Source organism: Dendropsophus ebraccatus, chromosome 7 (assembly GCF_027789765.1).
Source record: "Dendropsophus ebraccatus isolate aDenEbr1 chromosome 7, aDenEbr1.pat, whole genome shotgun sequence".
Lineage (NCBI taxonomy): Eukaryota > Metazoa > Chordata > Amphibia > Anura > Hylidae > Dendropsophus > Dendropsophus ebraccatus.
The window spans coordinates 54,001,706-54,227,008 of NC_091460.1; the positions used below are offsets into that span (position 1 = coordinate 54,001,706).

The 225,303-nt window shown below is 42.4% G+C and overlaps 1 protein-coding gene across 2 annotated transcripts; it reads left to right on the forward strand.

The window, feature by feature from the left end:
* The first annotated feature begins 31,778 nt into the window (after positions 1-31,778).
* On the forward strand, positions 31,779-193,126 carry NWD2 (NACHT and WD repeat domain containing 2). 2 transcript variants are annotated; one of them, XM_069976488.1, is made up of 7 exons: positions 31,779-31,929; positions 100,351-100,439; positions 111,081-111,197; positions 164,156-164,359; positions 176,658-176,802; positions 184,661-185,250; positions 188,762-193,126. In XM_069976488.1, exons 1-7 carry the CDS (start codon positions 31,779-31,781, stop codon positions 192,692-192,694), a joined length of 5,229 nt encoding a protein of 1,742 aa, XP_069832589.1. In that variant the 3' UTR covers positions 192,695-193,126. The 2 variants fall into 2 exon arrangements, with proteins under 2 accessions (XP_069832589.1, XP_069832590.1); XM_069976489.1 differs by lacking the exons at positions 31,779-31,929; positions 100,351-100,439; positions 111,081-111,197 and adding an exon at positions 146,240-146,293.
* The last annotated feature ends 32,177 nt before the right edge of the window (positions 193,127-225,303 follow it).

Below are 225,303 nucleotides of genomic sequence, written 5' to 3' on the forward strand. Positions count from 1 at the left end.
AACCACTGTTATTTTGCAGACTCTGTGGCACGATTACTGCTACTTGGAAGTGTTCATTTGTTTTAAAGTTCTGCATGGTACGCTAAACATGACGTTTAAACAATAATTTTCTATTTTAAAGTGCACAGTGTATAATATAAAGCATAATTCTAGACTTTAAGCAAATGACTTGTCATGTTTTAAGAGCGAGATGCAAATTACTGCATGTCACATTTCTCCTTGTAATAGCTTAATAGCCTTATGGGTGTTCTGATATCTGTACTGACAGATTCTGCAAAAAAAATATTGTCTGAAAAGACCCAACTCATACAAAAAATAAAAGTGTCACAGGCTATGCACATATTGTTGTGCCTTTAGTCTTGTAAGGAAGCCATTTGTCATTGTACCGCTCTATACACACTATAATTTGTTTTCAATATATCTAGTGGGATTTCAAAGGAAATCTTCACGGGCAGTCTATAATCAGAGGCACAATAGTTCCATGTCTGGGCTCTGTCTAATTCAATATCATAGATCGTGAAGCTCCGCTGAGCGGGGCCAGCGATCCTCTTGTTTGAATAATTAGTCAGTAATTTTTTATATATAAAATAAATGTTATGTTTAGAAAAGTATCTGGAGTACCGTCTATGTGAGGCTTTCTCTGTTGTCAGTGGTCTAGAGAAGCTGTTACATAGAAAAAATTACTGCTAAGCTTTTTTAGGGGTGAGTATTCACATCAGAGTCCAATGATGAGTTCTGCATAGAATATTGTATATTGAATTTGCATGGAGGGCACAGCTAGCCCCGCCAGGCGTCTACTACATACTCCAGACAGGATGCTTTCCAAGTAATCACTTTATCTGTCCGCATTTTGGATGTTATGCATGCAGCAGGATATAACTGCAGAAAACCATGACTAAGGACCCAGTGGGGTCTGAAACGCGTCGGTGTTATATGCACATCTAATAAAGCATTCAACTTATTTGAGCTGGAGAGGATCTTTTCTTCTTTCTTGTATATGCAACCCCGGAGTCCAGGGGAAGTCTCTCCGTGCACAAAACAGCCAATTGAGCCAGGAGACATGTTTTTCTATTCGTCTGAGTGCTGACCTTACAAACGCATTTCTCTTTTTTCCCCTACAATGGACCAAGGCCGTACACCAGGACTGTAATGGTATTTTCCATATTATATATGTTGGCTATAGATATATTCTGAACTTTTGTAGTTCTATACCAACATCGTAAGCTATTTGGGGCACGTAGTTTCTCATTGGGAAGAGTGTGTCCATATTAATATATATAAGTTACATGTCTCTGTAATTTGATGCATCTTTGTAAGGGTGACTTTTGTTTTAAGACGTCTCTGGCCGCGCCAGGCGTCTACTACATACTCCCGACAGGATGCTTTCCAAGTAATCACTTTATCTGTCCGCATTTTGGATGTTATGCATGCAGCAGGATATAACTGCAGAAAACCATGGTTAAGGACCCAGTGGGGTCTGAAACGCATCGGTGTTCTATGCACATCTAATAAAGCATTCAACTTATTTGAGCTGGAGAGGATCTTTTCTTCTTTCTTGTATATGCAACCAAGAGTCCAAGGGAAGTCTCTCCATGCACAAAACAGCCAATTGAGCCAGGAGACATGTTTTTCTATTCTATTCGAGTGCTGACCTTACAAACGCATTAAGCTTTATTATCCCCTTGTGTTATTCTGTGTTTAAAAAAAATAAGGAGGAGGTTGCATTACACGACAGATGTCAACTAAGCAAATAACTGGCCTCCTGATAAGCATTGCAGCCACCCAGGGGACAACTCTTTGTCAACACTCAATAACAGTTGTTAATAAAGGGTCTTCACACCTGTGTCTCTGTCCACATTGCCAATAAAAGATTCATGAGCCACAATCTATATAAATAAATCAGTGAATAATAGCAGGATCAGCCCACCTTACTAGTTTTGTGCCAATCCTACCCTAGTGCTAAAGAAAAATTTGATTTGGCACAATTTATAAAAAAGTTAATAACATATGCAAACTAGATACATTTACATCATCCCTCATGACAGTCGAAGAGTACAACACCACATAGGAATTTCAATTGAATTTGAAATTGCTGTGGAGCATCTTGGGTTAATTTGGGAAAAACCAATGCACAGACAGTTTTTTTAGGTCTGTTTCGAACCTTGAAGAAAAGGATGAAAAAATTCAGTTGTATTTTCAATATATTAATGCGCTTCTTGGAAATGAATGGGAAAGTGCACTCACCTTGTAGATAAACAGCCATTATTGATTACAACCATTCAATTAATGAACATTTAATGCAGTGATTTTCAACCTTTTTTGAGCCGCGGCACACTTTTTATACTTAAAAAATCCCGGGGCACACGACCAACCAAAATAGCACAAAATGACACTAAAACAGTACATATTATACATATAGTTAATAATATAGATTCTAAATGTATTTATACTCACTCAGTGTGAAACCTGGGCCTGTTTTCTTCTCCCCCTGCGCTTCTCTCCACCATACTTCTCCCCCCTACTTCTCTCCTGTGCTTCTCTCTACCATACTTCTCCCCCCTGCTTCTCTCCTGTGCTTCTCTCCCCCATGCTTCTCTCCTGTGCTTCTCTCCACCATACTTCTCCCCCCTGCTTCTCTCCTGTGCTTCTCTCCCCCATGCTTCTCTCCTGTGCTTCTCTCCACTATACTTCTCCCCCCTGCTTCTCTCCTGTGCTTCTCTCCCCTGCTTCTCTCCTGTGCTTCTCTCCCCCATGCTTCTCTCCTGTGCTTTTCCCCCATGCTTCTCTCCTGTGCTTCTCTCCACCATACTTCTCCCCCCTGTTTCTCTCCCCCATGCTTCTCTCCTGTGTTTCTCTCTCCCATGCTTATCTCCTGTGCTTCTCTCCACCATACTTATCTCCTGTGCTTCTCTCCCCCATGCTTATCTCCTGTGCTTCTCTCCACTATACTTATCTCCTGTGCTTCTCTCCACCAAACTTCTCCCCCCTGCTTCTCTCCCCCATGCTTCTCTCCTGTGCTTCTCTCCCCCATGCTTCTCTCCACCAAACTTCTCTCCCCCTGCTTCTCTCCACCAAACTTCTCTCCCCCCTGCTTCTCTCCACCAAACTTCTCTCCCCCCTGCTTCTCTCCGCTGTTTCTCCCCCCCCCCCCCCCATCCCCAGGTTTCTCTCCCCCCCCTTCCTCCTCAACTCCTCCGAGATGGTCGCCACTGCTGTCCGCCTCACCTACTGGCCTCCAATCAGCGGAGACCGGGAGTGTGGTGCGCTGCAGCGCACCACGCAACCGCCCACATTATAATCCGCCACTGATCGCTGCACATTGCCGGGGAACAAAACACAGGGGCACCATAGTTTGGGGAACTTTCCACGCGGCACACCCGACCATGTGTCGTGGCACACTAGTGTGCCGCGGCACACTGGTTGAAAATCACTGATTTAATGAATGTGCTCATTATTTTTTTTCCTATTTGTTTACAAAAAAAAATAATTTTCACTCAAAATACAGCCGTATTTTGATTTCATTATGCTGTGTGTTGACATAGCCTCAATGTGAAAAAAAAAAGCCTCTCTATGGCAATTTATGGGCAGTTTTACTGCTGTGTGGGTTATTTTACATCTCAAAAATGGCCCAAAAGCCTAGTGTGCTCATAGCATTAATGGTTTCTACAGGATTTTTTTTAAATCTTCTACTATTTTTAACATCTCAAGTACTCTTTCTACATCTCCATGATGTCATGACTAATATGACAAGAATACAAGGACTGCTGAATGATACGGTTTAGAGGATATGTGGCGGCAGCTACCATGGTGATGTACCAGAGACAATTCATCTATCTCCATGTCATATTAAGCACTGCATTTCTATTCCAGAAGCAGAGCATGGGACCTTAAACACTCATGTCCTGCCGGGGTTAAAGGAATCATTGATTTTGTCTCCTTATCTGCGGCATGAAATATGATTGACTGACATTTCTTTTTCCAGGACCCCATATAAATGCATGAAAAATGTCAGCTGTTTCTCTGTGTATTGGTTATCTACCCCTCCTCCAGCTGACTACAGATGCCAAAGACGGCACAGACACTAACTCGAGTTTAGGTTCTTGTTTAGATGCACTGACACATAGCATGTGTATATGTGTGGCGTTGTGTAAGGATTAACATCCAGACATACATAGGTGAATAAAAGAAGCAGTGCATCAAGTAAAATCCCATCAAGGTAGATGTGAACACTGTACAATGACAGCTATATACTGTAAAGAGGTAATATGTTAACGAAAATAAACGGTTATATTGCCAACAAAAGAAACAAATGTGAAAACATCACATGTATGTGCTGATAGGACAACAATGCCTGTGACACATCCTTCCCTCTTTGAGCCTGACACTGGCTAATAACACTTTCCTCTCTATTCACAATAGAAAACAGACATTCACAGTACAGAGACAACATATAAAAAATAAATAAGTATTTGATCACCTACCAACCAGCAGGAATTCTGGCTCTTACAGAACTTTTAGTGTTTCTTTATGAAGCTCCTCTTACTTTGCATTGTTTACCTGTATTAGTGGCACCTGTCAACACATTCAATCACACTCCAACCTCTCTACCTTGGCAAAGACCAAATTGCTATCTAAGGACACCTGTAGACCTGCACAAGGCTGGGATGGGCTACAAAACAATAGACAAGCATCTTGGTGAGAAGGCAACAACTGTTGGCGCAATTATTCGAAAATGGAAGAAACACAAGTTGGCTGTCAATCTCTCTAGGTCCGGGGCTTTAACCCCTTAAGGACAGAGCCAATTTCGATTTTTGCGTTTTAGTTTTTTCCTCCTTGTGCTTAAAAGGCCATAGCACTTGCATTTTTCCACCTAGAAACCCACATGAGCCCTTATTTTTTGCGTCACTAATTGTACTTTGCAATGACAGGCTGAATTTTTGCATAAAGTACACTGCGAAAGCAGAAAAAAATTCAAAGTGTGGTGAAATTGAAAAAAAAAAAGCATTTTGTTTATTTGGGGGAAATGTGTTTTTACGCCATTCGCCCTGGGGTAAAACTGACTTGTTATATATGTTCCTCAAGTCGTTACGATTAAAACGATATGTAACATGTATAAGTTATATTGTATCTGATGGCCTGTAAAAAATTTAAACCATTGTCAACAAATATACGTCACTTAAAATCGCTCCATTCCCAGGCTTATAGCGCTTTTATCCTTTGGTTTATGGGGCTGTGTGAGGTGTCATTTTTTGCGCCATGATGTGTTCTTTCTATCGGTACCTTGATTGCGCATATATGAATTTTTGATCGCTTTTTATTACAATTTATCTGGATTTGATGCGACCAAAAATGCGCAATTTTGCACTTTGGGATTTTTTTGCGCTGACTCCGTTTACCGTGCGAGATCAGGAATGTGATTAATTAATAGTTCTGGCGATTACGCACGCGGCGATAGCAAACATGTTTGATTATTTGTTTATTTATTTACTTTTATTTATAACCTGGGAAAAGGGGGGTGATTCAGAGTTTTATTAGGGGAGGGGGCTTTTTACTATTAACAACACTTTTTTTTTTACTTTAACACTTATACTAGAAGCCCCCCTGGGGGACTTCTAGTATAAGTGCTCTGATCTCTCATAGAGATCTCTGCAGCATAGATATGCTGCAGAGATCCATGAGATAGGCACTCGTTTACTTCCGGCTGCTGCAGCCGGAAGTAAACGAGTGCCGAGCCAGGGACGGCGCCATCTTGGAGCGGTCCCAGGCCGGCTTCAGAAACGGAGATCGCTCCTCCTCCGGGATAACATCCCGGGGGAGCGATCTCCGCCACTAGACACCAGGGAACGGCTGAATCCGGTAATCGGATGCAGCTGTCATGTTTGACAGCTGCATCTGATTACTGTATTAGCGGGCACGGCGATCGGACCGTGCCCGCTAATACCTACGGTCCCGGGCTACAAGCGGCACCCGGGACTGCCGCGGTTCAGAGCGGGGTCGCCGCGCGGTCCTGCTCTGAACGTCCTTACCGGCATGAGGGCGTAAATTTACGCCCAATGTCGTTAAGGGGTTAAGCAGGATGCTGGAGTAATGAGAATTCTGAAAAAGGTCAGGAATTAGACCAGAACTACATGGGAGGACCTGATCAATGAAATGAAAAGAGCTGGGACCGCAGTCTCAAAGATTTCCATTGGTAACACACTACGATGTCATGGATTAAAATCCTGCAGGGCACGCTAGGCCCCCCTGCTCACGCCAGCACATGTCCTGACTAGAGACGAGTGAACTGGGTTCGGGTTCGAGTCGATCCGAACCCGAACGATCAGCATTTGATTAGCGGTGGCTGCTGAACTTGGATAAAGCTCTGAGATTGTCTAGAAAACATGGATACAGCCAATGACTATATCCATGTTTTCCATATAGCCTTAGAGCTTTATCCAAGTTCAGCAGCCACCGCTAATCAAATGCCGAACGTTTGGGTTCGGATGGACTCGAGAATGTTCGAGGTTCGCTCATCTCTAGCCCTGACCCGTTTTAAGGCATGGGAGAAGGTCATGTGGTCAGATGAGCCAAAATAGAACTTCTTGGTATCAACTCGAATCAACGTGTTTTTTTTTTGTTTGTTTGTTTTTTAGCATATTTTTTAACTTTATTCCCATAATCCAGAAGACAACAATCTTATAAATATATACTGATATATAAAACCATACAAAGTACAATAATTAATTTAAACACCCACCCCCCACCCACCCCAAAGAGAGAGGGAAAAGAGGGAGGAGAGGAACGAGCTCGAAAAAAAAAAAAAAAAAAAAAAAGAAAAGAAAAAGAACCATACATTATTAATTAATTTATTCCAACCTTGACCAGTTTCCCCAGATTTTTTGATGTTTATAAACGGCTTTTAAAGAGCATGATTTAGCTTTATACTGTTCAAATTTACACACCCTATCAACCAGACCAACCCACTCCTGTAATCTTGGCGAAGTATCAGAAAACCTATAAGGACCTTTACCAGGGCAACCAGCTTATTTAAGAGGGATCCCTTCCCCCCGTCTCCCGGGAACTCACCAAGAAGCAAAACGGGAATATCTGGATCTGTCGAATCAACGTGTTTGGAGAAAAAAGAAGGATGAGTCCAATCGACAGTCGGCAGTGTATCAAATACTTTTTTTCCCCCACTATGTGTGTATCTATACATACTTTGCAAAACTTTTAAGCAGGTATGAAAAACATTTCTGCAAATTAAGTAGCTATAGCATAGAAGTGTTGATTTTCTTAGTTGATTTTTATCAATTAACAAAAAGCAAAGTGAAACGTCATTATTTCCTATGGGTCAGTCCCCCCCCACGCTGCCGGCAACGCATGGGGAACAAGGAGTACCGCTGACCTGAACCGCTTGCTTGCTCTTTTAATATCGGCCCATCTAATAGGGTCTTAATACTCTATTCACACACTGTCAATTTGTAGCCTTCTTTTTGGACAGCCATCTTTTAATATTTATCATAATCATTATTTGAGGTCGTAATTATCAAAAGTCATTTTTTGCCGTCAAAATACTGGGTGTCCTAAAAGACAGTGTGTGAACATAGCCTCAATCGCATAAACAACAAAATAATTATTTTGGTCATTAAGGCCAAATAATGCCCTATTCCACGGAACGATTATTGGCCGAATTTAGACGATATCAGCTGTTACGGCCGATAATCATCACGTGGAATAGAAGGCATTGTTCATGTCGGCTGATCGTTGCAGTCGTTTGACTTTCAAACATGTTGAAAAACAAACGACTGTGTAAGCAGCGATCACTGCTGCCGTCACTCCGTGGAATAGGAGCGGCAAGAGTAGACCACCACTATCCTCTATGGGCTGCTCGGTCGATCTAGCAATTACCCGGGCAGCCCCGCAGCTTCCTTCCAGCACTCACCCGCTCGAGGAACTAGGAGCAAACGAACTCTGACAGTGCTCGTTTGCTCCTCACAGTGGGCCTGTGGAATAGGGCCTTAAGGGGTTAATTGGGGTTGTCGGTTTTAGCCAACCCTAATTCATATGCCCTATTAGGTCTTATGGCTGTAAATGAGTCAGGATTTATAGTTAGCCATAATGGTACCTTGCTGGGGTTATAACTATAACATTATAAATGACACTGGGGGCCTGGGGGTAGTTGGCTAGTTATACCTATGTATGTATGTATGTATGTATGCATTACATAGATGGCCCAGTGCTTTCAGCTGCTTTGTCCGGTACTCTTCACAGCTCATCATAGCGAGCAGGCTTTTCAGTGATCAGTTCATTATAAAGGGGTTTGCAAAGAGTAAAGAGTTATCCAAGTCGCAAGCTCTTACTATATTATTAATGGTGCTGCTCTCACAAGCAGCAAGGTGGCCAAGGATATGTCAAATCCCCAGTCACTTCCTTGCAAATCAAACAGCAGACTAAAGACCAAGGGACAGCATCACTTTAAGCATTACTCTATGACTAGCAGGTATGGACAGCAAACTCGTACCCTTGGGATATACTTGCTGCAAAACTTACACCGGCTTTCATCTGAAGGTCACAGTGAGTGAACTAGTCAGAGACAATTTTGCACAGAAGACACCTTGATTCCGGGCTCTCTAATGACTGCCACTTGTTTTTTACTTCAAAGCCTGTGCTCAATGTGGTGGAAAAACAAGATGTTTTCCACACAATAAATCTATAGCAAAAACATGACTTTCCTTATTACAAGCTTTTTCTTAACTATTCTTTATAAAGTATTCAGTAATTTTTTTTTTAGAATTAATTCCAAATATTTACAGTCACCCCCATAAGTGAAATAAAAAATAATTACAGTTTACACCAGTGTCCCCTAACTTCTGGGTATTTAGCTGCTTCAAAACTACATCTCCCATCATGCTGGAAAGCCTCAGCTTGGTAAACAGTAATTTACACAGTACAGGCAGTGCAGTGTAAATGGGCAGTGTGCTTTCAACAAATTATGCTAACATTACGGCAAATGTATTTATAAATGATTTTATTTTTTCCCCATCAGAAGTGCTGCAATGATGTTATGCACCCCTCTGCTACCCCCTTAAAAGATGCTGCAATTATTTACCATATAAGACAACTTTTTAACCCAATCTTCTTAGAAGTCGGGGGTCGACTTATATGCCGGGTATGGTCGCACAATAAAAAAAAAAACAGTTACTCACCTGTGACCCGTTACCAGCAGCTGAGAGTCTCCTGTCCCCTTCCCGGCACAGGCAGTGTGATGTACACTGCCTGCACCGGAGATCTCTGAAGCCCTCCCGGGCAGCCGAACGTCTCATCGGAAAAGCTTGGAGACGCTTGCCTGCCCGGGAGAGCTTCAGGGATCACCGGCGCAGGCAGTGTACATCACACTGCTTGCACCGGGAACAGGACACGTGTGGCTGCTGGGAACGGGTCACAGGTGAGTTAATCGTTTGTTTGTTTTCTTCTTTAGCTGCAGCTAACCCCTGCCTGACTGCATCAGGGCTGCAGTCAGGCAGGGGTTAACATTTTCCGGCATATAAGAAAATACCTGACAATCTTCTTAAAGTCAGGGGTTGTCTTATGCGCCCAGTCGTCTTACACGCAGAAAAATACAGTATTTCTTTTTTTAAATAGCCCTGGATGACTCCAATTTTTACATATGTGGCATTCACTTTTTTCTTTTTCCCAATAGACTCTGCACAATGTGCCCTGCAAGTAACAGACCTGCTGGCCTCCCCTTTCTATTGCTACATTAACCATGAGGCTATGCTCTAACATATTTTGATCAGAATTTTGGTCAGTATTTGTAGCCAAAATAAGGAATTGACAGAGAAAAATTATAATGGAAATTATCTGGGCCCTGGCCCTCTGCCAGGTCCCCGTACCCTCAAGGGTCAGTTTTACCTAGAAACTCGAATAGGTAGGACGGAAGACAGGACTCAGCTAACAGTTTTCTTACCAGTAACGCTATACTATGCACTGTTAAATCCCTCTTAGGAGAGGACAAATCAGAAACAACCTAAACCCACACCGTGGACAAGGAGAGTAACAGAGCAGGGCAGTATCCACAACAAAGCCACAGAAGGTAGGAACTGATCCAGATAAAGCAAAGTTGTAATAAGCCTAGGAACTCTATCTCGCAGCGCGGTTGTCAGCAGGGAACCCTCAGCATTCCACTCATCCCAGGTAACAAGGTCTGGGGCCTGTGTCACCGTCTAGGAAGTTTCAGCCGAGTCTAGTGGGCATAAGGTGGTGTAAAGACTAATCAAAGGTCAATACACGGGCACAGGTGTTCTCTTCTTATTATTCTTTTAAACAGTATTCTACCTCATCCTCCAACATCCCGGCAGAGCACAGTACTCGTTGAGTTGAGACTCTCACAACATCCTCCTCTCTGCTACTCTGCTTCTCTGTATCACTCAGTACTCTACTCAGTCGGCACGACTGTATCCTACACTACATTCCTACTGCAGACTTAGTGGCTGTATTGTCAAGTATTTGTCTGCAACTATTGTTAAGTGTACTGTCAAGTGCTTTATCAAAAGAAACATCATAATTGTGTAACCTTGCCTCAGAATGTATCTTCTCAGTAAAACAAGCTTATTTAAGTTAAAGAGACTCTGTGATCTTTCGCTTCCCACCAACACAGAATACAACACAACCTTGGGACACTTCCCCTTTCTGTGGGTGGATTTTCCGATAGTCCGGGAGGGTCACTACATCACCCAAGAGACCCCGTAGCAGCCCGGCAGGACACTGACCACAGGGAAAAAGGGTACAACCAGCCTTTTCAAATAAAAGCAGGCGTGCTATCACACCTGTGTGACGACTCGGCACTGGCGTCATGAAATAACCCTCTAAGGTCCGGCTGAATCTTGGCCAACCACCTCTGGCGTGGAGTCACACCTCACCGTCTGGCAAGTAACCGGCCGCTCCTCTGATATAACATCACACTGGGGGTACACCACATAAACAACTGACACAGCATACCATAGCAGCCAGCCACAGTTGCACTAATTCTTAAGAACTTGCCCCCTAGCAAGCCTCAGGGTATGTGCATTCCGTGGATTCCGAGCGAAGGAGTTCAAGGGGATTCCACTGCGCGCTGCTGCTTGAAGTTTCGTCGATCCCATAGGCTCCATTTTATGTTCAGACAGATTCCACCATCCAACCAAAGAATTGACATGAGTATAGAATGCAGCCTATGGGATGGGTGGAACTTCAAGCGGGAATGCGTGGCAGAATCTGCTTGAAGTTCTCCACTCGGAGTCCACAGTGTGCACATACCCTAAAGCCTCAAAAACAGGACAAAGGGACTAAACCAGATGAAGGGCATATGATGTTATACGGCGAGAACAACCCATTATGAGACAAATTGTAGAGCCTCTGACAAACAGGTATGTCTCCATGTGGGCACCTGTTTCTTTTCCTAGTGATATCAGCTGATCAAAAAGGTTTCAAGAAACTGGATCTGTGATTGTAATCTAATTGTTAATATACCTATACCTTTAATATTTGTTTCCTTAAAAAAAAAAAGAGTAGCCAAAACTAATACTGAAATGCAACACCAGCATTCACTACTTGCAAACAATCCTATCCTGCTTCAGTCCAGTGAACCAACATATAAAATAATGAAAATTGCTGCTCTCATCAACTTGGTCAGTAAAAGTCTTAAAAAAGAAGCAGGGTTACAAAACGCCACATGGAGCAGCTTTAGATTAGTTGTAAACCACTGAGTTTCTTTCAAGCTTCTTTCAGGTGATCAATAATCATGTAATTTTCACTATCACATTATTTGGTTTCTACTTTCAACTTTCACTGGGATCAGGAGCATAAATAATGCTCATAAGAGGAGACCAACAACATCTGTGTGCGCCGGCATCCCAATTTACATTGCACACAATGGAGAGTGCGGCCGGACAGAGACTTAAGGAAAGCTAGTTAGGGTCCATGTGATAATGTTGGTATGCTTCATCAGTCTGCTTCAGTTCCTGACTGCCAAACATATCATTTGTTTGTGCCATCATGCGTTCCCATTATCATACAGTTTTTGTAACTGTCGTGTTACATATTTCACCCTTACTGTACGTCCTGGGGGTATCTGAGCGATGGAACCATTATTAAAGGGGTTGTCCAGCGAAAATCTTTTTCTTTCAAATCAATTTGTGTCAGAAAGTTATATAGATTTGTAATTTACTTCTGTTTTCTGTGTAATTTACTTACTTTACTATTTAAAAATCTCAAGTCTTCCCATACTTTTTAGCTACTATATGTCATGCAAGTGGTATTTTATTTTCAAGAAAGCCACTCCTACTCTGGACAGTTCCTGTTTTGGCCAGAGATGGCAGCAGAGAACACTGTCTCAGACTGAAAATAAAATATTTACTGCATGACATATAGTAGCTAAAAAGTATGAGAAGACTTTAGATTTTTAAATAGCAAAGTAAGTCAATTACAAATCTATATAACTTTCTGATACCAGTTGATTTGTAAGAAAAAGATTTTCACTGGACAACCCCTTTAAGACTAGGGAAAGTAACTCTTATAGGCAAAGTCCTGCTGAACTATCTAAGTTAATATTGAATCAAATACACTGTGGACTTATATGTGTTTTGGTGGTGGTGGTGGGGGGGGGGGGGAGTTATAGGTGTTTTGTTTTTGTTTTTTGTTTTTTGCTAATTTTGTTCCCTGACATATACTGGGATACATTTTCCTTCTGGACTGTAGGTGTTTATAATCACTGAATGTTTGTTTTGCAGCCATAACAAGTCCATTTTATATTCTCCCCATGTTCTTTATACACTGATTTTGATGTTGTTTTATTTGATTCGGTAAATGCCTGTGAATAACTGATTTTACAGACCAAAAGCAAAAACATCATTCAGAAGAGTCCGTGAAACGAAGAAACAGGAACAAAAAGGGGAGAGGAAACAAGATTGCTGTATGTCTGTCTCCTAAGAATGAAAGAAAAACATTGATTTTTTTTTTTCCTTTTGCAAACTTTTCTTTACCCATGAAGCAGAGAGATTTTCCTTTATTCTATACAGTGTAGCTGGTGATTTCCATCGAAGTGCTTAAATAAAATGACTGTAAATCATCACCTTCTTGAATCCTTGCTTTAAAGCAGAGCTTAAAGTATTGAGTTTTTTTAATTGCACTTTTTTTATTACAGGTTTGTAAACTTTCATGTCAAGTCTAGACAAGAATATAAATAAAAGCCTATTTTGTTTGGAATATGGTATAGGACTTTTGTGTAACCTGAGCAACTGTACAGGAGTTCCGTAATTGTCCTTATTTACTGCACTTATAGCTGCTTATGGAGGATAATCCAAATGCTTCCAATATACAGTATGACAATATTTTTTATGATTACAATTAAAGTATAACTGGGTATATATGGAATATCCAGAAAAATGTCAAGTTGTCAGTATGGAAGTGCCAACTAAGTAAATGACTGTAAATCAGGTGCAATAGTGCTATCTCAGATATATACACTATATCCAAAATAGATATGAAATATTGTCAGGTTCAGTGGATGTGAGCCAACTGTATCAAGTGACAGTCTATCCCTAGGGGAGTTGTTTAAGAATATCCTCCATTCTTCATAAGATACTCCTGATGGTGGAGATAGGCTTTCCCAAAGGACATGCCAGGTTACTACCACTTAAGACAAACTGAACATGTGGCAGCTGGTACGGGCAGACCAGATTTCAAGGGTAGTAACCTTGCCCAAGTTACCAAAGAAAGGGGTGGAACTACCGTTGTACCAGCCGTACTGTCGTACCAGCTACTACCTCAGGAGGCTCTGTGTTCTGAGCGGGCTTTCCAGGTGCTGCAAATGACCTTGGAACTGTATGGAGCCCAGTCCTTCAACATCGAGCAATCCTGAAGAGCACCGGAGTTAAATGCTGAGCTCTGATTAAAAGGGTGAAGAGTCATTGGCTCCACACCTTGCCAATTACTCCTGTGACCGCAGGCAACATTTTTTCTCTGGTCACAAGAGCCCGCTCCCTCCCCCAGTGCTCCTTCCCACAAGTGACATCACTTGTATGCTCATAACGGGAAGAGGAAGGAGATGTCAGTGGATGTGTAAGAGTGGGGGAGTTCTACTGGGGTTTACTTACAGGGGATGTCTACCTACCAGACTACCTATAGCGGAATCACCTACATGTGGGGAGGGGAGGAACAACCAAAAGTTTGATATAGGACCCAGCCATTTCTAGTTACACCCCTGGCCAAACATACAGTACAAGCAAATAAACAGGACACACCCGATGCAAGTAATGGATGCAGGTGACAGAGGATGAAGACGAAGACACAGGGGCAGGTCACACAGTTTGTCTCACATGGTGCAGGTCACACAATGCAGGTAACTTGGTGCAGAGACAGGTAGCTGGTACAAACACTGGTCGGGTCAGCTTCCCACTCAGGATGAGAACAACGCAAAAATAAAGCAACCAACTGGAAATGCAGGGCCAGACAGCAGGAACACGAAGACACGGAAACACCACAGCGGGAACATGGGAACCAGGATGGAGAGTGCAGGAACACTGTAGGAGGGTAATATGGGTACAGAGGGCTCCTTCAATAACAGCATAGAACTTACCTTAGCAAGACCAAAGGACTTTGAGGCTTAGGCAGGCAGGAAGCCTCTTTATGTACCTAAGCCACAGGTGGAGATAATTAAGGCACTGAGGCTTTAAATTTGAAAAGGGTGCACACATGTCTGCTCTAGTGGCCGGATCTAAACTGCATGAAGTGAGGACACATGCTATTCCATAGGACTGAAGCGACGGAGAGCACGACCGTGGTGGAAGGTGGGGACCCGTCAGCCACAAATGGAAGAAGAAAGCCACAGTTGTGAGTAAGAAGATGGCTGGGTTCGACACCCATATATGCAACGTGCCCTGGGAAAAACAATACCAAGTATAAAGGGCTGAGAAAGAGAGCAGACCCAAAACCTAACCCTGCCTAACACATTCCATCAGCTGTCTGCTGACTTCCTCAGATGTCCACAATATGATCCCTTTTATATTAGCAAATCAATAACGTATAACCACTAAGCAGCCAGAGTGGTATTACTCACATATGGGTTGTTATTATGCCATATATATGTAATCCAACATGGCAGGGGACACTGGAAACATGTGACTCATGAATCATGTGACTTGCATATAACCCTCTATTGTTTAATTATCGCAAGATATCTTTGTGTATTAGCATTCTCATGTGCATGTGTACTGGTTACCTGTCATTGGTCTCACAGTTATGCAATCCATTTTATCAAAGTGCACAAGCGCCATTCATTACTATGTGCGAGCGCCTTTTATTATAATGTGCAAGCAACGTTTATAAAAAGTGATGTGTGGGATGTGCATATTTCATGTCTGATTTAGGATTTTTTCTTTCTTTTAGCAGCATGAGAGTAATCATTGGGAATAACATGTCTATCAGCTCTTTATGTAGCACTGTATCAAAGGCTTTACTGAAATCCAGATAGGCGGTATGACCTTCATCCTAACACTTTTGTAGCATAGTCAAAGAAATCAATGAGATTAGTTTGACATGATCTGCTTTCTGTAAAGCCATGCTGTCTTGGGTCCAACAAGTTTGCTCGCTGTAGGTGGTCAATTATTTCCTTTTCTCAGTTGAATTTTTGTAATTTTTACTACCATAGGATTTAAAGGGAATGTATCACCATTTTTTAATGTGGTAAATTAGCCTCATAATAGACTTGAAGTGGTCATTAGACTTACATGAAGCCACCAATTTCAACAGGACTGGCTGAATATTTTATGTATATGTGGGAGTCCTGAGGATGCCGGGCAAGAGAAAGATTGAGCTTGTAGAATTTGAACACCTTATCCTTTTGTTCTCTACGGTGAAGTGTTTCGTGGTGACTTATTCTCTTCTTCTCATTTACAACAAATGCATGCTTGGCTGCACTAAGCATGCACATTCAGCTGACAGCTATTGATAGTGTGTAGCCATTTTAAGTCCCTATTACATGAAGTAATTGTCATCTGAACAGGCTGAATAGGGCCAGAGGTCTGTTGACAAAAATTAACAAATGGCCCCTTCTTTGTCCCTCCCCAGTAAAAGTCCCCCATTTAGGGTATTACAATGCAGTCAATGGCACTTCTGGAAGTTTGCGTAAGGAGAGACAGGATACCTGTGGGCATTTTTACAGTGTATCCTGCCATGCCAGTAAAGTGATAAGCACGCTTTATGTTTTACAAACAAATAGTGCTCTCTTAGTGTGTCCCTTTTGCCCTCATACTATAGTTATGCCCCCCTTGTACCCAGACACTGTAGATGGCCACCACTTTTGTGGACCCAAGCTGTAAATAGGCCATGTCTGTGCCCCCATAGCCATAAGGTCTTTTACAGCCAGGACTGCCACATAAGAAAAACTTTCAGGGCTAGCCGTAATTGCTTCGGGGCTTAGGTCCCAGACATTTATGCCTAGCGACGCCTCTTGTGCTGTTCTCTATGGAGGATCTTTAATTCCGCTTGAAGCTTGCAGTCAAGAGAGCAATTCAGTTGTACAGTAGCTGTAGGGGGTATGCAGTAGAAGTAGTGAGGTCTGCCCCAAGCCTTGGGTCTCATAGACCTACTGACCAGCAAACAGCACTAAAAAAAACAGCGTCTCTCGTTTTATTTATCTCACATATTCCAGTCAAGAGAAATAAAGCATTCTAATCAACAAGGTTGAGTGGATACAAAGGCCTTCTTGCATTCTCAGACCTGAAAGCTTCTGGCAAGGTCTGATCAACTAAGTGTGGCTAGTGAGTACAAAAGTCTACAAGCAACAGGAGTGTCTCACCGGAGGCCAACCAACAAGGCATCCTGAGCCACTCTGGTGCTCAAAGGACTGTGGGCAACATTAACCTTTCTGAGGTTAACCTTCTAACCACTTTACAACAATTTTTCCTACACACTACTGCGGGCCTGCTGCAGTCAATCCTAGAACACACTATAACAAGGTTGTGAAACAAAAAAGCACAGCCTGGTGCCTCATTTCACCTTTAGTGGCGTGCCATCTGGCTATTCATCACACACAGTTCTGATGAGTGTTGCACCAAGGCTTACCTACAGTATGGTGAGCAGCAGTGTCAATGATTCTAAACATGAAGCTCCTATTGTTTTTCAATGCTCAGATGGGTTTCTGAGGCCTATATACAAATTAGCGATGATCCCCACCAGGGGCATCACTAGGCATAAATGTCTGGGGCCCAAGCCCTGAAGCAATAGGGGCTAGCCCTGAAAGTTTTTATTACTTGCTGATGTGGTGGACTAGGCTCTAAAAGACCTGATCAAGTGGCTGTCTCTGCTGTTAGTGGCTGCTTTAGCTGGCACTCTGACCTTTGGGATCTGGGCCCCTGTAGCTGGGTTGAGTTTTAGGAGTAGCTAGAGCCGTGCTGGGTGCGGACTCATCATAACCTGGGTTTCATCTCCCAGAGGGGACCAGCTAGACATCACGTCTTCAGCCAAGCCTGCTTTCTGAGGGGCAACAAGGAGGAACAGCTGATCATAATGGATGAACCCCGGAAGATGGACTCCCCCTCCGAGATGAAAGCTGGCTCCGGCTGTAGGAACCCCATACCCTTTCCCTTGCCAGCACTCCCGGGCACAACTCAGAAACCTAGAGGAGGCTGGGCCCTAACACGTGATAGACTGGCTGCTGTGCCAGGACTGAGCAACCTCATCAGCAACAAGAGGGTTACCTTGTACTGGCTGGACACCTCTAACTGGACCCAAATGAAGACCAACACCCTGCTTATACAGGACCAGTGCTCCCCAGCCTGCAGAACTACAACTACTTTAATGTTGTTACAGATCAATGCAGACATACATGATGGGGGTTGTAGTTCACATTTGCTGGAATGCCACAGACTACTATATGGATGCATGGAAGGGGCTAACTACTCTTTTGGGACACACAGGAGATCTAATGACTCTATTGAAGCACAGAGGGGACCTGACTACCCTATATACCGGTAATATGTATGTGGGCCTCCCAACTTGACTTCTGCAAAGATTGCACATACTGAATTGCAGTTGCCTCATCATTTTGTTGTCAGAAGGATAAGCCACGACTAGAGGAGTCACAAGGAGTATACTCACCAGAGAGAGTAGTAAATGTAACATGGTGCTCCCTGGAATGCCACGGTCCCTTAGTCAGCTGATCACAGGTTTAGAGGTAAGATCCCTTCTCATTTGAAAGCCTTACTAATGGGTGATCAATTTGCAAAAAACAAACAAAAAAAAAAAAAAAAAACATTTAAACTAAGAAGCAAGAAAGTTAGAGCGCTTATAGGGAGCAATGAGACATATTAGCATATGGAGTGGGTAATATTTTAGTACACTGATGAGGCAAGGAAGTGAACACTATATCACCCAGTTTAATGTTTTTCAGGTCGCTATACAGATCTCTTTGAATGTTACGACTATAAATCATCCGGGTTAATGAATTCTAGTATGTGTATAGGCTATGATAAACGGAATGCTTACATATGTATTGCGGATATTCATGTAGGATTATATGGCAGTTCTGGGTCCCCAGGAAGAAGAGTAATGAAGAAACGCTTGTGATGTCCCATGCTTAGTTCCCCGCATGCTTAGAAAGCTAATTAACAGAACTGTAAAGTAAAGAGACCATATATCACAAGCCATCCAATTTAGGGACTATTAGCATATATTACTTTATTCGGCTTCTTAAGAACCCTGATTTACAAAAATGCAAAGTACACAGATCCTGATTATTAGCACAGTCAGTTTTACCTTGTTAAATGGCATTTCTGACAAAAGATATTGACGTTCCTCTTCCTGCGCAATAAATACATCCGAGAAATGGCAAAATGAAGGTCTGCTTTATAACTAATGTCCTTACCCCAAGGGATTAATTGGCATCAAACCGAGTATTTGATTCATCTGCATTCACTTCAACCCAGCCACTCCAATTCAATCAATTCTGCTCCATTTGATAATTAAACCTTTACTCCGAGACAGTCATTTGGAGAATAGTGCTGTGGCATTTACCCAGAGAAATTCAAGGGATGTCCTGTAAAATGTCAAAGAAGCAAAATAAAATAAAAATCCACCCCCTCAGTTGTGTCAAATCATGATGTCATTCTCCTGTACATCAATGATACAGCGATATGAGCTTATTCCCAGATGTATTTTTATCCAGGCTTCTATAAATGTAATTAATGTGTAATATTGGGCACGCACACCGTCTGCTGGTGAGAACGTTATTATGAAATTATTGATCAGGGCTGAAAAAGGGCTTTATGGTTGCATCATGGGAATGGCGGGCCCCGAGCCGCAGTTTTTGTTATTACTACAGGGGTAAGCAAGTGTCAGCAAAATTATCTGTGTCAGCTCAGAGCTTGGAAGGTAATCTGAGGAAATCGGTTGTGGAGTCTAGAAGGAATATAAATAAATATATATATATATATATATATATATATATATATATATATATATATATAGACCAACAAAACACAACAATCACTGAACTCGGGGAGAACAGTGTTTTGAGACTCACAACTGAGGCTCCACGGACCCCTTCTTTGCATATGTGTATATTTATATATATATATATATATATATATATATATATATATATATATATATATAGAATAATATAATAGATTTTTAAAGCCACAAAACACTGAAGAACGCTGAAACTTTTATGGCTTTTGCCCCCTAAAAAATAGCACATAGTAATACATGTGTTTATACCTGTGTTTTCCAGGCATTTAACATGGATTGGCCATCAATGTCTGACACGTGATAGCCTGCCAAATAGCTGTTCAGAAGAGCTGTGGCTGTGGCCCTTACACAAAGGGGGGGATTTACGAAGACCGACCTACAAGTACGCTGGTCTTATGTAAGGCCCTGCCCCCTTTTCCTCAGCAGTGTTCACTAAGAGGCGCACACCTCTTAGGGAATCCGGCTGGCCGGGCGCCCAAATCTGCGCCCGGTGTACAAATAGTACACCTGCTTCAAGCAGGTGTAGATTTTGATCATAATTTACGCCTGCGAGCAGGCGTAAATCATGATAAATGAGGTGCGGGAGGGGGCCATGCCTCAATTTTGCCTTATCACGCCCCCTCAAGCTCCGCCAGCCCGGGGCGTACGGGAGGTGTACGCCAGAGCAAAGAGGCGAATCTGCACCATCTCCCTGGCATAGGCTTCGTAAATCCCCCCCAATGTGTGTCGAGAAGCAGTTGGCTAGAGTCTTTGGGACTCATTTACAAACAATCCCTCAATTTTAGGCCATTATGTGGATAGGCCATCAATGTTAAATGCCTTGAAAACCCCTTTAAAGTTCACAAAAAAAAATCTTTCAAATCAACTGGTGGCATAAAGTGCAAGAAATTTGTAATTTACTTTTGTTAAAAAAAATCTCAAAACTTCCAGTACTTTTCAGCTGCTGTATGTCCTGCATGAAGTGATATAATATTTTCAGTCTGGAGAGCAGGAGAGGTTTTCTATGGGGATTTGCTACTGCTCTGGAAAGATCCTGACATGGACAGAGGTGGCAGCAGAGAGCACTGTGTCAGACCAGAAAGAATGCATCACTTTCTAAAGGACATACAGCAGCTGTATAAAGATAAAGGGAGGATTTTTTTTGGCTGTGCCAGACACAGACCCAGCAAAACATCACAAATTTGTGCATGAACATAAGCAGGGTGGGGGCACAGCATGGTGTAAGGGGGCATTTACTACAATTTATAAGGATGTAAATTGTAGATGAACTCTTTGCTAGTTCGGAGCTCCCATTAATTTCAGTAAAGGTGCTCATAAAGCTTGATTAATTGTTCAGTGGGACACACAAATGGCCACTGTAAAGGCCCTATTACACAAAACAATTGTTGGCCGATATCGGCCGTTACGAAACGATTATTGGCCGTATTTGGACAATAATCGTCTTGTGTAATAGAAGGCAAAAATCAGCCGACATGAACGCCACTTAGCTGTGCTATCGGCTGCACATCTCCTGTGTACACAGAGTAATGGGTGGTTGATAGCGATAAGTTTTGAAGCCGCACAAAAGATGTGATCACTCAACGAGCAGGCATTTTCCGACTCCTTTGCTGATTATTGAAACTTTTACATGGGTCGATTATTGGCCAGAACAGCATTTCTAGCAAAGCTCCTTGACGATAGTTGACCCGTGTAGAAAGTTGATCAATCCTATTTATCTCTATGGGACTCATAAAGTTACTAAGGTGTCTCAGTCTTACCAGATCTGAAAAAGTCAAGTAGGCAGCACATCCCTGTTTTATGAATTGATTGCTAGAACAGGTGCCAGATCCAGATTGAACACCTCCAAACCACCATACATGTACAAATAAGTCCACACTATTCCTGCGAGGTGACATCAACGACTTAAATGTGCCCAATCTACTGCTAAGGACACATAGGGGAACCTCCATGAAACTGTCAAGAAGGGGGGAAGGGGATTGTGAATTTTTGGAGCATAATGCTCCCGACTGCCGACGCAGGTGCCCAGGAGGTGGGCTCTTCTTGTTAGGTGCCAGAGTACACTGCATTAACAGAGTTTCTCGCTACCCCTTGCAGCTATGACTGATGCTCCTAGAGTTCTCCCGATTGGACACTAGAAGTATCAGTCATAGCTAGGAGGAGGAGATGGGAACTCTCTCAATACCTGTGCTAGCTGGGAGCTCAAACACCATTTTTCCCTGCCTAAAAGCTGCAAGACCACATGTATGGCTCCACTTTCCGACCTCTGTATAGAGCTGTCAGCAGTTTTGATGGCTCAGAACTGCTGACAGGTTTGCTTTAATGGAACAGCAAACATGAGAGATATAGATTTAGGCTCGGTGTTCCTTAAATGCATACATATTCTGCACCTTGGCTGCTTTGGAGAGTAATAATTGAACTCCCATAAATAAATATAACTGATCTTGTATCCTGAGCTGGTGCTGGGAATGCTTCTTACCAGGGGCTTGCATTTCCTGCCCCATTCTAAGCTGCTCTCCCTGGGAGGTTTATATATAATGCACAGACTGTAAAGGTCCGCAGCTCACATTAATGTCGCCTCTAGCTGTGACCACAGACACTTCTTTCTCTCTTGGCAGTAAAATAAAAGAAAGTGTTTTGTCTACAGGGTGCAGCCTTTTAGCCTGATCTTTGTACTACGCCTTTTTCTTGAATTCTTTAAATACACAGAGAGAGATTTACGGATTATAATTATAAAGGCACACCGCCAGGCACCCAAGCAGCTACTAAATTTTTTATTTGGGCCATTCTCACCAGGATGCCCCCGCTGCATACTGGGCAAGCGAGCAGCATAGAGTAAGTACAATTATTTATTTATGTTTTGAATCATTAGGCAGCACAAGCATTATACACCGTGGATAATGGATCACCCTTGCATATTTTAGGAGCACTAGAAATCGCACTTGGCACTGCTATGGCATTTACAGAACCCAGACGTAGCATATACTGTGCCATCTGCGGGACATAGAGGTGCAGTGTAAGCAAACTATATACTGAAGGATACATCCTAAATCACAATAATGATGGTTATACTACACAACTACTATATGAAGGAGTTCAAAATTGGTTTAACAGCTAATAAACTTGCATATCAACTGCAAAAAATGAGATGCCCAAATGCAAATATTGGGAAACCAGAATAAGTAATGTATTAGCCACAGGTGCACATACAGTATATAAGAAGCAGAGATGAGCGAATAGCTATTCGATCGAATACTGCCTTATTCGAAAGATTCGAGTTTGATCAAATATGTGATCGAATATTTGAATCTAAATTAACTTTACTTTAGGTCCCATAACAGAAGGCAAAATTAAGCCCCTTTGCTACCATCAGGGCTCATACAGCACTTCTGGGATAGCAAAAAGGCCATATTGCCCTGTGGCTATTCACTCCTGTTTGATTTTGTACATAGGAGAGCAGCTGCAGGTTCACATAGAGAGTAGGAAAACAGTATCTGGCCAGTTAGCGCCATACAACTTACTTCCTCTCATACAACTGAATATAAAAACTTACTGGTAGAAGCCAGTGGTCTGGTTTCCTGGCAGTTGCAGAACTACAATTTCCAAAATGTCTGGGAGAGCCAGAGATTGGAGATCAATGGTATTAGCTAGGGACAGGGGCGTTGCTAGGGTCCTAAAACATCCGGGGCCCGGGCCCTCTGAGTGTCGTCATAAATGGTTAGCGAAGGAGCCCAGTGCAGAAGTTAGTAACCTCAATGACCGCTCTATTAGCCCTGCTCTATTGCTGCCACTCATAACAACTGTGGCTAAGCAGAAAGAGGCAGCCACCTGGCCTGGGCTCCTGTCAGGGTCACTGTCACCAGTAGCAGTACACCCCAGTGGTGAAAAATTGCCAACTAAATGCATTTCTAAGAAGTATGTCCCCTGCTTTTTCCCCTATATAGTAATAATGCATCTGCTGTATCCACCATAGTAATACATTTCCCCCTCTCTGCCTGCAGTAACCCCCCCCCACACACACACACACACTACTCCCACCTGACCCATACACACACACTACTCCCACCTGACCCATACACACACACTACTCCCACCTGACCCATACACACACACTACTCCCACCTGACCCATACACACACACTACCCCACCTGACCCATACACACACACTACCCCACCTGACCCATACACACACACACTACCCCACCTGACCCATACACACACACACACTACCTCATCTGGCAGCCATCCTCCACACATACACATTACCTCACCTAGCGGCCACCCCCGCCCCCCATCAAACCCACCCCCCACCCCACCCCCCAGCCGCCATCAAAGGTGGTTTAATATCCCCTGCTGTTAGTCCCCCTGTGTATACATCTAATACACCGCATATGCATACACACACACCCTAAACACACTGCACATACATCACATACAATACATGCATACACCATATACATATATCATATACACCAACACTGTACATGCATACACTCTATACATCATATAGACACATACACCATATACATACATCATATACACATACTGCACATATATTTACATACTGGAAACATATGCATACACCATATGCACACACTGTACATGCATACACTTACTGCTCATATATATACTGTACATGCATACACTTACTGCTCATATATCATATACTGTACATGCATACACTTACTGCTCATATATCGTATACTGTACATGCATACACTTACTGCTCATATATCATATACTGTACATGCATACACTTACTGCTCATATATCGTATACTGTACATGCATACACTTACTGCTCATATATCATATACTGTACATGCATACACTTACTGCTCATATATCATATACTGTACATGCATACACTTACTGCTCATATATCGTATACTGTACATGCATACACTTACTGCTCATATATCGTATACTGTACATGCATACACTTACTGCTCATATATCATATACTGTACATGCATACACTTACTGCTCATATATCGTATACTGTACATGCATACACTTACTGCTCATATATCGTATACTGTACATGCATACACTTACTGCTCATATATCGTATACTGTACATGCATACACTTACTGCTCATATATCGTATACTGTACATGCATACACTTACTGCTCATATATCGTATACTGTACATGCATACACTTACTGCTCATATATCGTATACTGTACATGCATACACTTACTGCTCATATATCGTATACTGTACATGCATACACTTACTGCTCATATATCATATACTGTACATGCATACACTTACTGCTCATATATCATATACTGTACATGCATACACTTACTGCTCATATATCGTATACTGTACATGCATACACTTACTGCTCATATATCATATACTGTACATGCATACACTTACTGCTCATATATCGTATACTGTACATGCATACACTTACTGCTCATATATCATATACTGTACATGCATACACTTACTGCTCATATATCATATACTGTACATGCATACACTTACTGCTCATATATCATATACTGTACATGCATACACTTACTGCTCATATATCATATACTGTACATGCATACACTTACTGTTACTGCTCATATATCGTATACTGTACATGCATACACTTACTGCTCATATATCGTATACTGTACATGCATACACTTACTGCTCATATATCATATACTGTACATGCATACACTTACTGCTCATATATCGTATACTGTACATGCATACACTTACTGCTCATATATCATATACTGTACATGCATACACTTACTGTTACTGCTCATATATCGTATACTGTACATGCATACACTTACTGCTCATATATCATATACTGTACATGCATACACTTACTGCTCATATATCGTATACTGTACATGCATACACTTACTGCTCATATATCATATACTGTACATGCATACACTTACTGCTCATATATCATATACTGTACATGCATACACTTACTGCTCATATATCATATACTGTACATGCATACACTTACTGCTCATATATCATATACTGTACATGCATACACTTACTGTTACTGCTCATATATCGTATACTGTACATGCATACACTTACTGCTCATATATCGTATACTGTACATGCATACACTTACTGCTCATATATCGTATACTGTACATGCATACACTTACTGCTCATATATCGTATACTGTACATGCATACACTTACTGCTCATATATCGTATACTGTACATGCATACACTTACTGCTCATATATCGTATACTGTACATGCATTCATACATCCTTTACACGTTTACTACACACACTGTGCACCTTACATACATAAGCACACTTTACACACATACACTTGCACACTGCATAGAGACATCCACAGTTCTCATACACGGACAGGCAGGCAGGCACACACACACTCACATAGACACTTACTTTTTATCAGGTTGTCCTCAGCTCCTGTCCAGCCTCCCTCTTCCTCATGGTCCCGGCTCTCCTGTGTCCTCCCGCCCCTCCCCCTCCTCCCGACAGCAGAGGAGAGCAGGAAACATATTATGTGGAGGGAACAGGACCCCAGACTACAGCATGAGGCAGCCTACTGGGCCTCTCCAGGAGCAGGGGCCCCGCACTGGCTGTCATCTGACTGGGTAAGGTAAGAGCCCCATCAGATGACAGCTTGCACTCACTGACTGCTGCACATCCTGCTGCGGGGCCAGGACAGTCACATTCAGTGTGCAGTGTGCCCGCACTGGCTGGCATCTGACTGGGTAAGTGCCTGAACCAGGGCCCAGTCAGATAACAGCTTGCACCGGCACACACTGACTCTGACTGCACGGGACAGTCAGAGTCAGTGTGAGTGCACTCACTCACTGACAGTCTATAGGAAATGCAGGGGAAGAAAACATTCGGGGCAGCAGGCATTTTATCCGGGGCAGGAGCCCCGGATAAAACTGCCTAGCGACGCCACTGGCTAGGGATGAATGAATCACTGGAAAATTTGTTTCATGAAGTTTGTGAATATTCTGGAATCATATACAAACATATTTATTAAAACAGGCAAACTATAGTAGCTACAATGGGACTATTACAAAGTAAACATTTTTTTCAACAGTTGTTGCTGTGACAGTGTCAGAATTGGAAAATGTAATTTAAAAAAAAAAAAATGACAATCACTTGTCAATCATTCAGTTTCCGCCATGGACAGTAGTGGACGTTGGTGGTTTAGTGGCGTAATATCAATTTTCTCCCAGGACAGCAGTGGACATTGGTAAATGAGCCCCCAGTGAGGTATTAAGATGGACACTGTGTTCCCTGTGACTTCCTAGAATGCACACCCAGCACCCAGTAACTTAGTATAATGAACAACAGTCACCCAGTTACTTGGTATACTGGACGACGGCTTCACTTCTCCCATAGAAAACCACCCACAATCCACCCTCCTCTCCTCTCTGTCCCTATCTCTCTGTATTTCTTTCCCTGCGCTAACTGCCTGCTGCAACCTACTCTCCACTATACACAGCCGACTGGCTGCCTCCAGGAAGCCAATCACCTTATATAGAGGGGGGGGGGGTGTTTAATGGCATCACAGTGGGGTCTGCAGCTCTGTTAGACAGACAGTTCTGTAAGCTAACATGTGCAGCTGCCATGTTTAGTGAATTTGCAAAGCAAATCTGGCAAATTCACAAATTGTTACAAATTTAATGCCCGATTTGCTGGGAATCGAAATTAGTCAGATTTGCTTCGCTCATCTCTAGTATTGTTAGCCTTTGGTTTTAAATGTCTCATTAGCATCATAACATAAAATAAAGGGGATTTCCGGTCATAACAGGTTGATTGCCTATCCACAGAATAGGTTGTCAATGACTGATCAGAGGCAGAGAACATGTGGCACCCATGCCAATCAGCTATTCAGTATCTGCACTATACAGTGAATGAGGATGGAAGCAGTTGTGTCCATTCCCTATTAAGTGGGCACACCTGGTTAATGCAGCTTATTCACTTGAACTGGGGCTGAGCTGCACTAATGCCTTGCCCTCACTATACAATAAACAAAGTCAACTGCTTCTGGGCCCCATTTGCTGAATAGTGTTAACGGCTGATTGGTGAGGGTTCCAGGTGGATGCCTGCACATACAGTAGGCTATCAGTCCAGTTTGGGTGAAAACCCCCATTAAGGCTACAAACACACTTGCCAGAGATGACTCGCTGCGTATTTGCAGCAAGACTCTCTGTGGATCCCAGCCCTATTCTTTCAATGGCAGACAAAATCGCAGCAGAGATGTACATCCCTGCTGCGATTTTGTCTGCAGCCCGCCCCATTAATCCCCCGGCCGCCGGAGATTATACATTACCGGGTCCCCTCTCCTGCTTGCTTACCCGATCAACCCCTCAGCAGCACTGATCGCCCCCCGCAGTCCCCGGCCGCACGACATCCCCCAGCCCCAGCCGCACGATCCCCTGCAGCCCCTGGCCGCACAATCGCCGAGCGGTCAGTGCTGCGGGGGGGGGGGGGGGGATCGTGGGGGGGGGGGTGATCGTGCGGGCTGGGGCTACGGGGGATCGTGCGGTCGGGGCTGGGGGATATCGTGCGGCCGGGGACTGCGGGGGGCGATCAGTGCTGTTGAGGTGGCGATCGGGGCAGCAGGGGGGCAGCCAGGCTATACATTACCAGGTCCCCGCTCCTGCCCCGAAGCAAGCAGGAGCGGGGACCCGGTAATGTATAATCTCCGGCGGCCGGGGGGTTAATGGGGCGGGCTGCAGACAAAATCGCAGCAGGGATGAGATAACTCGCTGCGGATTCGGCAAGTGTGTTTGTAGCCTTAGGATATAAAATCAAAGGTTCTTCATTTGGTCACATCAGGCTGTGGTAGTCCTTAAGGTATTTTGTTCTGCTCTGCTGCAGTATGCTTCTCATACACATGCCCATACACTGTGCTTTGCATTGCTGACTGTGAGGAGATGAGGTATACATACATACTGAGGGTAGCTTCACACGTACAGACTCGCAGCATTAATAAAGCTGCGAGTCGGATAGGTCCTGGCAGATCACTTTCACTACATACACACAGCGGTCTGAACGAGCGGTCTGCTGGCCGCTCAACCCCTTCAGCTGCCGCAAGGCTGCGCTCCCGCTCTGTATACATTACCTGTCCTCGCTGCACGGGGATCCGGCGTAATGCTCTCCTGCCCGGCCAATCAGTGGCTGCGGCAGGGCAACACACTGATTGGCCAGGCGGAAGAGCAGTGCTCCGGGACCCCGTGCAGCGAGGACCGGTAATGTATACAGAGCGGGAGCAGGAGCCGGGCGGCAACAGAAGGGGTTAAGCGGCCGGCAGAATTACATACATGCAGTTCAGACCGCTGTGTGTATGCAGTGAAAGTGATCTGCCAGGACCTAGCCAACTCGCAGCGTTATTAACGCTACGTGTGAAGCTACCCTTAAAGTGAATCTGTCACCTTTAATTCATGTTCCAAAATGTTGACACAGTAAGATGGCTGTTTGGGCAAGGAAACATATGGTAACTTTCTATTTGATGGGGAGGGATGAGTGTAGAAGTGTTCCTGCTTGCTGTATTTCAAGAGCTTGGGAACATGTCTTTGACACTTTACACAAGAGAATAAAAACGTTTTCAAATTATGGAACTACTAGATAAATGTAAGATACCATGGGGGGCATTTATGATGTCTGGCGTTTTTTACGCTGGGCTTACAAATGTCCCTGCAGCTTCGGGGATTTATGTAGAGGTGCATTGCCTTTACATAAATCCCAATCGCACAGAGCCCGTCGGTCTAAAAGTTTTGAAACCTACGCCAGTATCATTTTTCCACCGGAAAAATGATAAATGCGGCACACACAGAGGCTGAGCCCCCTTTGAGTGCTGCCGCATTCCCTGTAACGCCCCCTCTCTGCCCCACTGGCGAAGGTGGTGCAGATGAGGCCGATGCAAAAAAATATTCGCAAAAATACCATTTGCAAATATTTTTACGCCAAACAGCCCCATCTGCACCTAAAAAAGGCATTTTCGCCTTTTCATACATGTCCCCCCATGTGTCTCCTTGACCTGACAGCTACCCATAGGGCTTTTTACATGGGGCCATTATAGTTTAGGAGTGTTGCCAGAAACGCGCCTACGGCCGTTAACTTGCCATGTGGAATTGTCAGTGACCAGCCGAGGACAGGGGAAATGGCCGATCTTTGGCTGCTTTAAAATTTATTATCAGCAGCACATCTCCTGTGTATACAGGGGATGTGAGGGCAATAATGATAGAGGTAAACTGACCGATATGCATATCTCTGTGCTCTCAGATGATCACACAGCAGTGCAAACTTATCTAGTGTGCTGCTGCTGCTGTAATCCGGCATCCTCTTCTGTTCTCCCGCCCAGCCGCTGCATCTTCAGGCCACCGCCTTCTCCAGAATGATTGACAGTTGAAGGAGGCGGTGCCTAAAAACAAAGCGGAGGAAATCACAGTCACAATCTATAATTATCACATTATTCATATTTCCCCCTCCATGCACAATGACGTATGGGCAGGTCACAGAGCATGCCTAGAATTCTTTTCTATAGAAGCCAATGAGTCCCCTCTGGTCTATTCCTTCTTATGTGCATGCATCAGCGTATTGCTGATTTCTTGCTTTAACTTTTAAAGCAAATAAAGAAATGATCCAGAAAAATGAAAAACAGCAACCCTTATCCTTAACTGTCATGTATGTCTCTGCCAACAGACCTGGATGACGGCACAACCAATCTTAGGGTCCTATTACACGGGACGATTATCGTGCGAGAAATCGTTATATCGTTCAAATTTAAACAATAATCATTCTATGTAATTGCAGACAACGATCGAAAAAGCGTTCGTATGTCGTTGATCGTTGATTTAGATCTGAACGTAAAATTATCGCTAATCGTTCGCTGTAGTTTCACATTCGTTCGCTTATTTTTCACTAATCGTTCAGTGTAATAGCACATTGTTCATTGTTTTGCTGGGATCAGAAACGATCATAGTAACGATCGTAACTAACGACTATCGTTCTGTGTAATATGGTGAACAATTTCAGGTGAACGATAAAGTTTGCAATCGTTTATTGTTTATCATTAAAAATCGCTTTATGTGCAATAGGACCCTTAAGCCCTTATTCCACGGGCCGACAAGAGGAGCAAACGAGCGCTGTCAGCGCCCGTTTGCTCCTCATTCCCCACTCGCTGCTGCCGCTATTACACGCAGTAGCAGCAAGCGGGTGAGTGCAGGGAGGGCCAGAGGGAGGTGCAGGGGGGCTTCCCCGGGTGATCACCGATCGTCCGGGCAGCCCATAGGATATAGTGGCGATCTGCTGCTGCCGCTCCTATTCCACAGAGCAACATCAGCAGATAGTTGCTATATAAGTCATTTGTCTTTCAACATGTCCTGTGGAATAGGAGGCAACGATCAGCCGACATGAACGATGTCTGCTGATCATTGCCTCCTATTCCACAGGGCGATTATAGGGCCTTTACTGTATAGCATTCAAACATATTATTTAGTCATTGTGCAAAAATAAATAAATAGTAAATAAATAAAAAAGTAACATGAAAAATAAGAGTCAACTTCAAAACTATATAAACGATCCAGAAAAACAATCATTGCAATAATATTTATATAAACAAATATAAACAAACCTAGATGTGGATACATTTATTACATATAACATGTAAACAGCCAAAAAAAAAACTATAATTCATAACAGCAAAAATAGTTCTGGCAGGGAAAGGGTGAGCTGCTATGTTCCAATGACATCCTGTACAGGGCTGTGATGGCTATTATCATCTGCCAGTCCAGGTGTTGCTGCCTGTGGTCCCTCAGTCTGCAGTGCCCAGAGAGGTGGGCAGTTTGAAGCCTCCCGCGGTGGATGCCAGTGGTCCTCCTCTCCTCCTCCTCCTCCTCTCTGCCTCCTTGTAGCTGGGCAGGGGAGAGGAGGGAGATGAGGGAATGAAGATTCTCCCAAGTCACATGTTCCCAGCAGCAGCAGCAGCAGTAATAGCAGCAGTAGCAGTAGTAGTAGCTGCTGATCCTGACTGCAAGAGAACCAGCTCGGTGTGTAGCTGCTGGCACTGTCAGCCTGGCACCCCGAGTCCATGGGGCATGCTTACTGCTTCCTGTGATGCCGGGATCGCTGGAGTTAACCCTTCCCTGTCACTCTGCTCTCTTCTTGCAATAAGTTGGCATGGCCCTTCTCTATCTGCAGACAATTAGCCATTTAGATGTGGGTGCCAGCGGGTAAGAAGTTGCCCAGCAGTGAGTCGCCTACTTCACTCCTTGTAGCTGGCATGTGTGTGTGAGGCAGATGCCATGTGGCCGTCTGGAGCGAGCAGTAGGGCACCATGCCCCCGGGACTCTGCCATCAGGAGAGCAGCCTTCTCTGGGAACCTCTCTGCAATGCCCCCACACCTTGTGCCAACAGGGAAAAGCGTCCGGGTCTTCATCAGTGCCAACCCTGAGGGTAAGTCACACTTTTGTATACTGCCATTAAACTTAAGAGTACGACTTTAGCTGCTGCAGAACCTCTTTGGCATTACAATTAGTTGTATTTGGGCTTATCTAGCAGTGTCATGTCTGTGTGTTCCTTATATACAGAGATCATTAGTCTACAGTATTAGATTGTAAACTCTATTGGATAGGATCACCTCTATTGGGATGTATTAATAATATATGCTGAAGATTCATAGAAATTATTGTCTGTTTTGATTGATTTACATTGAATACTATAGCACTACAGCCCATTAGATTGTAAGCTCCACTGGCTAGGGTCACCTCTACTGTGTTGTTACAATAATATGTGTATGCCTGAAGGATACTATGAATACAGTTGTATATTGGATATTTCAGCCTTCCAGTTACAATCTATTATGTAACACAGATATGGATGCAGAACTCCATGTGTGAGTATTAACCCCATAAGAGAAGGAAGAGTCCTATTACTACTAGGAAACAAGAGGGGATATCCTACAGAGCCTGCAAGCATGTCCTCATCATAAAGTGTATTTATAGTAAGCCCACACGCCTCATTGAGCCGGAGATGAATGTCTGGGTTACAGAAGATCCATCACATATTAGCCTGATCTCCTCTCCAGTCTACACTTCCTGTAATGTATGTAAGATTTCTGTACAATGTCTTCAGATGTCAAACACGGGGGAAGTGTGAATCCTGCGCAACCAATGACTGGCATGTGTTCACAGCACCCTTCATAGAGACAGCAAAAAGTAGGTGCCCCAGATTTGCCAGGGAGAGATGGTTACAGATAGAGGAGGCAGAGCAGAAAGTACAGCAGACAAGACTGACAGTTGTCAATGTGGAATATTGGACGTGTGATGATGGAAATGATAAAGTCATATATACAGTATTGTATATGGAACCAGTATACATCAGATGGATCATACTACAATGTGTTACACAGTTACACACATCAAGTTCAAATATGATAAAGAAGTCATATAAAAAAAATAAAAAACCTGTGGGATTCAGCAGGACGGCAGCGTTGGTATTTAGCTTATGATTTGATAATATGACCCAATATCCATGATACAGTATGTATAAATCATATATTCTAGTGAGATCATTCTATGAGTGTTCCCCGCCACGTCCATTATTATAGCAGAGCACCAGCAGACTATGACTGCATAGCAGTAAGTTTTGAGGTTGTGCACTGGTGACATCATCGTCTACAAAAAGCGTTGACATCACTGTCATCTGAACTGGGGATGGGAACACTTTTCTTCTATGCTGAATGCTGAAAGTTGCCATTAAGAAGTGTTTACAATGGCTGGGGCCTGACAAGATCACACATGTTCGCTGACAGGGCTTGCTTATCTGTGACCTTGTCTTTCCATGAGAAGCCCAGCCATTCTCCAGGCTTCTGTAGAAAACGTAAGCTTCCTTGGTCTGAAGCTGTAACCAGATCTTCACATTATGCCTCTCAATGTTGCAATGTGTATTTCCAGCCTATACACTAAGCTAAAACTATCAGTATGTCATGTAATATTTGCTGATAAATCATTTCCTACAACCTGAGGTAATGGGCTGCTAGGTATCAGGCTTTCAGGGTTTAAGCTTACGCATTATTAATGAACAAGTCTGGTCTTCATTCTTTATCAACAGCATTGGTGCTGAAAGCAGCATTATCTCCCAGGGTCACTCAGTGCTGAGGGTATGCTTACACAGGACATAACAAACGGAAGAAACCAATGTCATTCATGGTATCAGCACTTTGTATCTCACAGTTTTTTATATGATGGACCTATACTTGTCTATAAGAAGTGAAGCTATGTGTACGTCCAATTCCATATATCTATGGACTAACCCCAGGACTGGCAGAGGGACAGTGAGATCCCTTCAGCCCCCCTGCAGCTTATCAACAAGTAAAGGATATCACCACTAGGGGAGTCAGCAGACGTTTCATCTCATATTCTTCTGAAGAGCTTTGAACACAACAGCAGGAACTTTCCTATTCTGTTATTGGACCATTAAGACTTATATAGGTGTCAATTTTGATAATGGTAGAACACGTATACAGAAAAGTTGAAGCATACCTGTCTTTTAAGGTATAAGCTGTCATAGGTGTACATGAGAAGTAGCACAATCTTGCAGTTATATAATTTGTATATGGAATTTTCACCAATTTTTCCCTATGCAGATTAATTTGTCCTTATTTGTCCCAGTGCAAGTTGGTGTAGACTGGCTGATACGATGTCTCCCATAAACAGCACACAGATAAGAGATCCTGCCCGCATTTATCTCTATAGCACAGCCTCACAAGGAGCAGTAGCATGAAGTACATAATCGAGCAGTACTGAGCAGTTTAGGGGGGATTTCCATAGCATTTATTGCCCTCAGAGAGACAAAAAAGCCCAGTAGAGCAAAAACATTTTTTCACCGGCTAACACAGTACCAAACCTTTCTCTTTTCTCCCTTTTAAAGGGGTTGTCCTGTGAAAATCTTTTTCTTTCAAATCAACTGGTGTCACAAAGTTATATAGATTTGTAATTTACTTCTATTAAAAAATCTCAAGTGCACTTATTAGCTGCTGTATGTCATGCAGGAAATGTTTTATTTTCAGTCTGACACAGTGCTCTCTGCTGACATCTCTGGCCAAGACAGGAACTGTCCAGAGCAGAAGAGGTTTTCTATAGGGATTCTCATAGAAAGCCTCTTCTGCTCTGATCAGTTCCTGTTTGACTGAAAATAAAACATTTCCTACAGGACATACAGCAGCTAATAAGTATGGGAAGGATTGAGATTTTTTTTTTTTATTCAAAGCAAATTACAAGTCTATATAACTTTCTGACAACAGTTGATTTGAAAGAAAAAGATTTTCGCTGGACAACCCCTTAAGGCTAGGTTCACATCTGCATTTGTCTCATTCATGAACAGATTCGTCCATATTAACCCCTTCATGACCGAGGTCATTGATGCCCAGATGTCCAGGTCATATTGAAGCAATGTTCCTCCCCGCCTTCTAAGAGCCATAGTGCTTTTATTATTCCACCAACAGGGCTGGCTGGGGTGTCACTTTTTGCACCATGATCTCTAGTTTTTATATATATATATATATATATATATATATATCATTTAAAAAAAAATAGCAATTCTGGTGGGTTTTTTTTTCGCTTTTCATGTATGCTGTTCACTGTGCGGGAACAATATTGTTATAGAGCAGACTCTATCTACAGATCAAAGATCTGACAGGACGAAAGTAAGTGGCTTACCCCTGCCTGCCGGTACAAGTGAGCGGGACCCCTGCAGCCATGCTGCGCAGGTTCCGATCAGTCAGTGACAGGTACTTGTCCTGTCACTGACTATCTTAAAAGCCTTGATCGATATGCATCATGACGTTTAAGAGGGTTAATGACAGGCAGCTGCGTGACCGCGGCTTCCAGTCATTCCCCGGTCTGGGGACACAAATGTGTGCAGGGTCAATCGCATTAAAACAGCCCTGCACACATTAAAACCCCTTCAGAGTCAGGAACATTTAACTATGTTCCTGTTGCATGGGGTATGTGTAGCAGGAATGTATATAGCCGTATGGCTGATGTGAAGGGGTTAAATGAGGGGATAAGCACAAACTGATGAGCAAACTAATGCAAACTGATTGCAAAAATTATCAGTTCTTTCTAATGGTCCATTTGCATTTTGACTTTAAAGTAGAAGTCCGGCGATTTTTAAAATCAGGTAGCTGGCGGCGGGGGCATGGGGGAAATTGATTACAAATACAAATTTACCTTTCCCTATGCCTATGGTGAGCGGCAGGACCGGCCTCGGGACCCCCGCCAGAAGGCACGACTCAGGGGAAAAGTCCTGCTTTATTTTATAAATCGACGGACTTTAAAAAAAAACTTGTTCGGTCAGTTTAAATGAGTTTATATTCTTTCCTGGTTCCCTCCTCTGCTGCGCATGCTAAGCGAAAAAAATGAATGATTATGGATAACTTGTAAACAGACCTGAAAGGAAATACCTTCCGTTTAGATCCGTCATCATTGACTATAATGTAGAAAAAAAAAAAGATGTGCCCTTTACGTTCATATTCCAATTTTTGGAACGGACACAAAATTTGCGTATGAACAGATTTTATGTTCGTCCAAAAAAAAGTTACACTGATGTATTTGATGAAAACGGATGCAACTGAAGCACAATAAACCCATTGAAAGGCAACTCATGTGGCTATTATGGAGATGAGGTTGATCACTCACCATGTCAAACCTAGCCTTCTCTAACCTCAGAGTTAAGGAATGGAGGCATCGCTCATCTGTGTACACCCCTGACCCTGTTTGTAATCATTTTTCAATGCATTATCCTATTTTATAGATTTTTATCAGGTCCATTTTAATCTGAGAATCCAATTTCAAGAACAATATGTGCTGCCTGTCGAAGATGCAGTGATAGATCTCTCTTTGAATGCAAACATTGCGAGACACCCACAATGCACAATGTAATAAAATCAATGAACTAAAATAAAGATTCATTTAAATGTTCAGATGTAAAAAGTAAGCAGTCAAGAAAAGGAAGAAGATATTAATAAGGCACAGAAATTCTTACAAGCGCCAAGTAGACATGAATTGCCACAGTATGGTGAGTGCTTCTGCCTCTTTATTTGAGAGATCGGTGGGGGGGTCTCAGCATTTGGAACCTGGCCGATCAAAACACCTGGAATGATAAATGCTAAAATGATAGGCATCTAGAACTGCAGAACCTTCATGCTAAGGATCATGAGGATCCTGGCAGTTGTAGCTTCACAGTCAGAACATCTTGGGATATGCCATCAATTAGGGCTCTATTACACTTCACGATTATTGTGCGGAAAATCATTAGTGATGTCCATGCAGCCCTTGCCCAAACACCTGACACCTTACCTCTACCTGCTCCCGGTCTTCAGCTGCAGCAGGGTCTGAGCAGCCTGTCAGCCTGCAGTCCCCGGGACCAAGAAGTTGCGGAGCACAGGAGAGAAGACCGGGAGTGGGGTGAGGTAAGGTATTTGGGGAATCGTTAGCCGCCAGCAATGCTTGCTCGGCGCCTGACGATTTCAGGTCCAAACCTAAAACAACGATCAGCCGATGATCGTTGTCTCTATTACAAAGCAGATTATCGCCCCTTAGAGTCCTATTAGACTAAGCGATTTACAACGATTAATGATAAATGATCGAAAACGAGATATTTTATCGTTAACCTGAAATCGTTCAATAGTCAATAGTTACGATCATTACAACGATCATAACTACGATAGTTTACTCCATCTGATCCCAGCAAAAGAAGGAATAGATTGTATAGCTTGTAAGCCCTCTCGGGCAGGGTCCTCTTCTCCCATGTATCAGTCTGCTATTTACCTTCATGTAATGTGTTTTTGATCTTGTAGTGTTCCTGTTTGTTACCCCTGTCGCTTGTATAGTGTTCTGAAATTAAGGGCGCTTTATAAATAAATAATAATAATAAAAGAAATGATTTAGAATTACAGTGAACAATTAGTGAACGAATGCAGAATTACAGCGAACCAATGTGGAATTACAGCAAACGATAATCAAACGATTAAAAATGATTTTAGAGTTAAATCCAAATCAACGATTAACGACACATGAAAGATTTTTTAATGATTTTTTAATGATAATCATCCTGTGTAATAGGGCCCTTGCTTTATTGGGAAACCCCTTTATAGGTGCTTTTCCAGGAAAATACCTTGGATTGTACATCAACAGAATATACTATTAATTTATGATCAGCAGGGTGCAGACATTTGCCACCCCTGCTGATCAGCTGTATCTGCATCACACAGGAAACAGGGATGGAAGCAGTTAGCCCCATAGTATATGTGCTGGTGGTGCTGAGTTACTGCAGCCTCAGCTCCTATTCACTCCTATAGCAGCTGAAGCTGCAGTAATGCAGGGTGGCAACTACATGGGGTACAGATCAAACAGCTTCCGGCCATTCTTTTAATGAATAACAATCCTTTTTATATTTCAATATCTTGTTCCCATTCATAAAAAGAACACTGTAACATTTTAATACTAGTGTTGTACAAATATGCTTGTTGTCCCCATGTTTGATGAAGCATGATGAATCATTTGTAAACTTGTGAAGAGGTTATAGCTTTGTAAAAGATTCCTACCAAAAGTGTGAAGCCGCTGCTCAAATTCTCTATTATACCAATTAAATTCTGTATTGTGCCAATTACATTACGTCGGATGGAGATAAAGGATAAGTTTCTGCATAAAGAGTGCAGAGCAGATAGAAGGCTAGGATAATGAGATATCAGTGTATATGATGGAAACAATAAAATTATGGAATTAACTGGGGGTATGGGACACACTAAGAAATGATAATAGTGATAATCTATTGAAGCATAGGGCATTACATTTCTAGATGATACTGTTCTTACCATTGTAAAAACCATTATGAACATGTTCAGTAGTCAATAAAGGTCTTACAGGGTCAATGTAAGGAACAATGAGGCTTGTATTTCTGATATTTCCCTGAATAATAGTCTATTTTAATTACAAATGCAGTCGTGATTTGTAAAAAAAAAAAAAAAAAAAAAAGATTTTTGGCATTGATTTCCTATTTGCATGTAACGCACCATTTGCTTCTATAGTCTAGGCAGGTAGGTTTATGTAAGAGATGTAGATTTAGGGTGTTCATTAGTACTATAAAAACCATTGAATGTTTTTCATCCTCCTCATTATCTAAATCTGACGCAATCTTCCCGGTCAAGCCTTTTAGACGGGCTGAACAATGCCTGTAAATCTAGTTGATCAGCGATCAGGTCTTTACAAGGCTCGATTATCATGCAGACAGGGACACATGAACAATCACTGGATCATTTGTGTGGCCCTTATCTTACATCCCTGTCAGCCACAAATCCCTTATTTACACATAGAGATATATGCAGCCGACTAACAATGTTTCTTAGACCTGTATAATTTATTTGAACAACCAACAAATTGGTTTCTTGTTTGTTAAAGGCAATAAGAGTACACCTATATACACATATGTGTAATGAATCAAGGTGTATTGTCCCTGGCTTCATCAGTGCTGTGCTCCTATTCCTATTCATCCACAGCAAACAGTGCATCACAGATCACATTTAGGTAACAAATTCTGGCCGTCTATCCTCTAACTAAAAATACCAGACCCTACTGCCCCACATTCTAAATTCTAGTGCCACAAAACTGCCTATAATACAATGCCACTAGAGAGATTGGTGTTTTTTTTGTTTTTTTTTCATTGTTAATTGACATTTGTTCTTTATACAGTTGAGCGAGTAGTAAAATGCCTTGTTACTCAAGTTGAGTTTTTTTTAATGCTTAAGTGCTTGCCTCAAGTAATGAGCCCCATTGAAATCAATGGCAGAGGCATTTTTCCAGGTGCCCTCTACTTCACAGTGTGGATAGAGGACCAGCAATTGTTCAGGTGCTATATACAGTATATAGCATTAGAACGAAAAAAAAAAATGGATAGCTAATGTAATAATAGCTTTCTGCAAAACAGATTAGTAACTAGACAGGGATTCATGCCAATCAGCTGTCAGTTTCCTGAGCAGCGTCAGAGCATGCTCGTTCAACACTATTTATATATGTTTAGGAGATATGTTCTCAATTGATAGCCTATCCACAGGATAAACTAATCAATAGTTGATCAGCGGGGTGCTGCCACTAAACTCTTCTGCTGATCACCTGTTCGTTGTCTGCACTAAAGTGAGAATAGAGACGGAAAGCAGTGGTGCCAGTGTACTGCTTCTTGAAGTGAATAGTAGCCAAGGGGGGCAGGTGTCAGCACCCTGCTAATCAACTATTGATACATTAGGGTGCATTATTTAAGTGGTTGTCTCATAATAAAACAACATTTTCCATAGGACCTATAGGGGTATATGACATAACCGAGAAATCTCTTGCTTAGAAACCCTCTATGATCCAGAATGGAGCTGCTGTCTTCAGTTCAATGGCTGTCCCTGGCACTCTGTGATGCTGTAATCAGCATCTCTGAAGGAATCAGGGAGAAAAAGGGAGATGAGAGCAGGGATGGAGTGAACAGCTCACACCCGTTTTTCTGTGTCTTGAGAAGAAGGCAGCAGACTCAGAACTCGGGAAGGAGACTGATTACATAATCTATAGGAGAGGGGATTATAGAACATATATTTTACCTTACTGTATAATATGTTTAATCTTCTGTGCGTCAGCATCCTGGAGTTTCACCTATAATGAAAAATACAGTCAACTACAACCTAGACATTTGCAACCGCAGGAGTATAACATGAATTTATAGACAGCAAACATGGTGAGAAGTTATCCTTAGAGAACTGCTCTTACCATTTTTCTCCTAGCAGGACGTCTTAGCGCCATCTCAAGCCCTAGTCAGCAGATAAATATATTATCGAGCCTATAAAATACATGGTAATAGACCCTTATCTCTCCTTATGCCTGTAAGTCTGTAGAGGCTCCGGTATAAAACATGTTTTCTTATACTTCATTGCTTGTAGCGATGGATCATGACACCTAGTGCACCAGGTGCAGTCACCGCCCAGTTCCACAAATACTATTTCATTAGCATATATTACATTTTATGAAATTAATAAAAAAAAAAATGAGACACAAGGTACATTTAGATACATTAAACCCTTAATGGGACATGTAAGATCATTTAGCATTGTAAAGCAGGCAGTAATGTATGTCAAAGAGTTATCTGAGATGAGGCCAAGGAGCACATCCCTGTACATAGCCGAGTTCTCTAGATGGCAGCTTTAAAGAGTTTGAGAATATTGATCATTTTATCAACATGACAAGTTAAGTCGCAGTACTCAAGACAGTTTTTGTAAGTGGCAGAAAAGCTAGAACACTGCAAGATGCTGTGACGGACTGTCCGACATTTAGTGAGGCTGTAAGGAGTGTTGTAACTGTGGTCTATTGATTGTTATTAAGTCATGGCAGGACAAGAGACAACAGCTAAATTGTGTAGAGAACATGCTGCTGGGGCTTGGCATTATCCAAAAATAAATAGAGCTTATTGTTTATTTCCAAACCCATAAGAACAAAAGGCTTTCTATTGTATATTAAGGTCTTTTGTCAAGCTTATCTTCAGGGTCCAGCTGATAGTAGCTAGATTAGACATGTCTGGGAATTATATGCCAGTTTGATGTAGGACTGAGGGGGTTGTATGTTCTCTAGATTAGACCACCAAACTGGCAGATGGAGTCTTATAAGCCATGTTGGGCTCAATGACAAAAAGACTGCAAAGAATCCTTCCAAAAGAAAAAAAAAAAGAAAAATGATTCTCACTGCCTCTAGTTAGACATAGCATCCCTTATAATCAATGTCTGATACAAAAAAAGAGCCTTAAAAATGAATGGGAATTATGCGCCAAGCCACAGGGTCTCGCAGGGGTGTTCTTGCCCCTTGTTTTTCTGTAGAGCACTGCATGACATTACATTGCATTACAGTACATTAGATTTCTGGTGTTAACTAACAGGAATTGGAAAAACCATTCGGACAATGGTTAGTCCGCTTTATGTGCTATATAGGTTGTACAATGCCATGTGTTCAGAATTGTTTTTTTAACAATATTGGCACTGCAGTGTTCAAGGCAAAGCCAGAGTTGAATCCCGCAGGAAGCAGCAGTATAAGTTTTTCCTTTACAGTATATGTCCCATTCCTTTTGACTCCACTCTTAAGGCCCTGTTACACCCTACTCTTCGGCCAATAATTGCTTGGTGTAAAAGTTCCTGTTAAAAGGCAACAATCAATCGACATGCACAATGTCGGCAGACCCTTGTCTTTCAAAATGTTGAAAAAACTAGAACGGAAGCAACGGTCTGCTCTGTGTACTAGGAGCAGCGGCAACAGGCCGCCGCTATCTCCTGTGGGCTTCCTGGATGATCTTTAGCAGCTCTTCCTGATCCCCCACCAACACCCCCCTCACCCCCCGGCTCGCTGTCGGCGTCTGCAATAGCATTGGCAGCAAGCAAGGAACAAGGAGCAAGCGAGCAATGACGGGACAGGTTGGCGCTCACTTGCTCCTCCAGATGGGCCTGTGTAATAGCCTTTAGTTTTGCCTCGCCAGCCTTATAGCACACTTTCTCTTTTTCCTTTTAGAATTTGTTTACCTAACAGCATGTAAAATATATAAGCCTCAGGATTGTAAATGTTTACCATTGCAATTTCTCTTTACATTGTGAAGAAATAGTTCTTTTGAATCCAGTTCTATCTATTACATTTAGCTAACACAGCAGAAGCGGCAGATGATCTCACCTTATCAATTCCTTGACATTTTCACAACCTGATGTGTACTGCAGCAAAAAAAGGGCAGCCGCATATATATTGAATGTTGTTCATTTCGTCTTCACTTATCTATTGAATGGTTTCTGTCGGCTTCGAGACTCAACTATTTAAACTCTTAACTATTTTCATTTTAAAGCTTCTCCCCGGGCTGAAAGTGGCTCAGGCGCCTGTTAGATGTATTGGATTCTATACGTCTTTTCCGCACAGCTGCCTTTTTCATGGATGCGGGGAACAGTGCGAGCATTAAGACTGACGCAAACATTATTGTTCACCTATTCTGTTTAATTCCCTCCGTACTGAGAGAAAGAAGATTCTCTGTAAAACTCTACACTACAGCTTCACTGATCTAGCGTACTTCTGCTCGAAACAATTACCTTTTCAGTGAAGTTTAGTGGATTATTGCTTTCAACACATAAGATAATATTATATGCCTGGGGCTTTGCAGTAAAAAAAACGCAGTTCAATAATTCCTAAAATAAATGGTAAAACTATACTGCGCAGAAGTCAAGTCTAACATCATACACAAAACCATTTCAAAGAGCTATGAAGAAACATATATGTAAATAACTAAAATTACATGGCCCCCAAAATAAAAGAAAGCACATATGTTAAAGCGATATTTAATAGAAACTTAAAGGAGAAATCCTGTGAAATTGAAAAAAGGGAGAAAGGCAGGAATGAATTTATCCAACCCCATGCCTCCGTAGCATCGTTCCCGTGTCCGGCTGCCGACCAACGGATGTCATTTTTAGCGTTATGTTCCAGCTGCAATGGCATGGCACAGCTGAGAAATTGCCCACTCCTGTCTGCACCCTTTGCCTGTTTTTTCTCATACTTACCAGCTCTGGACATCAAAAATCATCTTCTCTGTGTCCACTCTGACAAACCACTGCTCCCCCTCCCCCCCCTCCCTTTGTAGACACAGGACATGTGATCTCCTTTCTGAGGGCCAGATTAGCTGTCTATTGAGATCTAAGCAAACAAGTACAAAGGGACCAATCAGGGAGATGCATGATGGCAAATGTAGTTTCCTGGCCGCTGCCATCTTGGATATAGATCGCCTTTTAGAAAAAACTTGTAACTCAGGAATTGCAGCAGCTAGAAAGACAGGAGATGGCTCAAAATACTCAGTGGGAACAGCTAGGTTTGGGAGCATTTAATTTAAGCTCCTATGTGGGTAACCACTTTAAGTCACAATGATATCAGCCGCATCAAATCTGCAGCTTCAAATCTGAGCCATCAAATCTTCTGCAGATCCTGTACGTGTAAAGGCATTCTTAAGGAAAACTCCAGCCGAAATAAAATATTCACTGCAGGCAGGGGGTGCACAATGCACTCCCTGTCTGCAGCAGACTTTTTATTTTGGTCAGAGTTCTCCTTTAAGTCTTTTCTGATAAATTTATACTTTAGATCGTCCACCGTTTTTGTAGCCCATCTTTGGACTCGTTCTATTTTATCAATATCTTTTTGTAGATGAGGTCTCCAGAACTGTACACAGTATTCAAAATGTGGTCTCACTAGAGTTCTATACAGGGTGATCACAATTCATACTGGTTATATCTATAGCTTTACAACATCTGACACAGATCTCAAACATTGTATGTTATCAGGTTGAAATTCCCAGTGGAAACCACCAACAAGTTGCCATGATCAGATTTTTATTTATTTATTTAATTTTATTTATTTTTATTTTGTGTTTTTTTTTTTTTTTATTAGTTTAATAAATAGTAGAGGCTGGAGGAACAATTTATATGCTAATAAGTTCAGCTGAGAAAATCGTACAAGCCATATCTTTAGTATACAAGTGTCTGCTAACAGCCTGCTTGTAAATGGTTTCCGTGTGGTAAGTAATAATAATAATAATAATAATAATAATAATTTTTATTTATATAGCGCCAACAGATTCCGCAGCACTTTACAATTCTGGAGGTACATACATAGACATAAATCTGACATTACAGAGATATACATATAATTATCAGCCATATATGAGGAGTGAGGGCCCTGCTCTCATGCATGAGCTTACAGACTATTAGGATTTTTTAAACGTAAAAATACTTGTAAATAAACATTGCAAATAATTAGAATGAGCTACAAATAGCTATATTACTATATGACTATATTACAATTGATGATTAAATCTGGATCTTTAGTTTCACCCACTTTATATATTAATCTTGCGTGTTTAGATTTTAACATGAGTTATGACTTAAGATTTTAACCCTGGGAGCTGCCTTAATAGCATCTGTGTTGCGGATCTGTAAATGGATTTATACATTAGGTGTAACTGGTTTGTATCTTGAGCTAGAATAATGACTTGTTATTTGACAACACAAGGGGAATTATGGTGGTCTCAAAGCTGTCCTACCTGCCAGATATCTTCTGTGATTAGCCCGTAGACAAATTGGAGGATAATTAGCTGTCATCGCATATCCTTCTGGAAAGATTTAGAGGTGTTCCTTCTGTCTGGAAAGGAGATTTTTGTCTCAGATTTGTGCAGTACAGCAGATAAATTAGGTTACAATTTTGGTTCATGGCCAAGCCTAACCTACGGCACAAATCTCATGACCCCACAAGTCAAATTGAAGCATCTGAAATTAAATTGTTTGGAAAAGCAAAGGGTCGGCAAATGCAGAGAAGAAAATATTTGTGTTTTCTAAACAAGTTAATTATAAAGAGGATTTATCAGACTTAAAGGGGTCTTCCAGTTAGAAAAAATATTTTCAAATAAACTGATGTCAGAAAGTTATACAGATTTGTAAATTATTTAAAAATCTCAATTCTTCCAGTACTTGTCAGCTGGTGTATGTCCTGCAAGAAGTGGTAGATTATTTCCAGTCTGATACAGTGCAAATCTACATCTACAAATCTCTATAGCTGTGTGACCCCCCTGTTGAATTAAAAATGATGTTTTTTTTCCAGAATACCCCTTTAATAATTGATGCCTTAAAATTCTGCCAATGAAACAACTATGGGCCTGTAATACCCATTAAAATGAGTGGGACAACATACAGCAACAACTGTGTGTATAATCTTGTGCCATGTGAAGAGAGCCTAAAGCTAGGTTGACACTGTTTTTTGTAGGCCCGGCACTGTATTCTACGCCACCCCTGTGATGTCACAGGAGGGAGGAGAGGGGACTCAACAGCAGAGAAGCCCCACCCCAGTGACACTGTCCACCAATGATAAGATTTTTAGAACTAAAATAAGCCACATAGGGCAGTTACAAAGGCAAACTTGCCATGTGCAGCAGTCTCTGTAGCTGGTGCTGCCGTGACTGTCATTTTATGGTGGCCAGTGCCTTACTATTGTCTGGAAAAATGTCACCATTTTCTTTATACTCTGTTAGGCCGTTTTAGGTCTTGGTGGGACTATTCATATAAATAATCTTCTGAACTCCTGCCCACTGCCTGTTCTTAGGGGAATTTAATCTAACAAAAGACAGTCCAAGATGGAACCCAGGATGTGGGGGTGAAGCTTGGTGTTATGTAGTGGAGAAAGCCTGGACGGAGTGCATGCCTCCCGAGCCTGTCTGCCTGCTCCAGAGGGTTCATATGGTGTTCCAGAGGATCCTGTGTAAAAACGTATATATTTTTACTATGTATATACTGGCTCTGGAATGTACTCAACTGTCCCCCCTCACTTTACTAATCATTAGGGATAGGCTCAACTCGAGCATGCTCAAGTCTGCCCATTCAACATTTGCATACTGATGGTTGAAGAAGTTGGATGCAGCCCTAGAGAATCCGGGAGAAAATGAATACAGCCATAGGCTGTGTCCTTCTTATAATCTTTATTGGCAATTCAATGCTTAGAGCAGAGCTGCTGATATGACATACCCTTACCTTACTGTGATCCTCTCTGCTACTGTTGAATCTTCTTAAGTAATTTACTGCTTAGGCCAGAGCCTCTTTTATGAAGTAACCCTTTCTTTGCTGTAATACTCTGCTATTTGGCTCCTTTCTGCTTATGTAGCACTCAAACAAAATGTCATGGCATAGTAGAGAGTAGTAGGTGCTCTCCTGTGATTGGCCACAAAAGTAAGGAACAAGTCCTGCTGGCAAAGGGATGCAGCAGTGTCTTATATAGTTTTTACTACTATCCTGTGTGAGAAAAAACTAACAAAGGCATCCATATGTAGAGCAGGAAATGAGATCTGGTTACTACCTGACTGCTCTGGGTTCTGATATGAGCCTTGTATCTACCTGTTTGTCTTTAGTGTACTAGTTATCCATCTATTTATTTACAGAATATATGATTTTTCAGAGATATCAGTATTTCTTATCATATTTCTATCAATAATTCAGCAGCCTCTAATTGCAATAGAAGTGGTGCTGAAACCTGATACAACAGTCATAATCAACATTAGAATAAAAAAACTGCTGTTCTGGTGTGACCTTTAAATGCCATTTCTCATGTAATATCATTGTTCTAAATTTAGGAGAAATTGATAGAAACAGTGTGAAGAAAGTTGCTGATTACTGATTACATAGGAGTATACGGATTTTGCTCAGTCTTATTGCATGGCTATAGGATGAATGAAAACGCTCACTGAAGTGTTTTACACAGGTAGATATAATGTAGGCAGCATTTCAGTCTATTTGGAAGACTAGCATACGCATTATAGATCACTGAAAGCTACTGTATGTTGTTTACATAACACCTGGAGTTAGAAGTGTTGCATATGAATAGAACGGCGCCGATGCAATCCTTTTCTTGAACTGCGGCCCGATTTCCATGCACAATGCCGATCTATTAACGAGCATCGGCCAGGGGGGTTAAGCACTGGAGGCGGGACAGTCCACCCCTACTGGGAGGAAACCACCTCCCCTCTGTGACACGACCGCATTTGAATCAAGTAAAGCCTGGCGGATTATAAAATCCGACAGGGGCAGGGGGGAAATTGATTTCAAGTATTAACTCATCTCTCCCCGTGCCTGCGGTGAGCTGCGGGACTACCCGCGGGACCCCTCAGGAATGCATGTTCTCCCGACTTGTGATGACTAGGCTTGATCGAACAGAGGAAAAAGCTAGGTTCGATCGAACTCAAACCTAGCCGAACCTTCTGCATTTGATTCCTGATGCCTTGACGGTCCGTGCAGAAGGAGGAGACATCCCGGGGATGGAATTCCAGGATTCAGCCGAGGTAATAGGCTGTATGCAGGAATTCCTGACGGTCCCCGGGATGTCTTCTCCTTCCGCACGGACCGTCAAGGCATCAGGAATCAAATGCAGAAGGTTCGGCTAGGTTTGAGTTCGATCGAACCTAGCTTTTTCCGCTGTTTGATCAAGGCTAGTGTTGACGCCATGACTCGGAGAAAAAGGCCAGTCCCGATTGATAGACTGGCCGCTCAGCCAATCATTGAGTGGAGTCCCCTCCAAGTCACTGACTGGCTGAGCGGCCGGTCCATCAGTCGGGTCGTGACCTGTCAGCTCTGGAGATCCCAGAGTACAGCAGGGGTCCCGTGGCCGGTCCCGCCGGGTTTTTATTTTCTATACTTCATAACAGGTACCCTTAACACTGTGTCTAGATATTATAAGTTCCCTGTATGTACTACTATTTCATTTATCACACCGGTAAACACTCCTCAGCCTGCATACACTGAGGTATATTGGAATCAGATGTCCTGTACAGACTCTGTCTCTTCTAGCTGTCATATTGTCATGGTGAGCACATGCATCATCCTAGTAGAGCACAGCGGGGCTTTTGTTTTGGCTAAACTCATTGAAATGGAACTTTAGAGACAGAGCTCCATACGTCTTAATGTTTCTTGAGTTAGAACTACAGTCAAATAAATATAACCTGGGTAGTTTCAGACAACTTGTGTAAATCTGTGGAACACAGTTTGAGAAAAAAAAATGAATAGGCAAAATTATTAAAGTTTTTTTTTTTCATAAACACAACAACTTTGTAACAAGTAGCCAGTATGGTAATCACCTGCTCGAGGTTATGGGGTTTCTACCCCAGGTAAAAATATGTTTTCATTGTGGAAAGCCATTGGCAGCCAGAAATGAAGTAAACATCTGTTCTCATTATACATACTGTACATGTGAATTGTCCCACGGGGATCTGTATGGTTGGGTGTTGTATGTTATATGCCACATTTTAAGAGTGCCTATACTCATGTGCCCTGTTTTTACAATGTTTTATATTGTTGTATCATTGTAACTGTGATATACCATGCAAGGCTAAAGGCACTGTAAGGGTTAACCTACACATATTTACACATAGAGCGAGGATCCTTCCAGAAGGATATAGGAGTCTCCTGTGGTCCATCTCTGTACTGAGAGGAAGAGCCAGAGTGTCACAGCTCTATGTGTTCGGCCATCATATGACTGCCTTCTCTGTGAGCGCTCAGATGGCCTGGACTTCCTGTAATTGGTCTCTTTTTTTAACCAGCACAAGACTAAAAAGCTGCCTTCGGCTTCACACTTTCTTATATTCGTAGAAAAATGCCATGGTGGTTGTTTTTTTTTGTTTGTTTTTTTGCAAAAATGCCAGTGGCCAGATGTTAGCTGTAAGTCAGTGGAAGTTTATGATCTGCCTTACACACATGGCGTTATTTGGTGGCGTTTTTTTCCTCTCTGGTGTTTTTGGGGCTCTGTGGCGTATTTTCTAAAGTGCAGCATGCTGAGTTTTTTTTTTTTTTTACAAACTGTGTATTTTATAGACTTCAATGGAAATGTTCCGGTTATTCCAAAAATCCCATTGCTGTGCGTATGGCTTTTTTTTTTCTGGCGTTTTTACCCTTTTGGTCATGTGATGGCAAAGGGAAAGGAGGTTCGGCCATCTTGGTGCACATAAAAACACCTAAACCACAAACAAGATTATCCACACATAAAGTCACGATTGCCAGAAAAAACGGAAACATATGTAAAAAACGTATTGGCCCTTTTATGTTTTTTTTTTCTGCATTTTTCGGAGGCCAGAACATCACCACAAGCGTGAGGGCACCCTTAAGGTGATTTGACACGGCCTTAAATTTTCGAAAAAACACCTCCAAAAAACAGCATGGTGTTTATTTGAGCAAAAACACCCGCAGCCAGCTTTTAGTTGTAAGTTAATGGAATTTTATGAAATGCCTTACATAATTGCCATTATGTAAGGACATACAGAAGCTGGAGATTTTGTAATAGAAGTAAATTACAAATCTCTGGCACTTTCTGGCACCAGTTGATCTCAAAGAATGTTTTTGCTGGAGTACCCCTTTAAGGACAGATCTGGTCCATGTTCATGGTAAACTGTAGCATAGTGTGAAGTTTGGGATCTTTTGCCCAGCCTTTAATCCTTGCTGAGGGGAAACTTCTACCTGTACTCATGTTTGGGTTTTTTTCTTTGTACATGGTAATATGTAGATTAATGATCTTTGTAATAGGGATGGTCTTGCACTGTGCTATATTTCACGGCTTGGTTTTATTGGTTTATAGTCAGTCATACACTATATACTTTGATTGAATGATTTTGCAGTAATGACAAAGTTAAACATTTATGCCTTAATGGAGGTTACTCTCTCTACCTGCCTTCCATAAATAATACAAAGGCCACAGCTGCTTTTAGAGTAGATGGGATTGCAAGCAAGAGTTATGGGAGGGCTGATATCTCCTCCATACTATTGCTTTACTTTATGCTTTACAGAAAGGGACGTGCACATTATAAACCAGCTCATACAGTGTGTTGCGGCAGGGCTTTATAGTGGGAGTAGTTAAAGCGGAAACAGAGTCCATGCTATGAGAGCTGTGAACTGTTTACTGTAGACAGGGCGGCATGTTGGCTTTCTTTGGTTGCACTGATCTTTTCAGATATGCTGGAAATAATTGTGCGGTGTGTTTTTATTTATTGAAGATAATAGGTATCTGAAAAAACAGCGTCGAGGAAGGGAATACTCCATCGTATTGGATCACTGTGGTTCACAACCAGGGCATCTATTCATAAATCTCTAAAGGCTACAGTGTGCATAGAGAAAGCTGCGCTGGCAGTAATGTTTCGCAAAGCATAAATAATATGATTTTTTTTGCTTTGTGACCTTTTGCAGTACGTATCAGAAACAATGTATACAATTCCATCGAAGCTGTTTACTAATAACAAATAACCAAATTCTATAATAATCCCTTAACACCAAAGGGCCAAAGCAGAGTTGAATGATAAAATAAAATGCATACAGACCATATAATAAACTCAATAATAAAACAGTATGCAGTAAGCTACTAAGCGCCCTCTTGTGGTGGCTGCAGGCATCCAGCATTTTATTGTGTTATTTTTTTCTCTGTGGCAAGGATGTGAATTTCAATTGGTAGGGGAAAGGGAGACCATATAAGACAAGGCACATACATTTATCCACACTGCCATGTTGTAGAAGAAGAATTAAGTGGATGAAAAAAACATACAAAAATGTGTTAAATATGAAAAACTTATAAAATACAAATTGTTGAATGGAAAGATTTAAGTTTCTCAATAAATCCAGTATATTTCAATAAATCTAATGGAGGAGTTGAGAGATTTTTCATAAAAGCGGCATATGCAGTGTCACTCCTAATACCTTCCCCCTCTCCCAGTGTCTCTATATAAGGGCCCGTTCACACGGAGTAAAAACAGCAGAATTCCAATGTCATACAGTTTGTCTATGGGAGTGTTTGCACACCTCTGCTCTCCGCTCAAAAAAATTGACATGTTAATTCTTTGAGTGGAGAGGTTTGGAGGGCCGAGCCCTCCCATAGACGTATGACACTGAGGCAGGCGGAATTTTGCCACTTTTATTCCGTGTGAACTGGCCCTGAAGGCTAAAACAGTTTGGGCCACCTGATGGTTAGGAACCCTACTCTGGTAGAGCTACTTTATCTGCTCAGTGGTGAACATATTTGTATGTGTGCTCAACTGGTACTTTTGTAAAAAAGTAAAAACTAGTGGTTGCCTAAACCCACATTGGAGCCAGGCAATCAGTAACAATTGGCTGGGGCAACCCAAAGGCCCAAAGTGGTATGAACTATAATGGTATAAACTAAAAGTCATCTTGAATGCAATCAAGATGGGGTCCCCTGGGTCTGTGTAGGATATTAGTGAATTGGTAAAGGTGGTGGTCTGCAATTGTTCAATCATAAGGTCAAGTGCGAGTGTTAATTGTGCTTATTGTGCCACATTCATGAATTGTACCTGTTAAGCATGCAGTGCAATGTATGGCAATGTTCACACTATGTTTAAAACACAGAAAAGGCAGCAGCTTTTTCTATTTAAAAAGATGTCCGTTATTGTTGTGATTTACTTGCAATGCAATGCATTGAAGTCAATGGAATGATGGATGTCTGATTAACACAGTGTATAAAATAATGGGCGTTGTCTGCGCAGATTTTAAAATAATGATCATGGCAATTATTTTCTGACGTCTTATGCAAACAGAGGATGTTATTTTTTGGGTCATGCACAGTTTTTCTTTTTTTTACCGCCAATTGACCATTTTTACTATTAAATTCAATGGACCTAAATTGAATTAAAGACACACCCAAACGCCAGTCTTTCCACCTAACTAGAATAATGTACCAACAGCCGTCATTGCACTGATGGGCGACCAAACAGCGAAATGAAAGACGTAATCTTTTCTTTTAGAAAACGGAGAGGAAAAAACATTGTGGGAACGGAGTTTTTGAGAACTGAAATAATATAATGTTTGTGATATTCTAGTGGCGTCCACCTGCTTACAGGCTGCCTCAGGATCCTTCTCTATAAGCCAGGGTAAACAGTTACTAACAAGCTATGAGTCTGGGGCTTTCATGCTGTGGTTGTAAGTGTAACAGTACGCTATCGTATAACACTAACACGCAGAGCTGTCACACACAAGGTCCCATGCTGTACAGAAGAAATGATTAGAAATGGCTACATTGTCTCCAGCAAAATGAATCTCTATCACAGGGGCTGCCCATGATGATAGAAACCTGTTAAACATTTGTTATTCATGTATGATGTATGATAGAGCTTTTCATTTACCAGAGTGTTAAAGGGATACTCTGGCGGGGGAAAAATAGTTTTCAAAATAACTGGTACCAGAAAGTTATACAGGTTTGTAAATTACTTATATTTAAAGAACTTAGTTCTTTTAGTACTAATCAGCTGCTGTATGTCCTGCAGAAAGTGGTGTATTCTTTCCAGTGTGGCAAGGTGCTCTCTGCTGCCATTTCTGTCCAGATCTATCTGAGGCTATGTTCACATTTGGTATGAGACCGGCCGTTCCGTGACCCGCCCGGGTCACGGAACGGCCAGTCTCAGAAAAGATCATCCCGGCCGGTACTGCAGCGCCGCTGAGTTCTAATGCAGGCGCATCCGTGCGTGACCGCATCAGAACTCCCCACTGCACACAATGGAGCGTGCGGCCAGAGACCCTCACTCCACTGTGTGCTCTGACAGGGCTTTCTGACATGTAAGTTTTCTACGGCGCTGCTAGAGATCCAGGCCGAAGCATATACTATGTGTTTGCGCTTCGGCTGGGATTCCATGGCAAGGTAACAAATATTTTCGTATTAATCGTGGCCGTTGTTGCAATCGGCAACAATGGCCGTACTTTTATGAAAATATAAGTTGTGGGAACATGGCCTAAAGCAGTAGATATGCTACTGCTCAGGACAGTTCCTAACACAGACAGAGGTGGCAGCAGAGAGCACTATGTCACACAGAAAAGAATGCATCACTTCCAGCAGGACATACAATAGCTGGTAAGTACTATAAGGCTATGTTCACATTAAATAAAAAAAAGAAAAAGTAAAAAGACATTCATTATTGCCGCATTTTAATCGACCTCAATGGAATGCACACAGTGTTTTGCAAATTTCTTTCAGCGGCCGTTCTTTTTTAGTTTTTCACGCACAGTTTTTCTTTTTTCACTGTCCTTTCATTGTTCACTATTATATTCATTAGAATTTTCAATTAAAAACACACCCAGAGGGCAAACACTCCACCTAAACTAGAATAATTAACCAACAGCCGTCATTGCACTGACGGAACGGCCAAACAATGAAATGACAGACGTCATTTTAAACTTAAAAAGACAGACATCACTTTAAAAAATTATTAACGGCCAAGAAAAAACATTGTGGGAACATAGCCAAAGACTTGAGTTTTTTAAATAGAGGTAATTTACAAGCCTGTATAACTTACAGAAGGTAATACAAAACCTTTTTTTCCTCTGGAGTAACCCTTTAAATGCTATCACTTGGGTTGGTCTTTTGGTTTAAATAGGGATTGCAATTGCCAGAATCTTAAATTACCGTAAAAATAATACTAGATTTTCTATATTCCTTTCTAGATACTGCATTGATCAGTTGTCTAAAATTCGCCCTTATGTATGCCTGTCTGTGAGGCCTATGGATTTCCAGTCAGATATATGCATGGATCTGGACACATATTGATCCACTGCTGTGTTTAGTTGTATTAGGTTTCTTACAGTAAGAATCTGTCCACATTTATCAGCTCTTTTCTGTGTTTCTGTTCATCATTTCAGACCAAAAAAAATGGCATAAAGGGCGGCTTAATGGGATCCGGTGATTAATGGATCTTTCTTTTGCACAGAATTTCTAAAAATCGTTAGTATAAAAAACAAAGGAAAAGCAGATGCACCTATAGGTTATGTTCACACAACGTATATTTTCCTAAAAGTATGGCGGTTGTTGCAATCGGCAATAACAGACGTACTTTGTACAAAAATTTACGTTGCCTTGCCATCTCTCATGGCAGCTTGTCAGTTTTCTGCATCTGCTATTCAGTGAATAGCAGCCGCAGAAAACCCTGTCAGTGCACACCGTGAAGCGAGCGGCTCCGGCCATGCCCTCCATAGTGTGCAGTGGGGAGTTCTGATGCGGGCGCGCACGGATGCACCCGCATTAGAACTCTGCCGCCCTAAAGATCATCCAGCCATTACTGCAGGACAGGCTGGAATGATCTTTTCTGAGACCGGCCATTTCGTGACTCGGCTGGTCTCTTACTGTGTGTAAACATAGCCAAAATAAAAAAATAAAATTTATTGACAATCATCCTATACAAAATAATAAAAGGGAGCAGGTGGAAAGGAGACAAGACTTGTGGAAAGATCACACACAAACCATTAAAATCATTTAAAATTTTCTTTTTCTTGGACCCTCCTCATGCTTATGGTGGTTATTGCTCTGCGGGGTTTGCTATGGCATGTGATTACTTTTCTGAATACCATCACATTTATATTTACAAGTTTTATATTATATTTTGTTGCTTCTGTTCAACCAATCTTCTTTAGATATACACAAAAACGCTCACTGGTGGATAAGACACAGTAACTCTGTATAGCTTTATAGGGCACAGAAATTTACCGCCACCCCGGGCGTCACTCCACCATACAACCAGAACAACCCACCAACAGAATGGATACACAACAAAAACTATGGGCATAAAGTCTGAATAATATCAAATTTATTTACCATGATGTATAACATAACATGATTAAAAATCAAATATTGCATAAAAAATGTATATATACTTTTAAAATGACCACACAATAATAAATTACATATAAAAAATGACCCACATAAATAATTAACCAGATTGCGAGTGTTAAAAAGTGTCTACTGCAGTGTCAGAGATATGTAAACATAGCCACCATATTAGTAAAAAGACTATATAATTATCTACAGACAAGACAAAATCTCTATAGTATTTATCACTCACCCATATTAACTATGTGGGTCACGACTGTCCCTACGATCGTTTCGCCAATCCCGGCTTCCTCAGGGAACACCCCCTTCTCTATCTCCTTCTCCCTTATATGTGATGGACTCATAATTGCTTAATTTCACTTCCGGGTTTAGCGGTGCGCCAGACCGGAAGCCGAGGCCGCGTCACTTCCGGGTCAGCGGCTCACCCCACGTACGCATGGCAGCGACGTCTGACGTCACAGACATGCGCACGGAGGGAAATGAGGCCGCGCAGAAGCGACTCCAGCATCAACAACCCGTCGGGCGCGCTCACCTTGTGGAAAGATCACAAACAAACCATTAAAATCATTTAAAATTTTCTTTTTCTTGGACCCTCCTCATGCTTATGGTGGTTATTGCTCTGCGGGGTTTGCTATGGCATGTGATTACTTTTCTGAATACCATCACATTTATATTTACAAGTTTTATATTATATTTTGTTGCTTCTGTTCAACCAATCTTCTTTAGATAGTGTGTTGGGATTGGGGGTCATTGCTTAAATTTGTAAGTAGCATCAAGCAGAAAGAACTAAATTCGATATTATTTGCATATGGAGTATCCTATAAATGGTGGTCCTTATGCATCTGAATGTAGGTGTTAGGAAGCTTTACACTTTTTTCCTTATTCCTGGCAGATCCCTTAACTCAACAGATTGATAAAGCTCTGTATGTAACTTCCCCACTATTCTCTAGTCTCTGTGGGAAGGGGCAGTAATCTTGGACGCATATTAGGCTATGGTGTAGTACAGTAGTTACTACACTGTACTTTACTTTGCTACACAATTTAGATGCAGACTCCATAACCAAAACTCCACAAGTATGCACTATATGAGGCACTGTTTTGACCATTTAAGGGGTATTCTGGGGAAAACTTAAAAAATATATATAGGTGATAAACAGAAAAAAAGAAATGATTTACTTTTCTGCACCATGCCAAAGCCACTGTGACAACACTCCATTTTGACGCACAGCACTTTTTGTGAGATTAATCACTGCTTAGTGCAAGTATCGCATACTGTAGAATAATAGTTGAAATGGTTAAATCACTGGAGATATACTTGAGAAAGTCTCTGGTTATTTGGTATAGGCTTGACTTAGATGACAGTGGGCTATTTGCAGGGAGGGAGACCTATCCAGACCCTTAGGGCTCTTAACTAGAGGGGCTTTGGCTGTCTGTGGGCACCGAGTGACAGGGCCGTAGGGAGGGGAGGGGGGTATCTGCCCCGGGCGCAGAGACCAGGGGGGGCTCCATCACAGGGAGCAGAAAGAGAAGGATCACAGTGGATGAGGCAGCCTGGAAGCCTCCTGCCCTCTGTCAGTGTGGGGAGACAGGAGACGATTTTAACTTGATCAAAAGCGGTATTTCCCATACTGTACTGTCTCCTGGCTGCTGTTTAGCTATAATTTGCGCAAAATTGCTGCGTTTTTACTGAGATTTTGTGCAAATCAGGGCTAAACGGCAGCCAGAAGACAGTACAGCAAAGTTACTGTGTAGATGGTGAAGGACCTTGACATGTGACTATGATGTCACTGCAGGTCCTGTATGTACACTGACTGCACTATGGAGGAGGAAGAAAGAAAATACAGGTGTGTGGGAAGGGGAGGACAATCAGGGGTGCCCAGTCTGGGGAGGGGGGTACAGGGTGACACCAGTCTGGAGGGGGGCATGGGGGTACAGAGTGACACCAGTCTGGGATGGGGGGGGGGGGAGACACACAAGAGAGTGTCCAGTGTCTATCTCGGGGTCTGGTCTGGTTGTACATTATTCTATACTTAACCCCTTAATAACTGCCCTCTTCAAATATATATCACATTTATAAAAACCTTACCTACTATCTGCAGAGGTAGGGAACCTTGGCTCCCAGCTGTTGCAAAACTACAACTCCCATCATGTCTAGACAAAGTTTTAGCTTTGACTGTCCATGTATGATGGGAGTTGAAGTTTTGCAACAGCTGGAGAGCCAAGGTTCCCTACGTCAATCTATAAAGCACCTGTATCTGTATATACAGCAGCCATGATACAAGAGTCATTTTTCTAAATTATTTCTATATTGAATTTGGTGATGGCATACCTTACTGGAGGTGTTACTGCTGTTGTCTCTACTGCTGAGTGGAGTTGATCGAACCTCGGGAAACCTTAGGTTCGATCAAACTCGAACATTCACGAACCTGCCGCATTAGATTGCTGATGCCTGCCTGGTCCGTGGGGAAGGAGGAGACTGCCTGAGTACCACCTGGAATTCCTATTACCTAGGCTGAATCTCAGACTTCCAGGCGGTACCCGGGCACTCTCCTCCTTCCCCACGGACTAGGCAGGCATCAGCAATCTAATGCAGCAGGTTCATGAATGTTTGAGTTCGATCGAACCTAGGATTTCCCGAAGTTTTATCAACTCTACTGCTGAGCATAGCTGTGCATTAGGAGACAGCACCATAGAATCACATTACACTGGGTGTCACACTGGCGATAGATCAGGAAGCTTCGCCTCCTAATTCACAGGTACAGACAGCAGGAAGCGGAGACAACAGCACCTCCTCAGGTACAGACAGCAGGGAGCAGAGGCAATGGCTCATCCGTTAAGGTACTTAAGGACCAAATTTTAAATGGGAAAAATGGAAGTATGGAAAAAATGGGAAGAATGGAAAAATGCTGATTGAGCCCAGAGCTGCCTGAAAATCATTCTTCATAAAAACATTCCAGGTACACAGTAAATATGACATTATGTATCCCATATTGTGAACACCACACTAGTGCTGCCAGTAGAGATGAGCGAATCCCTCATCTGAACAATCGCTTATCTAAACTTCATAAAAAAAAAATAATATATATATATACAGTATATATATGTTATATACCAGCAGTGAAGGGGCAACATGGGCCCCCCTGTGCTTACTGCGCACACAAGGAGGGGGGGGGGGTGCCAAATTGAATCTTTGCCCCGGGTGCAGGAGAGCCTAGCTACACCTCTGCCGAGTGACACAAATGAAGGAACAAAGGCCCAACCTTGTAGGTGAAGTTAGACATCAGGGTGACCACTGAGTGGCTGGGCAGATCGGCATGCCGACCACAAGAGGTGCTGATCATCAAGATGGAGCTTCATGGCAGTGGCTGAGAAGCAGAATTTATTTATTTATTTATTTATTTTCTATTTTCCCCTAAAAACACCTTCAAGGGGAAACACCGATTAAGATAGCTTTAACTCTGTTCAATCCCCACCCATAATCTTAGCTTATTTGTACTAGGTTTCTATGACATTATTTGGTCCATTTGCCAAACTTTTAAGCTGCTAAAAATCATCACAGAATGGTCTACTCCTCTGTCCTCCCCTCCCTTCTAAATCAGGAGTCACATGACCTTTGTTTCTTCTGTTACCAGGCAACCTGTGACACCTTATCTGTAACACTACACACCACTGATATCACACCTATCACTGATCACCTGACCAAGGGTGGAGAAACAACAGCCTCTCCTGAGTAGTATGGGGGAAAGGAGCTTCTGTTGTTCCATCTCTTTTTCTCTAATCTATACATGGAGATGAATAGATAGATAGATAGATAGATAGATAGATAGATAGATAGATAGATAGATAGATAGATAGATAGATGCTGTGTTTACTGTGTGCAACAGAAGCAGGTGGAGCCAGTGGTGGGCAGATAGCCCAAGACAGGGACGGGTACACGGCAGTTGATTTTGAGTTGCAATGTATGCTGAGAGATGTCATTTCCTGAGTGGATGCAGTGATGTAAAACTGGAATCATTTGTTCAATCTGGGACTAGGAGCAACGTAGACAAGAAAGAAACGTGTCAAACAATCAATAGGGTTTGTTTAGTGCACCTTTACGCTTTTTGTACATTTTAGCTTTTTTAGGGATTGCTGGAGTTCCCCTTTAACTCCAATTCATGGCAGCTGCAATAAAGTACACAAACATGTAGTATGTATATCTCCAATATAACGACCTCAGGGGCATTAAGAAAAATATTAGGTCTGATAGTAGAGAATAAATATTACATGTAATCTGTTACCTCACACTTTACAATCTCTTTCAGGCAAATATACTCTTTAAATTTGCTAGTCTATATCCTATACCCCAAAGGTAGATTCACAAATAGAATTTTTAGGAAAACATTTTTTACTTATTTGCCAAGTTTTTTTCTGGTATTTTTGTATGTAAAACATACAGTACAATGCTTCTCTTGTTTTGTTTTTTTTTTGTTTGTTTTTTAGAAACTATTTAGAATGTACAGTATACAAATTATTGTTAAAATTCAATATTCAGTGCTAAAAGTGAAAGAAGCCTTAATGCTTTCCAACAGTAAGAACACTATTTCTAGCTGTTCCCCATTGGGAACACCCTATGCTTGTACTTCTTTTAACAGGCAGTAAACCCAACCATGAAATGACCAACCTCCTAATAGGATGCTGAGGGAAACAGGTGGCATGGATCTATGCTGCTTTTTTGATCATTATCTGTTCTCCTAGGATCATCTTAGGAAGAATATCATTATATGACCACTCTGTTATATATCATTTCTATTTTTATGTTGCATCCCATTTCGGAAGAACTCATCTCTTGATCTGTAATGTGCACATGTCATACACCACTAAAACAAAAGCAAATAGAGCAAAAACCAAATTGATCTAAAATATGTTCATGCTGTGTGTCTTTTTTTAGCTGGCCTACTTCTGTAGTATAGTAACCCCCATGGCAGTATTACTGTCCACATCAGATGGAGCATGGCGGCTAATTAGTGCACTGTTCACAAAACATTGGCAGAAGAACAATCCTCCTCTGCTGACATCTTTGTGCCCATTGTGTCTCCAGTCATCCACAAGTTACCAAAAAGTCCCACTAGGTAAAAGTTACCCCAAATAAATTAGCTTCAGACTATGTTAAGGAGAAACCACCTGTCAAACGAATGCCTTTCCTAGAATAGCACTGACTAAGAATGACTGAAGATGTTTAGCCCGCTGAGTGAATAATCTAATGGTTTATATTGTCGTCGTTGTTTTCTGTGGCATTTCACATTTATTTTTGCTTTTATTTCAAACACAATAAAGATGAAAGCTTTGATACAATGGTGCAGGTGTACGGATGATTCATGGCACAAACTGCACTCATTACATTAGGAAAATGCATGGAAACGTTTGTAAGCGTGGAAGGAAAAAAATCAGTTGTTGCCAAAGTGATGAAAATCCCATTTGATATTTCTCAGATATCAGATTCAGTGGTAACTAGTGTAATGTTACATACGTATAAGGATCATAAAAAAATAAGAGGTATTCCTCTACCGTACTGTGTTTTCATGAAATGTGCGACACGTATACTATTCACAAAAAGGGGCATTTGGCTTGTGGTTGAAATATCAGGAAGAACTTAAAATTCCCTCTAACCTTTACAGGTGTTAGAGAACAGCAGGTTGTGCAGAAAGTACTGAAACGTTGAATAGTTGTTTATGTGCATTCAAAAGTTTCATATTAAAGTGAATGTACCATCAGGCCGAGGCTGAAGCACTGGAGGCGGACTGATCCACCCCAAGTGGGAGGAAACCCTGCCCCTCTATGACACGGTTCCATTAGAATCAATGGAGCCGTGTCATAGAGGGACAGGGTTTCCATCCACTGGGGGTGGGTCGGCCTGCCTCCAGTGCTTCAGCCTTGGCCTGATGGTACATTCACTTTAATATGACATTCTCGAAACTTTTGAATGCACATAAACAACTATTCAACGTTTCAGTACTTTCTGCACAACCTGCTGTTCTCTAACAAGGATCTTTTTATGTGGTGCTTGGTGGTGGTGTTACAGTTGGGGCAGGTGTGTGTAGTCAATACAGAACTGCCCTACACATTGCGAATGGTGCAGTGATAAGCTCATACTACTTGAATAACATCAGTAATCCAGTCATTGTGCCACTGCATTGGGGTGTATGGCCACCTTTACATTGTCAATGTCGGGACTTGTCCAAGAGTAACCAATGGCACAGAGTATTTTTCTCCTCTATTAACACATTTTTACTATACCATACAAAATACAGAACCTTACATAACCCTTATTTGATGCAAAGTAAATGGCCTTTTATAATTTCACATGATCTCATTAGAAAATAAGCCAATGCTCCATTAACAGTACTTGTCATCTACAGATGACTGATAGATGCGGGTACTACCTTTGAGACCTGCACCTTCCACCAGAACTAGGGTTGGCTGACTCCTATTCTCTCTCCTTAGATGGCTACTGGCTACTGCATCCAGGTGGAGAATGTTATGAGTAGGCTTGATCGAACTCAAACCTAGCCGGACCTTTCGCATTTGATTGCTGATGTATTCACGGTCCGTGCGGAAGGAGGAGACATCCCGGGGAAGGAATTCTGGGATTCAGCCTAGGTAATAGGCTGTCTCCTCCTTCTGCACGGACCGTGAAGACATCAGCAATCAAATGCGAAAGGTCCGGCTAGGTTCGAGTTCGATCAAACCTAGCTTTTTCTGATGTTCGATCCAGCCTTGTTATGAGGAACCCTTATTCTGGAGATGGGTGGAGGTCCTGTAGGTGGAATCCACATTTATCAATCTTACCTTTCATCTCCAATCACCCACAAAGCTTATAGCAGCTGTCCCTTGTCTAAATACCAGTGTACCAGTAAAAACAAAACCTTAAAACAAAAGGTACCAAACAAGACTGTATTCCAAAGGTACCAAAACAAATGTGTTATTTTCAGGTCAGGATCACTTTAACCCTTATACAGCCCTTTATAATTTGGTTTATTTCAATTAAACAATTAAACAGAGCACAAGTGAATAATCTAATTCAGCCCCATTCTGAAGAAGCAGACTTTTGAACATTACAGGCTCATTAAGCTGAAGTTATTCATGATTACAGTTCAGACACACTTCACAATCATTGCAAATACCGACATGACTCTTATGAATGATGAGAACACTGCAAGGAATGATTTCAGGTAGAGCTGCAAAATCTGAGGAACTCCAGACAGAGCCTGCATGCAAATACTCCGATAAAAAAAATTGTGCTAAAGACAAGACCACATGCAACGAAAGAAGAGACGACTCTATATGCATAGAAAGTCCCAATCATCGATGCAGCAAGAGTTCATCAGCCGCAGTCTGATTGTAAGTGCTTTATAATATCTATATGTACTCAGCTGATTGAAGACTAATCAGGAGCGTTGCTTTAGTTTCAGATATATTGCTGTGCAGGGTCGGTATACAGAAGGACATAGAGGGGGTAAGAAAAGGATTGCTTTCAAGAATAAATACATGTATTCTTGTGGGCAGGACATCTGGCCTCCACCACCTCTACCGTCCCTGACCAAATGACATACAGGGCTGGAGGCTCAGCCTGTGCATCAATCAGTCAAGAACCAGAGGGTGTGGTGGGGAGGGGGGTGCACGCGTCCAGTGTAGAATAATAGTGCTAGGCATCAGCCACTGTTGCCTTTGGTGGTGGTGGTGGTGTTACAGTGTGGGCATGTGTGTCTAGTCAATATAAAACTACACATAGGCTGCATAAATGCAGGCAGGGTCCTCTTCCCCATGTATCAGTCTGCCATCTGCCCATGTAATGTGTTTTGATCTTGTAATGTTCTTGTTTGTTACCCCTATCGCCTGTATAGCGCTCTGGAATTAAGTGCCCTTTATAAATAAATAATAATAATAATAAATGATCTAATGATTGCTCGTGTGACCCTCTCCACTCAAGACTTAAGTGTTGAAATACGATCTGTAAATGAGCACCAAACCACAAGCATCTCAAAAGGCCCTAAGCTAGCGAGGAAAAGGGCTTCGCTGTTGTCTTTCCTACAAGATCTTTCCGATAAGCCATAATTAAAAATGTCACTGTTGCCACCATTTTGCATGAAATGTAAACTTTTTGGCATTGCATTTAACTGTATTAGCCAAATAGTGAGCTTCCTGTAACTATTTTACAATAATTGAAGCCTATTTTATCTAAAAGAGCCCACCCACTGGATGGGTAACAAATGTTTGATCGGTGTGGCTTTGAAGTATACACCAACAGTAGTTTCTTTCAAATCCACACTTGAAGTAATTGTACAGCTATGGGGGCAGAGGTTTTAGTAATTCAAACACTTTTAATAGATAATATTTGTTTCGGGCTGAAACTGTTCTTTAAGATATTTGAGCACTCAGTCTGTTCAAAGTTTTATATTCGAAGGAAAAATCAAAGTAAATCAAAGAAACACACAGTAGCTACTTACAGGTCACGTATAATAATGCAGCACAAACTCTTTGTATAAAAAAAGACCTGATCCGCCTGACTGCAGCCAGAAGTCTCTGTAAGTACATATTTTAGTAAATGGGGGTGAGGAAGGTTGATGAGTATAGTTTGCTTTTTTAGTCAGTGATTTGAATGAGCTGAAGTTTGATAATGCAAAAATCAAGTTAAATGGTCACTGTTATTTCTATAAACATTGTATAAATCAATATACTAAGCAAATATAATAAACTTTGTATTATGTTCTATTAGAAAAAACCTTCTCTTTCTCCATTTATGAGTCACCTCTCAGACTCCACCATTGGTAATTTACTCTAAATTGACTACAAAACCATCTTGAGATACAAAAAGAAGAAACCCAGCTACTATACGTATAATTTTGGTATAGAATGGTATAGAGCAGAGGTGTAGCTAGGCTCTCCTGCACCCGGGGCAAAGATTCAATTTGGCGCCCCCCCCCCTGTATGCACAGTAAACACAGGGGGGGCGGGGCCCATGTATCTATATATTTTTTTTTCTTTCAGGGTACAAACACACTTGGCATATTCGCAGCGAGAAACCCGATGCGGATCCCGTCCCTGTTTACTCAATGGCAGACAAACTCGCAGCAGGGATGTACATCCCTGCTGCGAGTATGTGCGCAGCCCGCCCCGTTAACCCGCTGGCCACCGAAGGCTATACATTACCGGGTCCCCGCTCCTGCTTGCTTTGGTGGTTCCCCGTGTCTTCATGTCCCGCTCGGCCAATCAGTGCGCTGCGGAGGGGCAGCGCACTGATTGGCTGAGCGGGACATGCTGGGAACCGTCGAAGCAAGCAGGAGCGGGGACCCGGTAATGTATAGTCTCCAGCAGCCGGCGGGTTAACGGGGCGGGCTGCGCATAAACTCGCAGCAGGGATGTACATCCCTGCTGCGTGTTTGTCTGCCATTGAAAGTATAGGGGCGGGATACGCAGCGAGTCTCGCTGCAAATTCGCAGCGGAAAACTTGCTGCGGATACGCCAAGTGTATTTGTAGCCTTAATGAAGTTTAGATGAGCGATTCGGTCATCTCTACTGGCAGCACTAGTGTGGTGTTCACAATATGGGATACATAATGTCATATTTACTGTGTACCTGGAATGTTCCCATTTAAAATTTGGTTCCTAAATACCTTAACGGAGGCGCCGTTGTCTCACCGCTCCCTGCTGTCTGTACCTGAGGAGGCGCCGTTGTCTCCGCTCCCTGCTGTCTGTACCTGTGAATTATGAGGCGAAGCTTCCTGATCTATCGCCAGTGTGACACCCAGTGTAATGTGATCCTATGGTGCCCTCTCCTAATGCACAGGTACGCTCAGCAGTAGAGTTGATCAAACTTCGGGAAATCCTAGGTTCGATTGAACTCAAACACTCACGAACCTGCTGCATTAGATTCCCAATGCCTTCCCGGTCCGTGGGGAAGGAGAAGACTGCCGGGTACTGGAATTCTGAAATTCAGCCTAGGTAATAGGAATTCCAGTCGATACCCGGTACCGGGAAGGCATCAGGAATCTAATGCGGCAGGTCTGTGAATGTTCGAGTTCTATAGAACCTAGGATTTCCTGAGGTTTCATCAACTCTACTCAGCAGCGGAGACAACAGCAGTAAGACCTCCAGTAAGGTATTCCATCATCACCAAATTCAATATAGAAATAATTTAAAAAAATAACTCTTGTATCATGGTCACTGTATATACAGATACAGGTGCTTTACAGATCGGTGTAGGGAACCTTGTCCCTCCAGCTGTTGCAAAACTATAACTCCCATCATACAAGGACAGTCAAAGCTAAAACCTTGGCTGTCCAGACATGATGGGAGTTGTAGTTCTGCAACAGCTGGAGAGTCAAGGTTCCCTACCCCTGCAGACAGTAGGTAAGGTTTATATAAATGTGATATATATATATATATATATATATATATATATTTGGATAGGGCAGTTTTTAAGGGGTTAAGTATAGAATAACATACCTCCCAACCGTCCCGGATCCATTGGGACAGTCCCGGTTTTGGGGTGATGTCCCGCTGTCCCGGAATGGCCCCCATGTGTCCCACTGTCCCCAACCCCAACCCCGGCGTTCGCACCGGCAGCTGCACTGCGGCCCTTAAACTGTGAGTGCTCCTAATGAGCGCTTACAGTGAGACCTACTGGCCGGGCGTACGCCGCTCCCGACGCTGAGGAGGTCAAGGAGGTGAGCACAGGCTTCTGGTGCAGGCTTCCTCTTCCAGCCCCGCGGCGCCCGCACTCCTCTCCTGATTGGCACAGATGATGTGAGAAGAGTGCAGGTGCCGTGGAGCTGGAAGAGGAAGCCCATAGTTGCCAACAGGTATGACCCGGTAAGCCCCGCCCCCATCGCGGTAAGCCCCACCCCCGGCGCCCACCGCAAGGCTAACTAACCAGCAGAGTACACAGGGCCAGAGGAGGAGAGACGCCATGGACAACAGGAAATATGGTAAGTATAATGGGTCAGTCTCTTACCATATTTCTAGTTGTCCATGGCGTCTCTCCTCCTCTCTCCCTGTGTACTCTGCTGGTTAGTTAGCGCTGCGGTGGGGGCGGGGCTTACCGCAATGGGGGCGGGGCTTACCGGGTCATACTGTTTGCAACTATGAAAGCCTGCACCAGAAGCTCCACGAGATTCGTTACTAAGGGGCATACTAAGGGGGTACTAAGGGGCATACGAAGGGGGTACTAAGGGGCATACCAAGAAGGTACTAAGGGGGTACTAAGGGTCATACTAAGGGGGTACTAAGGGGCATACTAAGGGGGTAGTAAGGGGCATACTAAGGGGGTAATAAAGGGCATACTAATTGGGTACTAAGGGGCATACTAAGGGGGTACTAAGGGGCATACTAGGGGTACTAAAGGGCATACTAAGGGGGTACTAAAGGGCATACTAAGGGGCATACTAAGGGGGTACTAAGGGGCATACTAAGGGGCATACTAAGGGGGTTCTAAAGGGCATACTAAGGGGTACTAAAGGGCATACTAAAGGGCATACTAAGGGGCATACTAAGGGGGTAGTAAGGGGCATACTAAGGGGGTACTAAAGGGCATACTAATTGGGTACTAAGGGGCATACTAAGGAGGTACTAAGGGGCATACTAGGGGTACTAAAGGGCATACTAATTGGGTACTAAGGGGCATACTAAGGGGGTACTAAGGGGCATACTAGGGGTACTAAAGGGCATACTAAGGGGGTACTAAAGGGCATACCAAGGGGGTACTAAGGGGCATACTAAGGGTACTAAAGGGCATACTAAGGTAAAAGGGGGGTACTAAAGGGCATACTAATTGGGTACTAAGGGTCATACTAAGGGGGTTCTAAGGGGCATACTAGGGGTACTAAAGGGCATACTAAGGGGGTACTAAAGGGCATACTAAGGGGCATACTAAGGGGGTACTAAGGGGCATACTAAGGGGTACTAAGGGGCATACTAAGGGGGTTCTAAAGGGCATACTAAGGGGTACTAAAGGGCATACTAAAGGGCATACTAAGGGGCATACTAAGGGGGAAGTAAGGGGCATACTAAGGGGGTACTAAAGGGCATACTAATTGGGTACTAAGGGGCATACTAAGAGGGTACTAAGGGGCATACTAGGGGTACTAAAGGGCATACTAATTGGGTATTAAGGGGCATACTAAGGGGGTACTAAGGGGCATACTAGGGGTACTAAAGGGCATACTAAGGGGGTACTAAAGGGCATACTAAGGGGGTACTAAGGGGCATACTAAGGGTACTAAAGGGCATACTAAGGTAAAAGGGGGGTACTAAAGGGCATACTAAGGGGGTACTAAGAAGCTAAAAACGGGGGTACTAAAGGGCATACTGAGGGGGTACTAAGAGGATACTAAGAGGCATTCTAAGAGGGTACCAAGGGCGTTCTATGGGGCATACTAAAGGGATACTAAGAGGCATACAACATAGGGGCATGCTATATACCATGTGGGGGCAAAAAAGGAGGGGTTATAATATGTGGGGGCTACAAAAGGGGCTATACTATGTGCTTTTTGGGGGCTCCTGCACAGGAATGGGTCCTATACTATATAGGGGCTGCTACGGGGGAGGGCTATACTCTATGGGGACTGCTGCACAGGGGGAGGGGTGAGATGGCAAGAAACACAAAATTGAAGCAGAGAAGACGTCCCCTGTGAGTCACTGAATACCTGCAATACAATCATCTATAAGGTCTGCAGGTGTACAGCCTCATCTACCGCTATATGGTGACTGCTGAGGGAGAGTATTGCTCTGTGTATAGTGGATGTTATGTAGTAATGGTATAAGGGGGATAAGTCACTATGAGGTGAAGATCTGGTGATAATATTTGTTTCTTATGTAATGGTAACAGGTGATGCGGTTATGAGGGGCGTGGCTACGGAGGGGCGTGGCACATTGGCGGGACTGTCCCTCTTTCCTCTGCTCAAAAGTTGGGAGATATGGAATAATGTACAAACAGAAGAGACCGCTAAATAGACATTGGACCCCAACTATCTTGTGTGTCTTTCACCCCCCCCCCTCCATCCCAGACAAGTGTCACCCTGTCCCCACTTCTCCACCCCTGATTGTCCTCCCCTCCCCACACACCTGTATCTTCTTCCTCCTCCTCCATTGTGCAGTGTACATACAGGACCTGGGGTGACATCATAGTCACTTGTCAGGGTCCTGTAACTTTGCTGTACTGTCTCCAGGCTGCTGTTTAGCCCTAATTAGCTGCGATCTTGCGCAAATTATAGTTAAACAGCAGCCAGGAGACAATACAGTATGAGAAATACCTCTTTTAATGAAGTAAAAATCGTCCCCTGCCTCCCCACACTGACAGAGGGCAGGACGCTTCCAGGCTGCCTCATCCACTGTCATCCTCTCTCTGCTCCCTGTGATGGTGCCCCCTCTGGTCTCGGCGCCAGGGGCAGCTGCCCCCCTTTCCCCCTTCCTAGCTACGGCCCTGGTATAGAGTACCATATCATTCTGTCCCACAAATAAAACTTATATTAGTATAAGGCAGACCTAACATAGTCAAAATTAGACTACTCTTGGTCTATTAAAGGCTATGGGTATGCCAAAGTATACAACTCAATACCTTGTTGTTGGTATTCCGAAAATAGATGGGAACAAGCCCTTATACTGTATGTATAAAGACACTAATATTATCGTCTTTTTCCATCTGTCTTTAACCCCTTAAGGACAGAGCCTGAAATGGCCTTAATGACAGAGACAAATTTTATGAATATGACCAGTGTCACTTTATTCATTAATAACTTCGGGATGCTTTTACCTATCCGGCTGATTCTGAGATTGTTTTCTCGTGACATATTGTACTTTACATTTCTGGTAAATTGGAGTCGATACTTATAACAAATCTTTATGAAAAAAAACCAAATAACGTGAAAAATTGTAAAAAAATTCATTTTTCCAACTTTGAAACTTTTTTGCGTATACAGAAAGTGGTTATACCACATAAATTATATATTAAATAGCATTAGCAACATGTCTACTTTATGTTGGCGGCATTTATTAAACGATCTTTCATTTTTTTTAGACAATAGAAAGCTTAAAACATAAGCAGCAAATTTCCAAATTTTCAGTAAAATTTCAAAATCAGATATTTTTAGGGACCTGTTCAGGTTTAAAGTGTATTTGAGGGGCCTGTATGTTAGAAAGCCCCACAAAGCACCCCATTTCAGAAACTGCACCCCCCACACTCTGCAAAAGCATATCTAGAAAGTGTTTTAACCCTTTAGGGGAGTCACAGAAATAAAAGCTAAGTGTGTAAGAAATTTGAAAATTTTTATTTTCCGTGCAGAGATTTTATTGTAATCCAATATTTTTCATATTTATAAACCTATTACCAGAGAAATGCACCCCAATATTGATTGCCCCGTTTCTGCAGTTTATAGAAATACCCCATATGTGGCCCTATTGCGCTATTTGACGCAACCACAAGCCTCAGATATAAGGGAGCGCCTAGTGCATTTCAATGGCTCCGTTATATTTGGTCATTTCTGACTGTACCACTTCAGGTTGGCAGAGGCTCTGGGGTGCCAAAACCTAAAAAACACCCCTAAAGGGACACCATTTAGAAAACTACACCCCTCAAGGAATGTAACAAGGGGTGCGGTGAGCATTTGGACCCCACAGGTGCTTCACAGATTTTCCGAACAATATGGCGTGAAAAAAGAAAAATTTATTTTTTACACTAAAATGTTGTTCTAGCCTTCAATTTTTCATTTTCACAAAGGGATAAGAGGAAAAAAAAGACACAAAACATGTAGTGCAGTTTCTCCCGAGTACGGAAATACCCCACATGTGGCGATAAAGTGCCAAGGGGGCGCAGCACGAGCCTCCAAAGGGAAGGAGCGCCAATTGGCTTTTGGAAGCTAGATTTCACTGGAATGGATTTCAAGGGCCATGTCGCATTTACAGAGCCCTCGTGCTGCCAAAACACTGGAAACCACCCACAAGTGACCCCATTCTGGAAACTACACCCCTCAAGGAATCTAACAAGGGGGGCAGTGAGCATATGGACCCCACTGGTGACGGGCACAAATGTAGAAAAATGTGACGTGAAATTGAAAATTTTCATTTTTTCACTTTCACGGCACATATGTGCCCGTCATCCAGCGGTACATATCCTCACTGCACCCCTTGTTAGATTCCTTGAGGGGTGTAGTTTCCAGAATGGGGTCACTTGTGGGGGGTTTCCAGTGTTTTGGCAGCACAAGGGCTCTATAAATGCGACATGGCATTCATCATCTGTTCTAGCCAAATCCAACCTCCAAAATCCAAATGGCGCTCCTTCCCTTCGGAGGCTTGCCCTGCACCCACATGGCGCTTTATGTCCACATGTGGGGTATTTACGGACTCAGGGGAAATTGCTCTACACATTTTGTGGCTTTTTTTCTCTTTTAACCCCTTGTGAAAATGAAAAATTCAAGGCTAGACCAACATTATAGTGTAAAAAATGTAATATTTCATTTTCAAGCCACATTGTTCCACATTTGTACCCGTCACCAGTGGGGTCCATATGCTCACTACACCCCTTGTTACATTCCCTGAGGGGTGTAGTTTCCATAATGGGGTCACTTGTGGGGGGGTTTCACTGGCTTGGCAGAACAGGGACTTTTTAAATGCAACATGGCCTTTGAAATCCATTCTACCGAAATCCAGCCCCAAAAAGCTAAATGGCGCTCCTTCCCTTTGGAGGCCCGTCTTGCGGCTGCATAGTGCCTTAAGTCCACATGTGGGGTATTTCCGTACACGGGGGAAATTTCTCTACGCGTTTTGTTTTGTTTCTTCTCTTTTAACCCCTTGTGAAAATGAAAAAACCAAGTCTAGGTCAATGATTTAGTGTAAAAATGAAAACATTTTTACACTACATGTTGGTCTATACTTGATTTTTTCCCTTTTCACAAGGGTTTAAAAGAGAAAAAAAGCTCAAAGCGTGTAGAGCAGTTTGTTTCGAGTACGGAAACACCCAACATGTGGACATAAAGCGCATTGCGGCCGCAAGACGGGCCTCCAAAGGGAAGGAGCGCCATTTGGCTTTTGGAGGCTGGATTTGGCTGGAATGGATTTCAAGGGCCATGTTTCATTTACAAAGACCCTATGCTGCCAAGACAGTGGTAAACCCCCACAAGTGACCCCATTCTGCAAACTACACCCCTCAAGGAATCTAACAAGGGGTGTAGTGAGCATATGGACCCCACTGGTGACGGGCACAAATGTGGAACAATGTGACGTGAAAGTAAAAAATTTCATTTTTTCACTTTCACGGCTCAAATGTGCCCGTCATCAAGGGGTCAATATCCTCACTGCACCCCTTGTTAGATTCCTTGAGGGGTGTAGTTTTCAGAATGGGGTCAATTTTGGGGGTTTTCCACTATCTTGGCAACACAGGGCCTTTGTAAATGCGAGATGGCATTCACCATCCATTCTAGCCAAATGGCGCTCCTTCCCTTTGGAGGCTTACCCTGCACCCGCATGATGCTTTATGTCCACATGTGGGGTATTTCCATACTTGGGGTAAATTGCGCTACACATTTAGTGTTTATTTTATCTTTTAACCCTTTGTGAAAATGAAAAAATAAAGACTAGATCAATAATTTAGTGTAAAAATATATATTTTTTTTACACTAAATGTTGGTCCAGCCTTGATATTTTTCATTTCCAAAAGGGGTTAAAAGAGAAAATAAATGCAAAATGTGTAGGGTAATTTCCCCTGAGTACGAAAATACCCCACATGTGGACATAATATGCCATATGGGCACAGGGCAAGCCACCAAAGGGACAGAGCGCCATTTAGAGGCTGGAATGGAGGACGGAGGCCATGTTGCATTTACAAAGCTCCTGTGCTGCCAAGACAGTAGAAACCCCCCACAAGTGACCCCATTCTGGAAACTACACCCCATAAGGAATCTAACAAGGGGTGCAGTGGGCATATGGACCCCACTGGTGACGAGCACATATGTAGAACATGTGCTGTGAAGATGAAAAATACTATTTTTTTCACTTTCACAGCACAAATGTGCCCGTCACCAGGGGGGCATATCCCCGCTGCCCCCCTTGTTAGATTCCTTATGGGGTGTAGTTTCCAGAATGGGGTCACTTGTGGGGGGTTTGTACTGTCCTGGCCGCACAGGGGCTTTCTAATTGCACCATGGCATCCTCTAATGGGAATGGGGGCCATGCCTATTTAGTTGGGAAAAAGGAACAATTTTAATTAATTTGGGGGTATTGGGCCAATTAGAAGTTTATAAGGTTGAAAAGGACAGGAGTCCATCAAATTCAACCTGTGTTGATCCAGAGGAAGGCAAAAAACCCTAGTGAGGCAGAAAACAGTAGCCTCATCACAGGGGAAAAATTCCTTCCCGACTCCATAATGGCAATCAGACTAATCCCTGGATCAACGTGACCCCTGAAATAAGAATAAGGGACAGAATATTGAAAATTTAGAACTCCAATGACGTGTGGTACGCCTTGAAGCAATCCTTTATGCAGAGGCCGGGGTGATCAGGACAGGTGTCACACTGGTAAATGGTGTCCTTCCTGATCCCCCTTTTGTGGCACACTCTGCACTTCTTTTGGGATCTCCCCTTTTTTCCAGTGTGGGGGACTTCACCTGGAAAATGTTGTCCCTCTACGATACGGGGTCCTTCATATCCAGAAGCGCTGGGGCCCGCTCCGTGGCTGCAGAATATCAGGGCTTTGATTACTGCTTCCTGGAAATCAAGGAATTTCCCCTGGTGGCCGGCACATCGGTACAACACAAAAGCGTTGTACATCGCTGTTTGTACCAGATGTACGGCCACCTTTTTGTACCACGTTCTGGTTTTTCGCGTGGCGTTATATGGCTTGAGGACTTGATCTGAGAGATCAACTCCTCCCATATACTGATTGTACTCTAGAATACAATCAGGTTTGTTCACCACGTTTGTGGTACCACGTACAGTGACAGGGGTGGTGCTATTCCTGTGAATTGTGGTCAGAATAAGGACATCGCGCTTGTCCTTATATCTGACCAACAACATGTTTTCACAGGAATAGGCCTTGCACGCACCCCTTCTCATCGTTTCTCTAACAGGGTGACTTGGGAGGCCTCTTTGGTTTTTTCGGATCGTGCCGCAAGCTACTGTAGCTCGGGCAGCGAGTGACCGAAACAGGGGGATGCTGGTATAAAAGTTATCAACAAACAGGTGATAACCTTTATCCAGCAGTTAGAAGATCAGCTCCCAAACGATCTTCCCACTAACTCCGAGGATGGGGGGGCATTCTGGGGGCTGGATTTGGGTGTCCCTACCCTCATACACTCTAAATCTGTAAGTGTACCCTGAGGTACTCTCACAGAGTTTGTAGAATTTCACGCCATACCGCGATCTTTTATTGGGAAGGTACTGGCGGAAATGGAGTCTTCCTTTGAAGCTCAGGAGGGACTCATCTACTGAGATGTATTTCTCTGGGATATACATCTCAGTAAATTTGGCTGAGAAGTGCTCTATGACCGGCCGTACTTTGTACAGTCGGTCATATGAGGGGTCATCTCGTGGGGGGCACCTTGCATTGTCATTGTAATGCAAGAATTTTAGGAGGGTTTCGAATCGTACCCGTCCCATGGCCATTCTGTAAAGTGGGGTATTATATATAATATCCCCACTCCAGTATTGCCGCATTGTGGGTTTTTTTACTAGGCCCATGTGCAGCAGGAGCCCCCAAAATTTAGTCATTTCGGCTGCATCAGTAGGGGTCCACGCCATGGGCCTAGCAAAAGAAGAGGAGGGGTTCTGGGCCAGGAATTGGTGCGCGTACAGGTTTGTTTGCGCCACCATCAAATTTACAAGGTCACCAGAGAAATAGAGTTTGAAAAAGTCTATTTCTCTGAGACCTGTGGGGTTAACCTGGATTCCCGCCGTTGCCGTAAAGCCAGGAATCCAGGGCTGATGATTTTGGGGGTCTGGGGACCAGATGGGGTCACCTGTCTGGGGGACAGTGGGCGGGATTGGGTCACCTGTCTGGGGGACGGGGGGTGGGATAGGATGACGTGTCTGGGGGGCAGGGGGCGGGATGGGATGACTTGTCTGGGGGGCAGGGGGCGGGATGGGATGACTTGTCTGGGGGGCAGGGGATGGGATGGATTGACGGGGGGCAGCCCGAGGCGTTCTCCTTGGACGCCGTGGTGGATAATCATCATCACTGGATGATGATGATGAGGATGAATGGAGGAATGAAGGATCCCCCCATTCATCCTCACTGGCTGTTTCGGTGTCAGAGGCGATAAGTGCGTACGCCTCTTCCACCGAAAATCGTTTCTGTGACATTTTTATACGGGGATTGGGGTAGGGGGGTATGTAAATGTAATGTGGTGTAGTGGTGTAGTGTAAAGCTTTATTAGATGTATTGTAATGTAATGTGTGGTAGTGTAGTGTAGTGTTTTGTGTTTTACATGTTTTTCACAGTAAGGGGGGGGGGGAACCTACGCCAAAAAAAAGAGTTGCTGATAAATGTCGCACTTATGTGCGGTACTTTTCAGCAAACAGTGGCAGTAGGATATAGAAAAAAAAGGGTGAAAAGGGGGGAAAAAAACCCCTACGCCAAAAAAGCGGAGTTGCTGATCAGCGGCGCACTTACGTGCAAAGCTGATCGGCACTCAGCGGCGAAAGGACGCAAAAAAAAAAAAATGCTATTTCTTCACCCCAAAGCCACTGATTAGTGTATGATATACACTAACCAGCCGCTAGGGGGCAGTACTACGTACCTGACGGAAATAGCCGAAGATCTCCGGAAAAAACGCGACAAGACCCGAACGAAGAAGCCGAACGATGACGTGGAAAGAAGCCGACGCCGAACGAACGCGGACGCCACGGAATCGCCGATTCGCCGCACCGGACGCTACGATCAGGTGAGTATGGTGCACTACACACCACACACACCTGCTCTGCTCACCTCAGGTAACCGACTGAGGCGTGCAGATCAAAGTAAAAATATTTATTTTTACTTTGATCGCCGCTATTGGCCGGCCGGGCTTGGCCGGCCAATAGCAGCGATCTGGGGGGTGGCACCATGGCCCCCTCTAGTATACACACTAATGATGATTGGTGCTGTCTCGGACAGCACCAATCATCATTAAATTCCGGGTCCCCGGGTCACCGATGACCCGGGAACCGGAAAATCACTGTAGTTGGCTGATTTGGATAAATCAGCCAATTACAGCGATCGTCGGCACGGAGGGGTTAATCACCCCCCCGTGCCGGCAAGCTACGGTGGTCTGCTGTTAGTAACAGCAGCCATCATTACCCGATCGCCGCGTGTTTACACGCAGCGGTCGGGTAAACATCGGGCGTAAATTTACGCCCTGGTGCGTTAAGTACCAGGCTGCGAGGGCGTAAGTTTACGCCCGATGTCGTTAAGGGGTTAAGGGCAGCCGTCATTTTGAGTCCAAATAACGGCCATCATAAAATAACGGCCATTATATGGACTGAAAATGATGGCTGCCCTAAAAGACGGCAAAAAAAGAAAACAGCATGTGAACATAGCCTAATAGTAATTGTTGATTACAACTTCTCCACTTGACTATGTTCACACTACAGGATTATCTAGTGATAATGACACCACAATTAATAATCATGAACATCATTTGTGTCCGTCATTATCAATAGACGACTGTCTTGCCTATTCCTGTAGCGGGAACATAGCCCTTTAGTGTCAGCATAGTTCTAGACCCATATACAATATATTTTTGTTAAACCCAAAGAATATGAAGATTTTATCACCCAAAAATTACAAATATTGTTCCACATTGTTTTACAGATTAATTTAATATACAAAAAAATACTTTTTCAAATTCTTAGAGTTTTTACGATTTGTTTCCCACATATGTTAGACGTGTGCTGTATTCAGTAGGGGCTTCAGTCTGATGAAGTGGATTAGATTAAGCCCCATTTAAATCTTATTTTACTAAGTATCTTTTCAAAGGTCATAAACATTTATGTAATAACAGATAGAGCCCTTCCAAAAATGACCTTGTTTTTGCATATAAGTTTATCATTCTGGTGCTGTGTGTTTTATAAAGCATTTGGCACCAGTCTTTGTACTCCACTCTTTGTTCTATAGGAGTATTTTCCCTCTGAAAAAAACATAGTTGTAAAAATCATAAAAGTAAACCTAATTTTACATGGCACTACCCCAAGTATTAGGGTCATAGCTCAGAAGTTGGCAGAGTAGGCATTTCTAGCCCTTCCTTAGGATTGAGATGGGACCAGAATGTGGGACCCAGTGAGTGAGATGGTGGATCAGAGGAATGAGTACAACTTTTTTTTTCTTTTATTTTAACCAAGCTTGAATTTAATTCATAAAAAGTATCCCAAAGGAAAGCTACCTTAGGCTATGTTCACACTACGTACGTTTCATATTAATCACGGCCGTCCCCACAGCTGACACCATCCATTCACAGAACTGCCGGTGTCTTATGCCATGTGAACATGGCCTTAAAGCGTAATCCCAACTTTTATTTAAACTTTTTTAACATTACTAGTTAGTTCCCCTTCTTCTAATACTTAACAGTATATATAATAGTATATATTTGCTTCCTTCTGTGTCTTACTACCTAATGAAATGAAATGCTAGCCCCTTCCCCAGTAATACAATAAGCATTTGTACTTTCACTTGTAAAGGGCACAGCTGGTTCGCTGGCAGATAAGAGAAGATAAAAGACTATACTTTTCAGGCATAGCTTGGACTCTAGTAGAAATATAGAGATAATAGTTGACACAGTTTCTGTATACATTAGACACATGGAATATACTGGATCTCAGTGAAAGTGGCTTGGAGTAACCTTTGGGTGTGTAGAAGTAGTGGTTTTGGGGGTCTGCAGGCTACAGTCTAGGGGAACCTATGCAGACAAAAAGGTACTTAGCTGGGGCCATTAGAAAAAAGTTCTGTATCCACAGGAATGAACATTCACCTGAGCCATTCTGTGGACACGGAGTGACATGCTATCAGTAGTTACATGCCCACCTAGTGGGAGAGCTAGCTGTCAGGGGAACCCCTTATGAAAACCTAGCAGCTTGCAGCAAAGAGTCAGTCTTTGCACTTAACTCAACTATTGACTAGTACAAAAGCTCCAGTAAACTTGTGCAGCAATGGGAGGTAGAAGATCAGAAGCTCAGAGTGGATAGAATTAGTCCTAGTTTTCACAACAGCCCCTCCTTGCAGTGCTCAAGCTGGACATGGATAGGATATCAGTAGTCAGGAGAAATAAACCATAGTGCCACAAATTGGTCCTGGCCACCTGGCCAGTCCCTGGTAGAGACTTTTTAGCAGGCTCTGGAAATGCACTCTGACTGATATAATGTTTGACTAGATATGAATCTGCAATATTCTGAACAGAACTAATGCCCAACTAGCTATCTTTGACTATATATAAACTGGCTTTTCAGACGTGATCTAATTGGACCAGCAAAGTAAGATAATTTTCTGTGATAGGGCAGTCACCTCTTAGGTAGATGGCTCAGGGATTGGTTAAGCAAAGAAATCAGCAGACAATGGCATGAATCATATTATCAATAGAGCAATCAGTTAACCCTTTGAATAGTTTACCTTCAGCCGTTCAAGCAGTACAGTGACATACAGTGACTTCTACAGGCCCCAGAGCCTATAACACATAGTACCGACCTATACATGCTGATACAACAGCAGTAGACACCAGCTCTGGGACACTGCATATGCAATGATTGAGACTCCTGATGTCTTGAAAGGGAGTGGGAACAGAAAGTTTCAGTGCCAGCGAGCAAAAGGCTTTAGTCATCTTCTGCCAGACAACTCTTTTAAGTTACACTTGAATGGGACACGGCTGCAATACCTGGCACATACAGTATGAAAAAAATAATATGCTCTAGTACAAGCTGGAGTTTACTGTTCCAAGACCTGTTCTTATATGAAGCCTGCCTGGTTCCACAACTGTGCATAATTGTGTTTGCCACAAGATGCAAGTCTGAGACTCTCCCCAGGAGAAATAAATGGGCTTTATATAGGCAGTTTTGGGACTCTAAAGCCCAAGAGCGAGACATGCTAGTGCAAGTGGTTAAGTGTTCCAAAACGTAATGACAGGTTCTCTAAAATATTCTATAAATTATACATAGTTACACATTTATATACAGATGTGTAACCAAAGGGCAGCATATACAGTATAAAGGCACACTGGGCAAGTGATTATGTATAAATATAAAGTATGTGTTTATGTATTTATTTATGTGCAATATTTATTGTTTGCTGTTTGTATTTGTTTTTATTTGGATATTTGGTATTCTCCACAGTATTGTGTGTATACAGTGATTTATTGAAAGGAACATGATGTAATAAATACACTAGTCTAAATATATACACACATACAATAATGGAGAAGCAGCATAATGTACAGTATAAAGTGAGCTAATGTTTCTTTTATGATATGTATTCATCAGCAATATGGTTGGAAAGATGAGTCTGGCGCTTGGGCTATTAGTCATATATTATTGCTTACTTATAACTTGATTGTCTGACCTTTCTTATTTTTCCTGTGGTGTAGCGCCATTACAGGAGACAGTATATATAGGAGGTAAAGATGCAACATTGCTTCCTGAGGATTAGCACAGCTGCACAGTTTAAAACCTATAGAATTGTTCATCCTGTTCTTCTCAGTTTATAATTATTATTCAAGATGGGCAGTATGAATAGAAATCCAGAGGATCAGTGATGAGCATTAGTAGACCAGGAGTAAGGGGATGAGATGCTTTGTGGAAATTTATTTTTCAAACAACAATAGATTTTATAGTGCCCTGAATAGAATCCCCCTTATACCAACCTGGACCATAATACCCCAATAAGGCAGACATACAGTGTTCAGATAACCAGATGCCATGAACCTCTTGAGGACACAATATCCTTTGCCGTTGTTTAACACTCCCTGGTCTCCTTCTTGACACAAGAAAGTGTCTACTCAGCAAATCTCTGACATTAGCACTGATCCACTCAACGATTAAGAAATAAATAAAATAGAAAGAAAAACAAAAACTCCACGAGAAACATTATATTGGATATGCTGGCTTTTTTTTTTTTTAGTTTGTCTGCGTTTCATGCAGGGGGCGCGGCTGCTGCTATTTTGGATTCTTGCACTCCACCCATTCCACCCCATAGGTAATTTAAAGGGGTACTCCAGAGAAAACTTTTTTATTCAAAACAAATGGTGTCAGAAAGTTTTATAGTTAAATATCTGTAATTTACTTCTATTTAAAAATCTCCAGTCTTCCAGTGCTTATCAGTAGAGGCTGTATCCTTGTTTTCCAGGCGGTACTCAGGTTGTCTCCACCTTCCCTACGGAACGGTAAGGCAGCGGGAGTCAAATGCTGATGGTTCGGGTTCGTACGAACCTGAAGTTCGGCGCCGTTCGATCCTCTCTACTTATCAGCTGTTGTATGTCCTGCAGGAAGTGATGTTTTCTTTACAGTCTGACACAGTGCTCTCTGCTGCTGGCGGTTGATTTAAAAACATTTGTTTTTCTCTGGAGTACTTCTTTAAGCAGAGATTAGTTGGATCCTGCGTGCCCAGATTGTGGAGACTTAGTATTAGTCCAAGAGAGGCCATTGTACAGTGTAGGGTCAGTGCCCCTGAGGTCACCTTATTTTAGAGGAATGGTACATGTTATTTGATCAAATGGTATCCCAAGCACAACATTTTTTTTCTACAGCAGTTTTGCTGTTCTAAATATCTATATTAACCACATGTCTTGGCATTTGTAGTGCGCTGTTACACATTTTTGTGTCTGTATTTAAGCCATGGTAGAGTGCACCTGCATAGTGAGAATCGTTGTTTTGAATGTGCTGGAAAAATGTTTATGTTTATCTATACTATTATAAGTATCTTACATTAAAATGTATTTTTTCATATATTTAATTCCCAAAATAGAAAACCGTGTAAAGAAAGCCTTAGGAAAAAACAACAATTCCGCTATTAGTTTTTCCGTTACGTTTTTATGACATTCGCCGCAGCAAGAAATATGTGAACATTACTTTGTGGGTTTTCATGATAAGATTTTTTTTATTTTTTATAATGTTTTAATGACTATTGCATATTAAAATATTTTCTTAAAAAAATAAAAATGTTTTCCCTTTGCCACATTTTTAAACCCATAGCTTTTCCATCAATTTTCCATCCATAGAATTTTTGCAGTTTATAGTTTTTATTGGTACCAGTAGAGATGAACGAACCTCATCACTGAACCTAGTTTTGTTCCAAAAAAAGATTGATATTGCTAAAAACAGAAAACTATGTAGTTCAGAACAAAACAGTTTTTAAAAGTATCAGCAATGTGTGGATTTGAGCACCAGGAAATTTAGAGGAAAAAAGAGAAATCACCCATATTTCTAGCAGGCAATCCACTGCTAGTCATCCCCTGTGATGGCACACATTGTACTCACATATACAGTAAGCTAGTGCAGGCTGTTGACGGCTATTTCCTCATACAGCTTAGAGAACTAAGAGAAGAAAGAGATAGAGAAAGATAGGATTAGAGTGGTTTAGGCAGGTTCTTCTGAGTCACCACAGTGTTTTCAGCACACAATTTGTTTTCTGGTCTCTACCATCTTTCATCAAGTAGCTATATGCAAAATCTTTGTAGCATACCATTTTGGGGGGGTCACTTGCTTTTTTGTGGTAAATACAAGTTTTGCTGTTGCACCAAACCATGTGCATTTCACCAAGTTTAAATTAATCAAAGTGGTGTCCCTCAGAAGTTGTGGGTACATTTTCTACCAATTTTTGGGGTGAATACAAGTTGTGTTGTCTTGTAGTGATGAGCGAACATCCCAGATCAACAGCATGAAAAAAAATTATGTTGATCAGTTCACAAACACATAACGAACGTACTATAGAAGTGAACATCTCAATCTACTCACATGCGTCCAGATTATCAGGTGCAAAATGTAAATTACGCAAGTGCGTACGCAGTTGTGTACGCAGTTGCGTACAGATTGCGTACATTTCGGTCTTGAGTTACACACATGTGTACAGATTATCAGGCGCAACGTGTAAATTACGCAGTTTCGTACGTTTGCAAGTTCGAATATGTTTGAAAATGATCGTTATAACCATTCCGATCATCAAAAAAATTGTTCATGATCAGCGAACACGACCAATTACCAGCATATTTGTACGAACATACGAACAATTATGAACATGTTCGCTCATCACTATTTTCTTGCACCAAACTAGATGCATTTCACCAAGATTTAATTAATTACAGGGGTAAAAACTGGAGAGCTGTAGGAAGCCTCTTCACTGTAGCAGTAAATGGAGGGCTCTGAGGGTATCAGTATATCGTATTCCACGAACAGAGTTAAAATAATAACAATGTAGGGCCATGTTCTCTGAAGTATTTTTGGACGACCATCATTATGAGTATTCAGCCTCAAAATGATGGTTATCCAAAAAAAACAGCCAAAAAAACAGGTTGTGTGAACGTAGCCTAGATCTGTTCACGCTGGCTAATATACAAAATAGAAAAAAAATTAGTGGTCAAGACCTGACTTCAGGGACTGTGATTCAAGAGGGTTATTCACCAAGGTTGCAATTAAAGCAAGACCTGGTCACCAAAGCGTGACGATCATAGGGCTAATGTTCAGCAGATAGTCACACATAATGCATTGTTGTATTCCTTTAATTAGTACATTGCAATCCAAGACAAGGTTCATATAGAAATTAGTTGGGAAAAAAAAGGATTTATGTTTCTAAAACATACAGATAATGACCGCTGCTTATGTTAATGCTCATTACATAAAGCCTCTTGAAACTGGAATGAGCATAATCAGTGGTGTAGCTGCTGGAGGAGACAGTAATGAAATAAAATCTTCCATCTGATACACAAGAGTCAATTTTCTCATTGGCACTGTTACTGAATATAGTAATTGCGGTTGAGTACAAGACAATCCCTGTTAATCACAGTGACGTGGAAGAACTTGTAATGGTAAAAGCAAGTGGTGCAGAGTTTGTGTTCAGGTAATATTACATATTGGATAATTTATAGAGGTTCTACATTATTGTTCAGTGATGGAGAAGTTCCAAAAATTCCCTAATAGATCAATATACCTTCTGGACCAACTGATGGGTAAATGTATCCAAATGGATGTTGTGTAGAAGTTTATATGTGAGCTGTCATTTTTCCTTTTTGTAAATTAATATGGGATAGCCATTCTGCCTGAGCTCTTTTTATTAGCATTTAGACATATGCTTTATAGCAAGACCCATCAACATAAAAAATAGTCAGGCCCAGACCATGTTCACTAGAATGGGAGAGTTTTCTGGGAATGCTCTATGACATTTGTAGAAGTCATTGGACTGGCAACTCAACCAGTTAATCGGCTGCAATTTTATAATTCACTGGACTTCTCCATTAACCCCTAGACGACTTAGAAGTCTGGAAGTCTGTGCCCAGATGACCAAGGACGTACCGGTACGTCCTGAGCTATAAAGCAGGTGGGGGCCTCACAGTTAATGACACGCTGCAGCGATCGCACTGCAGCGTGCCATTAACTCCATAAACGCCGCAGCGTTTAAGTGTGAGTGACAGGGGGAGTCCCCTGTCACTTACCGATCGGGACCCCCCGCAGTATGATTGCGGGGGTCCCGATCGTTAAAACGGACCGCCGGGGGTCTCTCACCTGCTTCCGTGCGGTCCGATCAGCGATCTGCTGCACTAAGCCTGCACAGGCAGGCTCAATGAGCAGATCGCCGATAACACTGATCAATGCTATGCCTATGGCATAGCAGTGATCAGTGATAAAAATCAAAGTAGTGTATGTACAAGTCCCCCAAAGGGACTTCAAATGTGTGGGGAAAAAAAAAGTTAAAATCACTAACACACTACCACAAAACCCCTCCACCAATAAAAGCTGAAATCACCCCCATTTCCCATTATATAAATAAAACATATAAAAATAAATAAATATATAAACATATAATATACCATAGCGTGCGTAATTGTCCAATCTATTAAAATATAACAAGCATCATTGCGAGCGGCTTACACAAAAAGAGGGGAAAATGTGCGTGGATTCCTTATTTTATGTTATATTATATATAAAAAGAAAATCAATAAAAAGTGATCAAAACGTCCGATCCTCACAAATATGGTATTAATAAAAACTAGAGATCATGGCGGAAAAAATGACACCCCATACAGCCCCGTAGGTGTAAAAATAAAAGTGCTATAAGCGTCACAATAGGCCCATTTTATTAATAATTAATTGCCCAAAAAAAAGGATTTTAAAAAATATATATATATATATATATATATATATATATATATATAAAATTAGAGAATCTGTGTAAACCTGCATATGGTTGTGATCGGACTGACCTATAGAGTAATAGTATCATGTCACTTTTACCATATAGTGCATTACGTAGACACAGGAACCCCCCAAAAGTTACCATATTGCATTCTTTTTTACGATTTCACCAATTTATATCTTCATAAATATTAATTTTGGAATTACGTCATACATGTTATGGTAGAATGAAAGACGCCATTACAAAGTACAACTATTCCTGTAAAAAACAAACCCTTACATGGCCCTGTAGATAGAAAACTGAAAGTGCTAGAGCTCTTAGAAGGTGAGGAGGAAAAAAACGAAGAACAAAATTTGCGCGGTCCACTGGGTCATTTTGGGCCTGGTCCTCAAAGGGTAAAAGTGTCACTGTCATTGTAACTTTCTAAATCTTAATCAACAATAGATGTGATATAAAGCAAGCGTGCATTGTACATTCATTATTTTTTTGTTGTTATCATGCTGTAAAACAAATGTAAATGTAAATTGCAATCTTGCTTTATATCACATCTACTGTTGATTTAGAATTTGAAAGTTATAACGGAAGGGACACTTTAAACAAAAGGTTGTTTTCTGATGACACACTCCCTTTAGTATGTCTCTGCACGGGAATTTTGATGCATTTGCCAGTAGTGTACATTGGATTTATTACATAATCTGTAAACTATTGGATTATTTATTTATTATTCCACGTTTGTTTGTCTTGATATTTAGTGTCTCCATTATGTATGTGTTTATTACAACATGTTTCCAAACTACAACAGCTCTTGCTATAAGGGTAGATTTACACATTGCTCCTCATTGCGCCATTTTCACTAAAATTGCTATAAAAATGGTGCTATAAGGTCTGGCAGATCTGTTGCTATTGGAAATTAGTAAGTAGAATCACTCAAGAGATAAATTTCTATCCTTCGGGAAACTTTGGTGGTTTCATTAAAAAGCCCTAGACCTGCTCTTTATTTATCCCCCTTCCATATGCTTTTTAATCTTTGTAATCCCCCAGTAGTCGCGGTACAAGTCATTTATCCTTATACCTCTTGAGGGGAATTTCATTTGAAATCACCTTGGCTTTAAATAATGGATGAAAATGTGACTATTATTAGTCTACATGAAAATTCATAATTCGCAAGATGATAAAAATGTGACTATTATTAGTCTACAAGAAAATTCATAATTCGCAAGATGATAAAAATGTGACTATTATTAGTCTACAAGAAAATTCATAATTCGCAAGATGATAAATATGTGACTATTATTAGTCTACAAGAAAATTCATAATTCGCAAGAAGACCACACAGTACTTTTGGTTTTCTTTATATCCTTCTACATGTGTATTTTTTTTTTTTTTTTTTTTGCCTAATGAATTATTAAAACAAAATGCAACAAGGTGTAAAAATACAGATCTTAATGGAAACCTGTCAAACAGACACTTTAACCATGACAAAGTCCCCACTGAAAATCTATGGATCCATTAACAGATCCATTTAAAAAGTAAATCAAACGGATGTTGCAACAGGATAGTCAAGCGTGATGTGAATAGGCCTTTAGTGGTATCTTTCCTTCTCTGATAATATACACTCTTTTTCCACTCAGCATTTCCTAAACTTCACATGACCTGTTTAAGGCATCCGTAGGTAGAACAATCCTAATGTAATCCATGTTTTGAATAAAGTAAAAGACAAGTATTCAAAGAGCCACCAAATATAAGAAGTAACTAGTGTGCAGCCAGCCACTCTCAGGGAATGGAATCAGCTCGCTGCTCAATTTTCTATCATCAACCGAACTATCTATCATGGATCCTAATTACTTCAATCCTCCCAAATTACAGCCGCTCTATTCCTCTAATAGGGACTGTTATAAATTACCACAAGTATGAACTGAGTCACATTCTGGGCCCTGCAGCAATCATTTCCCTGGAGACCATTAGATAATGAGGCCACTTTAAGAGAACTTAATTTTACAAGATTTTCTAATTTTGGTGACATACAAAGTTTGTTCATATTTTTCAGTCTAGTTTGAGGCAGTTTAGTTAATATGGTGGTTTTAGGAACAGAAGATTAGTAGATTAATTTAATGACGGGTCACATATAGCAGATCTCAGTTTGCTATATAGTACAGTGCCTCAGGGTGTCGAATTAGACTGTAGTCGACATTGGGACAGATTATTTTTTCCTGTTTAAATCAGGCCTGTGGAGTCTGCAAGCTGTAGCTCCGTCTCCTGAATTTTATCATGGGCCAACTCCAACTCCGAGCTACTTCATAAATGGCCAATCAGACACCAGGGGAGTTATTTATCACACTAGTATAACATGGAACTGGCTCAGCGGCTTCTTCCTAATGTCCTACATGGTCCTGGGGCGACTTCTGAGGGAATAAGGCAAAGATATAAAGCAGATTCTCCTGTGTGTGTGTGTGCAGTGGATGCAGCCAGTCTCCAGCCACCATATCCTAAAGAACTCAAAACTATACTAGAGCGACCTGGTGGTCTTTTTCTGCTGACAATCTTCTATGTTTTTAACTAAATATTTACCATACACACAGAAACACTGCTAACAATGCCAGATACCTGTAATATAGAGGTCAGACATAGGCCCAGATTTATCAGCTCTCTGTCATCATACTCTGTCACTCCTGAAACATTGCGGCCCCACAGGAACTACCCGCTCCGCCAGTCAGTGACTGCAGCTGTGTCCTCACTCACTCACTGATTGGCTTAGCAGGCATTTCCAAGTGGGGCAGTGAAACTACAGGATAGGGAGCCCGGCAGGACCATGAGCGGTGATGCTGCACCCCCCCCCCCCCCCCCCCCTGTATTTTTTACTGTTGCCCATGATACCCCTTCAATTTCTGCCTCTTTCTCATACACACAAAGCCATAACACACACACACAGAGCCTGCTGCAGCTGGTACTCTACTTATTGCTTCTTCTTCTCCTTCTTCTCTATATTACACAGGATATCTTCATATTACACTGCTGCTCATATACAGGCATCCAGCATTCAGGGAGAGAACAGCACAAATCTCCCCACACGCACGATGGACTCTTCCAGCTAAGAAAAAAACTGCCAAAAAGTGACTTTTTCCTGTCCCCATCCTTATCTAATAGGGCCAGAGCTTTTATTAAGGCCATTACTGATATATAGAGGAAACTAAATGTATGTGAAAAAGTGTTTTTCTGGTTAAATAAATTGGGGCTTTAGATTTATAGAACATAAAATATATTGATGAGGAACATTTATAAAATGTATATGAAAACTTGATTATAAAATTTTGAAAGATTTTTATAAAGCTGAAGTCGGTAAATTTTTTTCAACTCCAAATACAGTGAAAAGTAGTTCTTACTCCAACTCCATACCCCTGGTCTAAAATTTATGTAGCATAAACTAAGGGTCCTTTTACATAAAAAATTATTTGACAGATTTTTTTAAGCCAAAGCCAGGAATAGATTTGAAAAAAGGGGAAATCTCAGTCTTTCCTTTATGACCTGTTCTCTGTTTATAGTATGTTCCTGGCTTTGGCTTTAAAAATCTGTCAGATAACCTGTCAATGAACCACCTGAATCAACCACCTTTTGTAACTCATTCTAATTATACTACCACAACAGCCTCTTTATTAAAGTGCTTATAAAATGTAATAAAATCTATACAAATATAACAGTATATTAATAAATAATTAGGGAGGTATAGCTCAGCCACCCCATACCAACATGAGAGATGACAAATATGTCCATGTCACTGCACCCCACATATCACCATTCCTTTAAACCTACCCCAGTAGGAAAATTGCTGAACTCTTGAATTCCATCTGTCTTATAACTCCCCACAACATTTACAGAACCCCACTTTAGAAGTCCCCTCCAAGACCTCCCTACTGCTAGACTGTTATGACAGTAGATTCGATTACAGTAGAACCATCACTTGTCCACCTAAGGGACAGGTGGGCTAATCTTGGTCTACCAGGAAAGGGCTTCTACTCTTTTTTCTTCTTGCTGAATAGGTACAGCATATTCCAACCGCTTCCTCTCTACTCCCTTCATGTCTGCCCCTACTGCCTCCTCAGAATACTCAACCCCCCTTCCTTGCCTACTTTTCCCATCAAATCTAATTATGCAAAGCCTACACTACTTTTCAATTTTTTGCACCAACATTTTGGCACAATTTTAATGCAGTGCTAGTTTTCAAGCCACATCATCTTTACAATAATGAGTTTTCTGTTCTGGCTCTACAGTACAGTATTGTATGCACTGTACTATAAAACCATGATATCCAACTTAGAGGTGAGCTGTCATATGGGATGAGGACAGAGACCTTCTGAAGCTGGCACTACATCTGTAAAGGCTATGGACACTGATGACATAGAAAAAATGATTTTTACATATAGGTTCACACTGCGATTTAGCGATATTTTTTTCCAGCTGTTTTATGTAAAAATGGATGAAAAAACAGATACATTTCATTGAGTTCCTTTGTAAAAAGAAAAGGATCAAAGCACATCCGTTTTTTTAGTGTACAGTATGCAAAAATATGGTCAACTACGTTTTTGTATACACTAAAAAAGGATGTGTTTTGATCTGTTCTTTTTTAATGGAAGTCAAGGGAAAAACATCAAAACGGTAGAACGGATACGGAAAAAAAAAACAGATTGCAAAAATGCAGTGTGAACCCAGCTTTAATGGTTCTGTAATCATTCCTATGTTCCTTGAGTCTGCAATCATTCCTATGTTCATTTTGAGAACCCCTGGTATATAAATTACAATCTGCTCCTAGCTAAAGATCCTTCTCATGTGAGCGTGTCCTCCTTTAATGCAAGCTAAGTGTAAGGTCTGTGTGTTCAGGAGCTTAGATTTTGACCATTCTCTGTACACAACCTAAATGATTCTTCCCTGCCTTGTATCTGCTTTATTTCCTATCTACAGCCTATATGAGCTACCCTCAATGTATAATTTCCCAATTCTCCACACTCTAAGGTGCTGTAAATAACTCCTTCTAATCTTCCCCCAGTGAAATTGTGCCCATAAACTTTGGGAAAAAAGTATTGGTTTTTATGGGCCATATGTGGAAACACTAAGTTAAAAAAGAAAAAACATATATTCTAGTTAAAATTCCATAATTTGGCATAATTTGGCTACCTTTACCTCTACAGAATGTAACTGTACCTGTCATCATGATCTGCCATGGGACTGACAGTCCAGCTGTATGGTGCTTTTTTCTCTGTCTTCTATCAATCTTTTGTAGTACATGAAGCCTTCAGTTCAGTTCGTGGACAGAGTGTTACTTTTTTGAGAAACACTTTAATTAAAACATTCCCACACACATCCAGGCTGAGCACAGAAGCAATTTCTGTGGCTATTAATGATCAGAACATTTTCCTGGCAAACCTCGCACTTGTTTTGGGAATACTTGTCCCTCACTGCCTTCTATATTGTCACATTTGTCATCCATCATTGTAGGCTGGGGAGTTAAAGATAAGGAAAAAATCATTTTACAAAGTCTAAGGTTTCCTTTGTACAGTTTTTGTGACATTTTTTGGGCTGGCTAAAAAGGCCAAACATGTCATGTATTTTCAGTCTTTTTAATAGCTTAGAATTTATTCGCACTTGGTTGTTTTCTCAGGCATCTTTTCTTTCTATAGAATAAGGTGTTAGACAAAGCTTAGAATAAAGCTTGATGTATATATGTTATGGACTTCACAATTGTACCAAAAGTAAGGGAAAAAACACCCTCAACATAATGCACTGTTTAAATGAAGTTCCTAACTTTCTATTGGCAAAACCTATAGGAAGATGGTTTATACTTTCATAGCATGATGGCGCACATAGAAGTTTAGCTTAGATGAGGGTACATTCTAGGACAGGGGTGTCAAACTCAAATACACAGTGGGCCAAAATAAAAAAATTGAACAAAGTCATGGGCCAACCTAGATATTTATTGAAGCACGAATGCTGCAGTCCAGGCACTGTCAGTGGTGTGAGTCTCCCAGCGCTTTGTACTATGATAAATGACATGATAAATTGCTATGATATGATTAAACCCCATGTAATAACCAACCCCCCCAAAAATTACCCCATGTAGTAGCCAACCCAACCAAAATTGCCCCACATATTAGCCAGCCCTCCCAATAGTGCCCATATAATAGCCAGCCCTCCCCAATAGTCTCATATAGTAGCCAGTCCTCCCCCATAGTCTCTTATATAGTACCCAGACCCCCAGTAGTCTTATATAGTAGCCAGACCTCCCCAGTAGTCTTATATAGTAGCCAGCCCTCCCCAGTGGTCTCATATAGTAGCCAGGCCTCCCCCATAGTCTCTTATATAATAGCCAGCCCCGCAGTAGTCTTATATAGTAGCGAGACCTCCCCAGTAGTCTTATATAGTAGCCAGCCCTCCCCAGTAGTCTCATATAGTAGCCAGCCCTCTCCCATAGTCTTATATAGTTGCTAGCCCACCCCCATAGTCTCTTATATAGAAGCCAGCCCTCCCCAGTAGTCTCATATAGTAGCCAGCCCTCCCCCATAGTTTCTTATATAGTAGCTAGCCCTCCGCCATAGTCTGTTATATAGAAGCCAGCCCTCCCCAGTAGTCTTATATAGTAGCCAGCCCTCCCCAGTGGTCTCATATAGTAGCCAGGCCTCCCCCATAGTCTCTTATATAATAGCCAGCCCCACAGTAGTCTTATATAGTAGCGAGACCTCCCCAGTAGTCTTATATAGTAGCCAGCCCTCCCCAGTAGTCTCATATAGTAGCCAACCCTCTCCCATAGTCTTATATAGTTGCTAGCCCACCCCCATAGTCTCTTATATAGAAGCCAGCCCTCCCCAGTAGTCTCATATAGTAGCCAGCCCTTCCCCATAGTTTCTTATATAGTAGCTAGCCCTCCGCCATAGTCTGTTATATAGAAGCCAGCCCTCCCCAGTAGTCTCATATAGTAGCCAGCCCTCCCCAGTAGTCTCATATAGTAGCCAGCCCTCCCCAGTAGTCTCATATAGTAGCCAGCCCTCCCCAGTAGTCTCATATAGTAGCCAGCCCTCCCCAGTAGTCTCATATAGTAGCTAGGCCTCCCCTATAGTTGCTTATATACTAGCCAGCCCTCCCCAGTAGTCTCATATAGTAGCCAGCCCTTCCCAATAGTCTCTTATATGATAGCCATTGCGGGCCAGATGTAATTCAAACTCTGAACTGCCTGGTGGGCCAAAAATAATGGCACCACGAGTTTGACATGACTGTTCAGGAACATTAAAAAAATGATCTGTGTACTTAGTATTTTGGACCTAATTTTCAGATGTCAAACATCCATTTTTATCTTATTGCCTAGTATAAAATTTGATGATGAAATGTCTGTGAGTTTACATGTGGTTTAGGTTTACATCCATAATTATAACAGCTGTAAAATTATATACATTGTAGGGGATTGTTTTGCCCCATTTCTCCCTTTAAAACAAAAGGCAATTGAAATATTCTCACCGCACCTCTATGACAAAGAAATAAAAAAATAAAAAAATGTTTAAAGGGGTTGTCCAGCGAAAATCTTTTTTATTTAAATCAACTGGTATCAGAAAGTTATATAGATTTGTAATTTACATCTATTAAAAAATCTCAAGTTTTCTAATACTTATTAGCTGATGTATATCATGCAGGAAGTGTTGTTTTATTTTCAGTCTGACACACTGCTCTCTGCTGACATCTCTGGCCGAGACAGGAACTTTGTCTCGGTTTTCTATAAATCCCCATAGAAAATCTCGGCCAGAGATGTCAGCAGAGAGCGCTGTGTAAAACTGAAAATAAAACAACATTTCCTGCAGGACATACAGCAGCTAATAAGTACGGGAAGACTTGAGATATTTTAATAGAAGTAAAATACAAATCTATATAACTTTCTGACACCAGTTGATTTGACAACCCCTTTAAGTGATTGCTGCATTGGACAACTACAATAAAGGTATGGATGGTCTTACTGCTTAGATGGATACTGCGGAAGAAATAATTGTACTGCTTTAGTGCTAGCTATGGGCGGTAGGGTGAAGTTTAAGAGCCACTCTGTTTTACTCCTGATAAAGGTAAAATGCACAATGCAGATTTTAATATAAGTGACTATCCTAAAACAAAGAAATCATTTGTGAATTGTCTTTAATAGGGGTACACTGTTGGGAAAAAATATATATTTTTTCAACTGGTGTCTGAAAGTCCTACAGATGTGTAAATTACTTCTATTTAAAAATCTCAAGCCTTCAAGTACTTATTAGCTGCTATGGGCCATTCCATCTAAACTGAACCTTTCGTAACAGCCATAACACCTAGTTAAACATTTTTTTTTTAACAGCTAATTTAAAAAAAATGCAATTTAACCACAAAAGTTATAAACATGATATTTATTAATGTATATTTATAACTTTAGTGTTTAAATTGCAGTTTTAGGCTATGTTCACACTACGTATAAGACCGGCCATTCCGTGACTCCGGCCGCAAATAATGGACCTGTCAGTTGTTTGCGGCGCCGCACAGATCCCGGACGGAGCGTATACGATGTGTGTACGCTCCGGCCGGGATCCCATAGCAAATAATGCTATGTTCCACCCCGCAAATCTACGGCTGTAGTTCTGCGGTGAGAACTACGGCCGTAGATTTACGTAGTGTGAAAATAGCCTTACAAGGTTTAACTAGGTGTTACGGGTGTTATCAAAGGTTCAGTTTGGATGGAATGGCCCCTATTTGACCTGAAGGAAGTAATGTATTCTCTTCAGTCTGACACAGCTCTCTCTGCTACCACCTCGGTCCGTGACAGGAACTGTCCAGAGTTGGAACAAATCACCATAAAAAGTTTAAAAAAAACTCTCCTGCTCTGGACAGTTCCTGTCACGGACAAAGGTGGCAGCAGAGAGCACTAGAAAAAATACACCACTTCCTAAAGGACATACAGCAGCTGATAGGACTGGGAGACTTGAGTTGACAAATCTGATTAACTTTCTGACACCAGTTGATTTTAATTTTTTTTTTTTTTACTGGAGTACCTTTTTAGAAGACAATTCACATATGATTTCTTTGTATTAGGACAGTAACTTATATACAGATATTGTGAATTTTACCTTGATCAGGGGTAAAGAAGAATTGCTCTTAAACTTCACACTACCGCCAGTGGCTAGCTCTTGAATAAATAATAACTGCAGACAGGACCCAGACTTTAAACATTAAAGCCCATCCTGCAATTATCAGTGAATAATGGTGGTCATGACCAGCTATTTACCCATTACCACAGACTGCGCCTGCACGTGCCACTATTTAAAGGAACCTAGACTAGTCGAATCTGCTGATAGCTCCCTATTGAGCACAGGGCACTGAGGATGAAGGTATGTCGCTTACATTCATCTTTGGCGCCTTTCCAGTGCAGCTTTAATGTAATCCTTGGTCCGATAAGGCCATTTGGAGCACTGCCACACCCATAGATCGCTGGTTTGGCCTGCCCCCGTCCGGCCTGCACCACTCATGAGCATTAGAGGGAGTGGGCCTGCGGGGGGTGGTTCGGTGCTCCGGGGGTGGGGCAGCTCTCCAAATGGCCTTACTGTACACATGATTACATTAAAACTGCATGAAAAAGACGCTGAGGATGAAGGTAAGAGACATACCTTCATCCTCAGCGCTCCATGAGCAATAGGGAGCCATCAGCAGTCTACATTCGTCTACCCTGCTGACAGTTCCATTTTAAAGCGACTCTGTACCAACAATCTGACATCCCCCCAACCACTTGTACCTTCAGATAGCTGCTTTTAATCCAAGATCTGTCCTATGGTCCGTTCGGCAGGTGATGCAGTTATTGTCCTTAAAAAACAACTTTTAAACTTGCAGCCCGTGCCAAACGGGAGTATCTGTGCCCTAACTTTGCACCACCCCTCCTTCCCTCCTCCCCACCCTCTTCATCATTAGGAATGCCACTGGAACATTTTCTCCATGCTGAACACTGCACCGGTGCATAACGATCCAGCCCATGTGCCGGGCTGACACAGCTGATGAATAGGAGACAATCTGCCTGGAGCATTCCTAATGATGAGGAGGGTGGGGAGGAGGGACAGAGAGGTTATGCCAGCCTAATGCATACACAATCTAAGCCCCGTCTGTTGGGCATGGAGCTGCCAGTTTAAAAGTTGTTTTTTAGAACAATAACTGCATCACCTGCTGAACGGACCACAGGACAAATCTTGGATTAAAAGCAGCTATCCGAAGGTACAAGCGGCTTGGGGGGGACAGATTGTGGGTACAGAGTCGCTTTAAGGTCCTGTTTGCAATTAATAATCACAAATGGTATTGCCATGTGTAAGAGCTACTTTAAAGGACAATTTAAGATATCTCTTAGCAAAAACAGAAGTTACAGGCATATCACACCAGAATTTCAATTTGAAGTATTTATTTTAGTGCATTTTGTTTCATCCGTGCATCATAACATTCAGGATGCAACTGCTCTGGAAGTCTGGAACTGAAATCCATACATTTTTGGAATAGTAAAAAAAAAAAGAGAAGAAACACTACATACGTGCACAAACAAGAGGAAAAACACCATTGTTATAAAACAATAACATCATCAACCTTTTGGTTCATTTTTGGCATTAGAAAGTAAAAATTCTTAATATAGACAGTACCTGTAGGCAGCGAGTGTCCCAGTTACAATGTAACTCTCACGCCTGAGGTATAAGAGATGGGAAACTCTACCAAAGTGCATTGACTGCAGAACAGATGACAAACTCCTTTATATTCGCCAACGGTAACTAACAAAAAAGTTAATATGCCTGAATGCTAATAAGCCAACTGTGTATAGATATGTTAATGTAATAGACATGTGGTGCAATGTTCAGTTAAAAACCTTATTTTCACGATCTCTTACCTGAAGCAGTTCCCACTTCCAGAAGCCAGGTTCAGTGATTAAAGTGTATGTGATCATCACACAGGTCTTTTTATATTGAAAGGGTTGTCGGGTTCTTTTTAATTGATGGCTTATCCTTAGGATAGACCATGAACACTGGATCTGTGGGAGTCCCACTCTTTCTAGTCCCCTGTTTGAAGGTACCTTGTCATGCTGGGGCTTCCCTTTATTGTTCTCTGCAGCAGAGCTCCATACCTACCATATCGGTTGTGCTTGTTATTCCAGTTCAGACCTATTCAGACCTATTCATTTGACTTGGAGAAAGCTGTAGTAAATTGTAATTTAAAAAGTAGTCACTACCAACAGTCCAGAGCTGTGTCTGGTGAGTATGAATGAAAAACAGCCCTCACTGGAGCATTGGACCCCTTCAAGTAGCTGATAGGTGGGGGTAGCGGACATCCACCAAACTAATATTCATAACTTATCCTTGATGCCCTACATGGCACTGCCACTTACAAAAAACTTCTAACATGCTTTAAAACAGTCAAAAGTTTTCATCTTACAGAGAATGGGTGTTCAAACCTCCATTGATCCTTAGAGTCAGGAGAAGAGTTTGACTGAGCGCTTCACTCCCTAGCTCACTGCCTTTCCAATCTTGCTGCAAAAAAAGGCTCCATTGTAAGTTGATTAAGACGGAGATGGATGGAGATTGCAGAAAGCAAGGGAGCGAACACATTAATGAAGTTACATTGATAGCTGCTCATATCATCCATGAAAGGACACCCTCCCCTGAACTTTAGTAGGTTTAAATGGGTTTTCTGGGCAAATGCTCTCTATACGCCTTCCTGTGCATTAAAATACTGTGGTAATACTGTGGTTCTCAAACTGCTCAGAACTCAAACAGTATTTTCAGGGAAACACCTTTCTGGCCCTCAGTCTTGAAGTACAATAATACCAAGGTATTCAAACAAAAATTTTCCTAAAGGTAACGTTTAGAATTCAAACTTTGCTCGATATCTGAACGTTTTTGCGAGCGTGGACCGTGTGTTGTACCTGGTGAGTTTAGCACTGGTGAGGCTTCACATACAGTACAGCACTGTATAAGATTTCTGGAACGCATATACAGGACAGTAGTAGTACAGTCAGTGCACCACCATCTCTAATCCGTTACAGTGCTGGGGGTGGGTGGACACTATACAGTAAAGGATGAGTGAGGAGTTGGTGACTACTGATTATAATTGCTGGTTTTGTTGAATGTTTCTTGTGTATAATGTATTGTACAGTATATAGTGCTGCTCTGTAATGTCCCATACAGTATATAGTGCTGCTCTGTACAGGGCCGGCGTTAGGGGGGAGCAAGCAGTGCAATTGCCCAGGGCCCCCATCCCCCAGGGGCCCCCTACCGCAGTTCCAGTAGGAGAGGAGAGCACAGACAGCGTCCTGCAGCGTATATAGTGCTGTTGGGTAATGTACTGTACAGTATATAGTGCTGCTCTGTAATGTACTGTACAGTACAAAGTGCTGCTCTGTAATGGACTGTACAGTATAGTGCTGCTCTGTAATGTACTGTACAGTATAGTGCTGCTCTGTAATGTACTGTACAGTATATAGTGCTGCTCTGTAATGTACTGTACAGTATAGTGCTGCTCTGTAATGTCCTGTGCAGTATAGTGCTGCTCTGTAATGTCCTGTACAGTATAGTGCTGTTCTGTAATGTCCTATACAGTATAGTGCTGCTCTGTAATGTACTGTACAGTATATAGTGCTGTTCTGTAATGTCCTGTACAGTATATAGTGCTGCTCTGTAATGTACTGTACAGTAAAGTGCTGTTCTGTAATGTCCTGTACAGTATATAGTGCTGCTCTGTAATGTACTGTACAGTATATAGTGCTGTTCTGTAATGTACTGTACAGTATATAGTGCTGTTCTGTAATGTCCTGTATAGTATAGTATAGTGCTGTTCTGTAATGTCCTGTACAGTATATAGTGCTGTGCTGTAATGTCCTGTACAGTAAAGTGCTGCTCTGTAATGTCCTGTACAGTATATAGTGCTGTGCTGTAATGTCCTGTACAGTATATAGTGCTGTTCTGTAATGTACTGTACCGTATAGTGCTGTGCTGTAATGTCCTGTACAGTATATAGTGCTGTTCTGTAATGTACTGTACAGTATATAGTGCTGTTCTGTAATGTCCTGTACAGTAAAGTGCTGCTCTGTAATGTCCTGTACAGTATATAGTGCTGCTCTGTAATGTACTGTACAGTATATAGTGCTGTTCTGTAATGTACTGTACAGTATAGTGCTGTTCTATAATGTACTGTACAATATAGTGCTGTTCTGTAATGTCCTGTAAAGTATATAGTGCTGCTCTGTAATGTCCTGTAAAGTATATAGTGCTGCTCTGCTCTGTAATGTCCTGTACAGTATATAGTGCTGTTATATAATGTCCTGTACAGTATATAGTGCTGTTGGGTAATGTACTGTACAGTATAGTGCTGCTCTTTAATGTCCTGTACAGTATATAGTGCTGTTCTGTAATGTCCTGTACAGTATATAGTGCTGTTATATAATGTCCTGTACAGTATATAGTGCTGTTGGGTAATGTACTGTACAGTATATAGTGCTGCTCTGTAATGTCCTGTACAGTATATAGTGCTGCTCTGTAATATCCTGTACAGTATATAGTGCTGCTCTGTAATGTACTGTACGGTATATAGTGCTGTTCTGTAATGTCCTGTACAGTATATAGTGCTGCTCTGTAATGTCCTGTACAGTATAGTGCTGTTCTGTAATGTCCTATACAGTATAGTGCTGCTCTGTAATGTACTGTACAGTATATAGTGCTGTTCTGTAATGTCCTGTACAGTATATAGTGCTGCTCTGTAATGTACTGTACAGTAAAGTGCTGTTCTGTAATGTCCTGTACAGTATATAGTGCTGCTCTGTAATGTACTGTACAGTATATAGTGCTGCTCTGTAATGTCCTGTACAGTATATAGTGCTGTTCTGTAATGTACTGTACAGTATATAGTGCTGTTCTGTAATGTCTTGTATAGTATAGTATAGTGCTGTTCTGTAATGTCCTGTACAGTATATAGTGCTGTGCTGTAATGTCCTGTACAGTATATAGTGCTGTTCTGTAATGTCCTGTACAGTAAAGTGCTGCTCTGTAATGTCCTGTACAGTATATAGTGCTGTGCTGTAATGTCCTGTACAGTATATAGTGCTGTTCTGTAATGTACTGTACCGTATAGTGCTGTGCTGTAATGTCCTGTACAGTATATAGTGCTGTTCTGTAATGTACTGTACAGTATATAGTGCTGTTCTGTAATGTCCTGTACAGTAAAGTGCTGCTCTGTAATGTCCTGTACAGTATATAGTGCTGCTCTGTAATGTACTGTACAGTATATAGTGCTGTTCTGTAATGTACTGTACAGTATAGTGCTGTTCTATAATGTACTGTACAATATAGTGCTGTTCTGTAATGTCCTGTAAAGTATATAGTGCTGCTCTGTAATGTCCTGTAAAGTATATAGTGCTGCTCTGTAATGTCCTGTACAGTATATAGTGCTGTTATATAATGTCCTGTACAGTATATAGTGCTGTTGGGTAATGTACTGTACAGTATAGTGCTGCTCTTTAATGTCCTGTACAGTATATAGTGCTGCTCTGTAATGTCCTGTACAGTATATAGTGCTGTTCTGTAATGTCCTGTACAGTATATAGTGCTGTTATATAATGTCCTGTACAGTATATAGTGCTGTTGGGTAATGTACTGTACAGTATATAGTGCTGCTCTGTAATGTCCTGTACAGTATATAGTGCTGCTCTGTAATGTCCTGTACAGTATATAGTGCTGCTCTGTAATATCCTGTACAGTATATAGTGCTGCTCTGTAATGTACTGTACAGTATATAGTGCTGTTCTGTAATGTCCTGTACTGTATATAGTGCTGCTCTGTAATGTCCTGTACAGTATATAGTGCTGCTCTGTAATGTACTATACCAGGGGTCCTCAACTGGCGGACCGTGGTCCGAACGTGGACCGCGGAGGCCAGCTGTCCGAACCCCTGCTGCAGCTCAGCATACCTGTATACTGAGCTGCGTTGCTTCCCTCTGCACAGTAACTATGAGCACTCGTAACATATTTACTGTGTTACCGTGCAGGAGCAGCACTGACCGAAAGGGAGCCTTTGGCAGTCAGTCATTCTTGTGGCGGCAGCGGTCACAGGAGGCCGCTCTGTCCCGTCTCAGGTTTCGGCACTTGAATGACGTCACTGGAGCGCCGACACCAGGACAAGGGGAGAGCGGCCTCTTGTGACTGCCACAAGAGCAAAGAGAAGAGGAGACGCCCTGACCCAGGTAAGTATGAGTGTTTGTTTTTTTATGTTATATGCTACATGGGAGGGGGAGCACAGGGGGGCTATATAAATGGGGGAGCACACAGCAGGGGTGCTATATACTACTGGGGGAGCACAGGGGGACTATATACTACTGGGAAGCGCACAGGGGGCTATATACTACTGGGGAGCAAAAAGCGGGGGTCTTTTTACTACTGGGGAGCACACAGCGGGGGCCTATATACTACTGGGGGAGCGCACAGGGGGCTATTTACTACTCGGGAGTACACAGGGGGCTATATCCTACTGGGGGAGCACACAGGGGTCTATATACAACTGGGGAAGCGCACAGGGGGGCTATATACTACTCGGAGAGCGCACAGGGAGACCATATACTACTGGGGGAGAGCGCACAGGGGGGCTACATATTACTGGCAGAGAGCACACACGGGGGGCTATATACTACTGGGGGAGAGCGCACAGGGGAATATATACTACTGGGGGAGCGCACAGGGGAGCTATATACTACTGGGGGAGCACACAGGGTCTATATACTACTCTGGGAGCAACGGGGGATCTATATACTACTGGGGGAGCGCAACACATTTACTAATGATGTTCAGCTCGGACCTTCACCTGACAATAGGCCCCAGTAAGTGGACCTTCACTAAAAGTTGTTGAGTACCCCTGAACTATACAGTATAGTGCTGCTCTGTGATGTACTGTACAGTATATAGTGCTGCTCTGTAATGTCCTGTGCAGTATATAGTGCTGCTCTGTAATGTACTGTACAGTATAGTGCTGTTCTGTAACGTCCTGTACAGTATATAGTGCTGCTCTGTAATGTCCTGTACAGTATATAGTGCTGCTCTGTAATGTACTGTACTGTATATAGTGCTGCTCTGTAATGTCCTGTACAGTATATAGTGCTGTTATATAATGTCCTGTACAGTATAGTGCTGTTGGGTAATGTCCTGTACAGTATATAGTTCTGTTGGGTAATGTACTGTACAGTATAGTGCTGCTCTGTAATGTCTTGTACAGTATATAGTGCTGCTCTGTAAAGTCCTGTACAGTATAGTGCTGCTCTGTACTGTAGTGAATATACAGGGCACTTATCAATGTAATATATGGGTACTGTAGGTAATTATCGGTGGGTGCTGAAACCAATTAAGCATGTTTACATTATTTCCTATGGGAAGACACTGCTCGATTCTCAGACTGCTCGGTTCTCAAACTGCCTTCCGGAAGTAATTAAGTTCGAGAACCGCAGTACCACTGCTAATAGTATTCTGATCCCCACTGCGGCCCTGTTCTTAATCCCTCTGAATAGCATGTCACTTCTGCAGGAAATCCCCATTAAGCTCTATGACTGGCTGAGTAGGGAGCAGCATGTCATCGGAATAAGAAGGAACAGGAGCACAGTGGTGGGGAAGATCTGACAGCAGGTGCAGTGGGGGAGGTAAGTATGACATCTTTCATTATTTTAATGCACAGGAAGGCACAAATATTACATTTGCCTTAAAATCCTTTAATATATATATATATATATATATATATATATATATATATATATATATATATATACACACAAATGAATCCCTCAGCTGCCAGCACACCATGTGCCTTAGCGCTCACATTAAGTTTCCCCTTAAGGCGATATACCAATCTTTCTCCTTTCAGAAAACATTTATACTAATGTCTTTATAATCGTAGGCTTGGACGTCTAACATATGATTTAAATTTTACATTCATGATGCTGAGGCCATAGCTGAACACTTGAGCAGAAACTGATGTTTTAAATGCTTTGCAATTTTCATTGGAGAAATATGAAAAAATAAGATTTCATTTTGTAGGTTGGGATTATTCAAATGAGATACAGGCCGCAGGGAAGTTGTCTCTGTGTCTTGCACAGCCGCCTTCTTTTTGCAAAAGGATTTTATTTTTCTATCACTCAATATTTTCTACAGTTCAAGAGAAGGATTTTTCTGTTTTACTTGTTATTTGTAACTGCTACTTTTGGCTTTGCACATTTTGTCTATTTTTTTATATTTATTTAATATATTTATTTAATATTATTTCTTTTACAATTGTTTTTCATTGTCTTTTGTGCAGATTCAGAAGCAGAGAGGAATGCCCTAAGGGAGCAGGTATACCCCAAGCTGAGAGAATTCTGCAGAGAAAACTATGGCATGGAGTTCCAGGTAATGTACTTAAAGGGAAACCATTAGGAGGTTAGAAGCGTCTAACCTGCTGATATATCCCTATAGCACATGGGGTCCCAATGATGTTGTAAAAAAAAAGATATTGAGGGCTTTTCCTCAGGATAGGCCATCAATAAAAAAAAAACTGAGGAAGCCCCCCCCCCTCTTAAGTGAGCCATTTAGCCATGGGACAGTCCATTGAATAATACTAGATTATACTATGTTTTTTTTTTTAGAAAAACAAAATAAAAAAATATATACACACACAATCATGTTTCTAGTGCCTGAGCACTCTTCTTCAAGGTAAATTTACCTTGATGAAGAGCGCTTAAGCACTAGTAATACATCAGCTTCTCTTATTTTTGTAGGGGATACACTAAGGGGGAGATTTATCAAACATGGTGTAAAGTAAAATTGTCTCAATTGCCCCTAGCAACCAATCAGATTCCTCCTTTTATTCCTCACAGATTATTTGGATAATGAAGTGTGGAATCTGATTGGTTGCTATGGGCAACTAAGACAATTCTACTTTACACCAGTTTGATAAGTCTCCCCCTGTATAACAAGCTTTGAAATTAATAGGTGGACTATCTTTAATCCTTGCCAATGGACATTCCTTCTTTCAGTGATTGTTGTTGTTGCCTTGCTGTCACAAAAAGTAATCTGGGGAGACTGTCAGAGCTGTGACTAGATACATTTGAAGTGTGTGAGGTCAGCCGTTGATCTGGAAGCGGGCCGTCGTAACAGATCTACTGGAACATGATTTAACCTAAAATCAGTACAAATACAGAAACTCAAAGTAATGACAAAGTTACTCGGTTTCTTTGGCTTTGTCTTTATAGCTTTTTATCGTAGTTGAAAATCTCATGAAATCTGACATTCATTTATTTTTTTACGGGAATCTGATTTTTTACTGTGCAGATTTGAAATCTACGGCCCAGCAAAGGAGAATGACAGGTTGCTTTTTTAACACAGAATCTGTATGGACTAGGCCATGGATAGTCAATACTCCATGTGAACTAGCAGCAAATCTACCACAGAAATCCAGTGTTATGCCTTGAATTTCTTCCATGAACTCCTCCCTATGATGGAGCAATTGAAATCTGCCTCTTGAGCAGTAGCGGATTATAACAGGTCCATTTCGGGCGGTAGCCCAGGGCCCAGAGCTCCTGGTGGCCCCAAGGCCACCCAGAGAGACTTATACTTTCAGTGGTATATTGTCTCCTGGCTACAGTTCTGCCACGATTTGCAAATAATTGCTGCTTTTTTACCTCAATTTTGCACAAGTCAGGGCATCACAACATTATCTATCCTGTACCATGAACACCACGCTAGTGCTGTACTTACAGTTGGGTGGGGATGGGGGGGGCTAGGTTTGGTGAACAGCCCAGGGCCTATGGTAAAGTTAATCTGCCCCTGCTCTTGAGGGTTTTTGCTTTCCTCTGGATCAACACAGTAGGGTTATAGGTTGAACTACATGGACTTTTACCTTTTTTTAATCTTATTAACTATATAAATATTTACCCCTACTTAACCTTATTTACATAGAAAGTGTCAAAAATTGTTAAAAGGAGTAATTTCCGTGAAGCTGAATGAACACCCCATTACCAAACAGATAATAGCAGTTTTCCATAGTTCATCTAGATTTTGCTGTCTTTTCTAGGATTATGGTGTGAATCTACGTTTAAAGCATACCTGTTACTAAAAATAACTTTAGAAATATCATCAGACTTGTCAAAAGTTATTGATCGGAGTGGGTCTCACTGCTGACACCAAAATTCACAATGAAAGTCTATAGAAAATGTTCTGAGCTGCCAACCTGGGAGTGGATCGTTCTGCCGCGATCTCTCCATCTCTCCCCAGCTATATATTCTGATCATGGAGGGTGTCAGCAATGAGACCCGCTCTGATCAATACTTTTTTACTTTTAATTTTTCTTTCCTTATATTCTTCTCATCTCTCGATTTAAAGAGACTCTGTATCCTCCAACCCACCCCACCAAACCGCTAGTACCATTAGTTTGATGAGTCTATTTTTGCTTGTTTGTTAAAATATGAGTAATTCTGATCAGAAGAACTTTCAAGAAAAGAAGAACAAGCTGCATTACAGAAATGTAAAATGGATAATTATTTGCCAAGATCCATTGATCTTTACAAGCTATCAACATCACAGCTTTACTGTGTGTAATAAACAGCTTTCATATGAGCAGCATCATACATAATTACATAACTTGTACATGTAACTTACTATATTCACAAGAGACCTGATAACTAGCAAGCGATAATTACTGGCATAAATAGACAGTGTAGAAGGATAATCTGCTGTTATATCCAATGCAGCCCCTAGTCAGTGTTGTGTGTTTACTATAGACTTTTTCCAAATTCCTAATAATTCAACCTCCTGTTTAATAAGTCATGGGCTGATAACTTGCTGGAAAGATAGTGAAGGGCTGTACTTAGCTGGCTTTGCCAGTCCCATAGTGAGCGAATGGATGTACAAAGCCTATGTTCAACTGCTTAATTCGCACAGTGTTCAAGAGATCCCTATTCTCGTGATCATAGGGATCCCAGCTGTCAGATTCCCATTTATTGGATACTTATCACTAATCCTGCGGCTAGGTGAAAAATTATAATCTTGAATGGGCTAGTGAGACTGGTGAAAACATCAATGGTCTAGATGAGAGGTAGGCAACCGTCAAGACATAGAGATTTACTTGGAACTTGGAAGGGTCTTGAGATTGACTTGGGTCTAATTCATGATGACCATACAGGGATGGGGTGAATGTTTCCACATGTGGTCATAGTTTTCTGCTGCAAAAGACTGCTGGTGTGTGGAACCATATCCAGTAAAGTGTAAAACCTCTCCATTCCAGCGCCGGAATGGAGAGGTTTTACATGTCAGTTTTTTTCAGCACCGCATGGGATCCCAGCGGAGCGCATACAATGTGTGTACGCTCCGGCCAGGATCCCATTGAAAATAAGGCTATGTTTCACCCCTTAAAACTACAGCCGTAGTTCTGCGGCGAGAACTACGACCGTAGTTTTACGTAGTGTGGACAAAGCCCTAAAGTGCATCATCAAGGTTAATTTAATAGAATTTATGGAACCAGATGAAGAATTATAAAACAAGCTCTTTTCCAAAGGTCCTCTGCACTAGCGTGATTAGGTTAATACTATATGTAGAGGACTTGACTTTCTATGGCAACTGGTAAGCTTTATACTGGCTTACTGGTAAAAAATGTCCTGGACTGGCTGCTCTGAGCTCCATGCTCGTCTGTGCTTAAATAATTTTTTGCTGGCTTTTTGTTTATATGGTAAAACATGTGGTTTCCTGCTCAAGAGCAGAAGGTTTGCCACACTGTAAGCAGAAAACCCCATGCCTCACCAGATACAGCACAAGCAAGTGATGTATGAAACAACAAAGACTTACCTTTGAGCAGAAAAGCAGATTATCTATGTCAGACACAGAGCACCTAGCCCAGTGAATCTATTAACAGTGTCGCTGCTGTAATTTCCATGCCATCTTGCTTAAAGTGTCACTGTTGTTAAAACTTTTATTGCAGAAATCAATAGTACAGGCGATTTTAAGAAACTTTGTAATTGGTTTTATTATCCAAATGAATGAATGAATAAATGAATTTTTATCATGAAAAAGCAGTTTGAAGCTCTCCCCCCCTGTCTTCATTATTTCCTATGGAGAGAGAAAGTAAAAGCAGCAAAATAGGACAACAAAGAGTTATTTTACATTCACATTGCAGGCTCTCTCCTCTGACAGGCACCATGGACCTCTCTGACCACTAATTAGGGCTCTGAATAGCTCCCCTGCTGAGCAATCATTTGTTCTCGGCTCTCAGCTGCCCGCTAATCTCACTCCTCCCCCCTCCCCTCTTCATAGACCAGACAGATCCGACTGATGAAAAAACAGTCAAGATTTCCTGATTCTGAGGAGTGGATGACAGAAAGGAGAGGAGGGGGGACCTGGGAAAAGGCTTTTTACATGCAGATAATGGCATATTTGGCTAACAAACCCAATTACAAAGTTTCTTAAAATCACCTGGACTATTGATTTCTGCAAAAAAAAATAAAAAATAACGACAGTAACACTTTAAGACACCATGGAAAGATTACAAGGGAGCATGACCAGCCTTTAAAGACAGGTGACTCTGCTCCTTAAAAAGCATGCCATTCTGGGCAGATGTAGCACACTAACTATAAACTTGGCTACATCTGTAGATGATGACCATAAGTGAGACAAAGGTGTGCTCATGTTTTGGCTGTTAAAGCCCAGTAGATAAAACTTGAAAAGCTCTGGTCTAATTAGGCGTGCCATCCTTCTTTATTCAAAACAGTTATGCTCCATGTACATATTGCAATAAACTTACTGACAGTGAACTCACTAAATTCTAATTATCTTATTCTTAATTTACCAATATTAGGATTATGGATCTGACATTGTCATTATTTTCAGTTTTACTGTATGTTATGACAGGGAAGAAAGACGGAAAATACTGACACAGATGTGAACTTAACCTTAGGGTCTTTCTGTTGCAGTGTTTCAGTGCTCTGGAGGCGAATGCATAGTGGATATAGATTACAGGATTAACTGAGTAATTAGTTATACAAGCAATGGATCTCTTAACAACATGATTTTCATTAGTGTTATGTGCAAAGACAACAAGTTTGTAGCATCAGTGTTTGTTCACATATATAAAAATAGAATGCTTCAACAACATCATGATGTACATAATGGTGAATGTTTAACAAGTCTTCATTGTTAGCGCCTCAAATGGGCACTGAACATCTGATCTGTTGTAGAGACATCTCGGAAGTTTTGTGCACAGTGTTCAGACTCCTAACCTGTCGCTAAAGAGGTGGAAGAAGGGCAAGCAAATCACTTTCTTTCCCAGCTGTAAACCTTGTGACAGCAACATTCATATGTTGCAATTCTATGGGATCCCATAAACAGTAAGCATGGAGAGAAATACTCAGCCATGTGCTTCTCTCCCCATTTATTTTAGGGATCAGTCTGTTAATGCAGCCTGTTTGGGCCTTCAAAACATTTTTTGTTTCCTTTTTGTTCTCATTGTAACATATCAAAGCCTTGGCTTTTTGTTTCCACTGACATAGTGGTAAGGAAGATTGTTTTTTGCTGGACAAATTGTATTTTTTTATTGTTTTTGTACCCGAGCCATCAAGTTTACAAGATAAGTTTCCTAGGAAACCCTAAACTGGTTCTTTGAGGGGTATTTAGTGATGTACACTGAAAATTGCTCTCATTGATATTATACAAGGACATTTTAATAGGACATTATACAAGGTAAGGCCGGATTTACACAGTGTATGACACCGGCTGTTCTGGGACTTAGCCGTGTCACAGAATGGTAGGTGTTGGTGAAGTTTATCCTGACCAGTACTGCAGTACCAGCCAGATGAACTTCATTTGTGCTGAATTGGGATGCAGGCCAAGAGTGGCACTTTCCATTGTGTGCACTGTCAGGGTTGTGTGGCCCCTATTCATTGAATAGTGGCCGCACAAAACGGACATATCAGTTTTCATTGCAGCTGCTAGGGATCCTGGCCGGAGTGTATTCTTTGTGTATACGTGTATACACTCCGGCCATGATTCCACAGACTGCAGCACATAGAAAATGTTTGTATTAATCCCAGACGTTGCAAATCGGCTGGGATTGTGTGAACGTGGCCTAAGAGTAGAAAAGGTTTTAAAAAGTGCCCTTAGAGGAGGCAGTGGGGGTCCTAATTCTAAATAGTCAATGGGTAGGGCTCGGCAATATTGGCCTAAATCAATATTGAGGTTTATCGTAGATGTAGCCGCGGTAACGATAATTGAACGATAATTATGACACGCCCTGTTAGCAAGTCACATCCCTTTTGCAAGCCACACCCACTTGGCCATGTCAAACCGGCGATTTTGTTTTAATAATTTTTTTTGAAAAAGGATATCACTGAGCAGCAACACAAGGCTGGCCATTTACTCTATAGTCATTAATATTATTTGTCATTATTAGGGTGGACGTGTATAATCAGGTATACAGAGGTTACAAGACATGTATATAGAGGTTACAGCTATGTACACACCACAGGATGTGTATATACAGGTTTACAGCTATGTACACACTAAAGGACATGTATATAGAGGTATACAGCTATGTAGTACATAGCTGTAAAGTTGTATATACATGTCCTGTAGTGTGTACATAGCTGTATACCTCTATATACACCTCCTGTAGTGTGTATATAGCTGTATACCTATATGTACACATTCTGCAGGGTGTACATAGCTGTATACCTCAATATACACCTCCTGTAGTGTGGTGCAGGTGGTGTTCATGTGTGGCTGGATCCTGCACTGTTCTCAATGAAAACTTGGACACAGGTGTGATCAGAGCCTTAATGAGTCAGCTGATCACAAGAATACAATAAAGGGACCAAATCACAAGGGGTCTGATCCCATGTAAACAAAGCTCCAGCTCCTGCTAGATGTCAGTGCTATCCCTAGAAGGTCATGTGATAGCTGCACACCCTCTCTTCCCAGCCTCTGGCACCCCCGCAGCGGTACTCTGGGACCTCTCCCTATAACTGTGCGCAGCCCCCTCCCCAGCCTCAGCACGGCACCTGTTGGTGTCAGTGCTCTGTTCGCCGCCGGTCCCCGCATCATGTCTCGGAGCAGGAGATCTTGGACGCAGTCCTGTGTCCGAAGGCCGCTTGCGGTCCCCGCTCCGTGACGTCACCCTGCTAGCCGTGCTCTGACTCTATTAGAAGTGGATACTGGCTGGCTAGAGCGGCAAGAACAGGGCGGGGGGACAAAGCTGACCCGCTGTGACAGGATGGAGGCAAATGAGCGCGGCCCGGGACCCCCAGCACTGCATGCTGTCATAGAAGCTGGAAAGACCGGGAAGCTCAGTGTGAGAGCGGCCGGAAGGGTAGTATGATCTGTCAGTGTCCTGGGGCGGGTGAAAATACCGCAGATACCTTCCTGTCGAAGTTGAGGTCGGTTTACCGACGCCATGGACGGTATCGGTATTTTCATGGTATACAGCCCAGCCCTATCAATAGGGCAAAATTGACTTCTTCTGGCCCTTTGATAGACATTTGAGCTTTTTTAGTGGATGCAGATAGACAGAGGTTAAAGATGCCAGACCACAAAAGCCCCAGGACGCTGTTTTATGCAAGAAATTAAAGGAAAAATGACATTATGTGATTACCCCAGCAAGTAATAGCCAAGGGGTCCTATCTTTTAGGCTATTTCCAGAACATGATCGCCATCTTGAAATCAATTTCAAGTTTTGTCAATGGCGAGATGGTCATGTATCATACCAGACTAAACCAGAATTGTCTCGGAAAGTGATTACAACAATCAGATTTGCAATATCTCCTATGGTTCAAAAGTTATCAACACAGCAAATAGCCTTGCGTTCAGCCTAAGCTCTGTGTTCATTACCATGAACAGCATAGTGAACACCTCAAATAGCTGTGCATAACAGGGAATGTTCCCGTTGTTGCACATTTTTTGGTTAGTTACTTTTGAACCACAAACGATATTGCAAATCTGATTGTGGCAATCGATTTCTGAGATAATTCTGGACCTCTTTGATGTGCTACGTGACCACTTTCATATTGGAAAAAAGCTTGCCCTTGATCCTATTTGGCAGCTTTCAAGATGGTGCCAATGTTACGGACATAGCCTAAAAGATAGGACCCCTCACCTATTCCTTACTGGGGTATTCACAGATTACATTTTTCTTTTCATTTCTGAAATAAAAGGGGCTCCTGGTACTTTTGTTTTATTATATTTCCTTAAAGCAATCTTCTTTAGTATGCCAAGAACTGCATGTACTCCATCATGTCCCCATATTACTGTGTATAAAATATACTTGAGATATTAGTATATATTTAAAAAGATCCATGTTTCCTTCTAATTGAGTTACTATTCAAGAAAGCAGTGCTTGAAATAACAGACTTCCAAATCGTTGTAATCGTTCCTTCTGTTATGCTTATCTCCGGGCACAGATGCTCGCAGCTAGAAAATGTTTGGCTCCAGATAATTTTTCATGTTAAAAATCAATATTTTACACTATGCTAAATATAAAAATATGTTAAAGTGGATTTTTTCAGCAATGTTCTTCTTTAATGATAAAAATATATAATTTTTGAGGGCATCTGCTGCTTGTGACAAACACTGTACAAAAGACGGATTAACATTACTGCCTGCTGCTATAATTGAAAAAGGATAAGTTACTTCAGTAAAAGCAGTTACATCTATATATTTCCTGCCACTTATCAAGTCTTCATCTAATATATCATATTAGATGAGGGTCAAGTAGAGTAAAGTAGCTGAGAGAGGATAAGAACACACATCACAGCTCTCCAGTTCCACCTCCATTAGAGCCCGCCCACTCAGCACAGTTATAGAGAGAAAATGCACATTCACAGAAAGAATGGATAAAGAAGAAAGATAAAATAAATATGCAGGTTACACACAATGTTTATTATAAAAATATATCCAATATACATCTACAGCTACCTCAAAAGGGATGGTTTTTTTTAATGGTAGGAACTTAATGCAAAATAAATATAAATTCTGCCCAACTTGTCAAACAGGAATTTCATCAATACACAAGTTAACAAATGTGATGATATATTTCTTGCAGATTCCCAAATCATTAAATTACAATAATTAGAAAAAGCAAAGGATATTCTCAATATTAAAGCCCATACATCCAATAACCTTGTGCCCTGTGCGCCGATGTGGTGACACAGAAACAAGAGACTGCATCAGAATGCCCAGGTTGTATGTATAAGGGATCTCTGATTCTCTAATAGTTTAATTCCATGCAGACACGATATTCCGCACCATTTTTATTGTTTGTTAAATCTATATGGCTTTGCAAGCTGTTTACCTGCAAAACTACTTGGTCATAAGTTTTATTTATTAATGCGCACACAAATTTGCAGGAAAACAACTTACTTTTATGATGGCTGAACCATGTGTCACTGGAGCAGTCCCTGGTGGCTTCAGTCTTTCCTCATCAACTTCAATTTTTAGATCTATAACTTTTCAAAGGATATGCCATAAAGGTCCCCTAGATGCATGTCTAACCTCTAGGAACTGCACCTATCTTTAGATCCCTCTGTTTGCAGTTAAAAGGTTGTTGTGAAGCCGAAAACAGATGAATCTAATGGGACAAGCAGTTTGCACAACTTCCATCAAAGTCAAAGGGAATGATGTGAATTGCCTAATTTACTGTATTCACTTTTTGTCTTACCAACCACCATAAGGTAGCCATAAACCAGTAGGAGGGTGCTCAAGAGTTCTCTATCTGAAAATATCTTATGCATTAGATGGGTACACCCCTTTAAGCTGGTGGGGGTGACTTGTTGTTCAGGCAGCCTTAAAGTGATGACACGTTCCCTTTAAAAATAGAAAATTTGTGGAACATCCTTCCAGCTCAGTTTTCAGCCGCATTATGACCACATTGTGGCTGAACAGTGTGTAACACATAACACACATATGTGCGCAGCTTATGTCACTGAGCCCTTCTCTATTCTCTATTCTTGCAGTCACTGCACTTAGATTGACAATAATACTGCAGCTTAAGATTGAAAAAAAATTCTGACAACCCCTTTTCTTTAAAGGGGTTGTATGTTTTTATTTTTTAAAGTGATCAGAGTAAAAAAAAAATAATAAAAAAAAAATAATAATAATAATGAAACAGGGTGTACTTACCTGCCTTTACCATGCTGTCCCCACTGCTCACTACTTTCTGCTCTCCCCTCTTGTCATAAGGAGTTGCCCAACCCCACAGTTATCCAGTGACCACAGTGGTGACCTGCCAACAACTGGTTGAGTGGGCATTTCTTTATGTTAAGGTGGCCATAAACCTTCAATAACTGACGACCAAACAATCGTTCAGCCGCCAGTAATTTCTCCAGTCCACCATGCGTCCTCCCCATACACGAAAATGTTGGCTGAGCATTCCTGTATTCTCTTCAGTGAATGGGAGAAGTAAACCGTAGTCAACATGCTCTGACTGTGGCTTACTCTACCAGAACACAGGGGTTGGGTGGTAATTTTCCATCACGCCTGACCCCTATCTCCACCGCAAGTGATGGGTATAGCCAACAAAAGTATAAGGTGTATGGGGAGCTTCTAAGGGTAGAGCAGGAAGTGGTGAGCTTTGAGGACAGTGCATCATTGAAACAGGATGGGGGGTAGTGACTATACCTTTTTATTTTGTCAAAGGACATCCCCTTTACAGAATGAACTTTGACTGCAGGATTTTATTATGTTAAAATATCATGGCTGTGGTGTTACTAAGAAACTGGTGACATTTACATCTAAATATAATACAAGATAAACCAGCATTTACATTTCTAAATGTGAGTTTGTGAGCATGCCCCATAACAGCTTTGTCTGAGATTACAATAGTTGGTATCAGAAGAACTTAGTCATACAGTATATGTAGATATATAAATTATAGGATTCAACACAGCATTAAGCAAGACGCAAATACATGAAATACAATATATGGCTCTAAACTACAAAGGGATGTGAAATTGAAGATTTTCTTTTTAATATTTCCTCCATCTCTTACTAATACTAATATGTAACCTTAAATCCTAGGCTATTGACTTGTATTGGGGGATACCAGCAGAGGAGTGGGATAGCCCTGAACTGCAGAGGACTCGTATGAGGCTGCTGGAGGAGTGTCTGAAGACATCTGCTGGTCCATGTTTTGTTGTAAGTAAACAGTATACTTCTTTCCTACACAATAGTATTGTTGTTTACTAGAAGGCATATCCCTGTATCTTATATAAGGTAAAGCCAAGACAATGGTTCCAAAATGTGCTACAGAAGTAAATACTGTATATAGTAAAATAAAATGTGGGAATAATTCAGATATTGCATACTTAGTAGCAAGTATGTGCTATATCAGTTATAACATGATTGCTGTAATTGCTGGAATTGCTTCTACATACTCTCAGGTATGCCCCCAAAGTGGATGGCGGTAACCTTAGACGGTTAAATGGATGCACTGTACCATAATGATTGACATATAAGTCACTCAAATTTCAGTTTTATACTATAGAAAGTCTGAATATTTAAGACAAAACAAATATGATATAGAGGATTTGGTAATATGAGATTATGATTGCTAAAATACACAAATTCTGCAGTTTATGGGTGGATTTTAATATTGAGCAATCTACTGCTTTGTCCTCTAGAGAATAGGCTTAGTTGCTGATTCAAGTCATTTTGTCTATATTTCTATATACCGTCCATATTTATATGTATATTTTGCTGGAAAGGAATCTACACGAGTGATAAGTGAACGCTCGGCATTTGACTCCCAGGGCCTGGATAAGGTGGACAGCCCTAGGGAGTCCTGGAAAACATGGATACAGCTATAGGCTATGTTCACACTACGTAAGTTCTGCAGAAATCCGGGCCGTTGTTATCGTGATCTCTGCGGTAGTTGCGTAGTGCTACAGCCTGAGGGAATCCCAGACGGAGTGTATACACATAGGGGGACATGTATCAAGCAGTGTACCTTGTGCTCCTTAGCATTTTTTGGCATATGTGTGATGTGCACAGACCTTCGTCAGATTTACTAAACAGTGTAGCTCAGTGTATGTGTGAATATGACAGCTTGTGCCTGTTTTTTTTCCTTCTTGACTTATGTGGGCATGGTTATACCTAAGAATTTTCTTAGCTGGGATTTATCATGTGCGCATTTTGAAATATTTGCATATTTATTCGCATCCGTACTCCAGACCCAGGGTAGCTGAACTTTCCTAACTAAGGTTAATTCATGAATACCTGCAGTAAAATGCGCAGCGCCAGGCAGGTGATTTAGGAATCAACATGCGAATATTAATAAATACCTGACTAGGCTGCAAATATATAAGCCAGTGTGCAGTCATAAAAATATTCGCAAAAAAAGGTGCAAATGATAAATGTCCCCCATAGTATACACTCTGGCCGGGATCCCTAGCGGCGCCATAGAAAACTGTCATGTCAGTTTTCTGCGGCCGCTATTCAGTGAATGGCAGCCGCAGAAAACCCTGTCAGTTTAAACAATGGAGCGAGGTTCTCCGGCCACATGCTCCATAGTGTGCTGTGGGGAGTTTTGATGCGGGCACACACTGATGCGCCCGCATTTGAACTTAGCGTCGCTAAAGATCATGCCGGGATGATCTTTTCACAGCCGGGTCACGGAACGGCCGGTCTCATACAGCGTCTGAACAAAGCCATAGGCTGTATGCATGTTTTACTGGTAGCTCTAGTGTTGCACCCAACGTCTCCGGCCACTGGGAGTTAAATGCCAAGTATTTGGGTTTGGACAAACCTAAACGCTTGGTAAGTTCGCTTATCACAATTCTTAACAGGTTGGTTCCCCATGATGATTAAGACTACTAAGAAGACTTTTGCTACTTATAGTTTTGTGAGCTATGATTCCCTATAGCAGGGTGTAGGATGGTAACTAGAATTACAGATTAAGGCCATGTTCACATGGCGTAAGAGACCGGACGTTCCGTGACCCAGCCAGGTCATGGAGCGGCCGGTCTCTGAAAAGATCATGCTGGCCCGATGCAGTACCGGCTGGATGATCTTTCGGCCCGCAGAGTTCTGATGCAGGCTCATCTATGCTCGCATGCATCAGAACTCCCCACAGCACACAATGAAGCAAGTGGCCGGAGCTGCTCGCTTCATTGTGCAAACTGACAGAGCTTTCTGCGACCGCTATTCACTGAATAGAGGCCGCAAAAAACTGACATGTCAGTTCTTTGCGGCGCCGCTAGGGTTCACTGGTAGTGATGAGTGAACTTATCGAATGTATGGGTCGAATGCTTTGCATTTGACACCCGATGACTGGAGAAGTCTGATGCTTATCACTAGAGCCAGGAGTAACTAACATTCTGCACAGCAGGTATGATGGCAAAGAGAACCTCATGGTAACTCTATCAGTGAGCCAGACTAGGACTGCGCTGTCTAGACAAGACCATCTTCTTTATCCCTGGCTTAACAAGGACTGACTGATTTATTCAGGTGAGAGGGCTAAACCTAAGGACTCCTTTAACAGAACTTTCTAGGGATTTCTATTAGAAGCCTGTGTGGGAAGGTCAAGTGACCTACCGCTTCGACACTTACCTTACATGTAATCAACCAGAGGTTGTAGGACAGAGAATATAAGACATTGCACATTCTATCAACTACACAAGCACAGATCAAGTAATACAGAGCCATGTAGTGCATGTTAGATATGTTGTTTCTTACAATACCCATAAAATATTATACAGACTGAAGTGAATCTACTGCCAAGCGGCAAATACTTTACTTTACTAGTGAGTAGATCTGGTACTGCGCCCGGAGGTCATATTACTATTTCACTTTAGGTGATTTAATCTTTCCTATAGATAGTTATTATCTAAACTTTTCTGCATGTAGCACATGTGGCTGTTAGCCACAGGATCTGGCGTAGTGTCAGCTGTGATATGCAGATTGACGTCTGAAGTACAAAAAGAGCTTACACAGAGCTCTACAGACATATTAAAAGAGTGTACTATGAGAGCTGTCAAAACTGTCTGTGTACTATGAAAAAAGCCAGTTATGGTTTAACTCCTCATCATTCAAAACCTTCAATTTACTGTAAAATCTATAAGAAAAAAAAACAATAGGGAGGAACCTAGCTAAGGTAGGGTGCAGAAGTGCATGCAAGGTGATCCAGAAAAGTGTACTTGACTGCATTGTGTGCACTGCCGCTCACTAAGTACATTCACCAGGCTGGGTGCTCTGTATGCAATGAATATGCATATGTAAACTTCCGATATGTGTATGTATACTCCCGATATGTCTGCCTGCTTGTATGTAATGTGCATATGTGCACATGTACAGTGTATGTGTGTGGTAAGAATGGTTGGTTGTACTAAACTATAGAATCTAAATAAGAGAAGTCACCTAGTACACATGAATCTTATGGGAGTTACTATGGGATATAGCACATGATCACAACCATAGCCTCATAAGATTCACCATCAAGTAAATCTACGGAGGTGTTATAGTACACATTTCTTATATTCAGGATATAAATATGCATATTAGCATATGTAACTAAATAATTGTGAAGAGTTTGTGGCCTTTTTTATATAACTGCGGTCCACATTTCAGCAGAGAATTGACCTTAGGTGACCATAGAGTTCTGTGGCCATTTAAGTACACTAAAGTGTGACCACATCACACCTATCGGAAATGTGGTCTTTGTAAAGCCTCCTGATATATAATACATTCTGTGATACAGAAGAGCAGGTGATTCCTTGTGGGACACAATAAATTGGCCTAGAAGAATTCCACTGTGTGTGAGCAGCTGCGCCATAGCTGTACTCTAAACACTTCTGCGGTCTATAAAAAGAAAACTTCAATACACATCTGAGGATGTTATGTAAAGAGAATCTGTCATGGAGACGAATCGCTTTAAATGAAGACATCAATAAGATACTCTAGTGTCAAAGGTTTGATTCCCGAGCTTTCATTTGTGAAAAGAAGACATTACATGTAAAACAGCATACAAAACAAGATGGTCCTTTGACCAACTCAATGAAAAGGGGTCTAGCTGGTGAGGTGGTGTTAAAGGGACATGCCACCTCCAATGTTGAGTGTCAAGGTGGTGTCCTAAGCCACTGCTAGAATAGGTGGATTTAGGTATATCAATTGTTGCCTCAGGTAAAATAAACTAATACAACTATAATTCTGTGAATAAAGGTCCATTGGAGCCATTGTTAGGAATTCAGAAAACTATTAAAGTGGTTGTCCCACCTACAAAATTTATGGGTGAAAATTGTATGTATGTACTTGGCTGTCTCCAGTGGTACCATAGAAGGTGAATGGAGTGGCAGTGTGCGGGAAACATATTTATACTGGGATTCCTGTTACTGTGATCTTTGGAAGTCCCAGCAATTACACCCCCAGTGATAAATTTGCGGCAGAGCAATCTAGGTTGCCATTGGCCGAGGTAGCTTTGGTCAGTTTACTTAAGTTCTTCAGTACACTACAAAATAAAGCTTGAGGGACTGCAGGTGCAGGCAAGAGATAGAAGATTTTGTAACAGTATAAGTGAAAATAAAGGAGTATTTTGAGGGCCCTGTCCAATGTAGCTCTGTACTCTGCTGGGATAGCGTAGTTTAGAGAAAAAGAAAACTCGTACTCACATGTCTGACTGCCCAATGCCCTACAGTGTCAGAATACCCGTCTTATAAGGGTAGTACAAGGCCCCAGGTCCCTGCGCTTGGTGAAGCAGACTTAATGAAACTTTTGAGAGTATCCGTGCATTACAGCAGGATACGTAGGCAAGTAGCTGCTTTGTCCTGCTGGGGTCAGTACCATACTCAGGTATACTGCCCTGTATCTTGTCTAGTGTATCACTGGCATGGACAAGGTGATCCTCAGAGGACGTCCTCTTCTCCTGAGGGATCTAGCACCTCATGCTAGCAGTGGTTACTTGCATTAACAAAAATAGTATTTCCCTTGGTCCCTCACAAGGGTCCTGGCCTAAGGCAGGCCCTCACTTCACTGCAGCAGGAATTGTATCTTTGTTGTTCTCTCTCTAGTGCCTGAAACTAGAAGACCCAAACTAACCTCCTTTTGCAACTAAACCTCCTAGTGATTGGTGGGGCTAAGTTGTGCAAACAAGAAAAAAAGAGATAGGACAGAAAAAGGAGGGAAACAGGCCGGCACCTGTGGTTGGACATAAGGACAACATGTGACAAAAACAGTTAACACAGTGCATTCCTTCAGCTTTGCATCACACTACATATTTATTCTCTAGTCTGTGATAACATCAGTTGTGGCTGCAGCAGTAATCTGATTCACCAAACTTTACTGCTGCTGCTGCTCTTGCAGGCGTCCTAGTTCATAATCTGCCCAATCAGGCCGATTCAGCAGATTATCTCTCCATGTAAGAAAGACAACGATCATCCAAAGAAACGATTGTTGCCCTTCAACATGGTAAAAAATGATCAGCCACTGACTGCGCATTGCTACATGTAATAGCAATGAGCAGCCGACCACTGATGACTGTGTAAAATAATACACATTATACATACCTGTTCTAACTTCTGCCCGCTGCCTAAAATGACAGGCCGCTCAGCTGATCACTGGCTGACATGTGACAGCACCATGGCCAGTGATCAGCTAAGCAGCCTATGACTTCAGAGATCGATTCTGAAGTTCCAGCAGTGGCTGCGGACAGCGGGCAGAAGTAAGTATAACATGAAAAGGTATGTATAAACTTTATTATTGTACATTGAAGGAAGGGGCTGCATGGACATCGCTAATGATATATATATATATATACACACACACTACCGTTTAAAAGTTTGGGGTCACATTGAAATGTCCTTATTTTTGAAGGAAAAGCACTGTACTTTTCAATGAAGATAACTTTAAACTAGTCCTAACAAAACTGACCTTCCTTTGAGCAGATTGTGTTTCTGGAGCATCACATTTGTGGGGTCAATTAAACGCTCAAAATGGCCAGAAAAAGAGAACGTTCATCTGAAACTCGACAGTCTATTCTTGTTCTTAGAAATGAAGGCTATTCAATGCGAGAAATTGCTAAGAAATTGAAGATTTCCTACAACGGTGTGTACTACTCCCTTCAGAGGACAGCACAAACAGGCTCTAACCAGAGTAGAAAAAGAAGTGGGAGGTCGTGTTGCACAACTAAGCAAGAAGATAAGCACATTAGAGTCTCTAGTTTGAGAAACAGACGCCTCGCAGGTCACCAACTGGCATCTTTATTAAATAGTTGTCAACATAGATGTCAACATCTACAGTGAAGAGGCGGCAGCGGGATTTTGGGCTTCAGGGCAGAGTGGCAAAGAAAAATCCATATCTGAGACTGGCTAATAAAAGAAAAAGATTAAGATGGGCAAAAGAACACAGACATTGGACAGAGGAAGACTGGAAAAAAGTGTTGTGGACGGATGAATCCAAGTTTGAGGTGTTTGGATTACAAAGAAGAACGTTTGTGAGACGCAGAACAAATGAAAAGATGCTGGAAGAATGCCTGACGCCATCTGTTAAGCATGGTGGAGGTAATGTAATGGTCTGGGGTTGCTTTGGTGCTGGTAAGGTGGGAGATTTGTACAGAGTAAAAGGGATTCTGAATAAGGAAGGCTATCACTCAATTTAGCAACGCCATGCCATACCCAGTGGACAGCGCTTGATTGGAGCCAATTTCATCTTACAGCAGGACAATGACCCTAAACACACCTCCAAATTGTGCAAGAACTATTTACAGCAGAAGCAGCAGCTGGTATTCTATCGGTAATGGAGCGGCCAGCGCAGTGACCAGATCTGAACCCCATTGAGCTGTTGTGGGAGCAGCTTGACCGTATGGTACGCCAGAAGTGCCCATCCAACCAATACAACTTGTGGGAGCTGCTTCTAGAAGCGTGGGGGGCAATTTCTCCAGCTTACCTCAACAGATTAATAGCTAGAATGCCAAAGGTGTGCAATGCTGTAATTGCTGCAAAAGGAGGATTCTTTGAAAGCAAAGTTTGATGTAAAAACGATGTTATTTCAAATACAAATCATTATTTCTAACCTTGTCAATGTCTTGACTCTATTTTCTATTCATTTCACAATGTATGGTGGTGAATAAGTGTGACTTTTCATGGAAAACACAAAATTGTTTGGGTGACCCCAAACTTTTGAACGGTAGTGTGTGTGTGTATATATATATATATATATATATATATATATATATATATATATATTGTATATATGTAGTGTCCCACCACAGGTGTTGCTATTGGTTACACCCTTCGTAAAAGCCTGTACTTATTGTACACAAGTGGTGGAGTAGTGATATAGTTTCACCACTAGATGTCGCTGTTTTAGATGTATGTACTCAGATGCTGCAGGGCTGGAGTATGTAAAGAGTTATTGTTTTTTTGTGTGTCACATAGATCTGTGGACCTATGGGGATCTTTTCTTCTTCTATCCTATCATCTCTCTCTTCACTTCTTCTACTGCACTCTTCACCCACTCACAGAGCACCTTGGATACGCTGAGAAAAGAAGTCACATGGGTAGAGGAAGTACATGGGTCTTTCATGTTGGAGATTGTAGAGGAAGGATGCAAGATAGAAAGCTGTCTACAGTGGTCCTCTCTGGGCCCTGGCCCTCTGCCAGATCCCCCTACTCTCGAAAGTTAAGTCTTAGTCAGGTCTCCATATGGGTAGAAAGCAAGACAAGACACAGCTGACAGTTTCTTCTCTGTATACTCTACACAACGCTATGCAGGGTTAAACTCCTACAGGAGAGGACAAGTCAGAGATCAACATCAACCAGCAACGTGGACTAGGAGAGTCACAGTGCAGAACAGTCTCCACAGACAGCAGTAAGCTAGGAACTGATCTGGATAGAGCAAAGTTGCTAAGAGCCTAGGAACCCTATCTCGCAGTGCAGTTGTCAGCAGGAAATCCTCAGCATTCCGCTTATCCCAGTTAACAAGGTCTGGGGCCTTGTGTCATCCACTAGGACGGATCCCCCGACACTGGTAGGGCATTAGGTGGTGCGAAGACCCAAAGGTCAATACACTGGCACAAGTATTTTCTTCTACTTCTAAGTATTCTTCTACCTCATCCTCCAACATCCCGGCAAAGCACAGTACTACTTGGGTTGGGACTCTCACAACATCTTCCTCTCTGCTACTCTGATTCTTTGTATCTCTCAACACGCTACTCAGACACAGATCTTGTTGCTGTATTTTCAAGTGTCTTATCAAGTGCTTTATCAAGGGAACTATCAAGTGTATCGTACCCTGTCAAGTGAAAGCTGTATAACTTACTGCACACAAGTACTTTCCAAGTAAAAACAAGATTATTTATGATAAAGAGACTCTGTGATTCTTCACCTCATACCGACATAGTGTACACCACATCCTTGGGACATTTCCCTTTTCTGTGGGTGGCAGTTCCAGTAGTCCGGGAGGTTCACTACACCACTCCGGCTCACCGTGATATCATCCCAAGGGACCACGTAGCAGCCCTGCAGGACACTGTCCACAGGGGAACAAGGTACAACTGGCCCATTAAACTAAAAACAGGTGTGCCACCATACATGTGTGCCCAACCGCCATTGGCGTCACAACATCACATCACTGGGCCCGGCTGTATCTCGGCCAACCACCATAGGACTGGCGCCACACCTCACCATCTAGCAAGTGACCGGCTGCTGCTCTGACACAACACTTTGGGGGCACACCACATATATGTATGTATATACAGCCCTTTCTGCATGCTTATTGAGCCGTGTAATTCTGCCTTATGTTGGATGCAAATTCTATATCAGCTGTCTTGAACTTACCAGGTAATGGTGGGCACTTATGACTTTATCCACAGGCAACACATTGAATTTCATTGCTACCAGATTGTGCCTCTTGTTTAGGGCAGCAATCAGTGAGAGCGCCACTCATTTGCAGAGGCTTTACAAGGCTCAATACACACAAATGATGGCTAGATTGTTCATGCGACCTATTAAATTTGTTATAGTTGCCCACACATTCCCATTTACTACTGATTATTTTATTGCTCGCACAAAAGAATTGATCAGCTAGTGAATAAGAGAATTTGCGTTCGGCTAATTGCTGGCTATTTTACACAGCCTGATTATTAGTAGTGAGGGTCCATATCTGCCGATAGTCCACTCCTGTAAAAGGACCCTGTAAAAGGATACAGTACATGCTCTATAGCAGTGATGGCCCTCCAGCTGTTGCATAATGCCTGAGCAGCCAAAGCCATTTTTTGTTTTTGTCCAGGCTTGATGGGAATTATAGTTTTGCAAGAGCTGGAGGACCAAAGGTTCACTATCACCACTCTATAGTATAGTCTATGGTAGTTTTAGAATGAAAGAACATCTTGAACTCTAGTTCAGTCTAATGGAGTGATCATGCATGTGCGCTCACATCAAGGAATCACTACACCTGTGATTGTCAGCACAGTAAGCAGAGTAATGTACACAGGAGAGCAGAGTGTAGGCTAGACTGTATACACAGGAGGGCAGGAGGGGTGTCAATAACTGCAGACTTAGACCCCAGGGTCACAGACAGCCCTTAGGCCACTAGTTGTTCATGCTCACCACTGCCATAGACCGTAGTCTTAAAAGTTCCTGTTAAATACTGACAAGAAGTAGAGAAAATGAGAAAAGGTAGAAATTTCCTGCACAGCAATGCCATATTTCTGCATTACTTCACATTCATAAGAAGAAAATCCATTAACTCTATTGTATTAAAGAATTTCTATTTTTATCTGATGCTCGACTCACGGCTCCTAATCACTTTGCTCATACAGAGTCTTCCTTCATAAACGGTATATGTTAATAACTGTATGTTACACATATGTGATCCTACATTTGACCTACAGTCATCTTTGCATCTAATGATCTCCACATCAAACAGTATATATTCTATGTCTTCTCTTAGATCTGTCACTGCTATTACACAACACAGTTTCCAGACAGATGAACATGGCGTGAGATGAAAATATAACCTAAAACAAGTTTCCGAGGAAGAATAATTTATTGGTTTATAGAACAGAGATGACATTTACTCGGCTCCGCTATTACACATACAGTAAAGAGCTGGCTGATGAGCAAGACTTCTATGTATATTGGGATGCAGACATAATAACAAGCAGCAGAGAAGATCACAGTGTATTTTCTTTTTATAAATATTTGTGAAAAATCTACTACACATGGCTGCAGCTTTGGCCGTGCACAGGCTTTCTATAGTCCCTGCATTTATCATCTGTCATCAATAATGTCCTTTGACGTAAAATACTATAACTTGAAAACGATATGGGGTATAACAAAAAATAAATACCCCCCCCCCCCCCAACCTAGAAAAATCTGGGATGGATCTGTGCTCTAGAAGATCTAGACTGTCCCTAAAAGGTAAATCAAGGCATCTATCTCACCAGCAGCAGTAGTTCAGTGCTTAGTGTAACTTCTTCCTTGCTGTGCTGGTGCTGTACGTACACAGTGCTGCGTGTTTTCACTCTCTGCCAGACGTTCAATTCAAATGATTGCAGGAGACCGTCTCTGTCATAAGTCTACAATATTAAATCGGTGGGGTCTCAGCACTGAGACCCCAAGTGATGTAAACTTTTATTATGTCTGTGCTTCATGTCAGAAGGTAATTGAAATGATTGTAACACTATAAAAGCAGCTCAGCTGAGAAGCAGATGCAGCGAGCCGGGGTGATGGGAAGAGAGTGAGGGGGATGAGGAGAGGATGATGGTGATGGTAGTCTCTCCTGGTAGTGTGGCGCTGAGCTCCTCCGTGAGGGGATGCACTGAGGGCTGCAGGGGGAGAGTGTGCTATACCTGCAGGATGGCTGGAACTTGTCACGGTCACAGGTGGGCACGAGGGCTTCTGCAGGTACAGGGGGACTCTCTGGCGCTTCCCGGGTATCTCTCTCTCTTCTGTGGCTGCTGCAGCGGTTCCTGTAGGGGGGCTGCACCCGTGTGTAAGGTGGTCGGTGGTGTGGACTTGTAGTTCCCCCGGGGCCAACCCCAAAATACTGCTGCCTGGTAATATGGCCCTTGATGGTGGTGTGGTGCAGGTGGACCAGACAACAGGGAGACAAGGAGGGAGGCAGTGTAACAACAACTCCTTTACTGTAAGACTTGCAGGTGTTATACAGTCCTTTAGCATACAGTGGTGAATACTGGCGGCTTTGACTGGGTTACTGTACTGATGGAGAGCCTGGTGGTGTGTGGAATGCTGATGGGCGCTGTGACCCTGTGGATCTCTTCCCCCAATGGTGCTTGAGTCTGTTATCCCTCCCTGTCTGCTAGGGAGCTTCCTGCTTCTGTTACTGGGCCGGGCCTTAGGCCACAACTTTCGGGTCCCAGAGGTATCCAGGGGTCCTAGTCAATCTTACCCCCCGAATTTCAGGAAGATGGGTACAGAGGCCTCAGTTATCTCTGCTACCCAGTATGCTCAAGTCCTTTTGCTTAGGGGTTTCTGCCCTTAGGATTCCCACTAGAGAAATACCTTTTATCTCTGTAAATACTTCTGAAGAACTCTCCTCTGGTTCAGTCTCTCCTCCTTTATCTCCTTCCCCTTCTTTAGTAACAAGCAGGCTTGACTGGCCTGCTTGCAGAACAACCACTAGCTGCACTGTATAGTGGCTGTACACACTGACTTGCCAGTGACTGCACACTGACTGGACTGAACTGGACTGAACACCACTTCCTGTCACAGCTAGGTCTTGTGAGGAGACTGCTCCTCCCCCTTCTAGCAACTTCCTATGGGATTAATACACTATCTCTACACTACCTAGAGCAGTTCCCACTAGGGACAGTACGTGTCGCTGTTGTGTTGTGTGCAGTGTAAGCATGTAACCCATCTCTGCCTGCCAGTTACTGGTACAGAGAAATACACAGAATAGTTGCACATAAAACATGTTACCTCCTAGAATAGACAATAAACTGCTTGTAGACAGGTGCCATCCTCAGCCCAGCCACAGGAACCATGCTCTGGTATACTACATAATTCCCCCTCTAAAAATAAGCCGGCCTCGGCGACGGGCTGGGGCGAGGATGAAAGCTGGAAACACAAATAAAAGGCACCATACCTGTATAAAAGTGTAAAAGTTTGGTTAGGCACATAGGCAAATATAGTGCAAACATTTTTGTAAACATAGTGGGCTCCTGCCCAACAGGGGACTCTTAAAGTCTCTCTATTGGCACTTAGCACAGCGTCCATATTAGAGTGGTCCTTTCGAATAAGCAATACACATGGCTGCAATAACAGTGTAGTAGTATAGGGCTTCTGGCACAGCTCAATATATATAGAGTTCTGGTAGTGTCCATGAACATGAAGTCCCTTTTTTGGCAGAGCAAACAACGCTCTGTGGCACATGACAAAGATAGTGTCCATGAGAGTCCCTGGGTAAGTAAGGTCACTGAATAGGCAGTCCATGGCAGATTATAACTAACATAAACAGTTCTGGGAATCTTGGCTATATAACCAGGCACATCTCTTAAACGTTACTCTTGACTTTAAGTCAGGCACTAAAGCTTGAACATTACATTGCTATAACATTTTCTTATAAAGAACATTATAATGCAATCAACAATATGGCCAACAAGGCCGGAACTTAGACTCTGTATCTGAGTGGAGGCATTCCTCTGGTGGTTCTCTCAGATCTCCTCAATGGAGGTGGCTGCTCCACTACTACTGATAGTAGTTCGGATTCTGGTTCAGCTCTTGAGGTAGCCAGTTCTCTGGTAGGAACTCTTGAGGTAGGCACAGTTAGAATAGGTCCCAGAAACATGTACAGTGGGTCAAAGAATGCACTTGGTACATGAACAGGTAGCTCTGAGCTTTCTTTTGTCTGTGAACTAGGTTCTGTATCCTTGAACTCTGCTGGATGATCTTCCTTTAGGCAAAGTTTCAATCGGTTACGGTGTACGGTTTGAGGTTCTCTTCCTTCTTTCTCAATCTTGTAGACCTCTCCGTCTGGATAGGGTACAGCCACAATTGTGAAGGGTTCGGCTTCCCACTTTGGATCAAGTTTACTTGTTCGATGATGGTTTTTTAGCCAAACTCTATCTCCCATTTGTAATGGTTCCAATCGAGCATGTAGATTAAAATCTGCTTCTTGCTTACGTCTGGCTTCTTCCATCTTAGTGGCAACAATCTCCTTAGCTTCTTCCAGACGTCTTTGGTGGTCTTTCACCCAGGTGATTTCTGGTAAAGGGTTCACTGAATCTGGTACTTGTACTCCAAGGGCCAAGTCGGATGGTAACTGTCCTTGACGACCAAACATTAGGAAGTATGGAGTATATCCAGTGGAACAGTGGACTGTGTTGTTGTAGGTGTACACCAACTCAGGTAGTGATTTTGGCCAATCAGCCCTTTGAGAGGTTGAGGCTGTTCTCAACATGCTGATGAGGATTTGATTGATCTTCTCACAAAGACCGTTACCCTGAGGATGGTAAGCGGTAGTTCTCAACTTCTTACAGTTGTGCTGCTAGCAGAGTTGGTGGATTAACTGCGACTCAAAGGCAGCTCCTCTGTCTGTTAGAATGTGATCAGGACAGCCGTATGGTAGAATGAAATTCTTCCAAAGCTTTTCAGCAGTTGTCTGAGCAGTCAAATCCTTCACTGGTACTGCTACAGCGAACTTTGTGAAGTGGTCGACTATAGTCAAGGCATAGGTATACCCAGACCTACTTGACTCCAGTTTTACATGGTCCATAGCAACAATTTGAAGAGGACGTTGAGTCTTGATAGGATGCAAAGGAGCTCTTTGGTCATGTCTTTCTCCTTTGGTCCTTGTACAGGAAGGACATTCTCTACACCACTTCTCAATGTCCTGGCGCATGCCAATCCAGTAAAACCTTCTCCGAATGGTTGATTCGGTCTTCTGTACACCAAAGTGTCCAGATTTGTCGTGGTACGCCTCAAGTACAATGTGAGCATCCCTACGTGGGATCAGCAACTGATGAAGTCGCTCACCTGAGGTTGGGTCAAGAGTACTCCTCTGTAGTAGACCTTGGTAGAAAAACAGGCGTTTTCTCTGTCTCCAGAGACGTAGCAGCTCAGGGTCAGGATAGTCTTGACGCAGTCTGCGTGGTATCCTACCACTTTGCAGGTAGTCCTGGATCTCTCCCAACACTCTACTTTCTTCTTGGAGAGTCTTCCAGGAAACATTTTCAAGGTGCTGGTTAGATTGGGTAGGCCTGGCATTTTGACTCTGTGCAACCACAGTTGTTTTCTGATGAGCAAAACGGGTGTAGAATGCGGGCATTTCGACTTCTTCCCACTCATCTTCCAGTGTACTGGGTGGTTCCTCACCTGTTGGTAGGCGGGATAAGGCATCGGCATTGATGTTGACCTTGCCAGAGCGGTACTTCACAGTAAATTGATAGTTTGCCAACCTTGATGCCCAGCGTTGTTCCAACGCTCCAAGTCTTGCCGTGTTGAGATGTGCCAATGGATTATTGTCAGTGAAGACAGTGAAGGGTGTCACTGCTAAGTAATCCTTAAACTTCTCGGTCACTGCCCATACGAGTGCTAAGAACTCCAGTTTGAAAGAACTGTAATTCTGGTCGTTCTTCTCTGCACCTCGCAGACCTCTACTTGCGTAGGCAATGACTCTTTCTTTCCCATCTTGCACTTGGGACAAGACTGCTCCGAGGCCTAGGTAACTGGCATCGGTGTACAAGCGGAATGGAAGCTGGTAGTCAGGGTAAGCTAAGATAGGAGGCTGGGTCAGAAGCCTCTTAAGAGTCTGGAAGGCAGTCTCCTGCCGGTCAGTCCAGATGATGGGCAACTTCTTTTTACGAACTTCAGGCGGATGCCCTCTCAGTAGTTCTTGCAATGGTTCAGAAATGTGGGCAAACTGCGGTATGAACCGTCTGTAGTACCCTGCGAATCCGAGAAAACTCCTCACTTCCTTAACAGTGGTTGGTGTAGGCCAGTCTTGAACTGCTGAGATCTTTTCTGAATCAGGTTTCACTCCTTCTGCACTCACTATGTGGCCCAAGTACTTCACCTGTGGTTTGAGGAGGTGGCATTTTGATGGCTTAATCTTCAGCCCATGCTGGATTAGAACTTGGAAAACTTCTGCGAGATGTTCGAGATGTTCTTCATAAGCCTTGGAATAGACTATCACGTCATCCAAATAAAGCAGAACGCTCTCAAAGTTCTTATGTCCAAGGCATCGCTCCATCAGCCTCTGGAACGTAGCTGGGGCGTTACACAGCCCAAAAGGCATGCTGGTAAACTCGTAGAGACCCATTGGGGTGGTAAAAGCGGTCTTCTCCTGATCCTCTGGTGCCACTGGTACCTGCCAGTATCCACTGGTAAGGTCCAGGGTAGAAAAGTAAACAGCTTTCCCTAGAGCTGTGAGGGACTCCTCGATGCGCGGAAGTGGGTAGGCATCCTTGTGGGTCACACTGTTGAGTTTGCGGTAATCCACACAAAAACGGATGGTTCCATCTTTTTTCCTTACCAACACAAGGGGTGCTGCCCAAGGACTCTGGCTATCTTTGACAACGTTTGAATCCTTCATGTCTTGCAAAAGCTTCTTGACTGACTGGTGCATAGCAGGTGGTAGAGGCCTATGCCGCTCCTTGATTGGCGGATGGTCTCCAGTTTGAATGGTGTGTTGCAACAAAGTGGTTTTGCCGAAGTCCAGTGGATGTTGACTAAAAGCTTGTTGATACTGGCATGCAATGTTCAGTACGCCTTTTAGTTGCGCAGCTGGCGTAGCAGGATCACCAATATCAAGTTGGGTCCACCAGGGTTCCTGGGGCCTCTGCTCTGCACTGTCCATGACTCGAGCAGTTTGGCAGCAGGTTGCTGCTTTACTACTGACAATGTCTTCAAATGTGACTTGGGAAAGCTTTGCAACAGCGTAGAACTTGGGAAGAGTAGCTGGACTGTCACCAACATTGACTAGACGAACTGGCACTCGTCCTTGAGACACAGTAACTAGGCTTCTGGCGGCCTTCACTAGTCCTCGCTCCTTGATGTCAATGGGTTCTAAGAGAGCTTGATAGTCCTCTCCTCCAACACCAGGGCGTGCTCGACACCAAAGTACAGTTTCTGCATTAGGTTGTAAAAGTATAGGTTTGGAATCACAAATACGTACTCTGCAGATGTCTCCAGACCCACTGCTGAACTTCTGTTGTGCGCTGATATTCTTGATGGCGCTCTGAATTCCCTTCTGGGTAGGTGGTGGAGCTGTGGACAGAGATGCATGCAACAACTCAAGAATTTCCCCAAAACAATTTTTCATTACATTCATCCCCAACACAACAGGTGGAAACTCATGATCCTCAACTGAAGTCACAATAACACCTTGCCTGGGTAACATGAGATGATTAACCTGAATGGTAGGTTCCCAGTAGCCTTGATGGGGAATATGGTGACTAGAACTGCCAATAACATTGAGCCAGGGTTCAGGGGGATGAATTAAGTCACACACGTCCCAGTACTGTTCATATGCACTTTTCTGAAAAGTAGTCACTTGAGACCCAGTATCAATAAGAGCCTCAAAGGGTACCCCATTTAGATAGATAGTTACTCTCGGGCAGGACGAGATGTACCTAGGGCCCCAGAGCGGTTCTCGAGGTGGACCTTGATCTGCTGATCCCGAGGGGCGGTCCTCGCCCTCGGGGATGTGTAGTTTAACTGAAAGCAGGTGTCAGCAGAGTGTCCATATTTGTGGCAATAACGACAAATAGGCTTGGGACGACTTGCCTTATCTGGTGCAGTCCTTGCAGGTGGACCCTTGTAGACAGGAGGTGATGCATCTGGAAAACTCCTGACAGGGGTCTCAGGAACACTGGACGGCTGAGGGTGAGTAGCGAGGTCATCTAGACGTCTGCATAGAGTCTCAACAGTCTTGGCCAAGGAAGTCAGTTGCTCCTGCAACCGGGAAACAGCATCAGATGCAGGGGCTTGCGCAGCCTGGATCACGGGTGGAGCACCTGTGGAAGGAAGCAAAGAGACAGGAACAGCAGGTCTCATGGCAGCAGCTGGATGGCCTGCCAGGTTGGAAGGCTCTTGATGTCGCCCCCTCTCTAGCACTCGAACAGCCATCCTTCTGAATTTCTGGAAAGGGAGAGTAGGGTGCTGCTCAGCAAGCATTCTCAGTTGGCCTTGGATGTGTTCAGAGTAGGCTCCCTCTATGAAGCGCTCTAACAAAGTCCTGTCTGCATGAGCCTCCCCGGAGGGTTCTGCTTGGATTATGGCTCCCATAGCTTCTTGGAGAGAATAAGCATAGTCTCTGAGTGATTCTCCAGGTTTCTGTCGTCTCTCAAAGAACCTCATCTGTAACTCTGACAATGAGCGTGCTTCAAACTCAGACTGTAGTTTAGCTAATATGTCTTTTACTGTCTTCCTCTCAGTAGGAGACCATGACTTTATCTCTTTAAGGGCAGGTCCCTCTAATTGTCCCATCAACATTTCTACTTGCTGCTCTTGGGATAAAGGATACATCCTGAAGGTGGCCATCATTTGTACTCTGAACCCTCTAAGAGTATTAGCGTCTCCACGGTAACGGGGCAGCCAGGGAGCCCCCATGTAGTAGGGTAGAGTGAGAGGCATTGGGCCTGCAGCGGTAGTGGCATTAGGCCCAGGAGAGTCACTGTCACTTGAAGAACTGGACATTTTAACACTTTTTCCGTGCTTCTGCAGATATATGATACTGTCTCTTTAAGAGCACACACAGCGGGGTCACTGACGCCGACCGGATAGTCTCTAATGTACAGTCGCTCACACACCACAGCGATTGCTGACAGGAACAGTATGTAGACTCACTTGTTGTGATGCTTAGGCAGCAGCAGGAGCCTAAGATGGAGGTAGTCTCCGTTACGGAGCGTCTGCGCGGGCACTATCACTTCCGGGTTCAGGCTGTGGCGCAGCAAACAATTGCGGTGCTTTAACTCCTTCAGGGCTGGAACAAAGTCTCTTACAATGCAAGAACAGTTTAATGGCAGGCTTTCAGGCAGATAATGTACACTCACAGTCTATGGAGATGCAGGGTTCCCCCTCTTTTGCAGTTAGCACACACTTGAGGGAAGTTTTCTCACAGCTGAGGTGTCGGTACTTTGTGACAGGCACACAGCCTATCCTGTTCGTGACGCCAATTAGAGACATGCAGCGAGCCGGGGTGATGGGAAGAGAGTGAGGGGGATGAGGAGAGGATGATGGTGATGGTAGTCTCTCCTGGTAGTGTGGCGCTGAGCTCCTCCGTGAGGGGATGCACTGAGGGCTGCAGGGGGAGAGTGTGCTATACCTGCAGGATGGCTGGAACTTGTCACGGTCACAGGTGGGCACGAGGGCTTCTGCAGGTACAGGGGGACTCTCTGGCGCTTCCCGGGTATCTCTCTCTCTTCTGTGGCTGCTGCAGCGGTTTCTGTAGGGGGGCTGCACCCGTGTGTAAGGTGGTCGGTGGTGTGGACTTGTAGTTCCCCCGGGGCCAACCCCAAAATACTGCTGCCTGGTAATATGGCCCTTGATGGTGGTGTGGGGCAGGTGGACCAGACAACAGGGAGACAAGGAGGGAGGCAGTGTAACAACAACTCCTTTACTGTAAGACTTGCAGGTGTTATACAGTCCTTTAGCATACAGTGGTGAATACTGGCGGCTTTGACTGGGTTACTGTACTGATGGAGAGCCTGGTGGTGTGTGGAATGCTGATGGGCGCTGTGACCCTGTGGATCTCTTCCCCCAATGGTGCTTGAGTCTGTTATCCCTCCCTGTCTGCTAGGGAGCTTCCTGCTTCTGTTACTGGGCCGGGCCTTAGGCCACAACTTTCGGGTCCCAGAGGTATCCAGGGGTCCTAGTCAATCTTACCCCCCGAATTTCAGGAAGATGGGTACAGAGGCCTCAGTTATCTCTGCTACCCAGTATGCTCAAGTCCTTTTGCTTAGGGGTTTCTGCCCTTAGGATTCCCACTAGAGAAATACCTTTTATCTCTGTAAATACTTCTGAAGAACTCTCCTCTGGTTCAGTCTCTCCTCCTTTATCTCCTTCCCCTTCTTTAGTAACAAGCAGGCTTGACTGGCCTGCTTGCAGAACAACCACTAGCTGCACTGTATAGTGGCTGTACACACTGACTTGCCAGTGACTGCACACTGACTGGACTGAACTGGACTGAACACCACTTCCTGTCACAGCTAGGTCTTGTGAGGAGACTGCTCCTCCCCCTTCTAGCAACTTCCTATGGGATTAATACACTATCTCTACACTACCTAGAGCAGTTCCCACTAGGGACAGTACGTGTCGCTGTTGTGTTGTGTGCAGTGTAAGCATGTAACCCATCTCTGCCTGCCAGTTACTGGTACAGAGAAATACACAGAATAGTTGCACATAAAACATGTTACCTCCTAGAATAGACAATAAACTGCTTGTAGACAGGTGCCATCCTCAGCCCAGCCACAGGAACCATGCTCTGGTATACTACACAGATACAATGCCATCCAATCTAAGCAATGTTCTGTGAGCTAAACAACCTGGATTCCAGAATTATACATTGTACCAAACTACCAGAGATCTTTGTGCATCTGCTGATCATGAGCTTAGCTCACAGGCTGTTTCCTAGTCTGGATACAACTATGTGATATGTGACTATGTGATGTGTAACCTGCAGATGTAAACCCGAGTGTTCTTAATCATTGATGACAAGTATTTAGAAAATATGAAAAGTTAAAACATAGGGTAGGGATGAGCATATCTGGATTCGCAGTGAAGTGTTCAGTGTCCTCCTCTGTGTCTCCGCTGTCTTCAGCTTCCTCCAGCCCACTCAGCTATTTACTGACTGAGACAGGACAGTGCCACAGCCAGTGATTGGCTGATTAGGCTGTTACTCCCTAGACTGTCCGTTCTCAGTCAGTAATTGGCTGAGCCGGCTGGAGGCGGCTGAGGACACTAGAGACACAGAGGAGGACACTAGGGAAGTGCGGACAGGTAGGTTAGTGTCGTTCCTTAAGGGTCAGTAAGTTTGCAAATTTTATGCCAAAAATAGTCGAACCTGGCAAACCTGATTTTTAAAAACTTTCCTCATCTCTACATAAGGGGGAATTTATGAACCATTTACAAAAGGTTTTTGATTGTGTTTAGCTGCACAAAAAAATGTGACTTTTTAGCTGATCTATGCTGTGCTTGCCACAGTTGATGGAGCACAGCACAAAAGGAGCATGGTCATGGCAGCCTACCAGATTGACTATGATTTACACCAGTGACCAGTCAGCTTGGAGCTGGCTTAGATTTACTTGTGTAGAGAACAGCAAGCTCGTCACTGAAGGGGATACATTAAAGGGATTGCACCTCTTAATATACTGTATTTGCCATTCAGGAATTTGCTTAAGACTGATGTGTAATACGCCAAACTTAGTAATTTTTCTCCTTAAAGTATATTAGAAAGAGTGATTACACTATTTCCAAGAAAGAGGAAAGGGGTATTTTCTTTCTCTGTGCTAATTATCTCCTATCCACAATATAGGTGATAGCTAGCCAACCGATGGGACCAGAGAATAAACCACACATGCATGCCACTGCTTATTCATTCTCTATGGGACTTCGGGCCATTGCTGATTACAGTTCACCTGCATTAGCATGGTTGGCAGTGGTCAGACGCCCATCAATCTGCCACCAGTTTGCTAAAGTGAGAATATCCCTTTAATTGACTGTGCCCTATAGCAGCCACAACAGTATGCTACCCCAGTAGTTAGTGCATAGAATGATAATTACTGCATCCTCAAAGAAAGATTACATAGACTTGGAATATATATCCCAGGGAATAATTTTGAAGATTTACCTCTTTATTTTCAGACTGCAGGGAATATTCTACAACAGTTTAATAGAGCAGATTCTCCTTAAGCTTCAATTTACTGCTCCTCTTCTCTGCCGCTTCTCATTTAGAAGTATTAACCCCCTAACAGTCTCATTAATAATGGAATAAGACTTTTTTAACAGTGCATTCAGCAGTGTCCCTCGGACATATAAACCGGGGGACTTCCCATGATTAAGTCCAATGTATACCTATGAGAGATGCCACTTAGTGGCGTCCATTATACATGTTATCACAAAAGCATACCACCAAATTTACATTTATAGAATAAACCAGGTCAATGAAACAGCACAGAAATGTAACACACTTTTGGCCTTTGTCATATAATGGGGTCTATTTTCATTTTTAAGGTCCTCAAAGGAACATATACCAAATCACTTGTCGTTGTTAGACCAATGAGCTGTTTAATAGTTAATGCCTCTGACATGGCCTAAAAGCATAGGCCCGACAGACCTGGGGGTGTTTGTTATTTCGCCAGCTGTGAAAGCAATGATCGTGCCTATGGGGGGTTGATGAGTAACAGAGGGAACCCCCTTTAACTTAGTTTAATTAAGTCACTACTGACCATGGTATCTACGGGTTTAAAGTTCTGGAAATTGTTTGTGTGAATGTCCTTTGAGCTTCTTGCTTCCAGCCCAGCTTCTTCCAACTTCTCACTTTTAACATCAGTTTCTTTTTATGGTGGGGTGGTTTACACTGTTTGCAAATGGTAACCAAGAGCCTAATTATTTTGTGGGAATTTTTTTTAGCAGTTAGGGGGCTGCTTTTAACTATTTTCATGTCTGTAGTGGGTCTGTATCTTGCCATTGCGGTGAGCTGTTGCATTTTTCTGTGTTTTTCTTTTAATAAAGTCTGTCACTGGTAGAAAATATAGCAGACCAATAAGTTGATCTAGAAGACAGATCTAGAAGAGAGTAATTGGCTTTTGTGGTCTCAGTCAAGATCAGTGTAGGTAGAGATGAGCGAACCGGGTTCGGGTTCGAGTCGATCCGAACCCGAACGTTCGGCATTTGATTAGCTGGGGCTGCTGAACTTGGATAAAGCTCTAAGGTTGTCTGGAAAACTTGGATACAGCCAATGACTATATCCATGATTTCCACATCACCTTAGGGCTTTATCCAAGTTCAGCAGCCACCGCTAATCAAATGCCGAACGTTCGGGTTCGGATCAACTCGAGCATGCTCCAGGTTCGCTCATCTCTAAGTGTAACCTTTCCACACCACAGCCCAACTTCAATGCATTTTGCTGGCCAACCATGGGGGCTAGCTAGAAGGGGATCTTTTCCCCATCCCTTTTTGTCCGTACAGCTGTAAGTTACAGCAACCGGAGCTTCTTTCCTGTTACTATTACCTGTAATGGCAGACAGAAATAAGAAAGATAAGAAGATGCAGAGAGCAGCTCAGTCACACAGCAGACTTTATCCTCTGCTCAGTCTGAAAATGTAGATAACGTTACAAAGAGTATGTCTTCAGAAGACCTGCCCAGTCCTGCATTACATAGAGAAACCACTGATTTGAACACACACTTTGAAATGCTTTATTTCACCGGGGAAAATTAATTCCAACTGCTACGTTTTCCCCAAATATTACAGCTGACCACTGGGGGTCCCAGCAGAAGGAAACTCTGTGATCAGTTTATTGTTAAATGACTCTTCTAGCTAGTAAAAAATATCAAGAAGAGAACCCCTTTAAGGGAACTGTCCAGGGAGCAGAGGATGGCTGAAGCCTTTTGCTCTCCGGTACTCAATTCCACATTTCGGGAGTAAGCCTTCCAAGAAGCCAAGATGTGGCTTCAGCCATCTTCTGCTCTAGGGACAATTCTTCTAAATAACAATCCGAGTAACTTATAATATGTGGTTCTGAACTGCACCTAACCTTTTCATTCAGCAGTGAGAGTACTTGTGTCGGCGCCAAACTGTGGCGATCATCTGGGCCCACATCATGGCAACGACCCTCTAAAAAAATATTTGCTTCATTTATTACTCAGAAGCCGCTAAAGGCCTCTTCTGACCGCCATATTTCATACATAACCTATGTAAATATTTTGCATGTAAAGCTCAGAAAGGTAATTGTTAAAACATATTAGGCAAAACTAATCATTAAAATATGAGGAATGCCATGTTTTCTGGTATTGCACTTATAAGGCTGCCATCCCCTGCCACAGCGTTATTCTTGAGTATTAGTACTTACTTTGTTTTTAGCTTATCTGGTTTCATAAATGACATTTTGCCCCCGTGTTAATATGTGATATGTGCTTGCACACATACAGTAAACTGTAATGTAAGCTCTAAATCAGAAAAGAGCATTGGAACATTACAGCGTATTACAGATAGGCTTTTATTGCTTAGTGTAATCTGTTTATCCTTCAAGGCTGACTTTCAGATTGACAAATAAAAGCCACTAGAAGTAATTCAGCCCAGTTTTTAGTCTTTTCCCTTATACAATTGAGCTTTCTTTGGGAATTAATTAAATGTCTTTATCACCATATACCAGAATCCTCTTAATGCAGTTACTGGTGCAAAGTGCAAGAGGTCATTGGTGGGTGGTTTGTTCTAATAGTGAGCTGTGCTTTGCTATGTGGCCTACTTTAAAAAGGCTCTGTATGTGTAACTGGGTGGAAATATTTCTACCTTCAAGCTTCAGGGCATATTTATAAGTGTAGTGGCCTCAACTACTGCCCAAACATTACAAATGCTGATCCCAAAGAACAGGGAGAAACTAGGGGTTACTGGTTTCCAGGCCTCTTATGCCCACCGCCATAGTCTTGCTATGGCATTCTTGTCAGATAGGTCTTCTATGGCCCCCTCCTCAAAGTTAGCAAAGGATTGATGAGAAAATGCTCATCCTAGGTAAATATATATATATATATATATATATATATATCCTCCCCTCTGAGGAGGTGCTCACTGGTTGTCTCCCTTTAGTGTCCAGATATAGCTGTACTCACAGATAGCAGGTGATGAGCCGCAATACTCACACTGGACATTAACCCTTAATGTAGGTGGCAGCCACAGAGAGCCTAGGTCCAGCCCAAAGCCCTGACGTTTTAGTCTACCAATGGAGTGTTTGCTCAGCTTCTCCTTTCATGTTCTTCTTCTCTTTCTCCCTTTGGGTTAGAGGGTATCCTCTGGGAATACTTTGCAGGGGCTTGTATGTATGTATTTCCAGGGTTCAAGGTCTATTTTGTAAAAGAAGAGGAGGCACTCCTCTCTCTTCCTTACTCTCCTCTCTCTAAATAACTAACTTCCTCTCTCTAGGCTAAGGCCCCGTTCCCACTGAGCAAAACTAGTGGACAATTCCGCAGCGGAATGCCGTTAGCCTCCCGCTTATAATGGGAGTCTATGTTCATTCTTCAGCGCGGACAGGGCAGGAGCGCGCACCTCCCATAGACTCCCATTATGAGCGGGAGGCTAACGGCTAGTTTTGCTCAGTGGGGACGGGGCCTAAGGCTGAACTGCTAAGCTTGGGCAGGTTCCTCTCACCTTCTAGAATATTGCACATACTAGTGTTTAGGGCAATGTAACTTATTGCAGCAGTTGGAGATTTTTTATGTTAAAAGTACTGGCTCATATATATCTATAACTATGTATTACTGAGCTCAGTACCTACACATCTACACTGTAAAGATGACATGGGAGCATAGAAGGCCTGATAGCTCTGCTTTAGGAAATTTAAGAGGAATCTTTCTCTAAGTGTATGGTGCCGTAAATGAGGGCAGCATAAACAAGTGACAAAAATGCCGAACAGATCGTTATATCACTTCCTTCATTCTGTTCAGCCGTTCTCCTAATATGCAGGAGAATAGGATTCTTGTCACCACCACCCCCGGCCTCCAGCTGCTGATTGACAGTTGACTGACTATACACAGCATGGATAGATAACTGCCAATCAGCAGCTGGTGGGCGGAGTTTTCTGCTTCTCATAAATATTAAGGACTTCTGGGCTCATGCACATAATGGAGAGGACTAGTTTTCGTCCATGTTATTCAGAAAGATATGTTTGGATCAGCTGCACAAAATAATGTAGGTGATACATCATTCTGTTCAGCTTCTCTGTCACTAGTTTATGCTACTTTTACACAGGACAGCCTAAACCTACTGACAGAGTAAAAGATGTTTTGACCCAGACTGGTCACCACAATTGGTTTCCTAGTTCTGGCAGGCTAGTAAATCCCTCTTAAACATACCGAAGAATACACATTTTATTCTGTCTATTATGTTATTTTAGCAAAAAGATATTTGTAATGTTATATCATATTAAAAAAAAATATTCGCTGCTAAACTTTATTTACACTCATTGCCAAATCTTTTGGATCTTTTTAAATTAGGTCTGTGTTATAAAGTGCACTGGGGAGAACCTAAAGGAGATTTTTAGTTATCCGTATGGTTTCTGTTTTGAATTGTAGTTTGCATTAAATTTCCTATGTTTATATATAAGTTGTTCTTTGTAGATACAATTAGAATTTTTTTTTTAATACATTAAATAGTTCCCCAGTCTTTTTTGGAGCAGCCCCCACAGCACCACATCCCACCTGAATGCTGTTAAAATGTATGTTTCCTTCTGCTGTAACATATTGTATATTATATATAATGCTCAATTTCAGTTAATTGACACATAGAGAAAACCTCTGGCTTCTTTCTCTATGGATCTTTGTATTTTGAATCTTGTCAATGGACTTCTGAAACTAAACACAAAGTAAGTTATCAGACCCCAGTAACGAATTAGTCTCAGTTCCAGCAGAGCCGGTTCCATACATGGTGGGTGGTGACTGCTATCAGCGATTGACACCAACCATCAGTGACTGGTATCAAAATCTACTCTGATGCCTATTATTTAACCCCTCAGATGCTGCAGTCAATGAATGCCACACTCATCTAGGCATATGCAAGACCTGTCAAGTAAAAAATATATATTTTTAAAAGCCCCCCCTACAAAAATGTAAAACCTTTTTTTTAAAAAAAAAAAAAAAAAAAACTATACTAAAGAAAATAGGCTCGCTTAATTGATATTGCAATGGTGCATACTGAAGGCCAAGAAAAAAAACGAAAAATCCTCTAGAATTCCCTTTGGAAATACATGGAATAAAAAGTGATCAAAAGCTCCATGTACTCTAGAGTTGTAGTAGAGATGGGAACAAAGAGTACCATTAAAAAGAAGAATCAGCTTTACAAGAAACAGTCCTATGTCAATGAAAAAAAATAAATATTATGGCTTAGAATGCAAGGAAGAAGAAACAAAATGTAAATATTTCCAATGGGTGGCACTAGAAAGTGAGATCTTTTTCTTTTTGCATACTTTTGCATGCAGAAAATATTGTCTGGTCTATAAGTCTTCCCATGCCATAGAGACAAGGTACTCCCTCATGTTACTTGATGGATATTGGAGTAAAAAGGGGTTATCCAGTGCTACAAAAGCATGAACCACTTTCTTTCAGAGACAGCACGACTCTTGTCTCCAGTTCAGGTGCGGTTTGCAATTAAGCTCCATTCACTCCAATGGAACTGAGCAGCAACACCCCGCCCACGCTGGAGACAAGAGTGGTGCTGTCTCTGGAAGAAAGCGGCCATGTTTTTGTAGCGCTGGATAACCCCTTTAACTGCAATGGAGTTTGGTTGTGGGGTCCATAAAACAAAGGAAGACCCATAGCAGATGATCAAACTAACCCCTATTATGTGGATTGCCTGTTTAGTAAATATTCATGTTCCTGTTGAAAAAAAAAAAGTTAGAGCATCTTTTCCTAAAACATTTTACAGTTTTGCCAGTTCTGCTCATCTGATGACATTTTCCTTAGGCTGGTTTCACACAACATGACATTTATATGTCCTAGCCTAAAGCTCCTTCCAGACATCGTCAGTTTCTCTGCGGACTGTCTGATTAGCCCGCATGTTCACATCCACGATCAGCAAAAATGTGTCCGCAATGCATCCATATTCAAGCGGATTTTTGCAGATCTGCAGGGGGGAGCTAGAGGCCTAGCATGACTACGGAAACGCGCTCTGTGTAACTTGCGGACATCATTCTGCATAGCAAGTCACATAGACTTCTGATTTGCGCTCGTTTACTGGGCCTATTACATGGCCCGATAATCGTTACCGATGTCCTTGCAGCCCTTGTTTAAACATTATATATTACCAGTCTAGGTTGCAGGGCTCCTCTTCCTCTGTGCTTCTCCCCGGGTCCGCGCGCTCAAGCTTTAGAGTGGCCTGTCTCAGCTGACAGGCCACTCAGCCAATCACTGGCCCCGGCGGTCCCGGCAATGTTATTCAATATGTCCAGGAAGAGCAGAATAACGGGTAATTGTAATAAAGCAATGCTGCAGAGTTTTTAATTTATGAGGAGTGTAAGGGTAAGTTCACATCACGATTTTGCTATCCGTTTAATGTATCCGTTTTAAGAAAAAAAAAAGGATGCAAAAACGTATGTTTTGATCCGTTTTCAATTACTTACATTATAAAAAAAAAACATTAAAATGGATCCGTTGTGTTTTTTTTTTTTTTTTACATTTTGTAAGGTACACAAAAACATGGTTGACCACGTTTTTCTGTTTTAATTTTCCAAAATGGATACAGTAAGACATAGAAGCGGATTGCAAAATCGAAATGTGAATCTAGCCTAAGTAGTTAGTAAAATAAATATGTCAGGAGAGATGTCCCCAGATTTATCCGGTGACAGATTCTCTTCCATTTTAGTCTGAACATCTTGGAATTAACAGGTAAACAAGGAAGCATATGCTGTGGAGGATCTGGTCTCGGCACATATGCACAAGCTGCTATGTCTGGATTACAGCTCTTTGTATAGAATAAGACTGCAAGTACATGCACACAGTATGAAATAAAGCAAAGCATTTAACCTAATTCTCCCTCAATTCATAGTCCATGTTTTCTCAGACACCTGCCAACTGGTCTTTCATACCTCATGGGCAGGCAGTACAATGGCCTTCGTCCGCACTGAAATTATTATCTGGAATTAGTATATAGTGAACATTCGAGGACCGACTCCAAAGAGAACAGTGAGCGGTATAAAGAAATCACACATGAATAATTACAGGACTTCTTTTTATTATTACATCTCAGCGTTAGAAATCAGATTGAAAGATTTCTTCTTTGTAGGTGAAGGCGTTTGGTGACATGAAAAATGTGAACGTGAAAAGGTCATAGATACGAATATGTGTTATGTGCATAGTTGAAGAATGTACGCTTATGTTTTGTGTAATGGAAATTGGGCCTAAAGAGTTATTCCACCATTAGAAGCAGTGGCATATCATAATAAGTTTATGATCCGTGGGAGTGTAAAAACTTAAAACCCCTTAAATCACCTTAGTTTTACTTGCTCAGGAGTACTTACATAAGTAGCTAAAGGGCACCCCCTCCCCCAAGTCATCATGTTATGGCATATAGTATTATAGCAATGTATCATACCACTGTAAATTGGGTATGCCATTTTAAAGGAATTTTCACATTGTACAATGATCAATTATTCATGCCACTTACAATATATTGCCAATGCAGAGAGTGACCCTATATGCATGGCCATAGAACATTAATTAGACATATATAGCCAATCTGATTGAAAGCCACTTAAAGCGAAAGTACAACTGGTACATCATTTTTTTTGTTTTTTTTTTGCATGAATAGACCGACCCCGGCATGGAGATACCAGTGCCGTGGTCTTTTTTTTTAAACTATCTCCTAGTTCCCACGCACGCAGGGCCGGCGTTAGGGGGGGGCAAGCAGGGCAAATGCCCAGGGCCCCCATCCCCCAGGGGCCCCCTCCCGCAGTTCCAGTGGAGAGGAGAGCACAGACAGCGTCCTCCAGCGTCTGGGAGTGATCCCCGGCTGCTGCTATCAGGGGTCACGCAGAGGCTGCAGGACGCTGGGCTCCGTGTCTGCTCTTCTCCCCCTCCCCCTCCCCCTCCCCCTCCCTCTCCCTCCAGCTCCTCTCACTGCACGTGACTTCCTCCTCTGGTGTGGAGCTGTCGGGACGATGGAGGAGAGGGCTGCCGGGTGAGGATGACAGCCTGCTGCTGCTGCTGCTGCAAGGAACATGAGGGGGATTCACCACTACAACCAGCATGCTAGAGGGAGTAAGTATTCTGTACATGTAGTGTGTGTATGAATGTAGGTGTATAATGCATGAATGTAGTGTGTGTTACATGTCCTGTGTATAGTGTATGGACTGGATGGTTTGTATCTGTATAATGTGTTTTCATGGGTGTGTGAGTGTGTGTGTATATATATATATATATATATATATATAATGGTGTGTGTGTATATATATATATATATATATATATATATAATGGTGTGTGTGTATTAGCACTGCTGACTCCAAGTGTTGAGGTGAATAGACTGTATATAGGAGCTGCAGCCATTCTCCGGCCTCATCAGTCCTATGTAATTGCTGCAGCTCCTATGTATAGTGTATGATGACATCACTAAGGCAATACGGTGTATTTTATTGAGAAAAAAATAAGGTGGTATTCAGTCCTTAGGTGGTGGTCACTGTATGGTGGTAATATTGGTCTGTATATAGTGTCATTATGCAGTGGTCACTCTTTGGCATTAATATTGGTCTGTATATAGCATATATACTGTATATAGTCATTACTGCCATAGATTGACTACCACATAATGACACTATACAGACCAATATTACCGCCATACAGTGACCATCACATAATGACTCTATATACACACTATATACAGACCAATAGTACAGCCATAGAGTGATCGCCACATAATGTTGGTCTGTATATAGTGTGTATATAGAGTCATTATACAGGGGTCAGTCTATGGCAGTAATTTTGGTCTGTATATAGAGTCATTATGCAGTGGTCACTCTATGGCGGTAATATTGGTCTGTATATAGAGTGTATATAGAGCCATTATACAGGGGTCAGCCTATTTCAATAATATTGGTCTGTATATAGAGTCATTATGCAGTGGTCAATCTATGGCGGTAATAGTGGTCTGTATATAGTGTGTATATAGAGTTATTATGTGGTGGTCAGTCTATGGCGGTAATATTGGTCTGTATATAGCGTATATATAGATTTATTACTGCCATAGATTGACTGCTACATAATGACTCTATATATACACTATATACAGACCAATAGTACAGCCATAGGGTGACAGCCACATAATATTGGTCTGTATACAGTGTATATAGAGTCATTTATTATACAGTGGTCAGTCTATAGCGGTAATATTGGTCTGTATATAGTGTATATAGAGTCATTATGCGGTGGTCACTCTATGGCGGTAATATTGGTCTGTATATAGTGTATATAGAGTCATTATGGGGCGGTCACTTTATGGTGGTAATATTGGCCTATATATAGTGTGTTTTCTTCAATAACGGTATGGAGGTAATATTTGGTCCTGATTATAGTGATTTTTTTTAATTAATTTTTTTAAAGCAATTCATATAAATAGTTCTTGTGTTTACACCACTAGCGGCAGTCCTGACATGTAGGGGCAGTCCTGGCATTTAGCGAATGTCCTGGCATTTAGCGGCAGTCCTGGCATGTAGCGGCAGTCCTGGCATGTAGAGGCAGTCCTGGCATGTAGCGGCAGTCCCAGAATGTAGCGGCAGTCCCAGAATGTAGCGGCAGTCCTGACATGTAGGGGCAGTCCCAGAATGTAGAGGCAGTCCTGACATGTAGGGGCAGTCCTGGCATGTAGGGGCAGTCCTGGCATGTAGGGGCAGTCCTGGCATGTAGAGGCAGTCCTGGCATTTAGCGGCAGTCCTGGCATGTAGCGGCAGTCCTGACATGTAGCGGCAGTCCCAGAATGTAGCGGCGGTCCTGACATGTAGGGGCAGTCCCGACATGTAGGGGCGGTCCCGGCATGTAGCGGCAGTCCTGACATGTAGCGGCAGTCCCGGCATGTAACCTTCTGAACTGAGTAAGGGCCCTAATACATGGAGCGAAAATTGTCCGAATCAGGACGCTATCGCTCTGTGAGGACACTGGGGAACATGATCAGGTAGTATTAATCACAGACACGGCCTGAGGACACCAGGGAACGTGATCAGGTAGTATATATCACAGACATGGCCTGAGGACACCGGGGAACGTGATCAGGTAGTATATATCTTTATTGTTTACTATATACAGCAAGGATTGCACACACATCACTAATGATATACTGTATATATACACATAGGGGGAGATTTATCAAACATGGTGTAAAGTGAAACTGGCTCAGTTGCCCCTAGCAACCAATCAGATTCCACCTTTCATCACTCAGATTCTAAGTAGGTGGAATCTGATTGGTTGCTAGCGGCAACTGAGCCAATTCTTCTTTACACCAGTTTGATAAATCTCCTCCATAGCTTTTGCTGTAGTAGGCTCTCTAAGCGAGCTCCATTCTACCAGATTGCCGCTCACTTCTGCAGAATATCAGGCCGTGTAATACGGCCTTAAAAGTGGCCGTACACTTCCAATAACTGCTGGCTGAACAATCCTTCAGCTGACAATTATCTCTCCCATCTGGTCCCGTCCTCCCCATACACAGAAATTTAGCACATCTGAGTTTTCCTGTGTTTTCTATAAGAGGGGAAAGCCATAGCCATACAGATCTGATGGCGGCTTATCTCTGAGAACAAAGAGGTTGGGCATTGATTTTCCATCAAGCTCGACCCCCTATGTCCACTGATATAATCTGTCAGAGGACTGTCCAGAGAGCCCCATACACCTTACACTGATGGCCGAACCCACCAGGAGCAACAGGTACCACCAACAAAAGAGTAAAATGTATGGGTACCTTAAATTGTTGCTAAAATATTTCAGCATTTGGGGCCCCACCTTTAACTTTGCCCAGGGCCACATCTAGTCTAAAACCGGCCCTGTACGCACGATGCCAGTTTATTAGCGAGCACAGGCTGGACATGAGGCACTGGAGACTGCAGGCCCCCAGTCTGATGATCTACACATCTCTCTGTGACACGGCTCCATTAGAATCAATGGAGCTGCATCACAAAGGGGAAGGCAGATCGTCATGCTGGGGGCCAGAAGTATCCAGTACTTCATGCCCGGCCGGTGCTCGCTAATAAACTGGCATCGTGCGTGGGAACTGGGTGGCAGTCCAAAAAAAGGACCAAGGCACCTGCGCTACTGCCGGTCTATTCATGTAAAAAAAAAAAATAATTGCCCTATCCTGTGCATTCTGTGCGTAGGGCATAACTACCCCAGATGGGAGTACTGTTTTAATGAGGGTCTAGACTGACAACAGAGCAGTTACCACCATTCAGTCTTGAAGGGGGAAAACCTTATATTCAAACCCAGTTAACAGTAGAGGTGATTTTACAGCCTCTGGCTTGTCAAAGCGACAAAGTCCCTTCGAGGGAAGGATGCAAGGGTTCAAATATAGCCACTAAGAACATATTAGAATTTTTCAGTTGGCGTCAAAAGCAGAAGGAGTCAGACTATGAGAGTCTGCTTTTAGGCTAGGGCTCCTCAACCACTCAGGGGTCATTTGTGAGATATGGAAAAATTATAGTTGTACTATGACATGCAAGTGATGTCAGTGTTTCCATATGTACAGTGTCCATATTAGGACACTGTACACCTGATTTATATATATAGCAGTGTGGCAGGGCGTAATCACACAAAGCCTGATAGTTTACTTTTGTAGTTCTCAAGCCTGTAAAAACAGAAAGACATTACATTGTGTACTAAAATATCTTATGGGTTTTAAAGCAAAGCTCCACGTTCAATGTAGAGAACAGTTTTCTGCTGACAGCGCCCATAGTGCATTAGTGTTGCAGGGTATAATCACACAATTTTTTTTTATTTTTTTTTTTTTAAAAGCATGAAATATTGTAATATTATTTGGGTTTTAAAGCTGAGCGTTCACCACTTTCACCCTAGATAACACTTTTAATGCTTTCACCTTAGATAACTCGCATCAAATTGCTAATATTATGACAGTACCTGTATAGTAGAATCTCATCTTGGTAAAAATGTGCAAAACATAATTGATTATAATAAAAAAAAAGATTAAGATTGTAGTAAAACTAAGAGGAAAACCTCACTATTGCTGAATTGTTCATTTAAATATTGTCTCCTTTGTTTCTTTGTTAATTAATGAGAATTTATCACCTTCAAAAAAAGAATCAAGTGTTTGATGGTGGGAAGTGTGAATTTTTGTATAATTGCTGCGATAATTTATTTTGGTGAATGACAAAAAGGGAGGGAAAAAAAAGTTGCTTGCAAGTGGTCACATCGCCATCTAGTGGCCATTGGGATGTGATATACTAGAACATAGAACATAGAAGATGCTGGGGGATCATCTGTGTCTGTGCTTTGGTGCACATAGAAAAGTGCTTTTAAATTCCAGTCCTCACGGCCCACCAAGGTCATGTTTTGAGGATATCCCATACCAAGAACTACTGCCATAACACCTGATGCATTGACTATAGTTATATCACCTGTGGGCCATGAGGCCTGGAATTGAGAAGCAGGGCTGCTGTCAGCACTCGGGTTACCCGGGCAAGTGACGGGGCCCACAGCGCCTCTTGGGGCCTGGTTCACCAGCACAGGGGCCCAGTGTGGTAATGTTCAGCCCATTCACTGTAGTGCAGGTCGAGCAGGATAAACATCAGAAAACAGAGCAGTAGGACATGTCATCATTCTACGCACAGAGAAAGAGGGGTGAAGGACCTGATCACATGACCTGAAGGTTCTCAAACTTACAGTGTGGAGATCAGCCTGACAGAGAGGAAGAGGGAGAAGTGCAGTGTGTATGAACTGTATCTGTGTGTGTATATATATGTATTTGTGTTTGTATCTACTGTACTGCACGTTTGTCTGTGTCACTATTGTGTGTTTGTGTATGTCAGTGGTGGATGGATGATGGAAGTTTGCAGAATGTGTGGATGATGGGTGTGTGTTTAATTTGTGGATGGCGGGTGTTTGGATAGTGTGTGGATGATGAATTTGTTTAGTGTACATTAACTGTACTCATTGCACTTACTGACAGCAGTCTCCTGTGTATCTCATAGAGCCAAAATCAAACTTCCCTCCTCCAGCCTGTACTGTCCTGCTCTGTGGGGATTCTGTCCATAAGATGGAGAAGGAAGCATGGAGGAGCATGTGACCATGCCCAGCCCTCCAGTGTCCACCACTAAGCCTGTATATGTCTATACAGGACACTGGGGGTGAGGCATGGTCACATGCCACTCTATGTTGGCCATCTTAGGGACAGAATCACCATAGAGCATAGCAGCCCAGCCTGGAGGAGGGGAGTCTGATTTTAACTCTATGAGGTAAACATGTAGCTGCTGTCAGAAAACACAGTACTAATACTGTACACTACATAATTTAAAGGGGAATTATCAACAGGGTAGATGAATCTAACCTGCTCATAGCCCCCTATTGTGCACGGGGAGCCAAGGAGGAAGGTATGTGTCTTATCTTCCTCTTTGTTGCTGTTCCCGTCATGTTACCAGTGTAATCCTCAGTCCAGTCCACCAATAGTAGCACTTCTTATCCCCTACAGCTGGCCCACTCTTTCTAATAATAAATCAATGGTGCGGGCGGGCTGGATCGGCGCTTTAGGGGCAGGGCAGTGCTCCTCATGGTGCTACAGACCGAGGATTACACTGCTAACAGCGCGGGAACTAAGTTAAGGAGGAAGACAAGAGACAAAGCTTCCTCTTCGGCGCCCCATGCACAATAGGGGGCTATCAGCAGGTTTGAGTTGTCTAACTTGCTCATAGTTACCCTTTAAAGGACAACTCCCGCGCTAAGGAAAAAAACCAAAAACCAGTCAGAAACCTAGCTTTTATACTTATCATCCCTCCTGAGCTGTCACTGTTTGAATTTCCCTCCGTCTGTGTACCTTCTGATTTCTAGTCTTGTTCTTCATTTCTTCCTTGCTTCCTGGTTTCAGCTTCCCATGATGCACTTTGGCTGCTGTGACAAGCCAGCCCCCTGCTGTGACACAGCAAGTGCCTGCCCCTCCATTCACTACAACTCCCATCATACACTACACATGACCCCCTCTCTGGCTCTCTTCAGTCAGGCTGCTATATACACACACTGAAGCTGCACACACATACTGTCACCTCACTGTAGTGTACATTCTGCAGGATTAGGTCAGGGCAGCAGGGGAGAGATAAGACTGGGTCTGTGTAGCTGACATGCCGGGAGTGAGGAGAAAGATAAGCAAGTGACATCACTCACTCACTGAGTCCACTCGGCAGCAGGAGGGAGTATGGGGGAGGGGGTCCTGTAGCTGGTTATGTGCCGGGAGTCAGTCACAAGTCATTATTGAGTTGCAGAATGACAGTTGGCTTACAGTTGCTCAGCCAATGGGAGCTGAGCAAGCCTAGTCACCTGACCAGGCAGGGGAGGGGGAGGCTGGTGTGACAGGAGCTAGCCCCGCCCTCCTGCTGATGACTCATCGTCACTAGAAGGAGCTGAGAGAGCAGCCTGGTGACGACAGTAATTAGGTATGAAGGAGTTTCTTACACTTCCTGGTGGGGGGAGGAGGGGGGAAAAGACAGGGAAGGAGGACAGACAGGTGATTGAAGTATATTACAGTGTTATATAACTTTGTAATGTGCTTCAATTACTGGGAAAAAGTTTTTCATGGGAGTTGTCCTTTTACTATAAAGTGGCCAAACCCAGAGAGTACCAGTCATTAAAAAAATCTTTTGATATGTCAGAATAACGTGTGCCCTTACTTCCCGCTCTGTATCTTAGATCTAGAAGGACCCATAGACTTGCATTGTAAGTCTCTCTAGGTTACGTGGCACAGAGCCAGTAGGGAATGTGCTGCATGCAGATCGTTCCTCGCGCATTCTACTGATCGATTGCAGTCTGAACACTCAAATCCTGACCAATCAAAACTTCTCATATGTCTCTCTGACATATCAAAAGTTTGTTTTAATTACAGTGCCTATTTGAAGAGGATGTACCACCAGGTATATCTTCTTGAATTTAACACACCAATAGAACGACACTGTCATGGGTGACCGCCCAGTTCCTGTGTACCACGCCATTCTATCCAGCGTTACCGGGCCGTGCTGAAGCACTGGAGGTCGTCCGGCCCGCCCCCAGTGGGAGGGAATTCCCTCCCCTCTATGACGCGGCTCAATTGATTCTAATGGAGCCGTGCCATAGAGGGGAGGGAATTCCCTCCCACTGAGGGCGGGCCGGCCGACCTCCAGTGCTTGAGCATCGGCCGATACCGTTCTATCGGTGTGTTAAATTCAAGATGATGTACCTAGTGGTACATCCTCTTTTTAAGTAGTTACTTAATGTAAGTTCTTGACTGACTGTTCATATTTATTTTTCACCTGTGCAGCACTTATAGCATTGTAGTTTATTTCTACTGTAGTGGCGCAGCATGGTTACTGCTAGGTCTCCCCATGATTCCAGCGGAATACCAGGGATCAAATCAAGGCGGCAGTTTGTGACCAGCTTATTGTGTAGGAACAATAATTTGCAGGATTATTGTCTAAGGCCATTAGACGAGAACTCTGTTAAAGGGGGATGTCTATTATTGGAATCTGACTGGATTGTACTTGATTCTAACCTATTTTTCAAAGAATATTTTTGCTCTTTTCAATTGTCCTTTTTTTTATATATAGTAAAGCATTATGAATCTGTAACATATTAGACTGTTTTCTGTAATCCATCTCTATGACCTCCAGTGCACATCATATCTTCCAGGGCACCAGATTCATTTTATTCGGTTATATAGAAATGCCTGGTTGTACACAGCAATTCCCCCAAGGGGGGGAAGGCATTTGTCATAGCTTGGTAAACTTGACAGAGTTGTTGCTGTAATAGAACTTAAAGGATTACGTCTAAAAATCAATTGTGTTCACAGCTTAATATGTTGACCTCTGCATAGATGGAAAAATGACCACCTGTAAAACATTGTTTTATATGTATACCCGGACAACAGACCACATATATTCTAGGTAGGCACTAAATATAATTACAGAACAGCAAAAAGGAGGCAAATTTAAACCTAAATTTTACTTTTCACAGGCTAAAAATCAAAATGATCTTGGTTGGACACATAAACGGACATACAGGAGGGTCCTCAAAATGGGGGCTCTCATATCGTACTTAAGTCACACTCTCATCTATCTTTTTTGAGGTTATTTTCTTTGGACAAATAGATACAGGAGCAGGGACTACTGTGAAAGCCCGGAGACAGTCCAGTACTCCAGTACTTATTGGGTAGTAAGGCTAAAGGCCCTATTAAACCAACAGATATCTGACAGGTTATCTAACAGGTTTTTGCAACCAAAGCCAGGAACAGACTATAGAGGGAACAGAGAACAGGTCATAAAGGAAAGACTGAGATTTCTCTTCTTTTCAATTCCATTTATGGCTTTGGCTGTAAAAATCTGTCACATAATCTGTCAGATATCTGTTGGTGTAATAGAGCCATACACAGGTTTGGTTCAAATTCATTGGTCCTACAAAGAACATTGATAACGCATAGCACACATGATATTGAGGTCTTTTCTCCAATGCCATCCTAACTTAAATTTAGAATTTTGCTGTTTTTTCCTACTAAAGAGAACTGCAGTGTGAGAGCTCAGATTACACAGAGCTTAGGTGTTTGGTCACATAAACCCCAGGCTGACTTCCAACCACAAGCAGAAGAAGAGTTGATATGTATATTCTGAGCACAATGAGCACAAGTATGCAAAGCCTTTTGCAACTTCAGGCAATAACTGGCAAGTAGCAATTATACACAGTAATGTCACATTAGCATCAGTAGTTTATTTTGTGACAGCGGTGTAAATGGCATATGCATACAGTATACATCTCTTCAAAACCACAGTTTTGGCTTTGTATCAGGACATTTTATAATACTTATTTCTATAGATAATATGTAAACCAACAGTTTATATTCATTATAGAAAGACACTTAAAGCGTAACTGTCATTTAAATCACTTTTCAGAACTCAATAAGTATCAATAGTATAAGCGATTTTAAGAAATGCTGTAATAGGTTCTTAAGCAAAAGAGCTTCTTTCTGTACTAAAAACGCTGTTTTGCAGCCTTCCCCCCCCCCCCCCCTCACTTCACAAGAAGCAGCTTTTCTGTGTCCATAATGCTCTATGGAGGGGGGAGGACCGAAGGGGATGAGTGAGCAAGGAGAGAAGAAAAGCCAGCTCTACACAGCATATCATCCTGCAAACTTCTCTCTAACTTCTTCTCAAGTTCCCGGACCTGCACTGACCTTTCTGACCTGCGAATCCAGCATTTTATGTGCTCCAAACTACACAGCTGCTTGTCTCCTTTTCCTGCTGATGCATAAAGCATATTGGCTCTGCTACAATAGCAAGTCAGAGCTTGTCACCCCTTTATTGTCCTCTGGCTTGGTGTTTTATCTAAGAAAGCAGATGAACTCACAGTGTTTGTGAAACCCAGGGACTTAGCACTTCACCTGACTCCTGTGCTAATTTTAGTTCTGTGATTTAAATAATGCTGTGAGCATTTTGACACCCAAAAGTGAACATATACTTCTCTTTCTACTGAATCTACTTTTTGCTTTGGCTTAAACAACTGCATTAAAAACTGCAGTGCCTTTTTCCCAACAAATGCTGTGTGTGTCTCCAGCCTAACATCATCCTCACTCAGTGGTAAATGTAGTTTCCATTTGGAATCTGGCGGATAAAGATACCTTTGAGCTCTCAAAGTCTGAAATGATTTTCAACATGGTTAGTCATATAACATATTTCATAAACAGGAGCCTTATGTCCTCTGTAAACGGCTGTACTGTGATTTATCCGGTGCCATATGTACAGAGCTCTTATACCTACATACTTGATTTGATATGAAAAATGCCTGATTTTATGTCTGATTCATATGGAAGACTTACAGAAATAAACTCTATATCCCCATACAGTATATAGATATTCATTAAAGTAACCCTAATTCATCACATCATTTCTTTACAATAAATAAATGTAAATTAAGCGTAAGGTCGCTTTCACTTTGGTGTATTTAGCGTCTGTATTACATCCATAGTTTATATACTACAATATTGAGCTACTGATTGGGCTCTTAACATAAAATAAATATATAAAATATGTGCTAATTACTCTGCAGAAATATGGACGCAATAATGAAACAACACTGATGAAATACTGACAACATACTAATAGTATGTCATCCATAAAATGTCAGAGTTGTCTGCTTCCATATCTTTTTACCGTGTATACAGGCACCATGACTCTGACAAATTAGCCCCTTCAAGCGGATGTACCATCAGATACATTTTCTTTTAGTGTAGCATTTAAATAGAACGGCTCCAGCACGGGAAGAGCGGTGCCCTGTCCTTTTTTGAACCGCTGCCCAATACCCGCACACTATGCTAGTCTACTACTGGGCTTTGCCGGGGCTGCAGCACTGAAGGTGGGCCAGCCGGTCCCCAGAGGGAGGAAACCTGCCCCTCTGTGACGCGGCTCCATTGGAATCCACCCAGGGGCAGGGGTTTCCTCCGGGTGGCCCGGCCCGCCTCTAAAGCTTCAGCCCCAGCCAGGGCTTGGTAATACAACGGTAATACAACCAGGCTGTGATACGAAAAAAGGACCACAGCCCGCACCAGCACTGTTCTATTAATATGCTGCACTAAAAGCAAATGTACCTGATGGTACATTTGCTTCAATGCTGCATGTAGTACTGGTACGTCATGCTGATGTTAAGAATATATATGGAGAGAACTCAAGCCTTTTCCGTGCATGGCATCTACCAGCTGCTTTCAGCAAGCTGCAATTGCATTCTTTTAATCATGGTAACAATGGCATTTATGCGGTTAACCACTGGGCTTTATGAGGCACCAGAGACCCCCTGTAGGCCTTACTGGCTGCCATGGTACATCTGTTCACCAATCTGACAGTACCCTAAAATACTATACTATTAGGCCATGTTCACATGGCGTAAGAGACCGTCCGGGTCACGGAGCGGCTGATCTCTGAAAAGATCATTAGAACTCTGCAGGTCAAAAGATCTGCAGTACCAGGCACATGATCTTTCGCCCCGCAGAGTTCTGATGCGGGCGCATCCGTGCACGCCCGCATCAGAAATCCCCACAATTAAAAGCAAGGAAAAAAAACCTCAGCCATTCACTATCCAGTGGTGACACGCTCAGATGGTGATTGGCTGAATAGCTACTTCCTTGTGTTGCGAGGGACACCAGGAAGTGGTGAGCAGCAGGGACCAGGCACCATCAGAACAGCAGAGGCAAGGGATCCCAGCAGGAGAGTAAAGATTTTATTAGTTTTTATCAGGCTAGCTTGAGCATTTTCCGGGGAAACCCCTCAAGGAATTCACATGCCTATCTTTATTAAACTCATATATCAAACAGGAAGCATAATGAATTGCTTGCTTGGTGTAATACAGATGAGGAGATCAATAGACTGCACTTAGTGGGAGTATAAAATCATGTCGCTGCTGTTGCTGTAAATCACTGCTTCCATATTTTCACTCTCACTGCCGCACGTTACATTGATTCCATGATTAATACAAATAACTTTGCATTTCCTAAAATGCTGCACAAGAGGAATGGTGCCCGTGTCCTTACAATGTATATACAGCTCCTCACTGTGATCCTTAAATAAACAAGCAAGCCCTTCTACAGATGTAGTCCATGCTGTTCGGGATCTAACAGTGGAGGTAATTGTAGCCCAGCAATTATTAGTAATTATAATAGTGATGTTGTAAGTCACTCAGTGTTACGCCTAAGAAGAACTATGTGCAAATCACTAGTTGTCATTGGCACCGAATTACAGTGTCTAGTAATTATGTAGAGCGCTAATAGAGTGGATTGTGTGCTGACAATGTCTCTGCTATTAGACATTTAATTGTTTATAAGCTTTTGTTTTTGGCTTCTAATGAAAGATAATGATCAAATGTGGGGGAGGAGGCTCCATGCACTGGTTTAGCAGGCTTTCCCAATTTGATGTTGTTCTAAATTTGTCATCTTCTATTGGGATGAAGGAATTCAGAGATACAATGGGACCACAAATAAAGAAACACAATATTGCTGTGTACTGTTGTACACCAGGGGAGCGGAAAGTAAGGGCGTGCACTGTAGTAACATTGGAGCTGCTCCCAGGTCGTGACTGAACGCACATACACACGCTCATACTCTCATACAATACACTCATACATACACATACTCACAAACACATAAACACGAGTGACCACGTTATTGAGACCCCTGAGCTGTAATGATTATTTTTATTATTATTTATTTGTATAGCGCACACAGATTCCGCAGCGCTTCACCTATCTGTATGTTTTTGGGTGTGGGAGGAAACCAGAGTACCCGGTGGAAACCCACACAAATATGAAGAGAACATACAAACTCTTTGCAGATGTTGCCCTTGGTGGGATTTGAACCCAGGACTGCAGCGCTGCAAGGCGACAGTGCTAACCACTGAGGAGTTTCCCTGTATGAAAATTAGTCACTTGTTCTCAGAGTGCACAGTAAAATTAGAGAGCAGGTATCCTTGGGTTTTTGCCATTTTTCTAGTCCTTAAGCCCTTTTTTGTTTGCTTTTTACAGTTTTACAGACGGTTTTATTTAGTTATTTATTTTTAACTAAAATTGGCTAAAAGTGGCATTGGCTTGGGTTTCTTTGTAGATTCTTGAACAAATAACTTATTACATGAAGCACCTGACCCACATTTCTTGTGCTGAAGTCACTTCCAAGGGGAGTTTGCTGCATCACTTACTATCGTAGAAGTGTCAAACCTGTAGTAATCCAGCTGTTGCAAAACTTCGATTGTAGATTTGCATCAGCTAGAGGGCTGCAGGTTTGATACCTGTCCACTAGAGAGTTCCAGAGACTAGGCTATTTTTACATTGCTCTTCACTAAGCACTAGAGATGAGCGAACCTGGAGCATGCTCGAGTCCATCCGAACCTGAACGTTCGGCATTTGATTATCGGTGGCTGCTGAAGTTGGATAAAGCCCTAAGGCTATGTGGAAAACATGGATATAGTCATTGGCTGTATCCATGTTTTCCAGACAACCTTAGAGCTTTATCCAAGTTCAGCAGCCACCGCTAATCAAATGCCGAATGTTCAGGTTTGGATGGATTTGAACCCGAACCCGGTTCGCCCATCTCTGCTAAGCACTTCTTGATATAATGATATAAAGGACAAGACAGCCTAGAGGGTAGATATATGCAAGCAGACATGTATACAATAAATGAGAAGAGATGGTCTGGCTAATCCAGGACTCATGCTAGGGAACACCCCCTGGACATCTGAGCCTCATTTACATATTAAAATAAAGGCTTATCTTCCTTAGTCATGTCAAACTGGTAGCTTATGTTATCTGTGAATCCCTTCCCTGTTTTTTGTTTTCTGTACCAAATTCTCCTTTGTGCATTTTCTGACAATAAAATTTGCATTTGAATAAAAAAAAAACAATGGCATATATCTCTATAAGCTAGAATGGACTATGGGAATTAAGAAAAATTGTATGAATTTATCGTAATTTTGAAGAGATCTATGAATTGCTTAGGCTAGGTTAACACTATATTTTTGCAATCTGTCTTTTTCATCCATTTTTGCAAAAAAAACTGACGAAAAAACCGATGCATTTGTGTGCATCCATTTTGAGCCATTTTTCCAATGACTTCCATTATGTAAAATAAACAGATCAAAACACATCCGTTTTTTTAACAAACACAAAAACTTAGCTGACCTTATTTTCGCATACATTAAAAAAAACAGATGCGTTTTGATCCGTTTTTTATTTTATGGAAGTCAATGGAAAAATGAATTGGAAAAACGTAGCGTGAACCCAGCCTTATTGCCATTTTACTCAGATTTTTGTACATTACAAATCTAATACATGTGAAACATTTGTTAGCAAGCGATCTTTGCTTTCTCAAGGGCAGACACCACTTTGCAAAAACTAATCAGACTTATCAAAAATAGGTTTATCAACTTGAAGTTTTTGTTCACATTATCTTGTAGCATTTTACTAAATCTCTGAAGTTGGAGCTGTTCCAGTGTTATTAAAAAACTGCAACCACAGCAGTTCAGTATTGAACACAATATCAATGTCAGTCTCACCTTAGCTTTATTTTGGAAGGTAGTTGTCTTTAATACACAAATACCTATAAAGTTATAGGAGCATGAATGTTGACATTTCATTGTCATATTTACCAGCCTATAAAATTGTATTTCTTGTCTCCAACACAAAAGGGCAACATTGTTTCAGCACTACAGAGCATTTCTGTTTGGATGTACTGTCAGTAAAGTATAATAGAACATTATAACCAAATCTATATAACCAATGTATAATCAGGGATGGAGGGAGGGCTGTCCTGTGCATGTATAGGATGGGACTAGTGATGTCACTGCACCTGCTATAATGACATCAAAGTTGGTGATGTTACCGCTTGTTAATGTTTTGGCTTGTGGACAAGCTATAGAAATATAAGGCAACCCAGTGTCCACATGGTAGATATCAAACATTTGCAGCAGGTGAGTAGTGAGATTACTGCCTGGCTATATTGGATCTTCAATACATAGGGACCGAGTAGTCTGTGGAGACCTCCTTCCCTCCATGGACTTCATTTTAGACTATACAATACACGTAATACAATACCAGAATTGCAGTTTTTTTTTTTTGTTTCATCATATCCCACAAAAATATTTATGCCAATTAAAACTGCAGAATATAGATACAGTTCTGTAGATAATTAAAGAAAAATTATAGGAGTCAGAAATTAGCAATTAAATTTTTTAAGAAATGTTTTTAATTATTATTATATAATAATTGAACTATTTAAAAGTAGTAAAACATGTCACAAATGATGCAAATTGGATATTAGTACAATTGTACCAACCTGAGGAATACAGATATGTAACGTTTACTGCATGACAAACGATGTAAAGAAAAATGCTAAATTTTAAGTTTTCTCTTCGTTTCACAATTTATCTTTTCTGGTTCGTAGTGTAATTTATCATAAAGTAATGGGTTTTGTTAGGGTATATTCACACTATGGCGAGGAATTTCCAGCAGAATCCACACTTCATTTCATGCATATTCCGCTTGAAGTTCCGCCAGTAAAATACGTACAGAGCAATCTCTCATTGTGTTGAATAGGATTTCCACTCTGTTGTTCACACGGTGGAATTTACGCGTGGAATATTCTGCCGTGGATCCGCTTTCCACATGTCAATTCTTTGGGCGGGTTTCGCTAGAGAAATCCCATAGAAGTCATTGGGGCTTTGAATTTCCGCTTTCCGCTCAAATGGAAAAATAAAAACATTAGATGGAAAAATAAAAGCGTTATTGCTCTTAAAAGGAAAATAGGAAAAAATGTAAATGCAAAAAAATTAATTTCCATGTTTTTTTAAAGGGTCAAAAATTAATACACAATTTTGGATCACTTATTGTTTTATACTCTGCTCTGTTTTGTGCTGTTCTTCTGTTATTCTTACTAGTAATTTATAACTTAATAACCAGCTGGGTGTTACCAGCTAGGCTTGTGTCTCTACAAAGTCTAAAGCAATCAGATCTGACAGTGTGGCGACATGCCCCCTATTGGTAACACCCAGTTGCTCATTCAGTCATACATTTCTACTAAGAACAACAGCGGAATGGCACATCTCAGAGCTATAAAAATGGGTGATTGTTATTTCATGGGCACGGAATGTATTTGCAGTGCATTCCATGTATTAACTAAAGGAAAGGCAAGGATGGACACATCTGTATAGAAGAATCAATTTTTTTCGTACGCCTGACCATTCACGAACTATAGATACTAGATATTTGAAAAGATTCAAATTTTTAGATTTTTTTATGTTTTTTTATTTTGTGATAATAAAATTTTTTCACAATTTAAAATTAGGCAGATGGTTTAAACATTCCAAAACAGCCAAACTAAACAAAAGCCTTCAAGCTTTAGGGCTCGTTCCCACTGAGCAAAAGCAGCTGAATTTCTGCGCTGAATCAGCGCTGAAATTTCAGCCGTTAAAATAGGTGCAGAGCTAATTTCCATTGTGTTGAATGGAAATTCTGCTCTGCAGTTCACACAGTGGAATTTCCGCACTGAACTAATCCGCTTTCCGCCAGAAGAATGAACATGTTCATTCTTCCGCTAGCGGAAGCCTATACAAATCAATGGGGCTCTGATTTTCTGTTTCAGCGCGGATTCAGCGCGGATTCAGCGCGGAATACAAGCGTAATACAAGCGGAAATTACTCGCTGAATCAGCGCGGAAATGGGGAAAAGGGGGGGGAGGAGGATTCTAGTATATGTTCTGGTATAGTCTAGTTTACTCACCAAATACTCGCTGAATTTCAGCGCTGAATGCATGCGGATTCAGCGCGGATTCCTCGAGTATTCCGCGCTGAATTTGTCAAGAGCTGATTACGAGCTGAACACTTTCCTAGCAGAATACGCAGGGATTCTGCTTACATTCTGCTTATATTCTGCTCGGAATTCAGCGTCAGTTGATTTCAGGCGGAAATATTTCCTTGCGTAATCCGCTCCTTTTGCTCTGTGTGAACGTAGCCTTAGAAAGACACAAGCCTGAAGCATTCTTACACAAACACTGGCAAGTTAAATTGCTCTCGTCAAGTGTAATTTTTTTACTGTAGAAATCCATTTCCTTTGTAACATCTTTAACATGATTTTAATAAGTAATTTCTGTCATTTGGATATCATTTTGTTTTACTGGCAGATACCCAGGGATAGTTCTGGTATTTACACTAAACATTTGCTGTAGTAAGGAGTGTTCCTTATCATGTAACCCCCTGCAGGAGGTTTCTTTACACATCAAATCTGCCATTTCTTGCTACAGTTTAAAAAGAATTAGATAGAATTATTACATATGCTAAATGGACCATAGGAAATGGCGTGATCAATACACAGAGAATATTCAACCACATTACACTCAAGTAACTCTTGGTTATAAAAAATATATATATATATATAGAGAGAGAGAGAGAGATGGGGATGGCACTGCTGTGGTATAAAATATTTATTAAAACGTTTAAAAAAAGCAACGCGTTTCTGCACCGCAAAGACCCCTTCATCAGACCCCCCAAAAAAATGCTTTGGCTGAAGAATTTTTTTGGGGTCTGATGAAGGAACTGTTTCAGTCCAAAAAACACATTGCTGTTTTTTATGTTTTAATAAATATTTTACACCACAACATTCCCAATCTTTGGATTTTTTTAAAATAGTTTTATGGCTATTCTATGGCGAGCCACTGGATTTACTGCACTTAGATCGGAGGCTGCAGCTATTCATGGTTATTCTCTCTAAATGCTATTCTAGGTGTTATGCCCTGTGCATAACCCATCCAGCTGATTGCGTTTCCTATGTTATAAAGAAGTTAGTGAGTATTGAACTTAAAGAGGATGTACCACCTGGTACATCCTCTTTAACCTGAACCCACAGATCGATCGGCGCCGGCACGGGGAAGCCGTTGCGGCGGTCCGTTTTTTCGGACTGCCGCCCGGTTCCCGAGCACGGCGCCGTTCGATCCAGCGGTACCGGCCGGTGCTGAAGCACTGGAGGTCGGCCGGGCTCGCTTAGAATGAACAGAGCCGCGTCATACAGGCAAGGGATTTCCCCCCCACTGGGGGCGGCCCGGCCGACCTCCAGTGCTTTAGCACCGGCCGGTACCGCTGGATCGAACGGCGCCGTGCTCGGGAACCGGGCGGCGGTCCAAAAAATGGACCGCAGCACCGGCTTCCCCGTGCCGGCACCGATCAATTCGTGGGTTCAGGTCAAAGAGGATGTACCGGGTGGTACATCCTCTTTAATCCCTGGATAGTTCAGTGTATTTGGTGTTGGCTGAAGGATAGATATCAGAGGGTTGTTGTTAATGGTGTATATTCCGAGCAGAGACTGCTTACAAGTAGAGTGCCACAAGGGTCTGTTCTGGGACCTATTCTTTTTAATGTAAGTGACATAGGAGAAGGTTTGGTAGGTAAAGTATTCTGTTTACTGATCACACAAGTGTGCAATAGGGTTGATATTCCTGGAGGTGTCAGTAATATGGATAATGATTTAACTTTGCTAGGTATGTGGTCCAAGCAATGGAAACTGAAGTTCAGTGTTAAATAATGTAAAATAATGCTCTTAGGGGGAAGAAATCCTCTATCTGAGTATCATATTAGCAGTTCTGTGTTGGAAAAGTATTTAGAAGAGAAGGATTTAGGGATAGTGATTTCTGACAGTTTTAAAATGAGTCACCAGTGCAACCAGGCTGTAGGGAAAGCAAATCGCATGCTGGGGTGTATAGCTAGAGGTATAACCAGTAGGAAGAGGGAGATTGTAATCCCGCTGTATAGAGCTCCAGTGAGACCACATCTGGAATACTGTGTCCAGTTCTGGAGACCTCATCTAAAAGAGGACATTGATAAAATAGAACGGACCCAAAGATGGGCTACAAAAATGGTGGAGGGTGTCAGGCATAAAACATATCAGGAAAGACTTTTAAAAGGTTTTTAATCTACAGTATATAGTCTGAAGGAAAGGGGGACATGGATTGAAACCTTTATATATGTTAAAGAACTAAATAAGGTTCAGGAGGGAAGTGTTTTTAATAAAAAAACTGAAGAGAGAAGAAGCAACAAGACAAAATATTACTTAACTGAAAGAGCAGTGGGATAAACCGGCCTGGGATAAACATTAGAGATGAGCGAACCGGGTTCGGGTTCGAGTCCATCCGAACCCGAACGTTCGGCATTTGTTTTGGTGGGGCTGCTGAACTTGGATAAAGCTCTAAGGTTGTCTGGAAAACATGGATACAGCCAATAACTATATCCATGATTTCCACATAGCCTTAGGGCTTTATGCAACTTCAGCAGCCACCGCTAATCAAATGCCGAACGTTCGGGTTCGGTTGGACTCGAGCATGCTAGAGGTTCGCTCATCTCTAATAAACATATATCTATCCTAAGATAATAAGAAAGGAAATACTAAAAGGGCGGACTCGATGGACTAAGTGGTCTTTTTTTTGCCAAAAATCTTCTATGATTCTTTTAGCATGTGAATAAGATTTTTTTTTACCCATGCAAATCCAAAAGTAAAATCTGCATCCAATCCATCCAGCGTGAATATATCCCAACTGCAGTTAGTTCTGCCGCTTTGCGATCATTTAGATAGATTGATAAAGATAGATAGATAGATAGATAGACAGACAGACAGATAGACAGACAGACAGATAGATAGAACTTTTTCTCTTTTTACGTTAACATTTATGATTTCCCTTTGTTCTACACATTCCTTTAAGACTTTGGATTTATATTTAATTTATGTAGAAATCTGTTGTGATGAGGCACCTCCATCTGGAGAGCGCTGTCTTGATTCCTCTTGGTGTTTTATGTATGTCTCCAGGCTCGGCCTGGCCTGCAATTACAGTGTCTCTGATTTACTGTCATTTCCTACTTCTCATTACCTGTCATAACTTGAGATTACTGAACGCTGAATTCCGGTATGTATTTAAATTCTTATGGATCAAGGCCTGTCAGTCTCTTCTCTGGGAACATTGCTTGTAAAATTTTATATATTGTCGTGCTGTTTTTTATAAAAATTAAGAAATATCTGTATTATTTTTCACTTTTATGCAGAGTACAAAGATGCATATGGTAGCTACATACTGTAGCTGAACCAAAAGAAGCCCAAACAAACCTTGTACCATACTAATATATATATATATATATATATATATATATATATGTATAATGTATATATATATCTGACTCCACATTAGGCAATCAGAATAAATACATGGATCAAATCTAGAGATGAGCGAACCTCGAGCATGCTCGAGTCCATCCGAACCCGATCGTTCGGCATATCATTAGCGGGGGCTGCTGAATTTGGATAAAGCCCTAAGGCTATGTAGAAAACATGGATACAGCCAATGACTATATGCTAAAGGTTCGCTCATCTTTAATCACATCTAATCTCTAATAACTAGAAGTGACCAAATCAGAATCAAATGGGTTTTAGACAACAACAAAAAATATCCGACAAGTCTAAATTAGATTTTCTGTGATTTGCTTCACCATTTACTACCAACTAGTGGGTTGGGTGCTTTGTGCCCACGCAACTGTTTGCTGAGCAGTGAGGCATATAGGGGCTAATTTACTAAGATTGTCTGTCTGGTTTTCAAAAACTTCACACCTTCACAAACCCGACAAAAAATTACGATTTGCAAAGTTTTAAAGGGACACGTCCACAAAACTCCCAGTTTTTGGTTTTAATATACAAAATAATGGGTGTGTCTCGGGACATTAATAAATGAGGCAGAACAGTAAATCAGCAGGGAAAATGGACACAAAAACAACAATTGTCAGACAGAAGCACATTAGTAAAAAATTCCCCCATTCTATTCAAAATGTGTGGGATTAACAGAAAGAGCTGAGCACAGCGCCCCCCAGTGTTCAAACCTTTCTTTACCTTTCCTGTAAATATTCAGATACTCTAAGGGCCAAAATCTTGAGGCAGTCTTGATGTTTTATATGCATGCTGTAATTTGTATGTAACAAAGAATAACATAAACTATAACAGGCATCATCAAAATCTTTTACTTGCTTCCTAGGATATAAACGAGTTCCTTATATTCTAATCATTGCATTACCAGACACTTAGCACAGTCTCATGCAGAGAAAATAGCAGTATTGCTGCTCTAGAGATATGGATCCATGGAGAGCTATCATTGTACCTCCGGAGTGTAACATTGAAGACACAGCTGTTAGACTCTATGAAGTGTCTCGGAGCAGGATTTACTAAACATTTTATGAGATAATGTTATAGAAATATTGTTCTTTGTTATTGCACTTAGTGATAATCTATGTCACCTGTGATGAACAGTGTTATGAAATGTCATCTGCCGCAGGCTGTAAATATACATCTTATTTCAGACATGAAACTAAACTGATAAGATGTATATGATGTAATAGTAGTGATTTCTATGAAATAATGAATATTATGGCTTTAAAGGTAATAAATCCCACTCCTAAACCAAGTGCTGTATTATGTTATCGTTGCACAAGCCGAAATTTACTGCTCTCTGGCCATAAAATCTGTCTGGCGAATCTGTTCAAGTTGTGTTTTCTGCATTTAAAGTGCTGTCTGCTCAGTGGCATACCATTATATCAGAAATACAGCTCCATAGGGTTCAAACAAGAATATGCTCTACTGGAGTTTAACTCTGACAATTAGTATTGAGATTGTAGATGGTGAAGCCTTAGAAGAGTTTGTATTATACTTAAGGAAATATAAATCAAGTATCAATGGGCTACTGTATTGGTTTGGCTCAAAAGGGGTTAATCCAATGACTTTTGCAATGAGGGAGTAGTTATCAGAAGAATTTTAAAACCTGCATAGTTTTGTCATATTAATCCCTCAGAGAGGTGACAAGGGGATTTTCGGGCCCTTGCTGATGTTATTGATCCCCTTGAGAGTACCCTACATGCTGCACAGCTAGTTTTTATTCCCTCCATTTCAGGGGTGAGATCAGAGCTGGGCTGTTTTCCAGCAGTAGTCACCAAGGGACTTCCTTTCCCTTACTTCTCTGGCCAATCACAGGTCAGCACCTTTTCAAAATCCTCTTGTTAAAAAATGACTAAACAGTATCAGAGAGGATAATCACAGCCAGAATGGAGTTACATCACATAATCACCCCGGGCTAAATAGTGAACTGTTAAAGAATGGGGAAGACATTACACTGCATACATAGTTATAACACAAGTATTTACACAAGGGTCAGCTACCCAAACCCTGTGCGTGGTCAATAAAGATGAACGAGCCTTGAGCATGCTCTGATTCCTCTGAACCAGAGTGTGTAGCATTTGATTACCAGTGGCTGAAGAAGTTGCATGCAGCCCTAGGGAGTTTTGGAAAACATGGCTACAGTCTATGCCTAATACCACTGGTCATCGTATTCAGATGAACCCAAGTATGCTCAAAGTTCGCTCAACTCTAGTGGTCACAGACAAAATGAAAGACTTAATTTACCTTTCATGCACAGTGGAACACAGTGTGGACCATTTAAAAGTGGAAATACAATCTTAGTGTACATGTACACAGTCAGGGCCGGCGTCAGCACAAGGCTTACCTGGGCAAGTGCTTGGGCCTACAGCATCTCTATAGGCCCAGAGAGGGAGAGAGCACGTTTTTCTGATATTCAGCCTGCTCACTGTAGTCCAAGGTGAGAACTGAACATCAGAAGACACAGGAGACGGAGCAGGACCTGCACAGAGAGAGAAAAGGGTGAGGGACCTGATCACATGACCTAAAGGTCCTCATTCTTACAGTGTGGAGAGTAGCCTGACAGAGAGGAAGAGGGAGAAGACTGAGCTGGAACTGCTGTGTCTCATTGTCTGAGTGTGTCAGTGTCAGTCAGTCAGTGTCTATGTCAATAATATATGTTTGTACATGTTAGTGGTGTCTCACGATATTGTGCATAGTTTGTAAATGAGGGGCCCGCTGAGGCTCTGTCGCCCAAGGGCCCACAAAAACCTGTAGCCGGCCCTGTACCCAGTCCACACCTTCCCCTGCACATAGCACAAGCTAAGCCCTGCCCTTACTTCATGTGTTCTGTCTCTTCAACAAGAGACTGAATTTCCCTAACAACAGGCATTGAACAGTAGTTTACAGCAACAATAAACAAGACATTAGGGGGATAAGGAGTCATTTTTGTAAATGAGATGAGTTACAAATATCTAAGAAATCACATAGAGGGGAATTTGCTTGAAGTTACAGTGACCATGTAAGGAGTAACAGATAAAATTATTTGATTCTAAAATAAAATAAAAATCAGAGCTAATATAATGTAATTGACTTGTCCATTTCTAGATTAGAATTTTTATTAGATATATCTGTTATGCAAAAAGCTGCAGAACCACTGCTATGTAAGTCGATATTCCTACAAAGAAATTAGTTTTTACAGCAAAACAAATCTTAAAAAAAGTTAAAATCAGTCACACATATAAATTTAGCTAAGAACCCAAAGTACTTACAGTATATAAAGTACGATCGGCTGATTGTTGTCTCTATTACGCGGAGCGATAATCTGCCGAGTTATCGCTCTGTGTAATAGGGCCCTAAGGAAGTCCTCATCCACTCCTCATATCATATTTGTTATCACAAATGGCAATGTATCTTAGTTCAATGGGAAAGTGAAGACATTCCTTAACCCCTTCCCGCATGAGGGTGTAACAGTACGTCCTCGCGCGGGTGGGGGAGTTCAGAGCGGGGCCGTGCGGTGACCCCGCTCTGAACCGCCGCGGTCCCGGGTGCAGCATGTAGCACGGTCCGATCGCCGTGCCCGCTAATTAAGTCTTTAGATGCAGCTGTCAAAATTGACAGCTGCATCTGAAGACTTACTGCAGCCCATACCTGGTGGTCTAGTGGGGAGATCGCCCCCCCCCCCCCCGTGATGTTGTCACGGAGGGGCGATCCCTGCTTCTGATGCCGGCCGGGGTCTGTGCCGTAATGACGCTGATCCCAGATCAGCATTCTATTGCTTTTATAGCATAGATCTCAATGAGAAGTCAGTGTGCCCTGGGGGACTTCTAGTATATGATTAAAAAAAAAAAAAAAAAAAGTTGTACTATTAATAAATAAACCCCTCCCTAAATAAAAGTTTAAATCACCCCCCCTTTTCCCATTTTAGAAATAAAAATAAATAAACAAATAAACATGTGTTTATCGCCGTGTGCGTAATCACCCAAAACATTAAATTATCACATTCCTGATCTCGTACGGTAAACGTCGTAAGCGCAAAAAAATACCAAAGTGCAAAATTGTGCATTTTGGTCACATCAAGTCCAGAAAAATTGTAATAAAAAGCAATAAAAAAAGTTGCATATACGCAATCAAGGAACTGTTAGAAATAACACATCATGGCGCAAAAAATGACATCTCAAACCTACAAACCTGAAAACTGATCTTCTATGGCGGTGGTTCCCTGCCTGTGAATCTCCAGCTGTCAAGAAACTACAACTTTCAGCATGCTAGGAATTGCTGCTCAATAGTATAACTCTCATGAGCAATATGAAAATATTTGTATCTTGTTGTGTCGAGCTGTCCCTGAGATACAAGTAATGTTCATCTCAAGGATAACCCCGGTGGCTGAATGTTTATACGCCTCGGTTCCTAACTTAAAAACAAATACACCGGTTGTTCCGTTGATTTATCCTCTGTAAGCTCTGTTCACACAGCTTCCCATTCTATTCTGTGCCAGAGAACTGTTTCATTTGCATTGCTGTTGCTAAGCCTAATTAACCAAATTCCATGGGGATCTGAACATGTCAGATGTAAACTGTGCTAATTCTATTGCACAGGGTCTGCTCGGAGAAAAATATGGAACCATCCGAATCCCTGGGGAAGTTGAGTCATCGGAGTTTGAAATGATTCTGGATGCTGCCATTGAGGCCAAGCTGGATACAAGGACTCTGGAAGAATGGTATTGCAGAGACGAAAATGCCGTGCCTCCGGCGTATTACCTCAGGCCAAAATCAGATCTACTGAAGAATCATCATAATCCCGTGAGTACAGATTGTGAACACAGGGTCGCTCACCTGTAAACATTTGCTCCGTGATACGCTTTATGCACATGAAATAAAATAGATGGGTCACGAAGGGTAACGTAATTAGTTTTTCTCCTTTACATGGGCATTAAACAGGGACAAATATGTTAGTTCGGCTATGTGAGCACTTGCTTTTGCAGACCTTGTCTTTTGTTCCCTTATCAATAGTGTGCAGGTTCATATGCATAATACAGTATGTTACTCGCAAATTCTGTTTTATCGATTTTTAACCATTTTTCATGGGTTTTATTCCAGTCTTCAAAATTCTGTCAAACCTATATTTTTATGTCACTGAAATTAGAGATTTAATAAGCTCAGGCTATGCTTATCTTTGCTGGAGGCGCCGTTGTTTTTTTCATTCAATCGCTCCATTTAAGTGCAGAAAAGAAAAAAAAAATGGAGCAGAGAGATCTGTTGTATGATGAACACCAATGGAGTCCAGCAGACCCCACTGGCTTTACTATATCTGTACAGGTTCTTGTCATCCAATGACAAAGGGGATAAGGCTAACTAAAACTGGCTTCATTGACCCCCTTGCAGCCTGATGGGCAAGGGCATAGCTAGGATTTGTGGGGCCCCATAGCAAAAACTGTATAGGGCCCATGTGATCGGGTCCTTCAACACTCTCCTCTGTGTGCAGGACGCTGGCAGGTCCTGCTCCTCTTTTCCTCTTCTTCTGATGTTCGGCCTGCTCACCCTGCATTACACTGAGCGGGTTGAACAGTATAGCGACAGGTCCCACTCCCTCTCCGGGCCCCAGGGTGGGGGTCTGAATGGTGGTCTGTTGTTAGTGGCATACCATAAAGGCAGAGCATGCCCAGGCCCCACAGCAGTTGCGTGGCCTGCCTTCATGGCAGCTACGCCACTGCTCATGAGTATTGTGGTATCTACAACCTTGTGTAAAAAGATGACTGAAGAACCAGTAGTTTTAAATTTAAGATAAAAGAAAAAAAAATCACATTGCTTTGTAGTGCAGTATTTAAGGAATGGTGCAAAAAGAGAAATTGGTATTTAGCGAGCATGCTGAAGAAGGCCACACACCTTTAATAACTGATGTCTGAACGATCGTTTGGCCCTCAATTTAATCTTCTGCTCACTGCAGTTTTTTCATTATTATTTTTTTTTTTTGTATATTTTGTCCCTAAAAGGGATGTTTAAATGAAATATACAAGAATTAGAATGAAAAAATGCAATAGGTTTCTGCAAGACACATTAGAACTCTGGCGGTATTATAAAAATTAACTATAAAAGAAAGAGATGTATCTAGGATATAAACAGCTTGATGTTTGTCAGGCAAAGGAAAACATTAAAAAATGGGGCATTTTGGGATTATTCATTATTACAGAAAAATAGCATGTTACTAGAATAATCCAATCCCAATATAATATCTTGAAGCATATCTGGTGATATGGAAATATAAAACCATTAAAGGGTTTATCCAGGACTAGAAATATATCAATGTGTTCTACCAAAGCAGCATTGCACCTATCCTCAAGTTATGTGTGGTAGTACAAATCACCTATGTTACCTTCAATGGAACAGAGCTGCAATACCACACTGAGGACAATACAATAATACAAACTCAGGACAAGTGGCACTTTTTCGGGAAGAAAACAGCAATGTTTTTCTAATTCTGGATAGACGCTTAATGTTACTAGAAAAACACGGGGTGTACATTTGTGCTCATTTACACCTAAGCTCCATCCTTTGTAGGTTAGATGATCTTGTCTGGGTTTATAACACAGGATAACAGGATAGGTCATCAATGTCCGATCAGCAGACACCCAGCACCCCCACCGGCCAGCTGCTGCACCAGTACTTATACACAGTAAACAGTGAAAGAAGCCCAGCGTCGTCTACTGTGTAGTGGGGACTCTGGTTACTGCAGCTCCATTCCTATTGAGCTGAGCTGCAGTAACCTGTGGATAAGCCATCAATGTTAAAAACTTTTAAAACCCCTTTAAGTAGGTACTTTCCCTCCCCTGTAGTTGCCTGTGACTATGGAAGTCTACAGGGAAGCTGTCAGGATGGGAATTATGAGACAAGACTTGACAGTGGGCTCTGAAGCTGAACCCACCCATTGTCTCTACCTACTTGCCTCAGTCGGCCCTAGGCGGCCGCAGACAACCACAAAGATGTGCCCTACAGTTAATAAGTGTAACACTGAACAAGACAGACAGACAAACACAGTATGGGGGAGTTGACAAGCCAGGTCAGAACCGAACGGACTATACAGTACAAAATCAGGAAGCAAACAGATATATCAAAATAGTCAAAATATCAAGCGGGAGGTCAGGTAATGAGTAGCAAACAGAGGAATTAGGAACGGGGATCGCAGGAATAGACTGGTGGATCTAGGAACAGAGTATGAAACCTAATTGCCAGCATGGAATAACTGGCTCTGGTTTCATTTATGAGGATCAAGAGCCCAGTCCAGATCCCCATTGTACCGGCGCTCTGATCCACAAGGTTCCGGACAGGTAGAGGCATCTCTCAATCACAAAACACTGCTCAGCTGCAGCGATCAAGGCTAGCAGTGAGCAGTGTAACTCCTGCATTGCCAGGAGACTGAAAGAGAAGCAGGTGTGTCAGGTAAAAACAGGCCCAGTTTACACCAGGATCACTGCGCATTCCTGACAGAAGCTAAAGTCTTAAGTCTCTTCCCACAACTTGTAGCATATGACCCTAAGGGAGCCTATAGCTTACAAGAACAAAGACATAATTTAACACAAAAGTGCAGCAGCTTTATAAATTTGTGAATTTAAAAAAAAGCACACAAAAAAGCACAAAAATATTCACTTGCGCACATGATAAATTGAATACAAATTCCAGATTATGCACATTTTTCCTCGAATACTCAAAATAGATTAAAAAAATATTCACCCCTCATAAATAGAACTGTTCTATAAAAAAAAAGTTCACTATCCATAAGATCAAAAGATTAAACAGCAGGAAATCAATGTATTTGCTCCAGCAGTACCTGATAAAGAACAATGGCTGTGGCATGAGGAAGACAACCCGGAGGTAACAACAGAAATTCCTGTTAAAGTGGTTCAGTTACTGAACATTTTATTTATATTTATATATTTTTTCGGCCAAAAGCAAAAAAGCTTCATGAAGGACGCAGAATGAAATGTATACTTGTCCTCTGTTTTATTACAACCCCGTTGTTGGTTAACAAAAGAAGCTCATCAGAAACATTGAGATGTAAACATAGCATTAAAGAAGTCGTCAATGGGTAATTCAGCATTAGAAAAACATGGCCACTTTCTTTCAGAGACAACACGACTCCTGCCTCCAGTTCAGATGTGGCTTGCAATTAAGCTCCATTCACTTCAATTGAACTTAATTTCAAACCACACCTGAACTGTAGACAGGAGTTGTGTTGTCACTGCAGGGACTATGCAGAATGCTATACATTAGTAGATGCTATACCACTGCTATACCTTCTTACATCACCTTTTTAAGTACTCCAGCCAAATGTAAAAATCCAGGGAGGGCAAGGGGTAGTGGGAACATAATAAAGAAATTGTACTTACCCACCCTGGTCCCCCTGCAGCCACAGCACAAGTGCGCTGTCAGTCTCCGGTCTCCTGTTTTTCCCAGCTTCCTGTGTTGTCACAGCACGACAGGAAATACCCACTCAGCCAGTCAGTGACTGCAGAGGTGTCCCACTAACTTAATGACTGACAAGCATTTCGGTTTGTGGCATCACCGGACTGGGAGCTATAGGAGACCAGTGGGTGACCATGAGCAATAGCACTGACCTGCGTGGGCATGAGGAAAAATAAGTATAATTTATTATTAAGTTTCCACCCACCGCGGGACCTGCGGTTGGCCATGAGCAGTAGCACTGAGCTGCAGGGGCATAGGGACAAGTAAATATAACTTTTTTTATTATGTATCCACCCCCCTACCAACCCTGGATTTTTACATTTAGCCGGCGTTCTCCTTCAAAGGTGTTTTCCAGGCAAACTTAACAGCTTAAAAAAATGGAAGCACTTCAGTTGACATAAAGCATGTCCATATACATCATACGCATTAGAAATATAAATACCTTTGCCTATCCCATCCACCTCTGCACTCCTTGAGGGAGGGTAACAAAATGTTTTAGAGTGTATGGTGGAGGGGCATTCCATGATGTTGATTTACTTCTTTCTTCTGATTGGCTGATTTTTTTAGCTGGTGGATTTAATCTTTGAGCATTTGCACTTCATCAGCATCCCCATATGCATACCCATAGCATTAAAGGGGTATTCCCACCTGGGGTTTAGTGATGAGCGAATAGTAAAATATTTCAATATTCAATATTTGTACGAATATCTTCTGAATATTCGAATATTTTATCGAATTTTCGATCCCATTAAAGTCTATGGGGGAAATTTATCAAAGGGTGTAAAATTTAGACTGGTGCAAACTGCGCACATCAACCAATCACAGCTCAGCTTTCCTTTCAGCACTGCCTAAAGCTGAGCTGTGATTGGTTGCTGTGGGCAGTTTGCACCAGTCTGAATTTTACACCCTTTGATAAATCTCCCCCTATGGGTACAAGTATTCGATTATTGAAAAACATCTATTTGACCACTTGGAGGTAAAAACCGGAAGCTGGGGGTATTGAATGCTTATCGAATATTTATTGTATATTCGGCGAACTATTCGATAGATCGAATACCTTACTATTCGATCGAATATCTATTCGATCGAACAGTATTCGCTCATCACTACTGGGGTTGGTATGGTTTATCCAAAGTATACACTGGATAGGGCATAACTACGGCAAACTTGAGAATGGAGACTGTGAAATCAAAGGCTTTGGGACCCCCATCGGAAGGCATTTTTCCCCAATTATGACAACATCCAGGGCCGCTTCTGCCATGAGGCGAATTGAGTATTCCGCCTCAGGCGGCATATTCTGCTGTCTTTCCTGCTGCTGTAATTTTTGTTAAGTTTAACTTAACAAAAATGACAGCAGCCATAGCCCTGCTCAGCAGCCTCTCACCTCTATCCCTGCCGTCCCGCTGCCCACGCTCACTGACGTCCGCATGTCTCGCCTCTGCTCTGCTCCTTGGTGAGTACCCAGAGGTCAGAAGTTGCGCCGGGGGACATTAGTGATCCAGCGGGCAGTTAGATTCTGGCCCGGAAAGGTGGATGAGTGGGCGATCGGGTTGTGGGGGGTGGGTAGTTAGCATGCCGCAGGGACGGGCATTATGAGGTCCCGTGATGGGGCGGCCGCCTGAGGTTTGCCTCAGGCAGCAGACAACCTGGAATTGGCCCTGACAACATCACAACTCCATTAGGCCATCTTAGCTAATGGATTGTGTGCTCAACCAATCAGTGACTGCAGTGGTTCCTGTGAGCGGGCAGTCCAACAACCGGGTTGTGACATTGGCAGGTAGGAGATCCCAGAGTGACAATCCAGCGCAGCTACGGCACTGGAAGAGGTGAGTTGTGCGTAATACGGCCCTAAGGCAAGCTGTAAGTTATTCATAACTACTTTATATCAGACACAACCAGGAGTGGAAACTGAAAAGAGGAGAGTAGGAAAAAAAAGATTTGCATCTCATCTGTCTTTTGGGTCGGCTTCTGACTTTGGCTTACAAATACTTATGCAAAATACTGACCAAATGCATGAGGGATGAAAGTCATCTTAAGTATAGAATATCCGGTGACTTCTGTGTGAGATCTGCTTCTGAGCCGCCAGCTTGGCCTTGTCACCTTTCTTCAGGCACAGATAAATTCTCCATTTCCATTAAGCAGGTTAAGACACGAGTAAACATTCTAGGCACGGGGACGCAATAAGAGATTGTGTTTCATTTTTTCATCTTCTTCCTAACCTCATAGAGTTTCTGTATTTACATGTTCAATATTAATTCAAAATCAATGAGCTTTAGTGAGACAGGAGATTTATTAGTTCTAGGCACTGCCCTGTATTACAGAGCCGATGCACACACTAGGAACACACAGTGTCACCTTATAAAGGTTATTATTTCCCTTTAAGTATATAAACCCAGCCTTAAAATACCCGCATTGTCTTTATATTGTGTGCTTTTTTTCCTCTTCTTGACCTTGTTTTTCATATTTAGATCATTTTCCCAATCTTACTCTGCGGTGCTAATATTTAACTTAAATGTCTGTTACATAACCTTGCAGGGGGTCGGCCTGTTTAATAAGTAGCCTGCATTTTAATGAGTTCCCAATGGACCGTGTTTTTCTTTGTGTAATGTTGATACATTATAATGAAGTGGTGTGCATCTGAATATGCAGGGAAAACACAAAGAAAGGTGTTCCTCCCCTTCCCTGATCTCCCTACTCTAATGAATGTTACATCATGGCAATGTACAAAGAAAAAGTTAGTTTTACCCGCAGGTTCTATCGCTGAGGCTAGCATTACATTTAGCGTGGTTCTTTTTCATTATTAATTTTTAATGTCACCTTGAAACTGTATTATGCATTATGTTATCTATTCAGATCTTGGTGGATTGTCAGGAAAAAGGCCACATTTTTGTCATAGATAGATAGATAGATAGATAGGAGATAGATAGATAGATAGATAGATAGATAGATAGATAGGAGATAGATAGATAGATAGATAGATAGATAGATAGATAGATAGATAGGAGATAGATAGATAGATAGATAGATAGATAGATAGATAGATAGATAGGAGATAGATAGATAGATAGATAGATAGATAGATAGATAGATAGATAGATATGGGATGGATAGACAGATGTAAAATAGCCAAACAGATGAGGGTGCTTTGATTCAGGTCAAAAAAACTTAAATGCAATCAAAAATTTGCAGCACTCCAAAAAATGTGATGAACAAAATTAAAGGACAACTCCAGTAAAAAGCTTTATCCCATTGATTGAAACACATTACAAAGTTATATAACTTTGTAATATGCTTCAATCACTTCCCTATGTTTCCCCCCCTCAACCCCTCACCAGGAAGTGAAGTAAACTCATTCTTACCTATTGACTGTTGATCCCAAGCTTTTCTGTGGCAGCCATTTTGTAACAATGACATCATCAAGAGGGAGGCCGGTCTAAGCCCTGTTAGGCCAGCCTCCCTTTTTCAGATGACTCAGGTTGCTCAGCTCTGATTGGCTGAACAGGCTGTAAACCACCTAACAGTTCTACAGAGTCAGTTAGACATCACAGGAGACAAAGTGCATCATGGGAAAGCCCAAACCAGGAAGTGAAAAAAAAATGAAGACTCCAACAGGAGCTTCAGTTCAGTTTTTTTTATCAGTGCTGGGGTGGTGCTTTAAAGTCGATTTATCACGTGCCATACAAAAAAGTGTAGTGTTTCAGCTGATTGGTCCATAAAGAGGCACTTATAACTTCTTTGAGAGAGTCCCCACCTACAGTACTTCTTTGGAAGTGGTTAACAAAGTATAGAAATAGGGTTGAAGATAGGGAATGGTCTGGGCATTTCTCCCCTCAAAGCATTTCACAATTGTTTTTGGGCCATATTCAGCGTAAAATATGTTGATTATATCTTTGATTCTTTGACAAGGAGGGGTTTAACTTACATTCACTTAGAATGGACTGTGACCAAATAAGTGTTTATAAGAAAACTTATTCTCTATAACTGACCCATGTAAAAGTGCCAGTGATCAACTGAACAAAAAACTGATCGGAAATTTTATGCAGCTGGGCCACAGGGATTTAAACAGGAGATGTGTGGCAGACAGTGGTGAAATCCAGGGATTGTTCATGCAGCCCAGCCTACAAGATAGTAGAGCCAGGAGAAGGTTCACTTAGTGAGATCCAGTCAACAAGGTTGGTGCTCATTATTGGGACCTGTAGTCCTTTAGTTACAATTGTATAGCTATCTATAATGTAGCCAGAGATACTATTTAGTAGAGATGAGCAAGCATGCTCGTCCGAGCTTGGTACTCGTTCGAGTATTCGGGTACTCGATGGAGCTTCTTGTGATAATCAAGATAATGGCATCTTCTTCTTCCTGCATGTTTGGCGGCTTTTTCTCATCCATTCATCATGCAGGGGAGGCTTTGGGAACTTGTAGCATCACGTGGGAACCCTACATGTCGATAGCAGTGATTGGCTGGCCAGATCAGATGACCTGGGCTTATAAGAATCAGGTCCCGCGATGCTCGCTTCAGACACAGATTGGATGAGCTTAGGGAGAGAGCTGCTGTCTGTCAGGGAGAGTGTTAGGGTGGGAATAATAGTGTCTGTTAGGCAGGAATCATCCACAAAGAACCCAACAGTCCTTCTAAGGGCTACAACTACATTTTTTTGGCCTCCTCGTGGCTGCTGGCTGGGACTTGTAATGCAGCTACCGCCATCTTAGCTGCACACTGTGCAGAGCGACTGGTGCCAGAAAGGGGACAGCAAGTGGTCCACATAGACCCCAAAGAAATTTCTTAAAGTCCTCTCAGTACTCATTTTTGCTGCTACTTTACCTTGGCTTGCTGGGATCTGTAGTGCAGCTACACCTATCCTGGCTGTTCAGTGTGCAGTGTAATGGGTGCTCTAAAACAAAAAGCACCTGGTACCTGGTACACACAGACTCCATAGACTACACCAAAGTCCTTCCAGCTGCACCTAGTTGGGTGCTTTCTTAACATGTGCCAGCACAAGTGGCTTGCCCTTCTTGGTCTGGGTCAGCAAAATTGTATTGAGGGCCACCGCCCAGCTGTTGCCCATAATTTGGCGTAATGTTGTGATTAGCCAGCCCCAGAGGCATCCATATATGCTGCCCCTGCTGTTTCCCGTCCATTTCTGTGTTGTTTCCATCATTTTCTGAGGTTTCCAGGCAACCTTCCCTGTGCAGAGCTTTGCTCCCCTGCAAAAATGCTCGAGTTTCCCTTTGACTTTAATGGGGTTTGTTACTCAAAATGAGCACCCAAGCATCGGGAAATATTCGTCTTGAGTATCGAGCACCAAAGCATTTTAGTACTCGCTCATCACTACTATTTAGTACTTAATGGGCACTGTCATTTAAAACAAAACTTTTGACGTGCCATAGAGACGTATGAAATGTTTTGATTTGTCAGGGTTTGAGTTTTCCGACCAATCAGTAGCTGGAGAAGTGTGTGTTAGCACCAAGGCAGTCACATAATATAAGGAATGGAACCATCTTAGTCACATGATCACAGAGCAGAGAAAGAGATATGCAGAGTGGTCCTTTTCTCCCATCTCCTTCTGCCAATCCGTCTGTGCCTGAGCACTCAAACCCTGACTGATCCAAACTTTTTACATGTGTGTTTTTTTTTTTTTTTCAAATAACAGGTACACTTTTAACTCCCTCCCTATTATATCCACTTGAGGCCTTGCTTAGACGTTGATATGTTACTTGCTGTAACTAAGGGCCAATGCGGCCTGAAACACATGGTGATATCTGGTATTTATTCTCTGGATTTAAATAAAGATTGAATAACAGCTTGAATCTTTTTAGATGCTGGATTTCCTGTGGCTGTCTTTGATAAGTCACTTACATAAGGTTATGAATATTTATGTGCACTAGGACTGAAACCAAAAAAGGTTGGTGCTGCCATCAAATGACATAGTGGACTCTTGTCTGTCCAGACCATGCCTTGTTTAATTTAAAAGAATTCCTAGGAATTACTATACATAGGGTCATATGGCCTTTGATTTAGATGAACATTCTTCACACTCATTGTAGTGGACTATGAAGATCACCCTATTTCTCATCACCAGTTCTTGACTTTTTACGCACTAGTCTGCCTCCTTGGACAGATTATTAGCTAAACGGTCTTTCTGATTCTTCCTTTGTTCGGTTTTAATGGTTTTGTTTAGCTAGTGCACACGCCTAATGCACACGCCTGTGTCGAATTTAATTGTCAGAAAATACCAAGCAGGAAGTGTTTAGTGAGGCTTCAGGAAACCATCAGTACTTCCTGACAGGAAAAACTGAGGAAAAACAAATAATACGTACTCACCTGTTGCAGACTGCAGCTGTGCTTTCCTCTAGCTTCTGTCACTTCCCGCTCTTCAAGCTGTCTTTTTTGTCCCAGATCATTGGGGAAGAGAGCGGCCTCTTGAGAGCAGAGGCATAATGCCCTGTCAATAATAGAGCCACATTTAACTGTATGTGCTCCTGATCAGGAATGCATACAATTAAAGGGCCAAGCTCAGCACCCGGCGGCACTTGCCTGGGTGCTGACTCTGGAGGTATTTTCTGGAAAGGACCCCTTCAGGAAAAAGAACTGAAGGGTGTCCATGCCTAATAAAAGCCTATTGGTCTGTCCCGATATGAAATCTGGATAGATTTTAACATATTTTTTCATGTGCGTGGCCTGATTTTCTGTAATATACATACTGTATAATATGTGAAAAAGAGACAATAGGAGCCTCATGTGCAGGACAATTATACCTGGTGAGAAATGTAAATGTACAGATAGTGTGGTTGTACTGTAGACACAACACTAGTAAGCGCATTGAGTTAATGGGTCAGCAGCCTTCCACCTTCATTTCATATCACAGGGAGCACGATTTGATATACAGCATGGCAAGGAAAGAAGAGTGGTGGTTCTTAGCAGCACATAGCTCTCAATATGGACCTAATGGAAAGTCTTCAGACATCAAAGAATAGTGACCCGAACACAGACTCCAGATATGTAGCTTTGAAGTGACTTTTTTGCAATGCGTCTCAAAGAGACAAATCTCCTCCTGCCTGATGAGTCCATGTTCAGGTCACCATCCTTTGATGTCTGAAGTCCATCCATTAGGTCCATATTGAGAGTTATGTGCTGCAGAGAACCACCACTCTTCTTTCCTTGCAGCACTATACATAAAACATGGGAAGCCTACATATAGGAAGCATTCCTTACATAAGACCATAATCACTGCCTATTAGTCCTGACGGCACAAGCTACATTTAGGCTACATGTGAACAGTTTGTAGATTTCATGCATCCTAAATCTCAGCTAAACCTATGTAATGCTATAAAACTTTTTGGTATTACAGGTGATTTCAGGAAAACATTATGTCATGACCAAATGTGAACACTTTGTTCTAAGGCCACATAATTCCCTTGGATTATGTGCCATATTTTGAGATAAACAATTATCTGAATGTTCTGAATTTGTGTTGGTCGGCTGAACAGCTTGTTGAGATGAGTAGCTGAGGTTCTCTAATGTTGAGTGAAAATTGTTGCCATTATATTATAATTCAACTGGTCATATATATAGTGACTGTCAAAGGGGATACAGCTGAAGTCAGAACAGCAAAAAGTAAGATTTAGATGTAGCAGAGTTTAGTTTGTCATTTATTGAAGCTGCAAGACTATTGGAATTATACCCTTTTCTATAACAATGCATTAGGTTTACCTACAACCTTATCTAAAACATCTGAAAATAAGTCATTGTTCCAAATTATAGAGGTAACTTTGTTAGATCTATATGACACAGTTAGTACCCATTGTGTATGGAGCAGGCTCAGCATCTAAGCCTGCTCCATACTGCCTAACCAGCAACATGACATACATGTATGTCACTTAGTGGTTAGTTTTTCCTATACCTTTCTTAGTAGCCCTTCTTCAGAAGGAGAAGTACTTGCTTCTTACTGCTATCAACTGGCAGTAGAATCGCTTTAAATCAATATTCAAGGGACTTCTTGTTCTGTCTATGGTGATAAGAGGAGGCTGCTGTAAAGTAATCCGTGCAGAATTGCAGTGACATGTGGAATGACCTCTTCAAAGGACACAGAGCACGCTCAGTAATGTTTCACATTCATCTCAAGGGGACAGACTCTGTCTATTGTTGTCTGTGTCCATGAGTCTTGTTAGGCATGCCACTAAATGCTGTTAAAAACAGCTCAGGCAAAATGGCTGCCCCCATAACAATGTACAAATAGTGAAATTTAGAAAATTAGAGTCACAAAATAGAAACAGATTACAATAAAAAAATAAATAACTATTTGTATTTGACTTTAATCAGCAAAAGAAAAAACTGGGTATATATTCCCTTTAAATGGCCATAAAGCAGTATGTTACAAAGTCCACCTTTAGTAAGTCTATAGGACCATATCCTGTCACATGCACAGACTAGGGAGAAGCAGCACTCAGCCACTTCCTTTCTTGTGCTTCTTTCTGCAATCTGTGTAGGTATATGCCCCCTAACCCCCACCAATCAAAACTTTCAAATGTCTCTACAACATGGAAAAAGTTCTTAAAGGCGACAGGTAGACTGTAAACTACAATAATGTCTGCAGGCATTAAACATTTTTTACGTTTTTATGTTTTTTCTTTTTGTGATTTATAGGGAGATTCTTCTACAATTTCTGCCAATGAGGAGAAGTGGCGTGCAGTAGTAGGGGAGATCAAGAACATTTTCAGCACTTCTGTAAAGCTGCTTCATGAGAAAGGAAAGATGAAATCCAGCCAAGCAAAAAGATACTTGTCATCCGGTAATTATATCTTTCTCGCACGGGGATTTCTTTTCATTTTTGCTTTCCACTTTTCTGAAAGAGGGCGGGACTTTTCAGGGATGGGGCGTTGCTTCATAATTAAATTAGTTAGGCTCATCATGTTAATTTTTTTTTTAATGCATTTATTTAGCAAAGTTCCCTGCTGATATGGCCGCTCCTATTGATAGCTTGGCATCAAGTTTATGAACTACCACTCTTCCCTAAAACCAGGGGTCTGGTATTATATACATATATGTATACAATGGAGGACATTTATTAAGTCCGACATTTTTTACCCCAGACTTAAAAATGTCCCCGCGACTTCCGGTTCCGGCGCCATGCTGTAAGCCACGAGTGACCTCGGCTCCGCTCAGCAGATATCGTGCCTGCTCATTTAACACCCGCACCACTGATCCAAACGGGTAAATTGTACCCTTACCTGTTCGGGGCACACATATGGATCGCTTTGTCCACAAAAAGGCGAAGCAGGTTAAGCAGCTGCATCGCTCCAGGTCCCGCAGAATCAGAGGGGAGGAGGCCGACATGGCGCCGTCGCCTGCATCATCCCGAGCGGCCTCACAGGAGAGATCGGAGCGGGACTTCTCGGGAGGTGAGGAGGAGGGAGACACCTTCACCCTAGATTACGCGGCCCTGGCAGCGGAGGTCGCAAAGCGCATTACCCCGGGGTTGCAGGACTCGGTCACGGCGGCAGTGACCGCGGCCATGAAACAGCTACAGGCGGAAGTGCAGGCACAGGGAGCGCGGGTAATGGCGGCTGAGGAGCGGATCGGAGTGTTAGAGGATTCTGCATCCTCATGGGACACGCGTCTGCAAGCCGCGGAAAGAGAGAGCAGGCGATTATGGGACAAGGTGGAAGACCTTGAAAACAGGTCCCGCCGCAACAACCTCCGGATTGTGGGAGTCCCTGAAACTCTCAGGCAAAGAGATCTGCCCCGTCTCTGTGAGGTAACCATCCCCTCCTTATTGGGTATCCCGCATCCCTGCAAAGTCGAGAGGGCGCACAGATTGGGCCCGGAAATACGCCAACCACAAGACAAGGGCATTCCCCCGGGTCTCGCGCAGAGAGAACGACCCAGACAAGTAATTGTCAAATATTTAGACTTTACCGACAAGGTGGCTATTCAAAGGGCGTTTCGTAATGCCCAGGAAGGACTCAGACTGGAGGGACATCGCCTTCTCATCTTTGGTGATTTCTCGGTGGAAGTTACACGGAAGAGAAAGTTGTTCTCCCCGATCTGTACGGCGCTGTTCAAGAAGCAGATCAGATTTGCTTTACTGTATCCAGCGGTCCTAAAGGTGTTCCACCAGGATGGCTCCATGCAGTCCTTCGCGGAGGTGGACGATGCGGCCGACAGTCTGAGAGATTACTTGGCTGACCTCCCCCCTGACCATCCTAGGAGCCCGCGACGTGCGGGAGGCGGCGCACCTTCTGCTCAGCTGCTGCCGCAGCTCCCGCGGGATCAATGGCCGGATCTGCCGGTGAGCCAACGTGCTCGCCCTACCTAGAAGACGGGCTTCATCGCCAAAGGACTGGTAGTATAAGGGGGCCTTAATTGACAACTTCCATATTGGGACGCTATGCTGCTTATTGTGAGGCCACGTTTCCTGACTCTGGTTTTACCAATCTGTTAGTTTTTGTCCCTTCCTGATGGGGCCGGAGGCCAGGGTGAACTTCTCATCATACACCTGTCTCTGGAATACTGGCCGGTCTCCTCCCCAGTATCATGCTGTCCTGCTTCCCCTCCTCTTCTATCCTTCTTCCCTACCCTCCCCTTCTTTCCTTTCCCTTCCCCCCCTATCCTCTCCATATCTCCCTCCCTTCATTTTTCCTGGCTCCCCCCTTTTTTTTCCTTCCCCTCTTCCCCCTTCTTCCAAGGTCCCCCTATTATCCCTCCCTCCCTTCCCCTCCCTCTATCCCTATGTGATGGTCCTTGGAGGAAAAAAGGGCATTGCTCACTATATAAGGTCTTATGCTGCATTTGTTGAGCCCGAGGAGCCGGAGGTCTCCTCTAACATGCAATATGTTGATGGTAATATTGGTACTCGGCCTCATGGCCAGCGTGGGAAGAAGTGAGGTCCATAGACCCAGAGTCTGCCCGAGGTCGGATGTCCCGACTTTCCTTTGGGCATGGGTCATACCGTTATGTTGTTGTTTTTGTTTGGGAGGGTTGTTTATTTTGGGAGGGAGGGAGGGTTCCGGCTCGCGATCTACCTTGTGGCTCAAAGGGGAATTTAGGATAGTTTACCGGCTCATTGCTCCATTATGGTACATGTGATATCATGGAACGTGAAGGGCCTGAGATCGCCCCATAAAAGGAATATGATTTTGCGCCACCTAAAGCGGTTAGCACCGGATGTAGTGATGCTACAAGAAACTCATCTGGGAGAGGAGGACTTCTTTAGGATGCGCAAAGGTTGGGTGGGGGAGGTATACGGCTCGGCAGCTGTATCACACAAAGCCGGGGTGCTGATGCTCATCCATAAAGCCTTCAGTCATGAAACCACCCGGGTCTGGTCTGATACAGAGGGGAGGGTTTGCAAAGTGTGCATAAAGACCTCTGCCGAGGAGCTGGAATTGATCAATGTATATGCCCCGAATGATACTAATAATACCTTCTTCCAATCTCTTACCTCAGTTGTTCTTCAAGACGTGACGACACCGAAAGTGATAGGGGGCGACTTTAACTCAGTTATGAGCCATGCAGAAGACAGAAAGTCGGGTAAGTCGACTGGGGCGGGTCCCCGTAATAGGGATCTTGCTCTGCCGAGATGGGCACGGACAGTGGGTGTCTTGGACGCCTGGAGGTGGATGCATCCTGATGCACGGGAGTTCTCCCATTTTTCCCATCCACATAACTCCTGGTCCAGAATAGACTATGCTTTTGTTTCTGACTCACTGCTACCGCGTCTTCAGCGGTCGCAGATAGAGGATATGATTATATCAGACCACTCACCCGTGTCCATTGTGTTGCAGGATACTATCCCTAGGGGCACTGACTTTGTCTGGCGGCTCCCACAGGGACTGTCCAGGGATGAGGACTTTCAGGCCTTCCTGAAACTCTGGTGGTGGGAATTTGCTAGGGATAATGCAGAGCATGTCTCCCAACCTCAACTCTATTGGGAAACTGCTAAGGTGGTTTTAAGGGGGCGCATAATGTCATATGTTTCCGGGCAGAAGAAAAAAATTACCTCTCAGCTTAAAATTCATAGTGAGGCCCTACGAGAGGCATATACGTCCTTTATTGAGGTGCCTTCCCCAGAGGCCAAGGAGAAGTGGCAGATGGCTAAATCGACATACGAAAGCTGGCTAGAACGCAGAGAGAATATCAACAGGTCTCATTTTGAGGCCACTCTGTTTCGCCATGGGAACAAACCGGGTCGGTTGCTGGCGAATTTGGCCAAAGGCCGGCGTGGCCTTCATCATATTCAGGCCATGCGGGATGCACAGGGAACCCTTCAAACTCACCCGAGTAGAATTAATAAGATCCTGGGATCCTTCTATGAAACCCTCTATATGGATTCTCTCCCGCAGGGCGCTCAGGTGAGGGACTGGATACATGAGTCACGCCTTCCTAAGCTAACCGATGAGGAAAATGAAATGCTGAATGCCACTATAACAATAGAGGATATCACTAGAGCTGTTAAGGGTCTGAAGCCGAATAAGGCTCCAGGGCCCGATGGTTATACGGCAGATTTTTATAAGATGGCAGTTACGGAGGTAGGCCCCGCTCTCCAATCCTTATACAATCTGTATTTACAGGGGACACCAGTGTCTGCCACCTTGAACACAGCGGTCATAAAAGTTCTACCCAAGGAGGGGAAGGATTTAACGTCACCAGGGGGGTACCGGCCGATATCCCTTATCAACATCGACCTCAAGATACTATCAAAGATTATGGCTGACCGCCTGGCTGTTGTCCTTCCTTGCCTTATCTCACCTTCACAGGTGGGCTTTGTCAAGGGACGATCAGCGGTGTCCAACTTGAGGAAGGTCATCAGTGTGCTGGATGAGGTCCAGCTTCATCCTGACCTGCATCCCTCCCCCGCAATATTGTCGATTGACGCGGAAAAAGCTTTTGACAACGTGCGGTGGGAGTGGGTGTGGGCGGTGATGGCTGAAATGGGCTTTGAGGGCCCCTTTATGAGGTACTTGTCAGCACTCTACACTGCTCCCTGGGCCAGGGTGGGCACCCCGGGCTTTTTATCTCAACCGTTCCGGTTGTATAAGGGTACCAGACAGGGCTGCCCCCTATCGCCTCTTTTATTTAACATTGCTATAGAACCGCTATCGCGCATTCTAGCATCACATCCTGGCATAAGGGGCATAAAGGTAGGGGGCATCCCTGTCACGACCGCACTCTTTGCGGATGATATCCTTCTCTTCCTTGAGAATCCGGCTTCTGACCTCGCAACGGTATTTGAATGTTTACGAGATTTCGGGGAGGGGGCGGGATTCAAAGTTAACGTTTCCAAAAGCATAATGTTAGATCTGGCTGTGGGATCCCGGGGCTTTCAAGGAAATACTCCAGTCGCGATAGAACGCAGAGCAATTAGATATTTGGGCATCATGATAGGCAGAACGCCCAGCTCACTCTATGGACTCAACTATCCGCCACTCATCCAGTCGATTCTTAGTGATGTGGACAGATGGAAATCATTACCCCTTCCTACAATGGCCCGGTGTCACCTACTGAAAATGCTGGCCTTTTCCAGACTTCTTTATCCCATGCAGACAATCCCGGTTCTGCTAAAGCATTCAGACATAAATAAATTGCAATCCTCCTTTCTCCGATTTATCTGGAGGGGGAAGAGACCTCGTATAGCCCTAAAAAAATTACAACTCTTTAAGGATCAGGGGGGAATAAATTTCCCCGATATCCGAAGATATAATGTAGCATGTCTGCTCAGGCATGGATTCGACTGGATGAGGGGTGGGGGTCCCTACACTAACTTTAGAGAGGAGGCGGCCTTGGCAGGCCCTTGGTCTCTGGGGGCGCTACTATTCTCCAAATTCTCTGCCATTCCATCCCATGTAAAAAGGTCTTTGCTGTTGCGAGATACGATTGCGGCCTGGAAGGCAGGCCTAAAGGATATCAAACTACCCGCTGCTATAGGGAAATATATGACATTATGGGCGCATCCGGAACTGAAAGTGAACCAGCTTGATAAGGCGTACCTAGAATGGAGGGACAGAGGGATAACTTGTGTATCTCATCTTTTGCATGACTCTGAGCACAGATACTTGACTTTTCTAGAGCTTCGAGCCAAATATGGGCTGCCTGAGGGGAATTTTCTGTTATATAACCAGGTCATGGCCTTTACTAAACCTAGGTTGCGGAACCTTTCTTCCTTCTACGGGTCTAGTTTGGTCCATGATATGCTGCAAGTGGAGGCGCCTATGCACTCGCTGTCGTACCTCTATCGGGCGCTGCGACGGCAGGCTTCAGAGCCCTTTTGTCAGGGCATATTTAAGTACTGGGAGGGTAAATTAGGTCTGGCTGAACTGACTAAACCAATCCTAGATGGGTGGGCGGTGGTGAGGAGGGCGATAGTCAGCGAAAATTGGAGGGATACCCAATTCCGCATCATCCATCATGCGACGTATGGTTTCACCTTGCCCAAGACTCTGGACAGACCAGACAGGATTGATGCCTGCCCCAATTGTAACCTTGGGGGGACTGACTTATTACATGGACTGGTGACATGTCCCCTTGTGCGACATTTCTGGGTGAGGTTAAAAGATCTGTTAGCATCTAAATTGCGGGTCACCTTGTCATTGGAACCTGCTTTTCTGGTAATGCATATTCCCCAAAATGAGGAGAGGCCTACATTGCTCACCCATGTTTTTGTTTTGGTGGCCAAGCGTTGCCTGCTCGCTCATTGGTTGGAATCTCAGATGCCTTCCACTGATGAGGTGGTGAATCAAGTTAAAAAATATCTACTGTATGACCAGCTGGAGGTACTAAGGGCCAAGGAAAAGTCTACCAAAGGTTTCTTTAAGAAATGGACAATGTTCATCTGTGCCTTCCTTTCTCCTGCTGAAATACGACAGGTAGTGTTGCCCTTCAAGGATACCAAATGGTACCTGGCTAAGGATGTGGCAGGTACGCTTGGCCGTTTGAGGGTGTGAGTGAGCATGGACCGGAGATTATCTCTCTTTTATGTCCTTAGGGATACAACTTAGGTTTCTACTGAGGGCCATCCGGGGTGATCGCGAGCCGGGGGGAAGAGGGGGGGGGGGGGGGGGGGGGGGGGGGGAGGGAGTTCTCTTCTATGGGTGGGCTTCTGATTTTGTTTCTGATCCAGACCTCTTTCGGGGTCCACTAGGTTCCTGTTTTGTGTGGACCAATGCATAATTGTCTGTAATAATTTTGGTTATGTACGCTCATGTTTTACCTGTAGTGGAGTACTGTCTCCGCGTCTGTTCATGTTTTTTGAAAATTGAAAACTGAATAAAAAGTTTACAAAAAAAAAAAAAAAAAAAAAAAAGAAATGTCCCCGCATCTCCGGCGCTACGGAGATTTATGTAGAGGCGGACTGCCTCTATATAAATCCCATGCGCGCTGGTGCGCACAGCAGGAGACCTACGCCAGCTGAGAGCTGAAGTAGGTTTCCTGCGTATCTTTAACACAAAGCAATTATAAATCGTGCGGACTCTGAGTCTGCGCCCCCCCCCCCGTTCCGCCCCTTCCACACCTCCTCCCCGGCCCCCTGGCGTATGAGGCAGAAAGTGCAGATTTGCAAATATTTTATTCGCAAATCGGCCATTTTGCAAATAAAATATTCGCAAATCTGCACTTTCCGCCAAAAAACAAAGATAAGCCACTTGATACATGTCCCCCAATATGTATATATTATAAACATATTATATAGTATAAACTGATGCAGACCCAATACAGATAGGAAAATCACTAGAAGCAGCCCCCAACTGCAAAAAAAATCTCCATAAAAATAATGAGGCTCTTGGTTACCATTTGCAAATAATGTAAACCATCCCACCACGATAAGGTGGCCTCATGCGGGGATGGACCTACACTGTACTAGCCTCTCCATGGCATATAATAAGCCTATGCTCTGGGCATGCAGGATCCATCTAATACTGGCAAAAATAATAACCACTTGAGTGAAATGGGGCGAGTGCGCGACCAAGTAGAGGTAGCCATTCCCACCCACACACACACACACACACACACACACACCTTGAACACAAAGAAAAGACACATTTGGTCAGCTCTCCTAGAACAGCATTTATACTAGGATGGTTTACACTCTTTGCAAATGGTAACCGAAAGCCTCATTATTTTTATAGAGATTTTTTGGCATTTGGGGGGCTGCTTTTAGTGATTTTCATATCTGTATTGGGTGTGTATCTTGCTATTAGCGATGAGCTGTTGCATTTTTCTGTGTTTTTGCATGTTTGCAATTTCAGCCATAGCAACATGCTCCTGCCTAGTGTGAATGGTGTTTTAGGATAGCTGACCAGATTTGTCTTTTTTCTGTATTATACCGTATATATACCTAGGTATACTATACCTCAATACATGTATACCATATCTATCTAAACAACAGCCAGATCCCATCCCACTAATCGGTAAGGCTCTGAACACTCATACGCTGACTGATAGAAAAAACTTTTGGAGTATGTTAGTTGAAAGACTCATTGATTTTATATCAGTTTCTTACTACACTTCATTTCAGAGAAGGGACCCCCATCTGGCACGAAATACTGAAAATAGACATTAGGTAATCTAGAGCAAGAGAACTATTAGCCAATGAGTCATAGGCTGTAGCCATCCATATTGAATTGATTTTAACTGAATATTTTTGTCTATTTTAGCTCTGGAAGATGAGTTTGACTTCGCTTTAGGAAAGCAAACAGCAGCATTTTTAAAGAAATGTGTTTGCTACATTCGGAAAATTTCCAACATTGAAAAACATGTGAAATTACCTGAGATGTCCAGGTATACAGATGTGATGACATTTGAAGGCAAGATTATGAGAGATCCAGAGGCCCTTGAGAAGATGGTAAAGCTCAGGGATGAATTTATTCCGACCATCGTGGCATCATCCAATCTACGTGTTTACACCTCAGTGACTCATTGTGACATGAAACTGGGCTACTCCCAAGAAGTGGAAAACCATTATGTGGAAGGACTTTGCAAGCAGTTCTATGAAGACGTGATAGATATAATCCAGGCAACTGTGCAACAGAGCTTTGAAACTGAGACGGATTTACTGTACGATGAAATCTTGCAGCATTTGTCTTTGTGTAGAACCTACTCTTCCTTTTATGAATACAGATGTGAAGCGCTAAGCCTTGTTCATAAATACTTACAGCCTTCCAAATCAGGCCATATCAACCCATTAGTAGTATATGGTGGACCATGCACTGGAAAAACACTCCTTTTAGCAGAAGTAGCAAAAAAGGTAACAGTAAATCAGCTTGATTCTCGATCATCCCTGATGCCTGAGGCCATTTGCATATGACTGTGTTTAGTCTGTAAAACACAGTCCGTGGGCTGGTCACAGACTGAACATGTCCAATTGCATGGAAGGCTAGATTATGATGGAGTGAACTCCCAAACAGTCAGAGCATATACCACCCTAACTGATCATTTCTGGTAGAGTAGTGCTTTGACCATTCGAGAGCTCATGGCATCGTAATTCAGTAGCATGCTGTTAGCCTTCTATTCAGTGGGATGTGTTCAATCTGAGAAATGCAGCCAACACACCGACTGAACCTGCTGTGCATATAGCCTAAAACTTGAGATGAGCGCAGTGGGTTTCATTAGGGTTCATATGAATGGTTAGCTATTTAAAGCCAATCATTTGGCTTTGTACAAACCCTAAGGAAGTCTGCTTTTCTTATCTCTACCTAAAACCTACCTACGTCATTTAAAGAATTTTAATTACAAATATTTGTGAATTTTATATATTGTCTAATGGTAGCTTCACTCGTAACCTATCCGCATCGGGTTTCTCGCTGCAAATTTGCAACTAAATAAGCGGCCCGGAAACATACTGTACCGGGTCCCCGCTCCAGTTTGCTTCGATGGCTCCCGGTGGCTCCCGGCGGTCAGCCAATCATTGTGCTGCCCCGCCACAGTGCACTGATTGGCTGATCGCCGGGAGATGCTGGGAGCCCCCAAAGCAAGCTGGAGCGGGGACCCGGTACAGTATGTTTCCAGGCCGCAGGGGTTAATGGCACTGAGTTTGACATACTTGCAGAGGGATGACAGCCAATTGAAGTGAATGGGCAATTATCCAGAGCAGATTTCGATGCGAATTTGCAGCGAGAAATACGCTGTGTATAGGTTACCTCTGAAGCTACCCTAAGACATTCTGATCTACATGTAACAAATTTTATGTTAAAACTTTCTGAAGGTTGTGAAGTATTTAGTAGGTTAAAGAGTCACTGTCATTAAAAGTAACTTTTGACATGTCATCAAGTAAAAAAAAAGTTTTTTTTATCACAGCGGGTCCCACTTCTGAAACCCTCTCCAATCAGCAGATAAGCCAGAGCACAGCGGGCGTACAATCCACTCTCTGGCTGTGTCTTCTGATTGGCTAATTCCAACAAAGTAAGTCTATGAGGCTATGAATTAGCAATCATCTCTTACAGAATTAGCCGCCCCCTCTCTCCTCTACTATATCTCCTTATAATGATCAATAGTGTTTGACATGCCTGATGACATGTCAGAAGTTACTCTTAATAACAGGTACACTTCAAGACAGGACAATGTTTTTCAGTACACTTAGCACATTTTAGGAAATGTTTCTCATTTCATCATTGGCGCCAGAATCTGTTGTGCTCAACATGTTTATCAAAGACCAGACTACTAGAATGAACAGATATAGAGATATATAGCAGATGTTGCCCCTTTGGTTGGTTTAATCCCATGGCCCTAGTACTAAGCATTCATACTGACCAATAAACCACTGTGTGGACTAGGAGAAAAAAATGTGTACATGTAAAAATAGCAATAATATATATTACCAGAACTTCCTGTGCTCCCTGACACAAGTTTTGGTCATTTTCAATCACCAACTTCCCATACTGAAAGGATCACCTTGCCACCTAAATAATTTTATGAGAAACTGACCCTGTGGCATTTAAATAGGTTGTCTAGGAGAAAATAAACAAGTTACACACACCTACTTCGAGCTCTCACAGCTGTTGTCCCCTTATGGTGATCTTTTTCTGGTTCCTACGATGCCATGACTATGAAGGAATCACTTTTTCTGGTTCCTACGATGCCATGACTATGAAGGAATCACTGACTAAAGCCCCTATTTCACGGGTCGTTTAGAGGAGCAAACGAGCGCTCTCAGCGCTCGTTTGCTCCTCGTTCCCCGCTCGCTGCCGCCACTATTCAACGCGGCAGCAGCGAGCGGGTAAGTGCAGAAGGGGCGGCGGGGAGCTGCGGGGGGGCTGCCCGGGGTATCGCTGATCATCCGGGCAGCCCATAGGATACAGCAGCGTCTGCTGCCGATGCTCCTATTCAACAGAGCGACAGCAGCAGATCGCTGCTATATCAGTCACTTGTTTTTCAACATGTTGAAAAACAAGCGACTGCAATGATCAGCCAACATGAACGTTGTCGGCCGATGGTTGCACTCTATTCCACAGCACGATTATCATCCGTAGCGGCCGATATCGGCCGAATACGGACGATAATCGTTCCATGGAATAGGGCCTTAAAATAGGATACTACTGTGGCCACTGATTGGCTGAGTGGGAAAGTTCCTCCATGGTTGTGACATCATAGTAATCTGTAAGAAGACACCTGGAAGCTGGCAGTACTGCAGTGGTGCAAATTGCAACAGGGAAGTATAGTTGCATTTTTTTTACACCACAGCCAGCCATTGAGAATATATATTTTTTTTTACACAGCCTCTTTAGAGAGACTGTTAGTAGGTTTATACTGCACTAAGCATATATGCATGTGCTCAGTAGTCCTCAATATTCTTGAGCATCAGTTCCCTCTGCCCACTGCCTCTGATTGACTACCTGCCTATGTATACTGTGTATAGGCAGACAGCTGTCCATCAGCAGCCAGAGGGGGAAGGGAGTGGTGTTGTATGGTATGAAGCCCATTCTCCTGCGTAGCAGAACAACGGCTGAACAAAATGAAGTAAGTAATACATTGCTTCGTTCAGCATTTCTGATAGATTCCCTTTAAAATCGGATTAAAGATAATCTATGAGTTTGAAGGGTTTTTTTAGTTTATGGTATTGAACAGGTAGATAGCAATCTCCTTGGAGATTAAGGATAGTGAAAGGAGTCTCTGGCAACATATCTGGTCAATTACATCTTTTGCATAATTTTTTATATAATAACTATTGATGAAATAGAGGCATACGGTAAAAGAGCCTGAGGAAAAGAGGAAAAAAAATTATTTGGCCATGTTCCCACGTACAGTAGTAAGAGATCGGCCGTTCCGTGACCCGGCCAGGGTCACGGAATGGTCGGTGTCAGAAAAGATCATCCCGGCCAGTACTGCAGTAGCGGCCAGATGATCTTTAATGCCACTGAATTTGGATGCTGACGCATCCGTGCGCGCCCGCAGCCGAATACCCGCTGCACACAATGGAGCATACGGCTGGAGTTGCATGGTCCATTGTGTGAACTGACAGGGTTTTCTGCGTCCGCTATTCATTGAATAGCGGCTACAAAAAACTGACATGTCAGTTTCTTGCGGCGCTGCTAGGGATCCCGGCCAGAGTGTATACTATGTGTATACACTCCGGCCTGGGATTCCCTTAGGTGCAGCACTACGTAAGTACCGTAGAAATGACGGCCGTTGTTACAATGGCCATGATTACTACGGTACTTACATAGTGTGAACATGGCCTAAAACTTAATTAATCCTAATTTTTAAGTAATTTATAGACTAAATTAACAATTCAGTTTAATAATATATTTTGTGTGTTATAGGTCTGTTCATGGCTTCAGGAAGAAATGGGACCAGAGTCTAACCCTGTTGTCATTGTAAGATTTCTCGGATCCACAGAAATGAGCTCTGAATTAAGCTGTCTGCTTCAAAGCCTATGTGAGCAGCTAGCTGTGAATTACAGATGTTTACTGCAGAGCATTCCCAAAAAGATTGTAGATCTGCGAGAGCTCTTTTTAAACCTCCTGAGTGAGTCTTCTTATCTTAAGCCGCTGGTGCTTGTGCTAGACAGCCTTGAACAACTGACAGATAGTGATGACGCCAGGAAACTATGGTGGCTCCCCATTCATCTTCCACGCACAGTTCGTATCATTTTGTCAACACTGCCAAACAAGCATGGAATCCTCCAAAAACTACGGTGCCTTATAAACAACGAGGACAACTACATAGAACTTATTCCACGAGATAGGAAAATGTGCAGCCAAATACTTAAACATCAGCTATTGAGGGTTAAAAGGAAAGTAACATCGGGTCAACAAATCTATGTCAATGAAGCGTTTTCAAGGTGTACTCTACCCATGTTTGTGAACCTGACGTTTAGAGAGGTTAGAGGTTGGAGGTCCCATAAGGATGTTGATGAATCGACTCTCTGTGTGACTGTCCATGAAAACATAGAGCAGTTATTCTGTTCTCTGGAAAACAAGTGTGGACTGAGGTTGGTCTCAAGAGCACTGGGTTACATTACGATGGCTAAAACGGGACTCAGCGAGGTGGAACTAGAAGACATTCTGGCTCTTGATAATAATGTCATGAATGAGTTAATAGCAAATGGGAAAGCACTGAATCCATTAAGGATACCATACACAATCATTGCACAAATTAAAGAAGATCTCACCGGATATTTAATTGAGCGACACATAAGAAATTGTAGCCTTTTGGTTTGGTCCAATAGACATCTTCACCTGATTGCCCAAAAGTTGTATCTTAGCAATGAAGAAGACTTGCAAGAAATGCATGTGAATATGGCAGAATACTTTCTTGGTACATGGTCGGGAGGCAGGAAAAAAACATTCTACAATGATCATAATTATTTTGAAAACTGCATACAGAATGATCACAGGGGCATACGCAATGATGAAATCCACTACAATGATGAAAATGAGTTTGACAGACAGGCTCCTGAGCAGCCATGGGCATTTCAGTGTAATCCTCTACAGCCTGATATTTTCTTTGTAAATCACAGGAAAATGACAGAACTACTACATCATTTAACAAGATGTGGAATGACAGATGAAATAATGTCTGGGATTACAATGAACTTTAGCTGGCTGTATACAATGATTAAAATTGGACAATTTGATAGGGCTTTAAGTGACATTGAAATAGCATATAATTACTCACAAGATAAAGAGCTGAAATTTCTTGCAAGTACTCTTCAAAGCATAAAAAACAAGGTTCTGAAAAATCCCGGGTCACTTTCTGCTGAACTGCAGCAAATATTACTTCCAGTTGTGAGTTCATTGCCCAAGTTCAGAAACCTTCTTGTAGAATGTGACAAAGATGGACCTAAATACTGTTCCATTGTCCCATTGCACTCTTCGATGGATGTCACCTACACCCCGGAAAGACTTTCTCTGTCAACCAGTTCATTGCATGTCACAGAGGTCCTTCCTACGTATAGCCCAAATATAATCATTTCTGCACTTGAGAATGGCACAATCAGTACTTGGGATGTTGAGTCGAGGCAACTTCTTAGACAAATAACCACCACTGAGTTTGTCATTATGGGAATGAAGCTTACAGTCGATGAAAAATATCTTGTTGTGTCTACAGCAAAAAATACCCTTTTAATCTATGACAACCTAAACTCTTGCCTTCTGTCGGAAGTAGAAGTTAAAGGTTCCAAAGGTGTAGGAGGTGGGCCAAACCTAATCAATGGCTTCACGCTCTCTCATACACATGCACTAGCCTGGCTGGAAGCAAGTAAAGATGTTAATGTTATAGATTTACTTTATGGGTGGCCACTTTATAATTTCCATTGCTGGTACGAAGTAACTTGCATCCAATGTTCTTCAGATGGGCTATATGCATTTTGTGGCCAATACCTCAATACCACCACAATATTTCACTTAGGCACTGGTGAGAAGCTATCAACCGTAACCTCAGAGTTTTCTGGTGGGTTTCCGAAATATATCCTTGCTCTGGATACGACTCAAGAAGTGGTTATGATTGACAATGAAGGCAGCCTCTCTGTTTGGAATGTAGAGGAAATAACCAATCCCCAGCTGACGGAAGAGTTTGATTGTACAAAAGGAGACAGTGACGTTATAAGCACTGAGCTGTCTGAAGACCAAAGTGCACTTTTAATCTGCAAAGCATTGAGCATTGAACTTCTCGACACGCGTATGTGGAAAGTTTCGGAAAAGTTTAGGGCCAAACGCAATGAAAGATTTATATCAGCTGTTCTTTCCCGGAGCTGCGACTGTATTATTGCTTCCATGGAAAATACCTCATCTATATTTGTTTGGAGAAGAGACACCGGGCAGTGTATGGCAAGTTTACAGGAGATCTCAGGGAATATAGTAAAATTAGTCAAATCTAGCCATCATAACTTACTTCTGTCCCTGTCCATCAGTGGAGTGCTTTCCATCTGGGACACTGACATCTTAAGTGCAATGTCCAATATTGATAAGACTGGGAGAGCTGTGCACACAGTATTATTATCCGGGAGAGGGGATTACATCTACTCGATCGATGGATCGGAATATGTTCAAAAATGGAATTTTAACACAGGCTTTATTGAATCATCCTTTAAGCATGAAGGTATTGTAGAAAATGGTGTACTCACAACCACTGGAGAACTATTGGTCACCTCAGATGACAAATGTAACCAATACGTTTGGCATACCACCACCGGGGAAAACCTCTTCCGAATAAGTGGTCAAAGAATATCTCAACTGCTGATAACACATAATGATCAATTTATAGTGTCTTTATGTGAGCAAAATGCATCAAGAGTATGGAGGCTTGCAACAGGTCATAAAGTATGTAATATCTTAGCTGCCTTAAAAAATGCACTTATAACTACTGCAAATACGTTTTTGATTGGAATGACCAAGAACAAACTTTTAGCTGTAAGCCTATGGACAGGAAGCATCACTAAGAAATTCTGCTGTGATGATGGATCAACCATAATCAACTTTAAGTTAATTCCGGACTGTCCAGAGTTTGTTGTATTTATGACATCCACTGAGACTGTGAACATCTGGAGCCTTGCCGAGGAAGCTATCTGCAGAAGAGTCCAGCTACCGTGTAACTTCTTAAAGAATCTTCACAATTTTGAAATCTCTCCGAATGGAAAACTTGGGATAATCACTCATGGAGATGAAAAGTTCAATGTTTTAGATCTTCACACTGGAAAACTCAGAGTGATACACGCATCAGGATTAATATGGAAGCAGAGCCTGTCTTGTGATGGACGTTACCTTGTCTACATTTGCTTTCAAAATGGAGAAGATGATGAAGATAATTCTGTCTCTAGTTTAATAGTTATGAGACTTGCTGATGGCAAAAGTATCGGTGCTTGTACGTTATATAAACCGCCAACCTTTCTTGCACTCTCCCAAAGGCACCTCAATATTGTTGTAGGGTTTGATGATGGAAGCATTGGCACTTACACTGTGGTGGATCGGGTGGATGCAACGTTAAAAATTAAAATTGCCACTTCCAATAGCCGTCAGATTTTCAATAACAAAACACGCTTTCATAGACCAAAATGCAATAACTACATCTATAAAATGGCACCTGACTGCTTGTGGAGGGAATCCACCGAAGTGTTTGCGAGAGATAGCCCCATCACAGTTTGTGAATCTGGTGAAGGAACAGAGTCAACACCAACCAAAAAGCATAACTTTTGCTATGAGAAAATGTGTTCTGCCATTGACTGCAGGGGGCAGAGCTTTGCCGCTAACAACTGATAGGCCACCAAATAATAGATCAAAAATGTTTACAAATCTGCCCTATCAATCATTATAGTTTTCTTTTCAAATGTTTGCAATGATGGAATTTTCATTGATAATATAGCAAAATTTTATCCAGCATGTAGCTAATGCTCTGTTATACAGCATGCGCTATATGACCATTGCTGAAGGACTTGAGATATAAAAGAAGGAAACTTACTGCCCCCACCATCTCTTAGTTTAAAAAAAAGTAACTGTTGAATGAAGGTTCTTGTGAGCAGATTACTGTGTTTGTCTGAAGTGCATCGATCTTGTTCTTGTTCTAGAATAGAAGCACTGAATACTTCACTGAACATCGGGTTACTGTCTTTTTCACATTTTTTGCTTTCAATTTATATACAAAATGAAAATTAAAGGGAAACTATCAGCAGGTTCATACCTGTATGGCAGAGCTGCAGATCATAGCATCAGTCTTCCTTTGTGGTGCTGTTTTTGAGAAATTAAATCAAAAGCAAATATTTTAATTAATTGTTTTGGTGCACTTTTTTGGCCCCTCAGTACACCTTCCAACTCGCCTTCTGGCTTGCATGTCCCCTCCTACTGGCTATTTATGCATAGATGATTGTCATGAATATGCATAAGTAGAAAAGGTTGTACAAGCAAGCAGGCGGGGCTATGCACTAAGGGGCCAAAGAAGGCCCCCAGTGCACCAAAATAACTCATTAGCATATTTGATTTAGAATACAAACCTGTTGATAGTTTCTCTTTTATGTCTCATTGATAGCTATCGGCAGCCATAGGGGAAAAGAGCAACCACTGTCAACAGCAGCACAGTCTTCTAGTTAAAGGGAACTTATCACCATAAAACTGTAATCCAATCTACCAGCAGAATGTTATAGAGCAGGAGGAGCTGAGCACATTGATATATAGTTTTGTGTAACAACCTTAAGTAGAACTTTAATATGTTGTTTATAATCCCTGCCAATTCTGGGTTTAGGAGTCCACTGGGCAGTCTTAATTATTGATGATAGACACTTCCCTGTATAAATGTGCATATAAAGAAAACTGTCCTTCACTGATTAGGACAGCCTACTGGACTTGTTGACCCAGCATGACAGGGATTAGGATCAGTATATTATGTTAGGGTTAAGTCTTTTTAAATAAAACTATATATAACTCTGTTCAGCAATCCTGCTATATAGCATATTTGTACTAGATTTGATTGCATGTTCAATGTGGCAGGATTACCAGTTACACAAAACAGGTAAAAAAACAGAAAGTATATTTAAAAATATATACTGTACTTATACAGAATTTCTAAATTGCTCTGCACGTTATGGTCTATCCCAAAACAGAGATAAACCCTAGGCCCCATGAAAGAGGCCATATGTATAGGCTTACATCTTTATGTGGCTTCACTCTTTTGCACATACAGTTGGAAGGAGGTTCTTCCCCTTGTGGCATTGCTTCAAGAGAAACTAATTCCTTATATTGGCTCTATATATATATATATAAAGATATGTACACCTGCACGGGTGCAAATTATAAAGTGTTTTGTATCTTTTGGTATTTTTGTGGAGCGAAAGAAGGACAAAAGGCAGTTGTCTATGGCTGATCTGACAGCACCCCAGGGCACTGGATTGTAGACTCATCTTGTATCCTATTTAAATGGATTATATGAATTTACATAAGTATACCTTTTTGGAAGGGTGGTCCAACATTCAGCAGAGTATGACAGTTAGTGTGAAGAGATGTAATCCTTGGGAGTTAATAATCTGTGTAGTAAACTCAAAGGATTAATCTAGAAGATAAATGTACCTGTACTTTCCTCCCCCAATCCCCTTGCCAGTGCCATTTTAGACAGGTTCCTGATGTGAGCACTTCCTCTTCTCCATCCCAGCTTGCCGATTATGACCCTAATCATTGGTTGAGGCAGGTCACTGCTGCACCAACCGATTGGTTGAGCTGACATTCCCTGTGTGTCAGGACCAGGAAGAGGAAATGCTGACAGTGGGAAGTGGCTCTGCCAGAATGGAACCAGGGGCAGAGGAGCATGGGATTTTTATGTCAGAATGGCAACATGGCCCCTTTTATGTATTTAATTTACCTTTTGGGATATAAATTTTAAAAGAAAGTGTTAATGAGTTGCAGTCAAGAACAAAGGAAACAAAACAAGCAGCTATATTGTATACTAAACACTGAACACAAATTATATGTCGAGTGCTTCCATTATTACTAGTATCTACAGAACATTCTAGAAGGCATAGTGGTTAAATATACAGATTATACTAAGATTTTCATATTTTCAAGTTAATAAAGGTATGGTTACCCCTTAAAGGGGTGGGTATACCTAAGTGGCATGATAAAAATCCCCTTTGAATAATAATGGCTACTATCAGCAAGCTGACCTTGACTGATCTGTTATTATATGTTTGTAAGCACTTCCATGTATAAGGTTATGATCAGACTGTAGGCTCTGCTCATAAAGCCTAATGGATGTTCATGTGTTATTGAGGATCACTTATACATGTTATTGAGCCAAGAAGCCTAAGGCATTCATATAAACCAGTGATTTTCAACCTTTTTTGAGCCGCAGCACACTTTTTATACTTAAAAAATCCCGGGGCACGCCACCAACCAAAATGGCACAAAATGACACTAAAACAGTACATATTATACATATAGTTAATAATATAGATTCTAAATGTATTTATACTCAGTGTGAAACCTGGGCCTGTTTTCTCCCCCCCCCCCCTGTGCTTCTCTCCTGTGCTTCTCTCCACCATACTTCTCCCCCCTATTTCTCTCCTGTGCTTCTCCCCACCATACTTCTCCCCCCTGCTTCTCTCCTGTGCTTTTCTCCCCCATGCTTCTCTCCTGTGCTTCTCTCCACCATACTTCTCTCCCCCCTGCTTCTCTCCACCAAACTTCTCTCCCCCCTGCTTCTCTCTGCTGTTTCTCTCCACCATCCCCATGTTTCTCTCCCCCCTGCTTCTCTCCCCTGTTTCTCCCCCACCCCCAGGTTTCTCTCCCCCATTGTTTTATAGGGGCACCATAGTTTGGGGAACTTTCCCCGCGGCACACCCGACCATGTGTCGCGGCACACTAGTGTGCCACGGCACACTAGTTGAAAATCACTGATATAAACCATAAAAAATAGAACAGCATAAGCATAATAGTGTAAGAATAAATGTAACAGCAAAAAATTTATAGCAGTAATGAAAGAGGAGACAGCACGTCCAGGGATGAAGATGAAAAAAAGTGACTTCTTTCTCAAGCAGTCACTGCTTGAGAAAGGCTTATTCAGTTGAAACGTTGCACACCTACATTGGGTTTGTGCTGCTGTAAGAACTTTCTTTCCCTAAGCAAAAAATGTATAATCATAAAGAGGCTACATTTAGTCTATGCTGGCTGGATGTCCAATATAAACGTAAACCTGTGTACAAATATATGAGGCAAATATTACCTAATGAGTATAAAAGTTTACAGAGGATATTAGTTACAAAACATATACACAGATACAATTACTGAAAAGAAAATAGCGGACATTTATAAACACAAGAATTATGTCATCCTAACTTGCTGTTCTATGACAACACAGGGCTTAGTCTGACATCTACTTGGCGGTTGATCTGCCCCTTACACTGCATTTGTCTTCATGCAGACTGACTGTTATTCTTAAGCAAAAATAAATCGTAAAAGCTCTCCTCCCTGCCTTGCCAACCCCTCACCCCCCTACCGCCCAAGTTCCCCCTGCCCGCCCATTTGGTGAGCAGGGGATACGGCAGGCATACACCAGGGAGAAGACACGAATCTTCACCTTCTCCCTGGCATACCTCTTAGGCAGGACTTTCATAAATGTCCCCCTTAGTTCCTATCCACAGATGGTGAACCATTTGAACTCACCATGATCTCGAGAATTGAAAGAAATTCACTCCCTGCTGTACAACTCATCCAGATTCAGAGGCGGGACATCACAGGCCTGCTGAGCCATTTAGTGGCTGAGGTGGGCCAATACTCTCTGCGGACTGGCTGAGCAGGTCTGCGATGACACATCCCTGAACCCAGAAACACTGCACATCAGGGACCAAAGCTCTGTAGAAATGTAGGTGGCATGGAAGCAAGGCACCTACGTGTTTTTTTTTGCTTTCAATTACCCCCTCCTCTTTGAGCATATAAATAAAAAACATACTACCAAAAACATCCCTTTAATAATACTGTCTCTGGAAGTCTATTGCAGTGAAGGGGATATTGTCTCACTCACTGGTAGTCTAATGCTCAAATAGGGATAATGCCAGGAACCTTGGTGTAGAGGTTTAATATCTGTATTCCTGGTAATCTAGGGCAGAGACAGAAATAAGTGAGCTAGCAAAAAATATTAGGCATCCTTAATTGTCATAATATAACTAAACCCTTTGTTCACATGTCCAATACCATGGTGATCCAGCTCAGAAGCTCTGGTCAGTTCCCCCATTTTGTTGCCAACACAGGACCACCTGCATCACCACTAAGCAGTGGGAAGATTTTATGACATTTTAGCCGTTTACCAAAATGTTTTTAGGGTGCGTTCACACGCAGCAGATTTGATGGTGCAGATTTGATCCTATGTTCAGTCATTTAGGGCAAATCTGCTGCGGATCCGCAGCAGAAAATCCGTAGTGATACGGTGTGTGTGAAGCTACCCTTAAAGGGTGAATAACCCCTTTAATATTAGGGCAATAGAAGGGTTATTATGCCTAAACCTGGTGGTCTAGGGAAGTGGTTATTATTTCATACCCCTTCAGACTCCAGCATTGTCCTGGCTGTAACTTTCTATTTCCTTCTCTTGCCTATGAATTTTATGGCTCACAAGTATGGGATGGTATGAAACATAAGAGAGGCAGGCAGACACATACTGTTGCTTCACAGCGCCTCTGGTGTTTGTCTGACCTTGGGCTCATGTATAAGACATAGTTACATAGTTAATGAGGTTAAAAAAAAGACAAGAATCCTCAAGTTCAGCCTACAGATATCATATTGTGTATTGCAAAAGGCAAAAACCCTTATGAAGCAGATGCCAAATGCCCCATCAGAGGGGGAAAAAAATTCCTGACTTCAATGGCAATAAGCATTAATTCATGGATCAGTATCTTATCACTTGAAATCTAATGCCTATAACTTGTAATGTTCTATTTTTCAAGAAAAGCATCCAGGCCTCCTTTAAACTTATTTAATGAATTATCTATTATGACATCATGTGGCAGAGAATTCCACAGTCTCACTGCTTGTACAGTAAAGAATCCATGTCTGTGCTGGTGGTGAAACCTTCTTTCCTCTAGACATAGAGGATGCCCCCTTCTCTTGGTTACGGGCCTAGGAGTAAAAAGATCTCTGTACTGTCCAATCATATATTTCTACATTGTAATCAGATTGCCACTAAGACTTCTTTTTTCTAAGCTAAATAGCCCCAATCATGGAATGTTTCTCACACCTTTGGTCATTCCCAGCAGAACGTGAACAGTCTTACGGTTACCCAGTAACTTTGGAATTCCAGTGGTAAGTATGCAATGGTGAATTACTTCTGAATTTACTGAATGACATTGTCAGAATTAGGGAGTGGTCGGGGAGTGGATAGCACTGCTGCTGTGCTCTCTTCTTGGCTATATCTCCTGATCACAGTGGATTTCAGCAGTGAGACCCGCTGTGATCATTAACTTCTGACATGCCTGATGACATTTCAAAAGTTATTTTTAATGACAGGTTAAAAGATTCCCTGGTGAGCTAAACCATCAAATCAAATGGGGGGTATGATATATAAAGAGTGGGTGTCCCAACCTCTTCTGATTTATCAACCTTAAGTAAGCAATGAAAATTATTGTTCCATATAAATAAAGAATAATGATGAAATACAAAAATTAAATTGGATAACATTTTATGACTGTATATTTCAGCCTGCTACCGGATCGTATGATTTCCTTCTTTTTATCCAAGAGTAAGAGATATGAAAAATGTTAAAGAGCTTTCCATCTGATATTCAGACACCTCAGTTATTGCTTCGGTTTGCATGTTCTTTTTAGTCTTATGGGACTAGCAAAGATGTCTTGGACTCATTTTACATAAAATAACATGCATTGCGTACAAGATCAACAAGAAACGAGCACTAAGACATGAAAAGCCTTATGGAGCTCTATGAGATTTAAAAGAAGTTCTGGTTTTAGAGCCACTTTGTTACATAGGCTGTGCCTGGTATTACTGCTCATATAAGATGAAGGGGCTGAAATAACAAATATTAAACATGGACAACATAGTTAGGGTTTCTGGAAAGAAATATAAACCTTTTAAGATATTATTCATTGCAATATGTTCCTTATCGAAACACACCGTATGTTCTGATTCCTCCTCCTCATCTGTCAACTTCCTGCATTGGGGACCACCATGAAAAGATGTGGTCACCAGTAGCTATTCTGTTCAGTAGACAAAACCTGTCTGTTATACTGGCAGTAACCTGGAAAGGCAAACTGTGAAGATAGGGATTCAGATGGCAAAAATAAAGCCTATAAGGCATAGGGCTAAAGGTTTTGAACAACTGTGTCGAAATGGATTTGCGTTTCAATTCTAAAATGTCAAGGAAACATCTACAATGTGACATATGTAGACCTGTTCATGGTGTGGTGTTGACATCTGCCTTAAACGTACATTACTTTGTGTGTTACACACAGAATAAATGACCAACTGAAAACTCTGGGATTGACATAATGTCAACATAGTCGATAATATCATAAAAAGATATCCAAAGGTTCTATATTATTTATAGGAAAATTTCTTACTTCATGTGCTAAATGGGATATTTAACACACAGCTACTGACTGTTCTACAATTTTTTACAATCGTATTTCAAAGCAGTAAGTAATATAAAACGTTTATGAATAATTTACTTTCATCTAATATATTATATGTGCAATATGGCATGTCCTTTCCCAGCTTTTAAAAGGACTTACATAAAAAAAAAAAAAAAGAAAAAAAGCTTGTCGGGCATCAGATTTCCGTTTGACTAGATTTCCAGTTTAAGAATGCCCAGCCATGTTATACATCTGTGATCTGTGTACAAGCCAATATAGTATATTCTGTGACTTGAATGATTTTCCTATCTTGTTTGCAATTGATAGATGAATGTTTTTATGTAAACTTTATATTGTTGGGAGAGTTTACCCAAGCAGAGATTTATATTTTCATAAATGTTTAACTTAGTTACCTTTTGTTACAGAGTTATTAAATGAAAACTCTATTGCAGTCTTCAACTAATATACAGTCTTGTGTATGCATTGTTTGTACAAATAAACATGTTATATTGACAGATAAATGCCTCTTTCTCTTGTAAACGTACATGGTACAAATATGGGAGGTCAAGTTGTTTAGTCTGAAGTTTGGAAACCATGGGGACTTAAAAAAAAAAAAGGCCTTCTCCAAATGTGGGTGGTGCAAGATGACAACCAAGCCTAAGCCTGGTCTTCAAAACGAGAACTGACAATAGTTGGGAACAGCCCATGTGCCCAGTCTCCAAATTTTGCATTTGATTGACTTGTCTGAGCAAGTCTCATATAAAGAGTATTACTATTACTGGGAGGGGATATTTTACAGCAATAATATAACAAGATGCTTATAAGTATGACGCAATGTCAGTTATAGACTAAACACTATGTTTGGTTACCACAATAAAATGCTCAGTCAAATATGCAACCATGAGGTCATGAATACTTTATTAGTATAGAAGCCTGAGTTACTTCATTTTTAAACCCTAACAGTGAAACTATCACATATAAAAATGCAGTCCAATCTGCAGGCAGCATGTTGTAGAGCAGAGAAGCCGAGCAGTTCCAGGATAACTTGTCATTTAAAGGGGAACTCCAGAGATTCCATAAAAAAATTAAATGCTCAAAAAGCATATAGATGCCCTCACCAATCCCCCGCCAATTGTTTGACACTTTTCTGATTTATCTACACTGCACCTAGCCCCAAATTCAAACTTGAATCTCCCATCATGCATTGCACCTTAGAGTCAACTGCTGGGTCCTTGCTCAAGTATCTGTCCACCTCAGGCTTGATCTGCTTCTACTTGGCACAGTAAACACAGTATCTATCTATCTACCTATCTATCTATCTATATCTATCTATCTTCTATCTATCTATTTCCTATCTATCTATAGTATCTATCTATCTATCTCTCTATCTATCTATGTTTCTGTCTATTTATCTACATTGATAGATTAGAGAAAGAGGGCAAGAAATGAAACAACAGGGACTCCTTTCCGCTGTACTACTCATAAGAGGCTGTTGTTTCCCCACCCACGGACAGGTGTGATGTCTCTGGGGGGCAGGGTTACAGATAAGGTGTTACAGCTTGCCTAGCAACAGAAGAGACAGAGATCATGTGACCCCTGTCTCAGAAGGACTCAGAAGACAGAGAACTGGAGACAGAGTGGACCAGGAAGAGAGAATTTTAAACAGCCTCAGGGTGTTAGCCAGGATGTGCTGCAGACAAACGTTCCAATTCATGTAATAGAAACCTATTACAATAAGCTTAGATTATAGGTGGGGATTGAACTCTTATCCAGAGATCCCCTTTAACCCTTAGGCGACTCTGGACGTACCTGTATGTCCAGGGCCACCTACGTGTGTTCAGAGAGGGGTCGTGCAGCGGCCGCGTTCTGAACCGCCGTGGTCCCGGGTGCCACATGTAGCCCAGGACCGCGGCTATTAGCGGGCGCCGTCCGATCGCCGTGCCCGCTAATAAAGTGATCGGATGCAGCTGTCAAAGTTGACAGCTGCATCCGATTACTTGAATGCAGCCATCCCTGGTGTCTAGTGGGGTGGATCGCTCCTCTGGGATGTTGTCCCGGAGAAGCGATCCACACATCTTACCCCTTCCGGGGTCAGCGCCATAATGACTCGGCAGCAGCCGGAAGCAATCAATGTGCCTATTTCATCAATCTATCCTGTATTACTATACAGGATAGATCTCAATGAGAGATCAGTGTGCTTATACTAGAAGTCCCCCAGTGGGTTTCTAGTATAAGTGTAAAAGTAAAAAAAAAAGTGTTGTCATTAATAATAAAAAGCCCCCTCCCCTAATAAAAGTTTGAATCACCCCCCTTTTCCCATGTTATAAATAACAATAAATAAATAAACATGATTGGTATCGCTGCGTGCGTAATCACCCAAACTATTAATTTATCATATTCCTTATCTCGCACAGTAAATGGTGTAAGCGTAAAAAAATCCCAAAGTGCAAAATTGCGCAATTTTGGTCGCATCAAATCCAGAAAAATTGTAATAAAAAGCGATCAAAAAGTTGCATATATGCAATCAAGGTACCGATAGAAAGAACACATCATGGCACAAAAAATGACACCTCACACGGCCCCATAGACCAAAGGATAAAAGTGCTATAAGCCTGGGAATGGAGCGATTTTAAGGAACATATATTTGTTAACAAATGGTTTGAATTTTTGACAGGCCATTAGATACAATAAAAGTTATACATGTTACATATCGTTGTAACGACTTGAGGAGCATATATAACGGTGTGAAAACAAAAAAAAATGTGTTTTTTTGTTCAATTTCACCACACATTGAATTTTTTCCTGGTTATGCAGTGTACTTTATGAAAAAATTCAGCCTGTCATTGCAAAGTACAATTAGTGGCACAAAAAATAAGGGCTCATGTGGGTTTCTAGGTGAAAAAATGCAAGTGCTATGGCCTTTTAAACACAAGGAGGGAAAAACGAAAACGCAAAAATTGAAATTGGCCCGGTCCTCTAAGGGTTAATCTCTTCTCAGTATAAGTGTAAATATAAAGAGCTGTTAATCATTAAGTAGCAACGCCCACATGACTACTTAGCGCAGAATGAGCAGAGATTTACATTAATAAATGAAACGTTATCCCTCAACTTATTCCATAAACTATATATCATTCTGCTCTATACTATGCTGAATCCAGGAAGTCTGAGAGATTCCCTTTAAAGAGGTCTCTTGTGCCATTTCACTATGTTATGTCATCAATTTGTTATGAGAGGGGTTCAGCTGCATCCTGATATTAAAGGGTCTGTGTTCTCTTTAAAGGTTTACCCAAACATTGTGTACAAAGGGATGATATATGCTTTCTATCATGGATTAACCCCATTAAGTAGAGAAATCAATAGATAACACAGACAAAAGTTTCCTTTCTGTGGATCCTAAAATCAGGATCACCAGGGTTTGTCTTTATATAATAACAATGACAGACAAACAATGACATAATGACAGAGGCCCCCATGCTGTCTTTTTATAGAACTGCACCCAACTGATTAATCTATATGGCACCATTTTTTTTATTAAAATTAAACAACACCTGGTGGGTAGGCAAAATAGTAAGGAACATATGCAAAAATATTACAGTGCACACTATTTTTATGAATACATTTTTATTAAATAAAAGTCAAAACATGTACATATTTAAAGGGTGACTTCAGAAAGTTGTATACATTTGCAATTAACCGCTAATTAAAAATTTCAAGTCTGTGCATACTTATCAGCTGCTGTATGTCCTGGTGGAAATGTTTTTCTTTTTAGTCTGACACAGTGCTCTCTGCTGCCATCTCTGTCAGAAACATGAACTGTCCAGAGCAGGAAAGGTTTATTTATTTATTTGCTGCTGCTCTGGACAGTTCCTGTCTCCGATAGAGATTTCAGCATAGAGCACTGTGTCAGACTGAAAAGAAAACAACATTTCCTGCAGGACATACTGCAGCTGATAAGTACAAGAAAACCTGAGATTTTTAAATAAAAGTAAACTGAAAATGTTGGCTAGCATTTCATCCCATAAAGCAGATGTTTCCCTATAACACTTGTACGTATATGGTAGTACTGAGTGCTTAGTATTTTTTACAGGACTCCTGTTCCAGGAAACACTCCAGTTCATTGGTTTCTCTACACACAGGCATTTTATACAATGGTGATTAACCTTTAAATAGATATTTTACAGGGTGTTCCCTCTAGAACATTGTGCACTTGATGAGATAGAAATCTATTCTCTAAAATCTTTTCAAGACAAAACATATTATTTAAAAAAATATGGACTTACAAATTGGACAAATTGGCAATTTGGACTTAGGGCTCGTTCACACAGAGCAAAAGCAGCTGAATTTCTGCGCTGAATCTGCGCTGAAATTTCAGCCATTAAAATAGGTGCAGAGCTAATTTCCATTGTGTTGAATGGAAATTCTGCTCTGCAGTTCACACAGTGGAATTTCAAGCGGAAATTACGCGCTGAATCAGCGTGGAAATGGGGGAGAAAAGGGTGGGGAAATCCCAAGACAACCCAAAGGAAGTGATACCAGGGGCCCACAAGAAAGAAATGACAATGTCAGCATGCACACAGCATATGACCACAGCAAAAGTTTCCCAAAAAAAACATACATACATACATACATACATATCTCTGAAATTAGTGCATCTCCATCAAATGCAAAGCGGTGATGTTTTGCCATTTCTGCTCAGCTCTGCTCCTTTTCCTCTGCCAGCTCTGAGGTGATCTGTTCTAGAAAATTCAGGTACCATATAGTCTAGTCTCCAAAGTCTGCAAAATTGTTGTTGCCATCTATTATTTACCGAATACTCGCTGAATTTCAGCGCTGAATGCATGCGGAATCAGAGTGGATTCCTCGAGTATTCCGCGCTGAAATACGCAGGGATTCCGCTCACATTCTGCTCGGAATTCAGTGTCAGTTGATTTCAGGCAGAAATATTTCCTCGCGTAATCCGCCCCTTTTGCTCTGTGTGAACGAGCCCTTACAAGGCAGAGTTAATAACAGCAGCTCTATTAGTAGTCTGGCACAATACAACTTGCTATCTGTACTTTCTCTGGATGTATACACTGCCCTGGCAAAACCTAGGAGGGTCCCACTGTGTTAAAGGGGTATTCTGGAGAATAAAAAAAATATATATTTTTTTTACATTTATTTCATAATGTTATGTAATTTTGTAATATTTTTTATTCTCTGTAATACCCCTTTAACATCCACCATAATTTCATAACACATCTATATCATAAAAATGAAAGTCTGCCTGTCTGTCTGTCTATCTGTCTGTCTGTCTGTCCCGTATAGACTTCCAAACGCCTGAACCGTTTGACCCCAAATTTGGCACACAGATACATTGGGTGCCCAGGAAGGTTATTGCGAAGGTCCCGTCCCCGTCAGATGTACAGGAGAGGAGGGGAAGGGGGAAAAGCGGTGCCCCATAGAGATGAATAGGAAAATCTCCTCACTGCAAACACAGGTGATATAATTAGCTGCAGCAGACACGGCAGTTGGAGCCTTAGCAACCAATAGGATTACTGCTTTCATTTTCACAGGGAGCAATGGTTGCTAGGGAAGCTGCCTCACAACATCCACAGTAATAACTGGTAGACCCCCTACTCCATCTATACAGTACATGTATACAGGACCCCCTACTCCATCTATACAGTACATGTATATACAGGGCCCCCCTACTCCATCTATACAGTACATGTATATACAGGACCCCCTACTCCATCCATACAGTACATGTATACAGGGCCCCCTACTCCATCTATACAGTACATGTATACAGGGCCCCCTACTCCATCTATACAGTACATGTATACAGAGCCCCCTACTCCATCTATACAGTACATGTATATACAGGGCACTACAGGTATACCAAACTGTGACTGGGTAACACTGCCATACCAGACCTGACCAATACCGCCATACTGTGACTGGATAACACCGCCATACCAGGGCTGACCAATACCGCCATACTGTAACTGGATAACACCATCATATCAGACCTGACCAATACCGCCATACTGTGACTGGATAACACCGCCACACCAGACCTGACCAATACTACCATACTGTGACTGAGTAACACTGTTATAACACACCTGACCAATACCACCATACTATGACTGGAAAAAACTGCTATACCAGACCTGACCAATACCGCCATACTGTAACTGGATAACACTGTCATACCAGACCTGACCAATACCGCCATACTGTAACTGGATAACACTGTCATACCACACCTGACCAATACCGCCATACTGTGACTGGATAACACTGCCATACCAGACCTGACCAATACCGCCATACTATGACTGGATAACACTCCCATACCAGACCTGACCAATACCGCCATACTGTGACTGGATAACACTGCCATACCACACCTGACCAATACTGCCATACTGTGACTGGATAACACCACTATACCAGACCTGACCAATACCGCCACACTGTGACTGGAGAACACTGCCACACCAGACCTGACCAATACCGCCATACTGTGACTGGATAACACCCCCATACCAGACATGACCAATATCGACACACTGTGACTGAATAACACTGCCATACGGGTAAATACGACCCTGCAGGTATACAGGACACTACAGGTATACAGGACCCCAAAACTATACACTACAGGTGCACAGGACCTCCACAAACTATATACTACAGGTATACAGGACCCCAAACTTTACACTACAGGTATATAGGACCCCAAAACTATACACTACAGGTGCACAGGACCTCCACAAACTATATACTACAGGTATACAGGACCCCAAACTTTACACTACAGGTATACAGGACCCCAAAACTATACACTACAGGTATACAAGACCTCCACCAACTATATACTTCAGGTATACAGGACCTCCACCAACTATATACTACAGGTTTACAGGACCCCAAACTGTACACTACAGGTAAACAGGACCCCCAAAACTATACACTACAGGTATACAGGAACTCCACCAACTATATACTACAGGTATATAGGACCCCAAACTATACACTACAGGTATACAGGACCTCAAAACTATACACTACAGGTATACAGGACCTACACCAACTCTATAATACAGGTATACAGGACCTTCACCAACTCTATACTACAGGTATACAGGACCCCAAAGCTATATACTACAGGTATACAGGAACTCCACCAACTATATACTACAGGTATATAGGACCGCAAACTATACACTACAGGTATACAGGACCTCAAAACTATACACTACAGGTATACAGGACCTACACCAACTCTATAATACAGGTATACAGGACCTTCACCAACTCTATACTACAGGTATACAGGACCCCAAAGCTATATACTACAGGTATACAGGAACTCCACCAACTATATACTACAGGTATATAGGACCCCAAACTATACACTACAGGTATACAGGACCTCCACCAACTCTATACTACAGTTATACAGGACCCTCAAACTATGCACTACAGGTATACAGGACCCCCGAACTATATACTACAGGTATACAAGACCCCCACCAATTACTGTATACACTACAGGTATCCAGGACCCTCAAACTATAAACTACAGGTATACAAGACCTCCACCAACTATACATTACAGGTATACAGCACCAACTATATACTACAGGTATACAGGACCCCTAAACTATACAGTACAGGTATACAGGACCTTCACCAACTGTACACTGCAGGTATACAGGACCTCCCTCAACTATACACTACAGGTATAAAGCCCCCCCAACTACACACTACAGGTATACAGGACCCCCCCAACTATACACTATAGGTATACAGCCCCCCCAACTATGCACTACAGATATGCAAGACCCCTAAAAACTATACATTGTGGGTATACAGAACCCCTCCAACTATGCACTACAGGTATACACTAATTCCACTGATTAACTCAGATGAAACAATACCTTTAGCTTGGCCTCCTGGGCACCTTAGAACAAATCTAATTAACACACTGACACTTTATACCCGGGCAGCACCAGGTACATTTTCTAGTAATATATATTTTAAGCACATTTTCATTATTAATATATGCTTTCTTTCAGTCATAAAGTTAAAATATAAAATTTTGTCTACTTGCTGCCACCACAAGAGGGATCTTATTGGTTATGAATCTATACAGCTAGTATTGGACCCATGGGTCTTGTAAAAATATTTAAATGCTGAATCCCATCCCATTATTCACCATACAAAAGTCATGTTGCATGTCTAGATGCCGCTGTAGGCAGTGTCGGACTGGGGTAACTTGAGCCCACTAGGAAATTTAGGAAACCTTTCACATTACTATAGCGACTTTGCACAGAGCTGTGTATGGGACCACCAATGCTAGCTTACTGCTAGTAACTTGTCAGTTACTCATGGAAACAGCATAGTGCGCCACTTAATATTCTTGAAAGTAGAAGTTTCATGAAACTAACAAATCTTAGGCAGGCAGGGGGTGCGGGAACATAATAACTAAAGTATACTTACCTGTCCTCATGCTCTCAAAGCGCTTCCTTAACAATATCCAACAGACACTCCAGCTCCTTCAGCTGCAACAGCACTTTCTTGGGCGATGGATCACCCACTCAGCCAATCAGTGACTGGGATGGGACACCGCTTTAGTCACTAACTGGCTAAGCAAGCAATCCATCAGCCACTCTATGACATTGCAGCTGGAGGAGTCAAGGCTGAGATATACACCGAATCCTGAAAGCAATAGCGTAGCTACCGTGGTCGCGACGCCCCCCCCCCCTTGCCACTGCACTGCCCTCCTCCCATTTCCTCTTGTGATCGCAAGCAGGGTTTTGCTTGTGGTTACAAGAGGGAGGCTGGACTGGGCCCCCGGCTGCCTCTCGGCTTACGGCCCCCCTGGCTCTGTCCCATCCCCGGCCGCACATGCAACATAGAGCTCTATGTGCGCCGGGAATACTTCCGGCGCAGTGCCCTCTGTGCTGGAAGTAACATCCCCAGCACGCACAGAGCTCATTGGTGCGTGTGCGAACGGGGACGGGACAGAGCCAGGGACCAGGAGCTGCGTGGCAGCCAACAGCCAAACCGAGGAGGACAGGAGGAGAGAGACACGGCGGGGGATCAAGTTGTCAGGTGAGTTGTGTGTTTGTTTTTTGTGCACAGACTGGGGGCTATTATAAGAGAGATTACAATGGGGCCATCTATAGTGGGGATTACAATGGGGGCCATCTATAGTGGGGATTACAATGGGGGCCATCTATAGTGGGAATTACAATGGGGGCCATCTATAGTGGGGATTACAATGGGGGCCATCTATAGTGGGGATTACAATGGGGGCCATCTATAGTGGGGATTACCATGGGGGCCATCTGTAGTGGGGATTACAATGGGGGCCATCTATAGTGGGGATTACAATGGGGGCCATTTATAAGGGGGATTACAATGGAGACCATCTATAAGGGGCATTATAAGGGGGATTACAATGGGGGCCCTCTATAAGGGGGATTATAAAGGGGGATTACAATGGAGGCCATCTATAAGGGGGATAACATGGGGGGGCATCTATAAGGGGGATAACATGGGGGGCATCTATAAGGGGGACTACACAGGGGGTCATCTATAAGGGGGATAACATGGGGGGCATGAGGATTTTATTCAGTAGCAGCTATGGTGTTAGTCAGTATGTGGTGGTAATATTCAGTAGCAGCGGTGATGTTAGTATGTGGTGGTATTAGTCAGTAGCAGCGGTGGTGTTATTCAGTATGTGGTGGTATTAGTCAGTATGTGGTGGTGTTAGTCAGTAGCAGCAGTGGTGTTAGTCAATATGTGGTGGTATTTGTTACTTATAATCTGGTACAGAGTTTTATTGGATTTAGTATACAGGATTTGGTCAGTAACAATATCGTGATGATGGTGGTGTGGTGTGGCGGTAATATTTCCTTCCTATATGCTGGTATTATTGGTAATATTGGTCTCAGTATAAAGGATTTGGTTAGTAACAGCATGGCGGTAAAATGTATGGTGATAATATTTCCTATATACTGGTATTTTTGGTAATATCAGTCTTGAGATTTTTATATATATATATATATATATATATATATATATATATATATATATATATATATATATATACCAATTGCATCGCTTAGTCAAGGAAGGGGGGGGGCCAAGATGACCTCTCGCACCAGGGCCCAAGAGACATTAGCTACGCCCCTGCCTGAGAGCAGTGCTATGAGGGCACAGGGACTGGTAAGTACACTTTCTTCATTATCTTTACGTACCCCTCTGCCTGTCTGTCATTTGTTAGTCTCACAAGACTTCTCCTTTGGGGAATCTGTCAGCTGTAATTCATGTTCCAAACTGCTGACACTGTTAGATCAAAAAGACACTTGGTACCTTAAATATATTTGTCTGTGCTTCCATAGCATAGAAAATGCTTTTATTCTCTGGTACAAAGTGTCAAAGAGGCTTCTCCCTGCTTAATTGACACTTCGACGCTGAGTCCCCAGCAGGTTTAGGTATGGGATAGGGAGTTACAAATTAGTGAACATAACGTGCACATACATATTACATACAAATATGCACAATATATACAGATATAAAGAAATACACATTACCTACTGTATATACATACATAGTACACATACATACACGATACATACATCAAATCCTTAGTGATTTGATCAAATCCCTGATTCTATCCATGTTTCTATGATTGTGTGACCCTGTCACTTGAGAAAACCTTTTAAAAAACCAGGGATACGCACATACATGCACTAGTACTACTATTTACTGGTTCATCCTACATGCGCTCATTGTGCAGGTGATAGATCTGTGTAGCAGGCAGATGTCCAGCTTTATGACTCTGCAATATGTAATGGACCCCCAAGCATAGGTTAAACCTAAAGAACGCAAAATAAAGACACAACACATTGTAATCAGGTGTCACAAGGTGCCAATTTTATTTAAAATTACATGACACTGAAAATGGCAGACCCCCGACTCACAAAGATTCACCCTCCAGCACTCAGGCAAGGAAAAAACCCCTGTGGGGGAAACCTCAAGGGAGCCATGGCTGGAGAGTTGCCCCTCCCCTGGGCTTAGAGGGTAATACCATACTATAAATATAATAAACTGGATGTGAGAGAGATCTGGCTGCAATATCTGTCACCTTATTGATGCCTAGGCGGCTGTATCTCTTCTCCCTCATAGATGCAGGTCCACTTCTCAAGAAGGTGGAGACTTGATGAATGGGCAGTCTAAAGCAGACCACTCCTTCTCCCCTGCTAGAACCTCCAAATTACATAAAGGGTAGGGGGCAGTACAGTAGTCAAGCTCATGGTCCTCTGGCGCATCCAAGATGGCACTGATCAGGGCGCAGTGCATTGCTTTATGGAACCTTCTTTATGACATCACAAACGCTTGTCATCACAGTGCACGGTTACCAAGGTTACCGCAGTTAAACATATCTGAAGCATTAACCCATTAATGAATAGCGATGCACATTACTGCAGAGGTCACTAAACACACTTGTGACCAAGCAAACAGCTTATGGTTAGGCCGCACTAAGAACACTAAATAATATGGTTTGATGTGGCCCATAGCAACCAATCACAGCTCAGCTTTTATTTCTCAGATTACTCTGGTAAAATAAAATCTGAACTGTAATTGGTTGCCATGCACAACTCAGACCATCTAACTTGCCCATAGCAACCAATAAAAGCTTAGCTTTAATTTTATAAGAGCTTGTTAAGATATGAAAGATGAGCTGTGATTGGTTGCTATAGGCGAATCAGACTGTGTTTAGTCTCTGGCAGAATGATAAAGCTGCTCCATTGCTGTAAAGCTTATGATGATGATGATGATGATGATGATGACTGAAAACACATGACACTTTTTGGGGGAACACTTGTGGTTCACAGACATTTCTATACACTACAATTCCCAGCATTTCCGGTCACTAAGTTTAGAATCCACTGGTATATGGTTATATACAGCAGATTTGTTAACATGAAGGAGACTGCTGACAATCTGATGTAATTTTATTATACATAAAGCTGTTCAAATGAATAGAGAAGGAGGAGATCCCCACCTGGAAATCCTGGAGTAAAGACAAGCAGTATGGGTGGCATGTAAAACGTTTCCCAGGCTTTTATCGGAAATCGATGATTACCCACAACTAAATATGATAAGCATTGCGAGCAGGGCCGTTTTAATACATTGGTGGGCCCAGTGCACAGCCCTCAAGAGTGGGCCCCCCCTTACCTTTCTGCACATTGTATAATGTACTGAATTTGCCCCCACACTGTATCAAGAGCCCCAATACATACAGTAGTTACCTTATAACACTATTTCCACCATTCAGTGATTACATATTACATAAAAACTGCACTAAACAAAACAGAAAGATATCACCATTGATACCATTACATAATACCGCCACACCATGACCCCTATCAGTACAAGCCTATAACAGAGTGAAGTTACATCCAGTGACTCACCGGGGGCGTCTTCTCCGATCAGAGTCTGTCACCTTTTCTTTTTCTCTCCATCCAGCCTGGGCCACCTTGAAGTCTTCTCCTGGCTGTGAATCTTCTCTCCAGAATCTGCCAGACAAATATTTTAGGCTCCAACACATACAGTAGTTAGGTCCCTTGTACCCCTATACAGTAGTTACACCCCTCTGTACTCCTACATAGTTACACCCCTCTGTGCCTCCATAGTTTTAAGGTGTCCCTGTAGTATATAGACCCTCATGTGCTCCTCCAGTTATATACAGCCCTCCTGTGCGCTCCCCCATTAGTATATAGCCCCCCTGTGCACTCTCCCCAGTAGTATATAGCCCCCCTGTGCTCTCCCACAATAGTATATAGCCCCCCTGTGCTCTCCAATAGTATATAGCCCCCCTGTGCTCTCCAATAGTATATAGCCCCCCTGTGCACTCTCCCCAGTAGTATATAGCCCCCTGTGCTCACCCACAATAGTATATAGCCCCCCTGTGCTCTCCCCCAATAGTATATAGCCCCCCTATGCTCTCCCACAATAGTATATAGCCCCCCTGTGCTCTCCCACAATAGTATATAGCCCCCCTGTGCTCTCCCACAATAGTATATAGCCCCCTGTGCTCTCCCCCAATAGTATATAGCCCCCCTGTGCTCTCCCACAATAGTATATAGCCCCCCTGTGCTCTCCCCCAATAGTATATAGCCCCCCTGTGCTCCCCCTCAATAGTATATAGCCCCCCTGTGCTCTCCATAATATATAGCCCCCTGTGCTCTCCCCCATAGTATATAGACCCCTGTGCTCCCCAATAGTATATAGCTCCCCTGTGCTCCCCAATAGTATATAGCCCCTGTGCTCCCCAATAGTATATAGCTAACCTGTGCTCCCCAATAGTATATAACCCCCTGTGCTCCCCCATAGTATATAGCCCCCTGTGCTCCCCCATAGTATATAGCCCCCTGTGCTCCCCAGTAGTATATAGCCCCCTGTGCTCCCCATAGTATATAGCCCCCTGTGCTTCCCAATAGTATATAGCTCCCCTGTGCTCCCCAATAGTATATAGCTCCCCTGTGCTCCCCCATAGTGTATAGCCCCCTGTGCTCCCCCATAGTATATAGCTCCCCTGTGCTCCCCCATAGTATATAGCCCCCTGTGCTCCCCCATAGTATATAGCCCCCCTGTGCTCCCCCATAGTATATAGCCCCCTGTGCTCCCCAATAGTATATAGCTCCCCTGTGCTCCCCCATAGTATATAGCCCCCCTGTGCTCCCCCATAGTATATAGCCCCCTGTGCTCCCCCATAGTATATAGCCCCCTGTGCTCCACCATAGTATATAGCCCCCTGTGCTCCACAATAGTATATAGCCCCCGTTCTCCCCCATAGTATATAGCCCCCTGTGCTCCCCAATAGTATATAGCCCCCGTTCTCCCCCATAGTATATAGCCCCCCTGTGCTCCCCAATAGTATATAGCCCCCGTTCTCCCCCATAGTATATAGCCCCCCTGTGCTCCCCAATAGTATATAGCTCCCCTGTGCTCCCCCATAGTATATAGCCCCCGTTCTCCCCCATAGTATATAGCCCCCTGTTCTCCCCCATAGTATATAGCCCCCTGTGCTCCCCATAGTATATAGCTCCCCTGTGCTCCCCCATAGTATATAGCTCCCCTGTGCTCCCCCATAGTATATAGCCCCCTGTGCTCCCCAATAGTATATAGCCCCCGTTCTCCCCCATAGTATATAGCCCCCCTGTGCTCCCCAATAGTATATAGCCCCCGTTCTCCCCCATAGTATATAGCCCCCGTTCTCCCCCATAGTATATAGCCCCCTGTTCTCCCCCATAGTATATAGCTCCCCTGTGCTCCCCAATAGTATATAGCCCCCTGTGCTCCCCCATAGTATATAGCTCCCCTGTGCTCCCCAATAGTATATAGCCCCCGTTCTCCCCCATAGTATATAGCCCCCTGTTCTCCCCCATAGTATATAGACCCCTGTGCTCCCCAATAGTATATAGCTCCCCTGTGCTCCCCAATAGTATATAGCCCCTGTGCTCCCCAATAGTATATAGCTAACCTGTGCTCCCCAATAGTATATAACCCCCTGTGCTCCCCCATAGTATATAGCCCCCTGTGCTCCCCCATAGTATATAGCCCCCTGTGCTCCCCAGTAGTATATAGCCCCCTGTGCTCCCCATAGTATATAGCCCCCTGTGCTTCCCAATAGTATATAGCTCCCCTGTGCTCCCCAATAGTATATAGCTCCCCTGTGCTCCCCCATAGTGTATAGCCCCCTGTGCTCCCCCATAGTATATAGCTCCCCTGTGCTCCCCCATAGTATATAGCCCCCTGTGCTCCCCCATAGTATATAGCCCCCTGTGCTCCACCATAGTATATAGCCCCCTGTGCTCCACAATAGTATATAGCCCCCGTTCTCCCCCATAGTATATAGCCCCCTGTGCTCCCCAATAGTATATAGCCCCCGTTCTCCCCCATAGTATATAGCCCCCCTGTGCTCCCCAATAGTATATAGCCCCCGTTCTCCCCCATAGTATATAGCCCCCCTGTGCTCCCCAATAGTATATAGCCCCCGTTCTCCCCCATAGTATATAGCCCCCCTGTGCTCCCCAATAGTATATAGCTCCCCTGTGCTCCCCCATAGTATATAGCCCCCGTTCTCCCCCATAGTATATAGCCCCCTGTTCTCCCCCATAGTATATAGCTCCCCTGTGCTCCCCAATAGTATATAGCCCCCTGTTCTCCCCCATAGTATATAGCTCCCCTGTGCTCCCCAATAGTATATAGCCCCCTGTGCTCCCCCATAGTATATAGCCCCCTGTGCTCCCCCATAGTATATAGCTCCCCTGTGCTCCCCAGTAGTATATAGCCCCCTGTGCTCCCCATAGTATATAGCTCCCCTGTGCTCCCCCATAGTATATAGCTCCCCTGTGCTCCCCCATAGTATATAGCCCCCTGTGCTCCCCAATAGTATATAGCCCCCGTTCTCCCCCATAGTATATAGCCCCCCTGTGCTCCCCAATAGTATATAGCCCCCGTTCTCCCCCATAGTATATAGCCCCCGTTCTCCCCCATAGTATATAGCCCCCTGTTCTCCCCCATAGTATATAGCTCCCCTGTGCTCCCCAATAGTATATAGCCCCCTGTGCTCCCCCATAGTATATAGCTCCCCTGTGCTCCCCAATAGTATATAGCCCCCGTTCTCCCCCATAGTATATAGCCCCCTGTTCTCCCCCATAGTATATAGCCCCCTGTGCTCCCCAATAGTATATAGCTCCCCTGTGCTCCCCCATAGTATATAGCCCCCTGTGCTCCCCAATAGTATATAGCCCCCTGTGCCCCCCCCCCCCGTAGTATATAGCTCCCCCTCCCATACAACATTGAAAAAAACAAACACTGTTACTCACCTGGGTCCACGCGTTCCTCTTCTCTTCCCTCCTGTGGCCGCACTTCCTGTGGTCACAAGAGGCTGCACTCCCCTTACCCTCGCGCCGACGCTCTAGTGACGTCGGGCGCTAGAGGGAGAGCGCGGCCTCTTGTGACTGCAGGAAGTGCGGCCACAAGAGTGACTGACAGGGAGGGAGCCAATGGCTCTCTCTCTGTCAGTGTCGCTGCTGCTGCAGCGCTGAAGCGCCGCAGCAGCAGCGGACGGGGGCAGCGGCGGACGGGGGGGCCCTGCAGGGGGCGCCATGGAGGGGTAAGTAGATTACCCATCCATGGCGCTCCCCCCTGACAGGCTGGTGGCCGGAGCCCTGTGCGACCGCATTGGTCGCACATAGCAACGGCCGGCCTGCTCGGGGGGGCCCCTTTAACCAGGGGGCCCGGTGCACGTGCACCATGTGCCCTCTGGTTAAAGCGGCCCTGATTGCGAGACAAGGGTTTCGATTCATCTGGTCTGCTGCAGATCAGAGTAATACAGCAATGATCTGATTGATCATTGCTGTATAAAGTATACTGCAGTAAACTCTATGGCAGATCACTGAAGTAATACTGAAAGTCCCCCAGGGGGACTAAAAGTTAAAGTGTACAGTAAAAAAAAAAAAAAAAAATGTTTTTATTAATAAAAAAAAATCCCCTCCCCTAATAAGAGTCTCAATCATCCCCCTTTTTCCATTTTATAAATAAAAAAAAATAAATAAATAAACAAACATGTTTGGTATTGACGCATGCGTAATCACCCAAACTATTAAATTATCCTGATCCTGATCTTGTACGGCCAATGGCTTAAGCGCAAAAACCCGCCAAAGTTCAAAATTGAACTTCACATCAAATCCAGAAAAATTGTAATAAAAAGTGATCAAAAAGTCGCATATACGCAAGCAAGGTCCTGATAGAAAGAACAGATAATGGTGCAAAAATGACACCTCACACAGCCCTATTGACCAAAGGATAAAAGTTCTATAAGCCTGGGAATAGAGCGATTTTAAATACATTTAGTTTTTTTTTTAAAGGTTTTAATTTTTTAAAAGCTGATAAAATAAAAGTTATACAAGTTACATTTCATTGTCATCGAACTGCCTTGAGGAGTATGCATAACATGTCAGTTTTACCATAGGGTGAATGATCTAAACACAAATACCCCCCCCCCCCCCCCCCTCCAAAATGAAAACAAATTCCTTTTTTTTTTTTTTTTATTTCACTGCACAAATATTTTTTTTCTGGTTTCAAAGAATATTGTATGGAAAAATTAGGTCTGCCATTGCAAAGTACAATTAGTGGCGATATACGCATTGTGTGAACACAGCCTTCTCCCAGAAACAGCTTTATTCCTGTCTATATGGTAGCTCTTCCTTATTGATATCCAATAGTGACCGGCCTCCTGCAGCTCCTCCAGCTGCAACATCATTTATTAGCTTCACAAGACTTCTCCTTTAAAGGGGTTGTACACCAAAAAAAAATTTCTTTCAAATCAACTGCTGCCATAAAGTGCCAGAGATTTGTAATTTACTTCTATTAAAAAATCTCAAGCCTGCCCAACAGGAAGTTGTATTATTTCCAGTCTGGAGAGCAGGAAAGGTTTTCTATGGGGATTTGCTGCTGCTCTGGACAGTTCCTGACATGGACAGAGGAGACAACAGAGAGCACTGTGTCAGACAGGAAAGAAAACACCACTTCCTGCAGGACACACAACAGCTGATAAGTACTGGAAGAATTAAGATTTTTTAATAGAAGTGAATTACAAATCTCTGGCACTTTATGGCACCAGCTGATTTGAAAGAAAAAAAAATTGGTGAACAACCCCTTTAAAGGCAATCTGTCAGCTGTAATGTGTGTCACAACTGTTGACATTGTTAGATGCTGTTAGGTCAAAAAGACACATGATACCATGAATATATTTGTCTGTGCTTCTATAGCATAGAAAATGTTTCTATTCTCTGGTACAAAAAGTCAATGAGGCTTCTCCAAGTTCCTGAATGTCTCCTCTTTCCTCCGTCTCTGCTTAATTGACACCTCGAAGCTGAGTCCTCAGTAGGTTTAGGTATGGGAGGGGATGTTACAAGTGAGTGCACATATATGTACATACATATTATATACAAATATGCACCATGCATACACACAGTGGCGGATTATAATGTGGGCGATTTGGGCGGCCGCCCGGGGCCCGAGGCTCCGGGGGGGCCCATGACGCCGCCCACATTATTAGTATGCAGGATGTTACATGGCAGCATGGAGTTGTTAGAAGGACCTGCCATGTTTTCTGCAGAGCAATGGGGAAGGACCTGTGGTGATGTCATAAGGGGGCGGGGCTGAGAATGGGAGAGGATGCTAATGGATGAAGGACCTGTGATCATTGTCATGTGACACGAGGGGGCAGGGCTCACTAAACGTCCACTGTGTATGATGGGATTTGTAGTCCTTCTCTTATATCTCCTACTGTAATGTCCTCTGATCTCAAATAATAACAGACTGTCCATGCTGGAAGTTGTAGTCCTTCTCTTATATCTCCTCCTGTAATGTCCTCCGATCTCCCATAATAACAGGCTGGACATGCTGGGAGTTGTAGTTCTCCTCTTATATCTACTCCTGTAATGTTCTCTGATCTCCCATAATAACAGGCTGGACATGCTGGGAGTTGTAGTTCTCCTCTTATATCTCCTCCTGTAATGTCCTCTGATCTCACATAATAACAGGCTGGACATGCTGGAAGTTGTAGTCCTTCTCTTATATCTCCTCCTGTAATGTCCTCCGATCTCCCATAATAACAGGCTGTCCATGCTGGGAGTTGTAGTCCTTTTCTTATATCCCCTCCTGTAATGTCCTCCGATCTCCCATAATAACAGGCTGGACATGCTGGGAGTTGTAGTTCTCTTATATCTCCTCCTGTAATGTCCTCTGATCTCCCATAATAACAGGCTGGACATTCTGGGAGTTGTAGTTCTCCTCTTATATCTCCTATTGTGATGTCCTCCGATCTCCCATAATAACAGGCTGGACATGCTGGGAGTTGTAATTCTCCTCTTATATCTCCTCCTGTAATGTCCTCTGATCTCCTATAATAACAGGCTGGACATGCTGGGAGTTGTAGTTCTCCTCTTATATCTCCTCCTGTGATGTCCTCCGATCTCCCATAATAACAGGCTGGCCATGCTGGGAGTTGTAGTTTCCCCTGGTATACCTCATGTATTGTCTCCTGATTGTAATAATGTCTGGCAACTCCTTCTAGCAACTCCATTCTAGCCTGCTCTATGGTGAACAAGCTAGAATACAGACTCCAGGGGGAGGACCTCCTTCTAACAACTCCATTCTAGTCTCATCCCTGCGTGGATGCGATCTCACCAGCAGACGCAGAGCGATGATGTCATCACGCCTGCTGGTGAATCCACAAGGCGCACACAAGGGAGAAGAGGACCCGTCCCCCGCCCGAATTAGTGAGTATGATTTTTTTTATTCTATTGTGTTGAGGAAGAACTGGGGGCATTACTATGGGGACAGAGGGCATTTTTACTATATGGAGGGCACAGCATGCGGACATTATTACTATATGGGGGGCATAGCACGGGATCCTACATACGGGACCCACATACCTCCTTACTTTACTGCACATGATACCAAACAGTGCAATTACTACTGTAATACTACTACGCTGCTCCAGATGGGCGGGACTTGTGAAGAAGCTGGCGATGTAAGTCACGTGACGTCAGCTGACTGAGTCTGCGCCGCCCATGACGAAGAGGAGCAGCAGCGGCCGCCTCCGGCTCAGGAGCAGCCCGTGTCTGTGTGAGACATTTTAACATTTAAGTTATTTTTCTTAGGAAATGGGGGGTGCTGGGACCGGAACATGGACCATTGAGGGCTTAGGGGAGGGGGGCTGGGCTGGCAGTGGAACCAGCTGCAATTGGGGCAGGTGGCAATATGTTTAGGGGGGGGGGGGGGCTAGGGCAACAGCAAGGGACCAGGTGGCAATATGTTCATGGGGGGGGGGGGGGGGTAGGGGCCCAGGTTGGGTGGACAGCCCGGGGCCCATGGTACATTTAATCCGCCACTGCATACACAGATATAAAGAAATGTACATTACCTATATTCATACATAGCACACACACAAGCACAATACACACAATACACAGAGAACCTATAATTGTCGGGCGTGTAATAGCTGTGCGCGGCCGGCGACTGATGATTTTACATTACCTATCAAGGCTGAAGGGATCCTCTTGCGGTCTTCTCCCCGATCCCGAGCGCTCCAGCTTCAGAGCGGCCTGTCTGAGCTGACAGGCCCCTCAGCTAATCACTGGCCGCAAGAGGACCGCAAGACCGCAAGAGGAGCCCTGCAGCCTGGACAGGTAATGTATAAAGCTAAGCAAGGGCTGCAAGGACATCGGTAACAATATACTGTCTACAAATTTTTAATAATGGGTTATGCTATATAAAATAAATTTTATATATATATATATATATATATATATATATATATATACACACACATCTGGGAATGTTTCTTTGAAATTTGTATAGGTTTTGAGATTTCCTTGTGGCATAAGGCAAGATGAGAAAAGGAATAATCCCAGCCGAAAGCAATTCTTAGAAATCTTATGTGCTTAGACATCATTTGAGTCTCAAATTATAAGTGCTGATCTGGTATATGAAATAAATAGTCTACTTACATATAAGATGTAAGAAAAAGGACCATTTCTGACCTTTGAAAAGCCATCCTAATAAACACAGAAAATGGCTAGAAGCCCTTTGAAGTACTGAACTACCAATATTCCAAATCCCTGGTGTCTACGATGGCATATCAAAAACCTAATGGGCTAATAAAGGCTGTCTATGTAAATGTGTGACAACTGAACTGTCATCTTCAGCTTGTTGTACTGTACGTCTGAACATCCATTATACAAAAAGATATGATAGATGGATCAAATGTGCACTGTGTGTATGCATTACTGTTTTACAAATATCACAACAAGAAAACTAAACACAATAGTATAAGAGAAACCCAATACTGTACAGGAATAGTAGTTATAATGAAGTAAACAAGATGAAAAAGCCAAAGTTATCCTAAGATTATAGCTTGTTACCAGGATATGTTATTGATGGGGGTCCAACTGCTGGTACCTCCACCAATCACATGAATGGAGCAGCAGCATGCATGCTCCACCGCCATGCTTTATTTACTCGCTCTAGGACTGCTAAAGCTAGTTTGATCCATTCCTTATCACCTATAGTTCGGATAAATATTTATTTTTAATCTTGGGCATATGGTGCTGCATTAAGGCCAGATAAGTAGATTATATCAATAAAGAGTAGTAAAAGGGAAAAGGTTTTGGTTTTGACTGGAACATGGGCTGAATGTGTGCAAATCTCAGAGGTGAGGTAAATGGCGCCCGCGTGGTCTGCTAGCATGGACTGTCTGTTTTATGCTGAAGATTAATAAATTACACGGACCGGTGAGTGCCTCTCGGTATTCTCTTCTTGAAGTATGTTTATGGACTTGCTTTATTAGAGAGCAGCACCCCATAGTGTCTAATCTAAACTAGAGACCCTACTCCTTGTGTGAACATAGCCTATGACGGGTTGGGCAGTGCCGGTACTGTATCTTACTACATGAACTCTAATGCAACAGAATAGAATAAAATTATAAAGTAAAAAAAAGTATCACCTTCTAAATTTGTAAATGCTGTCTAGAGATAAGCAAACTTCCCAAACCAAGATTCGTTTTGATCTATGCAAAAAAATTTCTTTCAAAAGTTCTTACTGAAGTTCATCCAAAATGACGTCCGCACATGTCGAAGTATAATATAGTAAAAGGGGAGTGTGAGGGATTTATCTTAATTCCTTTAATAAAACTGTGTCTGGAAGCATAATACCTGTGATTGGGTGTCAATGACCACCGCTGTTGGTTTATTTAACCCCCTCAATAACCAATCAGGATCTTCAATTCTGTTTTCACCTTCAACTTTCTGTCCTAGGCCCTGTGGGGTCATTTACACTCTGGCTAATGCAGCCAAATTTCTTAGGGGGCAAGTAAGGGCTAAATAAGTCTTACGCCACTCTATCTTTGGCCCTATGAGGTCACTGAGACAGCTATTACTACTACTACTACTGCCTTACACAGTAGAAGGCTATGTTTACACAATGTAAGTTTTGCAATTTGTAAGTTTTTGTAACAACAGCCATGATAAATACAAAAGTTACATGCACTGCAGCATGAGGGAATCCCGGCGGGAGAAGTTACACATAGTATACACTCAGGCAGGGATCCCTAGCGGCCGCACGAAAAAATGACATGTCAGTTTTGTGCGACCGATATTCATTGAATAGCAGCCGCACAAGCCTGACAGGTCACACAATGGAGAGTGTGTTCAATGGTGAATTGGGATGTGGGCGCACACTGATGCCCCCGCATTCCCAATTCAGCACAAAAGATCATCCAGCCAGTACTGCAGTCATAGGGTCACAGAACGGCCATTGTTTCACGTGGTGTGAACCCGGCCTCACACTGTAAGGGTTTGTTCACAGGGTTTTTGGTAGACTTAGAAGAATTTTTTTCGTGGTGGATTGGTAAGCCTAGGCAATTTTAGTACTCAACAGTGTCTGCTGGTCCATGTGCTTCCGGGTTGATTTTAAGGCCTAAGCTAGAGAAGAAAAGCTTGAGGCTCGAGAGGAGGCACGGTAAAGGACCACCGACTAACTGAAACATCCCACCTAGTATATGCCTATGACTATTGTATGTACAGCTCATATGCTCTGGGACTTCATACAAGACAACCACTAGGTGGAGGAAACACATTTAGAATATTAAGGCATTAATTACACATCATTTTAATAACATATAAAGCATTCAGTGCAAATACATTAAGGTACACTACAAAAAGTAAAAACATGAGAGTGACTCCCCTGACAATCCTAATGCAAGGAAAACATGCAGTGGGAGACTACAATCATGTGGCATGAATACATAAAATGTGCACATATGGTATAGTTGTCATGCTCTATTACCTCTCAGTAGCAAACTCTAAGAAGTAGCAGCAGCACAGAGGACATTAAAGAGGATCGCTTGAGGAATTAAAACAAGGTAAAATAAGGTTCGGACTTGAAAAAGACACCCAGCAGTCTCTGTCTGTGTTAAACAGGGCCAATGTCAGCATGAACCCAAAGAACATGAGTCCATTTAGCAGACAGGTGCTGTGGCTACACTAAAATGCAGTGCTCTGATTGGCAGAACAAAGAGCCACTGGAGCCTAGACTTCCCAATCATTGTTATGGTCGCAGGCAGTATTAGAGGCCACTCTCTCCTTCTGCATTCCAGCGCTTGAGTGATGTCACTTGTTCACTTGCAGAATGAAAAGGAAGATGAGACACTCAGAATAAGGTGGGAAACAATCACGAACCATTCCCCACAGTGATAAATGGAGAGGCAGCGTGCATGTCCACGCCACGTTCCACCTTATTCTGAGTGGCGGCCTCTTTACCTGTGAGTCTCAAATGACCCGACAAAAGAGAGCCATGACTAAGGGCTAGTCAGCCTGAAACGTGTCGGCCTTTTTAGAAATTATGCAAATAAAGGATTGAATTGGTTTCCCTTGGGTCCAGGGACTACTCTCACGTGGCCTAGAGTGGCATACAGCCAGAAAAGAACACCGTACCCTTTTCAAAAAGGAACTCTGCTGAGTGCTGATCATCTTCTGCTTAATTTCTTGTATACTGGTATCACTGGTCTTGATGCATTGGATTTTCCAGCAACCTGCTCTATACAGCTCTGCATACTGTATGTGCCAATAAGTAAGTTGTATAAGCAGTAGCAAATAATCAAAACTGTTTTATGACTAAATGATAGTAATAATTGTTTTGACTTGTACTATTTATTATTATGCAAATGCAAAGACAATAAAAACACTACAAGATAAATCGCGACAAGATTTATGATGAGGGAATAGTATTCATTTACTGTAACAGGGACTGAATGACTGCAAGGCAATAAATCCTCAATCAAAACAAGTCATACGTGTATGCCTACAAACCTGTTCCAGTAGTGACACACATATTTACTACATAGAACACTAAACCAGCACCAATGGTAACTGATATTCTGAGTTATTAGACTACCATAGAAACGTACAGCTACTAGCAATGACATTGATACCACTGACAGGTGAAGTGACCAACCTTGATTATCTAACGACAATGGAGTCTGCCAAAGGGAGGTATATATTAGGATGTAGAGAGCAGGCAGCTCTTAAAGTTGATGTGTTGGAAGCTGAGAAATTGGAAAGTGTTTTGTGTTAAATTTGCAGAATCTGCAGCCTTAGTATAGTAAAGGTCAAATGCTTGCCTATTTAAAATGTATGTATATATTTATATAAACAGATAGGTGACACCTTTCTATAGTCTCAGGCAGCAGAGAGGCTAGATCCTGTGAATTCACTTCCTGTCTAGTGTACATCAGATAAAATACTTCCTGTTTTGTTGTGCACTCTGGGGATTCTGCAAACTCTATCTCCCACTACACATTTTTGACCATTACCTCACACACTACACCTTCAGGAATCTCCTACATAGTGGGAGGGAGATAGAGCTGGCTAAATTCCCAGCTACAGTATACAGCAATAAAAGTAGTCTGTTACAGAATGTATACTGGACAGTAAGTGGGGCAATGAAGACAACAGAGAAGACAGTTTTCATCAAAAGAAGAATGAAAGTATGTAAAAAAAAAACTTTATTTTTCAATATAAGTTCATTTATTAGACAAAATGAAAATAGTTTTCATCATGTTAAAAGTCTCTTAAAGGGGCTCTTTCAAAATCAATAATTGACCAGACCCTGACAATTACTGAGGACTACTGCCCTCATCTTCTACATACGTACACTACCCACCAGTTCACCAGCACTCCATTTGGGTTTTAGCATTTTGCACATGGCGTGAACACAGAAGACAACACTTTATGGTAGAGTATTTATGGACTAAGCCTGAGATTACAATAAAAAATGTACAATCACCTGCAGTGAGCATTGAGCATTGGGAACAGTCAGCATTGAGGATTATTTTTTATTTTTATGCCAATAAAAGGTTTTATAATAATAGAATACTAAATGCTATACAGCATCTTTTTTTGGCACTATGGTAATGAAATTCATACTCAGCTGTATAGCATGTATGCATATGTCACAAATACATGCAAAGTTAGAAATGAGAGGAATTATGCCTCGTACTACCACATGCATATGAAAGACTAGAAGATTGTTATAAGATATTTGCTTAAAGGGGAAGTGCCCTCAGAAAATTATATAATATTTAAATCATGTTTTTATGTTAAACATATTTTCTAAGAATTATTGGGGATTTGTTTTTCAAATTTCTATGTTACTCTTTATATTATAAAACAATTCCAAAATCTTGCAGTTCTCATTCTAGCCACTAGGTACAAAACTAAGCTGACACTTCTTGTCCCGTCAGTGATTATAAGAGGATGCTGCTGTAAAGTGATCTGGAGAGCATTACTGAGACATGTATCACCAGTAGATAACATCCGTATAGGACAATAACAGCTCCATTGACCTCTTAAAAGGTCATAGAGTACGCTCAGTAATGCTTCGTATTCATCTCAATGGGACACAGTCTGTGTATTGTCATCTATGTCCATGGCAAAGTAAAGATGGCAGTCCCCATATCAATGAAAAATAAAATAATATTTAAAAAAAAAAGACAACCAGTAAATAAAAAACGATAAAAAAAATAAAATATGCACAAGCCAAAAAGACAGAAATGGCTGCACAACACAACCATGGTTGACACAAAAGCTTGTTCAGCTATATTAAAAACCAACATCACAAGTTAGTATATAATTTGATCAAACCACATTGCCTCATGTACCACATGCA

Coding starts and splice junctions, on each gene's coding strand:
- NWD2 (XM_069976488.1), top strand. CDS start 31,779: ATGTGGCCGTCTGGAGCGAGCAGTAGGGCACCATGCCCCCGGGACTCT. Junction 176,803..184,660: donor AAAAAGATACTTGTCATCCG/GTAATTATATCT, acceptor TGTCTATTTTAG/CTCTGGAAGATGAGTTTGAC. Junction 185,251..188,761: donor TAGCAGAAGTAGCAAAAAAG/GTAACAGTAAAT, acceptor TGTGTGTTATAG/GTCTGTTCATGGCTTCAGGA.